This window comes from Pomacea canaliculata, linkage group LG14 (assembly GCF_003073045.1).
Source record: "Pomacea canaliculata isolate SZHN2017 linkage group LG14, ASM307304v1, whole genome shotgun sequence".
NCBI lineage: Eukaryota > Metazoa > Mollusca > Gastropoda > Architaenioglossa > Ampullariidae > Pomacea > Pomacea canaliculata.
The window spans coordinates 7,722,671-7,997,316 of record NC_037603.1 but is presented as its reverse complement, the minus strand read 5'-3'; the positions used below and the strand labels follow the sequence as shown (position 1 = coordinate 7,997,316).

The 274,646-nt window shown below is 40.9% G+C and overlaps 20 protein-coding genes, 4 long non-coding RNA genes and 1 other non-coding gene across 38 annotated transcripts; 16 read left to right on the top strand and 9 right to left on the bottom strand.

Annotated features, from left to right (window-relative positions):
• The first annotated feature begins 13,836 nt into the window (after positions 1 to 13,836).
• LOC112555362 lies at positions 13,837 to 16,035 on the top strand. Its single transcript, XR_003097455.1, has 2 exons — positions 13,837 to 14,469; positions 15,621 to 16,035. It is a non-coding gene; the product is annotated as an uncharacterized LOC112555362 (long non-coding RNA).
• Positions 16,036 to 35,793: 19,758 nt separating this feature from the next.
• On the bottom strand, positions 35,794 to 35,875 carry Trnal-aag. The gene has a single exon. It is a non-coding gene; the product is annotated as a tRNA-Leu (tRNA).
• Positions 35,876 to 42,253: 6,378 nt separating this feature from the next.
• Positions 42,254 to 59,218, top strand: LOC112555591 (RNA-binding motif protein, X chromosome-like). Its single transcript, XM_025224021.1, is given in 11 exon segments — positions 42,254 to 42,325; positions 45,540 to 45,682; positions 46,205 to 46,311; positions 47,806 to 48,092; positions 49,314 to 49,453; positions 49,700 to 49,820; positions 50,543 to 50,656; positions 52,781 to 52,998; positions 54,797 to 54,886; positions 55,745 to 55,798; positions 58,419 to 59,218. Coding segments are annotated over 8 exon segments (1,155 nt in total). The 5' UTR covers positions 42,254 to 42,325; positions 45,540 to 45,561; the 3' UTR covers positions 54,844 to 54,886; positions 55,745 to 55,798; positions 58,419 to 59,218.
• Positions 59,219 to 71,502: 12,284 nt separating this feature from the next.
• On the top strand, positions 71,503 to 73,091 carry LOC112555503. Its single transcript, XM_025223936.1, has 3 exons — positions 71,503 to 71,729; positions 72,127 to 72,256; positions 72,610 to 73,091. Exons 1-3 carry the CDS (start codon positions 71,682 to 71,684, stop codon positions 72,843 to 72,845), a joined length of 414 nt encoding a protein of 137 aa, XP_025079721.1. The 5' UTR covers positions 71,503 to 71,681; the 3' UTR covers positions 72,846 to 73,091.
• A 124-nt stretch (positions 73,092 to 73,215) lies between these two features.
• Positions 73,216 to 77,383, top strand: LOC112555502. The gene is made up of 5 exons (XM_025223935.1): positions 73,216 to 73,804; positions 74,355 to 74,714; positions 74,889 to 75,037; positions 75,964 to 76,312; positions 76,487 to 77,383. The coding sequence occupies exons 1-5, from the start codon at positions 73,759 to 73,761 to the stop codon at positions 76,894 to 76,896; spliced, it is 1,314 nt and encodes a 437-aa protein (XP_025079720.1). The 5' UTR covers positions 73,216 to 73,758; the 3' UTR covers positions 76,897 to 77,383.
• A 3,459-nt stretch (positions 77,384 to 80,842) lies between these two features.
• On the top strand, positions 80,843 to 81,687 carry LOC112555590 (caprin-2-like). The gene is made up of 2 exons (XM_025224020.1): positions 80,843 to 80,954; positions 81,275 to 81,687. The coding sequence occupies exons 1-2, from the start codon at positions 80,843 to 80,845 to the stop codon at positions 81,685 to 81,687; spliced, it is 525 nt and encodes a 174-aa protein (XP_025079805.1).
• Positions 81,688 to 83,605: 1,918 nt separating this feature from the next.
• Positions 83,606 to 95,786, top strand: LOC112554984. Its single transcript, XM_025223077.1, has 13 exons — positions 83,606 to 84,377; positions 86,989 to 87,652; positions 87,967 to 87,993; positions 88,363 to 88,475; positions 88,753 to 88,820; positions 90,512 to 90,741; positions 91,244 to 91,345; positions 91,620 to 91,985; positions 92,772 to 93,098; positions 93,265 to 93,606; positions 93,988 to 94,326; positions 94,579 to 94,752; positions 95,106 to 95,786. Exons 1-13 carry the CDS (start codon positions 84,267 to 84,269, stop codon positions 95,342 to 95,344), a joined length of 3,102 nt encoding a protein of 1,033 aa, XP_025078862.1. The 5' UTR covers positions 83,606 to 84,266; the 3' UTR covers positions 95,345 to 95,786.
• A 612-nt stretch (positions 95,787 to 96,398) lies between these two features.
• On the top strand, positions 96,399 to 111,822 carry LOC112554986 (monocarboxylate transporter 12-like). 5 transcript variants are annotated; one of them, XR_003097368.1, is made up of 8 exons: positions 96,399 to 96,685; positions 100,981 to 101,044; positions 101,973 to 102,116; positions 103,889 to 104,032; positions 104,791 to 104,969; positions 105,380 to 106,251; positions 106,710 to 107,006; positions 107,129 to 111,822. XR_003097368.1 is itself a non-coding variant. In XM_025223081.1 (8 exons), exons 3-8 carry the CDS (start codon positions 100,990 to 100,992, stop codon positions 106,903 to 106,905), a joined length of 1,590 nt encoding a protein of 529 aa, XP_025078866.1. In that variant the 5' UTR covers positions 98,155 to 98,911; positions 99,081 to 99,260; positions 100,981 to 100,989; the 3' UTR covers positions 106,906 to 111,822. The 5 variants fall into 5 exon arrangements, 4 of the variants coding, with proteins under 4 accessions (XP_025078863.1, XP_025078866.1, XP_025078865.1 ...); XM_025223081.1 differs by lacking the exon at positions 96,399 to 96,685 and adding exons at positions 98,155 to 98,911; positions 99,081 to 99,260 and having other exon boundaries at positions 106,710 to 111,822; XM_025223078.1 differs by having other exon boundaries at positions 96,400 to 96,685; positions 106,710 to 111,822.
• On the bottom strand, positions 111,750 to 120,401 carry LOC112554988 (THO complex subunit 4-A-like). 2 transcript variants are annotated; one of them, XM_025223085.1, is made up of 9 exons: positions 119,937 to 120,401; positions 119,477 to 119,616; positions 117,118 to 117,316; positions 116,453 to 116,667; positions 115,775 to 115,941; positions 115,336 to 115,407; positions 114,718 to 114,829; positions 114,283 to 114,345; positions 111,750 to 114,123 (listed from the first exon to the last, which is right to left on the bottom strand). In XM_025223085.1, the coding sequence occupies exons 1-9, from the start codon at positions 119,974 to 119,976 to the stop codon at positions 114,025 to 114,027; spliced, it is 1,107 nt and encodes a 368-aa protein (XP_025078870.1). In that variant the 5' UTR covers positions 119,977 to 120,401; the 3' UTR covers positions 111,750 to 114,024. The 2 variants fall into 2 exon arrangements, with proteins under 2 accessions (XP_025078870.1, XP_025078869.1); XM_025223084.1 differs by having other exon boundaries at positions 115,775 to 115,962; positions 119,937 to 120,394.
• Positions 120,402 to 120,960: 559 nt separating this feature from the next.
• On the bottom strand, positions 120,961 to 128,284 carry LOC112554987 (dynein assembly factor with WDR repeat domains 1-like). The gene is made up of 13 exons (XM_025223083.1): positions 128,127 to 128,284; positions 127,733 to 127,805; positions 127,289 to 127,380; positions 127,064 to 127,116; positions 126,718 to 126,776; positions 126,197 to 126,319; positions 125,792 to 125,891; positions 125,071 to 125,178; positions 124,659 to 124,765; positions 124,290 to 124,411; positions 123,677 to 123,849; positions 123,344 to 123,506; positions 120,961 to 122,930 (listed from the first exon to the last, which is right to left on the bottom strand). Exons 1-13 carry the CDS (start codon positions 128,164 to 128,166, stop codon positions 122,896 to 122,898), a joined length of 1,248 nt encoding a protein of 415 aa, XP_025078868.1. The 5' UTR covers positions 128,167 to 128,284; the 3' UTR covers positions 120,961 to 122,895.
• Positions 128,285 to 130,287: 2,003 nt separating this feature from the next.
• LOC112555285 lies at positions 130,288 to 135,409 on the bottom strand. The gene is made up of 6 exons (XM_025223621.1): positions 135,113 to 135,409; positions 134,399 to 134,581; positions 133,389 to 133,634; positions 131,898 to 132,009; positions 131,595 to 131,728; positions 130,288 to 130,806 (listed from the first exon to the last, which is right to left on the bottom strand). The coding sequence occupies exons 3-6, from the start codon at positions 133,474 to 133,476 to the stop codon at positions 130,706 to 130,708; spliced, it is 435 nt and encodes a 144-aa protein (XP_025079406.1). The 5' UTR covers positions 133,477 to 133,634; positions 134,399 to 134,581; positions 135,113 to 135,409; the 3' UTR covers positions 130,288 to 130,705.
• An 808-nt stretch (positions 135,410 to 136,217) lies between these two features.
• On the bottom strand, positions 136,218 to 144,385 carry LOC112555857 (monocarboxylate transporter 14-like). Its single transcript, XM_025224399.1, has 8 exons — positions 143,802 to 144,385; positions 141,627 to 141,743; positions 141,296 to 141,439; positions 140,624 to 140,770; positions 140,040 to 140,303; positions 139,186 to 139,799; positions 138,434 to 138,689; positions 136,218 to 138,120 (listed from the first exon to the last, which is right to left on the bottom strand). Exons 2-6 carry the CDS (start codon positions 141,709 to 141,711, stop codon positions 139,654 to 139,656), a joined length of 786 nt encoding a protein of 261 aa, XP_025080184.1. The 5' UTR covers positions 141,712 to 141,743; positions 143,802 to 144,385; the 3' UTR covers positions 136,218 to 138,120; positions 138,434 to 138,689; positions 139,186 to 139,653.
• A 1,265-nt stretch (positions 144,386 to 145,650) lies between these two features.
• LOC112555354 (monocarboxylate transporter 13-like) lies at positions 145,651 to 157,447 on the bottom strand. 5 transcript variants are annotated; one of them, XM_025223715.1, is made up of 12 exons: positions 157,346 to 157,447; positions 154,231 to 154,410; positions 154,009 to 154,138; positions 153,230 to 153,483; positions 152,216 to 152,518; positions 150,912 to 151,066; positions 150,639 to 150,782; positions 150,260 to 150,406; positions 149,425 to 149,688; positions 148,690 to 149,312; positions 147,969 to 148,224; positions 145,651 to 147,543 (listed from the first exon to the last, which is right to left on the bottom strand). In XM_025223715.1, the coding sequence occupies exons 6-12, from the start codon at positions 150,994 to 150,996 to the stop codon at positions 147,350 to 147,352; spliced, it is 1,713 nt and encodes a 570-aa protein (XP_025079500.1). In that variant the 5' UTR covers positions 150,997 to 151,066; positions 152,216 to 152,518; positions 153,230 to 153,483; positions 154,009 to 154,138; positions 154,231 to 154,410; positions 157,346 to 157,447; the 3' UTR covers positions 145,651 to 147,349. The 5 variants fall into 5 exon arrangements, with proteins under 5 accessions (XP_025079500.1, XP_025079502.1, XP_025079501.1 ...); XM_025223717.1 differs by having other exon boundaries at positions 152,216 to 152,337; positions 154,009 to 154,410; XM_025223716.1 differs by lacking the exon at positions 154,009 to 154,138.
• Positions 154,760 to 163,027, top strand: LOC112555353 (monocarboxylate transporter 12-like). The gene is made up of 8 exons (XM_025223714.1): positions 154,760 to 154,777; positions 157,079 to 157,228; positions 158,444 to 158,587; positions 158,788 to 158,934; positions 159,257 to 159,520; positions 159,770 to 160,398; positions 161,230 to 161,485; positions 162,128 to 163,027. Exons 2-8 carry the CDS (start codon positions 157,093 to 157,095, stop codon positions 162,283 to 162,285), a joined length of 1,734 nt encoding a protein of 577 aa, XP_025079499.1. The 5' UTR covers positions 154,760 to 154,777; positions 157,079 to 157,092; the 3' UTR covers positions 162,286 to 163,027.
• A 1,515-nt stretch (positions 163,028 to 164,542) lies between these two features.
• On the top strand, positions 164,543 to 169,299 carry LOC112555356 (monocarboxylate transporter 5-like). The gene is made up of 8 exons (XM_025223720.1): positions 164,543 to 164,857; positions 165,090 to 165,241; positions 166,008 to 166,151; positions 166,604 to 166,748; positions 167,161 to 167,424; positions 167,586 to 168,220; positions 168,449 to 168,706; positions 169,157 to 169,299. The coding sequence occupies exons 5-7, from the start codon at positions 167,208 to 167,210 to the stop codon at positions 168,704 to 168,706; spliced, it is 1,110 nt and encodes a 369-aa protein (XP_025079505.1). The 5' UTR covers positions 164,543 to 164,857; positions 165,090 to 165,241; positions 166,008 to 166,151; positions 166,604 to 166,748; positions 167,161 to 167,207; the 3' UTR covers positions 169,157 to 169,299.
• Positions 169,300 to 171,810: 2,511 nt separating this feature from the next.
• LOC112555343 (monocarboxylate transporter 12-B-like) lies at positions 171,811 to 176,448 on the top strand. Its single transcript, XM_025223704.1, has 6 exons — positions 171,811 to 171,929; positions 172,135 to 172,278; positions 172,484 to 172,630; positions 172,800 to 173,060; positions 173,584 to 174,494; positions 174,750 to 176,448. The coding sequence occupies exons 1-5, from the start codon at positions 171,830 to 171,832 to the stop codon at positions 173,784 to 173,786; spliced, it is 855 nt and encodes a 284-aa protein (XP_025079489.1). The 5' UTR covers positions 171,811 to 171,829; the 3' UTR covers positions 173,787 to 174,494; positions 174,750 to 176,448.
• Positions 176,449 to 179,340: 2,892 nt separating this feature from the next.
• On the top strand, positions 179,341 to 197,826 carry LOC112555342 (stimulated by retinoic acid gene 6 protein-like). 3 transcript variants are annotated; one of them, XM_025223703.1, is made up of 18 exons: positions 179,341 to 179,359; positions 182,129 to 182,280; positions 183,584 to 183,638; positions 184,109 to 184,194; positions 184,433 to 184,566; positions 184,844 to 185,007; positions 185,517 to 185,728; positions 191,268 to 191,347; positions 192,008 to 192,069; positions 192,228 to 192,402; positions 192,825 to 192,900; positions 193,247 to 193,325; positions 193,599 to 193,647; positions 194,099 to 194,213; positions 194,489 to 194,590; positions 194,967 to 195,130; positions 195,315 to 195,506; positions 196,403 to 197,826. In XM_025223703.1, the coding sequence occupies exons 2-18, from the start codon at positions 182,201 to 182,203 to the stop codon at positions 196,678 to 196,680; spliced, it is 2,103 nt and encodes a 700-aa protein (XP_025079488.1). In that variant the 5' UTR covers positions 179,341 to 179,359; positions 182,129 to 182,200; the 3' UTR covers positions 196,681 to 197,826. The 3 variants fall into 3 exon arrangements, with proteins under 3 accessions (XP_025079488.1, XP_025079486.1, XP_025079487.1); XM_025223701.1 differs by lacking the exon at positions 179,341 to 179,359 and adding an exon at positions 179,895 to 180,416; XM_025223702.1 differs by lacking the exon at positions 179,341 to 179,359 and adding an exon at positions 180,585 to 181,134.
• LOC112555346 lies at positions 194,221 to 200,243 on the bottom strand. The gene is made up of 3 exons (XR_003097449.1): positions 199,950 to 200,243; positions 199,532 to 199,580; positions 194,221 to 194,401 (listed from the first exon to the last, which is right to left on the bottom strand). It is a non-coding gene; the product is annotated as an uncharacterized LOC112555346 (long non-coding RNA).
• A 1,140-nt stretch (positions 200,244 to 201,383) lies between these two features.
• On the top strand, positions 201,384 to 203,624 carry LOC112555345. Of its 3 annotated transcripts, none has more exons than XR_003097447.1 (4): positions 201,384 to 202,210; positions 202,421 to 202,572; positions 202,721 to 203,283; positions 203,510 to 203,624. It is a non-coding gene; the product is annotated as an uncharacterized LOC112555345 (long non-coding RNA). The 3 variants fall into 3 exon arrangements; XR_003097448.1 differs by having other exon boundaries at positions 202,721 to 202,924; positions 203,510 to 203,604; XR_003097446.1 differs by having other exon boundaries at positions 202,721 to 203,533.
• Positions 203,625 to 217,303: 13,679 nt separating this feature from the next.
• Positions 217,304 to 218,237, top strand: LOC112555348. Its single transcript, XR_003097450.1, has 3 exons — positions 217,304 to 217,380; positions 217,829 to 217,907; positions 218,189 to 218,237. It is a non-coding gene; the product is annotated as an uncharacterized LOC112555348 (long non-coding RNA).
• Positions 218,238 to 218,694: 457 nt separating this feature from the next.
• LOC112555344 (receptor for retinol uptake stra6-like) lies at positions 218,695 to 222,256 on the top strand. The gene is made up of 5 exons (XM_025223705.1): positions 218,695 to 218,796; positions 219,073 to 219,175; positions 219,536 to 219,699; positions 221,482 to 221,673; positions 221,957 to 222,256. Exons 3-5 carry the CDS (start codon positions 219,564 to 219,566, stop codon positions 222,202 to 222,204), a joined length of 576 nt encoding a protein of 191 aa, XP_025079490.1. The 5' UTR covers positions 218,695 to 218,796; positions 219,073 to 219,175; positions 219,536 to 219,563; the 3' UTR covers positions 222,205 to 222,256.
• A 1,336-nt stretch (positions 222,257 to 223,592) lies between these two features.
• On the bottom strand, positions 223,593 to 236,390 carry LOC112555585 (receptor for retinol uptake stra6-like). Its single transcript, XM_025224018.1, is given in 20 exon segments — positions 223,593 to 224,939; positions 225,209 to 225,508; positions 225,915 to 226,100; positions 226,381 to 226,544; positions 226,965 to 227,066; positions 227,589 to 227,703; positions 228,461 to 228,509; positions 229,063 to 229,141; positions 229,523 to 229,598; positions 229,693 to 229,717; positions 229,936 to 230,088; positions 230,542 to 230,603; positions 231,028 to 231,107; positions 231,508 to 231,575; positions 231,578 to 231,718; positions 232,088 to 232,251; positions 232,730 to 232,860; positions 233,256 to 233,341; positions 233,738 to 233,793; positions 236,366 to 236,390. Coding segments are annotated over 19 exon segments (1,971 nt in total). The 3' UTR covers positions 223,593 to 224,939; positions 225,209 to 225,299.
• Positions 236,391 to 240,109: 3,719 nt separating this feature from the next.
• Positions 240,110 to 245,046, top strand: LOC112555584. The gene is made up of 6 exons (XM_025224017.1): positions 240,110 to 240,177; positions 240,898 to 241,124; positions 242,028 to 242,115; positions 242,202 to 242,398; positions 242,945 to 243,237; positions 243,678 to 245,046. The coding sequence occupies exons 1-6, from the start codon at positions 240,110 to 240,112 to the stop codon at positions 243,867 to 243,869; spliced, it is 1,065 nt and encodes a 354-aa protein (XP_025079802.1). The 3' UTR covers positions 243,870 to 245,046.
• Positions 245,047 to 245,345: 299 nt separating this feature from the next.
• Positions 245,346 to 253,875, bottom strand: LOC112555063 (uncharacterized abhydrolase domain-containing protein DDB_G0269086-like). Its single transcript, XM_025223225.1, has 6 exons — positions 253,651 to 253,875; positions 249,773 to 249,954; positions 249,268 to 249,513; positions 248,408 to 248,535; positions 247,884 to 247,953; positions 245,346 to 247,573 (listed from the first exon to the last, which is right to left on the bottom strand). The coding sequence occupies exons 1-6, from the start codon at positions 253,757 to 253,759 to the stop codon at positions 247,403 to 247,405; spliced, it is 906 nt and encodes a 301-aa protein (XP_025079010.1). The 5' UTR covers positions 253,760 to 253,875; the 3' UTR covers positions 245,346 to 247,402.
• A 94-nt stretch (positions 253,876 to 253,969) lies between these two features.
• Positions 253,970 to 274,127, top strand: LOC112555061 (tripeptidyl-peptidase 2-like). Its single transcript, XM_025223222.1, is given in 31 exon segments — positions 253,970 to 254,322; positions 254,881 to 255,009; positions 255,193 to 255,393; positions 255,784 to 255,908; positions 256,061 to 256,158; positions 256,527 to 256,592; positions 257,316 to 257,470; positions 258,341 to 258,417; positions 259,192 to 259,319; positions 260,043 to 260,142; positions 260,544 to 260,677; positions 261,037 to 261,167; positions 261,323 to 261,497; positions 261,711 to 261,868; positions 262,361 to 262,437; positions 263,554 to 263,660; positions 264,370 to 264,524; positions 265,503 to 265,619; positions 266,007 to 266,107; positions 266,335 to 266,366; positions 266,369 to 266,433; positions 267,054 to 267,191; positions 267,773 to 267,931; positions 267,933 to 268,018; positions 268,566 to 268,644; positions 269,291 to 269,460; positions 269,815 to 269,914; positions 270,270 to 270,400; positions 271,143 to 271,332; positions 271,735 to 271,854; positions 272,165 to 274,127. Coding segments are annotated over 31 exon segments (3,756 nt in total). The 5' UTR covers positions 253,970 to 254,160; the 3' UTR covers positions 272,255 to 274,127.
• Positions 274,128 to 274,646: the final 519 nt, after the last annotated feature.

The window sequence follows — 274,646 nt, the reverse complement described above, 5'->3', positions numbered from 1 at the left end:
ACCGTCTGTCTTACAGGCCACGTGGTGTATGCTACAAGCCAGGTGTTACCTTTATAACACCTTTAATTATGCTGTAGGTGTGTGTGAATCTAAAAGTAGATAGATATCACTCAAACAGACTGCAAAAAGAATAGTTACATAAAAACACCCCTAAAAAGTAACGGTCAGTCACTCAGTATTTTATCTCTAAAGCACGCGCACGCACACACACACACACACACGCACACTTACTAGCGGGAGAGGGGAAGAAAGGAGGCAGAAAAAGAAGAAATAATCTGTACCTGAATGGAAGGCATGTCGGGTAAAGCAGTTGTTCACACTCGGCTGTAGGGTGGATGGCAATAAAATCTTCCTCGTGTCGCCTGTCACCGCAGCCTCGCTGACCGCCGTATCAATACACAGCCTGAGTGTAGCCTATCAATAAAACAATTAAGAAGTGGGGGGAGCACGCTCCGCGAAGCGGCTTGATGGGCTGAGAATAATTACAGCCATCGACACGGACTAGAGGTGAGAGGCTGGTATCGACGCCGGAGCCACTGGGCCATGAATGAGAGGTCTGGAGCGAGGGAAGATGCTGGACGAGCAGGATGAGAACAGCTGCACTTCCCCCTCTCCTCCATCAGCTTGCAGACATCTGCTTCAGTGCTTTTCTCCATGGCGGGACTAATGGTGCCCCCCTGGCCGCCCTCTGGCACTCGGCGCTGGCTGTCAGGGCCTGACATCGTGTTCCTTCGTGTTATCTGCGATGTTCCAATCCCTCTCATCGTCGTCCAGATGAGCTGGTCCTGATACCTAAAGTCTGAGAGTCGTCCTTCTCTCTTCCTGTCTCTTTGCTCCTAACTTCTTCACTTTTCTGCTCAATGACCGGACTGCTCAGTCCGAGAATGATAAGTGTCCTTTAGTGAGGTGTAAGTATTTCTAGGATACAAGGATACAATATGATGAAAGGCAAATTTCAACCTTTTCTTTGTACCCCAGAAAATACAGAATTTTCAAATATTGTTTTTAATAATAAATAATAACCATTTCGTATAATTAGCCAATGTGTGAATACCAAAGATTAAAATGCTGGGCCATTGTGTTCGGGTCTGGAGCTCCTGTACCGTGGCGACATCAGGGAGGTACCCGCAGACTCCAGCAGTGGAGGCTCAAAGACAGAAAAATTGCGGCACAGGGAGGCAGATCGCATTTGGCATGCATGCGATCACCACACGCAGGGCGATAATGAAGAATATCACCGTGTAAAAAAATACCCCTTGAATTTTTTTGTCTGAGATTTATTTATTCGGTTTTTTTTGTTGTTTTTTGTGGTTGGAGATGAGGGGAAGGGGAGTAAGGAAGAAAGTTTTTATAAAGATTTTTATAGAGAGCATCTATTGCAGGCCTTTTGATGTAAGCAGCCGGGTATGAGAGTGTTTTTCTCCTGGTCCCCTCCAATATCGTTGTTTTCTGAACACATGTTGTTGCTGCTATCTACCTGCCCATTGCCTACTACTGAGTATGTCGTGAGCAGAGAAAAAAAAAAAAAATTCAGAAGCGAAAGCACTCTCACACGAAGTAAACAGCGTCAACCGCAAACATCTGTCCACCCGACTCCTCACTGAAGACGTGTACAGGTGTTGGGTGGTGCAGCTGTACACCTGTACCTCCATGTCAGTCTTGTAAGACTATGAGCTACAGCACATCCCTCGTGCTTGTCATCTGGTCATTCAATGTCAGTAACCCCTTGTGCATATATAAATATTTTATTTTCATTCTTTCTTTCACTTATGGTTGTCGCGGTCTGTTGGTCACTAGTTGGTTTTCCACACAAACGGTCATGCAGAGACAAAAAGACAATAATAAAATTGTTGTCTTCCTCACGTATCCCTCTCTTAGGGGTAAACAAAAATCAGAGCTGAGTCCATCATCCGAAAGAAAAACAACAACAAGAAAACCTTGAAGATTTGTTGATGCAGCGGTGGTTTCTTACTTCACAGACAACACCACGAGGCGAGTGTGACCACCACCGAGGGTTTACAAGATCAGAGAGTTCCACACAAAGTCGCTCCCAGCAGGCTCTTGACGCGACGGAGCGAAGGGGGAGGAGGTTGGAGCGAGGCCCAGACGAACACCTGAATTAAAATTTTTATCGAGTTATTCTGCAGGAGAAGGAATGTGTGAGAGAGAGAAAGAAAGAAAAAGAAAAGGTGGAAGGGGGAGAGAGGGTCCTTCTGAAGATATAAAATTATTTTTGCACGCAAAACCTTCATCCGTATTTTCCCGACAAAGCTAAGAAGCAGAGGTGTGGGGGTGGCCGGCGTGTCTGCGATGGTGACTGCAGAAGAGCGCGGTGGTTGTTGTCGTAGTGCGGAGGGTCGCGATGTTGTGGAGGGAGGAGGATGGAGGCGGAGGCAGCCGGCACTTAATTACACTACGGAAATAGGGAGTCGCGGGCTTAGGCTTGTACCCTCACAGGCTTCAGGGCATCAGGGAGCTGACAAAAGCAGAAATAATGGCCGACGGACCCCTCCCGGCCGCCCGCGACGACGTCTTTCGCACCTGAATGCTCTAATTAACTCCCTTGGTTTGGGTCTTTCATGCCGCTCGCCAGGGGCCGCCTGTCACAAGGTGGCGTAACCAGGTCAAACCTAACAGCACCCAGGCAAGAAGAACTTAGGTTTACAACAAAAAATAAAGTTACGACTGATAAGAATAAACGGAAGCAAAAATGTAATAAAAAGCAAAATCAAACTAAAACTGTACAGACATTTTCTTAGACAGAAAAATCCTTGTGACTCCCAGCCAGGGAGGAAAGCAGGTTACATAAAAAATGTCTTTTGATAAAATTTGGTTCTGATAAACGTCTTGGAAAAGTATATTACATGAACCAAACCATGAATTATTCATTTTTAGTTATGTCCACAAGCTCAGGGTCAGGACAGGGTTGGAGTGAGGTCGTAGTTATGAAAAAATGTGTCTTAAGTTTGGACAAAGGTGGTAAGAGAATCTTCCAAGAATCTTCCATACTGAAAAATATTCTCTTCGTGTCAAAATATTCTTAGATTCATGCACAATTTATGAATAATTAATGAAACTGCATTTGTTAGACGGAGTAAAGTTCAGGGAGGGAAATAACAACAAGAGTCATGTGCTCTGAACTCTCTCCTCCTTCTCGCTTTCTTTTCTTTTTTTCATGTTCTGTCTTCCTGTTCTTGTACTTTTTTATTATTATCCTTTTGTGTATGTCATTCACTCATGTCTTCTTTTTCTGTCTCTTTCCCTCATTTTGTTTGTTTTTCTTGCGCTTTGATCAGAAGTATTTTCTCTAGCCCACAATCAATACGACAGTTTTAATAAAGGATAAAATCAAAATTTAATCAAAGATAGAGAGGGAGAAAAACTATTTTCGCTTTTTCTTGTCATGTGATGTCAAACAGCTCTTCTGTCTGTAACTTGCCATGGGGAGTTTCCTCCCCTAGCCCCACTCTCCTGTGCTGACAAATCTGTTTGTCGTACGTCTTTAGCTCGGACACTTGAAAAACTTCTCAATATACTCGTCGCCCGACGTCTGCTGTCGCGAGATTCTGTCGGCAAAGGATTTGCACCGTTGAATGTTGGCTGTGTGCTGCGACGTCATCGGCAACGATTGAAAACGATTGGCAAGCTCTGCCTCGTGCAGTAAGCCGTGCCGGCCATGTTTGCACACCCGAGCCGTGGCGCGTGAAGAGGTCTCTAAAAAGTAATAAAGACATTGTTCACCCACGAGGGCAATTCTGTCTTCTTTAATTGCTTGACAAATTCACCGCAGAAAAACTGGGTGTTGGGAGGATGGAAAAGTGATAGAACCAGCGGTAGTTTGGAGTGGTCTCCCCTTCCATTCGCCATCTCAACCCCCCTCCCCTCCACACACCTTTGCTAGATTTTCTTTTATAATTATTTTTCTTCTTTTTCGCCTTCTTGAAGAGAGCGAGGTTACAGCACGGTGTTTCTAAAGAGATACTTTGTTGTGAATGGTGAGAGGTGCTGGGAGCGATGAGGGAGAATGTGTGAGTGTTTGTTTTCTTGTGCGCATGCTCCATGGCCTGTCACCCTGCGCCCCGAGCTGTCGGCCCCCTCAGCCGGACTTACGTACGTTTGATATCAGGGTGAGCTTGGGTATTGTCAGGCCTCTCACAACCCGCTCCTTGCCTTTGTAAACTTCACTCCTTGGATTTCGTTTATTTTTCAGTTCAGTTCACTCACTAACTCCTCCACTCACTCCGCCACTCACTCCACTCACTCCTCCATTCACCTCCATTTGACCACTCACCCAGTGTTTACTGTACACCACCACATCACTCGATGTACCTGACATACCAATCATCACGCATGACATGATTCACTCATGATGACTCACACCTCCATACATGCAGTTCCTGTGTTGCTGCTGACACCGGTGACTACAATGTTCTGACCACGAGAAGGTTCGTGCCATTGCAGGAATTCTCAGAGACAAGCCGGCGTTTGTCCAGCATCTCGGGGGCGCCGCCAGTTTTTGCGGTTGGCAGACGACACCAAATCTGTTGATCCTGGGAGGCAATTCTGTCAAAAATCACCCCCTAAAGTTGCCTGTCGAAACCCAAAAGACAATAAACGTGCTTTAGAATTTCATTAGCCTGTGGCGGAATGGAGCAGACATTTCAGGGAGTGAAGGGAGAGAGAATAACACCATGGCGGCCACGTGAGTTCAGGGACGGTCTTGCCTGTTGTTTTCATCTTGCTGAACGTCCACATCTCAGCCAATGGTCCACACAGACACAAAACACTAATTTAATTTTATGCAATGGTTGTTGCTTGGGCCTTTTTTTTACACTGTTTTGTGTCCTTTTATGTCAATGCTTGGGTTGAGCTACCAGTACTTGAAGCGACTTGATGAAAAACAAACATATTCTCAGAGTATTCTGATAATAACGAGAAAAATATTTCGATAATTACTATCGTGTAAAACATTTGGCTCTTTTAATTCTTTCCTTTAATTGAGAGTAATCCATCATTTATCGTTTAACCATCAATGCACAATGTCTAATAGTTTAAAACTCCTTTTTTTCGGATGATTTAAAGGTTTACCTTTTATTTCTCAAACCTGACATGATTTCATGATATACTAGCTTTCAAACAAGGCTCAGACATCGGATGCCACATAGTCCGATCACTTCTGTAACTAATTATCCCAAATGTCATCTGCTGGCCCGACAACAATCATTTGCCTCCATCAGCGCCACAACAGGATTCTGTGAAGGGGACATGGACAGAATAGGAGGATCAAAGACATGGACGAAAGATTCCGATTAAATTAGGCGATTTTCTTGCAGTGCTCTCTCTGTCTGCATGGAGGGTCTGTTAAAATGACAAAATCTTGTTTAGAAGCTGGCTGCCGCTTTGTAAACAGCATACATACACTGTTTTGCTCATCACCGATAAAACACACTCAGACATCTTTTGTGGCCGAGGATATGTGCAGAGAAAACAGGACCCTTTTCTTCCGCCTCAAAAGGGACTCGGGCCCCAACTGAACCAAAGTTTGCGCATTATCGTCCAGCGTGGATCCCGCTCCCAATCCGTGCGCCATCTTTCGTGGGCACCTTGGGAGCCTCCGGCCATTTCCTTGCTGGAATGGAAAGAAAATACTGGAGAAGGGCCAGCCAATCAGCGCCGTTCTTCTGGCTTGGGTGCCGGAGCGAAGAGCAAACTCGCCATTCATGCCATCCCGGGCTGTGCAAACGGCTCACAGTGCTCACGCATGCTTGTGTGGACGATACTTGCGAATTATCTCCCTTCGCTGACAGCTCTCCAGACCACGGAGACACAAAAGGTTGTAGCCTCGGGGAAAAAAGGTTAAAGCAGTTTCTATATCTGGCTTATAGCGAGGGACAGGGGCAGCAACTGCGTGCTGGGAGAGATAGTCTGCCCTTTGTCTTTAGCAGCCATGTGCGCGCTCTTTAGACAAAAGTAGTTTGTGGATGGAGAGGTGCAAAGGTTAATCTATCTGTCTATCTGTCTATCTATCGCATAAGTTTGGCTGTCTGTTGGTTATTTTGTTTATGTGCTGCTGGAGGTTACAAGAGATTTTCTACGATCCTGAATTTCAGGTATTTTCTCATTTACAATAACCCGCTGACCCCGTGGAATGTACGGCCACTTGACAAAATGGAGGGAAAGACAAAGCTCGTGCAGTTCAGCCCATAACCGACTTTCAATTCCTTCTTACAGTACATAAAAAGATTACCTCAATATTGGGAGCCATTTGCAAAAGGACATTTTGAAATGCATCCTTTTTATTTTAAATTCCTCTTGGCTGGAAAAAAATCAGTAAATAAAATCAAAAACAAATCAAGCAGGAGGAGCTGCTTACCGCTTGAATGATTAATTAAAAAATGGTTCTTGTATATCTGAAGATAGTTCATATAGCGGTGCATGTGGACATTCAGTAGTTTATTTCAATATCTATATGTAAATGTTTAGTTGTGTGGGCAGTAGTTCGGGGTTTTAATTCAAATACTTCACAGGTTTATCTGACTTTGTCAACAAGAGTAGATAAAAACTTTCTAGACTTACTAAAGAAATTAAAGTATACTTGCTACACAAAAAAAAAAAAAATCCAATATCCGCACTGGTGTTCAACAACAGACTGCCGATCACATTTGCCGACCTGCCCACTCTAACAAAAAGTCGTTACAGACGTTGTGGCCAACAGGAAGCAGTCTGGACACGGAGGACAGCTGACAGTCTGTGGCCGACACACAGTTCCTAAAGGTCAGTGGACTCTGTGTCGTCTGCTCCACTCATCAACTGCACAAGAAGAATAGGTTATGGATGTAAATAAAGCCCAGCTTTGATTCGACAAAAATATAAGAAGAAAAGAAGAAAGGCAAAGACACGAACTGTCGCGAACAGTTCGCACACACCAACACACAGACATGTAGACTATCTTACTCACCTGTGACGTGGCAGTGCACTCGGTGCTCCCAAGCTCGGCGTGTGAAGCATGTGACACCTGTGCCGGAGGACAGATTAGTCCAAGAGGGTCTGACTCGTACACCCAACTCACCTGCCGGGTGTCGTACACGTGTTTGCTCGCCAGCAACTGGCCAAGGTGTGTTTGCTCCGCCAACACTTCAGTGATGGAAATATTGGCAAAGGGTAGTTGTTCCTCGTGCGGTGCTAGTGTTCACCGGAAATGACGGAATCAAGGCTGAGCTAAAGATTAAGACAAACATCAAAATTCCTTCACACTTTTTTCTTGCCTGATTTTCAACACCAAAAACCAAAATCTTGGTGTTTTTTTAAATTTTTTTGCGTGTTCTCAAGTCTTCGGGATGTAAGGTGCATGGTTTGAATTTTGTAAGAGGTCTGCACTGAAATTATAAAATTAAAACTTACCAGTCTTTTGATTTTTATATCTTCAGCGCTTAGAGAGAGAGAAAGAGAGATTCTGAGCACCGCAAATTTAATGTCACAAGGTCTTCCACACTGGGTCAGCTAGCGACAATAAGATAAGAAAGTAAAAAATATATATATAAGCATATTATAAAACTATCACATTTTGAGGTTATATAAATGTTGTGGTGATTGATTGATGATGATGATGATGAGGAGGAGGAGGAGGAGGAGGAAGGAGGATCTCATTATGAGTAGCTTGTGTCGTTTGTAAAAGAAGGGGAGGTGCTCATTTATGGACGAAGGTGTCGTACAAGACAGAGAGGAAAGTGGTGGGCGTGGCACACAGGTGGGAGGAGGAAGGAAGAGGAGGGGGACGAGAGAGAGTGAGATGTTGTCACTACAATTTTAGAATCTGGTTGTAACATGGCAGTCGACAACTCAGATAGTCAAGAACAGCGATTTGCGTAAAAAATAAAAAAAAAAAAAATGGCAAGCACCGTGTGTCAAGAAGCTGGGAGTACACAGGTGAAGATGGAGACGGGGGCGCGCATCAACAACCTGCCGAGCAGCAGGCGAGGGAGGCAGGCACAGCATCAGACACGTGACATTAGATGTTTTATGATAATTAGCACAGATCAAGAGCTTGCTAGAACTTGTTGAACTCCTCAAGAGTTGTGATCTCGCTGCCCAGGGCCTGTCCCGTGTTTGCCTATGAGGCCAGCGCGCGCTCCCTGGTCTCGTGTTGGCCTTGTACACCAGCGTCTGACGATGGGGGACCTCAGTCGGCGCCAGCATCCCCCCTGCTCCTCACATTCCCACACAGCGAAATGGAGGCAGCGGTCATGAAGGTTTCTTTTTACTTCTTTCTCCTTCTTTTTTCTTTAGTTTTAATTTGACACTGCTCTGTGTCTGCCTTTAAAGCAACATTAAAAGTAACGGACAGACACCAACAAGTATCTCCAAAAGGCTTTGTAATCGATTTAAAAATAAGGGAAAATTCAAACGGGTTAACGATTGTTTGTTTGGAGGATTAACCGCTGCTTATTTGTCTTGGTGACCATCCATGCTTCTTGACCAACAAAGCCGACACACCAACACCGAGGCAGCTGTCGCAGGCATCTCTTGAAGCCAGAAGCCAGGGCTGTCAACTGTCAACACTTTGAGCACAGGAAAGATGCTTTTTATTTGTGACGATAACTTCACAGCTCGACTGTAATAAAATACATTTAACAAATAAAATTCTACAGGCAACGAAAAATTATCCTCCTCTCATACAGTTTTATTTGCAAGGGACCGGTTCACCTATGTTATTATTTAAAATTTCGTTACATAAAAATAATCTCATGTTATAAAGGCTTAAAAAGCTCAATGCTATTTACAAACATTGTGACTGCAAGAGTTGTAAACAATATAATTTATTTTTAATTAACTACAAAGAGTTCGAAGCAAGATCACACCGTGTATGACTAGCATGGGAGGACCGTGCGTCTTCTTCATCAACGTAGGCTTTAAAAAATACTGTCCACAGCGAGCATCGAACTCTTCCCCAACAGCCTCCTGTGTTATGAAACCTTCAGTTATGATGTCCAAGCCTTCAAATACGAAAAGTCAATCTGAACTCGAAGACGACGATGATAAAAAAATGAGTTGTGTTCTCTTGTTATCATAAATATTTCTGTGTCAGTCTTCTTGTGTAATAACCAATTGTAGGTAAAATTTTGTTTGCTCACATGTTTGACACATCTTTTGAAGATTTGTGAAATGTAAAGGAAATGTTCAATGTGAAGACCGTGTAAGATCTGCGTTCCAGCGCGGGATGGGGGAAAGGTGCAACCGTCGTCTCCACAGGCTTCCACGCAACGATGACTTTCGAGACGATGACCTAGACAACATCTGTACAAAAATCTTTACCTGTCGGTCCGGTGGTAAACGAAGCAAACATGGATGTGAGCAGTGTGGCGAATCAATCACGTAATAAACAATACAACAAAGGTGTTACGTAGGTGCCAATGACGACAGGTGTGTCACCGTCTGCGTCACCAGGTGTGAGACAGGAGCAGCCTCTCTCTGAAACATGCGATGCTTTACAAACGTGCTCCCCGTCTTAATAGTTGATTGACTTACTGGTGTGCTAGTAATTTTATGCTTCATTGAACACGTGGAGCTAGCTTTTGACTTTGATTTCTCATTCGTTCGTCTCTCAACTCACACACTCTCTCCCTCCCTCCATCCCTGTCCGACCGGTGGCAGAGCCTGACTGTTTTTAGCGGAAGATTCATGGCTGAGTCAGGAAGTTGCGACCAATGGCTGTAAAAGTCTATATATAGACAGGACCTAAGGGGAAATTTCCGAGCCGAAAATAATAGTTTCCTAAATCTGGATCCAGTCTTCTGCTCCATGCCCAGAAGTATCATCACGCAGGACATGGATGTAAGATGTGTTGAACTAAAGAACGGGCAAATTTCTGGATGTGAAATGAATCTGGCATTCATGTCTTGAGTTGTTACATGTAGCGTTTGTTTGCCCAAATTTAGGAACTATGTGCGATATTTCAAAGAGTTTGTAGTTTTGTTTCAGGAAAATATTACACATACGTCTTTGTTGTTTGCCTATAATCATGATGAAACACATTTGTCTAGTGTGGGATTTGTACACGGTGTGCTCATAAGGCTAGCAAGACACGTGACAACAGACGTCACGCAGCTGCAGGAAGCGCGAGAAGGGAGACAACTGATGCTGAACTAAGGGACTGAAGGCAGCCACCCTGAACACTGTTTTCAAACAAAGTACCCTCTGGCTGTGATTAATCCATTTACCGACAAGTTTTCTCCCTTGTTGTTGTCAGGCTTCTGTTGTTCTTGGCAACCGTCTGTCACACAACACTGGGCATCCGCCACGTGCAGCCTCAGCTTGAACTCCTCAACATCTTTCTTGGAAGAATATCATGCGAGAAAGTCTTCAAGACCATCCACCCCGGTGTCCATCAGTCGCAGGCCTTCATGCAGCCACGTCAGAGGACGACATGGGTACGCGAGATACGGGTGGAAGACTCCAGGCGACAGAGACCAAGCACCAAGCTCTGGCTCCTGTCTGTGTCCAGGAGCGACTCCTGTCTAACACCAGTCGGTGTCCGTAGAAACTGAGTCGTTGCGAGGTGGACAGTAGCAACTGGCTGGCGGACTGGAACCAGTAGACTGCTATTCCAACAGCACCTACTCGCCAGCTTGTACTAGTCAAGGGGTGAGTGCAGCACTTATTGTTGCTGCTGTGTCAGGGATGGTGGCGGCGGTGGTGGGAGTAGTGCGATGGTGGTGGTGACGACGAGGCTGATGACAATGGAAGACGACAAAGCGAAGTGAAGCAGTTTGTGCCTGTCAGCGTCTGCTAGTTGTAAACAACAAAAAGTGAATAAAAGGAATAAATACGATAAATACAACAGCAGTAACAGTAACTGACATTATCAACACAACACCAGTAACAATATAGCTTTCCACCAACATAACCAAAATCTGTCTCAGCAAAATGCACGAGAAAATCTTTATTATTATAATTATTATCATTAATAATATTTCAACATTTTTAAAAATTAAAAGATTGTACAACAGTAAAATAGTATTAAATGAGGCGGCGGTGGAGGCCAGGTGGACAAATGGAGAAGGATTAGCAGCTGCAGTGTGCACCACCCCCATACGACCTCCATGTCATGGCTGCTGTTGCCGTCAACAGCTCTTTCCACCATCACGACCACGACGGCCCTCACACCCTCACCCCGTCCCCCCCGCGCCGTGTCCGTGGCTGCAGCCGTCGCAATCATCAGCAGCCCGTCACAACAGTTCCAGCATCCTCCTGCAAGACCTCCCACCTATCACACCTCTCTCCTCCCTCTCCCTGTCCCCTTACCGCCCCCCATCCCCCTACACCTCCAACGGCCATCGACACCTCCATCCACCCCTCTCTGTCGCACCCCCTCCCTTTCCTCCCTCTTTATTCCCCTTCCCGAAGCGCGTGAGGTTCCCATCTAAACATTGCACGCTCCCCGCGCAAGGAAAACAAGAGCGGCAAACGAAGTCACTCAAGCGTGGCGCTTCGATTCAGGACGAGCGTGACGCGTCATCGATCTTCTGTCAGGCGCGCAGCAAAGGATGAGGCCGGGTGGCGGCGAAGCCAGGCCTCTTTACTGTCCCGACCGGAAGCCGGCCGCGGTGTGGGCCGCGGTGTGTGATGGGCGGCCGCTGCAGCCGCTTGAAGCTGTCAGCTGCAGTTGTCCAGGCTTGACCCCGCTGCCAGGTCGACTGGGTGCGACACCCGCCACGCCGCCTTGACCGATTCCTGCGTGTCCCAGACACACTGCCCACCTACTGCAACGACGGCAGCCTGACCTCACCTCATCTCCTTTGTCTTGTCAGCACGAAGGTGCGAACGACGGAAAGAAGCAGAATTAAAAGAAAGAGGAATCCGTAAAAATGTCCTTATCACCCCTTTCTTCCTCTCTTCTTTTTTTTCTCTCTCTCTCTAGGGGGCGAGCACTCATACTAACACCGTCTCGTAACTGTACGTTAAAGTCGGGGAATAGTGATATAGATATATGTATACTTGTGTAACTACAGCATGCATAAAAATATTATCATTCACTTGAAGCTAATACTCCAGTGTCATTCTCACAGACATTATATTTCAAAGAATTAGTTGGGATTTATTTATTTATTTATTTATTTATTTTGGATGATTGAAGAAAGTTCTGAGCCGAAAATAATAGTTTCCCAAATCTGGATCCTGTCTTCTGCTACAAGCCCAAAAGTATTACAAATATCATCACGCATAGAAACCGTTCACAACACACTAGAAACTCACCTTCCTAAATAAATAAAAAACTATTTCACAATTAAATGATAATGTGGGTTGTTAGCTACAATATTATTTTAACTCACACAATTATATAGGTAGCCACGTTTTATGTATATTACATTAGATTAAACAGTAAACATTACCAAGTTATCTTCCACATTTGAACTCAAGGTGTATAAAAAAAAAGTTAACTGTAAATATGAAAGTGGGGAAATAATGGCAAAGTTCGGTGCTAGACAGTGTATGGTTAAAACACTCGTTTGTCACCAGTGCAGCAAACGTCTTGGGTTCAGATCTCGTCTCGGGACACTCGCTGTGTGTGACACAGCCAGCCGTCGGGGTTTCTCCAGGTACAGTAGTCCGCTTCCTCTCCTACCTTTTCCCTTCAAAGTAATTTTCTGTATGTAAAAGCACTTTCACACCATCCATCCAACCAAAATGGAAAAATGGACCTCTTAGAGTCTACTGATACCTGTTTTATCAGTCAGGAAATTAAATATAATTTACCTTTAGTGTCAGTGAAAGGAAATGTCTGAATAATCAACCACGAGTAATAAAAATATTCCTTTATACCAAATAATAGAAATAACCAAATAAGAATGTGAAATTTGCTTATAGAATTTGTGGCCGTCTTCATGTATAAAAAAAAAAAAAGAAGAAAATACTATCCATTAACTTTATAACAATTTGATGGTTTCAACTCTCGTCTTCTTTTATAACTTTATTATCCGCTAGCCTAGTTGCCAATGAATGAATACAATATATATAAAATTATATATATATATCTCGCCTCACTCAGAAGAATCAATTCGAATGTGAATTTGAAACTGACTATTTAAGATATTTGTAATATTTTGTATCACTTTAAAAACCTGTCCTCGTTGCCCTTTAACAATTAAAAAATAACTCCACTTTGCAGAAGCTTCATCATATCGGGTGCTTGCACTCGACAGTCACAGTTACAGACACGTGACCTGGCGGAAGGGGGGCAAAGACATCTCCATGTTGTCCGCAGACCGTAAAAAAACAACAACAAATAATAAAATAAATGGAAAAAACAGAGACTGACTATTTTCTTTGTGCAGGTAGCCCGCTCAGTGTCATCGATTACCGATAACAGACGAAGCGGGAAGGTCACATGGTGCTTGTCTTCAAAAGGCAGCCAATAACACAGACACGGCCAAACAACCCAGGCGTCCGTTCAACCGCGCCTTTCTTTCTTCTACTTTTTTCTCCCCCAGTTCCCCCACTGAAAGTGCGTTGGGTACAGGCTGGAAAGGCACGCCAGAAGGTAGATCAGTGCATTGATTACCGAGTCCATTGTGGAATTATCGCGGCGCAAACTGCGGCTTGAAACTGAGCGAGAAGACCTCAGCCGTCCTCCCAGGATCTGGACACCAGGGGCGGACACAGCAACCCGCGCTGTCGGCACGCAACGGTCTGACTGCACGATCAAAATGCTTCATTCTCTTGAAAACGAACTGTGGAATTTTTCAATAAGGTGATTGAAATCTCTCTCTCCCCCTCCCCCATCCGTTCCTCTTATAGTTAGTTCAGTATAAAATTTTTTTAAATTGCAGATGTCCTAAAAGCAATACAGAGACTGAGCGTTCACCTACCTTGGCAGCATACTTAGCAAAGATGGAGGCGCAGATGAAAATGTAAGAAGCCGAATAAAGAAAACGAACTATTCTTATATCTGACCTCTTCAAGAGGTGGACAAGCAAACATAACTGTCTCTATATCTGACCTCTCCAGCAGCTACAAGTCAATCTCTTGACTGTCCCCATAGTTTCGCAATGAACTGACTGTAGCACTCCAAGACAAAACTGACAGTCATCGGCTCCCAAGAGACGAAACTTTTTTTTTTATTCATCAGCAAGCATCTGTTGCAGCAACTTTTTGACAGTTGGATGTAAACAGCAGGCTACCTGTTGTGGTGGGACAGTCGCCACGACTACCTGAAGTCGCACCTGTTGTTTTCTCGGTGTTTGCCGCAGGTAAACTAGACCTGGTATTTTGCTCGGCCACAGCCCGTGAACTGGCATGGGGGACATCAATTAGCCGCCTGTCAGCAGCACAAAGCGAGGCGCAACTTCTGTACGCATTGTGTATATACTCGCCCCGTGCAGGGCAGGTAAGTGATGTCAGAACTGTCAAAGGATCATCTGCTGTTCGCGAATAAAAATCACCTGCTGCCAGGTTTTTTGCGGTGGACTACAGGTATGCAAAATCTAATCAAGAACATAATCAGAATTTTTTGATTAGTTGCGGATAATTAACTTTTAACCGGTTCAGATCGTTAGGCACATTGAATGTATTGTACTGCTGCACGCGGTCATCTATTCGTCTTGAGTTCCGCAAAGAAATTATTTGCTTATTTATTATAATTACGACTTATTTTATTGTAATTACGACTTATTTTGCTTTTAAAAATATTCTAAATTATAGATATCTCTATCTCTACGTGGAACTATCTCCCATCCGATATCCACGAATCCTTTAAACTATTAGATGATAACAGGAAGACAGCAAAAAGGACAAGATTGACAACAAGGAAGACAAGATGACAGCACAACAATCAGCCAGCAAGACAACACCACTCAACCAGAGCAGAGGACAATCAGAGGAGCTGTTTGCATACTCACCCATCGCGGGTTCGCAGCCCCTCGCGTGCTGTCGTCTATTAGCAGTTATTCAATAGTTATCAGTAGTTATTAATGTTTGGAGGATATTCAGCTTCCAGCCTCTCTTTTGTTCTTTCGCTTCCCCCCCCACTTTCCATTTCTCCTCCCCCCACCCGCCTTCAGTCTAGTCTCCCATCCTTTCCTCCTCCTCCTCTGTCCCTATCCTCTCCCCCCACTCCCCTAAACCCTCCTCCCTTCCATGTTCTCATCTCCTCATCTCCGTCATGGCTGCCGCGTCCAGTCTCAGTCTCACCGGCAGCCATGCCAGAGCGAGGCGCGATGTTGTGACATGGCCAGATTTCTAGCTAATTGCCGACACAGAGAGGACCGGGGTAAGCCTGATTAGCAGCGCCTCAAATTAGCTTGCGGGAGGCTGAGCGAGGCAAAGGGGGATAAGCGAGGAGAGCTGTGTGGTCTTATAGACAGGAATTGAGGCCAGCCCTGTCCTGTGAGTCCCTGACAATGAGAGGAGAGACATCTTGTCTCCTCACACATTATATAACTCTCATATTTACATTATTCAAAATCTCTGTCACTGACTTGTAGGGGTGAGCTGCTGATTGTGTATCATTTTTCCAAACCCCTCAATTGGTGAATGAATAAAACGTCTAATGTCACAAGAAGGTCTGAAAAAAACAAACAGCAGGTCCGCTGAGGCAGTCAAATACAACTTGTATGTTGATCAAGATGGACAACGCACCTGCTGCTGACCACAACATCACCAGAAAGCTGGAACAAAGACACGATGGCAATGGCAAGATAAGACAACCAAGGACTTAAGTCTGAGGACCGGAAGTTGAAACTTGACAGGTTGAATACCTCCACTAGTATGTCTGATGACAGGTGACAAGCAGGTTAGGACAGGTGAGACGAAAACTTGAATGAGCAAAATACATCGTGCATGTTTGATGGCGAAAACTACAGACTCAACCATTCCACTACCCACAGGGTTGCTGTCCTCCTCGCAGTCTGCTGGCTGACTTCTTTGACACCTGGAATATCCAGCATCTCCAGGTGTAAGGTACACGTGTATAAAGAAATGTGTTCAGAACGTATTCTGTCCACAGTGAACAGCACATGAACACCACCAGCAGCTTTGATTGGTAGTTAATACAGATAATTATAATGTACTTCGCTTGCAGTCGAGAAGATTCGAGAAAACAATTTACTGCATGGCTTTTTTTCTTTTCTTTGGGGTTATCCTCGAAAAATATTGTTAAAATCTTCTCAGGCTTTTCATTCCTAACTAGTGCTAGCCTGATAATACCTGTCATGTCTGATGTTGTACTTGTAGAGACTACTTCAGAGAGGATTTGGTCCTGTTCAGTGTGGAATAAAATATTGACATTCTAAAAAATATTTTCTAAGGTACGTAGATATAGATATCTAGCATTTACTTCATTGAAACTACTGTGGACATTATTTAATATAACAACTGTTTAAGCAAGTGTGTTTTCTTCTTCTTTTGTGTGGATGCGTCCATGTGCGTGTGTGTGTGTGTGTGTGTGCTGCTTTTAATGCTATACCCGATATATTGGGATATGAAATAAATGTTTCAACAAATAATGGACAGAGACTGACTCAAATATGACATTAATGGACAGAGACAGACAAATTTATTTCTTGTGCATGCAGGACAACAGCTTATTTGGTCAATCGGTTGTTGTTGTTTTTTATTTTTAATGACATGAATGACTTGCGCGATCTTTTTCTATTTGTCGTGTGAAGTTCACGCAAATTAATTTTTTTCTCCGTGATGACAACTAGGATCTGAGGTCAGCTGAGGCCCCTGCTATAGGGCCAGCACCAGGGGGCCGGTCGGGGAGGGCCTCGGGTGGAGTAGCGGGGGTACACAGATGATCCCACGCAAGCAGACGGCCGGACGTGGTGCGCCAGGGTAGAGGGGGCTTGACGAATGAGGGAGGGCTGCTGGGAAGGCGGAAGGACGGAGGAGAGGACTAAAGGAAAGAGGTGTGGGTGGGGGGATGTTCAGCATTGATGAATGCGATGCGCTGATGTCGACGACACATCTGATTCAGTCTCTGCAATCGAGGGCCAGCATAGCCTTGCAAGCCAGGCTGGCAGAGCGGCCTTCTAGATGATAAGACAGCAGCAGGAGTGAGTGAAGGAGAAGCAGTAGTGCTGCCTGCATTAAGAAATGTTTACGTGTTTGTAGGTCGTAGGACACAAAAAATAACCAGCCCAAAATTTAGCGAAGTGGGTGTGTGCGCCATCTTGCTCACGACATGTTGCTGACCTTAAATACAGTCAAGGGCTTATAGTCATAATACTGTTGTAATAAATTATCATAATAGGAGAATATATGGGAGGTCTTCTGCGTTAGTCTTCAGTTCCTCCTTTTCTTCTCTTGCCCATCATCTCCCCCAACACACGCGCCGCATCTCTTCATCGCCAAGGGAGCCAGGTCCGTGGCCTCGCTCCACCGAGGGTCTAATCGTGCAAATGGTTGAGTCTCCTCGCGCCAGACTTTTAAAATGATTAGAGATCGCGCGCTCGTCACGAGCCAGGCAACACCACGCACGAGAAACCTATACCCGCCTCTGTGCGCATGCTCACCTCACGCACCGGCGCATGCTGCACGTGCCGACTTTTTTGACCTCCACGAACACCTCTCGACGCCCCGACTTAGCTCGGCTCCATGCTTCATCATCACTGCATCCTCCGACAGCAAAGACAATGTCGGACATAGTCAGTGCTATTTATAGTTTAAAGTAACAGACATGCGCAGTGAGACTTTCACGGGGTCAGGTGAATGATGTAAGTCTTTATCACATCAGGTAAGTCTGGTGGTCCTGACAGAAACATCGGGGAAACAACTCATCGTCTTCATCCATCGTGATAACTGTTGATGGGGTGGTGTGGCAGATGCTGGAGGGAGACGTTGGTGTCATTCAAACCACAAGCTGCTGACGTCACACATTGTGAATGATCAGCTGATTGAGGTACCTGTGTGTCTGAGTGACACCTGAGTGTTTATGTCGCTGGGAATGGTACCCGCTCATTTCTCGTTGTCTCTACCATTGTCTTCTCATTTGTCATTTTCTGTGTCACACATGCACTCGCTATTTCTCGTCAAGACCGTCAATACTAAAGGAATCAAAGTATTTATTCTGTTTAGCGAAGAAAGAATAAGAAAGCAATTGTCCTCTCAAAACACTTGTCACATCCACTCCAACACTCGCACGCAACAGGATGGCGATAATTCTCTTCACCCGCTACCCGTCCTCTGTCCCCGACAGCATCCACTCCCTGGGAACACAAACAGTAGTGTTGTGATGTGCAGAAACGAGAAGTGATCACACACCCGCATGTTGTGCCCAGAGTAAACAATAATATAGACTCAGGCACGTTGTCACCATCAAAGCTCCGCCATATCCTCTCCTCCTCCCCACCACCTTGACCACTTCTCTATCTCTCACACTGCATTCTTCTTACTCTCCTTCAGCACGCCTGTCACGTGACCAGGTGCTGATAATGGCTACAACGGTGATGTGTTTTAGCGATAAAATATTGACAGAGATGCCCGAGCTTAATGGAACCTCCGTCCACAGAAGAAGGGCAACTATTTGGGAAGACCAAAAGTCAACTCCGGCCAAGAGACAAGAGACGGATCTGCTATTAAACTCAAATATTTGATCGGCGATCTCCCCTCCCTCTTCCCTCCCCCATCTCTCTCCTCTCCCCCTATCTTCCCCCAACCCCAAAGTTGAGTTTAGTTGATCATAAACTTCTGAATATGTTGTGAGGATATGTGTATTTACAGACTAAACATGTTATTCAATGTAACCATAACTATTTCCCGTTGTTTTCTTGTGGGCTCAGTGTTAACTTTCTTCTCTCTTCCGGAGGAGATCAGCCTAAGCACATCAGTTCTTTGATTCCAGCTTCCCTCGTGAAAGCTTGGCTTCAGACGGTCAGAGGACGAACAAACATGTCAATGACTACAGTCGGACACACGCCGACAGTTGGACACAAGTTTGTTTACAGACTGAACTTCAGCACTCACAGTATTGTCTATGCTGAGGACAATAAGTAATTTTCTTCCGCTTTGTTGCCTTTTTCCTTTTTTCTATTATTTATTTATTCTGAATTCATTTTATTTACTTATGAAATCATGCTTCTGTCATAGCGCATGACAGCATCACGATTTATTTATTCTGAATTCAGATACAATTAACATTAAGATACAATTATATTTATGTTATTATTTACTAGAAGGACATTATCATCCACTGTTTTTCTCTTTCTCCTTTACTTCTCTCTCCCTTTCCCTCTCCACTTTTTTCTCGTTTTGTTCTTTTTATCTTTTATTTCCCAGTGTTCTTTATCTTTCTCTCTCTCCTCTCTCTCACGCATTGTCTCTGCCCTATCTTTCTCTCTTTTTCTCTCTTACAAAGACATTCTGTCTCTGTCTCTCTCGCCCCTTGTCCTTGAAAGCTGACGGATAGGTTATTTCGCTGGTCGCGCCCCGGGGTTACAGTGTCAGGCGCATGTATTTACCAAGCTGGGCGGTGATTTGTCCAGGGCCTCGGCACCGGCCGCCTCGTGTTTGACTTCTATTAGAGGAGGAGAGCATCAAGGCCACAGAGAACTGGAGCGAGTGCCGGTCTGTTTGTGGCACTGACAGGGTTAGTCCTCGTCCTCGTCCAGGACGAATGAACTCTCAGAACCCAGACGAAGGAGGAATGAAGCCTGTGAAGCCATCGGTGCAAGAAGTTCGAAAGCTTCAATGACGACGACGATGAGAGGATCGAGTACCACCGAGGTGTAGTTACGACAATGACATCAGTGTTGATGGGACAGCGATGACAAGGATGTGGGTGGTGATGACAAAGTTTGTGACGTGAGCAACGACGACTTCTACATCAACCAGCAGTTGACAGATCCCAAACTTTAGATAATGTGTCCCGCTGGGGGCAGACCTAAACATTGTATAAATAAATAAATGAAATGCCATGATTACATTTATCAGCTTGAACCGTTAGTGTGGATATTGAGGTGTGGATATTGAGATGTGGATATTGAGATGTGGATATTGAGATGTGGATATTGAGATGTGGATATTGAGATGTGGATATTGAGATGTGGATATTGAGATGTGGATATTGAGATGTGGATATTGAGGTGTGGATATTGAGATGTGGATACATTGGTTTCACCATTTGCTGTACTCTCAGTGCAATGGATGGTGGTGAGGATGAGGTGAGCGTGTGTACGCCAGGTGTTAATCTACAGCCAACAACTAATAAAAAAGATATTAAGCCGGAGGTTCTAGATGTAGAGTTGAATTGAGGGAAAGTATCATAAAGCTGGTGATCGTAGGAGCGAGAGAAAGAATAGTTTCAGGTTGTGACCCCCATCTGTACTGAATATCCCTGAGGTTGAAGTTGGTTTCAAGAGGTGCTCATGACATCTGCTGCGCGGAACTGGACGATAAGGGTTTGTTCTTCCCCCTAATCCATAAGAATGATGCTGTATTTAATCGCCCAAGGGCTCCAGGACCCCAGGACCCCAGGGCACCAAGACCCCAGGCATCAGTACGTTTCCTCAGTCCAGGTGTGCGCAGCCTCGTCCTTGACCACCTGAGTGCGGGCGGCGATCTCATCAGTAAAACGTCTGCCCATTGGTTGCTGGTGGTGGTCCCTGCAAACAGGATGTCCAGACTTGTGGTCCCTGGCGTCTCCCTTTGTGTTGAGGGAGTAAATCAGTAACACTTTAAGTGTTGAGAGCTTGATACATTGAATCCAGACAAGTATCACCGATCAGGTAATCAAACTGTAATCAACACACTTCTACATCACATCCACACGAGCAGACGTGGGTCAGCGGCCAGTGACACCTGGCGTCAAAGCTTTTATGTCGACACCCGTAAAATTATGGATACTTCTGTCAGTACTTATTTCTTTTTCCTTGCTTTCATGTCTTTGTTTATTCCTGATAATTTTTTTTTTGTTCTGGTCCAAAATTCAGCCACTATCATGTAAACTTGTCCACGTTTAGTGTCGATTCTTTGAACAGAACAGTTCACTTTCATGCAATCTCACCAGCGGGGCGAGAGAGGACGAGAGAAAAGAATCGTTTTGAACGTTTAACTTGTCCGGTCAACAGCAGCCGACAACTGCAGGATCAGCTGTGACAACGAGAGGACAAACACGTCCTCGTGCACTCCGGGGACCGCCGGCCTTTTGAAGTGTACCTGGGCGTAAAGAGGAACAGGTGGAGACTGAGCGCACTGTGGCACCTGTATAGGCAGGTGACTTTAATCAACATTCCACAAAATTTGATGGCAATAGAGACAAGAGCGAGCATTCTTGTCGTACTTGACTACAGTAGCAACTGGAATTGTTAGCACACACACACACACACGCTCACGCGCGCGAATGCACGAACGCACGAACGCACACCAACAAAAAAAGGAAGAAAATATTCAATCAACACAAATAAATAAGAAACGATAAACAAATAAAGATTTACGAAGCAAAAACGAAACAAATAAATAAAGAAAAAGGTAGCAAAAAAATAAATAAATAAAAAAATAAGAAGGTTAAGATTTCTATCGGCCCTCATTAACGGACTGGAAGACCTCCAAACATAAAGTAGGTTTTACTCCATGACATCGCCTGGTGCCAGGCCTGAACTCTCCAACCATGATAGATACTCGTCCTTCCTGCAATCTCTCCGCTTCCTCCACACGCCAAGAGACAAACCAATCGCGGGGTAAGAAAACTCTTTGCTTGAATACGAGTCGAACAAGAAAGATTAATATTCTCCCCTCCTCAAACCTTTTGCTTAAACTGCTGATTAATCCCCCTCGCACCTTCCCTGACCCATCAGACTCCACACATTTTTCTTACGATGAAGAGGCTAGAGTGTCAAGCGGCAACATGACAAACGAGAGCTGCTCAAGGGACACAACTCTGATAAACAGTCTCAAGTCGGGACCTGGGACGCTGGCCGCAGGAGTGCATCTGACAGAATAGGATGTCTGCTCCTGTAATCAGCACCAAACTTTTTGTTGCTGGCTTCTAATTTCCCTCCTCGTTTCGCCGGCATTGAAATGATCGCCATTCAAGCCACAAGGTTTTCAAGAACCTCCAGAAAGTTGAACCTTTTCAAGTAAATACTGTATTTTTTCGTGTAACCTTTCTACTGACCTGAGAAGGAAGAAGACTAGGAGGAAGAGGAAGAAATCACTGGTTTGGAAATATGAATATAAGAAATAGTTTGTCGATATTTAGTAACATTTGGTGTCTTGGTGTTGACAGTCAAAGCAGCTGAGTGCAAATTTACAAACGTGTTCCACCTTTGCAGACATTAAAGCTGAGAACGGACACGCCTGGGTTCATTTCTACCCTTGATTTCCTCCAGTTGTGGCTTTATTGTAAATTTTTTATCAATTTTTTAGCCGAGTTTATTCATGTGTGGCTGCAGCGTAGCGACTCAGTGAAACACGTGTACGTCCCCTTCCCTCGCGTCCTTTCATTTAGCCGTGTCCATGGCAACATCCAATCAACACTGAGCAGTTTTCTTAGTCCCGTGCGCAAACCGGAAGAGGAAGTCAAGCGTGTGTGTGTGGCTGAGCTTCTAGCGTTCTATCTGTGGGTCACACGAGCTGCCACAGTTCAGCCTCGTTGACATGGATGAAGAAGGATTTGAATAAAAGAGAAGTTGTGAGTCTGGCAAAGTCGCTTTCACGGTCGCCACTTCCGGCGGAAGTACTCATGTCAGACCGTGGGTAGCAGAAACAAAGCAAAGTAGGACAGTCTAGAGTGTGAGAGAGTCCGCCACGGTCCGCTTGTGTCGGCTCTTCCACCTTTGATGTACCCGGCGGACTGACTTACACATTTCTTTTCGAGCGGATAGAACTGGACAGGAAGGGTGGAGCGGTTGAAGGATGAGAAACCGTTTTCACTCCTTTGAACCATAAGTTCAAATTAATAATTGTAAAGACTTTAAATAAATAACTAGTTTAAACACAATTCACAACCTATTGTTATATAATTCAATAATATACGGACATTAGTACTAGGAAAGTTTGTTCTCCTCTTTCTTGTGTGCGTGTGTGTGCGTGTGTGTGTGTGTGTGCGCGCGCGCTTGTTCGGCATCTACCATCAGCAAATACACAGATATCACTAACTTTTCTTCTACATTTTATTTTATGAAGGACTATTGCGCCAGTGTATAGCACAACAGTGATCTTGTTCACCCATCTCTTCATGGCCTCGGTAAACACATTGAATAAACCCCTGCTTCCGCTCTGACCGCGTGGAGTGCGGACTGCGCATGTGCTGACTAACCGACACAAGACCCTCATTGACAGCTCAAGACGATTCAAATAAGGGGGAGATATAAATGTGATGTTAGTGAGTCTCTCGCTACCCAACCCCACCTCTTATTCTTTCTCTCTCTCAAATGACAACACGGCAAAACAATTCATAAATAAACGCTGCGCACTAAACGAATGTAAACATTTATTGAGCAAAATGTTTGTTTATCTGAAGCCACCAGTAACATATTGAAACGGAGACAACAAACAAAAATAAACATGCTCCGTGCGACAAACACCAACTAAACAGTTGTCAGGAAAAAGTACTTGCATGCCACTAACCCTGAACTTCCGTCACCTTTGTGTCTGCACTTGATGTCTTCATTGACTGGGACTAACGTGTACTGCACCTGTTCTCTTCAATTCTCTTGATTTCAAAGTCTGTCGTCTGTCTTTCGCGAAACATAACGGAGCGATGGTGATGATGACGACGACGATGACGATGATGATGATGGCGGTTCAAAACGTGTAAGTAAAAGACTTTGTGAATGTTTGTTTACATAACTCCATCGGCCTCTCACTTTGAGGGAAACTCTTGCCCTTTGAACTTATGAGGTCGCACAACATCCGACCTCATGGTTTTGTCCACAAACGTCGCGATCTTTGCTGCCCCCAGCTGTCAGAGGGGATGTGACCTGTGTGGTGCGTGTCCAGCCGCCGACCACCCGCTCATTCGTCAGGAACCGCGTGAAGTCAAACGGGTGGCTGGATCGGGTGGAACCTCGAAGCACTTCGCTGGACCGCCGACCCTTCCGTGCTTTCTTTTGTCGGGTGCACCTGGGTAAACACCTGGACGTGCTTGAAGTCGGGTAACCTGTGAACCCAGAAAATTCTGGGGTGGAGCTTGGCCTCATCTCGTGCCGGGTACTTGACGTAAGCGGTGTGTGGCTGTGTGCGACGCTCGTGGACATTACAACACGCTGGGCAAACATGGCTGCCGGACCCTCGCTTGTCAACCTGACCCTCCGTCAAGCCACCCTCACACCCTCATCACGTCCGCTCTCCCCAAACCCACCACATCTTAGGTATGTCAAACATTCTTCAGGTTCTCAGTCCTTCCCGGTCTCAACCTGCCTTAGGATCGGCGTTTTTCCACTTTTCTTAACACGATACATGGATGCATATCCTGCTTATAGGTGTGATTATGTGGGTAGGTACCCTGTACTCAGATAGTCTTATATCCTTGAGTGTTGGTGTGTTGTGCGTGGAGCTGTGTGCACGGTTATTTACGGTGTGTCCGTGTGTGTGTGTCACCTATCGCTTGTTTTCAAAGCTTTCGTCTCCATACCCAGCGAGCTTTACCTTTATGTCCAGGTAGATGTTGGCTACCACGACTGTTATTTGAGGACAGGTCATGAACGGGGTCAATGACGTTATGCGGGTGGACATAGCTGACCTCTAACCTTTCAAGTCTGATGCCCACGTGCTTATGAAATATGTGAAATGAGTAACATAGAAAACACGCGGAATCGTTTCTTTTGAAGTAGTTCCATTTACACCCTGGGAGGTAACAAACAGTGACTGTAGGCACAAGGACAGATAACTCAGTTGGCATCGCCGTCACAGGGGCGGTAACTTTGATGGCATCTCACTTCGGTTACTTTGAGATCGATGTCTCTCACAACGTCGGCGATGTAGAAGTAGTCACGTGTTTCATCCACTGGCTGTGCAGACGACAGGGAGACGACATACACTGCGACGCCCTCACTGCAAGGGGGACAACTGTCGTCACCTACCATCTGGCGACAACTCCGCCACAAATCGCGATTATTGTAAACACTGAAGATACCATAAAGATGTTAAAAGAACATGGATTATAAACAACTTATAATTACCTAATCAATATCAAGTAATCAGTGCAGCTTACTGACCATGTGTAACCAATATTTGTACAGGACTGTTCTAACACTCGTGCGGATATTTTTTTTCTTGACTCTCATGATGCTTTGTTAGTATTTTAGAGGGAATTTCTGTTTTAATGGCGCTAAAAATAAACTATTTGTGTTTTTTTAGCAGCATTGACAGTTTATTTTTCCAACCTTGTTTTTTCACCTCGTCTCCGCCGTCGTTCACGCTGTTCTTTTGTGGCTGCGTGCTGGCGACTACACAAAGTGTGTAACAACCGCGAGACAAAGGTGCACAAAGACAGTTTCTGTGGCTTATGAATTAAACACCGAGAGTGAGCCGGTGACGTCACGACCAGGTGGGTGAGCACCGCTCACTGACTTCCTGCACCGTGTCCTCTGCCCATGCGCAACACCGTCAACTGCTTCGCTTTCTATTCCTTGTTTTTGTCCCCACCTCCATTATTCGCTCCTGTTGTTGTCAGTCACAATGAGATGTGCGCTACTAAAGATAGAATTTTTAATGTGCACATGATACGAACGGACCGAACTGAAGAAGGAAGCGAAAAGCCGCAAAACTTTATAAATAAATAGAATGTAAAAGATTCAAATTATCAAGGGAAAAAGTATGAACGCTGGAAAACAAGTTGGAAATCAAGCATCCAAAGCCCTTGATAATATCGCCGGCAATGACACATCTTCTCACCCATTGATATTTTAAAAGTTGTTCAACTATTTACCACGTGTACTTCCCTGCCTGTCAGCGAGAATCGTTTTCTTTTCGCTCCATTCAAGTTCACTTTTATGAAATATCCGTTTTCAGACTCCCGAGGATTAGACCCGTGCATTTGTTAGTGGGCTTGCTATTTGGAAAGTAAACGGATATGTTCGGAAGTAAACTGTTTATATGCCGAGCTTTACGGACCAGCAATGTTGATTGGACATTGAGTAGGCAGACTGTACTGACTAGATACTGACAAAGTATAAATACTGACCTAGTATATAAACAAGATTTATTGACGAGGTCAAGTACCTACTGTTTTAAATAATAACTGTGTCGATCTACTGACTGTATTTAAAAGCTTTATTGATTGGTTATTGGCTAGTAATAATTATTAGCTACTGAGTAGCTATTGTGACCAGCTTACGAGCAGTATTGTACTGCGCAGTATTGTACTCCGCATGCTACAGGCCCGAAGAACGCTCTAAGGGAGACAACTCTCATGAGACAACCCTGTTTCTTCTGATTAGCGGGAAGCAATGGTGACCATGCTGCGTCTTCAGTCGATGAAGCAAAAGATGAAGAAAGGGAGAGGAAGTGATACTGAACTACATATTTCTCCTGAGTGCTGCATTTTTCTGTCATTTTCTCTCTCTCTCTGCCCACCCCCTTCCCCCGCCGTCTGTGAATAATTGCGACATCCTGTTTCTGCTCTCCTATAAGACATGCGGCAGTACGCAGGGAGATTCGTATCCCTTTGATGCATCCAACCCTCCTTTCATCTCCCCCGTAAAAAACAAATCCCTGGCTTATCTGGGTCAGAGGTCAGTGCCCCCACATGGCTGGCCAGGCCGTGTCTGCTCCGCACTGCTCACGATTTTCCTCGATTTAGACGACCTGAGGTCTTCCAGAAGGGAGGTGTCCCTCTCCAGTCACGTTGTGTCATCTCCCCCTGGCCGTCTAGACGGTGGCGCCACTGTTTTTGCACGATACACACAGCCGCCATATTGTTTTTTCGTCGTCCCTTCTGTTACACCTTGCCGACCTTTATCTCGCGCTCTCTAGATCGGAGAGGTCACGGGTGGGATGGAGGCAGCTGACCTTGTGTAAAGGATGGTGACCACGGCAGGAGGAAACGTTTGCAGAAGATGACGGGAAAGTTTGAGAGATGAATACCTGATGTTTCTTCCTCATAAGTTCTGCCAAATATTCCTACCTGTGGCAGGTGTGTTTATCACGAAGTCTGTCTCTGTCTCGCTTGATGTCTCAAGGTTGGGTCCGTGGTAGCTTCTGTAGCTCGTCATGAAGAGACTGCTACAGGTGTCTAGGCCGCTGTCCGTGTCACAAGCTACCTGTGCAGGCTTACCTTACCTTACATGCAAGTCTGCTGATGTCGCAGGCTTACGCTGTTTACATGTTTACATTTCTGTTTATCAAGTCTGCTTATGTCACAGGCTTACACTGTTTACATGTTTACATTTCTGTTTATCAAGTCTGTCTACGCTGCTGCCCAAGTTGCAGGCTGGAGTTGCTGTCCATCTTGACAGGTGCACGGGGCTCTTTAAAGACTAGCGCCTTCAGGGAGGAGCAGGCTGCAGACGTTATCGGAGGTTGTGTGTATGTTCGAGAAATTAATGTTTTCGTGTGTGTGTGGAGGGGGAGGTTTTTTTACCTTTGTCTTCGTGCAGGTATGTGTGTCCTTGCGTGAGCGGATTCCAACTGAATATTTTGATGGTGTGGGCGTCTGAAGCAAATGAAGGCAACGAAAGACAAACACAAGAGGCAAAGGCGACGGACACCTGAGACCACAACAAGAATGGGAAGGGAGGAATGAGAGTGTGGAAGAGAAACAGAGAACGAGGGATGAAAGAAATTAATATCTAAGCTTATTCCGATTGGAAAGTAAAACAATGGCTTTGTGCTGTTAGCCTGTATGTTCGTTGACTCTTCATTTCTACGAAAGCGCACAAGACATTGCTTCACAGTCTCCACTAGTCTGGAGCCGGGGATTTAATCAGATGCGCAATGACCCCTGCAATGACCCTGCAATGACCCCTGCACGCGGTCAACGGACGCCTGCTAATTGCAGCTGCCCAGCCCGTAGAACTCTGAAAAAATGGTATTGAATCCCACACCAAACAACAGCCATTCAAGTTTCAGCTTTGCTGAGCGCTGACAGTTCATGTGAACAATGAACATGCTGGGAACACCTCACAGGAGCAGATATGAACAATCACATGAACTGAGATAGTAACACGACCATCATTGCCGTGATATTTTACAGAATTTTTTTAATTTCTCTTTTTTATTTTTTATTTATTCATTTATTTATTTATTTATTTTTTTGCATTGTGAAATGAAATATTGTCATAAAAACTGCGTGAACTATAAAAAAAAGGACAAAAGGCAAATTTTAGTAGATTTGGTCACAAACTTCTTGAGCACTAACAGGTCACAAATACGATAAATTCTGACAAAGAAATCGTTTATCGATCCAATTTTGTGATAATTTTTAAACTCGTGTGGAGGCAAAAAATAGTAAATTTAATTTAATTGGACTAAAACTGCGGTATTGTAAGATACCAGAGAAAATTAGAGTAAAATTTGTCGCTTTCTCTGGAGTTTAAAAGTTTGAAGACGCGCTTGGCTGAGGAAATGAAGTAAAATAACTGCTGTCCAGCAGTTTCAGAAGAAAAAAAATAATAAGACGAGCTGGATCGCACGATTACCCGGAGGAGGGGATCAGGAGAAAGATGGTGGGTGGCTGGGAAGTTTAACAGCGCTTTGTTTTTGGAACAAGCAGGGGTGACGAGAAAGCTCTCAGGGGGATATTGAGGGGAGAGGGAGGAGGAGACGGGAGGAGGGAGACATGGAAACTCGAAGGGTGGAAGTTTGGGGAGTGGTGGGGTGGGTTCGCGGAGAGGAAGTGTGCGATCTTGGGACGATTTGAGAGATGCGGATGCATGCTGGAGAGCGCGCCCCGCAGCTGTGTGTCTGAGGGGAGAGAAAAAATAAAGAGACAACTCGCTGGCCTCGAACTGGTCTCTTCAATTACATGTTAACGTCGTTGAACACGCTAGCGTCCACACTCGCCAGCCCGCCGCCTGCCAGAGCAAATCGTAGTAAAGAAATTGCCGACGCTCATCTTCAATAGATTCATTTCCTGCGCGGGAATTCCGCCTTGGGGCCGCTGGGAAAAATTGAATTACAGGGGAGAGAATTCTAAAAGAAACTGTCCGGTTGTCGGTCTTGGTGGGCAAACATTCGCTGGGGAAAGTGGCCCTCTCCTCGCCACCGCATTATACGATTAAGAGACATTACGCTGGCCATGAAAAGGATGCGATTTTGGTCCATAAAATTCTAGAAACGATGGAACAAATAAGAAAGGGTATTGGGAGGAGATATCGCTTATTAGATTGCAGAGTTCAGTCTTAAGGCAAGCCAAGCTACACTTGGTCCCAGTCCTACATTCATGGGGCTGCAAATAAGGATGGACGAACAGAGAAATGAGGTGTGGGAGGCAGGCACGCAGGCAAACACGACACAAGTGCATTCAAAACACCAAAATAAAATCAAAACAAAGGCAAAGAGGAAGAAAACAAACTTCACATTTGTCATACATTTTTAAATTAATACTTTAAATGAATTTAGACATTGCTACATAAGCGAATAAAACCAAATATTGAGAGTCCATATGAAAATCACTCAAACCTTTTAATTTTTTTACAGAAACATGTGTTTTAGTTTTAAAGCCACACATAAACTATTTACCGGAATACAAAACCACCAAGCATAAATAGGAAAACCCAAGTTTGTTTTCACATATTTACTCATATCCATACCAAAAATAGTTTGTCAGTTCTACTGGACTTTCTCGTCTTCTCAAACCTCTTCTTGTCTTTTCTTGTCTTTCGCCTTTGCTTCTGTCGTCTTTTGGTTGTTTTTGCTTACATCTGTAGACTTCACATCACCATTACCGTTAGAAGAATAAATTACAATAACTATTATAAAAATTACTATTCATTATTTACAAGATTTTGATTATTACCATTGTCAGTCTTATTCATCTCAAGTCCCACTTTCATTATTTTACTACTACTACTATCGTTGATAAGCCTAGTTTATTGGTATAGTTTAATGGGGAAATGATCAAGGAGTGAAGAGCATACTAAGTGTTTGTCGTGCCACCACAGGTCGTGAATAAAGGGAAGCAACTCAACATTCTACCATTCTCTTGGCACCGATTGCCAGGATGAAGTCCAAGAGTGGCTCAGCTGATTGGTCTCCCCTGAGCAGCCTTTCCCTTCCTAGTTCTAAAGACATAGATGTTTTTGTTTATTTACCTTTAATTCTGTTTACACTAGATCTTGCATTCTTGCGATGATAAAGGATTGTAAAGATGTTGAGGAGAAGACTGCTGTCGGACTAATCATTCCAACTTCCAAATACATCGCTGAGACCTTTGGTACCTGACATTTTCACAAGGAAGGTCTAGTTATTTGCACTCGTCGCAGAGCAGGAAGTCGCTGGTTCGACACCCAGGAATGGGAATGTGATTTATCAGGGGAGGTAACGACGACACGACAACAGTTGTTTCCCAAAATGTGATGTCATCGCTGGATGTTGGAGGCTGGGTTTGTGCATTTCTGGCAGTCGGAAGAAACATCAAGACTACCTTCCCAGGACTGGATTTGAAAACCGTACTCGCGGGGTGTGTGTGAGCAAGGAGGCTGAGCCCTGTGCCTTCACAGTCTGCACGCAAAGACTGCAGACCAAGGAAACTACACAATTACAGTCTATGTTGCCTGCTGGTAGGGTAGTCAGCCACCCGACTGTTAAGCCGGGTGCTCCATGCTGCGATGCATGCTGGGACCCGCATGGCTCAGAAGGGCGTGATTCCTAGTGGAGACCGTAAGGCGATACCGAGCACACAGACCACACAGACCTGCAGTCCCTCACCTCACTAGGCCAAACGTGTACGGCTCCCACAGGATTTCTTCACAGACAGACAGACACACAGACAGACACAGACACGGACGGACAGACGGACGGACAGACAGACGGACCGACGGACGGACAGACGGACGGACCGACGGACGGACAGACGGACGGAGGGACGGATGGACGGATGGACTGACGGACAGAAAAAACATGCAACCATTAGAAAAAAAACAGAACTACATATCCAGCCAGGTAGAAGTACACAGGTAGAAATAGGGACACAGAGGTTGCCAGACACATTAGCAGAAATGAAACTAGAGACAGGCAGACAGTAGACACACAGGCCAACAGTAGTAAGACATTGCTTGTTATTTTATGCTAACCGACCACACACACACACACGGACTGATTGCTTGCTGGGTAGTTTGCCTGCAGACCCTGCAGGGCCGGGTGGGGACGTGGTGCTGGGTAGAGGCGAGGTCACTTGAGAAACCTGCCCACACGTGACGCCGAAGATTTGATTTTCCTTCGCGCGTGACTCCACCTCGAAATTTCGTCTCCACCCGACGCAGGGAGGCGTGCTTTGGGGTGGATTGTACCCGTTCACCCTTTTCAGAGGGCAATTAGTCAAGGCAGGCTGTGGAGGGACGTGTGGGTGTAGGGTTTACTGCCAGTCGGGGCGGGGGCTTGTTGCCTAATCTCACCAGATACCTGTGCGCGCGATACTCATCTAATCTTCCACATCATCAGCAGTGTCACCCGACGACTCCCTACATCGCCTGCAAGACGTTTCTTCGGATGACCACATTCTGTCGTCCGACGAGAATAAAGAACACTAGCAGCCTTTTAAAGTGTCATTAGCGACTCTTTGCTCTAGTAAACACCAAGAGGACGATTTTACAAGATGTTGGTAAACGTTGTTAGTGCGCATGTTTCAGGACATCAAGTCAGGAAAAAACTATCCTGCAGTCTAGAAATTATTTTTCTGACAAAAAAATGAACCGTCGAATTTCGTATCATTAGGTAAAATCAGTTCACGGCGTTTGTTGGTTTGTTTTTAGTTTATGAACCGGTTATGGCTTATGACAGCTGCAGGTGAAGTTTTCCATTTTCTACTTGTCCATCCATGAATCCATCCATGTATCCATCCATGCCACAGTCGATTGGATATAAGCTCCCCCCACCCTACCTAACTATCTTGTTTGGTATGACAGTACATCTTTGGAAATAATAATAAAGAAAAAGAACTTTGCATGCGCCCGCACGCACGTACACGCGCACACATTCAGCCTCGATTTGGATTTTGATTTTATTTCGGTGTTGCATGTTGGGTTCATTCTTTTACAAGTTGTACCGGCAAAAACCATGTATATCTTCTGTCTTTCTAATGCGATAAGTCCAGATCAGGATAAGTAACAAAAACAAATACAAAAAAAAAAACAACCAAAATGAACAACAACAACACACACAAAAAAACCTGTACCAGGTAGTGCGAAGGTCAGTTAATAATCTAGAAGGGAAGGGAGAGGGAGGTCGATTCGACCATCTGCCAATTCGACCATTCGCCGATTCGACTTTATAGAATTTGTTTGTCAACTAATGTCTGTAAGTTTATTTTCAATAGCATGTAGCGCAGTATCCTCATGACACTTCTAAAGGCCTGCTAAACACTCGGTCAGAAAATAGCCGGCGGCGTATCTTGACATTTAACGGCGAACAGCTTTTAATTCATCTAAATAAGTCTCAACAAACTCCACATGCGGGTAATCTGACTAACGGATACAAGTGTGGTTTTACAAGCCTTTTCAAATTGCATTAAACAGATTCACTCTGTGACCATTAATTTAAAAAGTGTAGTTTCATTTTTACATACAACGAACATAGAATGTTCATCACACTGGATGGTAACTTCTGTACTCGGTGGTCAAGTCCACTTGGGGCTGTGGTCAAATCCACTGAGACCAGTGGTTGAAGATGCTGGACTTGGATAAATCAGGGTAGTGGTCGAATCGACTCGTGCGTTGTCAAATCGGTAAATGGTCGAATCGACCGGTGACTTACTGTCCTGCTCTCAGTCCTTCAAATCTCTTGCGGGGGTCTTTAAGCATTTGACGGTGATAAAGCAAACCTGGGGTAGAAATAACCCTCTGGTTCATAAAGCCACAGGGTGGATTGGCTTCAAAGTACAAGTCACAACTTTTGAGGAGGGTGAAAGAGGATGTGGAGAGCTGGAGGGAGAAAATTGAGGGCGGGGTGGGCTATCCTGCTCTCAACAGCAAATCTCGAGGAAGAATGCAGAGGGGACGTTCAAATACATACTGTTCAAATAAAGGGACGTTCAAATATATACTGTTCAAATAAAGCTGGGCTTTAGAAAAGCACGGCATGTTGACACACAAGACGCATTCTTCCTATTTGAGTTCTGGTCTTTAAACATCAATTGTAGACCATTAGGAAGGGAAAAGAATGAAAGAAAACCGTTTTGAGCAAGGGAAAGCAAAAACTAAAGCGACAGCAAGTCGTCAGACGATAAAAATGCGGTGTGCTCTTGTACTTTTATAGGGGAAGGAGGTCAGAACCCATTCCGCTACCATCCAATTTTCATTAAAGATGATTAGAATCTTATCTGTTCACTTATAACATCAGAGTCATTCTGAACACTTTTAACTTTGGTAATAAAATAGCAGAAGGCATCGTACTCCACTGTCACTGTCGGAGCAGAATCATCCCCCTCACCTACTGTTCTCAAGAAAGCGGAAGACTGTGGACACAGGTATGGCTGTGAGGACAGAACCTTGCTGGCTTGCGAAATGTCAACAGCCCCGGCATTAAGCTGCATATTTGCGAATATTGCGCCCATGTTGAAATACAGTTTGGGCCTTGTACACATTAGTATTTATATGTGTATATATATTAAAGTGTACATTTCCGTCATATGTTGAAATGATTTTATACTTCAGTGTGGTTAACACGTGTAACTGTACCACACTAAATTCTACATGGTCATGCCTTCTCCCACGTCTTTGATCACAAATAAATAGCACTGTGAAGGAAAAAATGGTAAAATGTGTAAAAAAAAAAAAATACAGGCATATATAGTTAGATATAGTGAGATCGCTTAGGAAGCTAGTATAGCCATGGATAGTCGATTTATTTATTTATTAAGGTTAGTTGCAGAGTTTGGAGGGCAAAACTAGACGCTGAGTGAAACCAGTCATCTTGGTGCAGGGTGCACGGGGATGGTAGACTGACTTCAAGAGCACAAACTGTGTCTATGTCTGGATGAGAATGGTGAGCATCAGAGAAGCCTGATGACATGTGCGATGTCTTCATTTGATTTCGTCCACACATCCGTACACACTGAACAAGTGAAAGGACGAACAATGAAACCGGTTAGACCAGGGGCTAGTGGAGATGGGAGCAAAATATGTTCCACAACTGGTCATCCATTTATTTTTCAATTTGTTCACGAAGGACACGAGTTCAGTGGACTTCTATTACTGCACTCAGTCAACTGCGGGATATTTTGCTTGTCCCGGCAGTGAGTGTTTCTACAAGCAGACCTGTCGCCATGCATGCTGCCTGTCAGCTGACTGTGAAAACTGCAGGCGCCCCTGGGCTCAGTGGTGAGTATCGTATCGCATCTCTCCTAATTACCGCCACACACCCGGCCTGATGTCTTCGGCAAATACTCGCGCGCCGGGCGTGCTTGGGTAGAGGTGGTGGGGGCCGGCAAGGACAACACGCAGGTTATGCCGAACATGATCGCCACGTTTGTCCTCTTGGACGACAGGTGAGGAGGTGAGCTGAGAAATACTCTCAAGAATTTAACTTTTTTTTTTTTTTTTGCTACCTAGACACGTTTCGCTGTTACGCTCATTAATTCCTGATCGGGTGCTTGAGGCAAACATATGTACATTAGGCGCATCGCTTTGCATCTTGCATTGCAATCTTTCCTGGGGTCACGTGTTATTCTGCAGGTACGGAGAAGCGGTGTAGGGGGGGTGGTGTACACATATCATCATCAGCTCGGAAACTTCCTCGTCGAAGCGGACTGCAATCTGTCCAAGGTGAAAGGTCACACTTTTTGCCGGCGAGCGTGGAGTCCGAACGCCCCTCTGTACAAACACCCCCGGCATGCACTGGTCGTCCCTCCTCACTTTCAGACACAGTCGCAAAGATGGCGGCAAACTGTCAGAGACAACAGGGGATCTGACCCCCTACCACACCCCCCTAAAAAAAAATCGCCCCAACTTGTTTTGCTTTTGTCGCCCTCTTACGGTCTTCTTTCTGAAGGGATGGGGCGAAAGGACGGAAGGGGACATGTACGAAAGGGGTCTGTGGAATTGCTTATAGTGACACGTGATGAAAACGCCAGAATATATGAAAACAAACCCGAAAACAACTGAGCTACAAATTTTTACTTATCACTTGGGCTGGCTGCTTGGTTAAAAAGTGTTTGGACTGACAGGTGACTTCGCACTATGAGAGGAGGGAAGGAGGAGACCGAAGTACCTGAAGAAAACTCCCGACGGCCGGACCTGTAAACAAATGTCACATACAGAGAGTGTTCCCAAGACGAGATTTCAACCCAAGTCTCAGAATGTATGTTGTTTTACCTCTGGAACTGTCGCTTATTAACTAGTGGCAAAGATGTCCTGGTTATCGTAGTGGTTTAATTATTTACTAATCACCATTGCAGTGAGGCCCTGAGTTCTTGATCTGGTATGTCATTGTCTTTATCATTCGAAATCCTTCAGCTCCGTCTAGCCTACCTTCAGTCATTCTTCCAGTAACGTGTGATCGTCTTGGGACACTCTCAGTGACACCTGTTTGCAGGGTTGGTCTGTCCGTGGTTTTCTCCGGGTTCTCTGGCAGTCTCGCCTCATAGTGCGGAATCACCTCTAGATGAAAGCACTTTGCTGCCCAGCTAACCGCCCTCCGACAAAACATTGTTACTGTTGAGAGACCCATCAGACTATTAGCCACATAATGAAAGAAAAAGAATGGCAGCGGTGGGATTCGAACCCACGCCTCCGAAGAGACTGGTGCCTTAAACCAGCGCCTTAGACCGCTCGGCCACGCTACCGATGCAAGTAATCGTGTAGGATGGGATTAGATAACTCAGTACCCACAGGGCCACATGACTGCCTGCAATCTTTTGTCTTCTGTTCATCTGGTGCGCCTATTCCCGAGTGCTTAGAACAAGAATAGACAACAGAGACAATAAAAAACTGACCGACGGGAAAAAAATAAATAAAAGAAGAAAGGAACACGATACGCTAGCAGTATAGAATATGTTAGCATATGTTAGTACATAGTATCAGGACCGCATATCCCATAATGGCCCATAAGACTGGTGTTATTTCGTGACTGTGTGTGTGTGTTGTGAACAGTGGCGGCGTTAGGGGGTGGCAAATGGGGCGGCCGCCCCAGGCCTCGCTCTCGAAGGGGCCCCGCGCTTCAGCCCCGAGGTCATCTTTATGACATATTGCTAGCTGTGTTAAACAAGTTGACAAAAAAAATTGACGTTCAGAAAACACTTCTAATTAAATTATTGAACCCATGTCTTCACGTTAAACCGACAATAAACAAGCAGTTTATTAGCTATTGTCACCATATTATTTTCTTAGAAAAGCCGCTGTCACAAACGGTGGAAAGGTAACAACAATTAAAACACTAAATTCATTCGCAGTGTTGAGTATGATTGAGATATATAAAATTATATATATCCACAAGGAGGTCAAGCTGTAATGAAGATGCCGTTCATAGAATCAGCATGGCAAGCAAACAAGTAGCTGGTCAGTGAGTCAGTTAGTCAGCAAACCAACAATGTTTGTGTGTGTGTTTGTGTGTGTGTTTGTGTGTCCGTACAGCGCGGAAAGAACCGCTACGCCGCATCACCTCCTCACTTGCACAGTTCAACTTAATTGTCAGAATCCCTCCAAACTACAGACATGTTGACAGTTCACTCTAAAGTTTTCTTAACTTTCCTCTCCAGCGCTCAGTCTTCGATTCTGACCTCAAAATCACCGTCTAATCGATGACACGTGCTGACATCAAAATGAAGGCGAATTTCCTCTGGTCCGCTTGACACGGGACATTCTCTTTCAAAGCTGTATCTCTCGCCAGCTCGCCGAGACAAGATTTTCGACTCAAGCTAGTGATCTTATCTCGCAGGCCAGTGCACGATTACGGTCGCAATCAGGCGCCCACTGTTCAAACGCGCGGGCTCAGTGTTATTGCTGCCAGTCCCTCCCACGCCCAATGGAGTGCGGGGCCGAGGTCCCCTGTGCTAAGTGACCCCGAACCGGCTCCATGCAAGATCCAGCACGAAATATCTGCCTTACTGAAGTCGCCCAAAAAGCCAGTTGGTAAAGGAAGCAAAAAGACGATTTTCTATTAAAGAGTTTGTGAAATGTTTCTTTTTATCATTTTGTACATTTTTTTATGAGTCGTTCATTTTCACCAATTATCAAATGACTATCACTCCCATGATGCACTAGTCACAACTGTTGAAGCAGTGCTGTTAGCAATGAGACTTCTGAAATTTATCATTTAGTCCACAAACTCAATAATCAGCCAATCATTTGCTCAACTAATCCAATCGTTCATCTGTAGAATCCACTTCCACTTGATGCCAAACCGCTCTCCTTTTGGATGGTGTGATACGTTTGTGTGCATTATTCCTTTCTTCTTCCCTGCATTTCTCTCTGTTTATATGCACTGGATATATTCTGAAATGTTTGAATGTATCATACGAGCAATTTTTTTAAATCTGTGTTTAGATATTTTTTAATTTATCAGTGAAAAATTGCGCTATATAAATCTACATTATTGTTATTATTTTTTAAAACATCCAGTAAGTGAACCGAATTCTCATTATGCCTTTCTTATACATTTAAAATCAAATACAAAGGAAAGCAAAGCAGACTTCCACATTGGAAAACAATAAAGTATGAGAATTATGATATATAAGAACTGTTACATATGAAGACTAGGTAGATGCTGCTGTTGCTGAACTCATTTTTCCGTCCATCGCCTGCCACAACGTTGCTGATTGCCAACAGTCAGGAATAAAACATGGTCCCAAAGCGAGGAGACCTGTTCAAAGACATGGAACAGAAGTGCCAGATTTCCGGAAATTTCTTTCATTTTGGCCCCGAGGTAGTTTTATGGCATTTTTTTTTTTTTTTGGGGGGGGGGGATATTCTGTGGTTGTGATAGGATGGAACTGACCATCACTGTGGATGGCTTATCTCTCTATAATTGTGGATACATGCCATAAAAACGTTGCAATCATTTGAATGCTACAAGCAAAATCCCATTAATGTATTGATTAAAATTTGCAATATTCTATTTCCTAATGACATATTGTTTGCTTATTTTTTCCCGAAATGTGTTTTGCAGCTTGTGCGAAGGGACGATAGGCCATTGCTCTTTGCTCCCATTTAGTAATTAAAGTATACTTGTGTACACTTTGATGGCCTGATGATCATGTTGGTCGTGTATAACTTATCATATGGCAAAGATTTCAGGAGTTATGAGGTAGAATAATCTATGAAATTTGTCACAACTCGATTTTAATTGTGGTAAATACATCCTGTCCTCAGTCCGTCTTCTGAAAATGGCATTGTAAGTTAAACATTGAGACACAATGTATGAAGCGGGGCAATGATCCAAATTCGGGACTAGAAAAGTTTTTATTTATCATTGTTCATGTTTCTGAATTATTTTTAGCATTTCTTATTTTTAAAGCTCATTGAGACTGTCGTCGTCGTCGTCGTCCACGAAGTGTCATGAAAAGTGGAGGTAAAGTACACGTGGCAGTGATCATGATAATCTCTTTGTCTTAAAGGCCTGCCTTCTGACTGTGAGACTAATGGAGATTGGGATCCTTAGGGATTTGTATGCCATAGAAATCTTGTTTTCCTTGATGTGGGCAATAAAGGTGAGGCTGTGCCGCTGACAGTCGGTTTAAGATGTTTGAATGGTGAGGTGGTGGGGGGGAGATAAATGTATGATCTAGAAGTGTGCCTAAAGGGTGTTGAGATGGGGACTGGACAAAAAGGATAATTTTTGAAGCGACGAACAAATGCTTTTTTTTTTTTTTTTTTTTTTTTTTTTCTTTTTTTTTTTTGTATTTCCGATGGTGTCTTATGACAGGTCTTCGCCCACTACAGCCTAACAATGAGAATGTGTAAGCAAACACCGTCTGTCTAATCACAGAATTTTAGCATCCTAACATCATTTTTTTTCCTTCACGTTTTTCTCCCTATACAACATTTAATCACTCGCATATCATATTCCCTACACATATTTACATGGACGAAAGGGGTTGACCATTAAACACTGAAACTACGAACCAAAAAGTGATGACATGTCACAAAGGGTTTGTCAGCCATGTTTTGGTAATAAAATAATTATGGCGAAAATGTTAAGATCGAAAACAACAGGCGGAACAGGTAGAATGTACATCCTCTTCGATAACAAGCTGAAATGGAGCATCAACACTGACAACGACTGCACCTCTTACGGAAACTCTTTCTCTGTCAGCTCTGTCATCCTCACTCGGTTCTATCAGTCTTCCATTGAAAGTCTTATCACTTTTTCCTTCGTCTTTTGGTTCCACAGTCTCTCCTTCTGGAACAGGAATTGCACGCCTCCTTTGTTAATATTGAAAGTCTACATTCACATGCTCTCTGAAAACATATTTGTTCACAAAGTACTCTCCCCGAATTACTAACTCCCTGGCAATACTGTCTGTCATGTAACGACTCCATCTTACACTGTTTACAGTATCTACATCTCTTCATTCATTGCTTTACCTTCTACTCCTTCTACTTCTTCTACCTCATCTTTATGTTGTTCAGTGTGTCTACAGGTACCTCACTGTCCACTGGCTGTTATCTTTCATTTATCATTATTGGTCTGTGCACAGAGTGCGATCTGTCTTATAAGTTTCAATTTTTTTTCCAAGATCACCGGAATTAGACAGAGGGACTTGGCACTTGGCAGCTTTGTCATCAACAAATTCCGCATCCTCTCTATTTCTGTTCATGTATTGGCATGTGAGATTTCAATCTTGCCGTCTGGCTGTAGGTATGAGATGCCTCCATGTAGAACCAGTCGTCACCACAATTCATTTACTCCACAAGCCATTTACTTGATAAACTCTACTGGCAGTAATCTTGTACTAGCCTAAGACGACCTAAGGTCACCAACTGTATCTACTGTTGCTGGGAATGTGTGTATGTGTGTGTGCGCGCGTGCGTGTAAGAGAGAAATTGTTTTAAGATATATATAATACGAATGCTATTCCCCTTGGCCCTTGGGGATGAATTAAGGTGTATTGTAATCGCGAGCGCAATGTAAGGGAGGCAATCCATTTTATGCAGGTGGAAAAAGAACGTCTGATAATCTCCCATACTATGATGGAACCCGCGGGAAAGTTTTTTTTTTTTTTTTTTTAAAAGTTTTGGTACTATGGGACGATGAAAGAATCCGCTGACTGCTAAGTGTTTAACCATCTCCTCTCTCTCTCTCTCCTTTTTCACTTTCTTTCTCTCCAAGGACACAGAGGATATATGAAAGGAATGAAGAAAGTGGCTGATGATATCCTTTCTAACTCTAACCACTAAACCAGAGAGAAACTGTACAATGCAGCACACAATTCTGCATCTGCATTCTTATGAATATTGAGAGTTTGGATAATGAACACAATGATGAAAATAATAAAGATCAAAGATACAACATGCTTAATGAGAAGGTGTTTGTTGTTTTTTTTTTTAGTCTACTTCCCCCCTTTTTTTTTATAACCCCTCATTAACTTCATTTGTCAGCTGGCTAATCTTGTTAGAATCTAGAAAACTAATAAAATCATCTTTCATTCAGCTTATCCAATTGGTATTGTAACCCTTCTTTACATTTTCCTCACTAAGAATTGGAAGTACTTTGGTTTGAACATTTTGTTCAGATGATAGTAGTGCTACATGCTTTTTTAGTGCATTCTAGTTTTCTTTTTGTCTCTGCTTGAAAATAAAAATATTTGGCTATGGGGTGTTTTTTTTGGTCAAGTTATCACATAAGGGAAAATCATGCTAAGCAAAACGTAAAATGACACACCTAAAATGCCAAAATCACTATACACAATAGACCTGTATCAACTGATAAACTGCCCATCTTTCTTTGTGTTGTAGTAGTAGCAGCAATAGAAAGATCTTTACTGAGTAATTTATTTCTGTAATATTGGTTTCAATTCAGTGTATAATAATTGTGATAAAATCAAAGATCTAGGTTTTGGTAAAACTTTTCCATGCGCAAAAGTGCCAAGTAAACAAAGTATATAACAAGCATGGGTGTTTCTAATTTACACATGAAAGGTTATTTAATGTTTCATGTGTGCAGTAGTCAAAGATAGTGGACCTTTTCAAATGTATAACACTTCACCTTCAATCAAGCCATGTGGCTTTCCAATAACAAACAGGCTGATATAATATCTGCATAATTTGTTAGCAAAGTCTATAACCAAAAACCATCACACCAGACTTCTGCTGCCAGTGTACATAAAATCCCACCATTTCATATTAAGTTGCCCAAATGTTGCAGATTTTTTAGTTCATTGACAGCACACTAGGCAGTATTCTAGTAGTCAAGTATGAAAAATATCACTGCACATTTTGCACTCTTGTGTTTCTTGAAATAATATATACTATATTTATAGTATGTGCGTGTTTTCTTTACACTTAATATACATACCCATGCAAACCTTTACTGTTTGTGTAAGAGGCAGGATTTTTCAGATAATAATTAGATGAACTTCTCAACCTTTAAGAGCATCGCCACCAACAATCTTCATTTGTAGAGCATGTTGCGTCTGATTACAGCTAAAGTCCCTACTTTCATGTGACACGTACGCTGCTCCAACTTTTACAGCACAAACTGCTAAAATGCCAAAAAAAGTCTTCCTAACTGAGCTAAAAACAACAGAAAAGAAAAATACAAAAAGGAAGAAAAAGTAAGAATAACGAGAACGACGAAAAAACTGGATATGTGTAATTGCAAATAAACTATTTAACGTGTGTTCGACACATCATGTTTTCAAAGATAATAAAATAACCCATCGCAATCGTCACAGACCTTTTCTAAAAGAATCCATGTCTCTTTTATTGATAAAATAAACTTTCTTAGGCGACAGGCCGACGTTTAATTTTATTTTGTTTTTCCATTCTTTTTCCATGGTCATGCAGGAAATAGCAGACTACCTCACTGTTCTTTCCACATAATCTTTAATTCTCAAGCATTTTTTTCTCTTTAGTTTACAAATGAATGCCACTAGAAGTATATTGTTTGGAGCTGCAATATATTGCTTCCATTACTTCGTCGTCGCTGTCAAATATGTCCATCAACAAAATTACATTCTCTACATCGCTAGCAGCCGCCATTTCATAAGGGGCCAACAGTCTCACAGGCGAGTGTTGTCTCCCTTGAATCTCCATAGGTGTCGCTTCAAAGAGACGCTTGTTCCTGTCCCTAACCGGTGAGTTTAAAATTGTATGAAATATATTTATTCGATGTGTATATTTGTTCAAATTAGCTGTTGTTTTATCCGATCATGGTATTTGTAACTTATTTATTGGAATAAGTAAGATTCGTTTTTTAAATACTAGATTATACACCAAAGCTACCGACCATCGTATGCGTATGCGTGGCTGCGCCATTTTGATTTGTGCGTAGCATGGTCATGATGATGAGAATAATGTGCGATAAGAAGTAATCTCATAGAACTGGCTTAAATACTTTTGTGTAGAAAAACCGCGTGACCAAGTAGATTATTTCAGAGTAGATTTTTTTAGTTGAAAACAAACCTGTTTTATTAAGGGCAGTTGTGAAGATGTCTGCATTCGCCATTTCTGGTTAGTTTGTACTCGAGACGCCGTTGAATATTCCAAGGTCAGTCATTGATATGTTCGCTTCTTGTTTTTAAAAATGCTTGACATGATGGATATTCTAACCAAATTTTTGAAAGTCGTGACGAGTAATCTCACGTCTTATGCATGACCCCAAGAATTATATTTTATTAATTTATTTTGTAGCCTCATTTAAATATGAAAAACCATCTCAGTGGTCATAAAATTTAGCCGTTTCACAATTTTATTAATTATACTTGATAGTACACACCTATCACTCATAACAGAAGTGGTAAAAGCAAGGGATATCAGAAAATTTCCGAAGGGAACAATTTTAAGTTGACAAAATTTTAGAAATTTGGGGGGGGGGGGGGGTTATTATTTTAGGAGACGGATGAAAAATGAATTGTTGCTTAACACAAAGGAGAAGTGCAAGACATTACCACAAAAAAAAAAAACGTGGTGCTGATTTTATTCAGCACATGCAATATAACTTCTTCACATGGTCATCAGTCATTTTGTTTCATCTCCTTAGTTGAATTGACCCCGCCATGAATATATCAGTTATCAAATAAAATCAGACTTTATTGTCTGTCGAGGAGACCCAAGACAGAAATTTTTCTTTTGCTCACAAGGGCAGGCATACATACTCATGCAGACATTTACACGCACAGTTAGGAGTAAAGATACATTATCATGGTAGTTGGATCTGCGTCAAATGGTCACACTTATCACATTTATCCCGACTCCAAAATACAAATTAGCCCAGGTCCAAAGACAAGTGAATTGTCTATGAATCAAGTATCTGTTAACTTCAGATGTTGACAGAAATTACAAAAACATATTGGTCAGAGGAAGTCACATTGAACTTAATCCATTTGATATTGGCTATAGTAAACTTTTCAGCATAACAGACGCAAGATACCGCCGGGCTGAAGGTACAAACTGCATGCAGAATTAGGACTAATGGGCTTTGGACAACTGTCTCTGTAAATGTCTCACTTAACACCTTACAGTGCTGATATTACTGGATTGTATATTTTCTGAGGTCCATATCCAATGATTAACGTTTGGTATGTTATTCTAGTCGGTGTATTTTAAACTGAGTACACAAATATCAAAACCTGTTTGATGTGAACTGAACATCAGCATATGTGCTTAATATACAAACCACCAACAAGAATAAATTAAGGTGTGTAGATTCATCTTCCAGTGTTGAAAATATGGTTTTGACTGGGCCGATTTCATGTAGGCATTTCAGAGAAATGACTAGCCCAGTGGTTCTTAACCTTTTTTGAGGTACCAAACCCACAAGTTTCATATGCACATTCACCGAACCCTTCTTTATTGTCATCACGAATTGCGGGTGCGTCTTGACCTCCATGGCAGAGGCTACGCCGAACCCCTGAGACCGACACGCCGAACCCTGAGACCGACACGCCGAACGATTGAACCCTGGTTGAGAACCACTGGACTAGCCCCTCCAATCTTTAACATCTTCAATGTTTAATTGCTGTAATTTACAAAAGAGGGTCTAAGGTGTGCAGTTTATCAGAGTCGAAAAAAAACAACCAAACCAGCACTATTCTGTGCACAATAAAAATACATTAATCCCTCGTTTATGGCGGGAGATGCATTCCAGAACCATCTGTGAAACGGTATATTTATTTTCTTAAATGTTTGACCGTCGCCACAGCCTTATCACAAGCCTTGAGTATCCCTTTAAGGCTTTATGAACCCTCCCCAATACTTTTATGCTATATAAATCTTTCCCATTTCCTTAATAACCATTCCAACACTGTTCTGCGCATGCATTGTACCTTTACAGTAAATAAAAGAACAAACACATAATATGTACTGTAGAGTAATACAGTACCTGTAATAGAACAAAAGACGAAAAGAACAAAACGTGCCACTGTACTGAGCCAATCTGAGGCTGGGATACAACGCAGCTTTCTTTGGTTGGTCACTCTAGCAACCAACCAATCGTGTTGTTTACATTTGTGAGTAGGCGCGTGGTGTCTCAGGCAAGTGATGCTGGTTCTCGTTTCAGAGTAAATACATGCACTATTTACTGTAATTCTTATTAATTTATTTATAATATTTCTTTATTGTTAGAATTAATATTAGTAATATATTTTAAAACACTTTAGGCTTTTTTCATCTAAAAATTGATAAAATATTCTTTTTCCACTGAATTTCACAGAAAATCTGTGAAGAAGCGTAGATCTACAAATCATTTTTCCCATTAATTTCTTATAAAAACCTTCAAAATAGTGAAGCTGTGAAAGGTGAGGGTTAACTGTAAATGCAAAATTTGTGAAGTGCATACTCATATTCCTAAGGAGCCTACTCTTAGCACATAAAAACAAGAACGAGACATGAACAGCACACGAGGTACAGGAAAACTAATGAATAACATATGAACTATAAAAGAATAAAGAACAGTACTTATGATGAATGAAAACGAACAGGAAACACAAAGAGAAACCAAAGAAGAACAGAGTATCATGATATTGCAAAACATAGAAGAACAGGGAAGGGTGTTAGGTGTAATCCTTTCCGCTGCCGTGTCTATCCATGTGCTCTTCCCCAAAGACAGGTACCAGCCAAGAGACGACTGACTGTTGTGCACTGCCTTCACCTGCTTACTGTTCACTCATTAATGATATGGAGGGATGTAAAAATAATCAGGTGAAATTTGCTATGAAGTTTTCAGCTTCAGAACTTTCATTAGTTTTATTCTTTAATTTAGTAGTGCCCATGATTATTGCTTGTGTGAACCAAAGGCAATCATCAGGATTTATTTAATTATGAAAGATGCACTGTGTCTTATGTTAAAAGTGGTCCAACACATTCTGAAACAATGTCACACAAGATGTTGGAGAAAGACAGGCCAGGGAAAATCTTCATTGGTGGCCTAGCTGTAGAGGTGGATGAAGCTGTTCTGGAAAAAGAGTTCTCCCAGTTTGGAAGAATCACCGAGGGTAAGCTCTACTGCTATATAAAGAATGTGAAGATTTTTGCATTGTTCAGACAATAACAGCAATGCAAGATTCATTTATGATAGCCATTCATGTAACGGTTGTTGTGACATGAGATGGCAGTTTGAGAGTCCTGAAGCTGTGAACACATCAGCATCAAAATTGCATTAACTACAAATAGAATGGCCGGTGTATTTTTGACAGATTATTACAGAATTATCAGTTGCTTTAATAAAGGGCAGCTCATTGTGAAAAAGACGGAATATTTTTTAAATCTGGAAAGAAGTTTGAAAATATCTGCTAAGTTATTTAGCCATAATAATACAGAATGTAAATCTAGAAACAGCTTAAAATCTCAAGAATGATTTAAATTTTCCTGCGGCATTCAGAACATTGCTGCTTGTCAAAGGAAGAAGAACTGCTTCCATCAAACCTTTTATTGCATTTGATGAATTTTTTTCCAAAACTTTTTTGATCAGTATATTTTTCTGCCTCTACACATTTTCTCTTTCTGTTATCTCCCAGTCCTGGTGATCAAAGACAAAGTTAGGAAGATTTCTCGAGGCTTTGGTTTTGTAACATACGAAAATCCAATAGATGCTGAAGATGCCGTACAGAAAATGGATGGAAAGGTAAGAATGAATCACCATGAGATAACGTGACTGGCATTGGGGGGAACACTTGTTTATAGATCTGATGGCACAGTCAAGTGTTGCATCAGACTGGGTTAGGCAGTATTTTGCATGATAAAATGTGTTACTGGTGAGTGGGCGCCCTTATTTATGAAAGTATCAATGTGTAGATTGGCTAAACTATATTTTTTGAAGAGGCTGATCATTTTATGCAAAATTGCTTTCAGTAAACAGCCATAAAGGAGAAATACACAAAATAATAATGATTACTTATAGAGTGTCGCTTCATAATGGCTCACAGCACTTTAAAGAAAAACTGTGGAAATTTTTTTGTCACAGGATTCATTTTTAAGTTGTCACGAGATTCTAAAATCTCTTTGCACACAGAAAATAAAATAATTCTAAAGTGAGATTTCCTGTTTGGCAGAATCAGACTCCACAAATAATGAGAAGCTTTTGCAAAACGTATGTTGATAGGAAATGATTTATTATAGCAACAGCTTTTCAAGCCATTTTACTGCTTCAAAGTTATACATAGCAGATGGAGCCAGCCAGTATCTTTTTCTTTTTAACCCTGGAATCTACATAAAAGTACATAGGAAAGCATAAGGTAAAGGCAGAGCTGTGTCAAGTAAATTACAAGGCAGTGGCATTTAATATCCATTCCTCCACATCCCCAAATCTTGATGAATGCAGCGCAACTCATTGGCTGAGAATTAAATGGTTGAGAACACATGATGCATCAAGTGACTGATTTATTTTGGACCTCCTATATTGCCAGAGGCTGTTAGTCTTTTGGCTTGGAACCAACTTCAGAGCATTTCTTGGAAAAGCTTGCTTTAGCAGTTGACCAAACTATTTTGTGTCATGAGCAGAACCTGAAGGCTGTATAACTATGATTTATAATAGTATGTTCCAGCTTTATCCCTTATATGGTAACCATTTTTTTGTAGTGACAGTAAGTTTCGTTATTGCTATGATGGTTGTCACCAGTTTCATACTTTTAAAAAGTGTACAAGCTTTCTTTGCCTTGAAGTCTTTGATTTTATATCATTTTTTGGCCTTTTTATTTACATCAACAATTTCATTTTGTTTTTATGGAGTAGTCATAAAGTAGGGAAGGAGTCTTTATCTGAAACTAACTCCATTTTGGTGCCCTTGAAGCAGTAGACAGAAAAATTATTGGTTATTGATTAGTATTTTCAGTCTTTACATGATATGATACACTTACATGAGACATTCGTTTTACAAATTACCAAATGCTGATATTTTGTCCCCCTCATTTTTTAACCTATAATAGAAGGAACATTTGAAGTGAACTCATTTGGCCTCTAAATGCAGCCTTTACTTAACACTACTTGCGGTATTGCATAAGACCTTAGCAGTCGTGCAACTTGTGAGCACATGAAGTGAACAGACCACTTGTCCCTCACCTAAGGAATGCTTGCTCATTGCTAAGGCTTAGTAATATTTCTCGAACTGTGCTGTTTGCAGGAGCTGAAGGGGAAAAAACTGCATGTTGAAGATGCAGTAAGAGGAGGCACAATGTCACACGACTCATCCAGCAGATTCAACCGTGATGGTGGATATAGCAGGGAGGGCTTTAGTAGGGGTCGTTCTTCCAGAGGTGGACCTCCAAGAGGCCGAGGTGGTCCTCCCAGAGGTCGAGGTGGATTTCCTCCAGAGATGGGCCTCCACGTGATGGTCCTCCTCGTGGTGGATCGGGATATGGAGGACGTGGTGGGAGTTTCAGCAGAGGTGGTGGCGGCCGTGGAGGAATGATGTCCAGATTCGAGTATGTTCTAGCGTTCGCTTTACAATAAGCTGATATGAGGGTGGAGAGAGAAAGAGAATATTGTAATTACTGTTTTGATATACTTCACATTTATTTAACATTTACTTAAATTCAAGAATTGTGATAGAGCAATTAGAAAGAGCAGACAATCACTTGTTTGCAACTAGGTGATAACATTCACAATGAGGCTTTGTCCACTATCTTGCTACACTAGCATTTTTTTTTTCCATAGAAAGCTTTGGGCCAGCAACTGTTATCATTTGATTCTGTTATATTGGAATCATAAATGGATTACAAGTTTTTACTGCAATTCCAGGTTATAGACAGTCCCTTATAGGTTTATAGACTTTTAGGTGTGCAAAATAAAGCCTTTTTATCGACTAGGTCCCCTTTATTTGTCACTCCCCACCCCCACCCTCAGCTATCCATATGGATGATTTTTTTTTTCCTCATTTTCTGAGCCAGTATATAAGGCTATATTACAGCCAGCCCTGTAAACAAATGCCACAAGCAGAGGAAGAACGTCATGACTGAGACACGAGCTAAACCCAGGACCATAACTGTATTGGTGACAGACCCTAACCTTTGCCCTTCCAGAATGCTGGCTCAGTGTAAAACATAATCCCCCTCCCTTCCATTCTGTCCTGAGAAATGGGACTTTGTAAGAAAAACGTGTATATATATTGGTGGGGGAAGGGGATTGACAAGTGAAGGGAGATATTGGTGAAAGAAGTGTAGTGGGGTGGGAAAATGGCAAACAAAGCAGGTACACAGAAAGAGACAATTATACAGAAAAAAAGGAGTGGTTTCATTTTGTTTGTTTCAAATGCTCTCTATCTCTAACACACTCAAAGATAGGTGGGAGCGAAAATATTCCTCTCACAGAAGATGGTCCTATTACAAAGGACATTTCTTGAGGTAGCAAGATGGCCGCTCAACCTTCCTTCAAAAATAGACATCACTTTAAAACAACAAATTCCCCAGACTCTTACCTTACAAGGCCAGAAATAATTTGCATGTAGAATTTTACTCTTTTGAAATTTGAATTTTGATTTTAAAAAATGGCATTTGCCACATTCTGAAAAAAGGTCAGCATTTTTATCTGAAGCTGATGCTCTTTTAAACAATCTGTAAACACTGAGCTATTTCTGATCCTTGCTATTTTAATGATACATCTCAAAAGTATGCATATTTGCTTCCATACCAGGAGTCGGTCTTCTCCCCCACCTATGAGAAGAGATGATTCTCCACCAAGAAAAGCACCTCTTATTTCAAGGGGCCCACCTGGGCGTGGTCGCAATGGGTTTGAATCCAGTAGAGGGAGACCCATGTCAGGTGGTTTTGATGGTGAGTTTCATTTTAAAACTTCTGACAAACTTGGGTAAAAAAAATGTTCTTATGCTAGGGATTGAAAGTATGAACATGTGGGATTATAAAGATCATGAGTTAACTTTAGTTATATGGTGCAGCTTACGAAATGTATTTAGTTCATCTCAAAGCAAGTAAAACATTTGAACATGCTAAATGTTGGCGTTAATCCTAATCAGAGGTGTCTTGTATAAAACGGGAGTTATTTGCTCTTTATTTTTCCAGGAAGAAGAGAAGACAGATATGAAAGTGCTGGGTTTTCTGAGCGTGGTCCACCACGATCCAGGGATCCTTATCCACCTTCTCCACCTAGAGAAAGTGGGCGTGGTGGTAGTTTGATGGACAGGTATGTTGAAGCTTTTGCTGACTAGTCATAGCCTGGTTCATCTAGGTTTTTTTTTTAAATTGTTTTGGTGTGTGTATGTGCCTTTGACAAATGCAGCGCCTCAGACTTTGTTTTCTTCTTAGAAGGTAGAGAATATATTCAACGCATCCAGTCTTCTTTTCACACTTGAGAAACCCGAGGTCCTGTTGCTTTTGTTTGTATTTGTGAATAAGCTTTGTTTGTGGTCATTAATACCTTAAATTGCATGTGCTTGTGCATTAATTGCCAGTATACATCCCTGAATGTGCATGCCCAATAATTTGTTAGTTTCATATTTGCACTATCTTTTGAGGGAGATGGAAGCATGTTGGTAAGTTATCCATGCGTTTTTGTTTTTTTTTTAAATACAAAGACAGAAGACATGTAGTGCCAAGGACTTAAAAACCCGCTGTTTCTCATTTTACAGGCTCACATTCCCTCTTCCCCACCGAAAAAAATAGAAGAGTACCTAGCTGGTTGCAAATCTTCCTGATTAATTGATCTTTTCCTAGTTTTGCAGATGCGTAAAAGAAGGGTAAAAGTGTTCATGCTGTTTGTTAATTTGTTTATCTTAACGCAGTAAAATGAGTTATCAGTTTAGAGGAAATCCCTTTAAACCTTTTGTACACTAGGAGCAAGAAGGAATATGAGGGTGGTGGGAATTAGGTAAGCTGTGTAACGTCCCCTTCCACTTTATGTTGCAGTCGAATAGCTTCGACTAGGAGCTCCCGGGATTACCCTCCCAGTTCTCGTGATTACCCACCCAGCCGTGATTATCAAAGCCAGCGAGATTACAGTCCAGATAGAGTCAATGACAGGTATCTATGATTCCATTCTTTATTTTCTTCCCCATTTTGCTTGGGATTTGGGTGTAGAACAGGACAAGACTGGAACTTATAGCGTATTCTAGCAGTTGTGAACACCGTTCATATTAAGTGTGGCTTATGTTTTCAGGTAGAATATATGCATGTAATGTGCTGCTTCAGTTTGTTTAGATTTAGCGTTTTGGTTTTTTTTTTCTTTTGTTGTTGTTGTTTTGTTTTTGTTTTTGTTTTTTTTTTTGCTTCAGTTTTTACATTTTACATTTTCATAACCTTGTGAAAGAAGTTAAAACATGAACTCTCTGGGTATCATGCCTAAAACGTTTTAAGCAACTTGTCAACATCAAGCAATTTCTGAAGGGATGTAATTTTACATGTCATTGGCTTTAAATCAGATAACCTGCCTTAAGCAGTGGAAAGTGGTAGATGATGATGAGAAAAAAAACAAGATGCACAGGTATATGGAACTAATGATCGAAGAGCATTTGGATGTTTCATTATTTATAGATATTTCCAAGTGATTTTCACAGTGATTCGTACAAATATGACGATTTCTCTCATCTCGTAAATTCCATTTCTGTTGTTTTACTTTTTGTAGCCATTTAAAGAAAAGTATCCAAAAAGTGTGCTTTAGGGTAGTATCAAGGTCATTATCACATATCTAGAGAGTTAATGTTTCCATCTCCCCAGTAGCGTGCAGCACTAACTAATCAAGAACAAACTCTTCTACTCTGTATGTCCAGAAATTGAAGCAGTATCACAAATTTGCTTTGTCGTGCTTTTTTCTATTTTTTAAATTTTTTATGTCCTTTGGGGTGGATGAAAGAGTGTTTTGTTGGGCTTTATATTGTTGTGAGAATATTCATGGTAGATAATATTTAAGGATGAAGGAAGTCAGTGTTTTAGATTTTGAACTTTATTAGATATACCTAAGATTTAAGCACCATTGTTATAATTACAGATAAATTTGTATACTGCTTTTTGTGTCACTAACTCTTCTTGCTGTGATGATAGAGGACTCGAAACCATTCAATGTCCGAATTTTACTTGATAAAATGCTCTCATAATCTAATAACATATTTTTAATGTTCTAATGGCTGCGGTTTTTTTGTTTTTTTTCTTGAAATGAAATATAATGAATTTGTACCAGCATAGACTGCCATTTTCCACAGATTAGTCTGAGGAAGTATCATTGTAGCTTATGTTTATAAAATGAAAGAACATTCTACCTGACAAATGAAGTCTGTTGCAAGAGTTTCATACATTTTTTTATTATTATTTTAATGTATTCTCCCTCTTTATGTACTTATCATGCATCTCTTCCGTGTCACCTTTACACCACATCCTTTTGTTTTGAAACGTCTTTTAGAAATATCTGAATCTTAAATGTGGCAGAAAATCATATAGTTTTTCAGACGTTTTACTATGATGTCAACAATTTTCTTATCATAACAAGGAAAAGTGTTAATGAATTATATAAAGATCAAGGTCAGTAAGATGGTTGTGACAGGCAAAAATAAAAGTGACCCAATACTACCCTAAACGCCGTGATAGCAAGGAAAGCTGATAATGAAATGCGTTTTGTGTAAAGTGAAAGGGTCTTAATGTTGACCCCGTGTTTTTGTTTTTTTTTTTAACTTAAGAAGAATGATTATTTTAAACCCAGCTTTATTACACCCTGACTATGAACTGGACTCAAGGTGTAAGAAAGATACTTTATATGCAGTGAGAATATTGTATCTGCTTGTTAATTGCACTGATGGTACAAAGAAAGAAGAGTTAAATAAGGTTGTGATTAGTAATGATGAACTGGTCGGGTTTTTTTTTTTTTTTATAATGTGTGAGTTGTGTGCTGTTAGCAGCAGTTTCTTATGCATTGGCTATAGATTTGAGGGGTTTAAAAACATAGACCAGGAATTGTCACCAGGGCTTAGATACATCTTGCGGCTTTTGTATTCTTCTGTAGAGGATTGTTAGCTGTTTTTACGTGTGTGTGTGTGTATACAGTGAGGGAAAGGTTACATTGATAGATGAGATGTTATTAAATCAAGAAATATAAGCACTAGAATTTAAAGATCAAACTTTGACGTCTGCTTTATTTAAATTTTCTTTTTCTTCAAGATACTCACACAGAGACAGCTACCCAGCATCCCGTGATGATAGGGGGACAGCTATGGTCGAGGAGGCAGCAGAAGTGATTACCTAGCACCACGTAGTGATCCTAGAGATGCTCCCCGTGATTCCTATCAATCTCGAGGAGCAGGCGATAGTTACTCTTCTATGTCTTCTCGTGATTACAGAGATTCTGCCAGTAGCCGGGGTGCAGATCGTTTTGACAGGTTCGTCAAGAAGTTAATGAGTTTTGAATGCATGGGTCGATAATAGAGCCTCATCATAGAAACTTAAAAACTTGCGTATGTCTTTTGAATTTATTTTGCTATATATTTTTACGATCCTTTTTTTTTTTTTTCAAGATAACAATGCTTTATAAAACTGGAATATAGCTTGATCTTACAAGGATTCTCAAGCTTGTAGTTGTATGGAAGTAGTCATTGAACCTGCTTTTGATTGCATTGCTACATTACATATCTATATTTTATCAATTTGCATACAAGATCTGGTTTAGTCTGAATAATTAAGTTTGACTCAAAGATACAGTTTCTCCCCCTACACCTTGCTGAGGAAAGTATGAAGACGCACAGTGCATTTTCAGGTTGGCCCCTCTTGGGAAGATATTGATTTTCGCGTGCGATGGTCGATTTTGAGTTAACACCAGATTTGTCTACTTTGACATATAATAAAACAGATTCCAATGTGTTTTTGTTTAAAATAATTTTTCACACCTACCCTCACCGATTTTGTCTTCAAACCTCGCGCTGATACTGAAAATGGCTCTGTTTGAGCCTTGGTTACGCATAGCTCGATTGTTCGAAATCCAACATGTATACCAGCATTCTCTCCCCTAACTCACTATACAAGTGAAAGGCCTATGGTAAAAATAGTTTCTAAGCAATTTTTAAGTTAATCAGGTAACTCTTTTTCGTACTGTTCACTGCTATTGACTGACTTTATAGTTTCTGGTACAAAATTTGAAACAACATGATCCGATTGGTTCTTGACCCTGACAATGATAGATAGTGGAAGTTTAAATAAATTTGGTTATGGGTAAAGAAAAATGTTAACCTCATGTTAATATTATGATGATGAACGACAAACCATTACAATAAATAAGCAAATGTGTGTTGACTCTAAAGTAAAATTGTGCTTAATCTAATGTAGACAAGCAGATTATAAGGCTATACCTGAAATCAGACAGCAAGAAGCAATAGAAGGAACACAAAAAAAAATGCTAATGGTTTCCGAGCAAGAAAGCTGTTAAAGATAAATTTATAGTCCTTGGGATACTGGGATAAACTTAATTTACTTAGTAGGATGCCAAGTGTACAATTAAATACAACTTTATTAATCTGCAAGGGCAATTACAGGTATGATGACACGCCAGCACACTAGAGTGAAGGGAAGCATATAAACTCAAATATATTTTTCAAAAATAATCTGATACAAGTTATACTCATTTTCAGTCTTGAAACTAGAGTTTTTCTGATTTCCATTTTCGATGCAAGGGCTTAAATACAAAACACCATATCTCAAGATAGGCTTGCGCTACATAATTCAAATTTTTCAGTTTTATTTAGAATTGCATAAACTAAAGGATGAAGTTTGGATGTCCTGGTAAGAACATTAATTTGGCTGAAATTGACATTGTAAGAGAAAAAATCCATTTGCTGAGTTTATGGGTAGGTACCATGTTTGACTGATTATATCTCCTAGATCTCTTAAGATAAAAAAAGTAGAAAAGAAATCCTTTAGATAATTGTCTCTAGTTTATAAAAACACCAAAAGTTTTGGTATGTGACATATAGTATTGTGTGTATGCATTTTTGAAATGCTTGTACGTTTTTAGTGAAAAACATTGATTGAAAAAAATTTATTGTAGGTATCCAAAAACATTTTCCATGTGTTACAAATATTGTATTTTAACACTCTGTGGTAGAAAACTTTGAAGTATATTCAAAACAAATATTTTATTTATTTGAGTGTATGGCCCACCTTAATTGTAGTGGTTTCTGCTCACAGGGACTTCGAGGGGGGATCGAGTAGCATGCGTTTCTCCAGAGACTTAGACAGTCGAGGACCTCCACGCAGTGATTACGACATGCATCGTGGGTAAGGAATTCATGTTGCATATGGCATCTCGTATTTTTGATGTGTGTAAAAGTTCTGAAGCTCAAGAAAACAGTATGTTTTCTTCTTAGAGATAATATTTTATAAACCTTAACCTTGATGGAACTCTCATTCCCCATGGCAGTATTTAATGAAATTTAAGGTTATGGGTGGCTCCAGAAAATAACACTTTTGGGGTGCAATGGTTGAGTTTTAGATAGCAGCAGATTGCCTTGCTTTGACATGGATATATTGTTCCGATACATTTTTGTTGAAAAACGTGCGTTTTGATGTTCATGTTCATATTTACCCTCACCAAATTTTTCTCCTATTAAAAATTACTTGTATTTCAGCCTTGGCTGCGTGCCTAATCAAATGTTCTAAACTGGTGTTGCATATTGTCGACGTCAGCATTCTCTCCCCTAATCCTCACTATCAATGAATTGTCCAAGATAGAAACTTCCTAAAAGCTATTTTAAAGTTTTCTGAAGCACCTTTCTTTGAACCTTTTACAGCTATTGGCTGATTTTGGGAGTATCCTATGAAAAGTTTAAAACTGCATGATTTGGTTGGCTGGCATTGCTAGCAGCAGACACTTCCATTCTCAGTATCGAATGCTGAAATTTTGCTTGATTTTTGAGTAAAAATAGAAAGCTATAACCAAAAGAATATGACAAATGCACCTTAAAATAAGGCAAGTGAATGGGAAAATGAGAAGGATGGACCAAAGATTTCTTATTGCAGCTTTCACTTTTTATTTTGGAGCTGCACTCTGACTTTAAAAATAATTGACCTACTAATTACTTGCTATATATCGGTCATATGTATAAGAATCTAGACAAACTATTTTATGACTTACAGATTCAGGCCCACCCAGCAGGGGCTATAGCGGGAGCAGTGGTGGACCAGGCAGCGGTATGTATAACCAAGGACTAGATAAAACAAGTAAAAAACTGTGTGCATGTAAGCAGACATAGTGCTTGGTGGATTTCATTCTCAGTATTGCACACCATGTGCTTACTTTCCACAAAGCCTAGACATATGGTTTAAAATTGGGAATTGGTTGTTGCTATTTTGAGCAGCCTAATGACCCTTGTCATGGCAACAAAGAATGTTGATCATGAGTTTACATTTACTTCCAGCTGTGTAATTTGTCTCTGTGCAGTTGTTTGCAGGCCTGGACTAACACATGCCCTTTTTTTCTTACTTGGCACTTTTTCCTGAACAGACCAACCAGTCATTTTTATGACAAAAAGTATACCATCTGTGCAATCTGCTATCTCACAGGTGATGAATGGCTTTAGCTAATGGCAGTCTGCACTGCATTGAGGAATAATTATTATTCAAACAGTATGACTTTTTTTTTACCTGTGGTTTCCCCAGTGAAATTAACTGATTTATCTATTAATAAAAATTATTTATCAAGTGCCGTTCCTTAATGGCTCACAGCGGTCTACCAGATGAACCAAAAAGAACAAACCACCATGATCAGAAAAGCAGCGCAAGATTCTGCATTATCTAAACAAACTGTTGGTTAATGGCACAATGAAACAAGTACATCTTCAGTCGCTGCTGACAATGGCGACGTATGTCTGAGATATATATATATACAGACATTCTGAGGCAGAGATTGAACAAGAAGAAGCTGGACGCTCAAATGGTTGTCAATGTTAACTTTAGAGGCGGTTTCTTACATCACACAAAAAAAGAAACCCTTCAAGATAAAGCATTAATGGAGCAAAATGAAATCTACCTTACATTTCATGTTTGGACAAGTGACACTTTCTTAAACACTTGAATCTATATAAGTATCGTCCAGGCCATTTCTGTACCAAATACAGAATAAGCAAACAAAGCATTAAAGCAACAGAAGATTGGAGGCTGCAAAGTGAGATACTGTCATATATCTGACAACCTGATTATTTTATCTGTTGAGTTGAGGTTGTACCTGCTTCAGTTGCAAGGGAAACGTTTATTAGATAAACTTCCTAATCCTAAATTTATTTAACTTCAGATATATTCTGCTGGAACAGCATCTATGGACGAACAGGCGATTTACTATGGTTCTTACATCGATAGGAGGATCAAGTTTTAGTCATTTGCATTTTTAGGCAGATTTTTTTTTCCAGAGTAGTAGTGTACATTTTGAAGATCTCAAGCAAGAAATTCTGCTACCATGTGACACAGGCATGTTTGGATTTCCAAGTCAAAAAGTGATTATTAAAACACCTTCGCAACAAGAAAAAAAGTCAAGATTTTAAACATGTGCCATCTGAGACACAATTTCTTAAGCTGCACTTCAACTGGACAGTAACAAAGAGTGGACATCATTATTACAGCAGTTGGCATCCTTGGGTGCAGAAAAAATATTGCACTAAAAGGCAGGGATAGAAGATCAGATTGATAAGTTCTCCCACTGTACCCTGCTTATTTAAATGGAATCAAGAAGCAAGAAAGAATGTAACTGTTCATTATGAGTGATTACATCAGAACCAGCTTCAGTTTGTTAACAGATTTTCAGCTTTTCCTTATGCAATTGTGGATATCCTTTGACAAAAATACGAAAACATCATAGGCTAAGTACTACTGAAGTCTCATTGCTGCTAAACAGGAACTGCAAAGCTGGCGTCTGATGGACTTCATACTGCTCTATTTTGTAATTAATATAAACAATAACTAGTACCTCATTTAGTTTGAGGAGTAATCGTTTTGGCAGATAAAGCAGATTGGAAGAAATTGATATTGAAAAAGTGAATATGACACAAGACAGCCTTACAGGTTGTGTTCGGAAGATAATGGCATATTATACCTGTAATATCTACTGTAAAAATCAACCATGAAGTTGTATAGCCTATCCTTTAATGCCTTTCATATCATGAACATTGCTCCTTGGAGATTAAGGTTATTAAACAAATTAGGCAAAAAATGATTTTATTAGATTTCACCAAGAGTTACTGGTATAACACCAAGAAACATGCTGGCCACATGTAAGCACAAATCGCAGATGATATATATATAAGACCTATCATGATTTGGCTACATGTTGCTGGCTGCAAAGTTTGACATACATGAAAATATGGAACAGAGATTCAGAATCTTTTGTACACTTGGTAGTTTGTACATTATTTGAGATGAGGGTGGTTATGATTATGTGCTTTTTAAGTCCAGAAGGAGTCTCTTTTTAAAAAAAAAAGAGGCTATGAGTACGAGGAAGTGCTTCCAGTATTAGGGCAAATATACACTTTACCTTTTAATGAAAAAAGTGCTGTTTGCTTTATTAGGGTAGTTTTATTTTTAAAATCAACAATGGGACAGTGGAGTCCTCTAAGGACTCTAGAACTGCAGGCTAAAGGTGGCAAAAGGATTTTGACCTGTAGTGTACATGCCTGTGCACAGATCATGGCCAACCATGCCAAATGGTCTGTGCTCTCAGGACTTCCTGTACCAGCATTGGCCAGCTAGTGATACCTAAATTTTAGACAATAACTTTTCTTGTCTTAATGAGACTTTTTATGTCACAACAAACACTTCTCAGGTTCAAGAGGACCTCCTCCATTCTCATCTTCGCGTGGACCATATCCTCCAGGAGGCAGTGACAGACGCAGCAGCACAGGTGGGGACAGAGATGGTTTTAACCCTGGAGCAAGGAGACCAGGTGGCCCCCCTCCATCCAGAGGACCACCCCCTCCTAAACGACCCCGCTCAGATGCACCCCCAAGTAGGGGTGGACCTCCTCCCTCCTTCAGGCGCTAGGTTTCTAATCAATGGTGTGAAGTAAACATCATGAGCAGGTCAAGTCCTCAGTGTTTGAACACAAGTAACCTTAAGCTCTTTCCCTTCACCATTCTGGGGGAAGTACGAATGTACAGTGTTCACTGTTCGTCAACTGTATTGAAGCTTGAAGTCAGTTACTATTTTCTGTGTTAGACTGTGCGTACTTTATCAGGTGGAAACAAATCCATGCCAGCACAAGGACTCTGGTGTGGCAAGTGTAGAAAGCATCTTGACAAAGGCAGCAGGAAAGAGAACATGAGAAGACTAGAGCTTCCTGGAGCATATGTTGAATGTTTTACCAAGTACTCTTCACAGAAGGAGACTCGAAAATTGCGTACAGAGCAGGCATATTTCCAGTGGATACCCTTTTCCATTATCAAATCATTTTTAAACTCTTAAATGTCATGACATGCATTGTGAGGTTTTACATTGTTAATTACTCTCATCTAGAAAATTTTATCAGCCAGTTTTTTTTTCTAATCATGCTAATTTCTATGTTTACAGTTGCTTTTTGTAGTGTATCTATTGTATGTCTGTATTAAAGATGCTGAGAAGATTTTACTTTTTGCCTGTTTCTGAAGAAAGAATTGTGGCAAAGACCAGAGTGGTCAAGAGTTGACAATATGGGCCTTCCCATTGCTATGAAGGTCAGAAACTCCTACTGGACTTTGGTCCTTATGACAAGAGTACTTTGATGACTTCATTTTGGAACGAGGACTTTAACAAGAATTGAGAGTTATTATAGCCATGTTTCATTTTCCTCTTATGAAGATGGCATTTGGAAAAAAATATCCTACGAGAGCGGCATTCACCCAGCATAGTACTACTACCTCTCCACCAACATTCATGGAAAGTTGCAAAAAACTGTTAGGTCTAGTGTCAGAGAGATATGCCAACATTTATGTGTCTTTTATGTATGTCTGTGCACATGTTGCGGAGGACATTTTAAAAAGTTCGTTCGTCATCTGTCTTTGATTGCTTTGGCTAGTTAAGAAATCTTCGGAGAAAGTTACTTCCCTGGACCTTGGATTATCAAGTTCAAACAGATGTTTTTTAATCTCAGTCTTCAGAAAAAGTTTCTCAGATATAGAATTCAGAGCATTTGTGTAGCTGGCTCCTCTTTCATGTCATTCAAACCTGCATAAAGAGGGCTGGTTCTGCCATGTTTGAAGTCTGTCAAATGCGCCAAACTTCAGGGTGTCCTCTTTGCAGCTTGACTAGTAAATGTCACTCAGCTGGAATCTGTATGTCATTTACCATATGTCTTCGCAGGAAAACTTTCAGATGCAACTACGTGGATTCTTAGCATAAAAGCTTATGCAAAAGAAGACAAAAAAGCTCACACCATCGATCCCCTTCCCACCTTTGCCTCACTTACAAAAATGGTTTCAGCTGACACCACATTTTATGTACTGTTGTACAAGTGAGTTTATATACTGCCTGTAACTATTGCTCACAGTGACAGCTTGTGGGACTGGCAGCAGAGGTGACTTTATCAGCCCACACCAGAAAGTTCATAGAAGTGGTAAGCATTCCCCCACAAAATTATAAATACAAGCTTTTGCATATTTCTCTTAGTATCTTGAACGATTGCAAAAGGATTGTCGCTGAAGATGTCCGACACCGAAAAAGTTAAATAGAAAACAGATTTGACTACAACCCAGCAAGGAACCATTACTACTACATATGGTATTGCCAAGAGCAGCATTTGCTTGAGAATTAAGCCAGTAACTAATGTTATAAAAGACAAGCCAGAAGGGCTGATAACTAGATAACTTGTCGGGGTTGCCCTCTGTTAAATGAATGCTTTGGTCGCAGGTAGTATGCTTGATGTATAAGATCGATAGCTTTTACAAGCTAAACAGCTTCATCAGTGCAGCATCAGCAGTTAAAAATGTTGAATCCAGGTAGTGATAAGGCACAATAGCAGGTACACTGGAACCCCCGGCTAGGGAATGCCTTGGATAGCGAACATTTTGGATAACACCCAAAAATTTTGTTAAAATTTTCACCAGATACCGAACAGCCAGGTCACCCACACGAGACCGACCAGCATCTCAGACCAAGCATCACTTGCGCTCAAGACGCAGTTATATTCAGTTGTTTGTTATCTTTATTTGTGCACATCCTTCTTATTTAGTGATTTTTGTGCTTTATTTTAATAATATAACCCTTAATCATGGCTCCGAAAAAGATCAAGAGCAATAATAGCAAGGTAATGAAAAGGAAGCAGCCAACAATTGAATTGAAAAGGAAATGATTTCAAAGTAAGAAGGAGGCATGTCGAAGTCAACAATCTCGACTTGAAGACATGTTTCAAAAGGAGTGAATACTTTAACAAAGCAAAGGCCTCAAATAATGCAAGAAGTAGAAAAGTTGTTTCTTGTGTATATAAACGAGAAACAGAAAATGTTAGCGTCAGTGAGAAGGCGCTGCAAATCTACAAAGATTTGCAGAAGAAAACCCCAAGGACAAGTGCTGATATATAGCCTGTAACTTTTATGTATTAGAGAGTCAACAGGGGCTGGAAACCAATTAAATCTATTTCCTTTATTTCGTATGGGAAAATAGTTTCGGGTACTGACCAACTTTCCAGAACGGATTGTGGTCGTTAGCCGAGGTTCCACTGTTACATGTCCATTTCAACCTAAAAGTAATGGTGGGGAATTAGAAGAGCTGACGTTGAAAAAAGCTTGTAAAGTACACTTTGACATCATGGGATGAAAGACCTTTTGGGGGCAGGGTGAGTTGAGATGGGTGAGGCATCCCAGTAAAAACTTCTAGATGCCAGAAGTGTGGCCTACCTGAATCAGCATGAGTTTTGTGAACCGACATGCATGAATAAGAATATGCCTGTGATAAATTCCTGTTTGAACAAAGTTGTGTGTGACCACACGCGTTCTGTTTACTATCTTTCAAGTCAGCTGTTATTGAAACAAAGTAAGATCCTTAGCAAATATTGTCCGAATCACACAGATGACAATAAATCTGCCAAGTGAAGAGTGGTGTTGATTTGCAAAACAAAGGACAAATTTAAAACGGATGGAAAGAATATCAGACAGCAGTATCCTGACTTTTATAGTCTAAAGAGAACACAGCGATCAGTTGAAAATCCTCACAAGGGCAAGACCACACCACTGAGGACAAATCAGGAATGATTGTCCTAAAATGCAACTGTTTGATGGGAGAAAAGGGCATCTCAAAGAACAGGATGCTGCTGTGACCTATAGAATCTGAAAGCCTTGGCAGACTCAGAGCTACTGCAGTCTCCCTCCAGAATACCTCTGAGAAGTACAGGCAACAAAAAAGTCACTAAAGGAAATGCAAGCGGAAAGCAACATTCCAACAGAGCTTGTCTAGGCTGGTGGACAGGCAAACAGGGGAGTGGCTATAAGATTGTCCTTAAAATTCTCCCTGCACCCACCTCCCTTTCCTTCCTTAAAAAAAAAACAACTGCATGTGTGCCAAAACAGTTGCACACTTTAGTCAAAAATTACGCTAAACAGTACAAGTACAAAAGACTTGCAGACAAAGGGGGTCTCGAAAGCAGTCTGCAGCACTACAGAACTGATTTAGCACCTCAGAATAATAGCTCATAAGTACAATCAACAATGACTTTATATAAACAGTCATCTGAGTGTGATACTTGATGCAATGGGCAACGAGAAATGTTCATGCTTGCCTAATCATAGTTCTAGAACACCACAAGGTAAAACATGACCATTGCTGTAAGTCTTTTCAATGGCAGCATTGGTGATGATTCACAACAGGGGTCACATATTAAGAAGGATGTTTATTTCCCCGATGTTTAACATCTTCCTGAGAGAAGACGACGAGAGAACAGTCACATGCTTGCGATTGTGACACAGATTAGACTGCAAACCAGAATGATCTTGTTAAATGCTTGCCCAAGAAATGTGGCATTGTGATCAATGCAAAAAAAAAAAAGACAGCTGATGACATCAGCACAAAATCAAAGGTGAGTTTTAGTTTCCTTGAGTCAGTTGTTTCACATTAACAACAGTAGCACTCACCAGACTGAAAACTAGAATGATAACAGGGTTTACTCCATGAATATGCATTTTGGATTTCTCCGTCTTCCTATAAACATGCAAGACTAGGACCTCACAGCAGGCTTACAAAAGAGAATGCAGGCTTGGAGATGAAATGATAATGAAGGATTCTTTGTTTCTCCTACTAAGATCACAGTTGGTGTTAATAATATACTGTATTCTGACTGTCAGGCTGCCCCTTAGCTTTAGGCTAAGATGATATTTACCATGGAGCATTGGTTTCACACAAACTGAATTCAAATGACAGGTCAGAACTGGCTAATGCATCGCAAACTGATTGTAATGAAAGCAGCTGTCATTGTTGAACAGGAGGGACACTCATTGCAGCAAGATGCAATAGCCTGGTGTACAAAGTAGGCATGTGCAAAACTTCTGGTGCTTCATATTAAAGGCAGAGAAAACAAGAGGATTTGGTCTGACAACAATAAATAAACAGTATACCTAAGTTTATAATTATACATTCCCACTTAATGAACAGAACTAGAATGCTGAAAACCTTTCTTAAAACATAATCCTCAACATTAACTGCATAACTGCACTACAGGGCATTTCCTCACTCAGCAAAAACAAAAATAAATCCTAATGAGAGAACATTGTCAGTTTACCACTGTTTTTGTTCTTGCATTAATAACATGCCAAGGTTGACTTGTGCCAGCACAGAGCAAGAGAAGGCATGAACAGCTTGGTAGTCAAGGTTGGTGATAGACAGCATAAGCAGATCAGTCCAACCAAGTTGTCACTACACTGAATAAGCTGCACTTTTCAGCTTCGTGAAGTGGCAGAGACATTTTAAAATGGCTACACTTAAAAGAAATAAAATACAAAAATCTTACAATAAAGACAAAGTCTAAACTACAAAAAATGAGAGTTGATTTTGATAGTGTTTATCCAGGTCTCCAATCAGAAAGAAGGCTTGAGTACATTCAGGTGTACAAGAATATCTGTTAATCAATTTGAGGTTCGTCGATGCAGAAACTTGATTGCTTGTGTAAGTATGGAACATTTTGAGGGAAGACTAGTAGGTGAAAGTCGCGGAGTGAATCAAAATACACTGGTCATGGAAAATCTAGCTCGTAGATAAGGATACAGCAAAATTACAGGGAAAACATTGATTATGAAAGTGAAGGTGGGTCATCACAGAAGAACAAAAATGAGAAGGAGTTCCCTCAATCCTGTAAGGTGAAGGGACCACTCATATTTCCGCTTCAGGCCTGAAAGTAATGGTTTAAATTGCAAGTATTATTGAGGGGAAAAGGATGCAGTGGAAGAACTCCCCTGAGTTTCTAGCAGATGCTCTGTCAGTTCTGAAGGGATATTTAATTTCAGCATACTTGTTGAGTGGAATCTGTCCCATAATACACCTGGCAATGAAACTGCAGATTTGAACATGAGTAAACCACACAGTTAACCTTTTTGTATTGGCCTACAGAAAATTGTGGATCAATCTCCATAGAGGTGAGCTGATATATAAGGAAGGTGCGTCTTCTGGACTGATCAGGTTGCACCTACTTTAATATGACATAAGCAGGAAATTTTAGTCTCTTCTCAGCAACACGAGATAAAAAATATCCCTCCAAACAGCACTGACTTCAGAGAAAGAATTAGACACTTTATTATGATTGTCAAACTATAAGTAATAAAAAATTGAAAACAAGACAAGTTATGCCTAGAAAATATAGTTTATTCTAAATCTTTATCTATTTGCACTCGATATTAATTACTTAAGCTAATGAACCTATGCTTGCCAGTTTATACTGGATCTGGAATAAAGAAAAAAAGCCTAAACCAGTGTGATGAGTGTTGTCATAATTGGTGCAACCATTAAAACAGTTGGGGAGATTGAAGGACACCTCAAGTCTGTAAGGTGATTATGTTCTAACAGAGAAGTCCTTGAGCTAAAAACAACAGTCATCAAAGCATGTCCAGAACAAACACATTAAGCATAGTATGAAAAAATTATATGTTGAGACTGGGTTTGGCCTAAGGAAAAATAATTTCCTGTGCAAGGATGGCAAATCTTCACCTGTCTTATCTAACCTGGGTGAGTAAACACAGCCTGTTAAAGGATTTTAAAATGATCAACGAAAAACCAAGGAGGTCAGAATGGGTCAACATCATTTGATCTTGGAATTATAGGAGTGAGTTATAAAACCAGTTTAAAACTTGCCTGAAAAGAGATTAGGAACGTAAAAGCTTTTAATTAGCCAAATTTTTGTAAATATTTGCACATATATTTACATGTAACATTCATTCTGGCACATTCCACCTGTTGTGTCTAACACCATTGTGTTGCTATTACAGAAGCTGTAGAGGTTTTGAAGTCGGGAGCCAGGGCTTGAGTCACAGAAACTATTTTTTTTTCTTTGGGGAAGGGGATAGGACATGAGAATTGGCAGATCATGTCTTGTTTGCAGTACAAGTATTGTATGTGTACTAACTTATTGCTGACCAACAGTATACTGCTTATTGTCATCACCACCTTGTTGTGGGTCTCCAAGAACATTGCTAAAACATCACAGGCTTTTCCAGTTTGGCCATGTGACTTAGGACATCACTCTTAAAATTATTTTTCTGGGCACCCTTGAGGAAAGCTGATTGACTGGGGATCTCTCTATGCCGGACCCACTGCCCACCATGGGGTGAAGGCTACATTGCACAATCTTGTCAGCTGCTGCATATGTCTAGTTCCCCTAACGACCAGAACAGGCTTTAGACATAAACAGCTTTTTTCAGAACTGGATTGGTTCATTAAAGCATAAAATTTCCATACAGAAGTAGTTTTGCTTTCAACATAAATCTTTATTCCTCATAAAAGATACAACTGTCATAATGCTTTTTGAAAATAAATTCCTAGTAAAACAATTTTCTTATAATTTTAGTTTTCTGTTTAATATTGTAAGTGAAAATGTAAGTCTGCAAAGTAATGCTAGCATGCACTTGCTGGATTGATGCATCATGTGGTTCTTGCAGCACTGTTCTAGCAGGAAATCGGTTTTTCCTGAAAAAAGTTATCTGGGGTTATCCAAAATAAAACTATAAGGACTTATTATGCATGTAATACAGTATAAAAATGGAGAAAATGTGTTCATTATGGTATGATATAAAATGTCTGATAATGCTAATTACGGATGGATGAACAGATTATGCCCAGTAAAACCTCAAGTCTACTGAAATTTGTTGTTGGACAACATAAACATCAAACAAGTGAAGCAGGGCTGTAAATAGGTTTCTTTGGATTGAGGCTCTGTGTGCTACTGTGGTACCTAATCACCTTTTCAGAACCTAACACCTTAGTCTTTATTTGCTGTTACTTTGTTACTAGTGACATGAAAATAGTCAAATCTCATCTGTGTGAACTTGCCCAGAGACAGTGGCATGCTGCTAGGAAAAAAGTGTAACAGGTCATTTCACATTACATGAGAAGCAGTAATAATATGAGCAAGTCTTGTTCACTTCAAAGGAGCACCATATGGAGTCAGTCTTCGTTGGTCAAATCTTAATTACCTGAGATGAAAAAGTATCTGCTATCAATACCTGAATGATTACAAGATTTGAAACTTCACGGACAGCTTTAATACTTGATCTCAAACTATGTACTTATTATCAGTAAGTGCTAGTTGGCAATTATACATTTGTGCCAATCATATACAACAAAGTTTTAAAAGAGCAGGTGAAGACCTTGATGATGGAGATGTGAGAACCGCTTTAACCAAGTTGAAATCAGACTACACACTAATAAGCCTTACTGTGGGAAAGTTCAATTGCAGTGATAGAACAAGCATACAGATTATTAAAATGAAACAGAACTAAAATATGTGTTGTGATCTCACAGGCTTTAGTTGTAAACAAGTCTTTGCAAGCTTAGAAAGTTCGAACCATCTTGATAGTAGTTCAGGTTTCATCCTGTCACAGCTGCCAATGTGCAAAGATGCTAGTAGAGTTTGCGCTTCCACCCCACTGGTCAAGCAGAGAAAATCTTTGACCAAATATAATATGTCCGTTTTTAAGAGAGATACCCAGATTTTTCTACACGTCCTTCACATTTCGTTCATGCTGAAACCACAGCCTGAGGTCGAAATCAATATTAAAATCTGTGAAAGTCCTTATCCATTCAGATTTGATTATTACGACTTGTTACTATTGTCATTGCCATTCATTATGTATCTCATATTTCAGCAAATGAAATAATCGCTGGGCAGGAGGAACTTGCCAGCGAGACTTTCACGGGCAAAAAGTTGTTGTGTGATGTGTGTGGTGCTCGGGCAAAAACTCCCAGCGCCTTGAGACGACACGTGAGGCGGCACCATCCCCTTCAAGCCTCAGGGAGGAGGACAGGCCTACTGAAAAGTACTGCCTTCCCAGCACCATCACTGCGTGCCACTGCTATCCGCATGCTGGAAGAGCTGCTAGAAGAATTTGGATACTGTGGGCAACCTGCAGGTCAGTGACCCTTCGCCTGGCCAGTCATGCCCATCAGAGATGTCTGGAGCTTGGAGGTCTACTAGTCGCCAAGTACAGTCCACCGTGTGCTAACAAGACAACCAGGAGTCCGTCGTGGTGCAGTCGAAACGCTGCATAAGTTGTTTCGACTTTAAGAGTTTTGTGAAATGTGCTAATTATGAAGTCTAGACAAGAGTAAAGGTGTCCTTTACCTGCCAATGAAAGGACAGAGACTTTGTGTGCTGTGTTACAGTATCACTTTTTGTTTCAAGATGGGAAGCTACCGTGTGTACTGTGTACAGCATGCTGAATGCTTTGTTTCACTTGTTTGAAATTGGTAGTTTCTTGACAGGATTAATGTTTAAGCACACGTTTTGGACGTTGATGTTTGCATTGAGTGTTTACATGCCAGTGTAGTGTCAACTATGCATGCAGTTTGCTGGAAGAGCAGACGTGACAAAAGAAACCCTGACCTAAGTCCTGCCGAAGAATATGTGATGCTGGACAAGCATGATTTCTCCCTGACAGGATGTAACTGTGTTGTGTGTCAACACCTTCCTGAAATTAAACTTGCCACCCCTCTCCCTTTAATTCGCGTGATTAAGCGACTGAAACTGCATGGGAAGAGTTGAACTATTTGCATAATGCAAACATAAACAACCCAAGTTCAGTTTTGAACATCTTTAAATGTTCCGCGTAGAGATGTTATGGAGACTGCTCACGTTGCCTTAGAGCATCTTTAGTTTTCTATTTGTCCAGAAGGGAAAATGTCCCTAGTGCGTCAGGAACTGCAGACAGCGAGGTCACAGATGTTGGTGACTACTTTTACTTCAGTAGTTTAAAAGAAATGAGGGGAAATACAAAGTTTAACATAGGATAGGGCAGCATGATGCCAGTTATTGCCACAACCTCTGAGAGATTTGGAAAACATTTTATTTCTCACAGGAACCTGGGGGATGGAGATTCAGTCAGCCATGTGGCAGACATTTTACCTTCGCATTATCTAAAAAGAAAAAGATTTTTTGAAGTAACGTCATTAATGTCATTAAAATAACGCACGTGTCTGAATCATGTCAGAATTGTGTTTTGTATTCTTCGCACTGGTACACACGTGTTTAGAGTTGTACACGCTGTGTGTGTGTTGACGAAAGGGTCATTTTTAGCAAGTGCAGTGTTGTGTGTGTGCGAGAGAGAGTCTTCTGTGAAGATGAGGTTTTTTGGTTTGTTGTTTTGTTTGTTTTTGTTTGTTTGTTTTTTAACTCAAATACACGAAGATTTACTTTATTAATATCAGTGCCCCACAAACAGACACGCAGATGTAGCAACAACCTGTACGGATGCGCGTGCATACAAAAGTAAGTTTATCCTTCTTGTGTAATGTCTGCAATCCTTGGTGTAGTGCAGTGTGTGCCGACCATTACTCCGTTGTGCGTGGCAAGGTCTCGGCTTGTAAAGTACACAGGTGAGAACGACAGGTGTTCAGGCTTGGTATCTCCTACAGAGAAGCTGACAAGTATGTGCCGGTCCCGTTTCTGACTAGACTGGTTTACATGGTGTAGTCGTGTAGACTAGACTGGTTTACATGGTGTAGTCGTCTAGAATAGACTGGTTTACATTGTGCAATCGTGCGAATGGATTCTAGTTGCCAATGGTCTTCAATGTCATTAGTCAGCGCGCAGGCCCGCCATCAGGCTGGTGCCAGAAATGAACACAAATATGGCCGTGGCCTGCTGTCCGCACTTCGTGGCAACGAGGGGAGTGAAATATTGTTGAGAGTCCCTCGACTCGCGATTTTCCACCGGTGCTAGAGAGGCCTTCTGTCTCTGGGTGGTAGGCATGAAAGCATGCGTTTCTCGTGAAGCCATCAAGCAATGAGCTTATCTGATCTTAATTTTATGTCAGTGGCACGACCTGGGGCACACCAAAAGATGACTTATCCTCCCTGGTCTGGCAGTGTGCATGACTCAACTCGGCAGCAGAAACACACAATAATGCGCTGACTTTGCTGACATTGTCAGATGACATGAAAACAGTGGCAGTGTCTGCGTGTCTGGGCGTTGTAAGCACGTTAGGAGTTTGTCGCAAGAGACACACACTCGGTCCAACTTTCGGGAGTCGTTGGTGTGCGAGAAAATAAAGCTTGTAGTGGTGTCGGCTTAGGAGTCTCGAGTGACCAGAGGACACTGAGCTTTATGCACCTGGATCTCTGCTTGCAAGACGGCTAAACAAGGTATGAGGACCTAGTGTGGTCAGTCACAAGGTATGAGGACCTAGTCTGATCAGTCACAAGGTATGAGGACCTAGTCTGATCAGTCACAAGGTATGAGGACCTTGTCTGTCGTATCAGTCACAAGGTATGAGGACCTAGTCTGTCGGATCAGTCACAAGGTATGAGGACCTTGTCTGTCGTATCAGTCACAAGGTATGAGGACCTAGTCTGTCTGATCAGTCACAAGGTATGAGGACCTAGTCTGTCTGATCAGTCACAAGGTATGAGGACCTAGTCTGTCGTATCAGTCACAAGGTATGAGGACCTAGTCTGTCGTATCAGTCACTAGCTATGAGGACCTAGTCTGTCGTATCAGTCACAAGGTATGAGGACCTAGTCTGTCGGATCAGTCACAAGGTATGAGGACCTAGTCTGTCGGATCAGTCACAAGGTATGAGGACCTAGTCTGTCGGATCAGTCACTAGGTATGAGGACCTAGTCTGTCGGATCAGTAACAGATCATCACGTCATAAGAAAGCAACATGTCGACTCCACACCAGGGGGTTGGCGATTGACCCTTGCGCTACCCAAATGCTGCAACACACACACACTGTCAGCCCGTTACATTAAGCGAAGTGGGTTCATGTGGTTGTGTCTCCAAAAGGCTTTAAAGTAAAATTGAGTCAGAAAATAATGTTCAACGTTATTGGGAAGGTAACATAGCATGTCATAAGTTTCTTTACGAAAAAAAAAAGATTTAGTTTTTCATTCCAGAAAAGCACTTAGTAAACCCTGAGAAATAATGTGTGCGCGTGTATAGCAAATGTTTACAGAGTGTTAAGTCATGCCTCGACCTTTCATTTTAATTGCCTTTAAACTACGTGGCTCAAATTATTAGACTTCTAAACCTGTTTGTAAACACATCTCCATGCGAATCCGCGCGCCTGTATGCGTTTGCACACAAGCTATCAGTTAACCTACTCTCACCCACACGTGGGCTTGCACTCCACCTTGTCTTCAACACATTTTACATCAAAATGTATTCACTCAAAACTAACAATTAGTAACACCTTTGTGAACGGTAAAGTGGCGAGAATAGTTTTCTTGTATAGTGAGGAAGACGCATGCTAACAGCCACAATCTGGCTTCAGAGTTTGGGGTCATTGTGCAATGTACAGCACCCCTTTCAACTAGTAAACAACCTCACTGGTTTGTATTTATTGACAAAACAAAGGCGTAACACGTTCTGTCACCGCGGTCACCATGCTGCCACGCGTAAAAGTGATTTACCATCACTGTTGGTTCGAGACGGACGTTTACAGAAGTTACAAGCCAGCAGGACTAATGATGAAGGAACAAAGAGCAAGACTTCGAAGGCAAATGTTTTCAGAAAAGTTTGCCTCGATGAGCTTGGTTGTTTTTCCTTCACATAGGTCAACATGGACTTTACGTAGACTGTTACTGCATCCTTCCTCCATCTGCCACCTGCACCAGGCTTTTTATTTCATTTGCCTCTCACCTACCACCATCATCAGCTGCACAGATTTTTGTCGACAACACTCAGGTCTTAGTCGGCTGCCAGTGCTGTGAGAAGTCTGTACTGGGTGAGCATCGTTGTCATTATCAGTCATCATCAGTCATTATCAGTCATCATCAGTCATCACCAGTCATCATTTTTTGTAGGTGTATGTTCAGTTAGGATCGCCGTAAACATGGCAGCAAGAGATTAAAGACGAGGATGGCTTGGTGACGGGGAGAGGTTGAGGAGGTAGTTGAGAAATTTCGACTATAGGGCAGGTATGGTTCGCTTGCCGATATTCCGTTTTTCTTCCTGGGTATACTGTGGTGACATGTCAGGGACACACCGTTACTACGGTCATTAGAAGATGGCACTTAGACTGGCTTAGACGGTCATCACAAGATGGCGTCTGGACCGACTTATGCGGTGTGCGGGCACCGGAAGCGTCAGGAGTGGGTGGGGCTGGCATAGAATACAAGTTTTATGGAAATCGCAGTGGGCTGATAAGAGTATATCAGGTAATTGCCGTGAGAACATGGCATATGCAGGATAGTCACTGATGACAACAGGTAGTAGTACAATGAAAGAAGTTCGCCCCATTGAAGGTTACCGTAGAGTTGAAGAGGTTTCGTTTTTAAACGCCGGTCTCGGGAAGTGGGTTTGTTCCTGCCGCACGGCTCAGACTTAGAGCCGCTGATAAAAACACGGGATAAATACGGGTGAAGACATTTTACCTTGTAGTAGCACACTCAGCCTTGTGGTGTCTAGTTCAAAGGTCTCAACATGAAACTCCTGTTAGCTATTGCTTTTGCCGTCGTCGCCATTGTCCAGGTGAGAAATGTTAGATTATGTAGTTAGTTGCCAGGGGTGCCGCTAGGGTAGCTGTGCGAACGGTTGTAGTAGAAGTGAGGTGTAGACACCAGTGTCATCTGTCTCATGACCTGTGCTGCCCTCAGTGTTCTCACAGCAGACAGCTGGTAGTCAACTCTGTGGGCATCGTTTTTCTAGATGGAACGACGTTCGTTCGTTCACTTTATTTGGATTTTAATTCTTTCTTTGGAAGTTTCTTGTCATACGTATAGAGAATTCACATTAATGAACTTTATAAACTGAAAGTTATAAAAGAAGACGTGGAATTTCTGACAATGAGCCCATTTTGAACGAAAAGCTCGAAGAAAGCAGCTCGCTTTTTTAGAAGTGCACGCTAACACCTGTTTCATGTCTGAAGGCAAAAGTGGGGAAGGAGTGCAAGAACGAGTCACAGTGCGACCCCGGGGAATGTTGCCAGATCCTGAGCCTCTTCCCCATCATGAGCAAGCGACAACTCGTCGTTCTGGATCCTAACCAGGATCGTACAGGTCAGCACTTTTACCACGACAAGCTCTGATAATGAGAGACCCTGGACACTTGACTGTAGTCACACATTCGTGGTAGTCCTGGCTGGCTGTCAACTTTCTTAGCCTTAAGAATACGACGGAGACACGTGCATAGGAGACAACGACAGGAACTGCACACAGGCACTGCAGACAGCAGGGAACAGACGGGTACTAACATGGGTAGGAACAGTACACGAGGCTCGGTATGGACATGGCGCCCGGTGCATTCCTAGAGAAGGTTTCCATAGGTTTGTGACGATGCCTAACCTTGATAGTTTCGTGGGAGCGGGGTAGGTCCATATGCATGGCATTGACTCGCCTTGTGATCATTGCAGGAACGTGTCAGCTGTACAAGACCGAGAATGAGCCGTGTGGCCCGTTTGAAAAACCCAACGGCTACTGCAGCTGCGCGCCTGGCCTGAGCTGCCACATGTACGAGGTCAAGGTGGAGGACGCCCAGATAACAGGCCGCAGGTCGATGATTGCCCCCCACCCCGGGTACATGTGGCGAAGTGAGTGTTGGTCCGAGGCCAGAATCGCAGCAGCCGCCAACACAACCCCGGCACCCTAGGGCGACTGCAATTTGTGGGATCAAAGGTCGAATTAACGATGACGTTTGTAGAAACACATTGACTGTTTGAATTGTATATTATATACCTACAACAGTAATACCTTGCTGTGTACATCTTAGACTTACAAAGCATAGAGTGTTGATGTATCTCCGTGCTTCAGTCTACCTGCTGTCTACGCCATCAAATACACACACTTGTCACCTTGTAGGTCGCTGATGGCAATGACTTAAAGCCCACTTTGCAACTGTGAGGCTCCGAGTGCTTTGTTTTGATGTGTGTGTGTAATGGGGGGGGGGGGATGTTCTTATCTTTTTTATTATTTTTTTTTAATCTTCAAATGGCAAGGCGAGACCCTACTCGTGTCCATGTCTGTTTGCGCGATTTCTTTATTGTTCATGTTTTTTCTCTCTCTGTGTGTTTTGTATATTCTAGTTTTGCACTTTTATTTACCTATAACAAACATTGAATTCATTTGTACATTTTGTGAAGCACGCACATTCGTTCGTCGAAATGTTTGTAGCACTGACTGCGTTATGTGAAAGGTTATCAAAATGGAGTTCATGTACTTTCCCCACATTCACATCAGCCAAACAAATCTGTTGTTCATTATTTTACTTGATAAAGAAACCAGACTTTATCATACAAAATGAAGGTTCAACAGAGCTTACTATCTAGCCTTGTCTTATCGTATCCCCTTTGTTGGGTTTCCGAGTTATCTTTCCACCTACTCAGGGAAGAGTTCAATTCTCATGAATGACCTTTTGCGCTTCACCCCGTGGCTATAAAAATCGACATGGCTGATCAGCAGGTATTGCCACCGGCCTTCGTTTGAACCACTTGAACGATATCATTGCCGGAAAATTGTTGAACCCCTGTGTCATCCTTAAATTGTAACCGAGCTACCTAGTCAGGATGGGAGGATACGGGACAGTTACTCTGCTTCTCTTTGTATGTCCAGGTGAGTTCTCCAGCTTGTTACTCTTGACATTTTTTCCTTCATATGAAGGAAATGAGTTTATGTATTCTTATATATCTTACCTTGTGCTACTTTTTTTCTTATTTATTATTGGTATCGGCCGTATTATAGAAATATTTTTAGAGCTTTTTATCGGGTGTTTTCCTTTGTTTACCTAAATGGGAATACCTATGTGGCTTAATGCGATTTATCTTCCTTTTCTAATCACTCCAGGGTCATGTTTATTTTGGTTTGTCCTTTTTTCAGTGAAACTAGGTCGTGTTTATCGTGTCAACTCTTTCAACATAACAGACTTTTAAAAACTCGTGTTAACGAAATTTGATATTTATGACAACTGATTGGTAGTTCTGTATGAGAAATTGTTACTATTAATAATAATATTACAAAAATTATATATATAACATTCTTTGATCGGCAATTGTAATTTTATTATTATAACAGAAGATCCGGATTTTATTATATTATTAATCTGTACGAACTATCGATGCAAATGTTTAGAACACTTTGCAAACATTTGAAGTTCTCCTTTTAGCTTCCCTCGCGTTCATTTGGTCCACGGATATCCAAGATGGCGCTGAGCTGTACGCATGCGTGGGAGACACCGTGACGTTTCCATGGAACTTTGCTCTTGCCGACGGACAGGTAGTGGAGGATATCAAGTGGTATTTCCAGAGGGAGGGCTTTTCCAGACAGAGCGTAGCGGGGACAGTCGATGGCACCTTCTTCTCGCTGCCGGCCTTTGCTCGCCGTCTGGATCACGTGACCGCCGCCGGCATCCAACTGAAGAACGTCACAGATGCAGACACGGGCAACTACTCTGTGGTGGTCACCGTCCTTAACGGAACGACATACTCCACATTCCAGCATACCTCGTCTTTAACTGTCGCAGCTGGTGAGATAATGTAACATTTGTTTTTTAAAGTTTATTATTGGAAAATGTGTTACTGGGACTGTTCCGACTGCTGAGATTATTACGATGCTTGTTATTCTGATGGTAGCAGATGACGAGTCTGTTAGTAAAACCTTGCTCTTAATGGGGATGATTCATTCAAAATCATGTTCTCAGACGCCTTGGTAGCTAGGCGGGGATCGGATTTGTTGCTGCAGCAGCAGAGAGTCGCCGTGTACGACAACAGCACGCGCCAGTTTCACGTGCAGCTCATCTGTGGGAACTTCCGCATCACTGGATACCCTCCCGTGGCGGTGGAGTTTACGGTGAGTGAACAGGCAGCATTTCATGTCCAGCATCCGGCATGTCGTAAAGTTTTCCTTCTTGCGACTGAGTAACAACATTCATATCTGGCTACACTGGCACAGCCTCGCGCTGTTGGACAAACACTTTGTGAATGTGGAAGTAGAAATCCACAAGATGCACATCTACAAGGAGGGTATTTCATCAATTATTCTGCGCATGCGCAGTGCACACTCGTTGGTGGTTAACGCGAAGGCGGAAGCGGGGTCTCGGTCTGTCAGCCACTCAGTTGCCGTTACTGAAACATGGGAATGTAAAGAGAGAAAGGTGACAGCGATCATTTCTTTGTTACACACTCTCCTCGCAGTGGTCAGTTTGAAAAAGGCGGAAGAGAAGTTAATATTATTTGTTTTTCCGATGGTAAATGTCTAAAAACTCGAAAACGAAAAGTGTGATTGTAAGCCATGCGATGAGAAAAGTCAAACTCAACAGTATGTGGTCGACTTTTCGTATCATGTCAGATAAATGATCGTTTAATCAGCTAGAGCCCAATATTACATCCTCTGTATGAAAGTCATTGATAACACACAAGCGCCACCGCATCGAGCATAACAAACACTTACAATGTCAGCTCGAAGTTCTTGGCCAGACTTGATGATCGTCGTATTATATACCAAACGATCACACGTGCGCGGCTAAAATATCCTAAATGTGATAACTTTAACAGTCAGGGAAGGACATTTGTTGCATGTATCCGAGTGTTTGGCTTGACACACCTCACATACATTTAAGCGGAAATGTTACAAGAATATTGCTGTTGGTATACTGATGGACAAGGACAGGCATACATTCTCAGTAACGGATCAATTTTCGCGAAACGCACTAGCTTTCTAAAAATATTGTCGTTTTTAATTTAATCTCCTTTTCTTGTCTTTTCTTCTTTGTACAGTATCCTTCAGGACAGAAAGATATTGTTTCGGTCAACAACAGGGGGAACTTCTCTCTCCTGCTGCCTAACCCAGTAGAGGGAGGTACCTACACCTGCCGACTTCTCGCGGACTATCCGCCCGTCTCCTGTCTGCCCGCCAGCAGCAACGTTCTGTCCAGTGTAACTGTGAGCATCGATGAGGTGAGGGCGCGCATGTCGCTGATAGAGGCCGAGCAGAGGGCGCTTCTAGCCGACAACGATCAGCTGAGGAAAGAGAACTCTGACCTCAGAGACATGCTAGATAACCAGACGCAACTTTTCCTACAGGAAGTGTCTGAACTGACGAAGGAGCTCAACGAGCTTCAGGAAGGTAAAACCTTTTCAGCTGATGGTCGAACTAGCAGCCATAGTTTCTACGTGTACGTGTGCGTGTGTATGTGCGTGTATTAAAGAGAAAGAGGGAGAGAGAGGAGAGATTAGTGTTGTTTACAACTTCGTATTCTTCAAGGTTGGTAACTATCATGCATGACATGTTTTCTCACAGAAAAAGCTCTCGGCCACACCAGTTTCCACGTCCAGCTGTCGACTGACGTCTCGGCGTCTAGTTCCCACCCTGTCCTCTTCGACAGGATCATCAACAACAACGGAGAGGCATACAACTCGTCCACCGGCCGCTTCACCGCCCCTCGTAATTCCACCTACTTCTTCGCTGCTACTTGTGCTGCCACCAACTCAGATGTCAGCTTTTCCATGCATACACTGACGAGAAAAGTGTGTCAGGCGCGGGCTCCCTATGGGAGACTTTATAACGACAATAACCGTCAGTGGTCAGCCACGTGTCACGCCTCGCTGCACCTCGCTGAAGGAGACGAGGTGTGGGTGGAGGTCGACTCCTCTGTCAATGTCGGCGGCACTTACTCCTCCTTCAGCGGCTTCTCCGTCGACGTTGTTTGATGTTCTGCAACAAATGTCCTGTCTCCAGCACCTTCTTGACTGCATGTCAACATACGATTTGTCACATCGAGCACCAATCTGAGTGGTTTTAATGAAATAGCGAACAAAATACTTTATAAGACATGAACAAAATATAATTCAAGGAGGCACATAGGCAAAAATACAAGACCCAATACACACCAGATGAAAGACAAGATACAATCTACAGAACGCAGAGCGTTAGCTGCAAGACATACAAAACAGACACCAGAAGCAAAATTCACATAAAAATGTAAAACACTATATGCAAAAAGCAGCAAGATTAAAAGTACAAGCCTCAATATATCAAACAAGAAGCACGATACAAAATCAAGACGGAGGATAGAAGGTGCAGTAAGTAATATGCGGTAAACACAGAGGAACTTCAAAAGATGACAGTGATACTTTTATCTGTGAAGACATTGACCTGGCAAAACAATCTAATAAAAGAAAATATTTTAAAATGGCAGAAGTGCATGTGTGGTTTTAAGTTTCTGTACTTAAATCTTAAGGTGGATGAGGAAAATGTTTCTCTTGGTCGATTGTTGTTGTTGTTGTTGGTTTGTGTGTAATCTTGGACGGCTAACAGAGAGCTTATTGTCAGATCAACACATTGGTTTATTGGAGCATTATGAATACCATTCTTACCTTGTGCAGACCAACTAGCAAAGTAAACAAATCACAAGTTTCCTGCAGACCGCGACATCGTTAGGCACGTGACCAATTGCACAGAGAGCTGTTGACTTGTTTTCATGTTCACGCACCTGCACATCTTCTAGACCCATCACCGCCCTGCCCCACCTCCTACACACCAGTCCATCGCCAAGTGAAGCTGTTGAGTCGCTGATGTCACAACAATTAGTCGATGATGTCACGGCCTTCACTCGGCGATACACTCTGGGATGGAGATAAAAAGTCTTTTGTGATGGTGGGTGTCATGGGAAGGGGAACCAACTGCCTTTCTGTGAGGATCTCTATTCATATAGACCCTCTCAGCTTTCTCTCAGTGGTTATTAAAATACAATTATAAATATATAAATAATTATTATTTTCACGTCTGACTACACAGCTGCGAGAGTGTGCGAACTTAGTTGAACAAATTGAAGGCATTCGCAGTGCGAGGTCTTCAGTGCTTTGACAAACACGTAAGCACTTCTAGAGTTGAACACTTTGATGCCAACATTTTCAAAAGAACTTTATTTATCTTTAGGTGCTGATAGATTTGTTGTTTTCTACTCTAGACATACTGTTGTAAACAAGTTAAACTGCAGCACACTCAAGGCTGATATGAACGAAAAATACTTATTTATAACTTTGTCTTATCGTGTCCTGTCAGCTTCTCGAGTTATCTCTCCAGGTATTTGAGTAAGAGATCAGTTCTCTGAAGTTCTAACTTTTGGTTTGCCTCGAGGTTATAAAAGTCGAGTGGTATCGCATACACCTGTGTGATATCATCGTCAACCATCTTGAGAGCCAACGTACAACATAAATAATCGAGCTTCATCTACTGTCATCGCTCAAGCTTGTCCTCTCAGGATGTCTTGTTACATCGCAGTCAGTGTGCTTCTACTGATCGTCTGTTCAAGTGAGAAACGACTTCCATTCATTATGAACCTGATTCCCACTCATTGTTAAATTTTGTAAATGAATTATGTCCACTTTTTCTTAGGGAAAAAAGCTCAAAATTTATTATTATTATTATTTATTTATTTTATTTTATTTTTTTGCTTGCTTGCTTGCTTGCTTCTCAGATTGCTACGCGTTCATTTGGTCCACTGATTTCAAAGATGGCGCTGAGCTGTACGCATGCGTGGGAGACACCGTGACGTTTCCATGGAACTTTGCCACAGCACATGGACAAGGATATCAAGTGGTATTTCCAGGGGGAGGGCTTTTCCAGACAGAGCGTAGCGGGGACAGTCGATGGCACCTTCTTCCCGCTGCCGGCCTTTGCTCGCCGTGTGGATCACGTGACCGTCGCCAGCATCCAACTGAAAAACGTCACAGACGCAGACACGGGCAACTACTCGGTCGTCGTCACCGTCCTTAGTGGAGTGACATACTCCATATTCCAGCATTCTTCGACTCTAACTGTCGCAGCTGGTGAGTAATTATAACACCTAACCGCCTGAGATTCTTAGTGTGAAACTTGTAGCGTCCACTGTATTGAGCAGCTAGCCACAAACAATATTTAGTTTAACTTAACAGAAAGTTCATTAAACATTCTAATTCTCGCCAGGGGTGTATGAGCTAATCAGGTAATTTTAATGATCGTTATCTTGACTGTATGAGGTAATAAGGTTAATGCAGCACTCATTAACCTGCTGGGTTAACCTGTAGGCATTGCATCACATTTACTCAGGGCCGCCAAGAGCCAGCAAGGGCCCCGGGGCAGACGACATTTCCGGGCCCCTTGTAACGGTAATGATAAATTATGTTGCCAGTGTATAATAATATGCTTACAAGTCGATTATCGATATATGGTCTGCTAGTCTGCCCACCTTAGGCCTGCAGACTTGAAACAACATACGCATGTGTAATGCTTGGGTGTTCTTTCCCCAGACCCTTCATTAAAAGAGAAGTAAAAAAATTGACTGACCAAGTCCGAGCCCCCTTCACAGCTGCGGGCCCTGCCCCCCTCTCGTCAGCCTGTATTTACTGTCTGTTCTCTACAGCATCGCAGACATCACTTTTAAAGTTAAAGCAGACAAACGTTTAGAAAAAAGAAAAAGAAAAATACACAGAAAGAACAATAACAACAAAAGCAACGACACGAATAGAAAGAACAAGAAGAACAAGGACAAGAAAAAGCAGAAAAACGTGACGACGACGATGACGATGACGACGACGACGGAGGTGATGGTGCTTGATGATGATTGCCAATCCTGTTCATAGATGCACTGGTGATCAAAAGAACGTCGGAATTACTACTACAGCAACAGCGAATCGCTGTCTTTGACAACACCACCCGGCAGTTTCACGTGCAGCTCACCTGCGGCACTTTCCGCATCACAGGACAGCCTCCCGTGGCGGTTGAGTTCACGGTGAGTTCTGGCAGCTCAGAGAGTGTGGTAGCTCGGACGTGGCCAACACACACACAAGGCAGATACAGTCATCCATGTTATGGAAATATAGACACACAGATTTCACACTACATTCACTCGCAGGCTACTGTAGTGACATCTTGACCAATCACATCGTGACTTTGAGTTTCCATGACTGCAGAGAAATGTCTCAGATGGCCAAATCTTTGCCTTCCACCACATAGGCAGCTTAGCTTAGGACCGCAGGAGTGGCTGACTGTCGTGAGATGTGTTCAGTCTGTACGAGAATGATGCACTCAGTGGCAGAACATTTTTGACCACAAAGTTTTTGACTGTCTCAAAGTGCACCGACAGTTCCTGTGACTGACTCGGGGTGTGGCTATGTCTTGGAACTGCATTACAAGTATTCTAACACTTTACTGTCAAATACTTTACTGATACAGTATTAACACCCACACTTGTAGTAGCTTGTTACTATGGGTTCTTATTCTACCTGGCCATTCACTTTCTGCGAGAAAATTTATCAGTAAATTTAATTTGTAAAAGTACAGGTGCACACATGAACACAAACACACAAGGACAGTGACACAGGTACAGACACACGGATATATTTTTCTAAACATCGTCCTTACTAATCTCAGTAGTCTTTAAAAAAAAAAATCTTTTTTGTCTGCCTTTTCCTCATCCTACAGTATCCTTCAGGATGGAAGGAAATTGTCTCGGTCCACGAAGGGGGAAACTTCTCTGTCTTGCTGCCTAACCCAGTAGAGGGAGGTACCTACACCTGCCGACTTCTCGCGGACTATCCGCCCGTCTCCTGCCTGCCCGCCAACAGCAACGTTCTGTCCAGTGTAACTGTGAGCATCGATGAGGTGAGGGCGCGCATGTCGCTGATGGAGGCGGAGCAGAGGGCGCTTCAAGACGATAACGATGAGCTGAGGAAAGACCTCGCAGATATAATCCACAATCAGACCTTGTCCAACCAGCTCCAGCACGGTAAGAGAAATATATGCCAGCAAACAATCAGTGTGACAGTAGAGCAAACAAGTGTCCTATCCCACAGATAACTATGGCATGTCCATCACCATCCCACACAACGGCTATGTTGTAAATCAGGTATAGAACTAGATTCTTCTACTCGTTGTCAGTAAACCTTCTGTGGTATATGTGTGTAATTATGATTTATTTATATAGCACTAATAGGGTATCAGTGAGCGTGTAAGTGAATAAGTGTGTGTGTGTAGATGAGATAAATAATACATTCTTCAAGGGAGATGAGTAGATGACTATTTATTTTCAAATTTATTTGCCCACAGAGAAAGCTCTCAACCACGTCAGTTTCCACGTTCAGCTGTCACGTGATGTCACAGTGTTCAGTTCCCGTCCGCTTGTTTTTGACCGGATTGTCAACAACAAAGGGAGCGCATACAGCACATACACCGGCCGCTTCACCGCCCCCCTAAGCGGGACCTACTTTTTTGCCGCCACGTGCGCTCCAACGAACTCCACCTTGACCTGTTACATCCAGGCGGCAGTGACACGCGTTTGTGTGATGAGAGCTCACTATGGGAGACTTTCCAGTGACAGTATTTATCATCAGTGGGGAGCCACATGTCACGCTTCGCTGCATCTCACTCGAGGAGCTGAAGTGTGGGTGGGAGTTGAGACAACGGCCTCTTTCAACGGCTCTTACACCAGCTTCAGCGGCTTCTCTGTCGACCTCGACTGATTATTTCTTACAAATATCTTCATATTTAACGTTTTAATTTTTTTTCTCTAGTACAACGATGTATAACAGTCCAAGATATTTACTCTTACACAAGATATACGCCAGATTCAATATAAGACAGAAGTTCGAAGCACAAAAGGAAAAATGTAAGGAACAAACTTTCAGACGCGATACAGGATAAAGAAATAATAATAATAATATTAAAGATTCATTAAAGTGGAATTTAGTTTTTCGTTTTGCTGGTGGCAAGATACCAAGTTCCCAAATCTGTTTGCTAGAAGTGTCATCCGACACCGGCGGAGGAGGAGGTGAAGTCTGTGAGGTCAGGTTACAGTAGGGATAGTCAAGGGGATAGTGACTGCTACTCCTCCAATCCTTCCCCTACTCTGTTCCGCTTATTGCTACTTCTTACTCGTCTTCCTCTGCTAAATCACGACACCGTTGCCTGATTCCTCTTTGTGTTTTCTATCTTTTTCTTTCTCTTTTATTATAGTCGTTCTTACTGTTGTTCATCCTTCCGTTCCTTCGTATGCAGCTTTGTATGCAGTCCATGTCTCGTTTTTATCTCAAGTGCTAAGAGCACGCTCCTCACGAGCTTGTTATTGTTACTATTTATTATTATTTGTCGTCAAAGTTACAGCTAAAGGTTAGATGAGGGGGTTCACTGACCTCTCTGTGCACACGTTTGAAAGATTTTCTCTCTCGAACTATTCACTTAGCGTTTGAGAATTTGTGTCCTCTAAGCCAGTTCAGACAAGTTTCGATTTCAGCCTCATTGCAGTCCCCATCAGTGACGATCCTTGCCCTTCCCCAAGAAATTGGTGGCGTTGAGGTCACGTGATACAAAATACTATTAAAGCCTGGCTTAGGAATATCTTTTTTTTTCCAACACAATAAATATAACTTTATTTGCACAAGTGATATTGTAAACACAGCTGTGACTAATCAATGATACCCTGGTGGTGTGTGTTTATTCGTATGTTCACACACACATATACGTAGATATACGTCAGTGGAATATTTATCCTGCCAAGTGCACTCACTCGTGTACTATGCACAGTAACATCAGTTATTTCCCTTGCATAGCTGCTACACCTACACAGAGGCAGTATTTCTTTAACTCAGGCCTTGATTGACATCACAAGTATACTGTACTTTAAAAACTTTAAAACTTTAAAAACACTTATGTTAATCGTATTTCTTGTTTTGTCTGTTCTTGATCGTTTTCTATTCCAATATAAGCTCCTTTATTAGTGTTTATTTACAGTTACTGCAGAAGCGAGCATTACTAGGCTTGGAGTTAAGACTCGGCGAGTTCGAGTTAGGTTTAGGGATTAAAGGTTAAGGGTTGTATTTGAGGCTTAGAAGATTGTAGGCGCGTGCGTTTTGTCCATGTAGGTGGGAAATATAAGTCTTCACACTGTAACAAGCCGGTTTCTGTTCTCCGGATCTGGTTCCTGTTTCACGATTCAGGTGAGGTACGATGACAGTACAGACGAGCGAGAAGAGACAACACAACCTTCTTTGGTGTTAAAGGCTAGCCTGAGTCAGTCCTCCGAGCTGCTGACGAGTTCACAGAGCATGAGATTATGCAAACATTTCGTGGACATTTCATGATTTACTGATTTAAATTTAAAACGGTAAATCTGTTTTTCGCTTACAAACTCCTGACAACAACTAGTGTGAGGGCTGTAAGTATTTGCTAAGTGACTCTCTTTTTGATGATGTAGTAAATGAAGTGTAGATCCCTTCCTAGGTGATGACTACCATGTTCATGGCTTACACCTAGCGAAATTAAACATTTATTTTGCTTATTACAACAACAACAACAACAAAATTTTTTACTTGGGTTAGACTTTAACCCCACACTTCACCTTCATCATTTCTCCTTTCATGACAAGTCACGTGACATGTTCTTGCTGCTCAAGACACCGTTGTCTCCATCTGCGGAAAGTTAGACGTGAGTGTGGTGCACCTCCATCACCTCTCGGTATGGCCACATCCTCCTCCTGCACTGTAAGTCAGAGGGTTGAGCTCGTGTCCCTTTCGTGAGTGTGGCAACTGGACTCTGTGAACTTTTACAGTAACTAGATGATGACGGGCTACCTGTAACCAGGCCACACAGATAACGGCCTTGGTGTTTGTGGGCGGAGTCAGGAGATGACGAAGACAAACTACCCTCATATTTGTCTTGTCTCCACAGCCAGCGGAGTTTCCACGCGCCATGTGTCAGTGCTGTCAGGATAACAGGATACACCTTAGGGAACAATGGATGGCGTAAATGTCTCCTTGACGAAAAGCATCATGCATGTCGCAGTCATCTTGTGTCGGCGGTCCTCTTCAGGCCTCTGTTCACTCGACTGAAAAGGTTATTTAATGCGAACTTCAAGTGTGGCGACTTTCCTATTAAGGAAAATGTTTCAGCAATGTTTTTATTTACACAACGTTAAAATATTAAGGCTTACAAAGTCTGATCTGTCATATGGACAGAAAATAATGGAGTAACTGTTTAGTTGCTGTGAGGGTAGGGTAGCAGTCCGACCAGGATTTTATGTTGAAGAAATAACAGCACTACTACTATGGCTGCCGAGGGAGAGCAACAAGAATTTTCAGTTCCTTCGTGGGTGAGGCTGTTGAAGTCTTCGCAGTTTGGCCGCACCGGGTGGATGAACGATGGCTTTGAAGAGCAGGTAGATGCAAAACTCTTTGTCATTGTTTCAGGACATCAGAAGGACATTCACATATTTAAATGTCTATTTGTTGATGGTTGTAACACACGTGTCTATGTAAGCTCTCTATTGGTTAATGGTGGCGATACTCGTGTCCATGTAATTTCTGTATTGGTTGATAGTTGTGGCAATAATGTCATGTAAACTCTGTATTTCTCGATGGTTGCGATACTCATGTTGTATTAGTTGTTAGCTGTGATACTTATGATGGTGTCAACTTTAAATTGTTTCAAAAAGATGTTAGTGCTACTCTCAAAAGACAGTGCTTGGGATCTTCTTGCTGAATAGCCCTTCTGTTGCCATGTGTGCTCTCTTTCTCTCACCACAAACCTGTATGCTGCCATTATTTTCTTCTTGGTTAACTTCTTATCTTTTCTTCAGAGTCCTTACTTTTGAGTTAAATTATTAAACTGCACTCTTTTATATTTGACTTCTATGATATCGGGGTCTTGTATAAGGCACAGACGAAATATAGGTAAGTCCATTCTTGTCAGAAGTACACATGTAACACAATCCTCTGTGATATTGTTGTGTTATCTGATGTTTTCCTCGTGTTGGACTGATGTTTCTGTGTGTTTTTGATGTGCCTGTCATGGTGCGTGTAGAATGTGCTGCCTGTTCCGTGTCAGTGGCTTCGGTTCCTTGCAGACGACGATCGGCGGACTTCTGTGGGCTTCGTGTCCGCTTGACCTCTGTTGATCTCTGAACTTTTGCGTGTGGTGGGGGCTCGTTCGTCGTTCTAGCTGACTGGTGCCGTGTGTTGGATGTGCTGTCTGGAGCTACATTTGTTATGGAGTGTGTGTGTGTATGATGTGCTGTCTGGAATTACAGTTGCTATGGAGTTTGTTTGTTTGTATGATGTGCTGGGTATGTTTGATGTTTGATGTGCTCGTGCTGTGTACGCGCTGAACTGTGGCGTGCAGTACACAGTCTGCGACACACCTACGTCATTTTGTGCTGTCGTCATCTTATTTTGACGTCTCATCCTATTCCGTCATGTGTGACGTCATTGACCGTGTCCAAAGAAAAGACAGGGCGCTAGGAGGCCATCTTGTTTATGTACATGTATCTGTAATGTAGAATACATTTATATCTATCACACCACTCTCCAAAGTTCGAAAGTTGTGTTGACCAGAGAATTGTTTTTGAGAGATAAGAGCCTGCAAGAAAGAGGAATGCATATGCTTGGCACAGTGATAAGTGAATGATCTGCTTCCCTGGAAATGCCGTAGAAGCCGTGATCTCCACAATGTGTGAGAGACCTACTAACGCTTTCCTACAAATGTATGTCTCATACCTTTTTAATAGCATACTGCACTCAATTCAATAAACATGTTCTTAAAAATAAAACTACAGAAATCTTTATATCACTTGATTATTCCCCGTTATGTAATAAAACCGTATTTCACAAGACCTGCTGCACAAGTGGAGATATAATTATAATACAGCCGGTATGTACCAGTCTTTTGAAAATTGGTTTTCATCATTCATTTTTAATAATGGTTCTTCAAATCCATAGAGTTTTTTTCACCAGTGATTTTCTGTCTTTCGAGTAGTAGTTGTCTGATACAGTGATACCTCGGTTCTCGAACATAATTCGTTCCGGGAGGACGGTCGAGAACCAAATTGTTCGAGAACCGAAGCAATGAAACCCGAAGGAAATAATGGAAACTGGATTAATTCGTTCCAAGCCCCAGAAAATGCCTATTTACTGGCCTAATGTGTATATAATATGTAGAAAAACATGAGTCTCAACAAGAAATAAGAAATAAAAGTGTATTTATTAAAACAAAAACAAAAAAATGTACTGTACAGTACAGTACAGTAAATTGTGTTTCATTTACTGTACCTGTACCAAAGTTTTATGGCAGGAGGGAATGAATGTGGAGGGAGGAGGGAAGGGGGATGGCTATTGTTTTGAAGGGGAGTCCTCTTCAATAAAAACAGAGGGTAACTGCTCTTCGGGTGTTTCTGTTCTCTGTATCTTTTGCTGAGGAGAATCAGAATCTTGTTCTGCAGTTGCTTGTCTGATTTCTTTACGGAAGAATTTGTCAATTGTTTGTTGTTTTTTTCTCCTCTGCACTCACACTGATGACGCAAGCAAGGCGCGCTGGGCCGAAATGAACGCCATTCTGCTCAACTCGGCTCATCTCGGACGTTCGGATGTTCGAGTTCCAAATATTTGTTCGGATTCCAAGACCAAAATTTTCTCGAATTTCCTGGTCGAATACCGATTTGGTCGAAAGTCAAGGCGTTCGAGAACCGAGGTATCACTGTATATCACGAGAACGATTTCAACTGAATGTCGCCTCCGACTTCAGCTAACATCCAAGGACTGATCATACCAGATACCAAACACAGATTTTCGGAAATCAACAAACATTTTACAAATATTTTCCATGCAAATTTTGTATTATTGCAATAAAGGAAGCTAAAGAGAAATCTGTTCACAAAGTATTCTCGTCATATAAAAAGAGATACCATTCAACTAATTTTATTTTTATTAACACACATTTTTTTTTTGTTAGTAAGTGTTGTTGCTTGTAAAGTATGCTGATTTATTTTCTTTCAGAACAAAGAAACCGAATCCTACGTTTCTTCCTACCCTGAAGCCGACTACACTTTCTCAGTCAGGCCCTTGTCCGAGGTAGACTACACAAGTCCACTAACCCGACCAACCCCTTCCTATTTTTGTCTCTCCCACCTGTCCGGATGTACCTTGCAGTATCCCCAGCACCTATCAGACAGTAAGGACGAAGACTGGAAGTCTGGGAGTGGCTTTGATTCGAGTCTAGGAACATGGAACAGCCGCCTCACTGCGTCACATGAGCACGTGACATTGCCAGCCAATCAGACGGGAGCTACCAATATGGGAGAATCTGAGACACATCATGGCTACATCCGGTTTGACCAGGTGCAGGTGCACAGTCTGCCCAAGAAAACATCGGGTAGTTTGCTGCATCACCCTTACGACTTCCAGCAAACCAGTCTGGCTATCTCGGGGGGCATACCCGGCTCTCTTGGTCACGTGACACAGCTTGGACATCAGGAGTCGGATCACCATCAGGCACCAGCCTGCCTCAGGGAGCTGCCCTGTCAAGAGACATCCACCCGTAAAAATGAGCGGTCAGGGTGTGGTCGCCACTCGCCAGCTGTCACATCAGTCATCGTCGTCATGGCTCTGGTCATTATTGGCTTGGCTGCGGCGCTAATTGTGTCGATGGTTACAAAACAAGGCGAGATTTTTTCTTCTGCATACATTAATACAACTCACAAGAAAATAAACTAAAAATACACAAGGATTTTTTTTTTTTTTTTTTTTTTTTGTAAACATGTACGTTTCAGCATTAACAGGTTAGTCAATATAAAATGATATGAAGTAAGGAATTTTACCACAGTAGGTTACCAATCCCTACTAAATTGTAGAGGCGGAAATCCATAATTCAATGTCAGTTACAATTTGATACTTTTAAAATAGAGGAATAATTAACTTTTAACTTCACTTTCATTAGTAACTATTGTTATCAACATTAACTTAATTTTTTTTCAGATGAGGAAAACGGGCAGGATGGTCACCGTAAGTACCAACAAAGTCTTAACAGAGCTTTAGTGCTGAGTTTTATCATTTAATAAAATACTTGAAATGCTGAGATTTGAAGACCTCGAAATAAGAAGCAGTGTTTAACTGCGACGAAAAAAAGCATCGGATTCCAGACATCTGCATCTTTATTTTGTCTTCTGCTCTTGCTTTTTAGTCCGTGATACATCACATCATTCTTAGTTTGCTTGTATGCTTCTTTCTTTCAAGCGATCTTGGGTAAGTGCTTGCTATAAAATTATGTACATCTGCAAAGTTAAATCCTTTGACATCAGCTATTCCCTTCTATTGGTTGTGAACAATGTGCTTCTCACAACACCACCCGACCATCCATTCATGTCCTTTCAGCTGTGGTGACAGCCTTGGTCAGTCTCAAGATCCTCAACAAAAATTTCACCTCTGGCATGCAGGAATTCAACTCTGAAGAGTTCTATGGCATCTCCAAGCCTTACAGTCAGGAGGTTGGTTGAATTCTTCTTTCTCTTCTTCTGGCTTACTTTATTCTCGCCTTCCTCGCTGTTTGTATTTCAACCAATAGAAGACCAGATCAGAATTTTTAACATGAAGGATAAAAGTAGGAAGACGGACTAAATTACATTATTTAACCTATCATGGTGATAATGGTCGCGACTATGATGACGAGGAGAAAGCACTATATAACAACAAGAGGAAGACATGTTAATACCAGGTTTGAGAATTTTATGAAATGACCTTTCTTTTCCCTTATTGATTCCACAGTTAGATCGTCTGTTCTTGACGTCGCCTTTGGCAGACATCTACCGCGGAAACAAGATTGTTGCCTTAAGGTGAACTCTGATAACCTCATTTTTGTTTCTCTCTCTCTCTTTCTGTCTCTCTGTTTCACCCCTTCCCCACCCATACAATGCAATACTTACACGCTCGCTACTCCACTTCGTTGTCCTTCTTGCCCCTGGAGAATAATTCTCCCACCCCCTTCGCTACGACAACAGACGATTTATATTTTAGTTGCTTCCCGTGCACCGAGATTGCTCGAGGGAAGCGCCGTGACCCCAGGTTTGTCCCCACGTCCTACCTGTCATCTTAACGAGCTGCCTCCATGACTCACCTCAGGTGCGCAATGTCAGACCTCGGAGCTCTGTCAGCCTCTCACATCAGCCTTGTGTTTGTACCTGGCCTGACACAGTTCTCCCACAACCTCCCCTTCACTCTCCCCCCAAAAAAACTACTGGCGATTTCTTTCTTTACGTGTTCAGCCTGGAGAAAGGCTCCAAAGCCAGGTTGGTCAGTGCACTCGAGTGTAAATCACAAGACGGTTTGTCCGAGGATCACTCAGTCTGCTCTGATTGGAACGAGCGAGTTATCAGGTGGTTTGGGGGGGGGGAGGGGTAACGACGGCAGAAGGATAGCAGTAGGCTCCCCCTTCCACATATCGTGCCGTAAACACGGTGCATGGCAAACCTTTTTATTTACTTATGCTGAAGATCTGGTCCTAAATATCCCAATGGCCACAGGTAGTGTGCCACGGGAGAGGAGCAATGTCTGAAGCTGCAACCGGCGTGGTGGCTGAGACAGACCTCCAGTCACGTGGTGCGCACTGACGCAGTGTCCTCATATACAACGTATTGAAGGACAAGTCGTGCAAAATCTGGTCCCCCTCCCCTTGTTGAAATCTGTAACTTGTGCGTTAATAGTAATATCAATAAACACAAATATTTGTAAAGCGCGTACTCAACACTCTTAAGGAGCATGCTCTTACCGTTACTGTTAAATACACGTGCTTCAAACGTATTCGACCATTCTTAACTTAATAATTAATCAAGCATGGCGGTCACACTGAACGTTTTAAACAAAAGCAAATGAGTATATGCATCATCGACTTGGCAAAATATTTTACCAGTAGAATATGTTGATACATCCTCACAATATTTTTTTAAGTTAAAGACATACAAATACTTTAGCTCTACAAGGGGAGGTGACAAGGCTCGATTCGGAATCCGCGGAGTAACAGTCCATCTCTACCTACAATCAGAATTCAAAATGCCTGACAATACTTCGTGTGCTCTGTTTGGTGAACACAGTATTCACTCGGTCTTATACATTCTTTAACTCTTGATATCCTCATTCATGCTACATTTGCTCCCTTGTATAGAAAGTAGTATAAAAAAAGTTAAACTAGGGAATGGGTCGATCCGTGACAGAGAGGGAGTTCTGAAAGTAAGGCGGGTGGGAGGCTGATTCTGTAGTGATTGTGTAACATTACAGAGCCTCCCTCCAAATATATTAATTTTCTTCCTCTTCATTTGTAAAAAAAAAAAAAAAACAAAAAAAAAACAAAAAAAGAACAAAACAAAACAAAACAAAAAACTCATAAAGATATTTAAAAGTTTTAAAATAATGTTTGAGAATCTCGAACTCTGGTGCCCACAGAGGCTGTGATCTTAGAATTTTTTTTTTTTGGTAAAAACCAATATAGCATAGTAAACTTTTTTTTTTAATCTCTCTTACATCCTGACAGCCAAGGTAGCATCAAGGCAGACGCTGAGCTGCTTTTTCTTGACAAAGGCCTCATCCGGGACAGTCAGGCTGTGGAAAACGTCATCAGTTCCGCGGACCGCGCGCATGACTGGCGCGAGAGCGACGCGAGGGAAATGGGAGAGTTTGTCGTCTGCGGCGACTGTGTCAAGGTCGCGGTCAACTTCACAACAATTCACCAGTTGCCAGAGAAACCAGTTCTGACCCCTGAAGGTGTGCACTGCACTGAGCACTAAGGATGTGGGATGTAGGGGGCAACAAGGGTTTGCATAGCACTTGTCTGCATCTGTAACCGCTTTAACGGGTTGAAAAAGAAAGTTTTCTTCTTCACCGAGCTCTCAATGCTACAGTGGGGTTGCTGTTCATTGAGATTTTGGAGAGTATGTTCTTGTCCAGTTATTTGAAATAGTTTTCACTCTTGTACATATTTTAGAATAAACTTGTAGAGTTCATGCTTGCATCGTTTCCATCTATCTCTAATGTTGCTCAGTTTATGTTGTTTTGTTTGAATCTTGCCATTTATTTCATTTTCATCCACATTTTCCCTTTGATTAACAGATTAGTTTCTCACTTACTGGCAGACTCGTCTAATTGAATACAGTACAACTAGTACGCAATTTAACCTGAAGAATAATTACGAGAATATATATAATTTTATACAACTTCAGTAGGAAATTACCTCCTGCAGTGACATATATTTTATTTGCATACGCAGTGTTGCTTCCACTTACTTCTACTGAACTTCCGGGTAAACCGGAAGTTAGTACCGGACCATCTGAAAATCTTCATCCCGTAACTACAGAAGGCATGGCCACAAGTATGTCAGCTGAAGATCAAATTTATAGTTTACCTGTGTGTTGACATTGCCAAAGTGTGAGTGTGTGTGTGTGAGAGAGAGAGAGAATGTCTTCCCGTGCGCGTGTGTTGTCATTCGTGCACGTCGCTGGTTTTTTTTTTTGTTTGTTTTTTTTAATGTCAAGTTTGCTAAACGATGGTGTGATGTTAATGATGGTATTGATGTCGATTCATCTATAACACACACACTTTGTCGCCCTGATTGTACAGCCCGCAATCTGTTGTTGCTGTTGCAGAAATCTCAGTCACGAGATCACACCCATTTCTTCAAGATGGACATTTCATCGTCGCATGTGACATCACAGACGTGACGTCATGGTCATCTCTCACTATAGAATTCGTTCCGCAAAATAGCGCATCGTGGCATAAACCCGGCAAGGTGAAGGTCGTGTCGTTTAACGGCAGTTTTCCCGACAAACCCCGGGTGTCGGAGGCGTACCGCGCACGCCTGGTGACCTTTCAGCACTCTGAGGGCCCCGGCAGCCTTTCTGTCGTCATGAACGTTAGCGGCGTGACGTGTCGCGACCGTGGCGCCTACATCTGTAGCCTAGTGACGTCAGATGGTCAGCAGTACCAAGGTTCTGGTGACGTCGAGATCCAAGGTATTCTTTACCGTGTTCATAATCAAATCCATGACCAACACCATCATCCAAACCATCATCGTCATCGTCGTCCTTCTCTGTCCTTAGTAGAACTCCAAGCAATTAGGGATGTGTCTTGTTGTGTCTTTATTTACCAGAGTGTATATTGCATTTAAACTTACACTGCTATTGATGATGTTTACTGGATGATGATGGGAAAGAGTTACGCGCCAAGACAGAGCACAGCAAATCCTTGTTGTTTACCACAGATAAAGCTGGGAAGACAAAATTTCGGAGTGTTGAATTAAAAGCAATGGCTGCCAAACAAAGCAAACTTGTGGAATCACTATTCCAATCAAAATGACCGATGAAGATCGCTGAGCAGACATTTCTGACTTGAAAGGATGCGTTAAATGGCCGCAAAAATAAACTCCAGCACCTGACCTGTACCTGACCATCGCTCTGTCTCTCCCCTCCTCCCTTCACCTCGCTCTTCAGCAAACAAAACACATACACACACAAGCACACAAACGGACTAAGCACATACAAAAATACGCACACACACACTAGTCTGGTCTATTCATCCTTATAAAAATACTGTCATTGTTCCTGTCTCCCATGCTTTCTTTACTCTACCTCTCTCCTAGTTCCTGTGTTTGTTTCTTTTTAGTCTAGTTAGCACACGCTTTTGTTATTTTGTAACACAGACTTGTGAAGTATAGCTATGTAATACTGATACGTAACAGGCATACGACACTGGCATGTCACAAAGGCATGTAACATAAACATGTCACATTTTTCATTCAGAGCTGCCCACGATTCCTGTGATCACCGAGACCAAGAAGTCGCCGCTATGGGACGCTACTCCCGAGTACTCCTGCACGGCGAAACTCGGTTATCCTCCCGGAAACCTGACGTTTCATGCTGCCAGGGACCCAGCGACCTTTGACCCCGTGGTTAGCAACCTGACTCGCACAGGTGACACGTGCGACAGTCAGACCGTTGTCACTGTGTCAGCCGTGGATCCTGCTCTGAGGAATGCGACTCGAGTTGTGTGTCAAGTTGCTAGCGTGCATTTGAACCTCTTGGACTCCACCCAGTACGCCACTGTCCACCCCACCTCTGTGTCCAGAAGTCAGTTGTTCCTCCTGTTTTTATTCTACTTATTTTTTTCATTTGCTTATCGACTGTGGTCGCTTTTAAAATGATGACAGTCGGATGACAGCTGTAACCTGTACATAAAGTGAAGCTTAACTTTCTTCTTCCGCCATATAAAAATGATTGCTTGCTGTCTTGGCAGAGCTGGAAATTCAGACCAAATCCACCTCAATCAATGACGGACTCGCAGCCATCAGGTGCCGGTTGCTGAATGCTGGCTCCTGGCAGAAGCTGACGCTGTACAAGATGACGTCCTCGTCCTCGCTGACAGAACTCATCTCCATGTTTCCCAACAGGACGACGAGGTGGCTGGACTTCTCTCTCAGTCAGCGCGCCCTCACGGTGGTGGACGTTTCTGACCGTGTGACGGATCTTGATGTTTTCATCCACTCGCTGAAGTGCGCTGACGAGGGAAGGTACGCATGCGCAGTGCAAGCTTCCGGCGTCAGCATCACGATGCCCTCGGCGCTTCTTACCGTTACAGGTACGACGCAAATCACAACATGAAGACAGTATGGCAGGCAGGCAGACAAGCTAAATAGATATCACAATTTTGTTTCACCCTTAGAGACTTCATGATCGCATGTGACACGCGCACGAGTTGTCAGAAGATCACCACTTGTCATGACAGAAAACATGTCCTGGAACTTCTCTTAGCTCCCATCGAGATGTACAATGTTTATATCTGCGTGTGATATAGGACAAGAGGAGAATGTTCTGTGTTGTCACAATGTGGTTTGTAAATACTTGAATTATATCTGATATTGTGGGAGGGTTACACACAGTAGTTAGCAAGCTGATTCATTAATCGCTGATCTACAAATAATGTACATTCTTGAGTGCGTGAACTTTGCTCCGTTTACAGCGAGGCCCTCGGCACCGGACCTCCACGTACCTGCTGACGCGGTCGAAAACGAACTAGTCAAGTCCCCAGTCACGTGCCAGGCGACAGTGGGGCGACCTGCCGGAAGTCTAGTTCTAAAGGTAAAAAATCCAGGTGAGAAGGACTTTCGCCATCTGGCGTTCAACGAGCAGACGACAAGGGCAATGTCTTGTTCGACGGCGATGTGGGGGATCTTCTACCCAACCACCAGCATAGTGCACAACGCCTCCATCTTTTCCTGTGGCGTCGTTCCTCACGAAACCCTGGCTACAGATCTCACGGACAAGCTGGAAGTTTCCGATACTTTCTACATCATTGCTGGTATGTTTGCTTTCTTGTTCTTTTAGAATATAATTTTACCAGGTTTTTGGAGAAGTGAAGTGTGGGACATGTATTAGTGATGATTAATTCACGCTGTGTACAATAGTGTCATAATAAATAAATGGCGTGCAATATCGCTTAGAATTATTTCATCTTCCGTTACCTATATCGGAGCAAATTAATTACCAGATTTCCGAAAGCAGCTGTCCCTTGAAAGACACTTTACTTTAAGGCATCTTTCATACCTTACAGCCGACTACTGTGAAGGAGCAGGCGTTAGAAACGTGTCCCACCCAACGGACTGCCACCATTATGTCACGTGCACAAATGACGTCATTGCCAACGTCAGCAAATGTGGCGACGGCCTTTGCTTTGACCCAGCGACCGGCGACTGCACCGCCCAAGCACCGAGCGACAACAGCTATGGTGAGCTTAGTTCTGACGACGGTCATCCTCTTGTTGTGTTGCTGGCCGTTGCCACCATGTTTGTTGGCGTTGTTGGTTGTGCCGCCGTCTCCACAACTAGCTGTTGTCTGGTAGTTGTTGATGTGCATCGTGGTGTCGGAATCCTCTGTAACAAAGACCTTTTAGACATCCGTCAAGATGAGCAATTCCGAATGCATGCGTGTATATTTGTGTTTTAATGTGTAATTAATTGTATAATTTCTGCCCTGACGTAAACAAATGACTATCGAGTCTCTGTGCAAACGAATAATTAACGACAGATCTGTGATGCTTAGTCTCTCACTCTCTTGTTCTCATTTTATTCCTTGCTGTAGATGCTACCAAGAACATCTGTTACCCGGATAAAGATTACGTAACCTACCCGCATGACGACGGGTGTCATCTCTATATCCAGTGCGACCTTGGAAGGGAGCTAATCCAGCATTGCCCGAAGGACGCCATCTTTGCTTCCGGTATGGAGTGCACCGTGAACGTCAGAGCCTCGCAGTGCTACAGGGTGATGGACACGACCAACAGAATTGTCAGCAACTCTACAGACTTGCTGACAAGATAGCAGTAGTAGTAGTAGTGTGTGTGTGTGTGTGTGTGCGTGTGTGCGCGTGTGTGCGTGTGTGCGTGCGTGCGTGTGTCCCTGTGTGTGCGTGTGTGCGTGTGTGCTAGTCGTATATACCTGTGCACAGTCCCTGTCACTATTTGCAGGCGGCTTGTTTTGCTTGCAAGTTGAGCATTTAATATATTTTAAATATTTCTTCAAGTAATTCTCAGATTGTATAATGGAACATCATAGCCTACAACCCTGTATACATCCAGAGAAGCAGTTTATTCTGCGGCCACTGATGTAAATAAGTTTTTCTATAATTATTAGAACGTGAAGATGGATTTATTTTGATTATTTTACACTCCTTTATATTTTAGTAATTTTACATCCATCGTTTACACGTGTGTGGAGCTGCAAGATACAATAAAAGGCAGAAAGATAAGTTATCTGAAGTAGTTGATTGCAGTTTTGTTATCTTTTACGAGAAAATCAAAGAATTCAAAAATATTCGTTTCCCACTGGAAGAAAGACCAGACATTGCTACATTACACTGTCACGTGACAGTCAGTATCTGGTGATAATCTACTTCATCAACTGCGTTCAGTCTTCGAAAATTTTTGCGATATATTCTTTCTATATTTCTTAAATCAAATTATTTCAGTATAAAAAAAAAAAGGTTATCGATTTTCAGCAATTCCCTATGGAAAATAGAATTGCTAAACGTTTGCTTGACCACACATCGGAGAAAGAAAGAAAGAGCACGAAGGTATCGGCGAGAGAAAGTAAATGTCCTGTGACAACCAGTGGGACTGTAAAGAGACCAGAGGATGGGACTGTGGACATAACATTGGGGTTATGGAGATTTCAGCTACAGGATGAGACTGTGGAGATGTGAGAGACAGACCGGTAATTTGAAGACAAGACTGTGTTGATATCAGTGATGTATAACTAGCGTGGTTCAACGCTTATCTAACTGATAGGACCCAGCCAAACATCTCCCCCTACTCTACTTTCTTGTGAGGTCCCCCAAGGCTCGGTACTTGGCCCCTCCCTGTTCATTTTGTACATGAAACTACTTTCACCATGCATCCAGTGTCACCATGTTTCTCACCAATCACATCCTGAAGACACACTCTTCCACTCCACACCGGCTGAGTCTCATTCTACTAGCACCACAGAAGACTGTGTCAGCTTTGCCAAGAACTGGATGGTAACAGACAAACTTAAACTCGACTATCATAAAACAGAAACCCTCCTATGCCCGTGAAGAAAACATCATTCATCGCTCGTCAGTCCGTCCAATCACATCAAGGTGGGCGAAACCAGCATCACAGGAACCTGGGATTCATTGTCACTGTGAGTCTGCTTATTATGATAAACAATTTACAGCTGTCTGTCAGTCTGGCTATTACGATGATAGACAATTTACAGCTGTATGTCAGTCTACCTATTATAATAGACAAGTTACAACTGTCAGTCTGTCTATTGTGATAAACGAGTCACAGCAGTCTATTATGATAAACACGTGACAGCTGTCTGTCAATCTGTTTATTATGATAAAAATTCTCTTCACGCACACTACCAACATCTTGTCTGCGTGTTTGTTCTTTCTCGGCTTGACTGCTGCAACTTCTTGATTAACTGCTGCCCTGAATATCTTTTTCATTAACCCTGGAAAGTAGAGAAGTTCGCCGCACGTCTGGTGTTTTCTACACTGGTTACCCACCCTTTGCAATGAGTACAAACGGTCCGTGGTGTGTTTTAATTTCTGTGCAGGCTCCTGACTTATTTCTCTGAACTTCTCTTCCCCTACATCCCATCAAGATCACTCCGCTTTTCGTCTGATGACCGTATACTATTGCTGTCACCAGAACAACAAAATACAGCAATACGAGTTTTAGTTACTGTGAAGCAAAACAATGGAACTCTCTTCTCTTCCATTTCCTTCACTCACCCACCATTAAATCCTTCAAACGTGCATTCAAAAGTCAAGACATATCTATTCATTGTATATTTACTTCTAGCAACATTCCATACAATGCTAGTTCGTGTTCAACCTTCACTACTCGTCTTCCTCTGCACAATCTCGATACCCTCAGTTTTTGTTACCCGATTCCTCTTTGCGTTTTCTATATTTGTCTTTTATTAGTTATCTTTGATTAGTCACCAGTACTGTTTTATTCTTTCGTCCTTCATAAGTTGTCCATGTTCTTGTCTCAAGCGCTAAGAGCACGCTCCTGACAAGTGAGTATGCGCCACACAAAGCAAGTGTTGGTTATTACTACATGCGACTCGAGATGAAACCCATTCGGCTTCCGTTTGGCACATTATCTCCTATATTAATGGAAAAAAATTGCAATACAAAATTTTCTGTTTGTGCTGGTGCAGTGAAAGTAAATGACTTCCACCACCACCACCACCACCACCACCACCACCACCACCACCACCACCACCACCACCACCACCACAACAACAACAACAGCAACAACAACAATGACTATCTAGTGCACAATGCCTTCTCCTGATAGATCGAGGAGTTCATGGCAGTTACAAAGTGTCTTAAGCTGATCTGCTTTGGCCATGTGACCTGGCACGACATCTTGTCAAAGACTGTCTGTCAAGGCACTTTGGAGGGTAGTGGACGCCGCGGTGGCCAGAGGAGGAACGGGCTTACGAACGTCAAAGACTGGACTGGTCGTCCCGTGTAATTTCCCTTATTAAACACAACATCCTATAAAACATTCAACTTTTTTCCACATGAACAGACACGAAAGTAGAAGATTCAAACTGATCCTACTTTTTTAGGAGGTTCTAAGCAGCTTTATTTTGCCTTTACAATCCCTTTAAAAACGATGAGTCGTGGATACACAAAAAAGTGGTTACCGCACCTTGCTAGGAAAACACGTACAGCCTTGACTTCCTGCACGTAGCCGTACGTGCTGACTCATTCACTCCATTTGCCTGCCATGTTAATGATCTTCAATGACAGTTTTGTCAAGAAAAAAGTTGTCGTCTTGAGACATACACACACCCACGCAGATCACTCGTCGCCCTATTTTCTGTTCCCTCCGAGCGTTCAAAAAGCAGGTTTTTGACAGGCTGTGAGGGCGCTTCATCGCGGCCTCGGACGTGTGATCTCGTGGCGCCTACGGAGCTGCTTTCAGTCTAATGTTAAAGCTCACTCCTGAATTATTATCAAAGCACCACCAACCGGGAACAGTGAAGAATAATCTGAGTTCACGGATGGCCATTTGCGATAACCTTTTGGTTAAGCTGCCTAGTGATTGTATGTGTAAAGTCTGTTTCTAGATAGCAATTTGAAACAGCCCTTTGCTATAACATGCAATGACTGGGAGACTGTCAAGAACTGGGGTGATTATGTTCAAGACCTTAAAGCAAGAAGTGCCAAAGCCGGCAAGGGCCTCATGACGTCAGCGTACCTCAGTTGACCTCCGTGTAGACAACTGTAACGCCTGGCTGTTACACATGCAGTCGCAGGTTAGAAGGTGTTATACGCTATAGCTGACAAAACCGATAATCTTTATGCATCGATAATCGCCAAGAATCATCGAAGGCAAACGGGTACGTTCTATTTTGTTTTCTTGTCTATATGTATGTGTGAGCGTACAAAAATGAAGGCGCATCCACACACATGCAATATCAACGCTACTTGATGTGTTCTCATGTATTGTTCTGTAATCGCATTCGAGCAGAAAATCGCCTCATAATTCAAAGCTCTTTTTCCATGCAGCTACTGAAAACTCCCTCTGAACACCAGCAGTGAATGAATATACATTACCTGGGGAAGTAAAATACAGTACAATGAAAGAAGGACCGCGAGAGGAATGAGTTTATTGGGACCTTCACCTTTCACCTCCAAACATTTTTCGATTGCTGCGTTTAGCGAACTCGAAACCTAGTTTATTAAAAGGCAAGTCTAGAGTTATACAAGTTTAATCTTTCGGTTATTTTAAGAAGGTCGGCATCCGAGTTATGCGAGGAACTGTCCGAGAATGTTATCGTGAAACTAATCAGGTCAGTGACACCAAAGTCGGGCTACTCGCGTGTCTTATCGATTTTCTCAGAGTTAGCTCCCGTGGTGTCGTGGGTCAGGATAAATTGAGTGAATGAACCTCTCATCGACTGGAGCTAACATAGGTAAGAATAGAAACCCGCGTTTCTTTTGTATCTCTAGATATCTGTATTAACATAACACTGTTCAGGCTTTGTTTTTCATGGTTTATTTATCAAAACCAAAATTGCTTTAGAGGATACTATGGCTATCTTTTACCTTGACTGGCTTTAGCAAGTAGCTCGGACCTAGAAGTAGCATTACACCAAAATAACTGAGATCAATATCACTAAAAAATTATGTTTTCTGAGAATTGCAAATCACTCGAAATGTTAAAAATTTTATAAAAACTAGAGGTTTTTTTAATAATGAAATTTGTATATTTAAAAACTGAGAGGGTTCCAACTATTTCACACAAAAGACAACATGTAACCATGGATGTGTATAGTAATACAAGTTCGTGATGTGAGGTAGTGGATAAAAAACAAAAAGGCGGAATCATCAGTACTCGACAATAAAAAACAACATGGAATTGATTGTGATTCAAAGTTTATTTAAAGGAGCTGCAGTTATTAGCAAATAAAAAATGCAATCACATTTTTACAAATGGGAAAAATACTTGTACATGGTGCTAACAGATACAACTACTATTCTTTTTATACTATTTTTATACTATTGTTTTCCATACAGTTTAACACCAATTTGGAAAAAATATTAATTGTAAACATTATTTACGTTAAATATAAACTGCAGTTCACTGATTTGTATAAAATATATTTGCTAATATATATTATGCATTTATGAAACCCTTCACCTTTGTTTAAACAGGGTTGTGGGCACAAATATTAGCTCAATTACATCAACTCAGTGAGATTTCAACCAGACTAGATATAGGCTGTTAACGCAAACATAACCAGTTATCTGTACAATATTTCTATAAAAATATAGAGATGAACCAGCATCTTAACTGACATTTGCTAAGTGGGAAAAATATATTTATTTTGTGTGTTGATAAAAACCCTACCACCTTTTAGTAAATTGTTCAGCCTAGTTATGAGCACTTATTACTGAGTTTGAGAACCACTGATGTAAGCGAATACCCATCCATTCCAAAAAAACAATGATAGGAAACAACCCTGACCAATTAAGTAAGTCCACTCATGCAAACTGGCATTGATTTTTATTAAACATGAACTTATTTGAGTGAATGTAACAGTTGATTTAGGTGAGAAATTTAAGTTCTCTTATGCACACCACCCCACACCACCCTGTCCTTCATAATAATCATAGACCTTTGGCTGTTTGATTCCATCATAATTTAGAGCTGAGCTCCTTAGCTTTTGTTAGTTTATATTCTGTAGTCTGTTTATGTGGTGTTGAAGCTAAAAATTTTTTTGAAAATCTTACATACACGCATTTTATTTTCATACAGATTTTATCAGGGATACACTGGCACAGAGCAGTTGTAAACTGTTTCACATGTACAGAAAAACACTGCCTTCTGACTGTGTGACATGCATCATATAAGCAAGAAAATGATATTGATTCATTACATTGTACAATCTTGCTTTGTGATCAGTGTGCAGTCATGGCCAAAGAACCATTTCCACAGGACCGAGGGTGGGCATGGGCCATTGTAGTTGGTGAGTAAAATGCTTATGATAGGCATGTGTTACTTGTGTATTTTAAATATTTTTTCATAATTTTATTAATCCAAATTCTTAGTCATACTCAGATGGTTGTAAGAGGGCTATAGATATCCTCTTGAATAGTTGTTTATAAACCATTTTTTCTTCTGTTTTTATTTGACATTGTACTCCTTAAGAAATTTATTTAGTTAATTTGTATGCTTTTTCAATATTGTTTACATGTTTAATTTTATGGGAATTACAGAATGATTCTGTTGCTGTTGTAGACTTTGTCAAAATAAAACTATCATATAGACTTGCATACATCTTTTTAAGCTAAGGAGCAATTAACATAAAGGCATTGTTCAAACTTAACAAATGATCCATTTTACTGGCCTTGAAGGTTTTCTCTATCTTGTTATACACTTGTCTTAAGGAACTTTATAAATTACTGGCATGAAAAGGCAGTGTTGCAGTATTACTAGTTTTTAAACCGAAACGTGAATCCTGTCCCGAGGACACATCCCGGCACATGGGCGAGAGTTAACCTTAATTCTTACTACCCACGTCAACATAAGTTGCAGGGGAACCATACGTACAACATTCTCACATTGATCAGCCAGTGTACTACGCAGCTCACGAGACCGCCCCCCCCCTTCCCCTTCCATTCCCCAAACGCAAAACTTGACGTGCTATATAATGTAAAACAATAACAGATTTATCACACATAAAAAACATTCAAATATATACAATAAAAAGACTCATCTAGGGGAAGGGGGTCCCAGTTCTATCCATGTTAAGCATATTTCCACTATTCCAGTGCTGTCACCTCTCTCTGAATCAATCATTCGTGCATTAACTTACCTCTGATATTAAAGCTGTTCTTGATTTGATAAAGGTAGAGAATAGATGTAGCTAATCTGTCATTTTTGTATATGTGCAGGAAGTTTCTTCAGCTTTTTCTTCATGGTGGGAACCGCCAAATCACTTGGTCTGTTTCTCAGTGAGTTCCAGCAGTATTTTGGCTGTTCAACCTCTATGGCTGCCATGGTCATGGGGTCTGGTGCTATAGTCTATGCTGTGCTATGTAAGTCATGTATAGCCTGTTAGATGTTGCTTTACTATTTAGAAAAATTCAGTGAAACTAGAAATATTTTCTATAATTAAAAACCAATCAACCTGTTCTAAGTTTAGAGGATGTTAGGGACTTTCTTGTTTTCAAAAATACTTCTTACAACAACTCCATGTTCCCTGTAGTCCTATGTTGTTTTTGTGTATACATATGCTTTAATTACCTTAAAGTATTAAGAGTGATCAAAGAGTGATCATTTGTCTGTTTATAAATTCTAAAAATAGCATTTTACATTGTGGTTTTCAATTCAAAGAGTATGTAGGCAGGGAGGCCCAATATCACCTTACATATTCATCCTCTGTGCAGAAATACTTGGTATAATGATACGAACTGACTCGCATACATCTGGAATCAAAATTAATCACGAGGAGCACAAAATTTTGCAGTTTGCAGATGACAGTAAAATTTTTTTAAACGGTAGTCAAACTTCATTCCAAAAAACTATAAAAGTAGTCGATAGATTTGGTAAGGCATTAGGGCTAAAAATCAATTATGACAAAACAGAAGCAATTTGGCTAGGAAGTTTCAAGAACAGCTCATTAAAATTTATGCCTGAACTAAAAATTCATTGGAATCCCCAAAAGTTTAAAATTTTAGATTATGGTTAACAAATGACTTAAAAACTTATATGACGACAAATTTGAAAAAATTTATATCTTATGAAAACCAGGATGAAAACAATTTTAACAATTTTAGGTAGAATTGTGATATGAAAATCGGTTTTACTCTCAAAATTAATGTATGTTTGGTTAGTGTTGCCTAACTCGCCAGACCATTTTATTAATAAATTACAATCTTTTATCTATGCTTCTATATTTCCGATATTATATTCTCCCAAAGAATAGGCTTAAAGAACTATTACAATATATTAAATGATAATGAAAGTGTTGTGAAAAATGGATTAAAAATTGTAAAAGTGAATCAAGCTTTAAAAGGATCTTTCTTAAAATGAGTAAAATCTATGAAATTAAATATAAATGGTTCCAGACTAGACTAGTGCATAAAGTATTAGCTACAAGTATTATTTTAAAAGAGATGAACATTTTAAAATAATCATCTCTGTAATTTTTGTAACCGAGAAAAAGAAACAAACACATATTTTTTTTAATGTAATTCAATAATTTTGGGAAAAACTAGAAAAGAAAATCAATAATAAATATAAACATGACTTCAAATTTATTATAGACTTATCATATTGTGAAAATATGATATAGTGAAAATACCCTAACTGATAAAATAATAGACCGCATAATAATAATGGCATGGCCCTATGCTCCTCAAGGAATAAACTAAACTAATAATAATGGCGAAGTTTTACATGTATAAATACAGATTTAGAACCTTATGTATGCAGGTCGTTCTACAAGAACTGTATAGACAAATGAAAGTGGAAAGATGTACAGCTCTTAGCAATATGGAACTGGCAACTTTTAATCAATAATGGGAACCCTTTAGAAAATTTCTTACACTTTTGCAATTGCCGATTTTTTTACAGTGTGTGTATGTGTGTTTGTTTCCTTGTTTTTTGTTGGTTTTTTTTTTTTTGCTTTTGTTTTTTGCTTGTTGCACTTCTTGTTTTTATGGAAGTGGACAGGAAAGTTTTCAGCCTAATTTGTAATTTTCAAGAATTCTTATGCAAACAGCTAAAGTGTAATTTTGTCCTGTAGGGGGAGTACTTCAAACAGCGAAGATTTGACGGAGTCCTATGTCTGTGGTTTTTGTTACAGCCCCTGTCTGCATAATGCTTGGCCAGAGATTCCAAGTTCGGCGTGTGATAATGATATTTGTCTTCATCGCAGTTATTGGAATGGCTTCTGGCAGTCTTCTTATCAGCATAGAGTATCTCATTGCCACTTTTGGACTTTGCTTTGGTAAGCATCTATTTCGTTAATTTGTTTGATGTCTGTTACATATCCTAATTACCCAGTTGCATGAAAGAATGCCAGCATCAGGAAAATATTTGTTTTCTTTTCCCAAAAAATTCAAAAACTTGCAATATTTACAATGAGCATATTTTTCTTCTAATTTTCTGGCATGAGAATTGTCTGCCATTTGGAGATTATCTTCCACAGTTAAAATTTTCAGCCATAAAATTTATGTCCAAAAAATTTAGGTTTTTTTTTTTTTTTTTTTTTTTTTTTTGCCAAAATCTTTCTTTCCTCGAAAATCATTTTCTTTCATTTAGCAGCTCCTAAAATTTCAGCATGCAAATACTAGCATCATGCCACTTTCATCCCCTTCCAGTCAGTCAGACACCATATTGCAATGATTTCTCATACCACTACTCAAAAACACCTCATCTTTACATCAGTAATCTTCATTTTGTGTCCTAATCCAAATCATGTCATATTTCTAAACTTTGGAGCCTCACGTCTCACTTTTTTCCAGAATTTTCTTGGGTTGTTGCACTTTAATTTGATAAGCTCGCATATCTTGAGTGTCAACCATTTCAGCCAAGTTTTAGAAACTTTAAGATAATCTTTTGTGGCCAGTTCTCATGCCTGTTTTGTACAGGTCTTTTTTCAAGTCATCTAACAAACACTGCTACACTAACTCATAGTGTGTAAAACTACTGACATATCCCACTAATTATCCAGAATGGCAGAATGCAAGTTTCTCTGTGTTTCAGGCATTGGTAATTCTGCCATCTATGGAAACTGCTTGGTCATGTTAGGTGTATACTTCAGAAAGCGCAAAACTTTGGCCAATGGCTTGGCTTTGGCTGGTTCCAGTATCGGGCAGTTTGCTTTGCCTCCAGTGATAGAATACCTGCTGGAGACATACAGCTTGCATGGCAGTATTCTGCTGGTAGGTTCACTGGCCTGCCTGCCACTTGGTTGTCTAGTAGATTTTGAAACTGCTTAACTGCTTCTTCATTGTTTGCATGTGCATGTGTGCATATCATGTTCTGTATGTAGCACATGGTTATGAAGAAACTTATGTAAAGGACGCTTGCCCAAATTTGTAATTTAGTGCACAAACATTCGCAAACTCGGGACTGTTTCCAGTGTGTTACATGCCCACTTGCATCCAGGAGCATCTGTAAAGAGAAAGTTTTCAATAATTTAACTCAAGTTAATTTATACATTTGTGTCCAGATTTTTCAGATTGATCAGGAGGGCACAGAATCAAAATGTTTTGCAATGTAGTGTGTATATATGTGAATGTTTGAAGTACAACACAATTTTTAGAGCAAAATGTCTTATTTTAATCTGCAGTTGAGCGGCCTCTACTTTAATGTATTTGCTGCTGCAAGCTTGTTCCGTCCTCCATCTTTTTATGCCAGTATCTATGAGTCAAAAGAAGTCAGCATCGATGATCGCAACACCAATACCATGAAAGTGCCTTTGGAAAACGGGCTGTCAAATCACGACAGTGAAAATGGAATTCATGATACAAAGAGTCCAGATGACCAGATTTTATCTCCACTCGTGCCATCTGTTGGAGACAAAGATGTCACAGCCTCGGAAGAATCTGAACTGAAAGAGAGAGAAAATGAGTACCTGTCATTAATGACAAGTACTGGCAGCCTTTGCATGCAGCCTGTGAGCGCTGAAGGTTTGTCACGCTTATGTGAAGACAAGAAACCAGAGAAAAGCATATGCCAAGAACTAGTCTCCTTTCTTGACTTTGCTGTGATGAAGAGCTACGTGTCTGTTTTTATCACAGTGATAAGTTTCCTATGTTTTTTTGGCTATTTTAACTTTATCTTATTCCTTCCATCTCATGTCCTGTCCCAGGGGATCACCAAGTATGAAAAAGCCATACTCATCTCCATGTGTGGTGCTGGTGATCTTGTAGGTCGTGTTACCATGGCTCTAATTGGAGATCATAACTTCCTGGCACGATACAAGATGAAAGCCATTGGAGTCATAGCTGCAGGCGTTAGTATGGGTAGCTTGGTGTCTGCCAACAATTTCTGGTGGTTTGCAGTCCCATGTGGACTGTACGGATTTTTTGGTGGCATTTACGTGAGCCTTGTGGCTGTGGTGTTAATAGACATGGTGGGTGTGGAGAAAATGCCTCGACTGCTGGCGATGGTTATTCTTATCCAGGGCTTCGGATCTGCTGTAGGACAGCCATTTGCTTGGTAAGCAGTGAGTGGTTTATTAATGCCACCTGTATTATCATTATCTGTCACCATTGTCTTTACCTCTATACAAATATTTCTTATGACTTTTATGTATGAATGCATTGCATTATAATGCCATTATTGGTTTTATTGGTGACATTGTAATGTTTGGCAGTTTTTTTATTTCTCTTATCATCATTTCATGCCACATTTTGATGTGTTAATTTGTTTTATTATCTCTCTGTGCTGTATAGATTCAAAATGATCATGTTGTATTGCATCGCAGACTGAATATTAATTATGATGTCCACATCACAGCAAGATGCCCTATTGTAATAGAACAAATACAACAAAAACCCTTTATTGTGTAGATCACTTTACCTGTGTGCAACATTTTGCTAGAGTATTTAATCTAGTTTACTTAAGTCTTCTTATTACATTGAAATGTAATCCTGATCAATTTGCATTTTATTCAGGGGCTGTTCGAGATGCAACAGGCTCATTTGGAGTCGTGATGGTGATCTGCTGTGTCAGCAACCTCCTTGGTGGCAGTTGTCTTTTCTTGTATCCCTTGGTGGCACGTCTAGAGGAACAGAGACAAAAAAGGTTGGGATTGTTGAACAAGGTAGAGAAAGTATAACCTTTTATATAGCTGTCCATTTTGTTCATTGATGCACCCTACTCCATTGTTGAGTGGAAGTTTTGAGAAATTTCTTGGGTGCTACCTGGAAACAACAAGAGAGAGAGGAAAGAATGAATTTTATATTACATCTGGTTCTAGCTAGATGCTACACAATATACATGTGTGTATATATACATACACATACAACAGAGTAATCTGTTAAATATTTTTTTGGAAAGGGTGGCTTTAAATTTTTAAAGTGCCATGTGCCTGTATGCTGTAGGTGCACTGACAGGCACTTTCAGACTTTAAGGCCAGATGCTAAAGAGTAAGAATTAACATTTAAGAGATTGTTTTAGCAATGAATAGGGAGAATAATTATACAGGTGTTTGTGTCCATCAAATGCTAGAGGTTTTTCCAGTTGGTGGACTAGACCTGTGCCATTCACCAGTGGTGGATGGACAACATGGTTGGATTTTCATCACTCCCATCTTACTACACCATTAACATAGGCATGGGCTGACTGTATAAATAACAAGAATTTGTACAGATTATGGCTAACATGTGGGGCTGGACTGGGCTGACTATGACTAATATGGGTCAACAATACAACTTTATTGATCCCCAGGGGCAGTTCAAGATTGTGTTCATACTAGCAATAATATATATATACATGATATGAATATATCTGGGATGACCAATATATGGGTTTGGGCTGACTGACCAACATGCGGGCATAGTTGATCATTACTAATGTGGGCCTTGACTGATTAATGTGAGCCTGGGCAGACCATGACTAGCATATGGGCCTGGCCTGACTAAGGTAGGCCTAGGCTGACTCCTACAATGCCAACATTTGGGTCTAAGCTGATTCTGACATAAGTAAAAAGTAGATCTTTACTGTCCATGACATTACTTACCATGTGGACCAAGGTAGATCATAGCAATAAAACCCACATAGGACAATATAGAGATGGTCCAGTCAAGAGAGCTACGGTTGTGATTTGTGTGTTGTTCTTTTAGCTATCATGTTCAAAGCAGGTCCTTAATGACTATAAACATTTTGAGTCTGCTACATTTTTTTTAATGTGACAGTAACCATGTCTTTACTGATGAAACATATCTTGGTCTATTCAAGTTTATAATTTATGGACTTTGAATATTTGTTGATTAGCTAAATCAATGGGCTTGAAATCAACTGTTCTCGGTGAAATGAATAGTAATGTTTTCACCTTAGATCTGGCATATAACCATATTATATATTCACCTTTATGCCACTATTCTTTGGTTGTATCTTTATAAAGTATAACTCAAAGATTTATTTACACAAAGAGCAACAGATATTTGATTTTATACTTTTTCATCTACTCTGATGCAGAGTAAAATGCTCATTGCTGAAATATTTGCTAGATTCCATTTCTGCATTTGAGAGTTTACTTAATATGCCTGTATTTATTGTCATACCTAGTCCTGCTATTTTTGATGGATCTTATTAGTATAAAATAAAGGACTGAGGATGTCAAGTTTCTTGGCTGCATCTGAAATTTTCTTTGCTACATCTACTTTATACTTTATTCATATTAACCTTTGTGCACATTCTTATTCTCTAAAGATATCAGACTTTTTTAATTTATAAGTAAGCAAAGTTGTGTGCTTTAGACAACTGTTGTACTTGTGCAATACAGTGCATGACAGTATACATTTTAGTCACAATCTTTGAAATAGCAACAGTAAATCAATTTATATACTTATATAAAAATACATAAGAAATTTAATATTTATGATGAATATTATTTTAGATTATGCCATTTGTAAATGTGAGCCTTCAGCCACTACTTGTGGTTTCCATGTTGCTGCAAAAGGTAGCTGTGAGAAGAACGCTTTACTTTGTTAAAATAAGAATATGATAAACAAGGGAAAAAAAATAAGTGGATGTGTGTATGTAATTTTACAAAAGCGCTGTTCACTGTAAAAAACAAAACAAAACAAAACAAAAAAACAGCAGTTGTCTGATTACAAATTTTTGTGTTTCATACTTCAGTTGTTAGTGCTCCTGAGTTTGGAGCAGAAGGTTGCTGGTTCATGGCTTGTGATGAACAGATAGGTATATGAATTTTTTCAGTTATGTGCCCCAAACAGTGAACCACACATGTTTACTGCCCTTCAACCAGTGATGTCTAGTGTGAAGAACTTGTTAGACCTTTCCTCTTGTGTGGCAATATGTTTTTGGTAGGAGGGTGTTTTTATAGAGAAATGCTTTGGTATGTGGTGAATATTGAGTGTGGCAGGAAGGAACAGGATGTAATATGGAAAAATTATGGTCAGAATGACCTGGATGGGAGAAGCAAAGGGGAAAGACTAGAGACTTGTTTAAGTGTTTAATGTATATAAACTGTTTTTTGTGAGATCCAGCATGCCTTGGTTGACCACTGGGAAGAGGATACAAACATTTCTACCTGTAATCATGAGAGTATGCACTGAGAGGAAAGATAAGTACGAACGGTACAATCAACAAGGGAACAGAAAGCCCTGCTAGCAGCTTGAGAAAACTATTTGCCATTGTTATGTAGATACCCATTTTATGCTCTCAGTGAACATGTTTTATGGCCTTGCAGAATTACACGAGTTGCAAGATATTCTGTGTCATTTTATGCACCTCAAATATTTTTTGTAATTCTTTAGTGAGCGTTTTGGGAGATTTTGATTGCTTTGTATTAATAATAGGACAGAACCATGTAACTGAATGTCATGTTTCTTATCTTGGCTTCCATGATGACATTACATGTTGGGAATCTTACTGACAATACCTCCCTGGTATTATTGTTGATTTATACACCACTGATACTGATATTTTGGTACAACATGCCATTCCTGCTGTTGAAATAGGTATGCTCATGAGATTTCGCTGCATTGATGCCATATACCAGGAATGCTATAACTGCTATTATTTGTTTTAAGTGAATATTTCATTTATTTAAACATAGCTACACTAATGAAACATGCTGCATATGCCTAACCCTAACCCTGACCTTAGTCGTGTACCAGGGCATATTGTAAGAAACATTTGAAAATCTGTTTTTGGAAACCACTTTCTTTGTTTACACAAACTGACCTCCACTCTAAAATTTTGAAGCAAGTGTGTATACATATTTTTTATAACTTTCAGTGGCATTACTGAGCATTACTTGTTTTTTTTTTAAAATGTAAACATTTTCTGAAAGGGATTTCTAAAGGTATTTAAAAAGGAAATTGTGTAGACTGGCTTAAAATGGGCTAATGCCTAGAATTCTTAAATGGGGATTGCAACAAATCCTGAACAGTAATGAGATTTTTCTTTTCTTTTTTTGGCTTGTCTGAGTCACTGACATGATTCGTCAAGGGAGATAAAGGTGACAGAAGGATTGAGACAATCACTGTGCCCTAAACACAATCAACTGCTATTCTTTATTTTCACTCCCCCTATGGAAAATACCCATGGGACAATTTACCCCGCACCATTTTGTTGAGAGATTATGAAGGCTGGGTTTCGTAGCATAAAAAGTGTGCATGAAATTAATGAATATAGCATGTCATATGTTTATAAACTAGTGGGTGTAATTATATTGATACAGATGTGCATGATCATAGCTGATGAATTTTACTCCCCTCCATACTCCTAGAAAGTTTAATAGTGAACTAGTGAGTACAAGCATGTAAGTTATTATGTGGACATCTTGACATCATGCATTGACTACCACAAAGCAAGTATGTTTCTTCAAAATCAGCATGTGGAAGAGTTTTTGTTTTTTTAAAAGAGAAAAAGTACATGAATTACAAAGAAATTGACTGCATTTGTTGAAGGTGTGTTTATAAATCACCTTTCTTTGTCACTGGAAATGATTTTGTTGTATTTTGGAATAGCATTTTATCACTCAATTCCTTTATTTTTAGCGTAAGTGTTTTTAACTTCTCTCCTTTTGTATGGGTTTATGAGTACATATGTACTGAGAACTTTACAATTTTTATTTCAATTAATTTTATCTTGCTGGATAGTCTTGCTCACAAATTGCGATCATAAAGCCTGGTGATATAAAGAGATTGTTTAATGCTGCATTGCATTTCAGTGCTAAACATTACTACCAGTAAAATATTTTGCCAATGTTTATCCATTAATTTACAAATACTTGTTCACTTTCTTTGCATGTTATTTCTTCCACTCAACAAAAGTATCTTGCTCATTGAATGCTGAATTTTAAGATGTGACTAGCTTTTCTATTCCATGATCATGCCTATCATTTGTCTGTCCAGCTGTTGTTTTATCAGGAAGTTTATGAAGTGCAGAATTGTACCCTGTAATTTTGAGAAAAACGTTTTTTAGCTTATTAAATATATATATACCACTTAATTTGGAATCGTCTTTTTGGGATTGTCAAAATTTTCTTGTGCCTTCATTTATTTTGTGGGATTCTTGAGACAATGATGTCTAAATAGACTTGACAGCACATTATGTCCTGATGGCTGGGTTTGCTGTTTTGTTTTCCAGGGTATAATGATCTTTTGAAAATGCAATATTACTCATTTCATGATAGGACACATCTACAGATCAATACATGCTGGGGACTTGAACCTACACTCTTCTACAATTTTTTGTGAAAAATAAACCTTTATGACTGAAAATGAAAGCCAGGTACTGTTAATGTTAGTAACAATAATCTTTTTACTAGTTTTATGCACAGTTTAGCTGACTGCTCTGCTAAGCATCCAGTTAGCACCAACTGATATGTTGTGGATTCTTTTTGAGAAAGTCACACTTGAAGTTGAAGGGACTATGTTTATGGTCAAATCATTCTACCTATCGAGAGTTAAATGACATCTGAACCCCATAAACAACAGAAAATAATTAAAATGTTAATCTTTTATTACATGCAGCTTTACTGTCATTGCACAGCCAAATGAAGAATCTGTAACTATGTTTGCATACCTGTTATTACAAAAAAATAGGAAAGTATTCACCACCAAAGGAATAAGAAGAAAAACTGATGTACCACCACCTATATCATCACCTAACACTTCAACAATAAAGGTGGATTAATGGTCCAGCAGTGATGTCCATATATTTTCAAGATTTTCTGATGTCACAGAAATAAATACCTTGGCCTATTCTGTTTACCTGTTGGTTTATGCAGGATTATGAAGAGGATGAAAAAAAGCATGGCCAAGATTTACAAATAATTGTGTGAATCACTCACCAACACAACAGTTTGTGCTTGCACTATTTTTACATATAACTGGACAAATAATGAATAAGCCAAAACTTGAAAATGGACTTGGATTGTGTCACTTGTTATTCTAAGAACCATAATATATCTATATTATATATTAAATAACCATTCAGCTAAAACAAAGGAGATGCCCGAAAAAAAAAAACGCTTCAGTCTGAGGACTGTGTTTTGTTTGGCACAAAAATGTAGTGTACAAGTGCACAAGACATGAAATTAGTAGAACAAAAACATGGCACTTATACAAGTACATATAACAGCACTTATATCTTTGATGTTAGGAACAGATGCATTCCTAGGGTCTAGGATTTCGTCATGTGCTTACCTTACTTACGCAGATGTCTAGGTAAGAAAAAATAGCTTTTTCAGTTCTTACATATGTATAAAATCATTTGGTTTGTTTTCAGTTCTAAAAGTTTAATGCTTGAAAGCTAAAAGCTGGTTACATCTTGTGTCCTGTTAATATTCAAATACATACAATACTAAAATATTATCCACAAAAGGAAGGAACTGATGAAAATCATTTTTTTTTTTTTTTTGTGGAGTGGCGAGGGGGAGTGGTAGTTGTGGGTGAGATTAAAAAACAGAAATTCACTTGCTCCTTGAAGTATTGTCTTCTTTTGTTAGAAAATGGTTCCTTGTCACAGTGGCTCATGTATAGCTGCCTTCATTGTAATTATAATGATCAAAAGATTTGCATGTTTTACAGTAGAATCTGTGACAGCAATCAGAATACAGTATAAAGCTGTTAAAATGTTGACAATGTAACTGACATTCAAGCCTTAACATACATTACTCAACACGTCTGAACTCATTCAATACTGGTGTAACGACACAGTTGAATGAAGTAGCAATGAAGAATTCACAGGTGTGAACTGTACATGAAGAGTTAATATTTTGAAAAGCATTACCAATGACATTAGCATCAAGCATACTCCACACGTATGCATTTCTACAACAGTGTCCAACCCATGTTTATGATCTTGTCTGCAATTTGTGCACCTTAATCTTTAAATCTAACATTATTTAACCCCCCCCAAATAAAAAAAAAAAAAAAACAAAAAAAAAAAAAAAACACCACATGCTCACACTTAAAAAAAAAAGTGCTCCTCACACTTGATACTAGTGCTTTTGCAGCGGCTAGAAGTGCCCAAAGCAAATTGACATTTGATTCCTTCTACTTTCCAATTTATGTTTCACGTCAGATCAAGTCTTATGCAAATTCCACTAAAATCTAAAAGCCAAAAATTGCACATGGAGACATTTTCACAACTTTTTTTGAAAATTGGAAATATTAAAGTCATGATGTTAAAGAAATAAATTGTGAAGAAATTTTTTTTTTGGCATGCTGTATTATAATTCACACACACAACCCCCTCCCCTCCCCCCAAAAAAAACAACAAAAAAAAACAAAAAACAAAACTTGTATGCTGTTCTCTCTCTCTTGTTCTTCTCCGCAGCCACTCTGTTAGATATACGACAGTAGCATTCTGTGATGAAGCATCAAAGGTGACTTTTTTAATATTGCATTCTGACAGCCATTGTACATGTTTAAGGCACTAGATGTCAACCTCTGTTACACTGGCCGTGAGGGATTCCCCCACTATCTAATTAAAAAAAAAATAAATAAAAATAAATAAATAAAATTAAGAAGCTAGACCAACAAATTCTCACCAAATATTCACAAACTGACAAACAGCAGATTAAAACAAAATTTGCCTTTCTCCCTGATATTTGTTAATCAGAGCAGTTTTTCCTCATTTCTAAACAGGTACTAATATCTGTCGTATATCTTGATGATATATATATGAAGAGGATCTTTGCCCTAGTTAATTTTTTCCTCACACAATTCAAAGCTCAAATCCTGTCTCCATACAGCACTGAGCACTGTTCTATGATAAATTCTCAAATTAGAAGAAAACTTTTCTTCCTGAGCTATCAACCTCTGCTGCATCAGTGTCTCGGCCACCAGTCACACTGGAAAATCTTTCATTCAGTGACTGACTTGTCTGAAATAGAAAAAAAAAATCATCTGTTAGAAGCAAACTTGTTTCCACAGAACTAATTTGTAATAAGTTTCTGTCATATATTACCAATTAATGTGCATGAATGTATTTGTCACAACAGAAATAGCAGCAACTTCCCCATTCAAACAAACCCATACTTACTGATCCTGCTGAAAATGCATTCTTCTGAAAGACGTAAGACATTGACTCTGTGGGCTTTAATTTCTGAAAAATGATTAAATAAAAATTTATTTAGTTTCAAAATCTGAAAGTTTAAAAATAAAACAAAAACAAAAAAAATAATGGTGTTTCCACAAGTCCTATGACAATCACCATTAAAATAACTAATACTCTCTTGGCAATGAAAAGATAAACATGTCAAGGCTTATGAAAATTCTCCTTGAAAGAATTGTTGTTCATCAAACCTCCCTGCAAATTGGCTTCAGAATCACTAATGAGAAGAGAAGATGGATACAATTTTGCACTTCTGACCACCCATGAGTTTCTAGGTCTATCATTGTTGATTGATAGTTAAAGGATGGTGTGACAATGAAACAAGACACTGACAAACTCAGTTTCTGAAAAAAAAAAAGCTACCATTAAATCTTTGGCAATAGAAGTCTGAGGTACCACACGATCGCTAGTGTTATATTGCTGAGGTCGTCTCCATGGCCTACGCCTTGGCTGACTGTGAGGCTGGAGAAGCTGTCTGAAATTCAAAGCATTGCAAGATATGTTATTTTTGTAAGCACGTGTATTGGGATGTTCATGAGAAGGCAAAAGTTCCATTTAAACAGTGCTAAATTAATGAAGTGAAAGAACATAATGACATTTAGGAGGAAACCAATGTTCTATTTGTTCTTCTTGTACTTGTACAGCCTGGTAGGATTTATTGACAGATCTTTTTGTTTTTTTAAAAATCTCCAAGAAAAATCTAGTAAATATAAGTGATGAGCTTGATGAATAAATCATTGAAACACTGGACATACAACACACATGCTTTATAAATCAAAATGTGCTCACATTACATCATATTTATAGATACTTACTATTATTTACTTCTAGTTAAACTATCATTAAAGCATAAGTGAAACAAACACAATAAACCCCCCGAAGGATTTGACAATTAAAGAGAAGAGGCATTTTCTCTTAGATTCAAATCCCCCTAGTTACAGGTAGGAAAAAAAAGTTATATTATTCAGAGGAATGACTTACCTGGTGTTCGTTGAAGGATTGTCAATGCTCACACTGATGTTGCTGGCTGGTATCTGAGACCTGCTAAGCCATCTTCATGAAAACAGGAGAAAAAGTATTATATGGTGTAATTTCACACTGGTTTAATTTAATCAATCTTTGTTCACTCTCTGAACATTAATCTGGTGGATAAAAGAAAGTTGTATAGCCATATTGCTCTACTTCAACATGTTAATATCCTGCATTGCAGTTAAATATTTCTGCATGAACCACCAGAAAAGGTTAGCATGTATAAACACAAATCACAATTCATGAATTTTAACCTGTCCTTGCCCTACAGCTTATTGAACAACCTTAAGCCATTGAGGAAAATATCTGACATTAGTTTGATATGATATATTTAATATCAGTTCTAATATCAGTCAAAATATTTTGAAAATAGGATTAAAGCATTCCCTACCCTCGACCACGGCCTCGTGGTTTAGGATTGTCATAGCTGGTAACCTGTGTGCCCAGTAAATGCCTGTTTAGCTGTCTACCCCTGCCCCTGCCTCTGCCTCTGCTGCCTCCTCCACGACTGCCTTGACTTGAGGTCAAGGACAGTGTGCTGCCAGAGAGTTGCTGACTCTGCAATCCCAATGATTCCCCCTACAGTAATGTAGGTAAAAAAGACAATTAGTTTCAGACTGTCACAAAGTTTAAATTACAAAAATTTTTTTAATGTGAACTTAATCACTATAGTGAAAATAGATTTCCTTAGAACTGAATAAAAAAGGACACTTAATTTAATGACAAATACTGACAGCATTACAGACCCCTGAGTATAAAGTTTCTAACATTTTTTAAATGTTGATCTGCTAATCCATTTCTTTGTTTCAACACATGACTTTAATATGCACTGAATTAAGTAGCTTCTGCAATTAAATACCATTGATACAACTCACAAAGACCACCTCACTATACAGTCATCTCAGTTACATCCAACGTTCTGTTCATCAGGGAAATAAGGCTAAGTGATCTATGACAGCTCAGTCCAACTAGCCAGACCTCAAACTTCTCTTCAATGGCCAAGTTTAAATAACTACAATGATTAGAGATGTGCCAACCTCTAGAAACACAAACAGCTTTGAATTCCTACCTGAGGAGCTGTGATGCCTCTCTTAGTGTTGACAAGGTTGGTGCGAGCTGTCTGACGTTCAATGTTTGCAAGAGTTCTGTGAGCCAGCTGTAGTGCTTTCAGAGCCACCTGTCGCTTCTGATGAAGGGATGTCAAAGAGTTGTCTCCTCCAGAATTTAATCCACCCCTCTTTGTACCACGACCTCTTAATGCACCACGAAAGTTACCTAGCCTTCCTGTATGCCAAAGGTTGATATTTCGTAAGATCACCTATCAAAATGTTAAAATGTGTGCTCTCTCTCACATGCACACACTATAAACACATACAAAATCTGATGTCTTAATCTGAACTTCCAGAATTTATTATGGTGAATATTCACAAAATTGTCCTGTTTGTAGCTTGCATTACTGCTTTAGTATATATGTATCAGAATTATAATGGCCACTAATGTTGGTTACAAACTTTCAAAATCAATATTACAAAGAATTTTAACCACTGACAATAGTAACATAATGGATGGGTGTTAGGTGTTTGCATCAGTATATTACATGTCAGTGACTCCATCTTACCAACAACTTTCACTGGTCTTCTGCTCAACTTAAAACAAACAAACAAACAATGCCTATTCTTCTGTAACTATTAAAGAGTGCCTGTTGTTCTATATGTGTGAAACTACTACAAGTACCCGAAAGATTTCCTCTTCTTGCTCGGCCAGAAGCTGTGTTGAACGTTGTGCTATGCTCTTTATTGTTTCCAGCTCTGTTGCCTTGATTCATGCCACGACCTCGCCCCCAAGTTCGCAGATTTCCCCTAGCTCGTGTATTTCCCCAACTTCTACTGATTGCTGATCCACGACCTGTAGTGCTTCCCTGGTCTTGATATGTCTGGCAACCCACATTGGAAAAACAGATATTATCTTTGTGGATTCATGCATCAACAACTCTTTGTTAAGTGTAACACCCACGACACTTAAGGGTAAGTTGTGTGTATTTACTAACTTAATAGTTTTAATCTCTGACAAGACATTTTTCCTTCAACTCTTGCAGGGGTCATGAGACTTGAACACCTATAAGACTTCCGGTCCCGCCATGAGCTTTCGCTTTCTTCCTTGAGTGAGAGACGATGTGGGTGAGCCTAATCATTAGTTTGTCCTAAATCAGGTTGGTAGAAAATAATCTTGTCTTTCAATTGTTAAGACTATGGCCTAAGAGATTGTTCTAATTTTGTAAGCTTTTCATTTACCATGTGTACTGTTGCATGTCAGACATTTTTTTGTGAATGCCTTTCTCTCTGCACTTAGGACCTACTGGTAATAGAAAGGCAGCTGACAGCAGATGACGTATGACATCATATTTCTGGCTATTGTTTATCCAGTTCATGGGGAAAAGTTGAGGCCTTTTTTTTTTTTTTGCTGACTGTAGCAACGCCTGACGACGTGCCCATGCTATGTCACGCGTTGTCTGCTTGAGTGCTGAGTTTGCTGCTTGTTCTGGCAATAGGGGTGTGTTGTTCATTGCCCCTCCCAACCCTGTCCGCAGTTTTGACGCGGAAAACCTTCAGGTGCTTTAGCATGGCATGTGTGTTGTGGGCGATGGCAAAAATACAAAAAGGAAAAAAAATAGAGCAGATACCAATTTTTATTAGAAATAAGTTGTACTTACCATTAATTATGTAGTAATTAGTGGGATATTTGAAGTTGTTTTCCCGAAACCAACTTCTGAATGTCCGGCCTCATCGTAGAGACACCAAGTCGGAGCACTGAATCTAAATGTTCGTCCATCGAAAAAAAAGACTGAGAGACGCCCCTACGTGGGGATAAATACTTCTTCCTTTTTTTTCGTTTTTTTTATGTCTTCTTTTATTACTAACATGCCGATTTCCTGCACTGTGGGCAGAAGTTTCGCGGGCCGGATATGGCCCGCGGGCCGTAGGTTGTGCATCCCTGATTTAGAGATGTGTCTGCCGGGTAGCGCTATGAGCGCACACTCTTTTTGTTGGTTCAATTTTGAAAGGAGAACTCAATACGGCTATATCAGGTCATAGCTATAGGTGGGTCTTGGAAGTAGAAGTTTTTTGTTTCATGCTGAGGCCACCTAGTGACAGTTGTTCTTTTGTTTTCTCCACAGGCATTTTGACACTGTTGACAGTTGTGACATCCGGTGATGCTGGGGACAATCCGCGACATGTAGGATGATTGAGGATTTCCCGAGTGAGGTAAAGAGATATACTCCTCATGTACCATTTTTGTGGTGATGCCCATGTTAGGCTGGTTTGTACAAAATAAGGATGTCAATATTAGGCTTATAGGAAATATTACTGTGGTTACATGCCTTAGACCCTGTTTTGAGAGGATGTTGTATTTTGTGTTCTCTGAGTTTAAAATACGCAGAATGGTTGTAGAGTTTAGTACTGAGAGATACCACGTTTTTCCCACGTGTATAAGATGGAGATAAAATAGAAAGGCAGAATGGAAAATTAAGGAGAGCTTTCACATGTTTCTCATAACTGAGATTAAGCTTGTGCATTGCCACGTATTCTGTTAAACAGTGTGCTGTTGAGGCGAGATTTGTAAGATGGGAAATTTTGACACTGTGAGATGGCGTGTGACATTATGTCTTCAAACGTGCAGGGGGAGAAAAAAAAAGATATGTAACAAATATTGCAAAACGTGTTCTAGGAAGATTTTTTGTGTAATACGATTTTGTATCTGTTCTGGGAAATACCCATGAAAGAATATGATGTAAATGAGTGTTGTCACACGTGCAAAAAAGGGGAGTTGATGTGTTAGAGTGACGTGTATTTTTGGAAATTGTATTTGAATGTTTCTTGATTAATTTTAGCATCATGTGATACATGTTTTCCTCTGTTTTGTTTTCAGGGCAAATTGTATTCTCTCACAAGGAGAGAAAAGGGTATTCTCTCACTATTTTTTAAAGTATATCATGATTGCTAAAGTAGTTAAACACAGTGGCAGTTTAACAAATAAATAATTACCATTTTATTTCAAGTAGGATTTCTATGGTATAAGGAATGTTGCAACTCACCTGTGCTCCGCCTCGGCTTATCTTGGAACCTCTGCTCCTGTAACCCCTCCTTCCTCCACCTCTTGCTGTAGTTATTCCTCCTCGTCCCCGAGAAGCCTTGTTCTGTTTGCTTTCTTTCCTGTTAAGTTTGATGATTTCATCTGAAACAAGCACATACTATCATCTGCATGCCACGTACATCATAAAATGACAGCTTAGGTGACAAAACCGATGTGATATCAAACTACAGAACCAATAATAGCATATTGAGTACAGTACTGTGCTACACATTTGGCACTATTCTGTTATTCAATAATTTATTATCCAAAGCCCTGGTACTAGTACTCGTTGATATCCCTGAATTTACTATCGGTGTCAGAGCCAACAACAAAACCAGAGTTCCATTTGAAAACCTACTCCCCGCAAATTCTTGTGGTCAACGAATGTGTAATTTTAGGATATCACACAATCTAAGTCTTACCGAGAGACATATCCACTTTACTGACGCCTGAGGTACTCATTTTTGTGCGTCGTGCGTTGTATCAAATCCGAACTTGGTTACCGGAAGCTGGAATGGCTATGTAGATAAAATATCAAATCTGTATTCCTGCAGTAGTTGAAGCAGTCAGAAATCGCCGACCTCACACGTTAAGTCCAAAAAAAGCACCGCTCTATCTTACAGTACGCCTTTTAAATAAACCGCTTGTGTAATGTGGACGACACTATATACGGCCGCAGGACGACGCCATGAAGCACACCAAATGAATCTCACGTGACAGAAGAGCGGTCTTGTCATGACACGCTTGACGACAGGATGCTGTTTGCCTGTCTTGGTACGGTGTGCAGCACTCCAGTGGTGTACTAAGTTAATTATGTCTTTGTTTGTAGAGGCTAGGGGTCGAAGGGCTCCAGGACTGCCTTTTTTTCACACCCGGCTGCGTGCGTAATACCCGGCCTTGAGCTGCCCACCCGCAGCTACTGGGCCTCTTGTGACACAAGAAGTTACGAAGTTGCTTGAGGCACTTGGGGAAACAATGACCAGACAGGGCGGGGTCGGCGTGTCCACTGGCGCAACGGGAGGAAAGGCTGAGAAAGGTCGTGACCAGTCCGTGGGAGAAGGAGGTGGTTATGCGTACTGGGGGCTCGAGCTAAGTAAAAAGAGAAATTAGCAATTTAGTGTAAGTGTACTCGGTAAATGTCGGCGTGAGTTGGTAGAGGTGTCGAGAGTGTGATCAGTCCGAGGTGACGGCGATCGCAACCTCTGACCATCTCCACTTGCTCATTCCCCTGCATGAGTTCACGACACCAACCATTCTTCATTAGCCCTCACTCTTCCATATACGCCACGGGCGCGTATAAACACACACACATACGCACTCTCTCACACTCCACTTAAGAGACATGAGTGCAGAATTTTTGATATCTCTGTTGAAGGAAAATTTTATTTCGTCAAAGCATCAACTATCAAACTGACAAACGTTTTCAGAACAAATACATAAAACTTATTTTTTTAAGCCATCATCACTTTATTGATGCATAACTGCTCACAACGACCTTTAACATACAACTGCAAAATCTCAGACATACATAATGTCTCAGAAAATATTAAAATATCAAATAATGCGAACTACAAAATGGAATGTTTCTAACAAAATGTAATCACAGAAATTTGTGTACGATGAAAAGTACAATGTCTAAAGAAGCAGATTTTATATATAAACCCTATTCTTTCTTGGAGATCTTAATTTGACAGAGGCATATCTAGAAAAATGCTTTTAAGCAAGACTAGCACAACAAAAAAACTCCATCAAAACTGCTTCTTCATTCACACTTAATTTACATACTTCAGCTGTAAAAGTGGAACAAGGTCTTAACAAAAAGGCATTAACGCCCACAAGCAGCACATTCAACCAAGTTAATATGACAAAACTACTTAAATGATTCCTTCGCATCTCATTTAAATGTGCTAGGATAAACACACCTCCTTATCAACTTTAGTTCTTTAAAACATTATTCATAGTTAATAATTTATCATTATTTACAGATCATAGGCAAGTAGAAGTGCTGAGGGCAATGATTACTTGATAACACTATTTAAACTCCAGGATAACAACTGGTGTAATATCACACAGAGCAGTAATGTACAGTCACACATAACAGCAAGTAGATATGGCTGGAAATACTACTACTGTCAACATTATATGTGATTGATAGTATTGATAGAGAACCCTGATATTTCATAAATAACCATGCCTATAACACAGCATTTGGTTGTGGCACTATGCTCCACTGGGGGCGAATAGGAACAAGAAGAAAACATCTTTGCTCCTTATTTTTCAGATACATGATACAAGTTCTAAGCAAGGAACATCATTTGCAAGGCACTTTAAAAATCTGTATATCTTAACAGTGTTCAGGAGCTGCTGAGTCTTATCTTTCTGAAGTGCTGTCTTATGGAAGATGAACCCACAAAACATTGTTGTCAGCACAGAGTGAAAAAAAGGTACTAATTTCTGACTGTGTACATGAAACACCACATCAAAGTTAAAACCCATAAAATAAATATAATCATGCTAATCTTCAAAATCAATGCAGAAATACCCAACTTTTTCTTTCGATTTCATTTTTGTATAATTTTTTGGCAACAGTTTTATGCAGTTATCTAGACTGTGACTAGAGTAATGGAGAAAGAACATTTAAATGCACACTATGATCTGCCCATAATCTCTGAAAAATGATGTAAACATAATTCCACAACTACATTTTTCCATGGTATATTTTAGGCACTCAGCGCTGTCAGTTCAGTAAAAGATCACTTGAGAAAATTATAAAGAAATTTTGTGAGATGTGTGATATTTTTTTGGTTTGCAAAAACAACTGGTCTTGTTTTCAAAGTCTGGTGCAGCATTTTTAAGGAACAGCTCAGCACAAAACTCCTGATATGTCCTGATATGCATGTCCGCTGAAGGAGCCAAGTAAGCAAAATTGTTGACTTTTCTGGATTGAAATGAAAAATATCGCATGTCCTTTTTTATTTTTATATCTGAAAGCCTGATTCTACCACAACAGTTTGACAACATCACTTCATGAGGTTCCACATAGCTATAGGAGGATAAGAACACTGCTTATTAATGTATTACTACCATAGCATTTTGAAAATGATTAAAACTGAAGAGCTCATCATCAACACAGCTATGCAAATGGACACTTGACAAATTCATTTGTCCTGACTACAGTTTATAAAAATACATTCTTGTTTTTTTTTGACTATGCAACTCCACCAAATGACTTATCACTGCTGATTGTAACAACCCAATGTTTACAAGCTACAAACAACTGTAGCAGGTTCAGCATAAAAGCACCAAAAACTGTTAGGCTTCTGAACACAAAATGGGTCATCCACATCATCCCATGGAACAGATGTTAACTTTGTCATTGTCTCATCTCCATAACCTGCAGGTATTGTCTTTGCTCCCTGTATGAGTTAAAAAAAACCAATGAATAAAAAGCACACAAATCAAAACAAGAAAGTAGGAGTGAGAGCGGCAACATTTTGTCTCTAATCTGTCTAAATAATGCCTTTTAGAAAGAAAGAAGACAAGAAAAGGAAAAAAAACAAAAGGTGGAAGAAAAATACATGTAGGCTATTAGGAGGAAAGACTGCCCAGCATTGTTCAACAGGTATGTAGTACTGGGATAGTGAGGAGTAAAGAAGATTATAAGACTATGTCCCTGAAAAAGAAGAGGGAGAATGATAGGATGAAATAGAGGAAGGATGAAGCGAGTCTCTTCATGAAGAAACTTAGTGAATGGTGGTGGTTGTGGGGGGTGAGGGAAAGCATGCTCACTAAATCAAGTGATAAGTTAACATTAGAAAGAATAGTTTACCTGTAATAATGGTGTTTCCTTCATAATTAAATGCACAGCTGAAAATTTCATCGGTGTGGCCCTCCAGCACCTGCTTGCACGCTCCAGTTTCTGGGTCCCACAGACGAGCAGTCTTGTCTGCACTGGCTGTCAAAACTGTGGTGCCTTGGGGGTTAAATGTTATCTATACAGATTAAAATAGACTATTTCAGTCGACTACAAAATATGAAAATTACAGATGTTTAAGTGTTAGTTCACTAGACCAATTGACAACTAAATCAATAATACTTTTGATGTTGCAAGTTTCTGGCATGTTTACACATCTACTCCGATCCTCTCTCATTCTCAGCTTGCCTTGGAAACTTCCCCTTCATGCCCTTCAAATTTGCATATGAGGCCATGGGTCAAGGCATCATAGCAGCGAGCAGTGCTGTCTGCTGAGGCTGTGACCAAGTGTTGCCCTCGTAGGTCAAAAGCAACATCTAGGACTTCATCATTATGGCCCCTTAGTGTTCCAATGCAGCGTCCTACTCACAAAGAAACAATAAATCACAAGCTTCTGTATTTGTACAGTGTTTTTTGTTTATTTCTCTATCTTCAAAACATCATTTAAGGCAACTCTTACTGCTTCTGTTTCAGTTCATTGTGCATCTAAAAGAAGCTATGGGCACACAATGATTTTCATGCCTGTCAACAATATTAAAATAACTATATAAAATTAGCAATGCTATTGCTATCCATTTATTAAAGGAGAGCAACCTTCCTTTGGTACACAACTAGTGGATCTTGGGAAAGAGTATACTCTCTTGAGAATAGTTTCAAATGTTGAACAATTCTTTTGCATGCTGAATAAAGCCTCTATCAGAAAAAACCACTTACTGTAGCATTTCAAGACTGTTTCCTTGACATCTAAGTGACCATCAATTAACACATAACAAAATTCTGCATGCTAAGAAAGTGTGCCTACCAGTGTTAAAGTCCCAAATTTTGCATGTCTTGTCCATAGATCCAGTGGCAATAAGTGAAGAGTCCCAGTTGAACTGAGCGCTGCTAATTTCTGCTTTGTGGCCAATTAACGTGTGAATTTTTCTGGACAAAAACACAGCCCTCATCTGCTCAGTTCATCCAATTTTCAAGCAGGTCTACTTATCACATGCTATAGCTAATAAGACAGAATTACGTTTTTAATGATGTATAAGACAGTTAAGTACAGCAATGAATCTGGACAAAATATTGAAAATCATTACAATGAATGATGAGCAGAAAAATAAAATGAAAGAATATGAAGTGGTGATGATGAAGAAAGAGATGACAAAGAAGATAACATCTATCTTACTTGCCAGTCCTGGCATCCCACAGTGCAACTGTATGGTCAAAGGATCCAGTGAGGATTTCTGACCCTGAAGAACTGAACGACAAGGAGATAATTTCTGCAGAATGACCCTAAAAAATAAATCAAAGAAATGTATCACCTGGCATATATTTTCTATTGACTTTTTAATGCCCATAGCAACAGCACTAAAAATAAATATGATTTTCACAAGCAGAGAAATAACACTTTCTCTTTCCACAGAATTTATATGTTGAATGATCCCAACAAAAAAGTCATGTTTTCAGTTTGTATTAGTGGTAGCTAGAATCAATTGAATTGTTACTTTTCATAGTAAAGACATGCAGGAATAGCACAAACCACAACAGCAACAACTACGAGAAGCTGGAAAATAAATAACAGAAAACCAGGGACTGACCACAAGGCTGATGGTTTCAACTCCTTTCTCCACGTCCCAGAGTCTACATGTAGTATCCATACTTCCCGTAGCAACTACAGTACTCTGAGGGTTAAAGCTTACACAAACCTGAATAAATATAATTCAAAATTGAAATAACACTTCCTCTGTAACATTGAAGAGTTAACACTTACAGACATCTGAAGAAATGTCATTGGAGATCTTAATTACATTTTAGCTATGAAACTCTGGTGCTAAAGATTACAATTCTGAATAAGTCTGAAAGGAAGTAGACATTATATGTCCAAACTCAATTTTGATGTTCTGCTATCTCTAAAGGTAGATCTTTGTAGTTGAGATGCATTTACCAGAAATGGGTACATTTTCTGGGTACATTCTCCGACTTTACTGGATCTTCTTAGGCAAATGTATATGAACAAACATGTGGGATTACCATTGTGTGTGTGCAAGCATGCTCATACCCCTTAATGATTGAGCTGAGCAAGGGAGCTCAACATAAGAGCTTCTGAAATTCTATACATGTAAAAGAACAAAGTAAAGCATAAGGACATTTCAAACAAAAACAAAAAATAATAAAAATGGATAAATATGACAAAATCATAAAATAAAAATAGCTCTGCTTTGCAATAGGAAAAAACTTGTTAAGAATTTCAAGTTAAAATATTCAATAACAGTATTTACTATGACAAAGCAGCAGGAAGAAATTAATTATTCTACTTACTATTTCTGCAGTGTGTCCTCGGAATGTGTGAAAGCACTTGCCAGTTTCTGTGCTCCACAGTTTGCAGGTTTTGTCAAAAGATCCCGTCGCAATCTTATCCCTGAAATTTAACAGAGAAACAGTCAGCAACATGCACTTAGGTCCTAAAAAAGCAAATTGTATAATTCAGTAAATTTTAGCAACGTTTACAAAAAAGGAGAAAGAAAAATAATACTCTTGTCTAGCCATATCTCGTCTCTGAGTGTGTGTTTGTAATTCTAAACAGACTATCTTTTGTGATATTCATTATGCATGCATAAAATAAACTATTGACCAAGAGTGCATTAAATTTATCAATAAAATAAATCAGATGCCCTCAGTTGTTTTCATTTTCATGGACTCTGTTAAGGCTAGTAAATAACACACCCAAATGGGTTGTTGAAGGAAATAGCATATACAACATTGCGGTGGCCTTCTAACGTATGGAGCTCTTCCCCAGAGGCTGTATCCCAGACTTTGCATGTTCTGTCATAGCTTCCAGTTATAAAACTGAAAAAAAAAATTATCTGATAGGAGGATAGTCACATAAAACTAAAATGACTGTAATAAGTTACAGTACATTCATATAGACTAATGGGATTAGTAAATGACCAAGTGACATGCACTGCCCCATGACTTTTCAAAATCACCAAGACAGCACTCTCTTTCAAGTACTACCCATTCATATTTGCTTGATATGAAGGCTTATTACTCTAGCGGTATATAATCAGTTTTTCTGCTAAGAAAATTTGAATTGAAACTTTATATAAAGGCAAAGACAAAACAAAATATATTGCAAGAAGTACCACTCTCCCCACCCCAACTCACTGTCCACTTAGTGCTTATAACATATCAGAAAGTGAAGTAGTGTGCATCATAAAAAGACAAGTGAAGCCCTCAGTACATACTTTGATCCTGATTTGTTGAAGGACACATTAGTCAGTGGCAGGATGTGTGCTCGCAACACCTATTAAGAAGAAAGAACATCTTTTCAAATCAACCACGTTTGAAGGTAGAAGCAGATCAGGTTTGAACATCTAAAAGAGTACATGTGTAGTTGCCTGAGTGGTGAGAGTGGAGCAGATATAGTATGTCTATGTGACAAAAACTTTAAAAATTTTGTCTTGACTGTGGATAAAAAATTCATCAATTGCGCTCAAGATTAGTAATGTCCTATGTTACATAAATAACTAGGATTTATCATAAGGATGCCACCACATTCAACAAGAAATGCCCAGGTTCAACAATCTTTACCTTGAACAAGTGAAAAGTGTGGTCGTCACTCTGCGACAGCTTTTCCTGTAAGCCTGTACTTTTGTCAAGAAATTTATAATCTTAAACTATGGGAAAACTTTTATAAGACGCAACAGCAATAAAGTTTGATCTAATTACACATATGCACATGCAAGTATGTCACCTGTATGTTTCCTAACATCATGAAAAGTGAAAACAACAACAAAAAACTTGCAAGAAGGATACGAATTATGAGCTTTCGAACTTGTTCTGTGCTAGATGAAGTAATTAGTTGCTCTTTCTTGGAAATTTCCCCCACAACAGCATCAACATCTGTGCTTTAACCAGAAAACAAAACTCAAAGAGGTCCTGTTTACACAACAGGCAGATCTCAGCTCTAACATATCGATTCACTACTATAGATTAGTAAACAGCATGATATAGAAATGTTAAAGCGATATAATTTCGGGTAGGAGAAAAATCTGTGTTCATATATAAGTGGGTCAGCAAGTGTGTGGGTGTGTGGCAGCAGCAGTAGCAGTACAGACTAAATACATAAGTTTTTGTCAAAAAAACACAGAAAAAGATTCTAAAAAGGGAATGACGGAAGGATCGAGTTCAGCAAGAAGATACAAAAACCCAGAAAAGAAAGACAGGTAAGGAAGAATTTAGGAAATGCATGATACTTACTCTGGTTGTAAGTCTAAAAGATTGATAGTTTTTGTCTTCATCGCTCCACCTTGTTCGTACTCCAATATTATGCCTGTTACGAGACACAAATTCAACTTAAAAACTTGCAAAAAAATGATTGTAATAGTTTTGATAAAGACCACACTGTACAAAATATTTTAAATACAAAAAATAATAAACTTTTTACCCTAATGTATCTAAACAACCTGTCGTCAAGAAAATGCTCTTATCCTTGGCCCATAGCAAGGGACGGGACTACTGTGATCCCGGTCGATACAAGCGTCGGGTAAAAGAAATAAAATAATAATCACAGCCTAAGAATAAGAAAGCAACAAACTTTCTACATTCATATTTAGATAATATTCGGTATAGTAAATGCATCGTCTTATCTTACCTGGGGGATAATAACGAAGAAGAAAACGTTTCAGCTTCATCTTTGTGTACTGTTTCTAGGAGAATCTAACATGGCGTCAATTACAAGGCGCACTACTCCAAATCACTTACTTTTTAAAATAGTATTTAATTTAATTATTACTATTACTTTCTAGTATCTACCACTCTTTATTATATAAAAATATATTTAATTAATTGAATATTATTATTTTACGTTGAGACCCATAAAGCTATCCAATGATTCCGATGTACAGTAGTCACGTGACACGCACACCATGAGCAGTTCGTGTAGCAAGCAGACGACAGTAAAGGTCGCCTTTAGCAATAAATACTAATAACCGGCGATCTTTTAAAGTGTGACTACATCCAAAGCCAAGTCTACCGCATGTGTGTCCGTCCCGTATTCGCAGAGGAAGTGACCCGAGTTTAGTCACAGCGATTGACATTCTCACAATGATCGTAGCAATTAAGCTGTAAATACTATAGTGACGGTAACTGAACATAAGCATGAGTATATATCAGACCTGGGCAAAGGCCGGCCCGCGGGCCGGATCCGGCCCGCCTCCTGTCTCTGACCGGCCCGCCCGCTAGCCCGCCCACCAATATATATATACTATATATACAGTATTGGGTAAAACTGAGTTAACTATATTAGTCCGGCCCTCTAAAATCATCCCAGTTTCTCATGTGGCCCCTTGGGAAAATTAATTGCCCACCCCTGGTATATATAGTTGGGTTTTTTTTTCCTTTTTTTTCTTGTTTTTTTTATTTTTTTTTTAAGAAAGAAATAGGAGAATTTCACTAAAATTCAAAATAAAGGCCATTCAAACTTCTTGCTGACTTTCAACTGTTAGATCAAAGAGTCGATCAAGTAATTATAGTCTTCTGTCTCTTATCATTAATTGTTATTAAGCAATCGACTTACTTTTGAATGTCGAAAAACATTTTCTCGTTTTTTTTATTTATACATTTTTTTCCTTGTTGATATGAAATTGTGGCATTAAAAATCTATCTAACGCGGCAACTTATGAATGAGAGTTGATTCTGTAATAAATTATGCAGAGTATTAATTATAGGGACTAAAGAAAATCAGTGTTGTTTCCTCAGTTCATAAACCGTGAGGATCATAAATATATAACTACTTGAGGCAGCAGTCGAAAAGGGTTTTCTGGCTTCTCAATACGGACATGCATATTTTCGGAGAACAGGTAAACAAAGCACACGCAGAAACACCGTTGCTCGTCCCACCTTGGAACAGGCTTGTCACGGCTTGTGACTGAGAATCCCGAGTTTCATGGTTATTTGTGTATTTCCCTAACTGGGAAAACGGGTGGATAACAGGAGATATCGGCTCAAACCCTGTGTCTACGAACACAAAGTAGATCTACGGAAATCCAAAACCCATCCTTAATTAATTATCAGCTTACGATTTGCACCTGCGATCAACGAGCGCTGATAACACTCTACTACGTCACACTAGTACACCATTCAAAACATTGCCTGATTGTTCGGACAATGATAGCCTGCATTTCTCGTGGTTCTGAAAAACTGCTACGTTTGCACGAGAAATGTAGACTTTACACGTCCTAATAGTCCAAACTGTCGCTCATTCACTTTCTCTCTCTCTCTCTGGTATCGACTACTAGCAACTTTGTGAATGCTGCACTAGCGTGACGTAGTACACCGTTACCGCCGCTCGTTGAACGTAGCTGAGAATCGCGTACTTTGCTAGTGGATGATTAATTAACGAATGGATTTTGGAAGCTGAATTTTACAGGTTACCTTTATATTGCTTATTAAGTATCAATATCTGCAAAAAAAGCCCCCCCCCAAAAAAAAAAAAAAAAAAAAAAAAAATCCAACAATAAAAAATCATTTATGTTGGCCTATAACAATATTTTATCGAAGTTTTCCTCTTCCGATATGTTTCTCATACCTAAGGTAAATATGGTAAGTGCTTACCGAGTAGTTCAGTACCATTATAACTGTCCAGTTTATTTGTTGGATCTAGAGGAAGTCAGTATATTTGCTTTGGTCGACCTAAGTCAATCGCGATGTCTGTGTCTACCCCGAGTACATGAATTCGATTGCCCCATCTCAGGTAGGGTAAGATACTGGTGTGCGTGCGTGCGTCAAGGGTGGGTGGGGAGAGTGAGTGAAAGGCAGGCAGATGTGCACACTGCTAGAGATCCGAATGTCTCATTTTCACATTATTTCTCTCAAATCCAAAAGTTTACAAACAAAAAGAACAGTCAACAATTTTATTAAGAACATTTAATGTGCCTGCTCAACAAACTATATAGCTTTAGATTTAGAAGCTGTTTATGGCTATTTTCACAGAATAAGAAACTGCTCAAGCTGAGATGGACAGAAAGAATGAGAGACATAGTGATGTAGTTGACTAGGAGCGTAAGACGTCCAAACGACCAAAGACACCGCCATTTTGAATGCCTGATGACTTGGCGAGAAAGCTGATATTTTGAAAGACATTTACAATTACTAATTACTGAAACTATAGAAAGAAAACTTGACAAATATTGCATCTCTGCTAAAATCACATACACTGACATTTTAGACACTTTATGAAACTCGTAGACACGCTCTGGCCAGCGCCGCAGCAGCCAAAACTGTCAGAACCACGCGCATCCAACACGAATCTCGCAGTAATGATGCTCCTCCACCTGCGACAAGGAAACAACAAGTTAATGGTATATATATATATGTGTGCATGGCGACTTATTTAAAAAAAAAAATTAATAATAAAGTGAATTTACTCCACCATCAAATACTAGCTCAAAGTGATTTACAATAAAAAGGTAAAGTAAGGCGCAAGGATTCGTACCTACAGGAGTTTGGTTTTTTTTTCGTTTTTGGTCAGCTGCAGGATATTAAAATGTACTGACATATAAACATGATCATGTTTGTCAGTTGCAAGATATTGTATGTCCATGACAGTCACAAGGACTTGGAGACCTAGGTACAGTGACATTTTCAGTGACAAGATGTTGTGTGTACGTAACATGTTCAACAGTAAGGATTTAAAGATGTGATGTATTACAGGCGACATCTTAATTCCGTTGATGACTTAGTGATCGATGAAAGATGTACATAGGAAACGCGTGGTGGCAGCTGTGGACATCTGTTACTGAGAGGTTGCCAATAACCACAATGACTATAGAAGCCAAAGCAAAACAGAAGAAAATATGACTTTGAGAAGGTTTTGTGGAATTAGCCGTTGTCCATGTTGTTAATAGTTCCTAGTGTTTGTAAAACAGATATGAAACGGATGCATGGACTGTCGGACATGTAACTGAATGTCTGACAGACATACTAGAGACTTCAAGTCTGTGTTAAATGTACTTGGCCTCAGCCATGTCTCGTATCACTCTCCTCCTCACGTTTCTCTTGTTTCCTCCGTATGACGACCAGGGACTGGGTGGAGGGTGGGGGGTGAAGGGAGATCACTCACATTTGTCTTGAAGCTCCTCTCGAGCTTGGTGGACGTAGTGCTCTAAGCTGGTGAAATAGTCGCTTTCCGTCTCCGCCAGATGGTCACACGTGGACAGGAAGTGCTCCATACAGTCCAGGCCTCTGGAGGCATTTCTAGCATGAGAAACATTTCTGTAGCCTAGATACATTCTTTATTCCCCCCCCCCTTCTCTCTCTCTCTCTCTCACACACACTCATTACTGTGTATTTATTATGCATTAGTGAAGATGTTACATTGAGCGAGAGAGCATAGGACAGGAGAGAGGGACGAGGTTGTACTTACAAACACTCCGTGAATTTGTCGTCTGCTGGCAACTCCATGTAGGCGGTGATGTGAACCATGCACTTTATAGGAGTCGTCTTACCGCAGTCCTGCTCAAGATCGTGTCCTGTCACTGTCAGAGAAATACACTGATCTTCAATTACCATTTTATCTCTTCCTCCTCCTCCACCATCACTTCCACCACTCAAGCTAACAAGGCGCGAATGGGCAAGTGCACTCATTAACAAAGAGTTTATAAACAGTTTTTCTGCATAAAAACTCCAGAAACAAATTGAAATATTAGTCGATAGATTGAACTTAATTCAGTCATTATTTAACACTAAATAAATAAATTATAGAGGAATGTTTAAAATCTGTATGGTTTAAAAGAATTCAGAACACGAGTAAAAAGTCGACTAATTAATTAATCAATTAATAAAGTAATTAATATGTCAGGAAATTTTAATACGTTTCAGACCATTTTCTTGCCCAGGAGCGCTGACGTGTTTGGAAGCTTGATAGATTGCTAGGCGACAGGGAAAGTAACTGAAACGGTAGGGAGGGAGTTTTGAAGAATGAGCGATTTGTGCGAACGAGGCCAGTACCCTCCGCGCGTCATCGCCTTACACTGGCATCGGAAATGATCACCGCCCACCGGCCCTTCATCATCACGCGAGCTGCCTCATCCCACCCTCGTCAGGAGCTCACACTCAGCGTCCGGTCTCGCCATTGCAGTTGTCTCCCACTGCGCTCCTCCTTCTTCAAACCATTTCAAATTAATTGTGTGGGTATTGTGTGAGCGCGGGAGGTCCAGTTACTGTGTGTTCTCTCTTGTCTGTCTTCACCCCGACTCACACTCTCTCAAACACGTGTGTGCGAGCACGCAAGCCCTCACTTATTTGCACGCGCACAGCAGCTCGCGCCAACTTTCGTACAACGGTGTTATCGGTTGTTGTCGTCACCGTAGCTACACCAGCAGCCGGGTGCACCTCCGAAACAGGACGGCCTTTATACGGCGTGAAAAAATGAATAATTGTTTCAGCTGTGTTACTTTCCAATGAACTTTGTTGTGACAGAATGGTCTTTGTTGCAGATGAATGTCTCTCTTATCACGTTTAATAAGATTGAGGCAGTGACGTAAGAACAGATGACGGTTGAAACACTAAAACGAGGCTGAAAGAATTGAAGTATTCTACCGAGCCCAAAGATGATTTCGTGAAAGGAAGCTTTTTTATCTTTGCTTTGGTGGCCTGCCGGTTCTTCGCTGTTATCAGCGTTGTTTACATACAAAATATATTGTTTTCCTTCTTTCATTTTTGTTTTCTTTATCATGTATCAGGAAATTGAGTGCGACTTTGTAGAAGTCAAAACTCGAGAACAGCCAAACACAGGTGATGCTTACGTCATACCTGATAATGGGGTGGCAGTTGGGGGAACTCCTTCACACCTGCCATTGGTGACGTCACAGGTAACTAGCCAATGCACGTGCATTGTGCAAGTCATCGAACTTACCTGGCCAAGGTGAAAGAAGCGCATGAACAACGAGGAACATTGTCAGGAGAGAAGCCAGGGTTGGGAAGTAAGGGTCCCCCACAGCCATGCGCACAGACAGCGTTGATTGCAGACCGTCAGCCAGGGATGACCACAAGGTCCTGTTCGTCCGTCTCGCTAGGAGCGACTGACAGAGGACTTCTTGCCGTTGGTGTGACTGCAGATATCGGATGGTCTGCTGGTGTCGATCCTACAGTCATCAGAGCCCTGTAAAAACAACTCTCATTCAGTATATATATGAGAGAGAGATAGAGAGAGCCTACATGTATGTTTGTGGGCATGAGAGAGAGAGAAACAGGGACCCATTGTTTTAATCTATTGGCTAGAAATGAATAATTTTCAGTATCTTTCAATAACCTACCTATTTGTTTTCTTGTTGTTATGTCCACTCTTGTTTTTCTTACCCCTCCTAAAGTTTTATGTGACTGTTACACATAGCTTTTACTTTCTCCTGTTATTGTGATTATTATTTGGAGTCTGTGTCGAATGCATGTTAAGATCGACATCTCAGAGGCTCGGTACAGAAATTCACCAACATGATTCATGATTTGCAATGCTTTCCAATCAATAATATAGGCGAGGTAAAACTCCATTTCCTTTACATAAGCAAATAAATGTTCATACTAATACCTTACTTAAAAAACAAAACAAACAAAAAATGCAACTTGACAGCAAAGTCGACAATATATCGACATAACAACATCACGGCACTACGATTGCAAAGTCTTATTTTACAGCACAGGACAAATCTGATTTGCCTTGAATGCTGTTGTTGTATTAAAACTTTATGTTAAAAAGTCACACCTCGCCATACAAGCCAACACTGAGCAAACTAAGAAACTAAGTTTTGCCGTCCGAAACCGCGCTCGCGAAAGAGACCAAGTGTTCCTAGCCACCTGGTATTGTAGAAACATCGGTAGAAACTGTACTGGAACTGTAGGCTAGAAGAAGAAAGTACAAAGTATACTTACCTGTCATCATCCAGCCAGTGTAAGCTGTGAAAGGTAGACTGTAAGTGCAGGCTGCTGGCAGGTTGGATAGAACTCTGGCGGTCGTCTTCTGTGGACCAATGGCCGCCACTCCTGGCACACCCGCAGTGGACCTACTGACTAGCCACCACTGGTACCTGTCGGAGGGTTGGGGACCATCCTTGCCTGCAAGACAGCATAGCCTGCAGTGCCATGGAGATCTGTGTGACTGAGTGCAAACCGCACAGCCTACACAGTGGCCGTGCTGTGTATTTTGTGAATTTGTGCTTGCAGGTGTCTGTCTGCCGCCATTGCACACTTGGGACCTGCATTACAACTGTATAAAGAATTAATGCTGCAACCTTTTGAAGCCTCATCACAACCTTGAGCACATAACATTCCGTCTTATTAATTTACACAGTTTGTTTACAAAAATATTTCTGTAGTAGTCTTATAATTTTTCGATTAGCATTTTTCTATAAGACGGAGTGTTCAGTGTGAAGGACATTTTGATCTGCTTATCCTGTTACTTCATCATTTTATAAATAAAGCCCCCGTCTCTTTCTCTCTGTGTACTTGCGCATGTATGTATGAACGCATGTGTGTATGTGTGAGAGAGAGAGAGGAGTTGTAGGCCTTGACTGCTCTAAGTGAACTTCTACGTTCGTATGTATTATAATTGCCTCCCTTTTCTTAGTCGTAAAGCCCAGAGGGTACCTGGCACTCGGGGGAGGGCGGTTTGTGGCAAAGGTGTTAGTCATTTGAGCCGTGACTGTATGTCTGTGGAAACGGTCTCGAGCGCCATCGTTAACTCATTCACTACTTCTCATTTGCAGGGGAGGTAATCTTAAACGGAAGCACAAGTGGTTTCTTGGTCTCTCTTCTGCGAAAGTTATCGCGATCTGAAGACAAAACAACATCATAGTCTGTAGACCACCCACCAAACAATAGCTTGCAGATACGTGTTGGTCTTACCTTGTGATTCATTGTTGAACTAATACATATATTTTTATAACTATTTCTTCTTCTATTTTTTCTGTCATAGCCTTGGATCTGACACTGCTTCAGGCACCGCCAATGTTTGTCGACCATGTCACCCTGAAAGGGGAGGGTGGCTAGAACCGGAAATGGCAAAAAGCCAGGGAGGAAAACATGGAAAAAGTTGCGGAAGGAATAAAAAGGCTGACTCAGTTCAACTGAACGACAGACTAGGATTAGAATCGTACTCTGTGTGTATGTGTGTGTGTGTGCGCGAGTGTGTGTGTGTGTGTGTGTGTCCGAGTGTGTGTGCGCGCGCGAGTGTGTGTGTGTGTGTGCGAGTGTGTGTGAGGGCGGGTGGATGTGTGGGGGGGAGACAGGTTAGGGTTACCTTGAGACGTTGATCAGTGTGCCCCATGAATGAGAGATGACATTCACCAATCACAGCTCTCTGCTTGGGACAAGCACAGGTGAGATAGGAGTGCTGCAAAAGTCTCCGTCTATCTCGATGATCGACACTGCTACTTGGGGTAAGTACGTTTCTGTCACGTGGCTTTAAAAAAGTCGGCCAGTAAATGTAATATAGATAACAGTCTCCTCATGATGGTCAAACATGGATGAACATTGCACTGGCGTTGATGTTGATACTCCACATCTGGTGGAGTCGTTGTCCGTGATCATAATTCGAAAGGAAGCTGCTTGCTTGTCCATGATCTTGATTGTCATGCAGATCATGAGCTGTAATGACTGTCATTCACTAATTTCCGCTTTCTCCAAGGCTTCATACTAGTAACAGGATAAAAGCAACAAACGCAAGAAAATTTCTGAAAAAATATTTATTCGAATAAATTTTTTGGCAGAAGATGGTAAAAAAGTGTGATAGCCTCATTTTATTGGAAACTTTCAAAATTCAACCAATAAAAAAAGAGAAATCGGCGTATTGAGATTTTGTATTTGAACAAAGGCCAGATGAAATATGTACAGTTTTAATAATGATATTATAAACTATGCTCGTGTACAGCACAATAATTAGTCAAGGGTGCTGTCAGTGTCGGTTTTTAAAAACAGCATAGAATAAACTCAACGAATAAAAGTAAATGATATCGCTGTCATAATAACAATACACAGTTATTGTGTATTGTATATATACACACACTATATATATATAAGGAATTTGTGAGCGATTATACCTTCAACACTAACGACTACTGCATCAAAAGAAGGAGTGAGGACCTCTAGACTGTAAGAGTGTGTTCGTTGGAGGCGGAGGATACTTCAAGGTAACATGACTGTAACACAATGAAGGTAAATTTTAAGAGCTTCTGGGAATTCCGTAAGCATGGGAAATAAGCCTGTTCTCCTTTGTTTCCGCATGACAATAACAGTCATATTGACAGTAATCTTGATTTTAAATAATACAATAAACAGTTATCTTTAATCAAGATGAACTTGACCTGAAAGTTTTCAGTCCAGCTTTTGTTTTGAGAGCTGAAAACTCATGGTGAAGTGTGGACAAAAATGCACAGCCATCCTATTGTGGCCATGTCTTCTTCGCAGCTGATATTCTACGGTCTGAGAGAAATAAAATCTTTTCGCAGCATCACAATGTCCAACAAATCCCTCCGTGAGGAAATGACATGATCAGTCAAGCTCCATTATAGATGGAACATTAATCATCAAGTGGAAAGAGCAAGCATTGCTGTCTTCTATGATACCAATGTAGGAACATCATGGCGCATGCAGACACTTGCACTAGGTGAGTAACACGCCAGTCACTGGTCAACAAACTTTTGTAAAAGTCATGTTACTGAAATGAAATTAGTTATATACTATCAATTTTTATGAGGTCAATATATTCGATGTACATAACACGCTATAGTAGTCAAAACATACATGACACAAACATAGATAATTGAAAACAACAACAACAACAACAACAACAACATCGCTTGTTAAGACACATACCATAACACAAAAGACAAACTTCTGTAGGTTCATACAAAAACACTCACACAACCATTTGAACAAGATAGACCACGAGAGACAATGACATTTACACTGGATATCAGTCCATTCGCATGTCAACCCATTCACTTGATAGTAAGTTAGTAACTCACATTGGCCGCTCCTTGTCAGGAATACAAGAACTCAGGTTTCATAAGTTAGTTTGTAAGATGTATGCTTTGTAGTCGGAGAGAAAAGCCTTTATCAAGGTAGTCCACACTAGCCCCCGGTAAGATGGAGGATTCACTGTTAATGGGCAATGCCATTTTCAAATGTCACTTTAGATGATATCACACCACTTTTTTTTTTTGGAGGACATAATCAAAAAGTCGGTATTGTCGAGGTTTATCATTGTCTGACAACATTTCTGAAGAAATGGTCCGTGCTTTCTAGTTCTCTTTACCCTGAGATGGGGTGGGGAGTTACACAGAGGTTTACCTACCCTGAAAGTACCTTACTTATGTCTCTAAGTACCCGGTGTACGTGAGCATCCCTGGGCCATCACAGCATCAGCTCGCGAAAACGTTCAGAATGGCTTCCGTGGCTTGATCCTAGCCACGTGACGTCTTATAACTTGCTCGACTTTTGACCCTCCAACGGCTCGTGCGGCCTTGACCTCGCACACCTGGCTTGTGTTTTACTTACTAGTGACGTCACTATCATCACAAACGCCGAGAAAAGGCCGCAGGAGGACATGAGGTGAAACGAGGCGTGGTAACTTCCGGTGACGTCACGAAGATGGCCTAGGGATAGAAAACAGATGCATGCACGTGCGCCTGTGGGCACATATATACTCTACAAAGGGCGAAAAGAAGCTAAAGCTAGCCACACACACAGTAGGAGAGAGAGAAAGAGAGAGAGAGAGAGAGCGGCAAGAAAGAAACACAGAAAGAAAGAAGAAAAGAGAAAGAGAAATAGAAACAGATACATTCACACATATGTATGCACGGCAAGGGATAATCAAAGAAAAATACGCGAAAGAAAAAAGACAGAATAAAAGAAAGCATAAAGAGGAAAAAAGAAGTGATTGAATGAGCGAGGACGGAAAAGACTGACCGATGATTGGATGGACAGCAGCGACAACAACTCCCTGAAACAGTTGTACGAAGCCCAGAGTAGTGCTGAGGCTTTTCAGGCCGAGGATGTCGATGATGACGACCGGGAACATGGAGAAGAAGACCGGGCCAAAGAGGCCGTAGACGACGCAGAAGATGATGAGTGAGGTGAAGGACGTGTAGAGCGGCGTGAACAACCCCGCCACGCTACACGCCGCCATCAGCAGCGCCGTCAGCAGGGGGCGGGGGATGATGTTCTGACAGATGAGAGAGAAGACACAGTTACTACATGTGTAACTCAAAAACAAAAAATAAAAGAAAAAGGGAAGATACTCAAGTTTAAGTGAAAGAAGAAGCAAAGTAAAGAATGAATAAAAGAACTTTACCGTTCTGTATGCCTCTCATTTTTTAATCTTAAAAAGATTTTTAAAATAATCCTAAAAAATTAAAAAAATATTTTAAAGTTAAAAAAATTGAAAAATAGTTACTCAAATACATCCATGAAAGCCTTGCATACCTGCTCACTGACTTTGCATCAATCCATAAACATTTTACACACCTGCTCACCGTCCTCGCATGCATTCGTACATCTGTATAACCTGCTCACCGTCCTAGTCACCCTCCATTCACTCACCAAACCGTCCATTTATGTTTACATCCCAGAGAATCACATGCATCTATCTGCGTATTGAATACCACAGAAAAAGACAGACAGACACAAATGAACAGGAGACGAACAGACAGGTATCTCACCAGATCAGCAAAGAAGCCAAAGAAGAGCCTGGCTACCATGCCCACCCCCCAAAGATGGTCAGGAGGAGAGCGGCGTCATCCCCCGTGAACCCTTTGTCGACTGTCATGGCCGGGAGGTAGGTGCCGAAGTGAGCCGCCGGCACGATGCCGAAGGAAAAGGACATCAGCACAACCAGAAATCTGGGATTCCGGAACAGTCCGAAGTCAAACAGCGCGAGCACTTTGGACAAGAGGTTGCGTTCCTTTCCTGTCGTCAGATGACCGTTAGTAGCACGTGACGGCGTGCGCTGACGCCCATTGGCTGATTGGTCGACATTGCCTGTGTCCTGTGGATCTGCCTGGTAGTTCTCGTCATCGTCGCTTGGCTCATCGACGACCCTCGGCGTCATTGTTTGTGGCAGCATGACGATGTCGAGGCTGGTGAGGGAGCCGATGACGCTAAGCTCACCAGAGGGCAGGTCAGAGGAGTTAACCGGTAAAGACAGCTGGCGCTGGGTCTTTCCTCTGGGGAAGAAGTTTATCTGACTGTTCAACCTCGTCCTGATGGTTGCTAAAGTCTTTGGCAATGGTGGCGGTCGTTTCACCACCGGAAAAAGTCCCTTCAGGCCTTGATTCTAGAAGAGATAGGTTTTTATTTTGTCATGCGGCACTCAATCACGGAACTTTAATTTATCAGACACAGGAATAAAAGGTAGATTAAGAAAGGATTCGGAAGCTTTGAGAACAATAACTAACTTCATGCTGCTAATAACGTGGACAAGTACTTGGACTCAGGCGAAAGTCCATGGCTACGCAAATCGTCTCTCAGATTATGAAATATTCAGAAGTGGTGCTCAGTGGCTTCCAGCCCTCACCGGTCTTGTATCTCCGTCGTTTGTTAAGATGGAGGGGCCTCAGCAGCAGCCCCCCGACCATGACGTTGAGGCACGTGCCCCCCAGCAGCAAGAGGGCGCTGCGGCCGCCGTACTCGTCGATCAGCTCCTGTGCAAAGATAGGCATGATGGTGGAGCCCAGGTTGCCACCCAGGGTGGCAATAGCTGAGGCAAGCGACCTTCTCTTCTCGAAGTACATGCCGACAATCACCACCGCCGGGCCCAGGATCATAGCGAGAGAAAGACCTGTACATCAGGCGGTAATGACATGAGAAACAGGGACAAACGAATGAAAAAAAAAAAAAAAACCCACGAAAGAATACAAAATTAAACAAGAAAAACTCTTGTAAATGAAAAAAAAAAAAGCAAAAGCACGTGGTAAATAAATAAGAAATTACGAAACAGCTTATATCACACTCTTACAGTTGTTAACATGTCGTAACCTATCTGTTAGTGATCCCAGTTTGTGAATGTTTATTCTACCAGTCTTCTTGCTCAATCATTCACAAGTCTGTAAAGACTGTGGTAGTGCAGGTGACCAGATCATGACCCACGCTGACCCTTACCAACAAGAACGCTGATAGTGAAGTACAGCATGTAGATGCTCTCGGCAAAGTAGCTGAGGATGAGGCCAAGACCACCCAGAAAGCCACCCATGACCACCGTCTGTCGCACGCTGAGGAAGGACAGAACCACCGTCTGGGTCAGCAACGCTGAAAATGTATTACAGGCAGATTCGAGAGAAATCAGTGGAAAATAAACAATAATTCGTCTGGCAACAAAGAAAATGATCCAGACATATTAGAACTGAATGGATTCATGTATGGAATATAGTTTTGGTCAAATCCAAAGCGACCTTATAGCCTCAAGTACAAGCCTAAAATTACATCAAACAACCGGAGAAGGGAAGTTGAATAATATAGGGGGGGGGAGGTGTATAGCTCCTCTCAATGATCTGAATGACCCTTAGATATCTCAATAATCTTGGATTGTGAAGGTAGCTGTTTGTGACCCAAAACTAGACTAAAAAATATATTTTTCTTGAAAATTCTGTATCTAAAACTGTTTACAGCATCAGTGATGTGACAATAGAAGAAAATGATGAAATGTGGGTAAGAAAGTCAGTCCTGGTAGACTTGGAGAGGAAAAGAAGAACGTGACTAAACGAACACAAAGTTTACCAGCCACTGATAACAAACATGAATGATGATCGTGCCCGGATGTTTGCCAACACTCACCTGCAATGCTTGTGACGGCTGACTGGGCGGACAGGATGACGGCTGTCACACCTGCCGACATCTGGAACATTCGCAGGAACTCCACGAACAGGATGCCGTAGGCACGTTGAACCCCAAGAGACAACAAGTTGCAGAAGAGGCATGCTGTCAGACCAAAGTATATAGTTGACCTTCTGTTTCTCTCACTACTACCCTCCTTCCCTACTTCTCTCTCTCTCTTGCTCGCTTGTTCTCCCTTCCTGGCTATAAAGCTTTCTTACTTTCCATTCTTCATATCATTCGTTGTCCCATACACGCTCTTTATTTCTTATTTCTGTAGTTTGTTTCTTACAGAATGCAATGACCCAGGCGTATCCTCTGTCGATGGGAAGGCCGGTGACGTCACTGTCCCAGCCTGCTTTGCGCATTTTCACCATGTGTAGGCCGAGCTGAGGTGCCGAGTGGTTTACTGTGGAATGAAGGACGGACCATCATGGCATCATTTGTTTAAAATCAGTTAAAATCAAACTCAAAAGCAACATACTACATGTACAATAATAAAAGACCACAATAACTAAGTGCAGTAACTTGTCTTTGCTCTTCTCTCCATATTTATAATATTTATGTATGTTGGGGTTTTATTTTTGGATGTTATACACACACATTAGTAACAAATAAGTAAAAACATTATTAAAAACACTTTTTATTTAAATATACTACCAAGGGTAAAAAAAATGCTCTTCATTAGGTTTCGGGATTTTATTTAATACGTATAACTTAAAGTATAAAAGTGTGTGGCAATGTTAGAAATATTTTATGATACAATAATATTTTATTTCAATGTTTCTCAGTGTCCCTCGCACGCTTATATTTTAAGCTATGTCTACTAAAGAAAATTCCTAGACCTAAAGAAAAATATTATTGAAATCTCTTCTAGCAATTCTAAATGAAAGTGTACTTTGAAATTTTACTTATTTTACTTTAACCTTTGTAGTCTTTGAAATTTTGTTATCGATGTTTTGCGTTTCGCTTCGGGGATTTTCTCCCTTGTTTGATTCAATGCGTGAACTATATTACATTATGAATAATCTAAAAAGTAGCTGGGAGAAAATACATTTTTCTTAATCTCATTCTGTTTCTTTTCATCCTCTTCCATTTGATTCTTTGTGCCGTCTGCTCAGGTAACTGCTGTAGGACTAGCAAACTATAGTTATCTCCCCTAATTACGTCTGTAAGTTCTAAAAACAAAAGAAAATTTTTTTTTCTCCTTGTGGACTGCTGGAGTAGCAGTTACCTATCTCCACTAATCTGACTTCAAAAATTTAAAACAAGTTGCTAATTATTTTACTACTTGTTGGCTGCTGAAAATAATTGAATATTGCATTGTCAGCTGAGTAACTGATGAACATTTCAAACCTCTAGGTCGTCTAGGATGGTGGGAAGTGGGTGAAAAATCCATACAAGATTTCAACCAGGCAGATATAGAGAGCTGAATAAAAGTGGGTGAAAATAGCTCTCTTACAAGGGTGCCCCCCGCAATAACTATTTCATAGAACTTAAAATTTTATTCTCGAAAGTCACATTCTGCGAGTGAAACTAAAGTAACTTTTCTGTATAGTATACTAGAGTAACATTATTGAATTGTATCTTATTAGGTCTGTAGCAAACTGACACTTGAAAGAAAGCCATTCTTTATCGATATGTATTCAACAGTACTTCGTGCTCTTTTGAACTCGGGGGAACCTGGCTTAGAGGGGGTTAACATGAGACTGTATTCCCACACTGCGGCTAGAACATGGCCTCTTGACAGCACTAGAAGACGAATTAACGAACTAGAAACGGAGGAAATAATTAATTACAGTGTGACTAGGTGTACAATAATGCAAAAGGAACAGCTGGTGTTATCGAAATGATGCTCAGAATCACCATGTGCTGGGTAGCAGCGGACGAGTAGCACAACCACACAGACTTTGCATAAGAAATGAGGGCTGAGTCATAGTAGTCATGGTGAGATTTGTGATGGGCTGGGGTGTATCTTGGCTAGCCATGTAAACTAGCACATTGCATGTATGTGAAGAAACACACACACATACGCAAACATGCACGAACACGCCCGCTGACAAACACTTATAATGTTATTAATCTGAATCTCTAGCATGCAACATACACATAGAAAGTTATAGCATAGCTAAACATACACACACACACACACAAGACAGTGATTGCTGCATATGCACGCATACGAGAACACACTGATACACAATTGAAAACCCGCACGCCCCACCTCTTATCACACACACACATACACACGCACATACTCTTTCTCTCTCTCTCTCTCACACACACACACATTCTTTCTCTTAATCCCCTTATTCATGTGTACATCAAGAGTACGATAATGATCGAGTACGAGCACACTTGCATGTGTACATACATTCGCTCAAACTACTTGTTGCAGTAGTTACAAACCTAGGAGAATCAAATACGCAGTCGAGGCAAGATAATACACGAGTGCAGTCGGACTTACATTGAACACGTCCTCGTCAAGACAAACACATCACACAGCACCCTCAGAGGTCTTGAACACTGGGGTTCCACACCGTATGTGACGACCTTTCACCTCCTGCCTCGGACCAGCCGCACATCGTTGTGAGACATCGGGTACATCGACGACAACCTAGATAACGGCGATCTTCACAGTCCACCCTCGTCACTCCGACACCCCGCCTTGTCCGTACGTGGCTGGAGGCTACCCTCCCGAGCTGCATGCACCGCGCGGCGTTACACATTCTGACCCCGCCAAAGTGTAACGCTCCGTAATGCGTTAGTTGCGCATGCGTGGCTGTGACGTAGCGCGAGCGGCTAACTGCACCCAGTGCGCGAGCAGACGACGTGCGGCACGCAGTGGGGTCAGGTTGTAATCAGGTTGTTGTGGTTGTGATGGGGATGCTGTTTGCACCTCACACAGATGGTCAAGGTGTTCTGTAAGGCGGGTGGCGCCATACCCGAGGCTGGCTGCACTCACCCGATAACATTGAAGATGCATGAGAAATAAATATATTTGGTGTACATTCTCTGTCTACATTCTCTGTCTACATTCTCTGTCCACAGCTTCTACTACCTCCATCCTAAAGACACCGAGACCCAGTCAATCATTTCTGTCTGAAGTGCATGTAGGTGGGGGAACAATGACAGTGTGCAATCAGCTCTCATATGTGGTGCGAGGTTAAAGGTTAAATTAATTGCTTCAGTAAACAATGGGTGCAGCGACTGTCTCCACAAATACGTGAATAAATAATGATAGGAAAGACAATTCTTGTCCTTTGTACACGATGGCTCCTGCACCTTTCATTGTCATTGTGGATACCTCACCTTCACTCTCCTCCACTTGAGCGGGTACGTGGTGAATTAAAACAATGCACACGATACTCACAGATGTTAATCAGTCAGAAACAAAGGACATGAGGCCATGGATGTCAGGAAAGAGATCGCACTTCATTTGTTAGCCTCTTGACTGCTTGTCCCGACAGGTGTAGGTTTATGTAGATGTCTTCAAATGTCAGCGAAATGCTTTTAATGTCGGTCTAAACATAAATTGCTACGGGCGCAATCCAAGGATATAAAAAATTTCAATTTAGAAGATTTTTTTGAGAGAAAACCGGAAATTTGAGAACTCATTCTTCTTTAGTGTGGGAGATGTTAAAACAAAATGGCAACTGAAAGACACAAGGTGAAAACATTGACTGAAACACTCAAGACATCGCTGACAGCAGACACGAACCAAGGGACGAAAGGAACAGATAGGATGGTTGTAATGAAGATCACTGATTGCTGTCTAGAGTGTTGTATTTTTATATGTAATTAGTTTCTTCCTTCTCCTCGTGGTTAGACTTTCATGGACCTTGACGTGCAGGACGGTATTCGCCTTTCTGACCTGTGCAGGAGGAGAGTTCAAGTTCTGTTACCTGAAGGTGCGGGTGCACTCACACTGGAGCGAATGTATCCCGGGTTTCCACCCGCAAAGCACACCGAACAAGTTGAGAAAATAGAACTATTGTCAAGATGGGGCACAAGGAACACGAGATAAAGAAAATAAAAGGGAGAAGAAAAAAGGCAGTAAACAGGAGAAAACATGGCCTGAGCAGTGGACCTCAGGATTATTGACATTACAGTTTACACCCACCAAACTGGGTTATCATGAACAGTTAGACAGCCACTGACACACTAGAGACTTGCACAACTGTGGCGGTGTCGACAGATCTTAATAAAATTATCCTGAAGGAACAAAGAAAGATATACAAGCAGTCAACCAAGGAAGAAAAGAAACAATCATAAAACACACCCTGACAATATTATAAAAGAACCAGGCCACATAGCAAGCGTTCAAATTTTATTCAGACCACGGTTGAAACATTATCTCTGATTAATTTAATCTTATCTTCTAGCATTAACAAACAATATTTATATATACAGATGTAAAATACGTTTACAAAGGCATGAAGACTGCCACTCAAAGACATTTGGAAATATATATATATTTGTTACCCTAGTTGTGTAAGTTCAGCATTCAGCTTTGTCAAATGAGAGTTCTCAGTTATTGTGGCTCAAGACCAGTTGAAGTCTTTTACCGAGTGTTTGAGATACATCACAGCCTCGACTGAGTGGTCAACAGCCCTCGTGTCCTCATCTTGTGTTGAACCCTGTGACCTTTGCTGAACCCTGCAACCTTTGCAATGATTGCCTGGGTCTGCGAGTAACAGTCAGTGAAGCACAAACTGGAGACGGCAGTGAAGTGCAAGTCATTTTAAATGTTTTGAAAAGGAATAATATTGTAATTGAAAATTAAAATAAAAACAGAAAATGGATCCACCATCAAGGAGCTTGTTGTATTAACATTTCTAGCGCCGGCCAACAGACAATCTTGGCTGCCCCCGCCTTCAACATATCAGGGTACAGAAATAAATATAACATAGTAATAAATTATACCAAGATAGAGACTATGGTGAGGAAAGTATATCATTGAATGTTTCATTATATGGACAGTTGGATAATGTTATAAAGATCAACATCTGAAGTCGTGTGAGAAAAACAAGTTTGTTATCAATATCTTCTCTTATCATAAAGGCCGTCTCTTGGAACGGAAGTGGTGGCTCTGACATGACATAACATGACATAACATGACATGACATGACCTTACTTGCTACTTTGTGTGTATCTTGTCCTTTTTATGTGCCTCAGTCATCTGTTCGCAAGCTTTCCGGAAGAGAGAAAGAGAAAGAGAGTGAAAGAGGGACGAGCTACCTGATGCAGTCAAGTCTGGTTGATCTGATGGAGCTGGATTGTCCGGCAGGTGTTGTGCTACCTGTGGGACATTGTGCTACAGAAACCACTTTAGTTGACTGTGTGTCACATTCTGTGGTAACGGCTTATAGAGATTCTCACGTGTACAAGCTGCCTGTGGAAACGGTTTTCTGTGTGCAGTAAAAATAGTTCCACCTTGTACAAGACCGGAGACAATGAAGTGTGACCTTCAGATGAGGAAGCAGAGACGATGGTTGAGTGGCGACATGGATGATGACTAGTAACTGTCGCCACTCACCTGGTCCTTATGACGTCACAGCCATTATGGGAGGCAAGAGCGTGAAGTCTACACAGTTTAAAAGTAAATTTCCGTTACTTACTGACTCGTTGCTGCTAGAAAGAGAAAGAGATAGAGAGTATTTTTGTTTAAATTAATGCCATATAACATTTTTGTCCCTCCTTGACCACCATCAGACGGTTCCTGTCCTCGTCCCCTTCCTGTTAATCTATTTCTGCATTCCACTAAACGTTGTCAGGCTTTCAGGTGACAAACATGAATCAAAGAGGGCGACACATCACCAACAATATTTTTTTAAACGCAGCGTGGACCGACTTTATGTACCACAACTCAGAGACTCAGTACACGGGGACTTCTCTCCCTTGAATTCAACTGTCAAATATATTTTCTTACACGAAAGACATCAACGGATGCTAACCCTCTCCGTTGACGCGAGTTCTATGTGGCTGCTTGGAGTCCTAACTGGCTGAGTGACGTCACTCAAATTCGTTCAACGGCTGGCTGACGTCTTCAGCCGCGTCCTCCTCCACCACAGTCTGTGACCTTTGGCATCGCTGCTTGAGGCTGCGCGTGGCATTCAGCAGCACCAGCACGCCGGAGGAACACAGACCGCAGGCGGCCATGAAGAAGAAGGAGGGGTGATAACTTCCGGTGACGTCACGCAGGTAGCCTGTACACAGACGTGAGGCAGACACCCATCGGGTAACTTTATGAACATTTGGTAAATTTTAGCGCAAACATCACGGTATGTACCTTTGTCAACATAGGTATGGAGCAGTAAGCATCGCATTTTATTACTTCGTTACTGAAGAACTACATTTGTTCCTTTACCTAAAACATTTTATCTTTACAAAATTCGTTAATCTACCAGTTTTACTCTATATATATACACACACACCAGTGTGTCTATTTTTTGTCCTTTTATAACAATATTTCTTTTTCTTTCCAGTCCAGAAGAAACATCATCAAAAGACTAGAGTGTTGGAGTGTATCAAACGTGTGACTCCTCTAGAAAACCACGCTGCTGCATCAAAGAGAGAACAAATGAACAATGTTGTGGACAATGTGAGTTCTTCAATCAAAGATGGTGTGTACCTATTATAGGATGGGCAGTGGCAGCTCCTATTCCTTGGAAGAGCGACATAAAGCCCAAGGTCTTGCTCAGGTTTTCAAGCCCCAGCAGGTCCACGACAAGGACAGGTGCGAGGGAGAAGAAGACAGGCGCAAACAGGCCGTAGGAGGCGCTGAACACGGCCAGCGCCAGGTAGTTCTTGTACAGGGGTGTGAACATACCCGTCAAGGTGGTTAGAAACATCAGCGAAGACATCAGCACCCATCTTGGAACAACATTCTGTAACACATCAGTAAAATGCACAGCAACCGTGTCAAGGGAGCGCCTTCTAAGGCAGAGAACCCTTATCTTCCGCCGTTTTTACCTCCCCTGATAGGAAACGTGTGCAAGGTGGGGATGGAAGAGGAACGTGTTTCCCAAAGAAAGACCAGTGACAGACCAGTGTCAGGCCAGTGTCAGGCCAGTGACAGGCCAGTGACAGCCAGTGCGAACCTCGAGCGTGTAGCTGTTTACTCGAGGGTTGAGCCCCAGTCCCCCACTTTTACATTACCCATGCACTCGCGATTGCCTGCATCTGCCACTCAGGCCGTCCCCCACTTTTACAGCAGCACGTGTTGTATGTGTTGTATGTGTTGTATGTGTTGTATGTGCCGTGTTAACATTTTTTTTAACAATGCTCATGCTACACATACAGGGTGTTCCCTAAAGTAAGTTTAAATTAACGAAACAAATACCCATGCTTACCAGATCGGCGACAAAACCGAAGAAAAGTCTCGAGAGAAAGCTGCTGACTCCAAAAATAGACAACAGGGTGGCTGCCTCCTCATCCGACAGCCCTCTGTCAGACGCCAAGGCAGGGAGGTAGGTTCCGTACATCAGGACGGGTACCACGCCAAGTGAACACGAGATGATGATCGCCAGGAAGGGTGGCCGTCTGAACAGACCAAAGTCGAAAAAACTCAAACACTTCCAACAGAAGTTCACCTCCTCGTCGTCTGTAACGTGTTTGAGAGAAGGGCCTTCCCCATTGAGAGCTGGTGACTGCACGGCGATGTTGTCATCGTCCAGACGGGAATGCGAATCCCGCACAGAGATGTCACGCTCGTCTGTCACGTGATGAGCGTTTGTTGTTGTCACGGCATGGTCGATCTCAGTCTTTCCTTCGTCGTCGCTCACTTCGTCGATGACTTCCACTGTAATCTCTGGCATAGCAACGATCACGTCCAAGCTGAGGATGGAGCCGATGGCATTGACGTCGATGGAGTCACGTGACCGGACGGAGAGGGACCGCTGGCGGTACATGTGGCGGAGTGAGGCGCGGGGCAAGGTTTCTGTTGACTTGTAAGCTTTGTCTGTGTCTGCATCGTCTGTCAAACCATCATTTCCTCACTGATTAAATCATCATCATTAGTCATCAGTCATCAATCATCATCATGCTATTCCTGTTTTTGTGTTGTATTCATCATGACAGTCACTTACCGACGCTCTCTAGCCGTCTTTTATTGAGGTGAAAGGGTCGCAGCAGCATGCCTCCCACCATAATGTTCATGTAGGTGGCGCCCAGCACCAAGAGGGAGCCACGGCCTCCAAAGGCTGCGATCAGCGCCTGCGTGTACGGCGGTATGACGACAGATCCGGTGCTGACCCCCAGAGTAGCGATGGCGGAGGCCAGGGACCGTCTCTTGTTGAAGTAAGTCCCGACGATGAGCAGACATGGTCCAGTGATGGTCGACAGTGAGATGCCTGAAGAAAAATGTTTTGGACAGAAAGACGGTACAGGGACCCCTTAAAAATCTGAAGAAGGGGTCCCTGGGACCCCAAAGAATTTAGCTTTAGCAGAAGCCCTGATAAATAAGAAAAGAAATTAAGATTTCACCACCTAGCATTGTAAATATCTGATGTGCCTCCCCTGCCAGTAGGTTAAGTTTCAAATAGGCGAAACTCAGCCTCATGGGTTGGGAATATCCCCCTCCAAAAAAGGAGCCACTTTCATACCTCATTCAAAATTCAAGTGTAACACCTCGCAGTAACCAACTCTTTCGGTCCTTAAAACATTCGGCTTGGCATGTACTGATATTAGCGTTTTAAAACTAATATTATTGTATATGAATTAATATATCATATTACTAAATAAACATTTTTCAGCAACATATTTCTCAACACTTTTTCTGAACTTCATTTACAACTGACAAGAAACTGAGATGGAACGGATGAGGAGTTATTTGCTGAATGCTGGTGTTAAGTTCTCGTCTGATATGTATAAAAAGTGAGCCCCAAAATCCATGTCCAAAATAATCTTTAAAGTCCCCCTTACCGAGGAGAAAACTAAATGAGAAAAACAGGACATAGATGCTCTCGGCAAAGTAGCTGAGGATGAGGCCAAGACCACCCAGAAAGCCACCGATGACCACCGTCTGTCGCACGCTGAGGAAGGACAGAACCACCGTCTGGATCAACAACGCTGAAATGAAATGGAATGCACTCAGTCTAACGGTTCATATCATAAAGTGTATTGTGCACGAATATTAATCATGCACAAACAAAGATTAGTAATGCACTAACAAGTATTTATTACGCATAAACAAGGATTTATAATTTACAAGCAAGAGTGATATTGGTCATCTTTAGTTCTTCATTCACTGAGTTCCTTCTACTAACCTCACGAGCGTCACTCAGGTAATATAATGTCATACCTGCAATACTGTTAACACCAGCCTGTGCAGCCAGGATGACGGCCGTCATGCCGGCAGACATGTTGAACATGCGCAGGAACTCCACGAAGAGCACACCGTACGACCGCAGCAGGCCCAGGCCGATGGTGGTGCAGAACATGCAGGCTGAAAGAACAGAACAAGCAGGCTGAAAGAACAGAATACTCAGGCTGAAAGAACAACATGCAGGCGAGAAGTAATAATCTTCGTGAGTTCCAACTTTGTCCGATGTACAGGTTCCGAACCCGAACTCACCGAATGCGATGACCCAAGCATATCCTCGGTCAACCGGAAGTCCGGTGAGATCGGCAGGTGCTACTCTCTTTGGTGCTTTTGACATTTCCTTGCCGGGTTTGGAGAAAGAACCTTCTCTCAAGACTATGCAGTCATTGCCGAATGAGCAACAAGCTCTGAAAATAAAAATATATTGTCATTTTTAACCCAAGGCTCAGGATGAAAACACGAAAACATTTTCTTTATTAAAGAAAAAGAGAAAAAGGAGAGAGGGGGGAAGGAAGGGTAGAATAGATAAATTTTAAGCGAAATGGTTCCTTTAAATCCTCTACAAATCCTCTACAAATCCTACAAAACTTTATGAGGAGTTTGATTTTAGATGACAGAACATCACGATGCCGACAGTTAAGGTCTCGTTACTACACATTTCAAAAGCCTGTCAGCCTCTACCACACACGAGCATTGCACTAATAAATTACTATTTTGGTCCTAGTGGACACCAATGCAGATTGTCACCCCTTCTACCTCCAACTTACCCCTTCTTCTTTAAATCAACCTCCCCACCAGTCACACCCACGAACTATGTAACAGTGTGGACATTCATCACACAGAAAGGACAGCCCTGTGGTACAGAAATGTCTGTTCACATGTGATGTGAAGTTAACTGAAAATGTAAATATGGAACCCCAAGGTCTTTTCTTCCAGACAGTTGGTGGCTAGTCTCAAATACGGTTAAGTGTTAGTGAGTTCGGGAAGTTCAGGTACACTGACTGGCTCGAACAAGATACAGGTGCTTGACCTACTTGACTTTATGTTTCAGTTCACTGTTCTTATTTCATGTCCCCTTATCCTCACCACTAGCATCGTTTTCTGAGCTAAGAGAGATAACTACACATGCAGCACACATCCTATCGCCTGCTGGCTCCTACAAGGTGGACATTGTCACAGACGGTCATTGTTATCTACACCTGCTCGGGATTATCTTTGACTGAAGACAGGAGTCACAAAATAATACTTTCAGCATTTCAGTTGCATCATTATTACTGAAGTAAGGGGAATCATCTGGTTTATAAATAAGTAAATGTTACGTAAATCTCGGTCGGACATTTGTTTGCCTTTTATTTTTGTCTGTATTCAAAATCAATGTCATTCAATTCACAAGAGTTTGAGCTTTAAAGAGGTTACCTACCATTCATCCCCTAATTTCCGACCTTCGAACTTCGACGGCGATAAGTAATTGAATCAACAGCAGCAACAGTAAAGACGAAGTCGTGGTATTATCAGCAAGAAAAGAAGTGGAGGAAGAAAGCAAGTACCCGACTTACCTGGACACAATCTCGGGTCGTTTATCCAGGTAACCAAACAATGCGCGGCGCTGTCCTAGATCACAGCACGTGTTGCATTCTGCATGTCATGGTGGGCGACGATCCACTCAGGTGGGCGCACACTGATCACAGGTAATATCGATGTGAACACAGGCTACAACTGGTTCACACCAGTCTTAAGTGTCGTTGAGCAGGACCCACATCAGGAGTGGACAAGAAATGGGGTGCATGGATTTATGCGGAGACAAGCCTGGAGTTAGTAATGGTGGCAGACGATAGGGGAGAGCAATCGCAATGTTAGGACTGGAAACAGCAAGGAAAAAAAAAACTATACACCCGAGTTTGCACAAGCGGGTACCTCCCCTTAAGCGTAGAGCTTTTAACTTTGGGAGTGTCATTAGAATGCAAGGTAGAGCAATGTCAGAGAGGGCTCTAGAAATTTGCATTTTATAATGCGATTTGATTTTACTAACAGATAGCCCATACAAACATTTTTTTTCTTTGAAACAAAAGAATAAATTTTGAAATAGGTCTGTTTTTTTTTTGACTAAAATCCTTTCATGTTTTAATGAGATGTTAGCCTGAAATGTTTTCATCCCGCTGTTTTACAAATGCGCCAGGCTCCATATGAAAATTTCTAATTTTAAACGTTTTAAGGTCTTAAATTTACTTACATAATCAGTTTGATAGAAACTCAGTAAATAACACATTTTCTGAATTTTAACAAAAGAAAACAAAACTGCTTAAGCCAGAATTTCGTTCCTGTCAGTATATTTTTCGTCCGCGACTGTGTAACTCAACTAAATTGAATAAAGGTGATTTTTTCCAAGCAAGCGTTTTTAAATTTGTTCTTAAGAACAGTCTTAAGTTTTATTACAAACGTGTGCAGCTAGCCCCAGTGCTGTACTTAGTTGTATAAAACTACACTCACAAGCTACCACAACCTCCATAGATAACATTTCTCGGAGTTAGGTGTGTCGCAGCTTAGTGACCTGGGGTAGGTACAGTACTCACCTGCTGAGCTGCTCAGATAAAGGTGTCAAGAAGTGCAGTGAGAGTGAAGACTGAGACAGACGACAGTGTCGTTGAGCATTGTCTGATGTTCAAGTGTTCACAGGGTGGTAAGGTCGTGGTACCGTTGCTTCTAGTCAGGGACCGTATCCGACTGTAAGTCGTCGTCGCGGCTAAATGAAGACTAAGTGTCTGGTGTCCATGGCGATAAAGGGACACCCTCACCCCTCGGGTGCTACTTTATCTTACAGCGGGACCTGCACATTCTCAGTTGGGAGACACGAAGTTTTCTGTTGAATTCCCCATTTACAACTTACCTTGAATTCATGAATACGGCACACACACACACACACACACACGACAACAGACTCAGCTTACAACATTGATAACAGATGAATAATGAAGTTCGTTACGGAGGCCAAGCAACACAGGCATGGTGAGAGCCTTAGTTGTCCAACAAGTTCAATATAAGGGTGAAGAGTCGAATGGCCTAGTGGTGTTAAGGACAGCGATTGTAAGTGCTTCAAACTATCAAAGGCAAGAAATGCAAACCTAAAAAAATATTTCTATATCCGCTGGGTGGTTAGCATTTTGCTGGGAGGTTTTCACTTACAGGCCACAAGACGATTTGAACTGATGACCTTTTGTTCCAAAGTACAATCAATACCAATAAACATTATTCTATATCCTCTCACTGGTGATAGACAATAAAGTGGCTTTGTGAGCCTGTAAAATACACACTAGCACAACATTCAAAATACTTCCCACAGGACATGGAGTACCTCGAGGTGGCCTCAACTTTCTTGTGTCCACAGCAACTGTCCTCAAGATGCTGAATAAAGCCTCGTGTTTGGACAATACATGGCTGCGGTATCTTACTGAGTAGACCTTCACATCTGTCTCTGGCTGAGTCTTCAAAGAAAGAATCTTAAACTGTTTATGATGCTCTTTGGCTCGTCACTTTTATTGTCTAGAATCTTGATTCCTCTGGCTTCTATGCTCACCTATCTCTCTGTAGACTACAACTTCAATGAATGTGCTTCTGGCTCCTTGACTTCCTCTTCTTCCTGAACTATCCTCAAAGAGTAAAAGCCAACGATCTTCTCTCCAACCTCCTGGTGAGCAGCACAAACTCACCACGAAGTTGTTCTCTCTCCATTCGTGTCAAAAAGGCTTGTATTTTTCTGAAATTAAAAAAAATAGTTTGCATTTATGTAAGAATGAGTGACCATCTTGATATCTGCACGTGACCTGACATGTGGACGGTTAAAGTGCAAAAGAGGGTTGTCGACTTTATACAGTGCACTCCACGAGACAAGAGGTTGCCAGGGTCCCGTCTGCGTGGTGGTATTAATTCAACAGGAATCAAGTTTTTCATACAATATTTTTTTATTACTTCTGTTACATCTGCTAATACTTTTAGATAATTCTCCCCCCCCCCTTTTCTAAAAAAATGAAAGAAATAAAGTTGATGTCCTTCAGGACGCGCGCGACTGCTATATAAGTCTGGGCACAGACATTGGGTTAGTCATTAGCTGCACGTGTAACGAGGTAAGTACAGTCCTGATGTTTACAGATTAACAAATATTTTCAACCAGCTCCACATAGCGGCTTTGCAAAGTAGAATGTGTTTAGCCTCTGCCGGCAAAATTAAATTTGAAAACGGGTAAGGTGCCTTACCTTTCTTTTAGTTACACAGAGCAGATTCTAAAATATTAGTCTGAGTTCACTTATCCATGATTTATTTCACAGTGTATACATGAGTACGGTGAGTATTTGGGTAATATCATGACACTATCTGTTTCTTTATGAATAGAAGAAATATATTGTCAACATAACATGACAATAACACTATTTTTTCTGGTTTTATTATTTTTATTTTCTGTTTTCTCTTGCGAATAGAACAACTGACAATATCATGTGTGATAACGGTAACATAGCAACATAAAAAGTTACATAATCAGTGTTATGAAACTCTATTCGTAACTATAAAAAAAAGGTGTGTCAAAGATCGTTTAAGAAATTTTGACAGAAAAAATTGTTCATATATTGTTTTGACATTGGATATTTCTAAGAGCGCTAAATTTGTCTCTTTGTCAGCAAGGAGCATAGTCGAGTCCAATATACACTAGAAAAATATAAACTTGTGTGTAAACATTGTTAGTGAGTCCTCAAGTATTGTGTTGACGGTAACTCCCTCCCTCTACAACACATCAAATAAAATACAATTAATTAAAATGTCGCCTACTTTCTCTATAAAGCACTACCGCTCAGGGAGGACAAATGATTCACTAATTACTAGTATTGTTAATAACAAATTAAGGTATGTTGTAACTATCTTACCGAATTATGTAAGTGCACTGTATTTATGTATTTTGTACTTGACTACCCCACCCACTCTCCCAACATCGGTCATGAGCACAGCCTCCGAAGAAAAGACAATGTGACCCTCCACGACGAAATGCGTCTTAAGTCGGGACTTTCAGATTTGCGATTGCATATTTTTAAAAAGTAGAGGTTCTGAACTAGCTTTTGATACAAAAGGTGTTCTTCTAGCCTTAAAGGGATGCTCAAGGCTTGTGATAAGGCTGTGGCGACGGTCAAACGTTTTAAACTATATTTAGTAACAATGACAGAGCACATAAGCAACACGGGAGAAATAAATCATTCGTTTCTCACTTAATTACCACTTATTAGCACTATTTCGGTTGCCGATGTTTATACAAATTAAAAAACTCCAGTGAAATCGACCCTTGTGTCCTTCCGCCGGGTAACCGCGATATCTGATCAGGCAGAGGAGTCTTGTTGTGACATCAGTCTCCTTGTGATGTCAGAGTCTTATTGTGACGTCAGTCTCTGACAGGAAGTGTCTGTATCATTGCGAAGATTTGACGTCATTTTATTCTATGACGCACTCTGTGTGTAAGCTCTGTCTGTCGGAAACTGATGAAAAGAAAATTTTGACTCTTTTCCATCTTTTCGTGGCAGTCGGGTGCAGCACATTCTCGAGGCATGGTTCTCACTATGGAAACCACACGTCATAGGGTCACGTGACGGAGAACGAGACTTCGTGGAAGCAAAAAAAGAGTCCCGTGTCATTTCTCTTATTAAACACAACATTCTAGTAAAAACCTTCAACGTTTTCCACATGAACACACATATAAATAGACGAGATTCAAACTTATTCTACTCTTTACGCGATTCTAAGCAGTTTTATTTTGCCTTTAGAATCCCTTTAAAAACGTTTGAAGTGTGGCAGTACGGTGGCGGCCATTTTGAGAAAAGTGGGTTCAAAGATTAGCTTCAAGATGTCCGACCGGGTTTGTTTACTCCTAAACTTTTGAAATCTTTTGATCGGTTAATATTTGAATATTTTCTGTCAAGGTATAACACGATGGGGTTATGACGGGGAAACAGCATCAACACAGCCTTTGAATTTCGTCTGAAAGCAGTACTGATCGCAGTAGGGTCCCTCGATTGACACGTATTTAAAGTCCATTTCTAACTTTTATTTTAACTTTTATTTTATCATACCAGTGTATTTTCCTGATAGTTTAGTAAGCAAGGAATACATTTTTAAAGAAAAGTCAAACTGCACAAAACTGACCCTGTAACCTTTCGGGGCCTTTGGCACAAAACTGTTCCGCACGACTTGAGACTCATTTCGTCGTCGGGGATCACATATGTCATTGCTATTGTCATTGTCATTGTCAATGTCATTGTCATTGTACCAGAACACGTCTTTCGTAGGCAGCTAAAAATCTTTTAATTAGATTGGAGTAGTTATAAACATCTTAAAATATGTTATTGTCTTGTTCCTAAGTTCATCACAAAGTTCATCTTATTCGCCAGCTGCTTGTACCATCATGGTCAACGCCAGCCACGTTTCTGCCAGAAGAGCAGTGACAGATGATCAGCAGAACCCAAGAGGTACAAAGCACCATGCTGTGGACACCGAGGGTCTACCAGTGGACAGAGGCTATGCGTGGGTCATTGTTTTCGGTATGTGCCACGTGTCATTATGGTCCTCACACCAACATTCACAGTACACACTAGTCTCACAAAGTCTGTTACATTCAACAGGAAGGTGCACTTTAAAAGTAATCTTATGTACTTTACCTCGAGCACGTGCAACACGTAGATGCATATCTTTGTAGTAAATTTGACAACAGTCGCTGAGTACCTACTTACCGTAGACTAGAGTAAACTGAAGTGTTTGTCACGTGACCTGTACTTTTGTGCGCTAGGTTACCTGATCTTATCAGATGACATCACTTTGTTTTTAATACTCGGAATTTCATGTTTGGTAGAAGAGAACGGGGAGGGGGGGGGCCACCTATAGCAGGAAACGTGTGTTCTCCATACACTTATCATTTCCTGTGACTGGGAGGGTACAGAAAATCACAGATGTCGTAATCGCGAGATTACATTCCCAAATGTATTTACCAGTTCTGGAGGATTAAAAAAATTCTAGTTGTAGAGGATTTAAGATTGTTTTCACTTTTAGAGGACAATGAAGTTGTAGGGCTTACATGTTCATAAAGACAGCTTACATTTCCACAAAACAATTTTATTGTTACTTCACACTTTGACATGGCAGTTGGTTGTAGAGCCAAAAATATGGAGTGGAGTTCATGCTAAACATGGATGTTAGTGGATGACGTGTCAGTAAACAAGATGACCGCTAAAAGTCAGAGCTGCTAATGAGTGTGACTACTGAGTGCAACTGAGTTGTAGTTTATATGATCTAAGGCTGTTTTCATTAAGTACACTTTTCTCAGTTAGTACATTACTTTGAACGGTTCCCAGACACTTCATCCCCGACACTTCATCCCCGACACTTCATCCCCAGACACTTAATCCCTAAACTAAATCCTTAACTATAAAAATTATGAAGTCAGCGAAAAATTTAATTGAAATTCAAATTGAAATCATGCTTTTAACTTTAATGTCATTTGAACATCTACAACATTAGTTAAAGTTCATATAAGCTAGTAAATTTAATGTTCTTCAACAATATGATATGAAAATTGTTCTTGAGTGTTGGGGATAAAGTGTCGGGGATTAAGTGTCTGGGGATGAAGTGTCTGGGGATTAAAAGTCTAGGGGATGAAGTGTCGGGGATGAAGTGTCTGGGGATTAAGTGACTGGACACCACTTTGAACACCTTGGTTTTAAATGAACTAATTTCAACTATTTGTATTTTTTATTTTGCAGCGTGTTTGTTCATCAACATTCTATACTTTGGTTTTTTTCGAGCGCTGTCCATCTTGTTTGTAGACTTTGTCTTCATGTTCCGGAAATCAGTGGGAGAAACGACCCTCATCTTTTCCTTTCAGTCTGTAACCGCCAGTGTAGGAGGTGATTCTTTTAGTTTCTTGTTCGTGTTCTTATTTTTCTTTGCTATTATCTTTACTAAAATATGTTTACAACTGTAAAACTATATATTTAAACAAAGGAAATCATAAAGTTTACAAACTCTCTATCCATCTTTCCCCTTGATATATCAAGTACGATTTCCTAAGCAGCTTCCAGTGAAGAGAAGTAATGGTGTTTTTCAGCCATGTTGACACAGACGGTTGTGGTGAGGTTTCTCAGCGAGCGACAGCTTGTTGTCGTGGGAGGTTGTGTTGGTGGTGTTGGCATGATCCTCAGCTTCTTCGCCCCGAGTGTGTACACGCTGTACGTCACCATCGGTGTCCTGTATGGTGAGTGTTGTACACACAGCACCTACTGTCTGTACCTACCTTTAGCTCGTCTACTCGTACAAACAGAGTGTGTCCATGTTAGCATAGCGCCCAGGGTTAGCAGACCTCAACGTCTTGGTGGATACAACTGTCACAACCGCACGTGACTGAGTGAAGGCAGACCACCGAACATTTTGAACGTGCGTGTGTGTGCGTTGATGATACGATATGAGTATTTCGAACATGTATCCAGGTATATAGATATATCCCATATGAGTATTCGTGTTTGTTGTAAATATTACAACTCAATCATGTCGGTACATAGAGCGCACAATGTTATCAGGCATCACCACCTCTTTCCTCCTAAACCCGACTGTCGTCATCATCACCAAGTACTTCAACAAGCGGCGCTCGCTGGCCACCGCCATCTCGCAGCTGGGGGGCGGCCTGGGAAACATGGTGTACCCCATCTACACTCACACCCTGAAGACGGAGTATGGCGCCCGTGGGGCGATGATGGTTCTGGGCGCCACGTTCTTCAACGTAATGGTGGGCGGGATGCTGCTGAGACCGCTTCATCTGAACAAGAGATCGACATGGAATTTCGGTGAGACAGGAAGACTCAATAAGAGAATGAGAGACGAAAACACATATACACACACTTAACGAAAGATTAAAAAACAAGAAGAAAATCAACAAATAAAGAAGTAAATTACAGAAAGAAATAATGCAGAAACAAAAGAGCAGAGTGGAAAGATTTAGGAACGAAAGAATGAAAAAGACACACAGGCAGAAGTACAATAATGTATGTATCATAATGTATATGACACATTTTCTGTTTTTCTTTCTTCTGTAGATAAACTAAACGTTGTTCTAGAGGAAGTCACAGCTCTTACCCACCTTGACGACGAAAGTGAGGCTGGTGACCCAGAAATTGGCGGAACGACCGATATGAACCACGGTGTAGCTGACAATAACCGACATCATCTTGCTGACGGGTCACATGACTCTCAGGAGTCCCTACACATGGCTCGCGCCGTCAGTGCATCGGGAGTGACGATAACTCCACCGGAAGTGACGCATACTTTTATCAACGCTCGTCATAAATTAGACAAACAAAAGTCAGAAGCAGGTGAGAATAAATTTAAGGATGAATTCCCTCTAGACCTCTCGTCAGAAAATGCTGACAGAGAGACGGTTGGAGAAAATGGCGACGAGTGGAGACAACCAGCACAGCCCCGGGGGGGAAGGAATCCCTGCAGAGAGATGCTGGCTGCCTTTGATCTCAGCCTGCTGAAACTGCCGCTTTCCTGGATGTTCATTGTTGTCTCCTGTTTCTCAAATACCGCTTTATTAGCTGTTTTTTACCTTCCTCCTCTGGCCCAGGAGAGGAGGATCAGCCCCCAGGAGGTCGCTATCCTTCTGACCATCAGTAGCGCGAGCAGCATGACGTCACGCGTACTGCTTGGTTACCTGGCAGATCTGGTAAGCAACTGGTTCTCATTACTTTTTATTAAACCACCACGAAACCTTTAGTAAAGAATTACAAATTTTATTCCTAAAATCTATTAAACTACTTATTTATTGGAGAGTCTCTTCGTCTTCCGAGGGCGGTTCTCTTCGTCTTTGTTTTCTTTTTTTGTTTGTCTCGTTTTACGTGTTTCCTTTTTCATTGGACTTGATGTTGTGTTTTAACATTCCTGTCACTGCGTCTTTGTGATGTTATCTAAAGGTAAGGTGTCACAGTCAATGAGTTTCCCTAGGTTCACTTCCTGTTGACCTTTGTTAATCAGTGGTTTTGATTTGTACTAGTTTTTAACACATTGAGCTCGCCACAAATAGAGTAGTGAGTGAAACCAACTGATGTTTTATAGTATAATTAGGTGTAAAACTAATAAAGAGATTGGTTAGCGTAGAACAGTTGATAGAGAATAAAAATAACAATCAGAGAGGCAAAACTGTCATTGTTTTGTCGTATGTATCCGCTTATGGGAAGTTTTAATCAGTATCTTTCTTACAAAATGGCCACAATATTTTTAATATACATCACAAATACATAATCCACTGTGCGCTATAGGAATGAGTGTTTTCACGAAGTATAAATGTCTTGAAATCCCACCTGTTATATTTGTCTAGTATGGCTTTAAGTTTTATAAACATTCTACAGTGTTTCTCCTGGTAAGTCTCACTGTTTCCCCTCTGACCATTTCTTGTAAATCAAAGTCGTGAAATAGTTATTGCGATACTTAGTGAGAAAAGTGCTACTTGGTGGAGTTTGTCAGTGTTGGTGTACCCTGAGAACGATTATTTCACCAGAATCTCATCCGGCGTTCGACCTTACTGGCCTTGACCCTGTGTTTCGCCTCCGTGCTGACCTTCTTGGTTCCTGTGTACCACACGTTTACCTCCATGGCGATATTCTCCTGCATTCATGGAGCCTTCGCGACTTCACAGATGTCGTTGTTGCCGGTGGTGATGGTGGACCTGATGGGCTTGGCGCGCATGAGCAAGACGCTGGGCTTGCAGTCCATCCCCTTGGGGGCCACGATCTCCGGGTGCCACTTCGTAGTAGGTGAGAAACACTGATGTAAAGGTTGCTTTGCTCGTATAGTGATATCAGTACTGTTGATCTTATATATATATATTGTTGTACAACGCTATGGATGAAAATATACTGACCTGTAGGGTTCATGTAGTTACCTACCTGTGGAGGACAGTCTGACCTATATATATATACAGTGTATAGCGGATATTGGTAACGTAGTTAGCAGTGGAGGGGAGATAAGCTGATGTCTCTATATGTATATTACACCGGGTTATGTCCCTGTAGTTAGCTTTTAATGGAAGAATGACCTACTATACATATATAAAGAGAGATAAGTTGATACAATAAGCTATGGAATGAAGAATAACCTATATATATAAATACAGAGAGATATGTTCATGTAATTAGCTATGGATTGGTTCATAAATGTTATAACGGATGTGAGTACGTGCGTCAATAAAACAATCGGTAAGTGCTTATTACAAAGCAAATATCAATTGAAAGATGTATCGATCAATGATTATATAATCAAAAGAAGGTAAACACGTACACTAAAAGCTTTAGTAGTTACGTAGTTGATATGTAGTTGTTATGTAGTTGTTATGTTTATAACATAAATAAATAAGCCTGCGTTATATTACCAGAGCATTATATGTCCTTACTGTAAAGGATACCTTCGTGACGTCACCGGAAGTTATGACCTACCCTTCATCTTCCTGGCCTCCTGTACCATGTTCAGCAGTCTCTGTCTCTTGGCGACACCGCTGGTAGAGAGAATGGAAGTGCGCATGCGCCAACCAACCGTGACCTTACAAGAAGCTCAGTAAAAAGCGCGCGCTGTGACGTCAGCAGCAGCATCCGTGGTGGCGACTACTGACCTGCCTGCTGGTGATGGAGAAAGTTGAGGCTACCTGGGTCGAGTACACATTCCTCTAAGAGTTTTTTTTTTTTTTTTGTCTGAGTGTATAAACGTGAGGTGAGGTACTCCTGTTCACGAGACATCCCGACCCTAGGGGAACTCTCAGACCCTCGCAGTGCATGGACACCAGACTACAGACACCTCCACTGACACACGACTGACATCAGTACAAACACTCATACCGGCACAATACATGATTATTTACAATCTGTGGGATAGGAAGAGAACGGGAACCGTCAAGGGTTGGCAGAGTTCACCCGGATGTCTGCGACTGCTTTGTCTTGTGTTGTGGAGTAGTCTACCCTTGAGGGGTCGGCAAACCTGACTTTGTTTGTTATTGTCGTAACCAGACTTGTTAGCAGAAAGCACTCTATTTACTTTCAAAAGCTGTTGAGGTGAGTTTGAGTAGGTATTTTTGAGTCAGTGAGTTGTTGAGATTTGTAACCTGTAAGTGTATTTTAGGCAGCTTTTCTTTGTTTATTTTCGTGAGTTTCATTTATGGTTATTTTTTCTTTTCGACTTACTTTGAAAGATGTGTTTACTGCACTCTTAGTTCTTATAATGCAAATTGCTTATGTAATATTTGTTTGTATGGTAAATTTAAAACTAAATGATTGCTCTGTTATAAAGATTATATTAATGTAACATTGTAGAGGTTTGTGGTTTTGTATGTTTGTGAGTCGGATCAGGCTCGACTTTGTCAAGTGTCCATGTTCATATGTAAATATGGAAAGTTTTAATCTGTTTCTTTGTTAGAAATTGGCCAAAACATCATAATACATTTCACAAATACATAATCAACTGTGCGCTATAGGAATGAGTGATGGAGAAAGCTGAGGCTACCTGGGTCGAGTACACATTCCTCTAAGAGTTTTTTTGTCTGAGTGTATAAACGTGAGGTGAGGTACTCCTGTTCACGGGACATCCCGACCCTAGGGGAACTGTCAGACCAACGCAATGCATGGACAGTGATTGCTCTGTTATAAAGATTATACTAATATAAGGATTTCTTTTGTGGTTTTGTATGTTTGTGAGTCGGATCAGGCTCGGCTTTGAGAAGTGTCCATGTTCATATGTAAATTGCGAACTAAACGGAGGGGACTTCAAAGAGGACGTCTAGCGAATGAGACTGAAGTAACAGGCTGTTGTCTTTAAGACAGAAATTATCCGTTGAATGCATTTATAAAAAGTATATTCAACATTCTGTATTTGAATAGTTTTAGATGTCCAATAACAAACTCTCTACCCTCTCCTACTCTCATTATTATTTTTAGTTTTAGCTTCAGCTGTATCATCTTCATCTTCAGTATTAACATCATATTAGATAGAAACACTATCCTCTTTAATAAAATTGTTCCAAAATAAAATTGCTCTATGTAGTAGCATGTAAACGTCAACAGTAATATACATTGTGATCCTCCACGACGAAATGAGTCTCAAGTCGTGTAAAAAAACCCAAACAAACAGTTGTGTGCTAGAGGCCCCGAAAGGTGATAGGGTCAATTTTGTCCAGTTTGACTTTTCTTTAAAAATGGATTCCTTGAGTATTGAACTATCAGGGAAATACACTGGTATGTTAAAATAACAGTTGGAAATTGACTTAAAATACGTTTTGATCGAGGTACCCTAGTGCGATCCGTACTGCTTTCAGACGAAATTCAAACGTTTCGATAAAAACTCTATGGCGCCTCGCCTTTATGACAACAACTATATGTTACACAGAGCGATTGCTACTGAATTGTTTATGCTGTAATGAGAAAATTGTCAAAAGGCACCGACTGATGTCAACTACGGGAGGCTTCATTACTGCGGGTCAAAGGTCTCTGGTCATTACAGACGTACTGATGTCCGACACCACGTGCATGGCGCTGAACATACTTCTTTTGGTGCGTCTTTCCCTCTTGACTGAGAGTCTTATCGGCACTCGGCAAGGTGGGATCTTACGGTGCATATCCACACTTTGTGTTTTTCCGACACACATTCGAAATATTTTGCCTGCCACTTGATTCTCTTTATGCGACTGTCAAGAGCTCATAATGTAAAGCACACAGCCAGCGTTACCTCATCTACACCTGCTTGCTGGTGTCCATACACAAGGGTTCACCTCTCTCCAAGTACATAGGGACTAAAGCTGCACCTAATCGTTGTAAATAATTCTGTTACATCTGCCAAAGGTGCGCCTAATGCAAGGGAGCAAGTACGCTCAAACGGAGTCCATTGAGAGAACCAGGCTGATTTGTAGCAAGCAAGTAAGATGGATGGCTCTCTAGCAAATCAATGGACAAAACAGAAAATCGGATGTGGGAGACGTAGACATTATACTTTCTGACCCACTTACCACAGAGGTAGGAAAGTACTAACAGTTCCCAAGGGAGACAAGCAGAACAAAATTTATGAGGCAAGGGACGTGATAAGCGCACTTGTTACAAGGCGAGACTGAGAGGAGGCAGCATGTTCGTCACCTGCTGCTCGTAACATTGGTGAGTACACTGTGTATATATATACATAGGTCACAACAGGCAGTGAGTACACTGTGTGTATATACATAGGTCACAACAGGCAGTGAGTACACTGTGTATATATACATAGGTCACAACAGGCAGTGAGTACACTGTGTATATATACATAGGTCACAACAGGCAGTGAGTACACTGTATACATAGGTCACAACAGTCACCTCACCTAAAGAGTATTCTTCCACCTTTATTTCAGCTTCTCTACCACCATGGTCAACCTTGATGACCGCACTGCTACCCGAGGAGCAGTGGAAGGGGATGGGCGGAGACCTGGTCCTAAGAGTCACGTGGCGCCAGATACCCGGGGTTTGCCGGTGGACAGAGGCTATGCGTGGGTCATCGCTTTTTGTAAGTGAGCACAGTCATCAGTCACCACAATAATCACAAACTTATTGAGATGGTTCACAAACAACAACACATGTGTCTTATAAACTCTCCTAGTGGAGAATATCGTGGAAGCTGTGTCATTAAAATTATTATTTCGACATTACCTCTACCGTCTCTGTTATCATTACCAGTCCTGCTGCTACCAAGTTTTAATATTAACTGGAAAAAGACAATGTGTAGTAGAACAAGTAGAAAATTGAGTATGAAAGTGTATTCTATGTACTGTGTAGGTTTAGTAATTTGTGACCCGGCAGTCAACCCATAACCTTATACACCTGAGTTCAATAAGCTAAGCAGGCTTAAGAGCTTATACACACCTGGACGGCTGGCTGGCGTTCACAACGTGCAGTGCAACAGTACGCAGTGCAACAGTACTGTTGCAGTGCAAACACACCCATACCAGCCTTCTAATCGTTAATCAAACAATTTATTGGAAAGAACGACAACTGCTTCGTCGGCTGACCTCCCCTTGTGGGCATTAGTCATCTGACTGCACAGTAAATGTAGTCTGCACGAGACAACAACAACAACAACAACACGTAGACTCACTTGTCTACACTGATGTGTCTATCAATCCTTACCAATTGTTGTACAAAATAAAATAAGGAGTTAGAGAAAAGAGGATGAAGGTAACTACAACGTCGGCGTGACTTGTTTATATATATATAAAATATGGGTTTGGTATCATTCACAGAAAAAAATGTTGGACTTTGGTGTTGCATTGCAGCATGCATGTTCTGCAATGCCGTGTGCATGGGTCTACAGCGGGGAATCGCCATCCTCTTCGTGGAGTTCATCTTCATGTTCCAGAAGTCAGCCAGTGAAACCTCCCTGATTTTCTCCCTTCAAACGGGAGCCATGAGTGTGGCGTGTAGGTCAAATTCTTCCATCCTTTTTTTACCTCCATTTCATTCATCTCCTCCATCATTTTTTATACCTCTGTTTCATCTATCTCCTCCATTCTTTTATACCCCAATTTCTCCTTTATACTGTTTTCTTTCATTCTTCCATCCTAACCTACATCCTTTATTTCTTTTCTGCACCTTTTTTTCTTTGCTGCTTTTTTCATGCCTTCATGAACGATTTCTATTTGCTTTCTTTCTCTTTTTTTCTCTGTTCTTTTCGTTCTTTCATATCTTTCTTTCCTCTCTATCTCTCTTTATCTATGTCTTTTTATTTCGTGTCGTTGTATTTTGTTTTATCTCTAGTTCATAAAATATATCTGCGACAGATTTATAAACTTTGTGAATATTCATTTAAAAATCGCCCGTGAGCTACTACGAATACCAGCTCCCACCAAACAAAGTTCATCATCTTTTCCAGCTTATTGACACAGACGGTCCTGGTGTCTTTTCTGGGCGAGCGTCAGCTGGTCTTCGTGGGAGGCCTCATTGGCGGTGTGGGCTTGACCCTCAGCTTCTTCGCCCCGAGTCTGTACATGTTGTACATCACATCAGTCTCTTTGGCGGTGAGTGTGTACCACGGCATGTCACGCCTTTTTTCAACCAAGTTTGGCAAAACATCTACATACACATCAAGTAAAACCTTTCACAAACGTTCGTCCATGTTTGGCTGGTGAAGGGATTCTTATGGGCCATAACTCTTATATCGAGAGCGCTGGATTGTCGAGTAGAAGGAACAAATATGTCAATATCTCTCTTTCTCTCTCTCACATACATGAAAGAAAGTTAATAAAGAAAGGAAAGACTTGCAATCCCCATTCCATGTAAGATTCACTTACCCATATCTGGTTTATTTTCCCTACAACCATGAAGCCATGCTGTCCTTTTAATTTTGCTGTTTATTTAATGCAGAGACAGGGGAAGATAAGACGAGATGTTTGTAAAACAATGAAATCGCTGTCATTGTCATGTCATCAGGCATCGCCCTTTCTTTGATCATAAACCCGACTCTGGTGATCATCAACATGTACTTCAACAAGCGGCGCTCGCTGGCCACCTCCATATCTGCTCTGGGGGGCAACATGGGGGCCATGGTCTTCCCCATCTACACCCAGACCCTCATCTCGGAGCTGGGTGCCCACGGGGCGATGTTGGTGCTGGGCGCAACGTATCTGAACGTGCTGGTGGGCGGGATGCTGCTGAGACCGTTTCATCTAAACAAGAGGAAGACAATGAAAGACGGTGAGACATGAAACCGAAAGACAGGCGAACCGAAAAATAAGATTTGGACAGACAGACAGGTAGATATGCAGACAAGCAGGCAACTGAAAGACAGACAAAGACGTACACAGTTAAGAACCGACGTGTGTTTGTTTATCTGTAGTTATCTGTTCATCCTCCAGAGGAAGCTATGGCACTGACCCGAGCTGAAGACGATGGCGAGGCCTTGGACACAGAGAGTGTCTGCAAGACGCCTGGTGCCGGACAGACCACAGCCTACAGTCGCCAGCAGTCTGTGACTGCCACGTCTAGCGACTCCCAGCATTCCCTCGCCGTCGCGCGCGCCCTCAGCGCACCGGAACTGACTGTGATGCCACCGGAACTGACGTACAGATATCAAAGCGATTCCCGTGATACAGAAGGCGAAGAGTTTCCAGTAGACAAACAAGAAGCCGATGATAGTTTCCTCTATGAGCATTCGCCAGAAAGAAATGTTGTGAGAAAGGAAACTCAGATTCTTAACAATTCGGAACTGTCCAAAGCACCTTCACAATCTATGGAAGCGTCTGGGTCAAAGGAGAGAAAGCCATGCGAAAAGGTCCTCGCCATCTTTGACATCAGCCTGTTTAAGCTGCCGCTTTTCTGGCTGGTTATCGTGTCCTCGTGTTTTTCGAGTATTGGCATGGTGATGAATATTTACATCCCATCCCTGGCGGAGGAGAAAGGCATCAGTTCCCAGGATGCCGCGATCCTTCTGACCATCATAGGCGCGTGTGGCATGACGTCACGCTTGCTGATTGGCTACCTAGCCGACCTGGTGAGTAATTAACACATTGACGAGCATTAACTTGTTCAAGTTTACTTCTCTCGTTGTAAAATATCAGTTTATCTGTGTTCAGCATCTGTTGTTTTACCAGAGTGCAGTTGCGCCTCTAGCTTTTGAGTGACTAGCTCAGCAACGCGATGTCACGATCGGAATTACTAACGAAACGCGAGAACTTCGCGTGGTTTCGTCTGACATCTGACATTTGTCCCGTTCTTCCAGAATCTCATTCGGCGCTCGACATTGCTGGCCTTGACCTTGCTCTTCACCGCCATTCCAGCCTATTTTGTTCCTCTGTACCACACTTTCACCTCCATAGCAGTCTTCTCCGCCATCTTTGGCATCTTCGGGACGTCACAGCTGTCGTTGATGCCTGTTGTGATGGTGGACCTGCTGGGTGTGCCCAACATGAGCAAGACGCTCGGGTACAGTCTGCTCTCATCCCTGGGTCTGTGCTGTCGGGAGCCATCTTCTTTGTAGGTGAGACGACTTTGGACGTTAGAAATGTTTCGCTGTTGTAGTAGCTGTTGTTGTAGTTGTTGTTGTTGCTGCTGCTTTACTTTGCTGACCTGCAGGAGGATCCTAGTTACTATTAAAAGATGCTTGTGTCAGCGGTATTATTTAGTAGACACAAGCGTAAAGCTATGTACGCTCGGTGGATAGACACCTCCGTGGTCAGGCGAAGTGATTGACGGGAAGGGAGGGTTTAAAACACATGAGAGTGCGCAAAAATAGATAAATTTACTGATTGATTAACATAGTCAATAAATTAACTGAGGAAAGATGGATTTACATAACAAAACGCAGTACAAAAGGTACATTGATACTCTGGATTATTTTTGTAATCGGGAGAACTTTGACCTTTTGAAAAAAGGTAAATAAAGAAACCTGTTTGGATGTTGACACGAAATGATCCTCCTTCCTGTGAAGGTTACCTGCGGGACGTCACCGGAAGCTATGATGCATCCTTCTTGTTCATGGCCTCCTGCAGCCTGGCAGGCAGCCTCTTCATGGTCGCCACTCCTCTTGTAGAGAGACTGGAGGCGCACGTGAGTGCAAGGCAAGCGACGTCACCCACAGCAGACAAGGGGGAGGTCACTCCGAGATCTTAGCCACGTTGTCATCGGTGTTGACATCAACTGGTCATCAGGGACTGGGAGAAGAGGTGGATCAGGCACTGGAGCCTGCCCTGATGCAACATAAGGATAGTGTGTATGTGTGTGTTGCGAGCGCACAGGCGTAAGTGTGTTTGTATTCGTCCGCGTGTGTGCACTATTTTGTTGCAGTACTGCAGTGCACTTCAAAGGGCATAAATAAATATACGCTTAAATCATTTTAATAATAAAAATAAAATAATAATTCTTATTGTAACAATAAACATTCTCTTCGTACCCCTTATAATTGTCTTTGTCATCGTGATCCTCCTCTACTTCCTCCTAATAATCATCATCGTCATCGTCATCGTCATCATCACCATCATTCCAGTTGTTTATTGTTTTATTCTGTTTAAAATTAAAATTTTGTTTAAAAATAACTTTCTTGGTTTTCTAGTGTGACGCTGTTTCTTCCGCAACCAATTGTTTAAGCCAAATTAACAATCAGGAAACATATTGCAAGTAGAATAAACTGAGTGGCTGTCATCTAAACATCGTAATCCGTTACTGCTTTCTCCAGAGATAGAAAAAGAAACACTGATCAAACAAGCAGCAGTCAGGAAAGAAGACGCTGACTTACAAACGGACACACCCACACCCACACCCACACACCACACACACATACATGCTTTGATAATTAGGCTACATTCATCTTTCTACACATACATAAAAGTGTGTTCATAGATACGCAGATGTAGGAAAAGGAAATATATCGTGTAGACGTAGGATACCCTAGATACACACGGTGCACATGCACACAAGGGAGAGATGATGGTTGAAGGGAGCGAGGACAGTCCAGTTCATGGAGTGGTACGTGATGGGTACGTGATGGGTACGTGATGGGTACGTCACGGCTATACTTGTGCATTGCAACACTCGGTCAAAATGTGGGGTTGATATTGTCCTGGGGATATATGTAGTGCTGTTTGAGGAAGGGTAACAGCTGGTTGAAGAGGGTAGTAAGAGTGTCACGTGATGCTACCCACACTGTCGTTATCTAAAGACTATACAGGGCAGGGCAGGGCAGGGCAGGGCAGGGCACCTCGCCCCCAGCCTTGACACAGTTTGGGAATGATGGCAACACCTGCTAGACTACTTTGCCGCTAACTCTTCCAGCTGTGATTTTATTGTCAACCTTGAGTGAATTAATTGATGGGTATCTCAGACAAACTCACAAACACACACACACACAGCCAAACAAGAATGAGAAAGGTCAATACACCAAAGTTACATTTTATTCATGATTGGAACTTTAATATCTTGATTGATATTTGATGCTACAATCATTACTAAAATGTATTGGCTGCCATATATTATTAATTTTTTATGATAATTTCATCTTCTTCCTGCACTCTGTTCTTTCCAGATAGATTAAACCGCTAGATAACACACACAAACCTGTATTGATAGCCTCATTTTGTGTTGTCTCCCTTTCGCTCACTTTTCATCTGTTTCTTTTACAAAATAAAATGTCGAGAAAGTGATTCCAGTCGCACCTCACCGTGTGATCAACATTATTCCCTTCTCCTTCCCTCTCCCCAGTCAGGTTCTCATCGATTGCAGCCGCGAAAAAGCAGCAGCCACATCAACTGCACCATCCTGGCCTTGCACCATCAGGTGCTCTCCCCTGACCGGTACCCGGCTTTGTCCGCGTCGCGCAGGGTGTTCAAGGCGCACTCACGCTCCGTCAGCTCCATTTCCGTTCTTCTATTCCCTTCTCTCTCTCTGGTGTTTTCATCATGTCTTCTGAGTTTGCAGCATATCCTTCCCCGCTCCATCCACCACCACCACCACCACCTAGTACAGACAGCAAGATGTGAACACACACAAGTGTGGAATAACATGCAAGGCGACTATTTGTGGACGGTTGCTGGCGGATCGATTCCGCCCGTATCCCCATCACTGGCAGAGTCCGGCTTGATGTCTGCTGCAGGCGGTCCTCTCACGTCCTGAAGGGGCCGAGTGTGGGCCTGTGGGCCGACTGACTGTGTGCTGTAATTCGCTGTCGATCGCAGGAATGCAGGATGGAGGAAGCGTGGCGACGAGTTAGTCTTGGCGCGTGCGGCGCTCGCATCTAACACTTTCCTCGCCAGACGGCGCTGCGTGGCATTGCGAAAGCTACACCGTTCCTTAACATGTATGTATTTCTTGACATTTCACAGGGAATCCTCCTCCTCCTCCTCCTCCTCCTCATCATCATCATCATCATCATCATCATCATCATCATCATCATCATCATCATCATCATCTTGTGTTTTCTTGAGTTATAATGTGTCATGTGCAAACTATGAATTATCAAACGAAAGAAAAGAATAAATGAGCCACTCTAGGACTACACTAGTGTCGACATGTGTGAAGGTGAAGTCTCGCATGTACCAGTGATGTTCATCTCTGCAAACCTATCACACTGCAAATCTCTTTCAGTTTTTACGTACCTCAACATTGCAGAATGAACATAAAAGAGAAGAAGAAAGAAAAGGACGAAACAGTGACTGATGACATTCGTGGTCTTCCGGTGGACCGCGGATATGCCTGGGTTATCGCCGTTGGTAAGCACGCCCATGACAAAATTAAGTTTGGTCCAGGCAGGTAGACCTGTTAGAAAGACAAAGATCACATGGATGGTTGGATAGTTCATAGGAATCTAACCGGGTGGCGTAGAATGACTGACACTGTGTCAGCTGAACTGAACTCTGCTCGCTCTTTCCCGATGCTCTAGCTGTGAGTGAGCTGCCTCCACTTTCTGTCTTGCAGCTTGCCTCTTCTGCAACATCATCTGCTTGGGAATGCAGCGAGCCTACGGCGTTCTCCTTGTGGAAATCTTTCGAATGTTCCAGACGTCTGCTGGTGTGACAACTACCATCCTCACAGTGCAGTCCTGTGTTGTCAGCATTGCAGGTGCAGAAAACCGAAACAGAGTTTGGAATGTTTCACTCATTTCTCTTTGAATGGATGTAAATCGTAAACAGGACTACCGAGAGTCAGCACGACACCCGTTGCATTAATCGTATGTGTGATCTTAAATTTTATGATTTCCAGAAAATCGTGACTTACCAAGCTTAGCAGTCAGCATATTACAAGATTTTCTATTTAAAATTTCCAGGTTTGTTGACCCAGACGGTGGTTCTGTCCTTCCTCAGCGTGCGACAGACGGTGGTCATCGGTGGGTTTCTGGGTGGTCTTGGCCTCATCCTCAGCTACTTTGCTCAGACTGTCTTCATGCTCTACTTCACTATCAGTCTTCTAGTCGGTAAGACAGCTTATTGTTCGAACAATAACTATGATCTGTGTTCAAGCTTGTCTGTGGCTATGGTCTGTCGGCAGGATTATCTGTTGCTACGATCTGTGGCAGCTTGTCTATGATCTGTGGGCAGCTTGTCTACGATCTGTGTTCAGGCTTGTCTATGATCTGTGGGCAGGCTTGTCTATGGCTATGGTCTTTGGGCCCACGCTGGTCATTGTCGGGACCTACTTCTGTCAGCGGCGGTCCCTAGCGTCCGCCATTGCCGTGCTCGGGGGCAACATCGGGTCGACAGTGATGCCCTTGTACCTACAGACTCTCATCTCGACCTTTGGCGGCCGTGGCGCCCTCTTGGTTGTCGGCGCCACCTACTGGCACGTCATGGTGGGCGGCCTGCTGCTGAGACCGCTGCACCTCAATAAGACACGGAAGTGTACAGGTAAGAATGTAGGTAACACCATTGCTGCTCATGTTAAGGAAGATATTCTTCACGGTGGGCAGAACTATGAAACCAGTTTTAGATATACACAAGGTACCGTCAGATAATTATTAGCAGACTGGACGAAGATAAGGGGTATAATGTCAGAATGATAGCAGACACGAGACAAAAGACAATTAATTTAAAGGAGAACAGTAAACGCATGTTCAATTTGTCAATCAGTTAAGACACTGTAAATCTTCCCACCATAGGAACTGGAATAAAACTGTACAAAAATATCATTTAATTTGAGAAAGTAGAATAATTTAAGCAAATCTGCTGTTGGAATAAAAGGTAAAGACGCAAGAAATACATTACGATGACAGACAGCAGCACAGTTCAAGGGAGGCTACTGTTACTAAGGTCTCATTGCTATGAACGCAGTTGTCTCCATTTAAACTAGAGAAATGTTCTCTCCGTCTTGACGATTTCCTTATCTCTCTCTCTATATATAACAACGACAAATTTTGCTCTTCATTTACAGAAGACAAACTCAAGCCACGGAACTCACAGACGGAGCAGACACCAGCGCCCGCCAGACACGAGGCTGCGCAGAGACTTCATCACTTCTCTTGGTCAACTCTCATGTCCGTGAGGATGTCAGTCAGATGTCATCCGACAAAAGTATCCAGGAGTTCAATAACATCAGCGATAAAGAAGACAGTAACAGCACAAAACTGCAGGTAATCAAAGAACATTCCCATGGCCTTCGAAAACACGGACCACGTGAAGCTGGAAAACTGTAACATCGTCTGTTCAGCAGATCGACCAGATAAAGACAAGACTGTGAAAAATAAACAAAACTGTTCCGATGTTTGTACCCTGTTGGACTTTCGGTTGTTTAAAAATAGTAAGTTTGTACTGTTAATCGTGTCGTTGTCACTGGGGGATGTGCCAGCTGCCCTGTACGGTACCTACTTACCTCCTCTGGCAGCAGACAAAGGTTTGACGGGTCAGGAGGGCGCCATGCTGCTCTCTGTCTTCGGGACATGCGGGGCCGTGGCTCGACTCTTCTTTGGATTCGTCGCCGATTTGGTCTGTATCACACATCCTTCGTAACCTGAATCTTTAGAACAGTTTCATGTTTTCCATTGTTGTCCTTATCTTTTCGTTGTTATGTTTGCCTTTCCCAAATCAGAACCTGGTCCCGCGACCTGTTCTAGGCGGCCATCTTGATAGGCGCGTGCAGTGTGGTGGGAATGTTCACACCTTTCTACACGTCCTTCACCTCACTCGTCGTCTTCAGCGCCCTCTACGGCGTTTTTGGCCCCGTCTTCTTCTCCATCTGCCCTGTCGTCATCGTCGACCTGCTGGGGCTGGAGAACCTGGGCCCGACTTTAGGCTTCGTGACACTCTTCCAGGCAGCGGCTGAGGGAGCCTCGCACGCCCTCACAGGTCACGTGACATGTTTTTCAGGAAAAGATAGCTGTTTATCATCAAGAAATCGAGTTACTAATTAAAGCAGTTATATTAAAGCAGGAAAGGCACCAAGTAAATCAGACTACATCAGAGGCTAAGGAATTATATTTTGTCTGATAAAAAACATACTTTTTTTTAAAGAAATCTAATTAAACTTCACATTTATAGAAGATGAGGCTAAATCACATGCGGAAGAATATTTATGTGGACTATACATTTGTCAATCTAAAGGCTATCTTCGTGACGTCACATCCGGCTATCATTCCTCGTTCTACTTCATGTCAACGTGCGGCCTTCTCTGTGCTGCCATGTTGCCAATGACGTCACTTACAATCAGAGACCATTCCTGTTCTCCCCAGACAGCGCACCACGAGATGACGCAAGAGGCCATCCAACCAATCAGGAGTGAGACTTCTTGTTAAGGGAGATAATGCATCTTGATGCAAAAAAAAAAAAAAACAAACAAAACAAAACAAAAATAAAAGCAATGACAAAAAAAAAAAAAAAGGAATGAGGAGCTAAATAAAGAAACAAAGGAGGAAAAGAAGAAGTAAGAAAAATAGTCAATCCGAAAGAGAAGTGAAAACAGTTCCAGTCTTCTAATCCTTGGTATCTTGACAGTGCAAAAGGATTGGCTGCGTGGTGTGCGATTAATACAGTGATCTGTCCATCTCCCGAAGGAAAAAACCCAAAAGAAATAAACAGATGTGAGTAGCCAAGAAATACACTTTAATATGCTTTTTGTTAGTACTGTTGTAACAGGGAAGCAATAAAAAAATGGTATGAGTAGTCGGTCCATTTTCACATTTTGGGACAGACACACTAGACACTTAGAAGATGGCGCTTATATTCAAAGGCGTATTAAAATAACTTGTTTCTTTTATTTGGATGAATGGCAACTTACCAGCGTTGATCGTGTAGAACACACACACAGATGTCTAGCTCAGGAGTTGCCTACAAATTATGGTGTGACCGACTTTGCTAGATAGAATCTTTAGCTAAAAGAATTTTTCTAGCATAGTGATTAGGAAACAGTCGAGTAGAAACAAAATGCAGAAACTGATAATTTTAGGGATAAATCACAGATAGTCAAGGACATGACAACAGAAAAATGACGGAAGAAAAAAAGTAGTTGGCACAAGAATGTTGCCTGTCGACATCTTAACAAATATTTGTGACTCACACTGTGTAGCAGTACACGAAAACAAACTCACTACACATGTAAACACACATTTGTGGCTGACACTGTGTAACAGTCGCCGTGACACTCGAGGAGCCAAATGCATGCAATGCACTCAAGCTACCCGCCTACCTCCACCCGGATGACGACAGTAGACAGGAGTTTCTTGTTCGTTGAATTGTATATAGTTTGTAAAGCAATCACCTTTAACCCCAACCCCTAAATAACTCCTAAATAAAACTTCTTGATAAGATTTCTGTTTCTCGTTTGTTTGGATGACGGTTTAAGCGTTAACTTATTATATGCTTTCATTATTGGTTACTCGGCAGTAAATGGTTGTACTGACTTATTCTAGCAAGTAAACATTTTTCTGACTCATGCATGTACAGATTCACGTGAGCTACACACAACAAAATGTAGTTAATGTACATGACCAGTCTGATTAATTCTGACCAGCAGTGTTTGTCATATGATCCACAATATACTGCTAACAAGCTGGGGGGAGGGTTAGGGTTGTGTTCCCTAATTGCAAGGTGATGTCGAAATACCTGCTCACTAATTGCAATTTGGTAAACACCAGTGCATGATGCTTACTCGGGGTAAAATGATATTGTTTTTCATTAACAAATAAAAGCCAGTCTCTTTCCTTTTGTTCAGAAAGCCATGGAACGTTTGAACAGTACTTTGTCAATGTTGGTACTCGAAGGAAACAAAATCCTAAATTGTTGTGACTGGGTCACCAATACTACATCAGGGACGACAACAACATTACGGCAAACGGCGGCCAAACCACGGACAACGTAGATGGCTCCAGTCGACAATTTTAATTTTTAATTTTCTCCGTTCTTGCACAAAGCAAGCGGCCAGAATATTCCCATGATGTTATTGCGCAATACATCCAGGTATAAAATAGTACTCGAGAATTCCACTAGTGATTAAATGGCGGTATTTTACCGATTTCACTTTCTGCCTATCCCCGCAAACCTCTATTAACAATTTTATTGATAATAAAATGTGTGACGACTGTCCTGTACGCAGTCCAAAGATTGCAATGAACGAAAGAGATGGGGTGGTCTAAGGTTTATTTGGTTTCGTGCTGGTTGTGTTCTGCTTTGAGTACACGCTTGGCAGGCTTCTCTTTGCACAAAAAAATGAATTTGGTGGTGAGGCCTTTGTGCACTGCGGTCGTCATGGAGGCCGCCCCGACCCGTGTAGGGACTTCATTCATTCTACACACCTCTCTGTGCTTCAGTGAACAACCCGTGGGAGTGATCTTTTGAATTTGACTTTCGCGCAGGGATACACTCCTGTGGGTTTGAAAGTGTCAGGAGTGCCTATTCCAGAACTGAAGGTATACAGATCATCCAGTGTCACTCCGTCGCAATGACATGGGTGGTTGTGAACTATTGTGCGAAGGTGTTTTCCCTCAAGTACCCGACCCCACCTATATGTCCCTACAACTAGTTCGCCCAGTTCAGCTGTACTCACCTCACATTTCGCTTTTTCTCTGCATGTAGCACCTGTGTACACCAATGGGATACCGGGATACTTAAGCTTCAGCCTCTGACTCGGAACGACAAACCAATTTTTTCCTCCGACGGTTATCCCTTCATGCCTTTAGATCAATGGATGACGCTTAACCGGAAGGGGTAACCGAGTGATCAGAGCACAAACTGAGAGGTGCGCAGGTTCGATACCCGTGAGGCGCAGCAAAGTTTATCCTAAGTCCACCCACTTCGGGAATAGGCACCTGACTTCATAGAGTCTAGATATTCTAGTGGTTAAAGAAGCGACGGTCAAGTATTACCAGGTTCGATACCCGTGTGACGTAAAATATTTAAACGTTGATTCGCTGTGGACTGGGTACTTGACTAACTAGAGGGTGGAGAAGGTGAGGAAGCGACCTGAAAACGCTTAGTGAAAAAATCTCGTTCGTCGACATCAGTTTTGCTGTTAAAACTCCTCCAGTTAAATGGGAGTTAGGACATGTGGTGGAGGAGGGAGCTGCTGCGTGTTGCCTCAGTTCTTCCTTGATCTTGGGTCCAGAAAATCGTAGAAGTCTGCAGTGGTGATGATTTAAAATGGCTGCCGGATCTGTATTGTACTGACATGTGGACATTGTACTGTACACCCCCCCCTCCTGGAGAATTATCATAAAGTGGAGGGTAACTGTCCCGGAGTGCCCAGTTACTTGACCCCAGTGTTTCATGTTTGACGACAAAACGTACAAACGCTGAAACACTGTTGTATAGCCATGGTCACCTCCCTTAGTTGCCACATTTTGATTAATTTTCGAAAAATTATACAAAAATAACTATTTGTCAAAACAATATAACTTTGAATCAGTTTTAATTATCACATTTAGCAAAAATTAACTGTTTTACCTTTAGGAGGGAGTATGTTTTGGTTCTTGTAAGAAAATGCACGTCAGCTGACCCAAAACTGTCTTTCAGATTCGTATTTGGGTAGTAGAGCTACAGTGAAAACTTGGGATGTACTTTGTTTCACCCTAATTGGAATACATATTATTCAAAGTCAGGAGAATCACATGATACACACTAATTAGGCTGATTTTGTATACGAAACTGACAGAAAACAAGGGGATCATCAACCCAAGTATTTTATCATGTTTTGCTCACTATTGTTACTATTCCTTTTCATCCCCAGTGTAGCATATATATAGTCCCACAGCTACACCCCGCCATCCAATCCTGTTCTGGGCTTCCCGTTCCAGTTGGGACCATGTCATGCCAGCTGCCTCCGCCTCCGCTGTGACGATCATCGACCCAAGGAAGATTGTCTGCGGGTGAGAGCATACAACCTTGCCTCACTCCAGTTTTCATTGCGAAGGGGTCAGTCAGCTTCCCATTGTGGATCATCTGGCATGTCGAGTCCTCATAAGGTTGCTAGATGATTGCAATGAACTTCAAGGGAAATCCGTAGTGCTGCATCAACTTCCAAATGATTTTCTTGTCTACTAGTCAAAAGCCTTCTCAAAATCCACAAATGCCATGTAGAGCGGCGAGTGCCATTCGATGGACTTTTCAGTAATGATTCTCAGTGTAGCAATTTGGTCTGTGTATGAGTAACCCTGCCGAAAGCCTGTCTGTTCTTGCCTCGGTCTCCTGTCTAGGGAATTCTTCAGTCTCTCTTGTTCACTATACTACAAAGAATTTTAATTTGAAAAGGACTGAATGACTTGTCGTACAAACCAAGGGACGTAACGCGTCGAGAAAGGATTCGGCTTTCAAATGAGCTATTGTTTGTTCTTTTACCATTAGTCGTTCGCAAATTCAAAACAAAACAAACAAAAAAGCAGAGTACAGGTGTGTAAGGTGTGACTTCTTAAACAATGCTACAGCTTCCAGTGTGACCGAAATGAGTTCAGACATGAGACTTCATACCTGTGCGATAATGTTGAAATATGGGTGTTATTTACTTATCGAACAGTTCAGTTTGATGGCACTAAGATGGCAGCGACAATTTCGCTCGATTTTGTATTAATACAAATAGTCGAGCTGTGTAAGGGCCCTGCTAGATAAACAGTCCATGAATGGCAGGTCTGAGAACTGTTTGAAGGGAGGCGCCGACACCGTAGCTGCTTTTTGTTTACTCAGAAACATGTACTGCCAGCTAAGCAGCTCTGTCTAGTTGACTGCAGGTCAGTAGATGCCGTTCTTAACACAATAAACGTGAAATAAAGTTTGTCGATGAATTAATGTAATTACTATGTCAAAACTTTGTCAGACAGGGTCAAATATTCCTCTAGTTTTTCGGTGAAGAGCGACATAAGGTCATTTCGTAAGCTTCGGTTACGAGTACTCTTTCTCTCTCTCTCTCGTTTCCACTTGTTAGGCTGATATTATCAGTTAGAACAAATTTGTAGGCACACTAGCTGGTCCTATCAATTACTAGTCCACAAAGAAATCAAAGAAATAGACATTCAAAGGCGTCCTTTCTTCTCACCTTTTTTTTATCTTTGCAGTTTACTCATATCCGTCCTTTTTATTCGACCCAACCCTTTCGCCATTGAATCGCACATTGGTTTAGAGCTAGAATGAGAAAGCAATAGTGATCAGTATCATAGGTAAGACTAGTGTTGAGCTATGCTTTACTTGCAATAATACTAATAATAATAATAAACAAAAACAAAAAAGGAAAGAAAGAAAGGCACCCACACAGAGGTACTCATACCAGCAATCATCAATCAGCAGGAGAGAGGTCTTGAAAATACCAACCAAGGAAATCGGAGACAGGCGGATCATTCCTTATGTGAAAAGGGAGAGAGAGATCTGATGTCTGTCAGCAGAGTACAACCAAGAAGCAAGCGGAGGGCGGGGGAAGTGCCTGCTCTGGGTTCACCGCCCACAGGTAAACCAGAACTGCAGCAGCGTGGAGAGGATGGTGGTGAGTGGTCGCCTGGTCACGGAGGACACCTGCTCTCCATACAACGCCCTGCCCACAGACGAGAGTCGGTACAGGACTAGAGGGTATGTCAGTCATCGTTGAACACCTTCTGTTGACGACGTGCTCAACTTTCAAACACACGTGTGTAGAGGACATTTTAAGTAGCAAGCAGTTTGGCACGTGAACGGGTGTAAACAATGTGTTGCAAGAACATATTGTCAAGGCAGTGACGTCACGCAAGTATTGACGTCTCGCGCGGTGTGAGTGCAGTCTCCACCTGATCCCTCGGTCGGCTGCACTTGGCTGCATCAGTAAGTAGGTCGCTGAATGTGTTAGAGTCTGGTATGCATGTTTTCTACTCTGTGTTTGCTCTCAAGCTATCCAGTAACTGTGACTACAAACCTGTTCACCCTGTGCCGCTATCCTGGGTCACCAGCCGCCATTCCTCGGCTGCTACGGACCTCACCTATTGAAGGCTCTTGATATCTACTGATATAAACTTGTGCTGAGAGTTGGGTTGATATCTATCTGAATTAAAATATATCTATATATAATGGCCAAATTTGAAGGCAGTGAGAAGTATATTGTTACACGTTGAGTTTGACAAAGGACTGTTCGCTCCGTAAGACTGTAGCTTGTTGGCATCATATTACTTTGTGTTCATCGATGCAAAGAAGTTGACAGTCGTTAACTGTGTTCGACAAGCATAAAGTCTTAATGCTGGCAATATGCATGTTCTGTGCCAGAAGACCAAACAGTTTGACACAAAGCTCAATATTACAATCAACTTTGACAAAGAATAGGAGTAAAAGCTCACAGGGCAAGGTGGAGAACAGGCAAGGACACCCGACCTCTTAGAAACTGTAGGAGAATGAAAAGCCGCAAAGAAGAGAAGGTATGGGGTGTTACACAGTAACTCAGGTGGTGAGACATTCCCTGTGCAATTACAACAACAAGCGAAGGGGGTGTAGTTGATAAAAGACAAAAAAGAAGAACACAGCCTGAAGTATAAGCTTCAGCAGCACACCCGTAAGTAAGAGCCAGAATTTTAGTGGATTGGGAACTTTTTCTCTGCAACAACAAAGAGAGATGGCCTGACTGGTCCTGGCAGGGTGTGTAGTTGACCATGTCAAGAGTGGATCAGTCAGTCTACACATTATGTGTGTTTTAATCTCTGCGTTTATAGTCAAATTAATTAAAATATGAAGCAGATGGGGACATTGAATAGGCTAATTATTTTGAACCTTCAGACAAGAAACACAAACATTGAGTGATTCTCCTTAAATGCATTTTGTCTTTGTATTGATGATTTACTGAAGGATTTAGTAACTTAATGAAGCACTCTGTAGCTCACTGAATCATTTTGTGACATTGAAAACTTTTAGGAAATAAAAAGTACCAACTATTCCCATTTTCTAATTAGCTTAGCTCTTCATCTTAGGTTTATTGAGATGCCTACATGGTTCTTGCAAATATTAAACACAAATCAGTTAATAATAATGGACAGAGTTTCCTTTTGCAGCAAAATAGTTCATGTTGAAACCAATGGAATATGAGAGCTGTAATAAGTGTCCATTTTATAGCATGTGAGTTAAAGGTGGATTATAAACAATGCTATAAGTATAGCTAAGTATTTCACCGCTTAATATTTCTTGACTAGTAAAAGCTGTCATCAAAACTTCCAAACTGAGATTCTCCTTAGTGCGCTTCACCTGATAATAATTATGATGGTTGGATGAAAGAAGATCCACCTTTTGGCTTAATAAATGTGTTGCCATAGGTCACGGGTTTATTCAGGTCAAGAACTTGGTGAGAATCAATGTTCGTGACCTGAACACCATCTGTAGCAACACAATGAACCCAAAGGTAGACTGCTTTTTATTCAGTAGTATTATCAGATGAAACTTAAGGAGAAGCTCTGGCTCGGAGGATCTTATCTCACCACACTGTTGCTACTGACTTTTTTTAGTTTAACCCTGAGTGTTCCATATATTTTATCTCTTAACCCTAACTGTCCTTTCAGACCATACCGGAGCTCCAGGGAACTATCCCTCACAGTCCTAGAGAAGCTCTGAGCAGCTTAAGATCCAGCAAAATGTCAGCAAAATTAATCAATTCAGTGAACAAGTTTTACAATAACTACGAGGCTTACAATAGCTCTGATGCTATTCCAGAGTAAGTAATATTAACTTAATGGAAACATTCCCACCCTGCTCAGTTCAGGGTACCGTCCGTCAGCGTGACTGCTCCTTTCAGCGTTTTATGTTTCTTGCATTTTTGTGTTCACTTGACTACATCGAGTTTTTCGCCTCCTTTTCGACTTTTTTTAATAAGAACAAAATTACAAAAAAATATGTTATCATAAATGTTCATATAGCTATCATACATATGGATGCTGTTACAAATGTTCATGTAGTCGTTATAATCAGTTTTCATCTAGCTGTTATATTTTGTGTAAACAGAACTTTTATTATCATTCCTCATGTTATGGTAATAGAAAAGTGGGTAGCTAAGTACTTAGAGCACGGGTCGGTTCGACTTCCTAGTGGCCCAGTGTTTTTCCTCCTCCCCTTCCACTGACTCAGGTGTTGAGCGGGTACCTGACCCCCACAGAGATGAGAGGAAGAAAAGCCAGCTTGAATAAAATGAGTGCAAAAGATATTTTAAAACACACTTTGTTGTATAACTGTTTCTAGCAGTGCCTGTCACACTTTTATGTTTTATATGATATGTATTAAAGAAAATCCCAACACATAGGAAATTTTTATAAATCTTTAAAGTACAGCTCAAATAAAGGAGTGGGTTTTTTTACAAAAGTTTTGAATCAAATCTTGAGAGTTACATTTCTTGAAAATTATTTTTCTGAAGACGAAAGAAACTTGTAAAAATATATTTTACTACTTGTGGACAGCTGGAAAAAATTTAGTATTGCATTGCCACTGGAAATGAATAACTGGGGAAAATTGTAGACCTCTAGGACGATGCAAAGTAGATGACAAAAAAAAAAAATTAAAAAAGTCGATGAAAAAATTCCAACTGGACTGACAGCTCAATTAAAGTGTAAAGTGGGAGTAGTCAGCTCCATCATAAATAACTTGTGGCCGAAATAAGTGCAGATTCTGATAACTGGTTTTCAAACGACTGATAAGTTGCCAGACAGCTTTTACCTTTAACAAAACTCAGTGTTCATAGAACTGATAAAACAGGTGTGTTCAGAGCTCATATAACAAATGTTCATATTACTAATATAGAACCAATGCTAAATAAGCTGTTATGATCTCTGTTCATATAATTATCTGCTAGCAATGTGTGCTCATATTCGTGAAGATGTAACTAATGTCACATATTTTAAGTACTGTTGCACAAAACTATTTTTAGCCTACCTGTAATTTGACAGCAAGACGTTGCTCTGAATATTTTGTACATACTTTAATGTCTGTCAATTTTAATTTTATGAGAAATGTAATTATGTTTGCAGCTGTAAAAGCAGAATTGACCACCAGGATTTCTACCAGTTCAGTCTTATTCCAGCGGTAAGGAAGTGTTCATTAGGTAGCAATAGTCATGTGACAGATGGTCAAGTACTCGTCTGACTGCCTGAGACAAACATTAGTCGAACATTAGTCGAACACTTGGCGATGTTTCTACTGCAGAGGATGTGTTTCACGGAGTAGGACTGTCACGGAGACATGCAACAAAACTTCTTCTTTCTCTCCTTCGTTTTCTTTGTCTGTTTTTTCTTTCTCTTATTTTTGATGGGTATGTTCTACTTCTGGATGTCTTTGTCTAGATAGCAAATGTAAAAAAATTGAGATCACTGTCAATTTTCAGACTAGCAATGTTTGAAATTGTCTTTTGAAAACCAGTGCATAAGAGTATCATCACTGGAACAGCTGTAAAAAAAAAAAAAAAACCCTAATCGTGTGTCATATTTAAAGAAGGTCGTTGACTACAAAAAGATTGTATATGCTGTTTGGATGAATAAGTCCTCTTGCTTATACAGGTGCTCGTCACTCTGTCGTTTGCCTTCACACGGCACCGCAGAAACATGCTTCTGTCTTTGATGGGTGGACGTCCAGGCCTGGTGTAGTAAGTATCTGTTGTTGCACAACTGGAGTCGAAAGTCGAGTGTGTATGCAAACTGATGTCCAGTGCTGTAAGACTTTATATAATATGACATCCAATACCGTAAGACTTTATATAATCTGATTTCCAATACTGTAAGACTATAATTTAATGACTATAATCTGACGTCCAATGCCAAACACACCAACACTAATGGAGTCGCCTACGTTCAAACTACGTCCCTGTACGTTCCTATGTCCAGCCCCATGGATGCATTGACCCGCTCGTCCAGGATCTCCTACGCATGTGCATTCGGAGCCACAGCTTTCCTCGTCTACGAAATCGTCATGGAGCAACGACTCATCATCGACACACCTACCCACAAAGCTGCGAAATGTAAGTGAATCGTCAGCATCTGGATTGAACAGTCTTAGTGAATCCGAGGAACACTGCTCCCGCAATTCTCACTTTACAGGGCTGTACAGTTTCTATTGTTTCTCTCGACTTTCTAAGGTGGAATGTTAACGTGTTCGGGACTAGGAGTGGCATGAAAGAAGACATAGTAGGCTAATTGTTAGGTTGATAATTATGATAATCTGCAAACATCTCAAGTACAACTACTTTCTACACCTGGGCTGATCTACTTTCATTACCTGCCTGTTCTGTTGGCCAGCCTTCGCCGCCATCCTGTCTGTGCTGGTGTACGGGATGGTCTTCTTTCCTGTCTTCGCCTGCCTCGCTCTCAGCTCTGCCTTCGGCTTCGGACTGGGGGCGCTGTACGTGTGGATGCTGCTGGGTGTACAGATCTTCAAACTGACTGAGTGCCAGACCACAGGCGTATGTTTCTAGGGTTTCGTCATTCTCTTTTTTTGGGGGGAAACAGTTAGTATTTTGACTGCTCCTTACTCCTTCAAAACAACGAGTCCTGGAACTTTGTAGATTAATACAGTAACCTATTGTAGTAAACAGATGGACTGATCTGAGACATGAATTGAAAATATCCTAACATTGGTTTTTGTTTGGCGAAACAGCAGATTTCGGAATAAAAGAATTCACTTTGTTATGGAACGGAGTAATAGAGAACCCAAAGAAAAAGGGAGAGAAGAAATAATGAGTTAGAAAGAAAAGCGAGGGGAAAGAAAAACAAATAAATGAACAGAAGGGCAAACAGTCATAATCATAATCAGGTATGTATATAGAGGTGGAAAGGGAGAAAAATTCCTAGGTGGCGAAATCATATCAGGGTTTCTCTACTGACCGCTGATTGGAGAGATACCATAGTTTTTTAATTAAAAGACATCCACATCACGGAAGTACAACAGGCCCTCACCTTCTTTGTGTCTCAGGAAGTAAGACTGCTGATGGTTCTTCAGAGCCTGCCCAACCTGCTATGCTTGCTCTATCTCAGCGTGTCCATCCCTGGTCGCAGTCTGAGGTCTTTGAGCAAGGGTAGGTTTTTTTCTTGGTATCAAGACTCCAAAGATTCAATGGACAAAATCAAGGAATGCTACGCTGGGCTCCACGTCAGGAAGCTCTTCCGGAAACCAAAGGTCAAAAAGTGAGTTACTTCAAGTGTTCACGGCAAATTACTATCTGACAACTCAAAATATAAACAATCCCCTTCTTAAGAGAAAGAGGAAATTTGTTTAAAGATATATAGTTATACTGATATGCAGATAGAAAACCTAGCTATCGGTTAATGACATCAGCAAGCAAACTTTTCAGATGACAGCTGGAATAGCATGAGTTCCTGAAAAAGTCGGAAGGTTATATCAAGGATAAACTCCTACAACAAAATCAAATCAAAATCAAAACAAACTTTATTGTCTGTCCAGGAGACCCAGGACAGAAATTTGTCTTTGCTCACAAAGGCAGGCATACATACTCATACAGACATTTAACACACAGTTAGGAGTAAAAGTTGGGAGTAAAAAGGTGTAGATTGCATCAGTCCATCAAAGCAGTTTATGTTTATCCTAACAACAAACCTTGGGTGACCAAGGGCCTAAAAGCAGTGATTAATAAAAAGAAACATGTGTTCTTCACGAGTTCTGCCCGCGACAGGAAATTGGTACATAGAGAGGTCTGTGATGCTGTCTGTTGGGTCAAGGTGAAACACAAGTCAAAACTCGAGTCTCAGTTTGCTACAGGTAACATCCGAGTAGCTTGGCAGGGACTCAACAACATGGCCAATATTGACGATCGGAGTCAGGGGTCGAAAGCCAAAATCTCGATCTCAGGCGTTGAGAGTACGGCCATGCCTAATACTCGGAATGCTTTCTTTGCTCGTTTCGAGTCGCATGACTTCTCAGTGCAAATGAAAGCTGTGCGTAGTTCTCTTAACCCTGTACAGAAGGTTGAGATTGGTCATGAGTAGTTTGTAGAGCTGTTTCAGCGAGTGAATATTCGCAAGGCCTCCAGTCCGGATGGTATTTGTGGCAGAACATTACGTTCCTGTGAGCACCAACTTGGAGGCATTTGTCAACATCTGTTTCAGCGCTCTATGGATTTGGAGAGGGCAGGTAGTCCGGCGTTGTTGCTAGTTTTGGCGGGACTAGTGTTGGCGCACACCTGCTGACTGTTTCTGCCCTTGTTTGAGTGCTGGACGTTTGTTGTCGTCACATACGCTAACCCCCCAACACTCGGTTCCATCTTTGGCGCTGCGAGCAGGATGAGTGTCAACAGAGAGGTGCACAATGGTTGCAGAGGACGACAGCACAGCAGAAGCTCTACTAGCATACTAGGTATTCCGCTTTCAGTAGTTTGCTGGTGGACCAACGAGTGTCGACGAGATTGAAACAGAGGTCGAGTGAGCGACCTGCCAGACGTCGAGTGTTGATGCTCCCGCATGTCGCAATAGACACTCAGAGAAAGATCTTGGGTGTCCTAGTGGAGGTGTACGTCGAACGGAAAGATGTCGACATCATTGCCAGTTTCTACAATTGCCGACAGCGATGTGATGAGGCGGTCGACGAATACACCGCGACGCTCCAGAATTCGCAGGCGAAAGCGAACGGCCAGTGTGTTAAGGGACTGAAAAATAGCCATGTACGAAGCAAAACGTCCAGACATCTGGCTGACCACGAGTCCTCTTCTGTTGCCGACCTTCTAAGACCGCATGGCATGTAGAAAGAGAGGAGGGCAATGATGACAGGGAGGATGAAATAGATCTCCTAACCGCACAAACCAGACAGTTGTAAATGGAGGCGGCCTCCCAACCTCACAGTGCACAACAAAGTAATGTCCTCCACCCGCACCACACGACCGGCGGCACTTGTGTGCTATTGGTGCGAACGAGAGGGGCACCGGGAGGCTGATAGTCAACATACCAAAAATATTTGCGACGACAGCAGGCGATACAACTAGACGGTCAGCGAGCCTGCCCTCCCCCAAACAGCTTTAACATGCGAGGTAGAAGGCGGCGCAGAGCGTCGAAGCGGCGGCGATTAACATCATATCGGAGGACTGCAGCCCGACCGGTCAGGGAAAGTGACTGCCCCCATCGTCCGTAACAGGATGACGGAAATAAAGTGTAGCTGGCCTGACTGGAAAGTGTCTGACGGCAGAGGTTGTCATTCATGGCAGTCGAGTGATGGCGTTGCTTGACACCGGCAGTGAGGTAACGACGGTCACTGACGAGTGGGCACGAGGGCACATACAGGACTTACAGCTAAAACATCTCCTTGCGAGGGACCGGCGGAGCAGAGGTACCATACTCAGGAGTGGCGGTGGTGGACATGTTTTCGGCCAGTGTCTGAGGACGTTCCTATCCTGGTGGTCAAGGACCTTGTCGATGTGGTCACAAGTGAGCGCAGGAGGTGCGTGTCGCTTCTACTAGGGAAGAACGTCCTTGATCGGATAATGAACTCTACCGCAGATGTGGTGCAGGCAGTACTGGCAGCAGTGCATGGAGCTCATCTTGAGAGGACAGTGTCAACAAAAGGACTGGCTAAAGCCGCTGGCAACACGCACGATCCTGCATTTTCAATGGCCACAATTAAAGTGACGAGCATATCACCAGATAGCGATGCACCCAGACGACAGACACAAAACATTCGTGACACCCATGGGAATATTTGAGTATACCAGGATGCCAATGGGTCTGACGTCCGCACCAGCCACTTTCCAGAGGTTAATGCAGACCACCATGGCGGACTGTTTAATTTCGGTCCTTCTTGTGTACCTAGACGATCTTTTGATATACTCCAAGACGTTATAGCACACCTCCATCGGCTCTTGGGGCGCATCACGGAGACTGGGTTAAAACTGCGGCTGGATAAGCGCCCATTTCCTCCGGCGAGAGGTGATCCTCCTGGGTCACACCATTTCCAGTGAAGGTGTCAGTTGTGAAACGGGTAAGGTGGAAATAGTTCAGAAGTGGCCGGTGCCAAAGACTGTCACGGAGTTATGCAGCTTCCTGGGATTTGCCAGCTACTACCGGCGATTTATCAAGGGGTTCGCCAAGATAGCTGGCGCATTACATGACCTGGTGACGCAGGCTACGCATGAAAAGAAAAAGAGACAGAATGATATCACAGCAAAATGTCCACCAGGCTGCGTTTGACACCATTAAGTCGGTATTGTCAGGTGCACCAGTGCTAGGGTACACTGACCGCACACAGCCCTTCATTGTAGATACCGATGCCAGCAACGAGGGACTCGATGCCATTCTGTCGCAGGTGCAGGAAGGCAGAAAGCGGGTTATTTCCTATGCCAACCCACGTCTTAACAACAAAAAAGAAATATAAAATAATTTAAAAAATAGTGATCAAGAAGGCTATATGGATATCCTAATAACATCTAGTTATTTGGTGAACAATTGGATGTGATCCCCAATGGCATGTACCACATGCTGTTTGCATCACTTGTCTGTCAAAGGTGAAAGGTCGTTAATGTTAGGAAAAGGGGGTTGTTGCCCCTGTCTGTTGTTAGTCAGGGATTATTGCCCTTACCAGTATCAGAGTGTTTTTGCTGCGTCGTGGTTTTACAAGATAGAAGATACAAGATACAAGATACAAGACATCTTTATTGTCTATGGTCGCAAGAGACATAGAAATTTTTCTTTGTTGGGAGCTCAAAAAAAAAAGACACTTATTTAAAATACATATGCACTTCACTTTTCCATTATGATTAACCTGGCCATCAATGTAACAAAACCTTTTAGATAATACATTAAAAGTGGATAATTTTCTGTCTGCTACAGCGATATTCGCGGTAGCATTTCACCAGCGTAGCGAGTTCTGTCATTTTGTTATCAATGGAGCGGGCGTTGGTTAAGGTAATCAGCAGCAGCGGGAGACGACATCCTCTCCGCTGCACTCTGTTCCTGTTCCTCTTCTGATCCTCGCATTTCCTTCGGGGTCTTCCTCCCCGTGTAGTTTCTGGTGTGATTAAGAGTGCTATTGCGGTCGGTAAAAATGACCTGGCAAAGGCACTGTTCTTGGCGACCACCTGTTTCCATCTACGGCCGGAGGGTAGCAGTTGAAAATGGCGATGTAGTGGGTGAGAAGGGTCTGTGATGATGCTGACTGCTTTTAACCTCACAGCCCTGATGTGTAGTTCACCTAAAGGTCTTTGTGGAGAACCAATGATCTTACTGGCACTCTTGACCACCCTCGTCAAACAAGCTTTATCTTTGACAGAGAGAACGCCAAACCACATCGATATATTAAATGTTATGATGCTCTCGATGAGGCTGCGATATACGAACTCGAGAACAGGGCTACTGACACCAAAATTCCCCAATTGCCTCAGCAGGAACAGGCGCTGATTTGCTTTCCTGGAAACAATGCTGGTGTTTTCCTGAAAGGACAGTTTGTTGTCTAGCACTGTGCCGAGGTACCTAAAACTTTGCACCTGTTCTATTACCTCATTATCAATAATTATGGGGGTGTGGACAGGTTGATATTTTCTTCTATCAAGGACCACTTCCTTAGTTTTGGAGACATTGAGCACCAAGAAGTTTTCTTCAAACCATGAGTGTAATTTCTGAACCTGGAGGAAATAGCTTGCCAGTGACTCCTCATCCTTAGCCTAGCAACCAATGCCATATCGTCTGCAAACTTAATGATAGGGAACAATTTTTTTTTTTGCGTCAGAACCCGACGTCATTTTATGACGTAGTTTTAGATTGTGCTGAGAGTGGAAAATTGTTGGAAGAGAGCAGACGACGAGAGACGAGAGATAGAAAGGACAGGCGGGAAAGTGACTGTACGTGTGGATACAGAGACGGCTGGGAGAAAGGACGAGGAGCGGACAGAGTGTATGGATTGTCTTTTTTGGGAACTTGTGTGTTGTTCCAGGATAATTATTCGTGGTCGCCACCTGGATGTCGGCCAAGAAAGCATCTACCCCTTATAAGAACTGAAAATTGTGAGAGTTTTCAAGAAGAGAAGAACTGTCAAACTAATCAATGTACGACTCTGTTAAGACGGAGAACAGAAGAATCCTACGACTGTGGATTTCAAGAAAGGATAGGTCGTAAAGGAAAAAGACTTATCGTTGTTCAATGTGTAGTCAGAAAAGGAGAGTGACTACATCATTAACATTGGGATGCAGTATAGTGTATGTGAAATTCAGGGAGGATTTTACCAGAAAGTTTATTCTTGGGCGATCGCATCGGACAGTGTGGGAGTATGAATAAGTGTGAATAACAGAAGCCAAACTGTAAGTAGCAATTTGAGAACTTTTCGAAAGAAAAACGGACGACCAACTGAATTGAACGACGCCACAAAAAAACATTTATTCCGATGTTACACCGTATATGATTTTCAATAATGTATGTGTTTAATGTTAAATGTTGAATTATATCAATCTTATTTGCCCACGACAAATCTCTGTGATATCTGTGTGAAAAGAGCACGCGTGGGGACGTGCATACATATGGCCGCCACTGAGATCGAGTGATGTGTGACGGTGTGTGAAATTGTGAAGTGAATGCGTCCCTGACAGTTCACTGTTTAGTAACTGTCATTACCGCTGGTCAGATACTAACATATTGTCAACAGCCATAGTCGCATAGATATAGTCACATAGTCACATAGACTGTTACTCACATGTTTTCACAGTTGTTTTACTAGAAATTTCTGCCATAACAGGCCTGTGGTAGGAAAATTAGCGGCGATGAAAGCGGCTGTTAAAAGACTGCTCTCTCGTTTTGTCTACCGCAGGAAAAAAGGTATTTCTCACCTTCTGTCTCCGTGTCTTCACCTCTCTACATTTGCTCCCACGTTTGTGTCTGTATTTAACCTAGTCATCTCCTTGCTGTCCGGCTACCTATTTCTCAGCTTCGTGATGTTTCTGTCTGAATTATTGTGGCCTGTTCGTCTTCTTTGCCAGATTATCTGTCTGCCAGTTTGTGCGTCAGTCTGTTTCTTCTGAATAGTCATTTCTGTGTGTGTGTGTGTTTTGCTTTTGTCTCTGCCTCTTGTCTTTCCAATAGTTCAAGTGAGCCCGTCAAAGGAATGTTCATTAATATCTCCCTTTATTTAAACATTGTAGTATGGCGTTAACTCTTTCTTTCTTCTTTCCTTCATGCCACTTAATAACTTATGCCAGTGATCTATATATTTTCGCTGCTCTTGTTATTTGTAGCTTGATATTTGTAGAAAAGGATGTGAAGACCACAGCTATACTACATGTAGCTATACTACTTTTAACTATATTGGTATTTAAATTAATTTGTGCACTTGTAATGCGCTTCACTATTAATTAGAGAATGGCTAAAGCCACTAAATCAACTTCGTAGATAAATTACACCTGTAAAGCTTCATACCTCTTTGTTTACTACTCCACTTCTCCTAAAACAATTGCACAATCTCGTCTCTTTGTTTTCAAGGGTTCCGCTACCCGGCTCGCATGCTCTCAGTCATGATTGTGGGGATGATCGTGGTGTACATCGTAAGTTAATCTTCTCGTTTGTAAATAACAATAGATAGCTATACACATTGTATAAGCTGTTCTGAAGTTCTGAATTCTGGATAACACAATGACCAGGTGTGTTGTCCTGTAGCTCTGTTTTATACATTGTACAATAACCCAGGGAATTGTTTTGGCAGCTGGCATTTCAGTTGTTCTTGGAGGTACCTAGAGACATCGAAGGTGTTCGTGACTTAGTGTGGACCAGCGTCGATGAATCCATTGGCTGGGAGGAAAGCGAAGATGATGATGACCTGACCAAACTAGCTCGAACGCTCCTGTTGCTTTTCTGTTACTTTCTGGACATCGTAATAAGTAAGAACGACACCATCATCTCTGTGTGTGTGTGTGTGTGTGCGCGCGCGCGCGCGCGTGTGTGTGCGCACGTGAGTATTTTCGTACGAAGTTAAAGCGTTTCATTTCTTTTCCCTTCGTCTCTGTTGTCTGTCTTCTTTCATCATCTTGAAACTGTATTTTCCATCTTTATCTTCTTTGTTCTAAGACTCTCTGCTTTTCCTCGTGTAGAAGTGTCGCTAAGTACATCCTTCTGTACAAGTGTCACTAGTCCCACACTCGCAATGTCACTGGGTCCATCCTCAAGAAGGGACACCATACACAACTTCAATACACATTCGTAATATTGAAGCTATGGATGGTGTTACTTCAAGCTGTTGCTACAATAATGCCGCAGACGACGACGATGATGAATAACAGAGTTGATGATCATCTGATTTCAGTTTCAATAACGGTGGGCTTGTCACTTGCTTTACTGCTTTGTTTGCTCAACATCCTTCACTCACTCAGCAGCTACAGGTATTGTATTATTCGCCACGCCCTTCCCCCAGGACACACACACAAACACACAGAGACACAGTCACACACACACATATACAAACACACAAACGCATGCACACACACACACACACAAAGAGCGACACCCTGGGACATTCAATGGACAAATACTGCGACCAATCAAACCATCAAGATGCTCTGTCGTTTTTCCTGTTAATAGATATGTTAATTCAAATATTTCTTGCGAACTTTCTTTCCTACTGTTTCTTTGCAAAGGTTAGTACGAAATAATTGGGTTGAGAATTAATTGTATTCTCGTCAGTGGTGATCGCGTTTTATTTTCGTTTGTGTTTGTGATGATGTGCAGAGCCACAATTCTTGCTCTCTACAGAGGAGATCATTCCCACATCCCACCGCCTGATGCCGGCAGTTATGTTAATTACTGCGTATGTCAATTTTTTCTGTGTATGAAGTCTCTGGTTTTATTCTCGTTCTCTCTCTCTCTTTCTTTCCTACTTGTGCATTTGAGGTTCCTCCTAATGTATAGAACGGTTAGTGTGCTTCAGTCACATCAACTAGATGAAGTGTTCAGATCCACTTGCGAACAAAGTTTAAAACAGCTGAATTCTACACCAGTGAAAGTCTAATTACATTTTAAGAAAACTAATTCATTTATAGGATTCATTTCATTTTTATAAAGAAACTTGGTGATCATACAGGTAAACAGCATCAAGTACGGAGGATTTCAAGTTGCGTATATTGTTTGGGGTGAGTTTCTGCTTGTTGTTGTCCTTAAACTTCTAGTGGAGAGAAGCCATAATCTGGCAGCTTGGAGACAGCAGGCAAACAAGCAGGAAAGAGAGAAAAAGAAATATGTAGAAATAGTTTCAATGATGAGCCTTAAATTGTTTGTGTAAAGACATCGAAATCTACCCGACATTTTAGTCAATCATTTTATTTTCTTTAAGGAGAATTGGGTCTTTGTGAACATCTGTATGTCGGTTGTTTTTATAAAAGCCTTTTGCCTTCGTGAATGTTATTGAATATTCACACGAATTCACGTGGACTGGTATGGGTGAGGTGTGAACGATATTTACACCGGCATGTCGTGTTGTTTGATTTTATTTATTGATTATTAACATCCACAAATTACGTATGTTTATCTTAAATGTTTTTTCGTAAATTGTAGCATCGATTTTTTTCTTTTTTCTTTCCTTAGCATTCTTCGTTCAGTTTGGCGTTCTTTCCCTGATCTGCTTTGCCCTGGGTGTCCTTATCCAAGTGCTAAGCCTGGGTTACAAGGAGTTGTTATTAGCTGCTTTGGAATACATTTGGTAAGAGTTATTATTTTGTTAGTACTTTGAATTAGTCGACATTTGGCTAGTCAGTTTATTTTGTAACATTATGTTAGTGCATTTGCATTCACTGAGAATAGTTTAGACTATCATAGCTATTTGAAGATGTGTGGTTAGTATACTTACCGACAGACCAGGACCACGAGGTGTACAACAGGAATTAAATTCTGTGACACAGTGAAAACTTTCTCAACTGCTAATGAACCACGTGGTGTCAGACATTTTAAAGACTATTTTTCCCATTGTAATCACAGGCCAATCGTTCTAGTAACAATCATACTCATGGTGGTACAAAAACTACTTGCCAAGTTTGTCTTCTTGCAAAAGAAAGGTCTCCACCTTGCACTGGACAACAGGTATTGTATACATGAAGACCTTTTCATAATTAATCAGCTTGTCTTTATGTTCCCGAGACAGACAGCCTGACAGACAGACAGATGACAAATGTACGATTGTACCAAAAAATAATAAAAAAAAACACTGCTTGTTAAATGACTGAATCAATAAATCGATGGTTCGATTAATCACTAACTGTGATCAGTTCACCATTTGGGGAAGCAAGTTTGACGGAACGTTTCATGGAAGAAAAGAATGAAATAAAAATGTAAAAGAAATAAAAATAAAAGGAATATTACAATGGCAGACGGAATTCTCTCGAAGTAGACCTTTAGCTTTCTGGTGAATTGACATAAAATTTATATCAGTTACTTTCAGTTGCTTAATTTCTTTCAGATATTGTTACTTCATCTTCACCTACTTCATGTTCTTCTACAATATCTTCTTGGGTCTCGTCTCCTGTCTTCTGAGGATCGTCAAAGCATTTGTTCTCGGCATCGCTTTCCTCGGTCGCCTTGACAACAGCACGTTGTCTAGAAAGTTCGAATTCTTCGATCCAGGTACATGTTGCGAACTGCACGGATAGCAGGGTCATGCACCCTACCGCCTTCCCTCCCCAAGCCAGCTAAAATGTCATCATCAGTCCTTTCACGGGAATAAGAGGGTCCGAAAGTATATTTTTTGTGACAGGAGTTCAGTAGCTTTATGTAGCTTCTCAACATGTGAGAGTTTTGTGTTTTGCAGGTTTCTCTGCTTACCTGGGTTTCATGCACATAGAGTGTGCCCACACTCATCCTGTGGTCATCGTCTTCACACGACTGGTCATTCACATGTGGGAGACAGCAAAAGAAAGACAGATCGGCGAGTCCAACACCTGTTCTAATGGAGACCTGCTGCTCAACATGAACCTGGATGACCTCAGCGTTAGAAGTTTACGTGAGTGCTCATCTCTCCTCATCGGTTGATGATAAAACCAATTCAATTAGTTCTGAAGAAAAGTCGCCAAACTCGTCTGTCACCCAATTCACACCTGACGTGTGCCATCCCAGTCTGTTGCATCCGTTAGTGTTTCACCTGTCGCAAACTCGCAATATAAATATATACCGATCTCAACCCGCTTCTGCAAGGGTACACCCAATTCCTACCTGTTTCTCTCCACCACTTTCCTCCTTTGCCCACTTACTGACCAACCACTACTCGGATCGCAAGCCAGGACGCAGTACAGGTAGTCGTCGACGTATGACCTTTGCAACTTACGACTGTTTTACGACCACAACTGGCAGAAACATTTTAAGAAAATGTTACAATAAAAATACAACAACGTCTACAGAAAGATAAAATTAGAAAATTAACTAAACAAAAGTTGAATTTCTTGAAAGGTAATAACAGTACACTACTGAGACAAGTTGCTACAATATTAATGAACAGAAAAGGGTGATAAAATAGAACAAATCTGATAATATAATAATGAGGCAATAAAATGAAATAATGAACAAAGAAAATGTTTTAAAAATACTATTTGGCTTAAGGATGATTACAATATGATTACCCAGCATACTTACGGTAATTTACTTACGGTAATTTAACATAGTCGACATACGACCAAATCGAGTTACGACCGATATGTCGTAAGTCGAGGACTATTTGTATGTCTAAAATTATCAGGCCGTTAGTGTAAGCCGTTAGTGTTAGTGAGTCACTCAGCAGTCACATAAAAGACTTAGATCACATGATAGCACTCGTGACCGCTAAGAATTCAAACCGCAGACCTGAGATTGTAGCATGAGAGATCTTTACTCGTGGGTCACAGCTGATGTCACCTGTGGTTTCAGGGGAAGACACTCGGCGCCGCAGCATGAAGGCTCGCTCCAACTGGCACGTGACGTACACGCTGCTGCACAACCCGGAGCTGCGCGTCACGCGCAAGGGCTACATGCAGCTGTTACGTCAGGCACGCGAGCTGGGCGTACACATCCCTATCTCCGACAACCAGGCCAACATCAACCTCGACAGTCTGGCCGAGCAGATCCTGCAGGCTAAAGATTCCGCCAGCAATAAAAACGCCGAGGTTACAAAACAAGCAAAAAACAGAAAACAGGAAAAGGTGTAGGTTAGTTGAAATGAGAGAAAAGTAGAGGGAGGAAAAGCTGACAGTTTTAATTCACGTGATATCTCTCCTCTCTGGAGGTTCCTTACATGTCACCTTTACATGAGACAGAGGACGATAACAGGCTCTACTTTGAGAGGGAACTGGTAAAGCACTCTCATCTTCTTATTTTGAAGTACAGTTTGTGTTCTTATATAACTCACTTACCTATTAAAGTACCAGACCGCGTGCTACTCTTTCAGCTTTTTTGGCGAGAAACCAGAAAAGCCAAGAATGAAGTACAAATTCCTCTTAAAAAACCATTTCACCTTGTGGTCGATATATAACCAGCGATAAAAGCTAGAGTTCCAGTCGACTTTGCCGTTTCCAAAACGTGGATTTGAACGACAGCCAAAGATAGGAAGGTTACTATCTTCCCCTCGCTGGTCTAAGTAATGTGATACCATCCACAATCCTGTACAAAGCCCGGTGAGGTATAGCTTACATAAGCATTTACTTATATAACTGCTTAAAAATGTGATGTAAGAACATGAAAAATGTCAGGCTATATCGTCAGACATATCTGATTTTCAAAAAGATTTAAACTTTCTTAAATTTCAGAGTGTAACTGTTTATGCGCGCATGTGTGTGTTTGTGCACGCATGCATGGGCTTATACATCTCTTTAGGTGTGCATTGATATGAATATATCTCTTTTTAAAGTTGTACCCATAATGCCCCTGTTGATTGATCTCACAGTAAAAATGACCAGGTGTGGAGAGGACAAGGTAACTGAACCCTGACGAGATTCGTTTGCCTCGTCCCAGTGATCCACACAGTTTTCCATTCACCTGTAATACAATAGGTTTCAGCCATGTCCCAGTTATCCACACAGTTTTCCATTCACCTAGTCATCCTCAAACTTTGCATTCACCTTGGGATCCACACTTGTAGTACGATAGGTTTTATCTCTTTCTATTCGATCATTTCCCAAATGTTCTCCCCTTTCTTGCTATTCTGTCCTCCAGTCTGCCTTATTTTCTAGAAGCTTCGCTTTCATTTAATGTTGTTTACATAGTTACAGCTTCTACATTGCTCTTATTATTCTTGTCATTAACACCGTGTCATCTGATGAGAGATTTTTATGAGAATAAAAACTTCCCCGTCTTCACTCACGTTTTCTTCTTCGTATACCTATGAGTATGAGGGAACAATTGTCAGGTTTTCTTCTTTTTTATATAAAAAACTTATTTTAATAGTGTTTGTGTGTGTGAGTGCACGACCAACGATGGTAGGCCTCTATCCACGCCAAAAAACAAAAGCAGTTATATTTATCCTTTGAATGGACTTCATCTTCTGAATGTCCAGCTGAGCGACATAGTAGCGGGTGAGGAGGTGTTACTGTTGTCTTAAACATCTTACTATAATTGCCCATCAAGTGTATAAATATATATCGCCACAATCGAGAGAAAGAATAAGTTGAGAAAACTAATCATTTTCTTCCTTTACACAAGTCGAAAAGGTCAAGCCAGTCCAGAATAGCTAGAATGAGGCTGAACAAGGAATGAACATGGAATATACTATGTACTACAAAGGAATGTAATGAAAAATCTGGATGAAAAACAAACAGGTGCGAGTTAGTGAGGTCAGCCTGGTATGGAACTGACAGCATTTAAGTCATGGCAAGGCTCGACACACGTGTCTTCATAATTTGTTCTCTCTCTCACCCTTTCTCATAATATATGAAATGTACTAATGTATATATTCATGAAAAGTAACTGAAAATAGTAATATTCTTTGATTAGCTTCTTGACCCAGCTTACCACTCACAGATTCAGATGTAGGAGAAGAATCGTATGAACACATACAATGCAACAAGACCAGTACTGCCAAATGTACACAGTTATATATGTTTGTGTTGTCTATAACTACCAGTGCTGTCTACCTGTACTGTCTACAGATACCTGTACTGTCTACAGATACCTGTTATCAAGTGCCAGATAAATGCGTCTCTCTTGTAAGAAGACGAATTTGGCAAGAAGATTTTGTGTCACAATGATTATCACTGTTACCAGAATTACTGGCCTGAAATGTTAGAAAAGTATTTAAATATACAGACAATTAACTAATCAAGAAACACAGAAAATTCAACAAAACCAAGTGAAGACAACCACACATATATACAGTTTATACAAATATTTTAATGTGCCTTTAGCAACTGTTAAATTTTATTGGCAACCAAACCAAAACTACAAATACAAGCACAACAACAACAATAACAAAAAACAAACAAAACATCAACAAAAGGCTACCAATAACAATACCACACACAGCTTATTACCAAGCGACCGAGGGGTCAACCTACCAAGAATATCTCATACAGTCGAACATAGCGGCCATGACACAAAGGAACTAAGTGCTGACATATAGAGTACAACAGAGGTCTCTTGTATACAAACTTGCAGTACCTAAATATCAGACAAAGATAAGATTGTTCCAGAAAACAGGACCAGGATAATGAGCTGGTGTGCAGAAAAGGTTGGTCTTGATATGAGTCCTCAATATCTGAATGTAAGATACATGGATAAGACCACTGTCACTGCGATTTCCTAGGACAGGGTGTCACAGAAGTTGAAGAATAAGAAGACGAGCACAGGGACCTGAAAGGAAAGTATTTCATCGCTAGGAGACAAAGGAGCAGACTGACCGAGGACAGAAACACAGTCTGTGCTCTTTTCTGTGGGAGATTGAAAACAACAAGTAGAGACGTGACAGAGATATCTTATTGGATAGGCCGGCAAGAAAACAAATAACAATACCAACAACAACAATAATAATAAAAAACACAAAGGAAACATTTATTATGTGTCACTCACCCCATACAATGTAACCAACTTGAAATCCACCATATTTGATACTGTTTACCTGGAGAAAGAGAGAAATCACATTTTTTACTTTAAAGGCGTTTAAGTAGTAATACAAATGACTCATTAAAAGTGTATTTCATATTTTACATTATGGTTGACAGAACAAAATCTTTTGCTTAGTAAAAGCGCGTTCGAGATTCTTTGTTGTTCTAGGGAAGAGGATGGAAGTCCTCAAGGAGATATTTTACACTGCAATTCTAGTTCTTACTCGTCAGGTGTGCTACCTGGTCTAATATACCTCGCTGCATTTTGCCCGCTCTTTAAACAGAAACATGTATTTATTCTTTCATCCTCTCAAACTCTTTTTGAAATTTTTTTTCACCCATATTTCTCTCGCATGCAATCAAAACCTGGAAAAGAAGATTACAGGTGACAGGTGTTGTGAGACAGCTTCAGTGAAGTAGAACTGTATTCACCTTTACCGACACAGAACTGCGAACATGGATAAAGAAAAGTCGGGTGAACACCTCTCCGAAACACAAGTAGATCACATGCTAATTACTTTGAAATAATCACATTATAACATCGAGAATCAAAGCACATACACAGTAACTGACGTTGCCGCCTGCTTCAGCCGGTTGGATGTTGGAGTGATCTCCCTTGTACAGTGCAAGTAAATTGTTTCTGCGCAACACAACAAATAGCACACACACAACAAACACACACAGCACAACAGACCCACGTAAGGTTGCCTTGACACCGCCCTCAAATAAATGTATAAATGAAAAACTAATATAGTAAAAATATTTAACTGATCAATGTACTTGTACTTGGATTTCAGCCATCCCAGCAAACATGCATGATTCGACCAAGCTTGGGCCAAGCGTTTGAAAATCTTGTAACAATGGTTAGCCCAGTACCATGCATCCACCCAGCAGGCGCCAAGGTTCACGGTGCGCGCGCAACGCTGTCGTTCATTCAGCTGCGATGGGGAACTTGGAGAAAGCTTGGCGGAATAGTAGTCGGCCAAGAACCCCGGTCACGCTGACATCGACTGATTTATGACTATCGAGACACTTTTTACAAAGCGCTTATCTATAATTATTTTGTAGATTTTTAAATAACATATAAATATATTTTATACTTTGAGGCTATCACAGTATCAAAAAATATAAATATCGAGATATATTATCAAGAACATTCACTCGCGTACCGATCGCTGACATGAATGATGCATGATTATCAAGACACGCTTTACAAAGCGCTTATTTGTAAGTATTTTGTAGATTTTTAAATAACATATAAATATATTTTATACTTAACAGTTATCACAGTGTAAAAAAATATAAAGTTTATACAGATTTAAATATATTATCAAGAACGATCACTCGCGTAACCCTTATTCGCATGTGTTTCGGTCACTGCCACATTTAATTATAAAATAGAGTGAAACTGGAGTTACACTCGATCTGATCTTCATTGTTCTTCGAAAGTTATCAAGGTACAAGTACACAGAATTTAAAATTTTAATAGTCATTGACCAGCATCTGAAAATTAAGCAAAGATGAGCGATTCCTACTTAAAACTGGAGACACATCAAAAGAAACTACTCTAGGGACATGCAGTCAAATCTGCCCTACACATGTAGCAAAAGTTAGCGAAATTAGAAAAAAACTTCATTCAAATGAATATAATTTAAGTGTCTATGTAAAAATTATTGTAACAAAATTATGTACATTTTTGTTTTTCATTTTTTTCCTGCTGGGTTGACACATACAATTTTAATTACTTTTAGGTTCTTCAGTATATCTGATTCAATACACCAAACAAATACATATTCTTTATTATTCAGTTTTTCAAAGCAGAATTTGAGTCTATATGAGTGTATAAATGTGTATATTGTTTTCATTGTTAATCACTAAACCCAAATGCATGCAAAGTTAAGTAAATGTCATTTCATTAGCAACATTTACTTTTGCCCTGAATTTTGTACTTATCTGTTCCTATCCTAGCATGTTACCATATTTCTATACTACGCAACAGGAAATTGACATTTATTTGATGCTTAATAATTATTTTAAAGGATTTCTCTTTTTGTATGGTATAAGTCCACGATGCTCATAAATTACGTTATTTAAACCACAGGGATGTGTCTGTGTTAAATTTAAATGAATGAGTATGAGTATATATAGGCATTGGAAGGGTTTTTTTCTAATGTTAGCATTAGATATTGTCTATCTGCTCAAAAACCACTGTATTGGGTGGGCCCTTATAATATTAAATACACCTAATAGAAAATGCATGATCAATAAAAAAACAAAAGAAATTGTAAACAAGTTATTTAGGTTGATATAGGCCAATGTCCAATTAAAATGAAATGCAGTATTTTGATTAAAGAAATAAGATTTAGAAAAGACATTTAATTTGTGAAAGTTTTTTATATAGTCTTTTCCTATTTATTTGCTAGGTTTTGATGGTCAAAGATTTAAAAGATGTACCACATTATCGAGCTATTCGAAGATGGAAAGAAGTCTGCAGCCATCATGCCCGATGAATGGCTAATCCCAGAGAGCACCAATAGATATTTCTGGCCTAGCTCTAAAACAGACTCCACCTGGGTCTAAAACACAAAAATGCCAGGCCCGAACTGGAATATTTTCACCTACCAGCAGATAATTAAAAGCACATGTAAGTTATTTTCTCTGTGTGTGCTCATTTGATTACTCCTTTGTTAAAAAATTTTAAAATTTCTTCTAATGCACTAATGATATATTGAATATAGTACATCATAGAATGTTTGAAAGAAATTTAGTATTTGATACTTTAGAAATTGAATAATTAAATATAAGTGTGCATAAGACTTTTCTGGTGATTTGATACCAAAATTGCTTGTTTTAGGAGCCCTTGCTGTGAAAGCAGTACATCACCACTTTGTATTCCCCCCACCAGCAAGACCTGTATGATCAGTTATGTGCAAACTCCGTCTTCTATTAGACGTGTTTGGTCTGTAGATTCTCCAGAACAGCCAGGACCATTTACTGCTATTAACAGTAAGGTTACACTTGGGTTTCAAAGTAATATGTTCAGAGAATTAGAAGTACCTTTTTGTTTACTTTATGTATGCACAAGTAAAAGATGTAATCGCATTGTGTGTACACTTAAATATACTTGCATTGATATCTTTTGGTTTATTTTTAGGGGCCTCAATCACATATTCTGAGTTGACACCAGCAGCATCGCGGACCACCTGACTTATCCCTGCGGACCACACTTTCAGAACCACTGCATTAAGAGACCTACATTTATCAGCACTAAGAGACTTTGTTTTGGTTTTAGTCGCCACCATCAAGCGGTCTATTCCTGCATCACCATCATCAGCACCAGCGACATCTGCTAGCGACTGTAAGATTCTACTTAAACTTCTAATTATTACATTCAGAGATTTAGAAATGCTTATTTGTTTTATTTTTGCATGTGAGATATATATATATAATCACCTTGTACTTACAGCTATTTTAAATATCGGCATTAAGATAATCTAAATTTTATTTTTTAAGTACAAATGCTTCCAAGTTATTTTGAGAAAACTTTCAAAAAGATACAAGAACTCCAGAATGGTGTATAGATCCTGCAGCAGAAGGTGGACCAGCAAAGCAATGTGGCTGCCAGCCATACAACTCCAGATACCTTCCTCTTTCCGCTGCAGGAAGTTGATCAACTTAAACGATACTTTGGCAGAGGAAGGTACCAGACAAAGAATGGTAAGATGTAGGAAACATTTTGTCAGTAAGGGCAATTCCAAGAGACACGAAAGAATAACCAGGAGTAAAAAGTAACCTGTTGGTGTTTACTGCTTCCATATTTGTTAAACTTTGTCTTACCATATCAGCTCACCCATTGTACATGCCATCTTCAGAAGATTCACAGATGGGATTTTTATATATGTATAAGGAGACTGTTGCTGATCAAAACATTTTTTTGTTTCAGGTTTTGTATCTGAGTTATTTTGGTGGCCCCACACCGACAAGAGGCACTGAAGCATCTGCTTGCTCCAAAACTATTTTATACAGCTTGGAATGGAGGAAGGAGAAACGAAGATTTAACACCTTGCAACATTTAAAAGCTGCAATTTATGGTAAGTAGCATTCACAGCTGTTTTAGGGATTTGGGATGGAGATTTTTAAGCTTACCTTTCCAGTCACAAAGAGTGCCCTTAACACCTAGCTTGTCACTAATTTTAATTTGGCACTATTTTAAGAGCCCTTTTTTTCCTGCAACTTCCAAGACACTAGTCTTTGATTTACATTAGTTGCTGCAAAAAAGTCCATATTTTTAAAATAAATCATGCCTTTGACAGTATGCCACCAGCAATAATACACAATTTTCTCCTAAGCAAATGATAGACTAATGTAATTGCAAAGATAATTTCTTAGTGTATATTTTACACTTTTTTTGGAAAGCTAACACCTATTTCTTTTCAACTCAAATGAAATTGCTTTCTTTTTTTTTGTTGGCCCAGAGCCCATACTGAAATGATACAACGATGTCATCTTGATGTAATTTTGCTTGTATATATTATGTGTATTGTATGAGTTGTGTATATTTTATGTTTGTGCATTTTTTTATTATCTACATAGTAGAAATAAAATGGCTATTATTCATATTTACTGTGTTCTCCTGGTTAAATCGTGATAAAAAATTGTGTCTGCTGGTTATGATAGGGAATCAAATAATTTATCTTAATATGGTTATGGTTTTTGATAATATAGAACAACTTGCAAGTAAATATAGCTACTGTTAGTCTTGTTCTTATGACTTGTCAACTGAAGGACGTTTTACAGACCAAAACAAATGACAATATTTTAAAGGTATTGGACCAAGCTGTCTTCAGCTGCAACACTGCAGCAAAATAGGGTTAATATATACCACCAAATACATCATTGGGACATTATTGGTGGAATTTGGGGTTTCTTTGGGGAATGCAAGAATGGCCCAAGATTGGGATAAGATGGGCGATACCTTAGTACCAAGATTCGACCAAGACTTGCCCAATCTTGGGCCAAGCGTGGCCCAACTATCACCTCCAAGGAAGATCCAATGAAAAGACCAAGCAAGGGCCAATATTGGTACCAAGGCTGACAAGGGTGCACCAAGCTTGGTCGAATCTTGATGTGTTTGCTGGGATACAAAGTGTAACCGAGTGGTGGGGGACGTATAGTGATGACAGTAAACGTCCAGCACTCAAACAAAAGCAGGAACCGTCAGCAGGTGTGCGACCCTTTATTACACGTGCTTGTACACTGACCACGGCTGCGTCACATCGCCAGAGGCGCTAAAAGTCAGGCTGTCTCCTACTGTTTCTTTGATTGGCGTGGTGTTAATACTCCTGTTTGTTTTTTTTTTAGGTTTCTGTGCTTGTCTTTGTTTGTTGGCTGGTTTGTTAGCCCTGCTTAACGGGGATTCATGCATGTGGAGTGTGCCCACAATCACCCTGAGGTCATCGTCTTCACACGACTAGTCATTTCATTTTCTTCTTTCTCTTGTTTTTCCTCTGGTTCTTTTCTAAAACAAGGAAAGAAATCGTATAGCAAAGGTGCCACGACTCTCATTTTTTCCTTTACTGTTGTTTCGGGTGACGCCGCCGCAGCATGAAGGCTCGCTTCAACTGGCACGTGACTTACAGGCTGCTGCACAACCCGGACCTGCGCGTCACGCGCAAGGGCTACATGCAGCTGTTACATCAGATTCACGTGAGCTACACACAACAAAATGTAGGCTGTGTTAAGGTGACCAGACGTTTTGGGGGCGAAAGCTGGACACGTGCCGATGATGGTGTCGTCACCGTCAAAAAACGCCGAAAAAAGTGATTTTTAAAGACAACCGGGACATTTGATGGACTTGCCAGAAAGCCAGAAAGCGGGACATTGGGTGTCCCGCCCGATGAGCAGGCGGGACACGAGGTCAAAAGCGGGACTGTCCCGCCTAAAGCGGGACGTCTGGTCACCTTAGGCTATGTACATGACCAGTCTGATTAATTCTGACCAGCATTGTTTGTCATATGATCCACAATATACTGCTTACAGGCTGGGGTGAGGGTTAGGGTTGTGTTCCCTAATTGCAAGGTGATGTCGAAATACCTGCTCACTAATTGCAACTTGGTAAAAACCAGTGTATGATGCTTACTCGGGGTAATTCAATTCACATATATTATCTACTGTAGTGGAGAATTTTATTCCAAGGATTCTAAAAATACCGGGATCCCACTGAAAATTTCTATCTCATATATCTTATTTGAGAGTTTTTTCTACTCCCTATCCAAACTACTTGTGTTTTGTCGTTGTTGATTTTTAAACCAGATATTGCAGAGAAAGTATCGGTAATACGTATGGCCTTCTCAAGAGATTTTTCTTTTCCATCTAGGAACATGTTGTATTATGCAAATAGGGATAAGAGGATCTCCTTTCCTTTATACTAATCCCGTTGACATTATTGTTATTCCTAAGCATTAACGACATTATTTGAGCACATATTAAGTACAAATAAGGTGAGATAGGATCCCCCTGTCGGCAGCCTCTTCCTAACCTAAACCAATTAGAGTATTGGCCATTTACCAGCACACAAAATGATGCTTTATTATACAAAGTTTGTACCCAACTAATGAGTGTTACAGGGAAATGAAAAAAATTTAGTGTTTTTTCCATGAACACCCAGGCCACGCTGTCGAAAGTCTTTTCAAAATCAGCCATAAGTAATAATCCTGGGATATTTTCTTTTTCAGCATACAAAAGTGTGTCGTATAGTAGTCTAATATTTTCTCCTTTGTATCTTCCTTTAATGAAGCCTTTCAGTAATTCATGGATTATCTGTGGAAGCACTTTTTGTAAGCGTTTCGCTATGCATGCTGAGAGTATCTTATAAGAAACATTCAGTAATGAGATTGGTCTCCAATTTTTGATAAGCTGTTTAGCTTTGTTGTCTTTTGGGATACACACTATCACTCCCTGAATCTGGGCTATTGATAGTTGGCCTTTCAGTAAACCTTCATTCAGAGAGCGAACCAGAAAACTGCTAAGATCAGTAAAAAATACAAAACCCATAGAATTCTGGGTTAAATCCATCATGGCCAGGGCTTTTACTATTTTTCATGTCCTTTAGTACCGATCCAGCTTCTTGGTTTGTGATTTTGCCCTCTAGTAAGCCGGCTTCATCTGGGGACAATTTTGGTGCATTAAATATCCAATTCTATATTCTATAGGTCCAATTCTATATCCTCTATCTCCTTAAGGCTATACAGTGTTTCAAAAAATATATATAATTCCTTTAATATCTCCTTCTGATTAGAAACAGTAGTTCTTCTTTTTTCATCTTTTTCTAGGAAACTTATTATTTTGCTTATAAAATTCCTGTTTTCCAAGTTACAGAAGTACCTTGTAGGTTTTTCTCCCTCTAACAGCCATAGTACCCTCGTCCTAATTGCAATACCTTCCATTTTTGCTCTGTTAAACCCTGTAGATCATTTCTGAGGTTATCTATGTCTTGGATTGTCATCACATAAGGATTTTCCTCAGCTTTATTTAGTTCGTCTAAACGATATTTTTCTCTTTGGGTTTCAAGTTTTTTCCTTGTAAGAAGAGTAGCTTACTGTGTATCCACGAATTTCAAGGATAAGTGTTTCGAAAAAAGAGATAGTTAGTTGAAGTTCATCTGATGGGATTAAGTGAAGTCTCTCAGAGTTGTACTTTGTCAATATTGGTACTTGAAGGGGAAAAAATCCTACGACAACAACATTACGGCAAACGGCGGTCAAATCACGGACAACGTAGATGGCTCCAGTCGACGATTTTAATTTTTAATTTTCCCCGTTCTTGTACAAGGAAAGCAGCCAGAATATTCCCGTGATGTTATTGAGCAATACATCCAGGTATAAAATAATACTTGAGAATTCCACTAGTGATTAAATTACGGTATTTTACCCATTTCATTTTCTGGCTATCCTTGCAAACCTCTATTGTCACTCCATCGCAATGACATGGGCGGTTGTGAACTACTGTGCGAAGGTGTTTTCCCTCAAGTACCTGACCTCACCTATATGTCCCCACAACTAGTTCGCCCAGTTCAGCTGTACTCATCTCACATTTCATTTTTCCTCTGCATGTAGCACCTCAACACACTTTTAGTCAGGTTCAGGTTATAAGCCAGGCTCAATTCACTCTGTTCTTGAATCATTTTTAACCGAACTTTTATTATTTGATTCTTCTCAGCAGTTAGTTCTTTTTTCTCTTTCTTCGACCTAGCGTTTTCTTCCACTTCTTGCTTCGCCTGAGCTTCCTTTTCTGTCATTCTTCTAGCTCTAGGGCGTTGGTAGGTTTGGTCCCTGTTTTACCCTTTGGCTCGTTGATTTCTTGTTCATCAGAATCTGCCGAGCTTCCCGTGACGATATTCTCTTCGTCCTCACTCATCCATATTATCTATTGTTCCTGGGTTGCGCAGGAGCCGGTGCAAAATCATCAGCATGTCCTTGAATCTGTTTTATCCGAATCTTTTCGGTTGGTTTCTGTTCCACTGTTAACTCTTTCTTCTCGTCTTTTACCATAGCCTTCTCCTCTTCTTCATTCTTCTTTTCTGTTGTGCTTTCTACCAAAGGTTCCTTCTCAGGGAGCTGGTGGCCTTCACTTTCTGCTTTGCTATCCTGCTCGTTCGTTTCTTCTCTGTCATCATCTGCCGATCCGTCCTCGACATCATCTTTTTTGTCTTCACCATCCAATTTCTCCAAGAAATTTCTGGTTTGCGGACTAGTCGTTTTGAAATTCTCAGCATCGTGTGAATCCTTCGCTATTTGAACCTCGATTGCTGCGGCTTTTGGTTCCTGGGGTGTGAAAGCTTGGTTGGAAGGGTAGTCCCCTGTAATACTGCGATTCATTCTCTTGCGTAGGCGACTGTGTGCCTCTACCCTGTTCTCTAGTTCTACTTTCATCTTTTCGAGTTCTCGTCTTCTCTCTTCAATTTCTAACCAATATTCTATCTCAAACTTTCTAATTCGTTTCTGGGATGCGTGCGCTAGTTTCTGCATTTCAGATTCAGTTACTGCGTGTCGTCCGAAATACTTTCGTGCCACATTTACTTTGTCTCGAAAAAGGTTTTCTTCTTCAATTTCTTTCAGATCTTCTAATTGGCGCTTTTTAATTCTTTCCTTTAACTCTAATTTTCTTCTTTCAACGCTAGCCTTTTTGACTGCCTCTCTAACTCGCATCTGTGTTTAAACACGTTCAGTCCATTCATAATAAAGGTGGTGAGGGTTTCACAGCTATTTCCCTCATTTCCCCCCTCGCTTTAGCTTTTGTATAATCTGCTTTTGTCGCAGTATATCATCGAGATACTGACCCTGCCCTACATTCATCTGGCATTCACCACACACACACATCTAAGTACAACATAAAGATCTCAATAAAGATACTTCAAAACAAATTAAAAGAGTATAATTAAACAAAAGAGTATATATATATTAAAGAATAGTTTACAAGTATTGACATAATCTTAAAACTTATCTCTCTGGTGTTTCGTCTTGTTAGTGTTCTCACAATTGTAATTCCATTGTTCGCTGTTAACAAGTCACTAGTTAAAGTTCACAATTCACAGTTTCAATGCCCTAACAAAGTAACTAAACACACTAAGCACACTAAAAGTAGAAAATAGATTTTTTTACACATGTACTGCCAGATAAGCAGCTCTGTCTAGTCAACTGTAGGTCAGTAGATGCCATTAATAATAATAATATAATAATAATAATAATAATAATAATAATAATAATAATAATAATAATAATAATAATTTAATTATTATTATTATTACAAAACAAAAAAGGATAGAAAGAAAAGGCACCCACACAGAGGTACTCATACTAGCAATCATCAATCAGCAGGACAGAGGTCTTGAAAATACCAACAAAGGAAATCGGAGACAGGCGGATATTTCCTTATATGAAAGGGAGAGAGAGATCTGATGTCTGTCAGCAGAGCATCACCAAGAAGCAAACGAAGGCGGGGGGAAAGCCTTCTCCCTGGGTGCACCGCCCACAGGTAAACCAGAGCTGCGCAGCGTGGAGAGGATGGTGGTGAGTGGTCTGTACAGGAGCAGAGGATATATCAGTCATCGTTGAACACCTTCTGTTGTCGACGTGCTCAACTTTCAAGCACAGAGGACATTTTAAGTCGCAAACAGTTGGCACGTGAACAGATGTGAGTGCAGTCTCCACCTGATCCCTCGGTCGGCTGCACTTGGCTGCATCAGTAAGTCGCTGAATGTGTTAGAGTCTGGTATGCATGTTTTCTACTCTGTGTTTGCTCTGAAGCTATCCAGTAACTGTGACTACAAACATGTTCACCCTGTGCCGCTATCCTAGGTCACCAGCCACCATTCCTCGGCTGTTACGGGCCTCACCTATTGACGGCTCTTGATATCTACTGATATAAACTTGTGCTGAGACTTGGTTTGTTACACGTTGGTTTTAACAAAGGACTGTTTGCTCCGGAATGCTAGTAGAAAATTCTACTGCAACAACAAAGAGAGATGGACTGACTGGTCCTGGCAGGGTGTGTAGTTGACCTTGTCAAGAGTGGATCAGTCAGTCTACACATTATGTGCGTCTTAATCTCTGCATTTATAGTAAACTTAATTGAAATATGAAGTAGATGGGGACATTGAATAGGCTAATTATTTTGAACCTTCAGACAAGAAACACAAACATTGAGTGCTTTTCCTTGAATACATTTTGTCTTTGTTTTGATGATTTACTGAAGGATTTAGTAACTTAATGAAGCATTTGTAGCTTACTGAATGTGACATTGAAAAAGTCTTAGGAAATAAAAAGTACAAACATATCCCAGTTTCTAATTAGCTTAGTTCTTCATCTTATGTTCATTGAGATGCCTACATGGTTCTTGCAAATATTAAACACAAATCAGTTAGTAATAATGAACAGAGTTTCCTTTTGCAGCAAAATAGATTCATGTTGAAACCAGTGGAATATGAGAGCTGTAATAAGTGTCCATTTTATAGCATGTGAGTTAAAGGTGGATTATAAACAATGCTATAAGTATAGCTAAGTATTTCACCGCTTAATATTTCTTGACTAGTAAAGCTGTCACAAGAAATTCCAAACTGAGATTCTCCTTAGTGCGCTTCACCTGATAATAACCATGATGGTTGGATGAAAGAAAATCCACCTTTTGGCTTAATATATGTATTGCCATAAATCATGAGTTTATTCAGGTCAAGAACTTGGTAAGAATCAATGTTCGTGACCTGAACACCATCTGTAGCAACACAATGAACCCAAAGGTAGACTGCTTTTTTACTCAGCCAGTATTATTATCAGATGAAACTTAAGGAGAATCTCTGACTTGGAGGATCTGATCTCATCACACTATTGCTACTGCGTTTTTGAGTTTAACCCTGAGTGTTCCATATATTTTATATCCCTTAACCTTACTGTCATTACAGACCATACCGGAGCTCCAGGGAACTAACCGTCACAGCCCTAGAGAAGTTCTGAGCAGCTTAAGATCCAGAAGATGTCAACAAAACTTAATCAATTCATTTAACAAATTGTACAAAACCACAATAGCTCTGATCCTATTCCAGAGTAAGTAATATTAACTTTATAAATGGAAACATTCCCACCCTGCTCAGTTCAGGGTACCTTCCGTCTGTGTGACTGTTCCTATCAGCGTTTTATCTTTCTTGCATTTTTGTGTTCACGTGGCTACCTCGAGTTTCTCGCCTCGTTCTCGATTTTTTTTAATAAGAACAAACTGCATTACAAACACACATGTTTAGTTTTACTCAGCGCCCGTTAAAACCTCCGGAAAAGATTGTGTATGGGTGCCGACCACTGTCTGGAACTTGTTTCTATCTGCCTTTGACAGATGACTATGGTTCTTCTACCGAGATTATGACCAAGTTCATTTAGCTGTTTCGTGACTCTTCAAATAGCTTTTACTAAAACATTCATGTAGCTATCATAAATGTTCATATAGCTATCATACTATAAATGTTATTACAAATGTTCATGTAGTCGTTATAATCAGTTTTCATCTAGCTGTTATATTTTGTGTAAACAGAACTTTTATTATCATTGTTCATAAGTCTGTTATGGTAATCGAAAAGTGGGTAGCTGAGTACTTAGAGCACGGGCCGGTTCGATTTCCTTGTGGCGCAGCGTATTTCCTCCTCCCCTTCCACTGACTCAGGTCTTGAGCGGGTACCTGACCCCCACAGAGATGAGAGGAAGAAAGGCCAGCTTGAATAAAATAAGTGCATAAAGATATTTTTAAAACACACTTTGTTGTATAACTGTTTCTAGCAGTGCCTGTCACACTTTTATATTTTATATGATATGTATTAAAGAAAATCCCAACACATAGGAAATTTTTATTACCATTTTTAGTACAGTTCAAATAAAAGAGTGTTTTTTTCTTTTACAAAAGGGGTTTTCTACTTATGTTATTTTAGCTTTTTAGTCTTGTTGATTTTTGTTTGCGATTTCTGTTGGTTTTTTTTGTTTTGCATTCTTACAATGTCTCCAAATGGTTGTATAATTTGTCCATCGTCCTTTTGAGAAAAGAGAAAATCTGTTGAGCATTTCGAACATTCCTGACCATCTGATACCCTAACTCTAGTCGGGTACCAAACATTTACTATCGCTGTACAAGGGAAGAAACTACTGCAAGCGAAGAGCGCAATCAAATCTCAAGAGTTACATTTCTTGAAAATTATTTTTCTAAAGAAGAAATAAACGTGTAAAAATATATTTTACTACTTGTAGACTGCTGGAACAAAATTTAGTATTGCATTGCCACTGGAAATGAATAACTGGGGAAAATTGTAGACCTCTAGAACGATGCAAAGTAGATGAAAATCGATGACAAATTCCAACTGGACTGACAGTTCAAAAAAGTGTAAAAAGGGAGTAGTCAGCTCACTCATAAATAACTTGTGGCCGAAATAAGTGCAGCTTCTGATAACTGGTTTTCAAACGACTGACAAGTTGCCAGACAACTTTTACCTTTAACAAAACTCAGTGTTCATAGAGCTGATAAAACAGGTGTGTTCAGAGCTCCTATAACAAGTGTTCATATTACTAATATACAACCAATGCTAAATAAGCTGTTATGATCTCTGTTCATATAATTATCTGCTGGCAATGTGTGCTCATATTCGTGAAAATGTAACTAATGTCACACATTTTAAATACTGTTGCACAAAACTATTTGTAGTCTACCTGTAATTTGACAGCAAGACCTTGCTCTGAATATTTTGTACATACTTTAAAAACTGTCAATTTTAATTTTATGAAAAATGTAATTATGTTTGCAGATGTGATAGCAGAATTGACCACCAGGATTTCTACCAGTTCTGTCTTATTCCAGCGGTAAGGAAGTGTTCATTAGGTAGCAATAGTCATGTGACAGATGGTCAGTACTCGTCTGACTGCCTGAGACGAACATTAGTCAAACACTTGGCGATGTTTCTACTGCAGAAGATGAATTTCACGGTGTAGGACTGTAACGGTGACATGCAACAGAACTTCTTCTTCTTTCCCTCCTTCGTTTTCTTTGTCCTTTCTTTGTTCTCTTATTTTTGAAGTGTCTGTTATACTTCTGGCTGTCTGTCTAGATAGAAAATGTAAAATCTTTGAGATCACTGTCAATTTTCAGACTAGCAATGTTCGAATTCGTCTTTTGAAAACCAGTGCATAAGAGTATCACTGGAACAGCTGTAAAAACAATCGTGTGTAATATTTAAAGAAGTTCTTTCACTAGAAAGATTGTGTATGCTGTTTGGATGAATAAGTCATCTTACCTATACAGGTGCTCGTCACTCTGTCGTTTGCCTTCACACGGCAACGCAGAAACATGATTCTGTCTTTGATGGGTGGACGTCCAGGGCTGGTGTCGTAAGTATCTGTTGTTGCACAACTGGCGTCGAAAAATTAATAGCCACTGATGTCTAGTGCTGTAAGATTATTTATAATCTGATGTCCAACGCTGTAAGATTATATATAACTTGATGTCCAGTACTGAAAGGCTACAATCTGATGTCCAGTGCTGTAAGACTATATATAACTTGATGTCCAGTATTGTAAGACTACAATCTGATGTCCAGTGCTGTAAGACTATATATAATCTGACTTCCATTGCCAAACACACCAACACTAATGGAGTCGCCTACTTTCAAACTACGTCCCTGTACGTTCCTATGTCCAGCCCCATGGATGCATTGACCCGCTCGTCCAGGATCTCCTACGCATGTGCATTCGGAGCAACAGCTTTCCTCGTCTACGAAATCGTCATGGAGCAACGACTCATCATCGATACACCCACCCACAAAGCTGTGAAATGTAAGTGAATCGTCAGCACCTGGGTTGAACAGTCTTAGTGAGTCCGAATTTCTAAGGTGGAGTGTTAACGTCTTCACGAGGGAGCTGTTATAGCGGACAACTGGGTGGGAAAAGTGGGGTTAGCCCGCTGAGAATACTTGAAGGGGAACAGAGAAAGTAGTCATGATGAATGTCACACAGGCCAGTCACTGCCCACAGACTAGGAGTGGCAGGAAAGAAGATATAGTAGGCTAATTGTTAGGTTGATAATTGTGATAATCTGCATCTCAAGCACAACTAGTTTCTACACCTGGACTGATCTACTTTCATTACCTGCCTGTTCTGTTGGCCAGCCTTCGCCATCTTGTCGGTGCTGGTGTACGGGATGGTCTTCTTCCCTGTCTTCGCCTGCCTCGCTCTCAGCTCTGCCTTCGGCTTCGGACTGGGGGCGCTGTACGTGTGGATGCTGCTGGGTGTACAGATCTTCAAACTGACTGAGTGCGAGGCGAACAGCGTATGCTTCTAGGGTTTCTTCCTTCTCTTGTTCTTTTTTTTAGGGGGAGGGTTAACTGTTAGTATTTTGCCAACTCCTTCATCCTTCAAAACAACGAGTCCTGGAACTTTGTAGATTAATACAGTAACCTATTGTAGTAATCAGATGGACTGATCTGAGTCCATGAATTGAAAATATCCTAACAGTGGATTTGTTTGGCGAAACAGCAGATTTTGGAATAAAAAAATTCACTTTGTTATCAAACAGAGTAACAGAGAACCCAAAGATAAAGGGAGAGAAGAAATAATGAGTTTGAAAAAAAAGTGAGGGGAAAGAAAAACAGATAGGCGAATACATGGACAAAGAGTCTAATAATCAGGTATGCATATAAGTAGGTGGAAAGGGAGAAAAATTCCTAGGTGGCGAAATCATATCAGGGCTGCTCTACTGACGGCTGATTGGGGAGATACCATAGTTTCTTAAGTGATACCTACTTCAGGGAAGTACAACAGGCCCTCACCTTCTTTGTGTCTCAGAGAGGAAGACTGCTGATGATTCTTCAGAGCCTGCCCAACCTGCTGTGCTTGCTCTATCTCAGTGTGTCCATCCCTGGCCGCAGTCTGAGGGCTTTGAGGAAGGGTAGGTTTTTTTCTTGGCATCAAGACTCCAAAGATTCGATGGACAAAATCAAGGAATGCTACGCTGGGCTCCACGTCAGCAAGCTTTTCCGGAAACCAAAGGTCAAAAAGTGAGTTATTTCAACGGTCCACGGCAAATACCTATCTGACAACTCAAAAGATAGACGATCCCATTTTTTTAGAGAAAGAGGAAAATTGCCTTAAAGATAGCTATATAGTTATACTGATATATAGATAGAAAACCTAGCTATCGGTTAATGACATCAGCAAGCAAACTTTTCAGATGACAGCTGGCATTGCAGGAGTTCCTGAAGAACTGGGAAGATTATATCAAGGATAAACAATAACTTCTACAACGAAAAAGAGAAATACAAAATAATTAAAGAAATAGTGATCAAGACGCCTATATGGGTAGCCTACATAACATCTAGTTATTGAAAAATTGGATGTGATCCCCAATGGCATGTACCGCGTGCTGTTTGCATCACTTGTCTGTCAAAGGTGAAAGGTCGTTCACTGTTTAGTAACTGTCATTACCGCTGGTCAGTTGCTAACACATTATCAACAGCCATAGTCGCATAGACATAGTTACATAGTCACTCACATATTTTCACAGTTTTTTTACTAAAAATTTCTGCCATAACAGGCCTGTGATAGGAAAACTAGCGGCGATGAAAGCGGCTGTTAAAAGACTGCTCTCTCGTTTTGTCTACCGCAGGAAAAAAGGTATTTCTCACCTTCTGTCTCCGTGTCTTCACCCCTGTACATTTGCTCCCATGTTTGTGTCTGTATTTAGTCATCTTCTTTCTGTCCGGCTACCTATTTCTCAGCTTTGTGTTGTTTCTGTCTGTATTATTGTAGCCTGTCTTTTGTAGCCTTCTCTCTGTCAGATTACCTGTCTGTCTGCCAGTGTGTGCGTCAGTCTGTTTCTGCTAAATAGTCACTTCTGTGATTTTTTAATGTTTCTCTTTCTTCCTCTTGTCTTTCCAATTGTTTATGTGAGCCCTTTTAAAGTTCATTAATGTCTCTCTTTATTCATAAAACATTGTAGAGTGGAGTTAACTCTTTCTTTCTTCTTTCATTCATGCCACTTAATAACTTATGCCAGTGATCTGTATATTTTTGCTGCTTTTACTTGTTGATATTTGTAGTTGAGATGTGTAGAAAAGGATGCGAAGACCACAGCTATATTACATGTAGCTATACTAATTTTAACTATATTGGTATTTAAATTAATTTGCGCACTTGTAATGCGCTTCATTATTAATTAGAGAAGGGATAAATCCACTAAATCAACTTGGTAGATAAATTACCACTCGTAAAGCTTCATACCTCTTTGTTTACTACTCCACTTCTCCCAAAACGATTGGACAATCTCGTCTCTTTGTTTTCAAGGGTTCCGCTACCCAGCTCGCATGCTCTCAGTCATGGTGGTGGGGATGATCGTGGTGTACATCGTAAGTTAATCTTCTCGTTTGTAAATAACAATAGATAGCTATACACATTGTATAAGTTTTTCTGAATTTCTAAATTCTGGATAACACAATGACCAGGTGTGTTGTCCTATAGCTGTATTTTATACATTGTACAATAATCCAATGAATTGTTTTGGCAGCTGGCATTTCAGTTGTGCGTGGAGTTACTTACAGACATCGGAAGGTTTCGTGACTTAGTGTGGACTAGCGTAGATGAATCCATTGGCTGGAGCAGAGAAGACGAATCCATTGGCCGGGAGGAAAGTGAGTGGATCGAACTAGCTCGAATGGTCCTGTTGTTTTTCTTGGAATCTCTGGACATCGTAAAGGGTAAGAACGACACTAACATCACTCTTTCTGTGTGTGTTTGTGTGTGTGTGTGTATGTGCGTGTGTGTGCACGTGCATATTTTCGTACGAAGTTAAAACGTTTCATTTCTTTTCCCTTCGTCTCTGTTGTCTGTCTTCTTTCCTCATCTTGAAACTGTATTTTTCATCTTTATCTTCTTTGTTCCAAGACTCTCTGCTTTTCCTCGTGTATAAATGTCACTAAGTACATCCTTCTGCACAAGTGTCACTAGTCCCACACTCGCAATGTCACTGGGTCCATCCTCAAGAAGTGACACCATACACAACTTCAATACACATTCATAATATTGAATTTAGAGATGGTGTTACTTCTAGCTGTTGCTACAATTGATAAAAACAGTGTTAACGATGTCGCAGACGACGACGATGACGACGACGATGACGACGATGATGATGTTGAATAAAACAGGTTGATGATCATCTGATTTCAGTTTCAATGATAGTGGGCTTGTCACTCGCTTTACTGCTTTGTTTGCTCAACATCCTTCGCTCTCTCAGCAGCTACAGGTATTGTATTATTCACCACGCCCTTCCCCCAGGACACACACATACAAACACACACACAAACACATGCATGCACACACAAACACACACAAACACAAATACACACACACACATATCTACACACACATACAAACACAAACATATGCACACACAAACAGACAAACACACAAACACACACAAACATAAACACACACACAGACACATAAAAACACACACACACAAACAAATAGCGACACATTGTGACATTCAATATACTGCGACCAATCAAACCATCAAGATGCTCTGTCGTTTTTCCTGTTAATAGACTTGTTAATTCAAATATTTCTTCGGAACTTTTTTTTCTTCTGTTTCTTTGCAAACGTTAGTACGAAATAATTGGGTTGAAAACTAATTGTATTCTCATCAATGGTGATCGGGTTTTATTTTCGTTTGTGTTTCCGATGATGTGCAGAGTCACTCTTCTTGCCCTCTACAGAGGAGATCATTCCCACATCCCACCGCCGGATGCCGGCAGCTATGTTAATTACTGTGTATGTCAATTTTTTATGTATATGAAGTCTCTGATTTTATTCTCGTTCTTTCTCTCTTCATTCTTTCCTACTTGTGCATTTGAGGTTCCTCCTAATGTATAGAACGGTTAGTCGTTAGTGTGCTTCAGTCACATCAACTAGAGGAAGTGTTCAGATCCACTTGCTAACAAAGTTTAAAACAGCTGAATTCTACACCAGTGAAAGTCTAATTACACTTTAAGAAAACTAATTCGTTTATATGATTCATTTCATTTTTATAAAGAAACTTGGTGATCATACAGGTAAACAGCATCAAGTACGGAGGATTTCAAGTTGCGTATATTGTTTGGGGTGAGTTTCTGCTTCTTGTTGTCCTTAAACTTCTAGTGGAGAGAAGCCATAATCTGGCAGCTTGGAGACAGCAAGAAAACAAGCAGGAAAGAGAAAAAAGAAACATGTAGAAATAATTTCGATGATGAGCCTTAAATTGTTTCTGCAAATACATCGAAATCTACCTGACATTTTATTCAATCATTTTATTTTCTTTAAGAAGGAGAATTGGGACTTTGTGAACACCTGTATGTCGGTTGTTTTTATAAAAGCCTTTTGACTTCGTGAATGTTATTGAATATTCACACGAATTCACGTGGACTGGTATGGGTGAGGTGTGAACGATATTTACACTGGCATGTCGTGCTGTTCGATTTTATTTATTGAATATTTATATCCACAAATTATGTATGTTTACCTGAAATGTTTTTCGTAAATTGTGACATTTACATTTTCTTCCCTTAGCATTCGTCGTTCAGTTTTGCGTTCTTTCCCTGATCTGCTTTGTCCTCGGTGTCCTTATACATGTGCTAAGCCTGGGTTACAAGGAGTTGTTATTAGCTGCTTTGGAATACATTTGGTAAGAGTTATTATTTTGTTAGTGCTTGGAATTAGTGAACATTTGGCTAGTCAGTCTATTTTGTAACATTATGTTTGTGATATTTGCATTCACTGAGAATAGTTTAGGCTAGCATAGCTATGTGAAGATGTGTGGTTAGTATACTTACCGACAGACCAGGACAACGAAGTGTACAACAGAAAATAAATTCAGTGACACAGTGAAAACTTTCTCAACTGTTAATGAACCACGTGGTGTCAGACATTTTAAAGATAATTTTTCCTATTGTAATCACAGGCCAATCGTTCTAGTAACAATCATACTCATGGTGGTACAAAAACTACTTGCCAAGTTCGTCTTCTTACAAAAGAAAGGTCTCCACCTTGCACTGGATCAACAGGTATTGTATACATGAAGACATGTTCTTGATTAATCAGCTTGGTCGGTCAATCTTTGTCTTTTTGCAAACGAGACAGACAAATAGACAGATAGATGACAAATGTACGATTGTACCAAAAATAACACTCGGCTTGTTAAATAACTGAATCCATAAATCGATGGTTCGATTAATCAATAACTGTGATCAGTTCACCATTACGGGAAACAATTTTGACGGAACGTTTCAATGAAAAACAAGGAAATAAAAATGTCAAGGAATATTACAATGGCAGACGGAATTCTCTAGAAGCAGACTTTTAGATTTCTGGTGAATTGACATAAAATTTACATCAGGTACTTACAGTTGCTTAATTTCTTTCAGATATTGTTACTTCATCTTCACCTACTTCATGTTTTTCTACAATATCTTCGTGGGTCTCGTCTCCTGTCTTCTGAGGATCACCAAAGCAATTGTTCTCGGCATCGCTTTCCTCGGTCGCCTTGACAACAGCACGTTGTCTAGAAAGTTCGAACTTTTCGATCCAGGTACATCAGGGGTCTCAAACTCATATTAGCATGTGGGCCGCAGTGGAAAGTAACAGCCAGTCAGCGGGCCGCACCACGAAAAGAAAATGTGTTTTCATTAAATTTTACGAACACTAATGTCACTGCTGTTAAATGCTAAAATAAATTTTTATAATTATTAATTACATTTAGTGTAGTTTATTACATGCACAGGCAGTTTAGTTTATTAAAATAAGTTGACGTTGTCTCTGTCACTAATAAAAAAAGCAGAAACTGTAGTTCCCCCCCAAAAAACCAACTATAATTACATGTACTAGGCCTACTGCAGATGGCTCGTCATTCATGTTTCTGTCCACTCAGCTGAGATCGTTTGGCAGAGACCAGACATCGACATTAGGCCTGAAGTCGCGTGTAGTGGCAAGCCGCAAGGTTGCTCTCAGATGCTCATCAGTCAGTCTTGATCGTAATGCTGTTTTGTTCATCTTCATTTTGGAGAAAAACTGTTCGCAAACGTACACACTCCCAAACATCGCTAGAATTCTAGCAGCTGTGCAGAATAAGTTTGGAAAATTCTCTCTAGGAAGAAACTGGTAGAAATCTGGAACTCCAACATCAACGTATTTTTGCTTCAGAACAGTGTCACTCTGCAGGTCCAGTAGTTCCATCTGGACTTCCTCTGGAACGTTTTTCACATCAACTGTGAACAGAGTGGCAACAAAGGAAAACTGTGGTTGGAGAGCAGTGAATTGCTGACAGCGGTGTTCAAAATCTTCCAGTAGTCTGGAGAGGATGTCTACGTAGTCTTTCAGGCGCTGTGGTTCAACCGTTATGCTCTGTAGAAAAGAGAAATGAGCCAGCTGAGTGGCCCACAAAGTCAGCTTGCATCTGAATGATTTGATGTGGTCAAACATCACGGTAATCAGCTGCTTTGAGCCCTGTAGTTGTGAATTGAGTGTATTGAGATGTTGCGTGATGTCAGTAAAGAAAAGCAAGATCCGACAAAAACATTGGTCACTGAGCTGAGGTATGTCTCTGTCTTTCATTGCCATGAACAATGCTATTTCCTCGTCTCAGTTCAAAAAATATCTGCAGCACTTTTCCACGACTCAACCATCTGACTTCTGTATGATACAGCAACTCTCCGTATTCCGTTTCTAAATAGCTAGAAATGACACAAACTGTCTGTGGTTGAGACCCCGTACGTATGAAGTTCACCGTCTTCACGACAACATCCATCACGTTCTCATTTGTAGACTTTTGGCACAGAGTGCTTCTTGCTGCAGAATGCAGTGTATGGGCTGCAAAAGGTCCCGCCAAGCTGAGCAGATTCCGTTTCTCTACCATTAATCCAACAACACCAACCTTCTCTGAACACATTGCTGGTGCACCGTCCGTAGCCACTGAAACAAGTTTTCCCACGGTAGCCCACACCTGTCAATACAAGCTTCCAGTTCTTGAAACACGTCACGTCCAGTCGTGTTATTTTCATTTCGCTTGTGAACGGGGGTAATTTTCACCGCGGGAGTTAATCACCAAGCACAACATACATATACACCGCGGACGTGGCCGCGGGCCGCACAAAAATGTTTCGCGGGCCGCGTGTTTGAGACCCCTGAGGTACATGTTGCCAACTGCACGGATAGCAGGGTTATGCACCCTACTGCCTTCCCCTCCCCCAAGCCAGTTAAAATGTCATCTTCAGTCCTTTCACGGGAATAAGCGTGTCCGAAAGTATATTTTTTGTGACAGGAGTTCAGTTGTTTTAAGTAGCTTCTCAACATGTGAGAGTTTTGTGTCTTGCAGGTTTCTCTGCTTACCTGGGTTTCATGCACATAGAGTGTGCCCACACTCATCCTGTGGTCATCGTCTTCACACGACTGGTCATTCACATGTGGGAGACAGCAAAAGAAAGACAGATCAGCGAGTCCAACACCTGTTCTAATGCAGACCTGGTGCTCAACATGAACCTGGACGACCTCAGCGTTAGAAGTTCACGTGAGTGCTCATCTCTCCTCATCGGTTGATGATAAAACCAATTCAAATAGTTCTGAACAAAAGTCGCCAAACTCGTCTGTCACCCACTTTACACCTGAAGACTATTTGTATATCTAAAATTATCAGTCCGTTAGTGTAAGCCGTTAGTGTGAGTCACTCAACACGTCACATAAAAGACTTAGATCACATGATAGCACACGTGACCGCTAAGAATTCGAACCTGAGATTGTAGCATGAGAGATCGTTACTCGTGGGTCACAGCTGATGTCACCTGTGGTTTCAGGTGAAGACACTCGGCGCCGCAGCATGAAGGCTCGCTCCAACTGGCACGTGACGTACACGCTGCTGCACAACCCGGAGCTGCGCGTCACGCGCAAGGGCTTCATGCAGCTATTACGTCAGGCGCGCGAGCTGGCCGTACACATCCCCATCTCCGACAACCAGGCCAACACCAATCTCGACAGTCTGGCCGAGCAGAACCTGCAGGCTAAAGATTCCGCCAGCGATATAAACGCCGAGGCTACAAAATAAGCAAAAAACAGAAAACAGGAAAAAGTGTAGGTCAGCTGAAATGAGAGAAAAGTAGAGGAGGAAAACGAGGAGTTTAAACAAAATTACAGACAAGTGCAAATCTTAACTGAAACTTTAAAACTTTTAAACCATCGACCTTGCTGCTGACCTGATGGACATTTGTAGAGAAGTCCAGTACCATTCACAGACAATGAATAAACGAAGAGTAAATATAGTAATCTGTAACTCAAAAAATTTGGAAAAAATGAAGATCTTCACATATTTCAGGCTGTTGGGAACAAACAGCTGAGAGTTTTAACTCAAGTGATATCTCTTGCATGGGCTTATACATTTCTTTAGGTGTGCATTGATATACACATATCTCTTTTCAAAGTTGTACCCATAATGCCCCTGTTGATTGATCTTACAGTAAAAATGACCAGCGGTGGAGAGGACAAGGTAACTGAACCCTGGCGAGTTTCGTTTGCTTGTCCCAGTGATCCACACAGTTTTCCATTCACCTGCAATACAATAGGTTTCAGCCATGTCCCAGTGATCCACACAGTTTTCCATTCACCTAGTCATCACCGAAGTTTGCATTCACCTTGGGATCCACACTTATAGTACGATAGGTTTCATCTCTTTCTATTCGATCATTTCCCAAATGTTCTCCACTTTCTTTCTATTCCGTCCTCCTGTCTGCCTTATTGACTTATTTTCTAGAAGCTTCGCTTCCATTTAATGTTGTTTACATAATTACAGCTTCCACATTGCTCTTATTGTTCTTGCCATTAACACCGTGTCATCTGATTGAGAGATTTTTATGAAAATAAAAACTTCCCCGTCTTCACTCGCAACGTCTTCTTCTTCGTATATGTATAGGGAGCAATTGTCAGACTTTTTATATATATATATCTAAAAACTTATTTTAATAGTGTTTGTGTGTGTGTGTGTGTGCACGACTAACAATGGTAGGTCTCTGTCCACGCCAAAAGACAAAAGAAGTTATATTTATCCTTTGAATGGACTGTAATCTTCTGAATGTCCAGCTGAGCGACATAGTAGCGGGCGAGGAGTAGTTACTGTTGTCGTAAACATCTTGTTATAATTGCTCATCAAGTATATAAATATATATCGCCACAATCGAGAGAAAGAATAAGTTGAGAAACCTAATTATTCTCTTCCCTTGTCCTTTACACAACTCAAAAAGGTCAAGCCAGTGCAGAGTAGCTAGGAAATGGGCTAAACAATGATATACTATGTACTACAAAGGAATGTTGTACAATGTACAATGATCCTAACATGCAACACACGTGGTCAGCTTCACACTCCAGTCACACGCCCATAGAACTTAAAATGGAGAAGATAACTCAGAAAGGCTTTAAACAAATACAAACTTGTTAACAAACCATCGAATATCAAAGTTTTTATAAACAATACTGAATTAGGGGAAGACAATAAAATACAAAGTCGATTCCTGAGAAAAAATGTAAAACAACAAAGCAATACCTGATCTTAAACGAAACAACTCTTAAGACAACATGTACACACTTTAAGCAAGACAATAACTTTAAGATGGTAAGTGCAAGTGACAGTCCTTGATTCCCTGTGTAATTTAATCACTAGAGTAATTCTCAAATATTATTGTCACACGCGGATGTATGTTCACAGAGCATCAAGGGAATATTCTAGCCTCTTTCCTTGTCCAAAGATGGAGAAAATGCAGGGAATGACTGTGGCCATCTATGTTATCTGTCTTTAGGTAGACTTTTACCCTAACGAGGTTGTTGTACCCCTTTGTAATATTGGTGACAACAAGCGAGGAATTGTTTTCTTCAATTAAAAATGGTGACAAACCACTATTCAGATTCTTCCATCGCTTCCGAGGGACAGGAGAGAGAATGACTTTTATTTGTTAAAAAAAAATTCTATTGTATTCGGAGTGTCCCCACCCTGATGTTTACTTGTTGGAATAAGTGATCATGTCACAGATCATCGCCTTGCCTTCAGACAAACAGTCAACAAGTCCTAACTACCAGGCTATGTATTATGGAGCATATGGTGAAACTGTTGGACAGAATTAACCAGACTGGTAATGTGAATAATTACATTTCTTGCCACGTAGCTTACACGAATCTGCTCTTGCACACAGGAGTCAAACAACTATTTACTTGCTACAGTAATTAGAATTAAAAGGCATTTTTGTTCTGTGTTACAAAAGAGTAACATCAATAATAAAAGCAGATACAAACTTCACATTAAAACATCATTCAAATAAATGCAAAGAACAAGAAATCTTCTCACAAAGTTTTCTGCATGAGTAGAGGAGAAAAGGATAAACCTTGTATAAACTTATTCTTCAAAAATACTTTCACTTTTATATAGAGCAAAGGCACAATTAATAATAATAATCATAATAAGACAGCAATGGTGGTAATAACAGCAATAATGTTGTTTATTTTTACAGTATCTCCTCCACTAGGAAAGGTGAAACAAACACACAACATTCGTATACATGTGTGGAAAGCAACTACATATGATTGTCGCCCGTTAAAAGCGACACTGAATTTAGGACGAGACAAAAACACCATCAAAACATTGACTGGGAGAAATCAGTATAATATAATATATCAGTGTGTGGTCTCGTGTGTTGTCACACTTGTTCAGTCACACCTGTTGTTGTCAATGCTATTGTTGACACACCTGTTGTTGTCACGTTGTGACACCTGTTGTTGTGACGCCTGTTATTGACAGACCTGTTGTTGTCACGCCTGTTATTGTCACACCTGTTGTTGTCACGCCTGTTATTGACACCTGTTGTTGTCACGCCTGTTGTTGTCACGCCTGTTGTTGTCACGCCTGTTATTGACACACCCGTTGTTGTCACGCCTGTTATTGACACACCTGTTGTTGTCACGCCTGTTATTGACACACCTGTTGTTGTCACGCCTGTTGTTGTACACACCTGTTGTTGTCACGCCTGTTATTGACACACCTGTTGTTGTCACGCCTGTTGTTGTCACACCTGTTGTTGTCACACCCTCTCACATTTCATGTCGTCTACCTGTATTTTCGCCTCCATCTCCTTTTTGCTGTGAGTAGACTTGGGGAGGTCTTTAGCCTGCTGGATCTGCTCGGCCAGACTGTCGACGTTGATGTTGGCCTGGTTGTCGGAGATGGGGATGTGTACGCCCAGCTCGCGCGCCTGACGTAACAGCTGCATGAAGCCCTTGCGCGTGACGCGCAGCTCCGGGTTGTGCAGCAGCGTGTACGTCACTTGCCAGTTGGAGCGAGCCTTCATGCTGCGGCGCCGGTGCGTCTTCACCTGCAACCACAGGTGAGGTCAGCTCCCACACGGAAGGTCACAACGTCCCGCTCGCCTCCCACGAGTCTTAAGCCTCTGCCGCGTAGTGTGAACCCGACCCTCTCTACTCTCATGATGATGATAACGAGAAAGTGAGAGCTGTGGGGATGCCTTTGCTCTATAATTTCTCTCTTTCTTTTTAGAAAAAACCAGAAAAAGAAAAGAAAAAATAGAATGGAGAAGTTAACTAAAAAAAAAAAAAATAAGAAACAAATTTTTAAAAAAGAAACAAACAAAAAAAAAAGCATGGTGAGGGAAGTAATGAAAAGGAAAAAAGCCGAAATAAGAAAGAAGGAATGAAACAACGATTGAGTAAATGAATGAGTAAAATTATACAAGGCTGCTTCACTGTGAATACTCTACTCACTCTGTGTGTCTATGTCCAGTAAGCTGACCTTGACATCCATCTCTCCTTCAGTAGAATGGACGGACTGCGGGACTCGTCCTTGTTTACTTGCTTCCCAAGTTTGAATGACCAGTCGTGCGAAGACGATGACCACAGGGTGAGTGTGGGCACACTCCATGTGCATGAAGCCCCGGTAAGCAGAGAAACCTGAGGACACAAGACACCACACACTATACTTGTCTACTAACAGTGAAAAGGCCTTTGTCTTGGACTGGAAAAAAGACATCAGAGAATGCAATGCTCCCAATTTTATTTAACATATTTTTTCCTGGTGAGTCTATTCTCTGAAATGTATCCACGGTTACAAAGGTTTATTTTATGAGCTGGTAACTCTTACCTTCTCACCTAAGCGCAGATAATACTGTTTATATATTATCTTGTTGCCTAAGTGTTACCTCATTACCTACGCGCAGATAATAAAGTTTACCTGGATCAAAAAATTCGAACTTTCTAGACAACGTGCTGTTGTCAAGGCGACCGAGGAAAATGATGCCGAGGACAATTGCTTTGACGATCCTCAGAAGACAGGAGATGAGACCCAAGAAGATATTGTAGAAGAACATGAAGTAGGTAAAGATGAAAAAACAAAATCTGGATGAAAAACAAACAGGTGCGAGTTAGTGAGGTCAGCCTGGTATCGAACTGACAGCATTTAAGTCATGGCAAGGCTCGACACACGTGTCTTCCTAATTTGTTCTCTCTCTCATAATATATTAAATGTACTAATGTATATATTCATGAAAAGTAACTGAAAATAGTAACATTCTTTGATTAGCTTCTTGACCCAGCTTACCACCCATTCAGATGTAGGAGAAGATTCAGATGTAGGAGAAGAATCGTATGGACACACAAAATGCAACAAGACCAGTACTGCCAAACGTACACAGTTATATATGTTTGTGTTGTCTATAACAACCAGTACTGTCTACAGCTACCTGTACTGTCTACAGCTACCTGTACTGTCTACAGCTACCTGTACTGTCTACAGATACCTGTACTGTCTACAGATACCTGTTATCAAGTGCCAGGTAAATGCCTCTCCCTTGTAAGAAGACGAATCTGGCAAGAAGATTTTGTGTCACCATGATTATCACTGTTACCAGAATTACTGGCCTGAAATGTTAGAAAAGTATTTAAAATATACAGACAATTAACTAATCGTAGATTATCAACAGAAAGCTGACTTTCTAAAACATTATTTGTACGTGGAGATGGGATAAAAACTTGTTTGTAGAGTTGTTTTGAATCCACATTTCTCAATGCTGATGTCTGTCATTGAAATGTGCCTTTAGCTATGAGATAAAATTCATAGCTTTCTGCACAAAGGAGGAAAATTTAACTTCTATTTCTTTATGTAGACAGAGTAGTATGGAGCTGGAGAACTCTTCTTACGGTAAACACTTCTTGACAACAATGTGTTATAGAGAGAGTGAGAATAGTTTTTTATGTCCCTTGTATGTCCATGCATTATTGTGTTTCTGGATATCAGTCATACTCTCTGTTTTGCCGGTTTCAATGCTGATTTAGTTTATTTAAAACCACATATGTGTTCTACACAAATGTGTTATTGCTATCAGTTATTGCCTAGGTTTATCGTTTAAAAAACAAAGATGAAGTCATGGACAAGACACCGACCAGAAGATAAGCAAAAGATCTAGGATCCACTGGTAGTAGCCTCCCTCCAGTAACAAGACGACGATGGCGAGCAGGAAACAGATCAGCGTCAGGACAGCAAATTGAATGATGAACCCTGAGGCAAGAAAGACAGAAAAATCAACATAACCAAGTGATGACAACCACACATATACACAGTTATATAAATATTTTAATGTGCCTTTAGCCTGTTAAATTTCTACTAGCGACTAAACAAAAACTACAAATACAAGCACAACAACAACAATAACAAAAAACAAACAAAAACATCAACAAAAGGCTACATAACAATACCACACACAGCTTATTACCAAGCGACCAACGGGTCGACCTACCAAGAATATCTCATACAGTCGAACATAGCGGCCATGACACAAAGGAACTAAGTGCTGACATATAGAATACAACAGAGGTCTCTTGTTTACAAACTGGCAGTATCTAAATATCAGACAAAGATAAGATTGTTCCAGGAAACAGGACCAGGATAATGAGCTGGTGTGCAGACTGTAACAGAAAAGGTTGGTCTTGATATGAGTCCTCAGTATCTGAATGTAAGATACATGGATAAGACCACTGTCACTGCGATTTCCTAGGACGGGGAGTCACAGAAGTTGGAGAATAAGAAGACGAGCACAGGGACCTGAAAGGAAATTATTACATCGCTAGGAGACAAAGGAGCAGACTGACTGAGGACAGAAACACAGTCTGTGCTCTTTTCTGTGCGAGATTGAAAACAACAAGTAGAGGAGTGACAGAGATCTTATTGGATAGGCCGGCAAGAAAACAAATAACAATACCAACAACAACAACAATAATAAAAAACACAAAGGAAACATTTATTATATGTAACTCACCCCATACAATGTAACCAACTTGAAATCCTCCATATTTGATACTGTTTACCTGGAGAAAGAGAGAAATCACATTCTTCATGTTAAAGGTATTTAATTAAGTAAGTAGTAATAAAAACGCCTCATTAAAGGTATGTTTCTTAATTTACATAATGGTTGACAGAATACAATCTTTTTGCTTGGTAAAAGCGCGTTCGAAACTCTTGGTTGTTGCAGGGAAGAGGATGGAAGTCCTCAAGGAGAGATTTTGCACTGCATTCTAGTTCTTACTCGTCAGGTGTGCTGCCTGCTCTAATATACCTCGCTGAATTTTGCCCGCTCTTTTAACAGAAACATGTATTTATTCTTTCATCATTTCAAACTCTTTTTTATTCTTTATCATCCATATATCTCTCCTATGATATCAAAACCGTGGTAAGAAGATTGCAGGTGACAGTTGTTGTGAGATCGCTTCAGTGAAGTAAAATTGTATTCACCTTTACCGACACAGAACTGCGAACATGGATAAAGAAAAGTCGGGTGAACACCTCTCCGAAACACAAGTAGATCACATGCTAATTACTTTGAAATAATCACATTATAACATCGAGAATCAAAGCACATACACAGTAACTGACGTTGCCGCCTGCTTCAGCCGGTGGGATGTTGGAGTGATCTCCCTTGTACAGTGCAAGTAAATTGTTTCTGCGCAACACAACACATAGCACACACACAACACACGCCTTCAAATAAATGTAGACATGAAAAACTAATAGAGTAAAAAATATGAAACTGATCAAGGTATTGGCTTTCAGCCATATACAGCTTAATCGCTTATACAGTATCTGTTGAGATTTAAAAAAAGGTTTTGCTAAGTTCGATAACATTTCAGAGAAAACGTGAGGCACTGCGAAAAAAATCCCCACAACGAAAGTTTATTGCCTGGACTTAATACTATCTCGCAGAATTCATAAATAGCTGCAGTACGACGACGACGACGACGACGACGACGACGATGATGATGATGATGATTTACTCAATGAGACCTAGTCTGATCCAATGAATCCTGGGAAGGGCGTGACGTACCTGTAGCTGGTCAGCGCGTGAAGAACGTTGAGGATGGAAAAGAATGTAGCCAGGGCGATCGCCACGAACATGGCAACTGGAATCACGTGATCAATAATCTCTTATTACTCATGCGATATTGGCATCATTCTGTCTGTCGTCATCATTGCAGACACTAAACAATGTAACACCAACACAAAACACCATGGCTACAACCTTAACAAAAAGGAAAGGAGATGAAATAAAAGAACGAAGATCAAATGCTGCAAGGCGAGATTAGACGAGCGTACAGGAAAGACGAACTGGGAGATATGAAATCAGTCAGGCATAAAATGAAACAAGAGAAAAACTTCCTCCTCGCCTTGTCTTTCCTCTGTCTCACCAACACACATACAGACATGCGCACACCAGTGTCCGTGTACTTGCCTTTAAACACTTCCACTAGATACAATAGCAGCTGAATAGTGTCCGTTCTGTGTCGCTCGCTTCATCATCATCATTCTCCGTCTCACTGAAGACGCTTGTGATGACTTCTTGCAGTTCCACCAGCTCCGCGATGATGTCAACGCCACAATCTGAAAGGCGAGCTGCACACAGAGGGTAGTATGTGAACACAGTGACTGAGTGAGCAAGTTCTCTTTGTTAGGCTATTTGGTCAGGTGAGCACAGTGATGTTAGCACAGTGGTGTTAGCACAGGGATGTTAGTACAGTGACACAGTGATGTTAGCACAGGGATGTTAGCACAGGGATGTTAGCAGTCAAATCACAAGCTCAGAACCAGATACAAAATATCGCATTGACATTCCATGTTTATTGTATCATTCGTTTCAATCTTGTGTGTACATATACATATAGATCATCAAATGTCTCCTAATCCACCGCCCATTAGCATCCATGACATTTTGAATGCCAGTCAGCGAAGTGTTCTTGATGTGTAAAAAGTTCTGCTTCAAATCCATTTGTTACATGTGAATGTGGTTATCTTGGCATTTGACTTTAGTTGCCAAACATAAAATATGTACAGCGACTGGACACTCACAATGTACACCACCATCACACCCAACAACATGACAGACAGAATTCGAGCTGGGTAACGGAAACCTGAGGAAAGAAAAAACTTGAGGAAATTTTTTCGTTACTGCATAAGAAATAAAACTAAGATGAAGACATTTTATATATCCTTATTAAAGTGAAACTTTGTACTAGTCATGCTTGATGCAGCATAGCCAGCTACAAAGATATCTTCTCATCTTTTAAGAGGAACAAAATATTATCAGGCAGAGTATCAAAGTTTTAATTTCTGCCCATTTAACTTCCTCACGAAAAGGATATTCATTTAAAGATGTCACAGACTATCGACGGGACTTGGGACAAGCCGTTGACTCTCTACTACATGATACTTGTGTCAGTCTTGTAAGACTACACCATCATCCACCGAATGCACACAAAGAAAACACTAAATTATACCAAGAGTGCACTAAGAAAACACTAAATTACAAAACAGACATGTAGACAGCTACCTTACCTTTCTTCCTGTGGTAGACAAACTGATAGACCAGTCTCTTAGCTGCAGCTTGCATTGCTGCCTTTCTCCCTTCAACAGGTCTGCAGAAGACAACAATCTGACATGATTGGGAACGCGCAATCGTGTTCCTTGTTGAAAATATTTTATAAAACAATTAACAAAATGTTTTGGCTACGTGTCTTTAAGAATATCCGATTGAAGACTCTAACTAAACAAAAAATACATGAAACCATAAAAGATTTTTGATCAGCAGAGACATGTCACTCCCAACTAAATATCAAATATTTTTGGCATGCGCACTGAATAAATTATTGTCATCAATTTTTCTGTCAAAGTACGTTTTGAGAAAAACAGTTGTATCCCTTATATATATATGTCTGTGTGTTCAGTTCCCAAACTCCTATTCCTTATCCAAATTCATAGCCTACTGCTATCGCAAATGATTGAATCCTGATGTTCTTTAATTGAGGAATGACTCACTTTTTGACTCTTGGCTTTCTGAAGAGCTTGGTGACATGATGCCCAGCGTAGCTTTCCTTGATGTTCTCCATTGTGTTAGCGAAGTCGTGTTTCCAATGAAATACTGACCCTTCCGGAAACAAATTACGATCCGGACAGGGATGGACACACTGAGGTATATCAAGCACAGCAGGATGGGTAGGCTCTGAAGAACCAGCAGTATTCTCCCTTGCTGTGGCAGAATTGAGATGAACCTTCAATACAGTTTCGGTATTATGCCACATAAATGTAGTAAAGTATAACCCTAAAGGGCTTCATTTCATGATAAACCCACACGAGGAACAAAGCTTTTGAAAGACTGGTAATTGGCATGTGTTCTAAATCGTCATAACTCACCTACGTACATTTTTGATAAACAAATCCTGAATGAATTGTCAGGGTTAGCAAAGTATATTGATTACTGCAACCAATGCTCTGTCCATCGGAAAGGACAAATAGCATAAAGGAATATAACTTCTCTACTTTGCCAAAAAGTAAAACTGCTGACAAAATACTGCCAAAAGGTAATGACTACAAGGCTACAAGTTACAAAGGAACGCACAGGTGTGGTCTGGCACTCAGTCAGTTTGAAGATCTGTACACTCAGCAGCATCCACACGTACAGCGCCCCCAGCACGAAGCCGAAGACAGAGCTGAGAGCGAGGCAGGCGAAGACAGGGAAGAAGACCATCCCGTACACCAGCACCGACAGGATGGCGGCGAAGGCTGGCAGGTAACAGACAGGTAGAGCACACTTCACTCGAGATGTCACATCAGCAAGTTCACTTGCTAGTGGAACTATTTCTGTATGTGTGTGTTTATGAGACAGGTAAAAAGATGCACGCCCGTCCTGATAAAGTCAAGCCTACTATCTTCAGGACCTCACCTGAAAGTTCTTGTGGATTGCGTTGTCAAGAAATGCACAGCCAAGATTCTCTGTTCCCGGTTCCGGAGCACCCGACATTCTGGTTTTATGCATACATATATTTAATGTCTTATCTCAGGCACCATATTTCAGATGGATTATGTAATAGCAACTATTGGCAGACAACTTCCTGAAAAAAATTGATAAAGATGTTTTGTATTTTATGACATGAACATGTTCCTTGCACAGCCTTTTCAATTGCGGCAGAAGTGTTGCAGACTGTTTCAAAATAGTGAGAGCGAGACATCATCTACAGCCCACAACCTGTAAGCTACTCACATCTTGCAGTCTTGTCGACTGGTGTATCGATGATGAGTCTTCCTTCCATCACGATGTCGTAGGCGAGGAAGGCTGTGGCTCCAAATGCGCATGCGTAGGATATTCTGGAGGGGGTCAGTGAGTCCATGGGGCTGGACACAAGGGTAGAGAAAGGGAACGAGTCACAAACCAGCTGTCTTTTTTGTTTGTTTGTTTTTGTTTTTTTCTTTTTTTTTGTTTTTTGTCTTTTTTTTTTTTTGATTGAGAGCAGCAAACAGTGGGTGGGTGGATGGGCAAGTGTTTTGCATTAGTGAGCGCGTCTAGTGACGCCCGCTTTTCTTTAAAGCAGCGGCTCTGCTCCTTTAGTAAATAACATACAAGGCTAGCTGAGCATACTCACAAGGCTAGCTGATACTCACAAGGCTAGCTATACTCACAAGGCTAGCTGAGCATACTCACAAGACTAGCTGAGCATACTCACAAGGCTAGCTGAGCATACTCACAAGGCTAGCTGAGCACACTCACAATGCTAGCTGAGCTTACTCACAAGGCTAGCCCTGGTCGTCCACCCAGGCAGGATAGCAACATGTTTCTCCGCTGTCGTGTGAAGGCAAACGACAAGGTGATGAGAACCTGAAGAAAGATGCGTGAATATACAGAATAAACAGAATATAAAAAGTTGTCAACTGTTGATTATTTATAGTTTTTTATTATCAGCTTATTTGGGATGTTGTTTTGCGGCGACTGAGCAGTTAAACCCACTGACCAGCTCATATTTGACATGAAAGGTGGGGGGCAGTAGCAGACGGTCATTCTACCTACACTGACTAATGGATATCAGTCTGATGGCATTGGTATTGGGGAAGTCACGTGATGTTTCTTGTTCAGTAGTTGTTTTAGTACATCAGCATTGTTTAGAAAAACCTAATTTTCACATGGGTTTCAAGATCTGAAGCAAAACAGAGAGACAGACAGATGATCAACTGGCCTGATGGACCATCAACCGACAGGTCAGTGCTAGTACCGTACCGCTGGAATCAGGAGTGAACTGATAGAAAACTTGATGGTCGATTTTGCTGACACATCTGTAAATAGAAAATATAGACTTTACTGAAATAGTTTTCATTATAAATGTTTGATGAACAGTTAGAAATGTAGATAAAGAAGCTAGTGCGATTGAATGATACCTTTTAGGCTATTGTTCCACTCAGATTACCTGTACACACGATGTCAGTATACCTGCGAGCGTTTTGTGTAGACTCGTGCTAACACGAGTATCGAGGGCATTAGAGAATCACAAATTCAGAACTAAATAATTAGCTCAGATGTGTCATGACTAGGTGAGCAAATCTTTTAACGATATCACAAAAATGCACTAATGAATTACTTACTCTTCTGTAAGCGAGTCGTTGGCAGACCTGTAAATATTCAGGAAGCGGTTCAACGTGTTGAGAAGTTGTACAGACATCCTTGTGGTCACGTGCTTCTCGAGATTTCTGTCAGGATCAGCTGGATGCGACTACCTGTAGGATTTCAATAATTATTTTGTCATCATTGACTCACGGAGATTCACTAATAATCATGCCCCTATCCAGCTCTTGCACCCAGTCCCCCCACTTCTACTCCCTTTTGTGAACAGTCCACCGTAGTACACCCACTGAAGTAAGAATATTATCTAAAAGAAAGTTAAATTTGTACGATCATGAGTCAAAAGAGTAAGTAAAGAACTATAGGGCGCCCCAGTCGAGTCACTGGTGTACCCAGCTGGTGTACAAGAGAACAGGTTCGTGGCCGTGAATAAATACACTGACCTAAAAATTGTCCATAAAAAATAGTTGTCTTATTTTAATTGAGATGTCTCTCCTTTGAAATTTACTTTACTACTGTCATTAGCTGGTCATGGGATCGTGAATTAGCTAAGTGCTATCAAGCTCTAACAACAGGAGCATGAAGCAGTTGATATAACAAAAAGAAGCCTGCGTGACAAATAAAGTTAGTGTTGCTATCTCTGAGCTTCCGACTTAAGGAAATAGGAGCGAAAGGTAAGACTGGCATGTCCCTCACATGATGGCGCTTTCCTGTAATACATGGACTGAGAAACTCAAGTGGTGGTCAATTACATGCTGAAGAAAGGTTGTCTGAAAATGTCAAATATGAAAATGATATTTTTCCCTAATATCATTCTTCACTGAAAAAGATACATGAGACCATCCCCAGTTCGCCTCGATGGTAGAAGCAGTGCTGATGACAGAACCCTACCACCTGTCACTACAGACACTAGAGGAAAGGCAACAGATATAAACCCACCCTCATGTCAAGCAATTCCACCAAATTAACCCAAATCATCCAGGTCACATCAGGCATCGCCCAATTTCAAGACCTACAGACCTCGTCCCCATAATTATGTCCTCCCACTGTTCGCTTCTTATGTACACAGCATCCCTGGCGGCATATCACTATCATCTCTCTAAATTCGGTTGGACAACGAGGCTTAATTCCGTACCGTAGATGCGACCTTATCTCCCCATCCCTAAATCAAGGCGCGCGAGAGCATCTGTCAGAACTTTAAAGCCATAGTAAAGGCGGTGATAAGCTGTGGCGATGGTCCAAATGTTTGAAAATTATATTTAGTTACGATTGCAGCGCACGCGAGCAATACAGGAGAAATAAATGGTTCTTTCATCACTTTATTATGACTACCTCCGTTGCCGATGTTTACAAAAATGGAAAAATTCCAATGAGAATTGACCGTTGTTGCCTTCCGCCAAGTAACCGCCATATCTTACTGGACGATACTTCGTTGAAGCAAACGAGTCCCGTGTAATTCTCTTCATTAAACACAACATCCAATAAAACATTCAGCTTTTTCTACATGAGCAGACAATAGACGAGATTCAAACGGATCCTACTCGTTACGAAATTCTAACCAGCTTTAGTTTGCCTGTAAAGTAGCTTTAACCTGTTGACAGGTTAACAACTAAGCTAACAAGTGTTCTTTGGGTTCTAACCCTCGACACGACTGTGTTAGTCACACCGCACTACTTGACTAATCCATGATGTAAATAAGTGGCAGCAAGAGAAACTGATTACAAAGTAGTAAACAAAAATAGTAAATAAGTAATACAATCATGACATCTGTGACAGGCTGTCCTGGTTAGGCGACAGACTTTGACCTTTCAAGAGGAAAAGAGCAACAGGAGACAACAATCCTGCTTTGCTGTGCTGTAAGGAAGACAAGGGGTGTGTACCTGCTTAAAGTTACATGAAATGAAATTTAAAAAACAAACTAGAACCAATCAACGAAATGCAGATGATACACTGTGGTTTTGTTATTTAAAATGTAATCCACACTTAGCTCCCTTTGCTCGTTAACTGTCAAATCAAGATGACGGAAACGGCGATTTGAATAAGTAGCACTGGTACAATAAAGGAGAACAGTTTCGTGCACACGCACCAGCACGCACACACGCGCGTACACACACCTGTACTTGTCAATAATATGTCAGAGGAGAGGGAGGAATGGAGGGTGGGGATGGGGTGCGTGGGCTGAATATGGGTCAGTCTGCAGCAGTACTTACCCGTGTGGCCGGTTGCAGCAGCTATTCCACATCGATTGTTGCTGATGCATCAGCCGGTGTGTCAGTGGTTAGCACTCACACTGGCGAGCAAACATGGCCTCCATCACAACCCGCCATGAAATGCAGAGCCTGCAAGCTTCGGCGGCCTCAAGATGTGTTAGGAAAACACTGAGTGCCAAGCTCTGCCCTCGGCTGGCACTCGCTGTGTAGATTGTCTCGAGATACAAGGAGCACACCAGTGCAGTCTGCAGCCTCTTCTTGCACTCACCGCGCATGCGCCATGAGGCTAAGCACTTATTGCATCACGAATAAATAATAATAGAAAGAAAGTGCTTTTGTCTTAAAGCAGTGATTCTCCACCAAGTCCTTAGTATAAAAATCAGTCTGTACCATGAATAAATGTTAATTACAGCATTTGTTTCAAATTCAAAAGCCCTGTAAAGTAGTCTAGCTTCACATGACGACTGCCTAGTGGTCCGCGGACCACACTTTGAGAACCACTGTCTTAAAGCACTTCAGCCACAAAGGGTCGTGCTCTCTGTAATGACTAATGATAATAAATGACATCTATAAAGTGGCTACAGTAATAATAACATGCTAAGATAAATAACGCATTCAGCCATTGAGCCACAGGTTAACGGTTACTCAGGTAACAACAGTAAAAGACGTGAAGTGTGATAGGATACATATAATGAACTAGACACTATGTAGAGCTGCGTTTGTCACCTGCACTCTACAGTGCCTTTCAGACGAGGAAGATAACTAAATAAAAACAATTTAAATTTTAATAAAATTTGAAGAAAAAGAAAACATAAAGCAAATCTAACAAAATCTCCGCTTGAAATTAACACAAATACACACTCACCTCACCAGGTTCAATTTACACTAATTCCTCGATACAAATCTGTCAGGATGTGCACACAGTAACAGTCCAGTCAGGATTACAACACCAAGTCTGTTCACGACTTGTCACAACTCGTCAGCTCAGGACACACAGAACATCGAGGAGACTCCTCCCGTCAAGAAAAAACTCTGTCACAAGCCGGCCGCCATCACAGGCGAGGCACGCTGACATGACTGCTGATACCCACAAACACACAAATTGCTGTCTTCACACCTCCCTCCTCCAGCTACCTTTCCTGTCCCCTTCCCGGCTAAAAAAAAAAAATCATTATAACAAATAACACAGCAGGTTTGTGACACTGTTGTCGTAGGGGAGCCCCGTGGTGTAGTCTGAATTCCTCTGAATCAAGCCTTGTTACCTTGACTAGACGAGGTTAAGTATATATATATAGAACCTTTGGTGACTGTTATGAAGAGGAAAACATGCACTAATATATGTAAACTCTTGATAGTTTTGATAGTTACGATTTGGGGGTTAATAGTTTAGTGTGACCGCCATATGGGTTAATGATTGCTACATTTAGTTTTATTGCTAAATGTTAATGAGGTTCTTAAACACCAGAACAGAAGCATGTGTTTAAAAGGAGCACGCAGTTCAGCAAATCTGTGCATGTCTTAAAGTCAGATGAATAAACATCCCTATTGTTAAAATGACTGCAGCTTGAAACTTTTTAAACAGACAAAATGCAAAAAGATTACTTTGTTGTCATAAAGTTGGTAAATGTTTGCATCTTTTCATCACTAAAACCTAAATACCTAGGAAAATGCGCGCGTGTGTGTGTGTGGTCCTTAGAAAAAATACGATTTAAAAAAAAGATGATAACAGGGCAAGAGAGGAACTGGACAATTGTTTTTTTTTTTTCCAAACGACCATATGTCAATTTTCATAACAAATAGGCATGTTTGTAAGCTACTTAGGTTGCTTGAGACACAGAGTGGTATGCCCCTATTCCTTTATTCTTTCTCTTGACAGTTTAGTTTTCTTTCCAGGTGACCTCCAAGAGAAGATTTTAAAAATACAGAATAAACTGAAGCACCTGAAATTAGACTGGCTATTACACTTGAATTCGCACACTACACTTATATATGCAGCCATACGTGTGTCTATGAATACAGTATCTGCTTATGAATGAACAGGTTCATTATAGTTTAATTTACTGTATTACTAGCGCCATAATGTCTAAAGTATGCACATTTTAAGGTTTATGTGTCTTTCTTGGGGTGGAGGGATAATGTGGAAACCTGAGGTTGTAGCTGAGGATGAAAATGAATGTGTACAGGTGTATGTAATTTATGACTGGGACCATTATCATGACCTTAACAGATGATTGAGCAGGTACTTCCAATGAGTACCTGCAGCAGTGGCCTCTCACTGTCAGTAGTATGATATGTTTTAGCTTTGTACTAGTGCTCCACAAAGTTTTGCACTTACCTAGTCATCCACAGTTTTGCACTCACTACTGATCCACAAAGTTTGCACCCACCTGTAGAAGGATACGTCCCAGCTCTTTCTATTCGACCATTTTATTTTCCAAATAATCTCCCCTTTCTTTCTTTAAATTCCGTCCTCCTCTCATACCCGATCCTCCTCTGCCAACATGCCTCTGTTATCAAATATAACAATCGAAAACCACTTCCAGTTTCGTAAAGTTAGTCAACTGATCACACCAACCAAAATACAGACACTTGTCACTTAATTCAGCCAAAGCCGACAATATTATTCGCAGTATGCGACTTCTTTAGTGCAAATATATAGTAACCTTACTTGCCTGTGTTTTCTCTCTTCATACATGCATCTACCTTATTGACTTTTTTGTGGATGTGTTTTCAGCTTTGCTTTCATTTAATGTTATTCAGTTATTGCTTCCGTTCTTATTATCCTTGTTACTAGCACCATATGTCTTCATATTGAGAAATTTTATGAGATTAAGAAATTCCTCGCAACCTGCTCTTTTTTTCTATACGTATGAGCGAGCAGTTGTTTAACAGATGCTGTATTGTTGTTGTTGTTGTTATTGATAAAAGCTCTTATGTTAATAGCGTGTATCCATGTGTGCATGCATGCATGCGTGCGTGTGTGTGTGAAGAGCTAAAGGTTAAGGCGTAGGTCTCACCTTAAGACTGGTTGGATATACAGTGACCCATGACCTCTGATCTTTGACACGCTTTTTTGCGTCATCAGGACATGTCTGTGAACTGTGCTCATGGCAGACCATACTCACTTTAAGAGACACTCGTGTCATTAAGACCCGCAGGTAGCTCGCACTTCGTTATTAATACAAGAAAATCAGGGTTACGTGTGTCTATGGATGCATGATTTTTGGTAACAGTCTATGTATGATTTATGTAAAGCGCTATGAACAAACCTTTGGAAAGGCGCTATGTTAATAACATTATTCACAACAGTAATGTCCAGTTTATTCGGCAGTAAATGCACAGCATTTTGGCATCCAGTCCACAAAAGAACTGCCAGTTAATATAATTTTATATACCCAATAAATAGTTTTCGTAGTCCAGATTCGACGCGTTCCCATGCATCTCCGAATATGAGTTCAGCTACTGAAGTTCGATTAAAAGAAATTAATAAGTTCGTTCGTTCGTTCAAAATGTCGTCGTCCCTGTTAATCAATTCAGTCTCTCATTGTCTGTGTGAAAACTTTCTTTTAAAATACGAGGTCTGCTTTCTAAAACTTCATCTAACCATGCAAGCTGTCCCCTCTGCTACAATCTGATTGCTTATTGCCACTGTTAATGAATTTCGTGCTCAGCACCAGCATTTCGTGAGAAGCCAGACACACGAGCAGCAGGGCGGCAAAGCGCGGTAACTCTGCACTCAGAGGGCAGTCAAGGGAGGCGACTCAGGCCGACAGATCACACGCTCAGTTGGCAGACGACTGTCGTTGCGGAGGACTTCACAAGCATGCAGTCAGGGGAGTCTCTGGAGAAATTACAAACATTTCTACAAAATACAGCCACTGGACACCACAAGTGAGTATTACTCACTGCCTGGTGTGTATGAGGTCCGAGTTTTAAATTATTGGCGAGTGAACGTGGCGAGATACTCGCTGTCCGCTGACATTAATTTTTAGATCTGCGGGAGGCGAGAGGTTCGTCGACTTGACACACGATGCCCGGCAGCTTTGCTTTCCAACTACACACTGCAACTAAATGACTTCATTTTGTAAAAATATACAAGCATGTAAAAATAGAGATAATATCAAGAGGCGAAATTCATCTTGTGTAGTTGTTGATTTTTTAATTTCTTCATTTTGTACTAGAATACAGGGATAAAAAAATAGCAAGATAATATCGGGAGATGAACTTTATCTCGTACAATTTGCTGATTTTGACTTTTTTCCCCTACTTCCATGACTACCTTGTGTCATCATAAAGGTCTGATTTAGCTAACTCGCTATCTGTTTGATCGTGTGTAGATATATATATATGTATATCGTGTTACCATGTCCTTGTGTATGGAGTTTACGAAATATGCTCATTACAACGATAATAGGAAGACTATACTGATATTTTAACTTAACTTTTATTTATTTGTTGAAGTCTGTAGAAGTAAACCTCAGCAGAAAATGCAGACATTAATATCAAACCCCTATAGTTTATTTTAAATACTGAGTAAAAAAGTAGGTAAGAGTAACCTGTATGTGTGAATTGCTTTTGGTGTCATTTTCCTGTTGTTTTCTCGTTCCTCAGGTACATGACCCTGGTGGACACGGGCTGTTCGTTCCGGTTTTGCGGTTACTGCGGTGCCAGTTGTGCTCTCCGTAGGTGCGGGGCGTGTTTCCAAGTCTACTACTGCTCCAAGACATGTCAGAGGGCACACTGGCGCCACCACAAAGCACTTTGTCGGCAGCAGCTGATGACTCCACGGGGCCCCACCTTCGCCTCAGGCCAGTCGTTCCCAGAAAAGGGAACAGGTGGTGAGTGCTGCCATATTCTCAAAATTGCAGTGTGGGGCCATTAAGCCGCGGGGACTGGGTCCAAACTGCTTAGCCGCGGCTTAAATATTATTAGATAATGCATAATTTTATAGCGTTGTAGGTGTGAATCGGTTATAATGGCGACCTGCATAACGCTGACACTCAGCGTGGATAAAACAGATTAATATTTGAATTTCATTGTACGTTATTTTATTGTTTATGAATGAAAGATTAATGTTCTATAAATACTTCTTTGAAGTTATCCGCCATGATTATAAACTGCGGCCTAAAGTCTCTACACTATAGCAACAACGTCTGCTCACTGTTCTTCATCAGTCTAAATCTGTTAGTCATAATGTCGTGGTCTCCTGTCACCCTTCATCCTCGTATTGCTCGAACACCTCACTCCCTTCCCTCTTCCCAAACAACCTGCAACAGCCAAGCTGAGGTCTTCTTTCTGTTTGTAGCGATATCCGTGTTTTGACAAATGTAACGGACGTGCTGACAGTTGTAGCATGAAAAGTTTTGTGTGTGCGTGCGTGCGTGCTTGTCTTTTTCCTGCCTGTGTGCTGGTTTGCTTGCCTGTGTCTGTGTGTCTGAACGTGTGTGTACCCTTGTCTGCAGTCTCTGCGTGCATGCGTGCACGTCTGTGCGATCTGGCGTTTGTGTTTCGGTGGAGAGTTTATTGCGTGTGCTTGCGTGTATCTGTGTGTATGTGTGCCTGTTCTTGTAGACTTGTGCTTTGCCTTTTTTTTTAAATTTGGAGGTAGATGGAGTAATTATGATTGCATGTTATTATTGCACCATTAAGCCTACGTTTTGTAATCGTGCATATATATTACGGACGTGCTCTCAAGCGCACGAGTATGTGTTTATATATTCACGGGTGCATTTCTCTAATAGACGCGACCTTTAACTCGGACAACGTTGCACACGCATCGGACTTTACCCCTGCCAAAGGTGATGGCGACGCCAAATCCAAGCATGTAAGGTGAGGACCTTATACTATATTCACTCCAAGATAGCTTACATTTTAGGGGCAATTGGGAGAGGTTGCATTAATTTTCTTGCCGTCAGTTTTGGTGTAAGCGGTCGAGTACACTGTGCCCCCTGTTTAGAGAAGAGAGATGAGATGAGAGGTGTGTGTCCGCAGGCTTGTCATGAGGCCAGCAGACCGCTCAAGAGCTGTGGACGCTGTGGGGCTGTCATCTACTGCTCAAAGGCATGTCAGCGAGAGGACTGGCCTTCGCACAAGGTGTCCTGCAAGAAGACAGGCAAGGATGCAGCGAGTGAACGCCACAGTTAGACGCTCACAGTATCTTGAACGTTTTGGTGGTCTGTTTGTAGTGTAGCACGTGCAGTAGTGCAGAGGTTAGGGATGATGACATGCAAGCAGTGATGGTGGTGCTAATGGCTTCTTGATAACAGCTATGCGATCAGCAGAATAAGCAGAACTGATAGATGTCGTATAAAGAACAAAACAGTAAATGTTGAGATACACCGAGTAACTTGGGTAGTGCATACAGGTCTAACAGCATATAGGACATGGACTATTGCAAATATTTCCTCACACTAATAGAGACGGGGAATGTACGTAGACATACACGTGTCGTGTATTTGGAAGCATAAGTCTGTGAAAATGAAAATGCGTGTACATTCGTAAACAAATTTACAAAAAAATAACATATTGGAAGGGGTAAGGAATATGCATAGCTAAGACAGTGTGATTCTCTTCAGTTAGACGAAAAGAAAGCTGTAGAAAATAAAGCTGCGAGTTTAACCTGAAGCCCAAGGCTACAAGGGAACGCTCCTTGTTTCAGAACGCTCTACAGATGACTGCAAGGTGTTTGACGACTTTGCGCGCCATCTGGGGACAGAACTGCCGGATTACCACACGCAGCCCGGCAGCTGGGACTCGAACAAAAGCATCCTGACGTGGCCACAGGCCCTAAAGGAGGCGGAAACGCGTTACCCCAACAAGTTGCTGCTGACGCGCATCAGGGACGTGACCTACGAATATGACCTCAGCGTCGGCGGCATGGCCTCCAGTGTCCTGGTGCTGCGCCTGTCACGACCCCACCTCGACGTCTTTCGCCATGGCTGGTACTTGCAGGTGACTACAACAAAAGTTTGTGTGTACGTTGCGTGCAGAGAAAGGGTGGGTTGAGGATGTAAGGTTTATGCGTGTGCATAATGCATATGCGCTTGTTTCTTGGAGTGTGTGCACGTTTCCACAAGTACGTTTGAGCGTGCGTACTTAGAAGTAAGATAGAAACAATGTATTGGCGTATATCTGTGCATGGTTATTACATTGCATGTAATCCTGCATGTGTTTTTGTAAGAGTGCTCGTGAGAGTTTGTAGAGGTCGGACAGAATGTTGATAGTGTGCACTCGTGCATGTTTCTCTGTCGGAGGTTAGCGCGTGGCACTAAATCACAGTAAAACAATATTCTTTATTTGTTTGTCCATAAAAAAAGGAGAATTGTCGACGAAAATGCAATACTTGAAAGTACTGGCTTTAACTCCTGTATGAACATTTGTATGCACTGCAGGACACCAAAGGGCAAGAGATTCCTGTGTTTTTCTACCTGGATCACGACCTCTCCGAACCCTACTTCACCTGGCGACAGCTGAGTGTTGGCAACTTCTTCTGCTTGGAGCATGCCTACATCCATGTCTTCCTTGACGGCCAGGTCGGCATTCGGGTCGACGACGCCAACGAGGTGTCCATCATCACTGGATGACGACGTCCGCTTTAGTCGGTGCGATCACTGGTCAATACGTGCGGCGTCACTGACTCTATTTGATGTCACTGCCAGCTCCAGCATACGATCAAAAGTGAACCAAGAACCTTGCAAGTACTGTAGCTCCCAGAAAGAGTTCACAGCCACAGAAGACTGGTTAATGCAGAGTGACTGTTTTGCCACAAAAGCAATCACTCGCTTTTGTTTTTTACGATTCTTTCTCAGGCTTTTCACAAGTTATGCGTTTTCAAACTGTCTTCTCGATTGACTAATAGTCTGTCCTCTATAGCCTTTTAATGAGAGTGCACACCAGTCTGCAGTTTTTCGCTTCTGTCGTCACTTTGACCACGACCTTAGTCCATTTGACAGCTACCATCTTGGTCAAGACGGTCACCTACAACATTACATTGACTTCATTACGACACACGTGACAGATGAATCTCTGCTGGCGTATCTCTGATGAAATTCGGAATGTAACCAGTCTGCACTTTCTTTTCCTTGTAATTTTTGTCGGCTTTCACAAGCATTGGTATTTTGCATTTGTGCTTGTCTGTCTTACGTTTTCTCCGCTACACTGATCAGTTTCATGACTAAATAGTTTTAATCAATTAGTTGATTAAAATCGGTGGCTGATGTCCCAGTAACTCTTAGATCATGTTACTAGTAAAGAAATAAACACGCTGTTTTGTGCTTGGAATGTCTGGAACATACCATTAACAGATTATAGTGTGGCTTTTTGTCCAGAAACAACATCACTTTTTTTCAAAGGACCTGAGTAAGCAATGCATTAACATTAATCTTTAATGATACTCGCGTTTTCGTTAAGTTAGCTTTTACATTTGCGTAAGATTTAGCAATGGTAATAAAATATAATATGACGACTTGATATCTAAAAGACACAAGGAAACACAGTTGGTTGTTGACTGCTGGTATCATCTATTTGGTCGTTGGAGTTTTCTTGATATGTCTTTGTTATGGAGAAGTTTAAAGGAAAAAAAAACTTTTTTGCTGTTTTTGGTCAGAATAAATCGTAAAGTTTTTCGATGTTTTCAAGGCTGAATCTGTTGTGCCAAGAGCAAAAGAACAGTGACGCCTGCTCTTGAAATTGAAGGTGCACTTTAAATGGGACTCTATAAATAAAATACTATAGTAAAGAAGGGAGAGAGGAGTTTTCTTGCTAAACGAGCCACCACCCAGCTCTTGCTTGTCCTCTCCAGTATAAACCACACTGGACTGACAATAACAGGGTGTGAAAGCTGCAGTCTGTACCGTGTGGCAGTGTCTCGTGTACCTCTCTAGACACTTGTCACTGTTGGTTGCCGGGTATCCGGTTTCTTTGTATTATAGGTTAGGGTTAGCGTGCATGCTTTGACAACGAAAAATTCGACAATATACTACCAAGACCAAGGTCCGTGACAGATATGTCCTCACATGCCTTCAGTTACTGCCACGCTAAGTAAACAAATGCATAAACAATTTGAATGTATAACTTTATTTAATAGATTACATGCAGCATGCATTTATATGTAAAATGAATAAATGCATAAAAATATATAACAATGGAATGCTACTTTCGGCTTTAAAGCATGATCGAGGACTAGAAAAGCGTTAAAATGGTTCTGCTGGAGCTTGGACTACACCAATCGGTTTACTGACCGTAAATAATATTCTGGCTGTTGTAAATTAGTGCCCAACTATATCTAAAGATAAGGATGACGGTAGGTGTAAATACTAACAGCAGTCACTGTGCTACATGCACCCAGTGACTTTTCTATGTACACAAGAGGGGGGAACTCGCAGACTTGCGCATGCCAGTGATCCATTTAAATCCACTGAGGCCTGCAGCTGCGCTCTTTCCAACATCCAGGAACCCCATTATTATTAGAATGCAGCTTCTAGCATGATCGGTATCTTAAGATATGAAAACATTTTCGAACAAAGTGCAATACTGGTTATATTTCGGGGATACCTCATGAGTAAGACCTACGTCAGTAACCTGTGTGTGTGTGCGCACACATTTGAGCCTCGTTCCCGCGTCTTCTATGGCAGTTGCATAAACATCGGCTGGGGCGAAAATCTACACTTTAAGTAATTGCCCTCAATTATGTGTCTGTTATCTGTGAACTTGCTTGTTAAAATCTTGTAACCTCTTTTTTTACTCGCGTACCAGATGAGCAAGAAATTGTTTCATCTTAAATGTGAACCAGAAACTGACCCAGCCTTGCTAAAGTCCACTGGATAAAGTGAACAGGATAATGCTGATAATGATGACTTTGTAATATACTGATAACAAGCAAAGGAACAAGGTTTTAAAAAAATCAGGTTATAAACATCACGGATAATTACCTGTACTTACAGGAAACACGATGTGTATTTTTTATATTTGTTTTCTGTTGGCTGTTATGCCTTTTACAACCTTAAACAAAATCTTATCCACTAGGAAAGACATCCATATCGTTATAAGCTGATTTTTGTTCATTAATTTACAGCCTTCCACGATATATTATTCCACTCTTTTCAGCGACTCATTCCTCTAGAAGAATGAAAGAAAAAAAAATGGCTGGAAATGCCAAAATAGCTTCCCCTGTGTCTGCTGGACCTAACAGGGTTGGACGCTGAACATGAATTTCAGCCCAATTAACAGGTGCAGCCAGTCCATCAAACTTAATCAAAATTTCTTTGATGTTCAGCAAAGGACAAGTACGCTAGGCGTCGCCAACGCTGGAGTTTCGAGCTCTCGATTGTAACAGTAAACAATAATGCTGTCAGATTGCGACACTATCTTGCCTTTCTCATATTGTATTGAACTATCTACACAACATAATTCAATAAAAATAATGCTACAGCAAGTGCTGGACATAATCTACAGAATACTACGCTTTCTTGTGCAATATATACCTCGTCAATTAGTGCGTTTTCAAGGGCTGGACGTTGATGACACTTTATTATCTAACAACTATGGGCAGTCCATTAACGACTTTTTTCCGTGTGCCTTGCAACGATATCGTCCACCACTTCACTGCTTTGGTTACAGAGGGGGATCCGTGTACCTGCGGGAAATGCCCGTCTAGTAGACAGAATTACGGAAAAAAAGAGTGAATTCCTCAAGTAACTCAGTTGGCTGATGTGAGCGACGACCACGATTTGTTCGATTGCATGCACACTATGTTCATGTACCTCCATCTTGCATTTCCCGGAAATCTCTTCTTCTGAGCCCTTCTTAATCGGACAAATTGTCAAATGTATGACTATGGGAACTATTTGTATATAACAGCAGGCTTCTTAACCTAACGCATTCTCCAATATGTGACTATATGTGGCAAAGTTTTTCATAGTGGGTGTTAAATGAGGATTGCCAACTGTTGTCACATACTCGACAATGAGCGACCAGTTATAAAATATCTTCACCTAAAAGTTTTGCCAAATATAGACACATATTTACAATGTGTATGCGGGGCAAATGTCTTCATAGGGTCTGTCGTGTGGTGCTGACAGTCAAGAAGTTTCTCGCATGTCACGTGACTTCATCCACGCTAGTGTGTCTGTGAGCCTGTCGACGACAGCTCCTCAAGGTCCTCGTAGGTGACGGTGCTGATGGATCTGGCGGCCAGTCGCAGACCGAGGTGGCGTAGTCTCATCATGTAGTCCGAGTGGTACCGTCCATCAGTGTAGTCCATAAAGCGTCTGTAGTCGTCCTGGAGAGCCTGCCACAGACATTTATTTATCGCGATCACAAACGCCAAGATACTCAGCCACCTGTACAGTGAACTAACTCTTCGTGGTCTCATCATTAGAAACATAACCTGGCTGTGGTGTAATAATGCAGGACACGAAGGAACCATGTTTCCAATACTGATTTCCTCTCTCTCAAATAATAAAGGTAACAATGTCATAATTCCCAGCACAAAGTAATTGTATCTTCGCCACTGCTTTCCTTTCTCAAAATCAGCCCTAATAATGCCAATATGCGTATTCATCGCAACAAGGTGAACAACTGTGCAACGATGCACTCACCATGAAATCTTCCTCCACCCGCTGCTTGTGGCTTAGCTCTTTCTGGTACTTCTTATTCAAAACCTCATACCTGAGAACACAAAAGGGAGATGATATTAGGGCGTGGTCGTAATAGCAAACCATAATAGTTAAAAAATACGATCTTTGCCTGAAAAAGGAGTAAATATAAATTAGTCTGCGTTCCTGGAAAATAAATGTTTTGAGGCTTTTTTAACAAAATATTGATACTTCTATCCATCTCCATTTTAGTTGCTTCACTTGTTTCCTAATTGGAAATAATTATCTTCATAACTTTTCATAAAGAATATCGATAGAATCGTTGAATAATGTCTGTCAGATAATTTAATATACTTGTCATAATCCTTTTTTGTTGTGAAAATTTAGTCTGTACATCCTACTCTGGAAATTGCTTTAAAGGAAAAAAAATTTATCTTAAAGCTTGGCATATATCATCCTATCATCGATTTTATTTATCTAACGAAACTCTGCAGTCAAATGATAAAGTTGTGTAGGCCTGCACTCACCTGTGACTGAGACGGTCTACCTCTGCTTGATGCACTTTTGCGACCCTCTCGGCTTCCACTCTTGCCAACTCTTCACACTCGTATTTTGTTTTACTGATCACTTCCTGTTCTCTTTTCTTGAATCCTTCCTGCATGGACACAGCAAGGCTTAAAAATGACATTTATAATTGCTAGGTAGTAGAGCAGCATGACATGACATGACATGTTAGAATTGTTTCGCCAGAATTAAAAAGTGACTTAACAGGTGTTACATACATATTTTGGGTTTTTTTTTTTTTTTTACCCAACCTTGAGGTTTATTACAATGTATTGCGGTTTATACGCGTGGTCAGTCTTGTCTGTATGTTTTCTTAGATTACACCGCCAAAAATAGCGGAAATCCCGAGAATTAAGGAATGCATTCGGAGAAACAAAAGGCTATATGAAAGAATGACTAACCCCAAGTAGCTTACAATAGAACAACTTTTAATGAGTGGTCTGTGCTCAGTAGAAAGATCTTAGGTCTAACTTCCCAGAATCCTTTGGTCTTTGAATGCCGGATAAAAAGCTAACTATACACAGACAGGCCACATTCACATAAACGTACATGAATACTCGAATTCAAGGCTACAGCCAATGAAAATGCTGGAGCTATACGTTATATTCGTGGATACTTGTGACCTCACCTTTGACCTCTTTGTGTTTATTAGGCGTTTATCGAGAGACCGGATATTGTGTGTATAGAGAGGTCGTATTTATTCAGTTTAAAAATAATTATGAGTTTCACAAAGTGATTTCTAAACTAATGGTTTTCCTTCTTGTAGATAATTACATAACCTTCTTCTGGGCTTTTGGTGCAGAGAAGCGTAAGCTGTGCTCACCCTGGCGATTCTTAACGCTTCGGCGATGGCGCGCTCTTTCTCCATGGCCAGCTCCTCGCGGATCTGTTTCCGGACAGCTGCGCGCGCAGCTTCCACGGCCTCCCGCTGCAGCTCCTGACAGTGCTCCCACTGCTCTCTCAGGGCCGCCTCCTGCTCTTTGTGAAGCTTTTTCACCAACTCCTTCGCTCTTTCCTCCTCTGCCTCGTTCCGTACCTCGGCAACTCTCTCGGCCAGCTTCTCATAGTACTGCCAGACAAACATGGTAATAAGATACTTTCCCAAAATATCATCTTTTCAAGAAATACTTAAATACTCTTGCGTGTGCGTTCGAACTGAGTGGCTTCTAGCTAGAACTTGACCAATGATAATCAATGAGAATAGGAACAGATCAGGTTCAACAAAGAAACTATTGCTGTTACTGTTATTATTAGTTTTACTCAGCAGCTTCACTCACTAATCACCTCACCTACTCACTGATCAGCTAGTCTACTGATCACCTACTCACCAGCTTCTGTTTCTCCAGGGAACGTTGCCGCTCCTGGTCCTTTTCGTGACGTAGCTGACTCAGGGCCGCGCGCAGAACACGTGCTGCACGAGACTCCGCTTCCTCCACCGCCTCGCGAATGGCTTTCTCGCGGTCGTCCACATCATCGTGGGTCGTGTGCGACAAGAGCTTGCTGCCGATCTCTGGCCGACAGACAGCTCCTGGTCAGTCTAACAGCCTGTATTCAACTCCGGCCAGTAACCCCCCTACTGACCTGTCAACCCAATAACCTTTGTCCTGCGTAACCCAACATGTGCTCCATGCTGGCGAGTAGCTAGGAGGTGATACGCAGGACAGGTTATTGACTGGCATGAAAGCTGCTTACAGGCTCGACATGAATTCTACTCCTATACCTCATATAGCAGAAGAGACACACACACTGGTTCTTAAATACCTGTAACATATAACCGCTAACTTTATTGCATAGGCCATCAATCCCCCCCGTGTAAAGACCGTCTCCCGAGGTGTCGAATTCTCTCCCCACCATCGAAAAGAAAACCATTAGAAATTCCTGTCTATGGTGGTAATCGTATTACGTTTCTTATTTACAAAATCAGCAATAACATGACACCTTTCAAAGAAAGCATACTTTTTCCATTCACCTGCACATGTTATAAATCTATTTCAGAAGCAATACTTGGGTTTTATTTCGCTTCACTGAATGTCTGAGGCCTTTCGCTAGGAGACCTAACAAGAGCGAACTGAATGCTTAAAGCAAAAGCTTACGGAAAATCAGGAAGAGTATACAATAAAATTTTAGCACCTCATCCAAATTGCAAGACAGATTCACCCCATATCAACACCACCTTCCCTCTCTCTGGGGTGCATAAATACCTGTGTACGCAAGTGTGTGGGTAGTGAGAGAAGTGGAGGTGGGGATGGGGAGACTCCTACTAGTCACTATATATTTTAAACATGCGGTTTACACAGCGCTGCTCATTCACATGAAGATTTTTTTCGCAGACAATTTATTTCTCATTAAGCACGAAAGTTGTTCAGATACGCACACGTATAGCAAGCAGTCCACATCAACACCGGAAGTGGTCTACACAACACATCAGAGTGAAGGTCACATACATGCATAATTCTCCGAAATCATCCATACCTCCACTTAATACCTCCAAGCCCTCTGTAGCTACAGCTCACACTGTAAGAGCATTATCAGCAGAACTCCTAGGTTGGCATTTTTATAATTACAGGTAACTGTGAGGTAACCTAGCTCTAGTATACACCTTCAGGTCCCAGGTTACGGCGCCTCTCCAACTCCAGGAGAGCACTTCATTAACCACGTGACATAAGCTTCTCGTCCTCTCTCACATGAGGGGCACCACGGCCTCGACGACAGATTAACATGCGCGATAATGAGTTGTCCTGAACCCGAGAACCCTCCACAGCCATGGCGAAGTTTAAGTGCACGAGTACGAACTAGAACAGAAAGCCTAGACATGATAACACACTGACAAGAAGCCCTCGGTCTGACTGGGATGACCTGACAGTAGGTAGGATTGCTGGTTTGCTGGGCCAAATCCGACTGTTTCCTAGCCCCGGACCAAGTAAGATCGATCTTTTCCAATCTCTTTGATCGCTTCTTATGCCTCTGATGCAGATCAGCGGTACTTTTTCAGGGGTCGATGATTTGATCAGGGTAGGGGTCAAAGAGCACGTCACAGTGCTGCTGAATGCATTATGATGTAGATGACGTTTATTTCGTTATGCATGACCGTTGATTGTTTGTCAATATCTCTGAAACGTGCACACAGCCGCGTGCATAAACGGACACACACGTACTCGGTCATAATTGGTTTTTGGCAGGAACACTTGTTTTGCTTGGCTGGATTCTACACGAAGTCCACTGATCTGCTTGGGCAGTAGTCCAACGGTGGTGTCCGTGCACGTATTAGGGCCCTCACCTCCCCTCCTCCCCATCTAACCACTACGTCTGCAACCTTTACACGGGTACTGGAGTGGCGAGGTGTGTGGAAACGATCAAAATGCCAGAGGTCAAAGGCTACTCACAAGACAAACAGGACCAACTAATTGACACCAATGATGTCAAACCACGACGCACTTCTTAGAAACAAACAAACAACCAAAACATAAAAAAGAGAAAACAAATAGTAAATTACATTCAGACCTAGCCACAAACAAGAGACGATTCAAAACTGTAAAAGGAAATGATAGAAGAATGAAACTGAAGGGAAGAAAAACAAGTCAACGGGTAAAGGTGGATCAGTTACACCCACAACTGATCAGGGGTTCTGTGCTCGTTAAATAAACAAATTCTCCAGCGGTCAGCTGTCATTCCCGATGCCTTAAATGTCGATTGTATATATATACAAGCAGCCATTAGCACAGGACGTGAGTGTATGTGACTTGCTCCTTTCTGCCTGAAATAAATACTCTATAAATTCTTTTATGTACTATGTAAATACTATGTACCAAATAAACCACACCTAAAACAATCGCAAAGCTTCATCAAGAGAAACAGTAAAGTATGGTATACAACTGTCATATATTACACACGGCTGTCATACACACCTAATATATTTATAGGTTTGTCGATTCCAGTTCGGTTTCCTTTTGAATTTACTCTTTCTTCCTTTATCAGTCGTTGTATAGAGATTCTCAATTAACAATATCAGGCGAAACTGCGGGTCTGAACTTGAAAAAGGATTACATGTACAAATAACATACATTAAAAAAAATTCTTGTGTTCATGAGACCGCTAAATCTCGCGGCACCTGTCGGTATCTGTGATATTGTTTATTTCGCTATGGCAGAGAGCTGGTTATAGAAAGTGTAAATAGCTGCTTTTGGAGAACATGTCACAGTTTGACACAAGGCACGCGCCTCGCAACACATTCACTGAGTCACTGGATCCAAGTGTCATTTCTTCGCAGATCATTGGGGCGTCAATTGCTAGCAAATGCAATGATCATATATATATATTCGTGATTTTTTTTCTATAACTTGGTTACCGACAAATGACACTTTGTGGAGGTACAGTACTAGAATGTTTTTTTTATATGATCCCAAGTTTTGCAGTAAACATGGAGCAACAGATTCTTCTTTTTTTGTTTTTGTTTTTGCTCTCAACCCATTACACTTTACACATTCCACACGATGCTAGTCCCCCTCCCACTTTTTCCGCTTATTGCTACTTCGCTACTTATCTTCCTCTGCAGAATCATGATATTCTAAATTTTTTTTTATTAATTAATTCCTCTTTGCGTTTTCTATATTTGTCTTTTATTCTTTGTCAGTATACTGTTGTTTTTTTCTTCCGTCCTTCGTATGCTATCCATGTTGTCTATGTCTCACTGTTGTTTTAAGCGTTATAAGAGCATACTCCTTACGAGCCATACAAATCTTTCGCTGTTTTTTTTTTTTTAATGATCATCATCTATCGCTGATAAATCTGATATTTTTTTCACAAGGCATGTTGATCGATGTCAAGATATGTAAAATATCTAGAAATCGTTTCAGAAAAAAAGTTAACTAGTATAAAAAAAAACTGATCTTTATCATGACCACCTTTTCAAATAGTCCCACTCGCCCACTGTATTCCACAAAAACTATCGACTGATAATTGTGAACGATGAAAAACTATATATAAGCCAATTTAATTATACCGCATGCACCGAGGTGACTGATCGACACATCCATTAAATATTCACGAAGTGCACATATTTTCCAACATAACACTTAATAGCTTGCGTGGTAAACAACTCTCAAGTCTGTCTACCTCACTATTCATTTAGCTCTATCACTTTCTCTCTGTGAATCAAGATTCCTCCATGATCAACAGCTAGAAACTCAAGCAATCGACGCAGACTTACCTATTATATTACTGTGCGTAAGTCTCTGAGTTGTTAATGTAGTCTTCTGAAGCATCCGTTCAAGTGTTTCTAGCGGATCGCGTGTGCGCTTGATAACCCGGGTCGACATTTTCTTCACGATCGTCTTGTCGGTAGCCCAGATACCACAAGCCCCATTCACACCCTCATAACCCACCGTCGCGTGCAAGTTCAAGCGGAAGTTTACGGTTGCTTGGAGGCCACACTGCGCATGCTTCGTCCACACTGCATAGCAAAGAAAATGAGGGCTACGATTATGAATTTGGAGTTTAAATTCTTCTCAAAGAACGATTTATATTCGCCTAAATTTTATTGCTTTGATAGATAAAATTATACCAATGCTTATGAAGTAAAATTATGTATAATTATTCAACTAATAAAAGATAAAAAGTTGTTATTTGTTGAAATCTCATTTCCACCCACCTTTTCCTACTCCAAGGCAAAACAAGATTCTCGTGGCGAACGTGAGGGTGCGAGTCAATCATTGCCATCATGGCGCAGGTTGCGGAAGAAGCTTTCCCGGTAGAAGGCATTTTGCCCAAGAAGGAGACAGGTGCAACTTGTTTTCTGGCCAAGTATCCAGATTACGACGGGCGAGGCGTGACCATAGCTATTCTTGACACAGGTGTTGATCCAGAAGCTCCGGGACTGCAGGTGAGTTACTGTGTAAACAGCGATAGTTCATTTTGTATTGTCATTGTGATTAACATTATGACGATATCGTAGATTTCTGACATATGATGAGAACGGCATCTTCTTCCTTTTAAGATCAGCTGATAATTATCCGGTTATGCTGACTTCCTTCCGTAATCTTCCTTCCCATCCCGTATATTTATAACTAATAAGTCATTTGAAACAACCCCACTGAAAGAAGAGTATGATGAGTTTTAAATGCAATGACCACACCTACAATTTTTAGTTTTGATGCATAAAATGATGAGAAACTGCTAATTTCCGATCCTGGTTTAATCTCTGAATTTAAATTACAGTTCTTGTTAATAGGGGAGGGTACTGATGAAAGAGAGAGGTAATAACATTCAGAGACAGTTGATGCATGCTAGACATTTTAAATTTGTAATCTTTTTATTACCAAATTGATTGTTTACTGTCAGTCTCAAGTTTCTGTCTTATTGTATATTTCTTGTTATAAACTTAATGCATAACTTATACTACAAGCATCACAAATAAGTATTATGACTGCGTTTGTCACAGGTGACAAGCGATGGCCGCCCCAAAGTGATCGACATGGTTGATGTTACAGGATCAGGGGATGTTGACACTTCAACAGTTGTTGAGGCTGTTGATGGAGAAATCACTGGCTTGTCATCAAGAAAGCTGAAGGTGAGGAAAATGCTTAAGGATGTGCAGAGATACAGAAGCTAAAGGAAAGTACTGTGCAGGCATGCAGATCCTTTTTAACCAGTATGCACAGTGTCATTGATAGATACTGTAGCCAGTGCACACTAAATGTCATTAATGTCATGCCTGTGACCAGTGCTGTTTCATTTTCCTGATTCATTGCAGATTCCTGATTCATGGAAGAATCCTTCAGGCAAATACCACATTGGGCTGAAGGCAGCCTTTGATTTGTATCCAAAGGGGCTCACTGACAGAATTAAAAAAGAACGCCGTGAAGAAATGTGGGATCCACCACATCGTGTAGCATTAGCCGAGGCAAGTCGAAAGCTGGACCAATTTGAAAGTGGTGATCATACAGCAGATTTGGTAAGCACATTTATTTTTTCATTTGGTTTTTAAGAAAATGAAAATTGCCTCATTTTAATAAAATTAAAGTAATATGAAGTTTTCAAGTGAAAGGAGATTAAACAAGCAGGAAGTGCACTTGCCAGTGGTGGTGTTATTAAGGCACGCTGAAATTGAATACAATTGTCTGAACCCCAACACATGCTGCACCGGTCTTTCAGATTTGAATTTGTGAATTAGTCTCAATGAATTTCTTTGATCTTATAAATATTGTGCAAAATAACACACAAAGTTACAAGTACTCTATTGTCAGCATGATGTGTGAGCTAATGTTGATAAAATTAATTTGAAAGGATCACGAGGAAGCATTGTAGGAAAAGTGACTATTGTCAAGTAGATATTGTTCAGCAGGAAGATGCACTGTTGAAAGAAGAGCTCCAAATGAGAGTTGACCTGCTGACTACTTTAGACAAAAAGTTCAACGACTGTGGGCCAATCTACGACTGTCTTGTCTTTCATGACGGAGATACGTGGAGGTCAGTTATTGGAATTATACCAAATCACCTTTCTTTTTCACCCCACTTGGTATCTTTTTATATAATTCAGATATTTTGTAATCCTGTTTTATTTCCTTTAGAAATTGTATAAATTTATTTGTCTCCTACATGTCCCTGTCTTTTTGTACTAGGGCATGTGTGGATACCAGTGAATGTGGAGATCTTCAGAGCTGCAAACTGTTATCCAGCTTTCATGAAGAATACCAGCGGGCTAGATTTAGTGAAGCAGGTCAGAGTTGTCTTTATTAAAATGCGTGACTGAGGTGGATGAGCGAATGGCCTGTTGTTGTTTAGGCCAAGTCAGCAACTTAAGCTACTCAAGGAAAGCATGCTGCATTATGTGGGTTTTATCATGATATTCCTGAGTAATTTTACTTGGTCTATCAAAATAGTAACAATGAATGTTTGTATATCAATATATCTCCAAGACCAGAGTCAAACCAATTTTATATGCATAGCATAAAACACACGTGGGGGTGGATCAGAGTATCCGGTCTTTTATATATGTTTATTGTCGTGAAACTTCTTGACATATTTTATCTAATGGTAGAGTGTGCAAATGATAATATAGTATCCTTGTTCTTGTATGTGCTGCAGACATGCTGAATTATGCAGTCAATATTTATGATGATGGGAATGTTCTGGAGATTGTCACCAATGCTGGTGAGTTTAATCTGATTAGAAGTTTTCAGAACATATCTACTGGAGAAATTGTTGGTCTTGAATACATCAGTGCATATGGAATTTTAGAGCAGGCTTGAGAACTGTTATTACAGCCCTTTTCAGAATAACAGACCAACCCTTAGCCAGTGTAATTATTGTAATATTTACGCATCACAGATAACAAGTTTTATTAATGCTGGGTTTTCTTTTTTACCTGTTATGTTATATTTTTTCACACTTGGCAAATTTTTGCTTGGTAGCCTGAAACATAATAACCACGAGAGAGTTTGCTTGTTAGCTTATTATACATTTAGTCATCACTTAACATCTTTTAGATATTCTTGGAAATTGATTTTAGTGAAGCGCATATAATGATATTAATTTTATCATGCAGTAATATACATGTAAACATCAGTTAATTTCCTACAGTGTATTTATGGTCACGCAAATTGGAGTAGCTAGAGAAAAGCAGTCCAGGTCCAGGGAAACATGCGAACTCCACATGGATATTTTGTTTTCTGTTTCTCATCATTGTTATAATGAAATGATGTTGAGCAAAACAACATTAAGTTCATTAGTAATGTCATCAATATCAGAAGTTAATTTTAACACAAGCTTGTAGCAAGTTATTCATAATAAAAAAATTTAATGAATTTAAAGAAAAATTAAATCAAGATCTCTTTGAAAGATGGCTTGCTTACCAGTTTTTGGTTTTCTTGACAGGTTCTCATGGAACTCATGTAGCATGCATTGCCGCTGGAAATTTTCCAGAACAACCAGACCGTAATGGTATAGCACCGGGAGCTCAGATTGTAAGCATCAAGATCGGGGACACTCGCCTCGGCTCCATGGAGACAGGATCTGCCCTCGTTCGTGCTGTAAGTCTTAATATAAAAATCATGCCTGTGACATAGCACCTCTACATGGTTCTTGTGTGCTTTGTCTGAGGAATTGTAGTTTGAGTGGAAGGTAGGAATAAGTGTTTACAGTCTCAGACCTGTGGCATCTAGTCTGCTTATCCTCCATATTTTTCACTACCAGTTCTAGCTGCTAGGACTGATTCTTCATGGCTAACAAGTAAATGACCAATTTTTAAGTAAGTAATTCACAGTATTGATGGTAATTGATATTGAAATTTGTAATTATAGATAGAGTACTTGTCATAATCTTGTCAGCTAAAAATTGTTGGCAACATGGTTAGTAGATTTTGTTTTGTTTTGTTTTGTTTCTTTCCCTCTCTGCATGTTGCATCTGTTTCCAGGCCTGGCTGCCTTGCTATGATATAGCCTTAGTTGCTGGCTCGGTGTAAAGCACCAATTACCCTCCCCCAACCCTCTTTTCCACGCTATCATAGTTCGGAATAAACATTCGATTTTTATTTTCTTACCATTTTATTAGCACTTGACACTGTTTTAAATTCCTGAAGTAAATCTAAATAATCACAAGATGGATTCAATCTCACCTTTAGTGACAGCATCATTAGGGACATCAGCACATGACCACTGTGAACCCTATAGCTCATCTCCACGATTCGTATTCTTTGATAGCATTATAATGCAGCATTTTAAACATTACATGGCCTGTTTCAATTTTATATCTGTAATCTTAGCAACCATTTTCAGTCCAACTTTTTCATCATCTTTCCTTTGTTATTTGGGGGGTATTTATATCATTTTTAATTTGTTTTGTTTATAATTGTTTCTTTTTGGTTGAATTGGTTGTATGTGAGCTCTTTCATGTTCTTGCAGATGGTGAAAGTCATTGAGCGTAAATGTGATCTCATCAACTACAGCTATGGAGAAGCATCAAATTGGTGTAACAGTGGGCAAGTTTATTCAGACTTATCAGTTCATTCTGTATTTTTTTTTTTTTTTTTTCTTCTGCTGTCAGATGTACAAGAATGCATCATTGAAATGTTTTCATGGTCCTGTTGGGTGGTAAAGCTGGATTTGGCTGTGTAGTTAAGGCATGGCTTGAGCTGTGGGGTGTTAGCTGTAGCTATGAACTGTGTGCCTTGTGCTGTTGCTATGTGCTGCATGTCAGTGTTTGATGAATGGCATACTTTAGGAAGGGTTTACGTTGACCATAAATATATAAAGTTTGAGGAAGTCTTGTTGGTAGTCAAATTTTTAAAGGCTATTAGGAGGAATTTTTTTTCACATATCTTGCTTTATTCACCATAAAGTATAAATCCTCATAATTTTGATAAGAATCTGTTTCTTTCAACATCACAGAATTCACCTGTGAGAACTAACTCCCTTCCAAAGAAAAAAAATAATGACAGTGCATTTTCTTGTAAAATAAAAATTATGTTTTATTTATGAGCCATCTACCTCAAACTGAATTGCAGGTTTGACTAAGGTTATCCTTTCAAAATATTGAGTGCAGGAGTTTGGCAAGACATTCTGTTGTTATCAGTGATAATGAGAAGTTTGAGAAAGTTTGTTAACATGTACTCCCTCCTAATTGAAAATCATTTATTGTGTCTGTGCACAATCAAAATAAGTATGTTGACATTAAAGCTAAAAACAAAACAGTAGTGAATGATATAAAAATAGTTTAGGTAACACAATGTGAATCCTTTTTTTTTTTCCTCAAGGCGTGTATGTGAAATTTTGAGTGAAGTTGTCACCAAGCATGGGGTGATATTTGTGTCAAGTGCTGGCAACAATGGGCCAGCCCTGTCAACTGTGGGAACACCTGGCGGAACAACCAGTGCTATTATTGGTGAGTGTCTTTGTCTGTTATAATTTCTGGCTGATAACTGCCTGCTTTGTTGCCACATTTGATGAAATAATAACTTTTTATTATTTTGTTTTGGAGGATAGCTGTAGGGTTTGTTGGCAGTTTTGGAGGAATAATAAATTGCTTTTGTTGATGATTGTCTTTATCCATTATTACTTTTGACTGTTGTCTTTATCAGGTATTACTTTTGACAGATTAATATATGTATTGCTACCCTTGGAAGAAAACTTGATTATTAATGTGAAACTTTATTGGCTGTTATTTTTTATTGCTACTTTTGGACAAGTAAAACATGCTGATATTACTTGGTTCTTTTTTCTCCTATCCTGCAAGTTATGATGAGTCAAAAGTTATTTTTTGAAACCTCAAGTAAGAAAAAAGGAAGCTTCATATCATTGTGATCACTACACAGGATTTTTGGCCAGAAGGTTGATGATTCAGGCCTTACTCATGTTATTGACAAAACTGGAGTACCCGTAGAAAAACCCCTGCGAGCAGGTCACATACATTTTCCCAAAACAGTGTTTTAACCCCTACACTACCGGGTGCCAAGTGTCTCATCGAGTTTGAGAAACAATGCCAAGGGTCTTTTCAACTTTGGTGATTTGGAGGTCACTTCACTGGTTCAGCAGCACTCTTTCTCTCTGTCTCTCAAATGCATTAACACTGTTTATGTTCTTAAATTTACCTTCTTATTTTTCACAGGTGTGGGAGCTTATGTCACACCTGAGATGATGGCAGCTGAGTATTCACTGCGAGAAAAGCTTCCAGCCATGCATTACACCTGGTCTTCCAGAGGGCCTGTGTATGTTTGGCTTTTGCACCTTTAGAAGTTTAATTAGACCACTTTAAATGCTTTTTGTAGAGTCAGGAAAAAAGTTATGCATAAATGTAGAATGACCAGTTAGGTGGTAGTGGGAAGGGTTGCTACATTTATGCAAATCTGATTTTAGTTTAAATTGTTCACATTGTTTTTGGCTCTAGTGAAAGAGTTGGTGGGTAGTTTCCATCAGAAGCTAAGATAACGTCAACCCATTGCTTTTAGCATTTTCCAGAATGATTTTCAACAACAAAGCATTATTATCGTTATTATTAATTTTCTGAAATGTCATTTAAAATCTTTAAATAGTTAAAATGATGTTAAATCAATATTTGTGTTATTGTTTTAAGCTGTTATTATTTGAGTATACAATACTCTATGTATAGGAGTGATGGAGCCTTGGGTATTTGCATCTCTGCACCTGGTGGTGCCATTGCCTCTGTTCCAAACTGGACTCTACGTTGTTCACAGCTGATGAACGGAACCAGCATGAGTAGTCCCAATGCATGTGGCGGAATTGGTCAGTATTAGTAAACTAGGTACTGAGTGAGTTTATAGTACAGTGCATTACATCATGAAGGCAATAAATCTTTAGTAGGCACTGAAGTCTGTGTGTTGATGTGCAGGGACTATAACTAACCATATGATGCATTTTGTTTCATTGTAATGGTCCCTTATTGTTCAGAAGGGTTTTTTAAAAGTCAGCAATTTTTTTTACAAAATGCTGAAAAAAAAAGCATTCTGAATTCCAAAGAATATGCTTTTGTGTCATTAGTGCAGAATTATTGCTGAAGTTTAGATTCAAATGTGAATTTTCTGAATGTTAAAACAAGCAGAAAAAAATGCAGTGTCTTGATGATGAAAGCTTTGTATTTCCAGCCTTAATTTTGTCTGCGCTGAAGGCACGGGGAGTTCAATACACACCATTTTGTGTGAGGAGAGGTCTAGAGAACACTGCCAAATTTAATGAAAATATGGATCCCTTTGCTATGGGTCGAGGTATTCTTCAGGTAAATTTTATTTCTGTATATGTGTATGGCATGGAAGATCTTTAATATATGCAGAGAACTGGGACCATAAGAAGTTTGAGGAGAAGCAAAAACCCTTTAGACACAGTACTCTTAGCATAGCGTTGTTTATGTTTGGTCCTGGTTTTCTGTTTCAGGTGGAGAAAGCATTTGAGCATATATGCCAGTATGCAAATCAGCAGGAACGCAATGTCCACTTTAGTGTTACATGTCAAGGAAACAATCGTGGCATCTACCTTCGTGAGCTCTCCCAGCTGCAGAAACCAACAGAGACTACCATTAATGTTGAACCTATGTTTGGGGAGAAGACACGTAAGTTTTGGTTTCATTAGTAAAGAATGAAATGAAAACAAATGCTGAACTGCCATTTAAACAGATGATTAACTCTTTCTATTTTCATCAAGCATGGAAAGTTGAAAAATAAAGGTTGGTTGGAGGAGGGTAGTGTGTATGTGTTGGGAGGTAGGGGGAATATGCGAACCTAAACATAAGTTTGGTCTAGTGACATGTCAATGCTGTTTGCAGCTCAGGAAGAAAAGATTGCCTTTTCTACTCAGCTAATCTTGACCTGTGATAAAAGCTGGGTCAAATACCCTGTTCATTTTGAACTGATGAATGCTAGTCGTTCATTTTCTATACAAGTGGATCCCCGTGGTCTTCCAGAAGGTGCCCATTACACGGAGGTAAGAGAAACTGAATGAAACTTGGGCTACAGAAAAGGAGATTTTTAAAACTATTATTAGTAAGATTTAACTTTTCATCTCCCTTTTATCACTATAATGAATGCAGCAGAAAGTAGAAAAGCTTATTTCTAAGTCATGTTGGCCTTCTTTCTGACTTGGTATTTTATTTTATTTTGGGCATGTTTTGCTTTCACTTAATTATTTTCTGCATTGTTAGAAACCCTTTGCCTTGAATGAAACCTGAAAACATCCTAATTTTTTTTTTTTTTTTTTTAAACTATCAGAGTAGCATCCTTTTTCCCAACCTTATCTACTGAAATTGTATGTCGTCTTTGTGGAGGTGTCAGGTCTGATCATTGTATGTCACAAAATCCTACTGTTTTGGAAATCCAAAACTATGGGATATTTATTACTTGAGTCTAAACAAATACACATGGTAAAATATGTCTCAAATAGTAGCAATAAAAGTGTACATTATGGCTATACTTGCAGATTTGTGCATATGATGTACAGTGTATAGACAAAGGTCCTTTATTCCGACTACCTATATCTGTGATCATTCCCACAAGGTAAGTTTCAGTCATCTGCAGGTGTGTTTGGGTAATGTTTTGCTAGCATTGTATATTTCCATTCTGTATTCTTTCACAGCCTTTTTGTATCTGAAAAGTTAAAAAATAATAAACATCTATTATAAAGCATTCTTCATCAGTTTAGGTAGTTTAGTTTATTCCTTGTTACTCCTCGAGGAGCGTAGTGCCACAACAACACCTCGCCAGTGGACCCGGTTTTGGGCAGCCCTCCTGTTGGGCCCATGCGGTTCTGATGTCTTTTGCCTTGCTTTCTACTGTTCTTTTCCAAGTCTGCTTTGGTTTCCCAACTCTCCTCTTCCCCTGAGGGTTCCAGTCAAGTGCCTGCCTGATAATGGTGTCAGCTGGTTTGCGCAGGGTGTATCCAGCCCCATTTGAATTTTTGATGTCTTGGCTAGTGGCATTCTGATTGGTTCTTTTCCACAGGCTGCTGTTGGAGATCTTTTCAGGCCATCTTATTCCCAGAATATGGCGTAGGCATTGGTTGGTAAAGGTCTGGAGCTTGTTGTTCATGGCGTTTGTCACTCTCCAGGTTTCAGAACCATACAGCTAGACTGCTTTTACATTGGTGTTAAAGATGCGAGTCTTACTGCTGAAGGATAATGCTCGGGAGTTCTAGACTGGGCGTAGGCTGTTGAAAGCATGCCTGGCCTTGTTGATGCGGCTTTTGTTGTCATTGTCCGCTCCACTGTCCTTGTTGACAATGCTCCCCAGATACATGTAACGATCTGTTTCCAGGATGTTCTCTCCTCGAAGTTGGATTGGAAGTTTCTGCTTGTTGTTGATTATCGTCACTTCGGTCTTCTTTCTGTTGACCTTTAAGCCAGTCTTCCTGCTTCCTCTGCTAGCTTACTCAGTTTGGTATGTGCATGTTGTTGCCGGTGAGATAGAAGACTAATGTCATCTGCAAAGTCCAGATCCTCTAGCTGTTTGGTGAAGGTCCACTGGATACGGTGTTGTTGTCTTGTGCAAAATCCAGTCTATGACCATCAAGAAGATTGTTGGTGATAATATTCAACCGTCTTACGCCAGTCTTCATTACAAAAGATTTAGATGCAGCTGTAACTTTCATGCTTTCTTTTTTAATTCTTTCTTCAGAATTAAAGATACGGTTACATACACCCTCAAGTTTGACAACATGACTTTGTGTCCGGGTCAGATAAGACGTCATTTCATTTCTGTACCTGATGGTGCTTCTTATGCAGGTAGGTAACAGCAAGTCAGTTTCCACAAATACTATAACAAGTACGACTTGTTGACCAGGATATTTTCTTTATCTTATTCATTACAAGTGTATCAGTGCAACTGAGCTATAGAGCTATGAAGATGTTCGCATTTGTGGGTGCAGACTGTAAGGGAAGAGTTAAAGACGAAGTCTATTGTTCACCTCATGAGTAGAACTTGTTAACTATATATAACTTAGAGGCATTTTATTTAACCCCTAATTTTTTTATTTTCCATAAAAGATTATCCGATGTAAAGATAGACAGGGATTTAGATTTCATTTCTGATCATTATCATGTCATATAATATTTAAATTAAGTTTGAAATTCAATCAAATATTACTTTACTTGAAGGTTTATATAAACTGACTATTGTATGAATATTGTTGCTTGCTTGAAACAGTTCTAGCAATATATAGTCTCTTCTTTAAAATATTCTCCAAATATTGTAAAGGAAAAGAGTTGACATGTTGACTGGATGGACTGAGACACTCATCAGCAGTTCTGAAATACTAGCTTCAAGCTGTGTATTTGTTGCTATGATAGTACAATGATAAAACTGGATAGAATTGGATAAACACTCAGGCCAGCTTTATTTTTCACTTGCTATGAACATTTTAAGATATTTTTTCCATTTGATGGCAGAACTTTTTAGAATATGATCAAGCATTGTTGACTCTTTTTTTTCCAGTTGTTCACCTTAGTTCACAAGATACAGAGAAAAGCTGCCGAATTTTATTGCATGCCTTGCAGCTGTTTCCTCAGACAGAATATAGGTCACATGAGTTTGAAAAGCTTGTGACCATTGGAGACAGGGGAGACACAACTCAAGCATTCTCAGTTATTGTAAGTTTTACCTGTCCATTTCAGAGGATTTCTTTAAAACTTGTGATAATTAATGGTGAAGAGAATGCAAACATTGCTCATTCTCATAATGCAAGTAATGGAAGTGTATGCTTGTGGCAAGAGAGAACATGGTTTGCACTTTCCATTGACAGGTTTGCGTGCTTGAATTACATTATTAAGAAATTGGGGTTGCATAATGATGAGCACATTTGAGTTAGTCACTCTCTTGTACTAAATTGTGTCGATATTATACACAATTTCAAGTAATTTATAAACAGTAAAACCTCCATTTTACGTTTCTCAAGATGCCGCCAAAAATAAACGTTAAATCAAGGAAAAGTGTTACATCAAGGAAACACTTTTATTTGCTTCAGATTACATCCAAACATTGAGAAAGTATGATAGGCACTGCATATCACAATCCTGTCTAAATATACTACGTTGTAAAAGTAGAACAGTTGAGCAGCAACATTCTTACCGTTTTTATACAGTACTTTGTGCATTGTCCCTGCACCTGCAACATAATATTTTCCGCGAGTTGCAAGTGTCTGAACATATTTCCACTCCCATGTGCACTGTAGGCAAACTTCTGTAACGTTTCCAACACTATGAGGTTTTCAGACACTGTCGGTGGTGGACCTGTTGATTCAGAATAGTTGTCATCATTGAAAGTTACACTGAAGAAAATGATAATTCAAGGATTGAAAAGTATTGGGTATATGGGGCTTTAACCAGGACCTCCAAAATTTAATGTTATACTGAGGATATCGTTACATCAAGGATCACAAAATTAAGGTTTCATGCTATATTAAAATGAATTATCCCAAATCATTGCCACTTTGTTTCATTTTAAATGCATTGGCCCAAAAAAGTCCCCATAAAATCTGGATAATTATTATGATAATTAAAATAATGATTAGAATTTCACTCCATGTCTGTGGATTCACACAGTTTTTATTAATGACTCATTTTCTTCAGCCTAATGTGACCCTTGAACTGTGCGTGGCCAAATGGTGGGCCAATTTAGGAGAGAGCACTCTTGATTATTCCATCACCTTCAGCGGCTGTCAATTGATGGGTGGATCACCAGTTATGGTAAGAGCTTTTCTGAGGTCTGTTTGCCTGCACAATTCCATGTTCTTGGAACACTCTCTCGACAGCTTTCTTTCTCTGTTGCACAAGTTCTAGATACCAAAGAAGAACTTGTTCTGGAAGCATGTTCTGATCTGTTGATGACATGACTCAAATTTCCTCCCTCCCCTCGACTGTCTTGGCTTTTAAACCATAAAATAGAACTGGGGTCATCAGAGCCTTTTAAAGATATACTAGGTGAATGCTCAAGGAGAAATAAATGGCCAGGTGTCCTGCATTTCTTTTTATTATTATTAACAAGGGAGGAAACATAGGGCAGACATTTTAATGTGTTATCAAATATGTATCAAAGAATCTGATTTTACTTAAAATTTTATTTCTGTAAAATAGCAAGCGCCTCTTGGGATCTGCCGTCTGGATGTATTTGGTTCGCTGAAGACAGAAGAAATTGCTCCAAGCATTAGTTTGCGGCATCTTGTACAGCCCCTCAGGTGAGTGGAGTGAATAGGAATAATAGTTCACAAGAATAGTGTTGGTTTTAAATGGGGCAGGGGTGAGGGCTTGCTTTCTGCATACCTCTGTGAACTGAAACATGAACAGGATTATCTCTATAACCCAGAACATACAAAAAGGATGCTAATGCTAAAGTTACAAAGTGCATGTTTGAAGTACTTAAGTGTTGTCATAAGAATAGACTTTAGCAATTTGTTTCTTGCAGGCCCAGTAGTCACAAGCTGAGACCGCTGTCTGATACCGAGATGAGCTGCCATCAGGACGACGCATTTATGCTCTAGATTTGGTGTACAACTTTTCCATTGTAAGCCTGATTTCATAATTAGACAACTTGCAATGATAAATAGTTGTATTGTGTCATGCCGTGATATTTTTAAGATAGTATTTTCTTCTGTATTTGTCTCTAACAACTATAATCAGGAAAAAAGATGTTTGAAATTAATAAATTCCATATAAACAGCAGTTTTTACCAGTTTATTTCACTTAATAGTTAATATTTAGCTATGACTAGTCTGGGGTGGACTGATTAACAGTTATGCGCAAGGGTGGCTGAATGATCTAAAAGCATGTGTTTTTGTGAAAGCTTAAAAGTTCTGTTACTTTATGCATTATTTTTCTTACCAAGTCATTGTTTGTCATGCCACATAACTGTTCACTTGAGTTTCTTGACTGTACCAGATGACATGACCAAAGGAGATAAAGGGTTACACTAGCTCTTTAATTTGTCTTGATAGAAAAAGAATTTTCTCTCAGAAGTTTATTCTTATAACTTATGTAAGATATCTTCTATGCAGCCAGTAAAACTATGGCTGTTTTGGATTATTGTTTCAGTGTCTTTCACAAAGGACTATCAAAATGTCTTTAGGAAAGGTATGTGCCACGTTTGTTTATAGAATTGTCTGCAACAATTCTTCTGTGTTGCAGTCTAAAGCTGAAGAAGTGATTCCAGATTGCTGCCTGCTCTCTAATCTCCTGTATGAGTCAGAGTACGAAAGTCAGCTGTGGATGCTTTTTGACAGCAACAAGCAGCTTCTGGCTTCAGGAGATGCTTACCCCCACAAGGTACCAAAAAGAATGTCTTGCTCCAAACAGAATGAGAGTTTTCAACGTGTTTAGTTAACATTATGCTTTTTATCAAATGAAATCTATGGTGTAGCAAACTCTACAAAGTTTACAATTTGTGGATATTCCATGATTAAAGAAAGTTTTATTGTCTTAGCTATTTGAAGCATAATGCACTGTGCTGAGCTAGAGATGGTGGGATAAGTAGACATTGGTAGTATTTTGTGTATTTACTGTCATGGAGAGTATGAGAGAGAGAGTGTGTGTGTGGATAATAACAAATTGTATCATAGAATGTCACAACTTACCGGCAAACTCACTGTGCTAAACAATCACAGTATGCACAAGACAGTCAACTATGCAATATTAAGAACAACGTGAAAACTTAAGCTGGATATTGTTAGGATGGTCATGGCAGATGGCATGGCAAAAGCACGTTTTGTTTCTTCAGACATTGGTTAGTGGGAGCTATCAAGAGAATATTGACAGGTGACTTCATATTAAACAGGTGATCATCACATGATTTGATTCAGTGCAACTCGGGTGGTTAGATGAATTTAAGAGAAATGTTTGTGTGGCAGTATGTTGCCAAGCTGGAAAAGGGAGAGTACACCATTATTCTTCAAGTGCGGCATGAGAAGAGAGAAGCACTGGAACGTTTGCGGGAGATGACAATACTGCTGCACCACAAACTGCCTCAGCCGCTGTCTCTTGACATCTACTCCTCCTGGCAGAACGCTGGCTGCCACCAAGAAAATTGTTTCAGCCCTGACCTTGACAAAAGGCTCCGTCACTCCACTGTTTATTACTACTCTGCCAGAAGACAAGTGAGTGAGAAATTGAAGTTTTTCCCCCACAAAGATGAAACATTTCAGAAGATTATATACCGAAATATGTTTATAAAGAAACTTGACTGAAGCATTGGGCATCGCCATCATAGCTAGCAGATAATTAACAAGTGTCACTTAAACACTGTTTAGTGTGTGTTACAAGAACAAAATCAAGTAAAGGTATTCATGTTTATAAAAGCTAGTGACAAAATTTACTCTTCCTATGCAGTTTGCACCCGTGAATGCGAACATCTCAATGGTTACATTGCTTGATATGTCCATATTGAAGCATATTAAAAAAAAAAAAATAGAGAAATATTAGTACACTCCCAGAGTTCATTTTATCTACATTTTTGAATAACAGTTGTTCTACATAACAATCATTATTGTGCTTATAAGTCAGATTTAACATCTGCAATGGTATCTGAGATTAAGGAATAATAATATAACGCTCATTATATAAGTTTGGTGCAGCCATTCTTGGGGGAAAAAAATGTTCTGAACACATCTGAAATTGAAGACATAGATTTGGCAAATGTTTCAGGGTTCCTAAAGGAACTTCAGCAGGCTGGTTCCTGTCTGGCATAATGTCACTGGCTAAAGAAGAGCAGGTGAAGAAAGGGGTAAGCTTGATATCACTGGCTTTTATTTCTCTTGCGGATTTTTTTCTGTTTTGATGAGATGAATTTAATGTACTAGCTCCATGTCATCTACACAGTAGCTTATAGACAAGATAAAAACACTAACAAAAATGTGAATTCAAAAATATTTATAGCATGCAGATTATTCAACAAATCAAATAATTAACTTATTTCATAGACATACACAATGTTGCCAGCAATCAACACCAAACAGAGGTAGAGAATGAGCAACATTTTGGATTATTTGGACGCAGAAGGTCGGCATTATCGTGCTACAGTAGCAGTTTTTCAGGACCCTTACACTTCACTTGCAATCCCCAACCTTTTCACTTTCCCATACCCTTCCCATCTAAACATAAAAATAGCACAGGTTTGTGACACTCCAGTTATAGACCTGAGTCATCATGTGACCTTTGGTGACTGCATGTTGATGCAGTGATAGCATTTCACAAAGACTGTATGCGTCTTAATAATCTTTAAGACAACAGATTTTGATTTCATTCTCTTGTTTATTGCAGACTGTTTTGATGAGTCTCATGGCTTTTGTCAGACCTTCCAGTTCACTTGTGTGTGCACGAGTATGTAGAATACAATCTTTTACAAATCATGTGCACTTTCTTATTTGCAGAGTTCTGTTCCTTTTAAGTACATTCTAGCAGAAGCTCCACTGCGATCAAATTGCCCAAAAAATGGCAAGGCCAAAAAGGAGAAGGAAGAAAAACAGAAGGAGAAAGAAAAGACTAAAGAAGAAGAATACACGGAGGCCTTACGGGACCTGAAGATTTCTTGGCTGTCCAAGTAAATAACATAGCTCTTAGATACATTAACTGTTTGGTAGTTTGTTTCAGTTTATTCTAGTTAAAAATTTTCGCCCGCTCTTTAACATTTTTTACTTGCCACTACGTCGAGGTAATCTGCTATTGTAGTTTTCTGTTATTGATAACCAACCTACATGTGGTAAGATAATGTCAACATTTGGACAGTTCAAAGTCAGAATAAGAATGCACCTTTAAGTATCCTCATTTTTGTGAAGCATTGTTTAAAGAAAAGTCTCACAGGAGGACAGGCTAACAAAAGTCACGTGTAGTATTCCCACAAACCATGGCTGTGTAGTTGTTATAGCCGCAGTATTTGTGTTGTGTACTTGTCAAGACTGCCCCTGGACCACTCATTGTACGATGAGCTGAAGCAACAGCACCGTGATCACATTCCTCTCATTTTGGCACGTTTGCAAGCTCTAGATTCAGACAAGGTAAATGTCCATAGAAGAGACTTTTTTTCACCCTTACAAATAAACAGCTTTTAAGGGGATTTTGGATTCTGACAAGGTAAACTGAGTTATCACAAGAACTTCTGGTTGCCATCAAGGTAATCTTATTGTCAGAAGAAACACTAGTCACTAATGAGGTAAACATAGATGTTCGACGAAACTTTGGATTCTGATAAGGGAAGTATAACTGTTGGAAAAATCTCTGTATTCTTTTTCTACTTAAAAAATTATTTCCGTTCAAAACTTAGAGCTATTATAAGTGTCGTATGTTACAGGTGAATTTCTGCTTTTTAACAACTATAATTGTATAGTTTGACAAGTCTGCCTTTTATCACAGGACAGAGACAAACACCTGACAAAAATTGTTAGTTTGTCAGAAGAGGTGGTGCAGTCGACAGGCATCATGGACATGCTGATGTACTTTGGAATGAAAGGAGACCAGAGGTCAAATGCTGCCCTGATAAAGACGTAAGTGATGTGCATTGAAAGAAGACATTCAAGATCCTTATTCAGATTGTGGGTTTCCTGTTGAGGTTTTTTTTTTTTCCTTCTTAAAGATTATGCTTGTGAGATGGTTAAGTCTTCTAAGAGATTGTTTCTCTCCATAAATGGACAGTGTTGATAGTAAACACTATGTGATGCTACAAAGGAATTTAAGAGTTTCTGGGTTTTTTCCCCCTTTCTCTGGTGTTGGGAGGTTTCGTTACGGGAAACCAAGAGGGGAATTTTTATAATTTTCTCCCTCTAGCTATACAATTCATTTTATAATTATAGAATGCAAATGAATTGTATAGCTATAGAGAATTTATTTTTTTAATTTCCCTCTGAGTACCCCATGCTCAGTATTCTGGTAGTTAATGAACTCAGCTGCAGATCACAGGGTAGGATCTACTCAGTGCACTAGGTCACTGGTTGGCAGCCTATTCATGCCTGTGGCTGAAACACTCTTCCTGCAAACCAATCATCTGTTTAGCAAAAATGCGTACCTGAGTTGTCCATGAAGAGAAGAGTTGTCTTTACCTTTGCTATGTCCTAGGTACAGTAAACCACTCGCAGTTACTGCCCTGCATCTGCCAGGCTGCAGAACTCTTTACCTTACTTTCTGTATATTTGGTGTACAGCATAATGGAGAAGTAAGGCTGGCTGGCAGAGGTGTATGTCAAACTGAGCAGTGATCAACATGACTTTTGTTTGTTTGTTTTGTGTACAGTGAGATGGAGAAGAAGCGAGGCTGGGTGGTGGAGGCATATGTGAAGCTGGGCTGCGCTCTGACAGACCTGTGGACAAGCACTGACCTTGACATTGAGTGCATTGTGGAAGGAGCAGACACTGTCAGCATTCAGCGGATCGACCAAGTGCTGCTGGAAGTGCAGAAGTTTGCTGACCTGACAGACAGCAAAGTGAGATCAGAGAAAAGCGAAACAAAACGTATTAATCAGTAGTCGCTGTGAGCTGCACGCAAAGCTAGCAAGGCTTTAAAAAACCCTGCAAAGTTTTGTACATTGCAACATGAGAATAGCCCTTAAGTGAGGTCTCACTCTACTTCAGCCACAAAAATACAGAACTACATTTTTTTTTTCATTGTCCTGTTTTTGGCAATCAGCTGCTATGAAACTTGTAAGACATTGTTTGTCATGTTGATCCAGGAGCAACAGCTATGAATGGGAGCCGCGTCTGCTTATCTTACATTGTCTAAGTTGCTAGTTAGGACGTTGATGGATGTTTACATTTCATGATATTAGCAGAATTCCGCTTCTCTTGGTAAGTTTATTAACCTTTATTCTTAAATTTTGTCCACATAGGTTTTGCCTTTCAGCATAAAACATGCTTTGGTGCATAAGCACTATGCAAGGGCTGCCAAGTTTTTGTCCAAACAGATGGAGGAAAAATCAAGCAGAGCCACAGAGCTGAAACTTGTTGAGGTGAGAGACTCATTGAGGTGAAGGTGGATACTTTGTTTGAAATATTACTTATAATTACATGATTTTTTTCACAATTCCAGGTTTTAACAATTTTTAAACCTTTTTATTTTATTTTTTACATTTTTTTCCTGCAGTGCAGTGGGTGTAAATGTGAGAGTGAAAGTGTGTGTGTGTGCGTGCACATACATATGTTGCATGTATTCATATGCACATAAGCAGCATGCATATGTATATAGAAAAGTGTGAATGGCAGTTACAAAGATACAATGAAGAAAGGTTATGTTGTTTACATGTCTTGCATAATTTTCAGATTTTCACAAAATTAGGCTGGTACCACTGTGCTCGCTTTCACCAGGACTGGCTGTCTGTGAAGTTCCCTCCAGGCTATCGACTCTTCTAGATACAACTTACAGACTTCTTGTGTCTCTTACTGCTGATGTGTATAATGTTGTACCGACAGCTTCCGCACCCTGAAATGTGTCCCAGACATTGCTATGTGCTCAGATCCTTAATCAGACTAATAATAGTCTTTTTATTCTTTTTATTTTTGTCTTTGTTTCTAAACATTTTTTTCACACTTAACACACTTAGAAGTTTCTTGTAGACAAAGTCACAGCCATTTTCACTTGATAGAAGTCAGCTGAGATCCGTGTTCTCCAAAATGCATGCTATGTTTGATAATATTTATGTCTGCCCATGAGAAATTTTAATAAAGAAGTATTATGTCTTTAATTAATGAAGTAGTCCATCTAATTGATTATCCATCATCACTTTCATTTTAGTCACAAATGTACATACTGACCATGGCATTCAATGTCTTATGTCATTGAAATCATTTGGTCTTAACTTTTGCTTTTGCCTCCCCTTCTCCTAAATGTGGCAGCGCCATACATTGTCAGACATTTCAGTTGTCTTGCCCATGCTGTATTACAGAATTACAGCTGGGCCTGAACTGGGCATTAGTCTTGTGAAATGTAAAGGGCCAGTGAGTAAGATTTTTACGATTCCTCTTGGTGGAACTTGCCAGAGAACACTAGTGTCAAATTATGCTCATCAAGTGAAAGCCTGGGAGTAAGTGCACTTGACCATGGGGCACAAGGTCCGCCAAATGTGCCCTAGACACAGTGAACCCCTTACATTCACTGCCTCATCAACCAGCCATTTGTAAATTCTTTCTTTACTAATTATGCTTATAAACAAATTGTATTGCTAACAATGGCAAAGGAGATCTACTGGGCATTGCTAGGAATGAATCATGTTTACTGTTGTGGCAGGGACAGTTTCTTATCAGCTTTTTTTGTGATGATATCCGCTGTATCTGTCTGTATTGTTTGTCATGTCCTTCCCTCCAGCTGGAAGGTTTTTCTGGCTGGCTGCTTTCTCAGGTGATAGTGATAGTTTTCATTAATGTCTTATGCTCAGCTTACATCAAGAAGTAGAGTTGAACTGCTTACAATATGTGAGTGGTGTTCACCAATGGTTTCTTTGGATACCTCAAAAAAAAAGTGTGTTCCACAGAAAGAGAAAAGGGACCATGTATTTAATTTTTGTTCCTGGTTTGTGCCAGCACTATAGTTTCTGGCTTTGTCATTATAATAATCCAGGCATAGCCACATATCACAGGGTAATTTACTGGTGGAAGCTGCAATAGATTTGAACCAAAATGTACATTACCTCCTACTTTTGATTTAAGATTGTATTCAAAGGGAGTGTTTGAGAAAAAGGGAGGGGATTCAGGTAGGTTCATTGGAAGATTGGAGGTCAGCAACAGAAGACCCAGATTGATTTCTGATTTTTAACTGTCCTAGCCACACTAGTACTTTTTGATAAGAATCATATGCAAGGTAACAAAATGTGTTCTGCTTATTTGAGCACAACTCGAAAGTTTTCTTTTTTTTAAATTGTGCTCCTGTCTTTTTTTTTTTAGGTTGTGATTCACATGATGTTCACTTTGGTTTGATGCTGAAATAGCTTGCAGATGGACAAAAATGGAAATGCTATTCATCATTTGTTTATAAAGGCATGCATAGATATGGGCCCATGCATGGTAGTGGATGTGTGAGAAGAAGTGTTAAATTATTGAGAAATTGCTTATGTTGCTGAGAGTTTGATAAGGCAGTTTGCAACTGCTGTCACAGCGTATTTTGAGAACTGCAGGAAGTGAATGCATGGACTCTGACTTTCCTCTGTCTGTTTAGTGCTTTGTTGTATACAGATGTTTCACATGAACGTGTGACTGGTCATAGAGGGTAAAATAAATGTAGATATATGATGTTAACTTGTCAAGTTGTATATGAAAGTTTGTGTGTGGTGAGAGGAAGGCGATACTACAGGCATACATTAAGTAAAACATTCATTTTTATGCATTTGGTAGAGGTGAGACAGGTTTAGGTAATTTAATGGTTTTAAAGTTTCACAAGTGAAGTCCTCTTTCCGTCTTGTTTTTATTTGGTCCACATGAATACGCAGATATCTATTTGGCAAATTGTCTGCGATGCAGGGTTATCTCCCATACTTCTGCATTCACCCCAAAAGGGACACAACCCATCACGTACAAATTGACACTACCAATGGTTACCTCTGTCAGCTTACAGCCTAGATCTTTTAAATTCTGCTCCTATTTGCCCATGAAAGTTTAATTAAAGAAAGCAAGACGTGAGTTTAGCCTGACTTACCTGCCAGGTGGGGCTTCACCGTGTGATATCTAAGTGGAGTTGCACCACAAGTCCTGTCATGTCGACCCATCAAGAACATTTATAACTTCGGAAGCAAAACCTCAAATAAGTTTGGCT

What these genes read in the sequence shown, in the direction of transcription:
- LOC112555503 (XM_025223936.1), top strand. Translation starts at nt 71,682, where the DNA reads ATGAAACTCCTGTTAGCTATTGCTTTTGCCGTCGTCGCCATTGTCCAG. An exon ending in CCGTCGTCGCCATTGTCCAG is followed by an intron (nt 71,730 to 72,126) that starts GTGAGAAATGTT and finishes TCATGTCTGAAG; the next exon opens with GCAAAAGTGGGGAAGGAGTG. An exon ending in TCCTAACCAGGATCGTACAG is followed by an intron (nt 72,257 to 72,609) that starts GTCAGCACTTTT and finishes TGATCATTGCAG; the next exon opens with GAACGTGTCAGCTGTACAAG.
- LOC112555502 (XM_025223935.1), top strand. Translation starts at nt 73,759, where the DNA reads ATGGGAGGATACGGGACAGTTACTCTGCTTCTCTTTGTATGTCCAG. An exon ending in GTCTTTAACTGTCGCAGCTG is followed by an intron (nt 74,715 to 74,888) that starts GTGAGATAATGT and finishes TCATGTTCTCAG; the next exon opens with ACGCCTTGGTAGCTAGGCGG. An exon ending in CCGTGGCGGTGGAGTTTACG is followed by an intron (nt 75,038 to 75,963) that starts GTGAGTGAACAG and finishes TTCTTTGTACAG; the next exon opens with TATCCTTCAGGACAGAAAGA.
- LOC112555590 (XM_025224020.1), top strand. Translation starts at nt 80,843, where the DNA reads ATGTCGCTGATGGAGGCGGAGCAGAGGGCGCTTCAAGACGATAACGAT. An exon ending in GTCCAACCAGCTCCAGCACG is followed by an intron (nt 80,955 to 81,274) that starts GTAAGAGAAATA and finishes ATTTGCCCACAG; the next exon opens with AGAAAGCTCTCAACCACGTC.
- LOC112554984 (XM_025223077.1), top strand. Translation starts at nt 84,267, where the DNA reads ATGGCTGCCGAGGGAGAGCAACAAGAATTTTCAGTTCCTTCGTGGGTG. An exon ending in ACGATGGCTTTGAAGAGCAG is followed by an intron (nt 84,378 to 86,988) that starts GTAGATGCAAAA and finishes ATTTTCTTTCAG; the next exon opens with AACAAAGAAACCGAATCCTA. An exon ending in TACAGAAGGCATGGCCACAA is followed by an intron (nt 91,346 to 91,619) that starts GTATGTCAGCTG and finishes TTGCTGTTGCAG; the next exon opens with AAATCTCAGTCACGAGATCA.
- LOC112554986 (XM_025223078.1), top strand. Translation starts at nt 96,587, where the DNA reads ATGCCCGTGAAGAAAACATCATTCATCGCTCGTCAGTCCGTCCAATCA. An exon ending in GGCATGGGCCATTGTAGTTG is followed by an intron (nt 101,045 to 101,972) that starts GTGAGTAAAATG and finishes GTATATGTGCAG; the next exon opens with GAAGTTTCTTCAGCTTTTTC. An exon ending in TGCATGGCAGTATTCTGCTG is followed by an intron (nt 104,970 to 105,379) that starts GTAGGTTCACTG and finishes TTTAATCTGCAG; the next exon opens with TTGAGCGGCCTCTACTTTAA.
- LOC112554988 (XM_025223084.1), bottom strand. Translation starts at nt 119,976, where the DNA reads ATGAGTACCTCAGGCGTCAGTAAAGTGGATATGTCTCTCG. An exon ending in AAGAAGAGGAAATCTTTCGG is followed by an intron (nt 116,668 to 117,117) that starts GTACTTGTAGTA and finishes TTTGGCATACAG; the next exon opens with GAAGGCTAGGTAACTTTCGT. An exon ending in ATGCATTTTCAGCAGGATCA is followed by an intron (nt 114,124 to 114,282) that starts GTAAGTATGGGT and finishes TTTCTATTTCAG; the next exon opens with ACAAGTCAGTCACTGAATGA.
- LOC112554987 (XM_025223083.1), bottom strand. Translation starts at nt 128,166, where the DNA reads ATGAAGCTGAAACGTTTTCTTCTTCGTTATTATCCCCCAG. An exon ending in TCCTTCAACAACCCATTTGG is followed by an intron (nt 125,892 to 126,196) that starts GTGTGTTATTTA and finishes GTTAAATTTCAG; the next exon opens with GGATAAGATTGCGACGGGAT. An exon ending in ATGAAGGGGAAGTTTCCAAG is followed by an intron (nt 123,507 to 123,676) that starts GCAAGCTGAGAA and finishes TAATCTGTATAG; the next exon opens with ATAACATTTAACCCCCAAGG.
- LOC112555285 (XM_025223621.1), bottom strand. Translation starts at nt 133,476, where the DNA reads ATGGCTGTGGGGGACCCTTACTTCCCAACCCTGGCTTCTCTCCTGACA. An exon ending in GACAAATTCACGGAGTGTTT is followed by an intron (nt 131,729 to 131,897) that starts GTAAGTACAACC and finishes TTCTCATGCTAG; the next exon opens with AAATGCCTCCAGAGGCCTGG. An exon ending in AGAGGAGCTTCAAGACAAAT is followed by an intron (nt 130,807 to 131,594) that starts GTGAGTGATCTC and finishes TCCTTGTCGCAG; the next exon opens with GTGGAGGAGCATCATTACTG.
- LOC112555857 (XM_025224399.1), bottom strand. Translation starts at nt 141,711, where the DNA reads ATGGTGAAAATGCGCAAAGCAGGCTGGGACAGTGACGTCACCGGCCTT. An exon ending in CGCCTGGGTCATTGCATTCT is followed by an intron (nt 141,440 to 141,626) that starts GTAAGAAACAAA and finishes TTGGTCTGACAG; the next exon opens with CATGCCTCTTCTGCAACTTG. An exon ending in ACGACGGAGATACAAGACCG is followed by an intron (nt 139,800 to 140,039) that starts GTGAGGGCTGGA and finishes TATCTCTTCTAG; the next exon opens with AATCAAGGCCTGAAGGGACT.
- LOC112555354 (XM_025223717.1), bottom strand. Translation starts at nt 150,996, where the DNA reads ATGTCAAAAGCACCAAAGAGAGTAGCACCTGCCGATCTCACCGGACTT. An exon ending in CTCATTTAGTTTTCTCCTCG is followed by an intron (nt 149,689 to 150,259) that starts GTAAGGGGGACT and finishes ATTTTTCTTCAG; the next exon opens with GCATCTCACTGTCGACCATC. An exon ending in TCGGTTTTGTCGCCGATCTG is followed by an intron (nt 148,225 to 148,689) that starts GTAAGCATGGGT and finishes GATGTGTTACAG; the next exon opens with AATGTTGTTCCAAGATGGGT.
- LOC112555353 (XM_025223714.1), top strand. Translation starts at nt 157,093, where the DNA reads ATGGTCAACGCCAGCCACGTTTCTGCCAGAAGAGCAGTGACAGATGAT. An exon ending in TGCGTGGGTCATTGTTTTCG is followed by an intron (nt 157,229 to 158,443) that starts GTATGTGCCACG and finishes TTTATTTTGCAG; the next exon opens with CGTGTTTGTTCATCAACATT. An exon ending in CACCATCGGTGTCCTGTATG is followed by an intron (nt 158,935 to 159,256) that starts GTGAGTGTTGTA and finishes CAATGTTATCAG; the next exon opens with GCATCACCACCTCTTTCCTC.
- LOC112555356 (XM_025223720.1), top strand. Translation starts at nt 167,208, where the DNA reads ATGTACTTCAACAAGCGGCGCTCGCTGGCCACCTCCATATCTGCTCTG. An exon ending in GAGGAAGACAATGAAAGACG is followed by an intron (nt 167,425 to 167,585) that starts GTGAGACATGAA and finishes TTCATCCTCCAG; the next exon opens with AGGAAGCTATGGCACTGACC. An exon ending in TTGGCTACCTAGCCGACCTG is followed by an intron (nt 168,221 to 168,448) that starts GTGAGTAATTAA and finishes CCGTTCTTCCAG; the next exon opens with AATCTCATTCGGCGCTCGAC.
- LOC112555343 (XM_025223704.1), top strand. Translation starts at nt 171,830, where the DNA reads ATGAACATAAAAGAGAAGAAGAAAGAAAAGGACGAAACAGTGACTGAT. An exon ending in TGCCTGGGTTATCGCCGTTG is followed by an intron (nt 171,930 to 172,134) that starts GTAAGCACGCCC and finishes TCTGTCTTGCAG; the next exon opens with CTTGCCTCTTCTGCAACATC. An exon ending in CTGTGTTGTCAGCATTGCAG is followed by an intron (nt 172,279 to 172,483) that starts GTGCAGAAAACC and finishes TAAAATTTCCAG; the next exon opens with GTTTGTTGACCCAGACGGTG.
- LOC112555342 (XM_025223703.1), top strand. Translation starts at nt 182,201, where the DNA reads ATGTCAGCAAAATTAATCAATTCAGTGAACAAGTTTTACAATAACTAC. An exon ending in GGACGTCCAGGCCTGGTGTA is followed by an intron (nt 184,195 to 184,432) that starts GTAAGTATCTGT and finishes TCCTATGTCCAG; the next exon opens with CCCCATGGATGCATTGACCC. An exon ending in CGGAAACCAAAGGTCAAAAA is followed by an intron (nt 185,729 to 191,267) that starts GTGAGTTACTTC and finishes CTGCCATAACAG; the next exon opens with GCCTGTGGTAGGAAAATTAG.
- LOC112555344 (XM_025223705.1), top strand. Translation starts at nt 219,564, where the DNA reads ATGTTTTTCTACAATATCTTCGTGGGTCTCGTCTCCTGTCTTCTGAGG. An exon ending in GTTCGAACTTTTCGATCCAG is followed by an intron (nt 219,700 to 221,481) that starts GTACATCAGGGG and finishes TGTGTCTTGCAG; the next exon opens with GTTTCTCTGCTTACCTGGGT. An exon ending in CCTCAGCGTTAGAAGTTCAC is followed by an intron (nt 221,674 to 221,956) that starts GTGAGTGCTCAT and finishes CTGTGGTTTCAG; the next exon opens with GTGAAGACACTCGGCGCCGC.
- LOC112555584 (XM_025224017.1), top strand. Translation starts at nt 240,110, where the DNA reads ATGCAGTCAGGGGAGTCTCTGGAGAAATTACAAACATTTCTACAAAAT. An exon ending in CCCAGAAAAGGGAACAGGTG is followed by an intron (nt 241,125 to 242,027) that starts GTGAGTGCTGCC and finishes TTTCTCTAATAG; the next exon opens with ACGCGACCTTTAACTCGGAC. An exon ending in GCCAAATCCAAGCATGTAAG is followed by an intron (nt 242,116 to 242,201) that starts GTGAGGACCTTA and finishes TCTTGCCGTCAG; the next exon opens with TTTTGGTGTAAGCGGTCGAG.
- LOC112555063 (XM_025223225.1), bottom strand. Translation starts at nt 253,759, where the DNA reads ATGTCGACCCGGGTTATCAAGCGCACACGCGATCCGCTAGAAACACTT. An exon ending in CCCTGGAGAAACAGAAGCTG is followed by an intron (nt 249,514 to 249,772) that starts GTGAGTAGGTGA and finishes TTTGTCTGGCAG; the next exon opens with TACTATGAGAAGCTGGCCGA. An exon ending in AAGCGTTAAGAATCGCCAGG is followed by an intron (nt 248,536 to 249,267) that starts GTGAGCACAGCT and finishes GTGTCCATGCAG; the next exon opens with GAAGGATTCAAGAAAAGAGA.